Source organism: Oncorhynchus masou, chromosome 10, assembly GCF_036934945.1.
Source record: "Oncorhynchus masou masou isolate Uvic2021 chromosome 10, UVic_Omas_1.1, whole genome shotgun sequence".
NCBI lineage: Eukaryota > Metazoa > Chordata > Actinopteri > Salmoniformes > Salmonidae > Oncorhynchus > Oncorhynchus masou.
The window spans coordinates 14,614,914-14,825,802 of record NC_088221.1 but is presented as its reverse complement, the minus strand read 5'-3'; the positions used below and the strand labels follow the sequence as shown (position 1 = coordinate 14,825,802).

Sequence of the window (210,889 nt, the reverse complement as noted above, 5' to 3'; positions counted from 1 at the left end):
TGTTGAGTTGATTTGGTGTTGATTTTCATAAACGTTACCTAACTGAAGTCATTCTGTACAAAGCGGAGTGTCATAATACAAAACATGGGTGGCAGGTAGCCTAGTGGTTAAGAAGAGCGTTGGGTCGAGAACCCCGAGCCAATGAGGTGAAAAATCTGCCACTTAATGTAAATTGCTCTTGTAAGTCGCTCTCGATAAGAGTGTCTGCTAAATTACTAAACTGTAAATGTTAACATTACAATGTGCTAATGTGAATTAGAACAGGTTAGGCAACCTTGTCAAGGTCAATTCTCCCAAGTATGTATGTAAAAGGAGGTGAGGTGTCCTTTCAGCCAAATAGTGTCTCCATTTATTACATACAGTATTTGGCATGTTGATGTTTGGAAGATACCTAAGGTGAATTGAACTGCCTAGATCCACTGAAAATCCAAAATGTTACAAATGCCCTCTTTCACATGGAACTATGACAATGTTTTCTGCTGTATGTCATTTTGTGTATGGTACTCGAGTTTGTTGATGAATATAAAATTAGATGAACATGAAAATCCATACAATCAGCAGTAATTCAACAAACCTAACCCCTAAACAAATTTAATCAACATGAATGTGGCAGATAGCCTAGTGGCCACTAACCAAAAGGTTGCTGGTTTGAACCCTCAATGTGGCGAAAAGCTACGATTCTACCCTTTTGCAAGGCAGTTAACCCCCAACAACAACTGGGCGCCGATGATGTCGATTAACGCACCTCTCTGATTCAGAGTGTTAGGGTGAAATGCAGAAGGCACATTTCAGTTGAATGTATTCAATTGTGCAATTGAGTAGATATCCCCTTCCTCTTAAGGGTCACCAAGTATAAAGGGCATTGAATAGGTTTCATTACTTTTCAAATATGAATATTTTTTTATGTAAAAAAACATACTTTATATCACAACAACCTCCTTCAGGATATATCTTTATACTTTCACAGTCAAATGTCACAATAGCTTATAATACTAAATACTTAAAAAATAATAATAAACATTTGAAAATGACATTTGGGCCATATCAGCTATCCCAAGTTCCAGAAAATGGAATTATTTCCCATTATTTCAATAGCAGTGATTCATTAAAGATATGCCAAATAACACATTATAATAGATTCACTTGGGAATTTAGATAAAAGTTACTATGTAAATTGCCACGTGCACAAGATGATATGTAACGTCTGTTGATACTTGGTCGTGGTCGTGAATCCGACCTACGTAGAGTACAGTAATAGTAGCCAGTTTTATCAGAAGCAGGTAGCATGACACCATGAAATACTTCAAGTACACTGTAAGAAAATAATTTGAGTAGAAATGATCAATGACATCTAAATGTAAAAAGCATTTTCCTGTCTCTTTCCAGATGAAGAGGCAGTTAAATTTACACCAATATGTAAACAAAGATATCCGGGGGGGGGGGGGGGAAATCACATTTAAAACATCTGTTTGACCCACACATGTAGTTTTGAACAATAGTGAATAGTGATAAAGTACATCCAGTAGAGATGTATTCATTTCTTATTAAATCGCAACAATAGAAAAGAACAATTAACATTCCAACTTGTTCTACGTTTGCAGAATATAGATATTGTTGTTGTCATTGTTGCAGCATTATTTTCTATTTCAATGTGTATGTACTATGGTGTAGCCTACAACTGTTGACCATCCATAAGCCTGGTAGGAGGGATGAGACATGGTGTGGGGGAGGCTTTCCCCTGCTGCAAGGAAGTACCATCCCAAAAACAGCATGAGAACTTGGCAGAAAGTAGATAGACACTTACAGTGACATATACATCATTTTGTCCTTCAATAATACCTCTCTGGTTTCACTTGTAAATGTACAGAGTAAATGTTCATCGAAATGAGTTGTTGAAGTCTATAGCTCTAGACCAGAGATTACAAAATGACTGGTAACAACACTATCTTAGTGTGTGTTTGAATGAGAACATGCACTTTACAAGCCTCATGCACCCAACAGCTACATTGGATTCAGTAAAAGTATACTAGTAGCCTATAGAGAACTAATGTTGTCAGAAAATGAAAACAACTTTGTTAGAACACCAGGTTGAGAGGTAAAAAACCCCCCCAAAAACAGAGGAAGGGTCCAAGTTGTCCTCAGGTGCTAGCATCTGAGGTGTTTCTTGCTGGACATGTCGTTCCAGATCCGGTGCATTTCTTCCGGTGAAATCTGGTGGACAGTGATAACACGACGGTACCTACACAGGCTGTAGGCCATTTTCCAGTGATTGAAGCCACTGTTCTGATAGGGGTGGATGCCCAGCTTCCTCAGACACAGTCCCACGTACACGTCCTCCAGGTGGAGCAGTCTGGTGTGCAGAGAGGTCTTATAGATCAGCTCAGCTACGTCCACTGAGAACACGTACCCTGTGCCCGAGCAGAAGGGGGGGTACTTAGCCTCGGGGTACAGGTCTCTGGGCATGTACCACTTACTGCGCATGTCTCTGATGGGACCGCCGTTGATGACGTAGCCCGTAAAATACCTCCTCTTGGGCTTGGTGGTGGGCTTCAGAAGCTTGTAGACCAGATTGTCCATGTTGACGAAAATGTCACTGTCCGTCTTCATGACGTACTGGGCCTGGGAGCAGAAGGTGGCCACCCAGCGCATGCCCATCAGGGTCTTGAGGGTGAGGTTGTGGTACGAGTCTATGAAGTCCTCCACCACAATGTCGTGGAAGATCTGGCTCTCCTGTTCCACCATCTGGTTGAGGACGGCGTCCGTGTTGCGGCCCAGCAGGAAGAGGGTGATGATGCGGATGTCGCTGTAGGTGCTCTCATCACCCCAGGTCTCCCGGATGGCCTGACGGGCATCAAACTCTTTGTGTGTGGTGCTGATCAGGATGACCAGGAAGGGCGTGTTGCTCTCACATTTCTTAGGCTCGTTGATGACAAAGTCGAAGGCGTGTGGGTTCAGCGTTCGCGTCCGGATGTTGCTGAACGTAGTGTTCTTAAGGGTTTTCACAGTCTTCCGGATCGGCAAAGACATCTGCCCACTGACATAGGAGGATGTCGGCCGGGATATACCCAAGTACCAAAGAGCACTTGCCCAGCAAACGACCGTCAACACGTACAAGCATGAGACTTTTGAAGGCATTCTGGTGCATTTATATGTATTTAATGTATTGAATCTTAAAAGGTTTTCTTTCCATTAGCAGTGTTCCTTCCAGCAAGGCAGCATAATGCTGCACTGATGTGCTGCTTGACATCAATTGTCAGTAATGGATTGTTTTAGAGGAAAGTGATGGGATGTCGTTGTTTGCCTTTTAACGAAAATCCGGTTTGAAACCGTGCAGATGTCCTGTTTTTCTTCTTGACACTTGTGCTTCTCCATTTACATCTGAAAAATAGAGAAATAACATGTTAACGCCAGAACAAAAAGATAGATCTTAATAGGTTCAGCAAGCACACCCGTCTGCTAAATAAAATAATACAAAGTTTTATCAAGTAGTGTTAGATTTTCTCTGAAATCAGGACTCAGCAGTTACAACCAACAGCTTTTGATAAGAGTTATCTTTGTACTGCCTCTAGACTAAGCTTAGCTTTCACACAGTAGGGTGCACCATAAAATAAAATGCTAATACAGAATTGTATGAGTTCTCAGCTGTTCAAAAACCCAGCTCGGGTGACATTGAAAAAGTATTTTGATATTTTGGATAATTGAAAAGTATCAGAAGTCCTGTGAGAGAATCTACTCAGATGGTACGGTAATGCAGTCTGATGTAATTATTATCTCTCACACAAGGCCTTAGACTCAGGCTAATGCTTTTAGGAAATGGCTAAATGCTGCCAACCACAAAGTGCCATAATCTTCCCCTATAGGTCCTAGAAAGAGGGCATCCCCATTCAGTGTATTAATATAACTCTGACACCAAGCCTGTAATACCTTCACCAAACACACTTAAAAATGACACTACATATTGTTGGTACAGTAATAAAGATAATATTCTTATTCATTAGTGGTAGTGATACATTTAGAAATCTAGGAATGGAATAATTGGGCAATTACTGTCTATTACAGACAAAAACAAAGTGCATGTTGCTAGTGCTAACAAAGTGCATGTTGCTAGTGCTAACAAAGTGCATGTTGCTAGTGCTAACAAAGTGCATGTTGCTAGTGCTTTGGCTACACACAGCATACTTGGCATACTGTACAGCTACCCACTTTATAGACCCTTATGCTTTAGAAAACACTGCAATGACGGGCCAGAGGTAGTAAATGGTAAGACTCTGCTGCACACATTTCCAATTTCAATCTAATTAACATAATGGACTATCTATTTAACAAGACCAGATAGGATACTTAATGCCTATGGTAGCTATAACAATAACTGACATTCACATTCTGAAATGAAATCTGAAATCTGCAGCACAAAGGCGTATTAAAGTAGTGACAATGAACGTGGCACATTAAAGGACATATCATTATTAGAGTACTGTACTATACTGGGGACACGGAAGCAACAAAAGAGAAAGCAGAATAAACATAATTGATCTGACTTTATATTTTTGTCCACCTGTCACTAAAAAAAACTTTTACAAGCTCCATTTATCCAAGCATAGCGTTTTAATGATTTTGTCTGGTCTATTTTGTATCCATCAAAAAGCAAAAGGGAGAGAGAGAAAAAAAAGAACTAGAACAAAGATCTCCTGACATAACTGTTCATTACTTCAGAGCTGCACTGAGGCGGTATAAGGAAGGTGTTTACTTCAAACTGCTTGTTTGTGTAATCCTTAATGTAAATCTTTAACTCAGACAGAGACATTACAGGCTCTTTGTTATGCTCCTGCATATGATAAGCAACCTTGGCAAGCACCTGTTTAATGACACTGCAGTGAGCTGAGGACACATCTCTGCATGCTATTGATGACAGCAAATGCTCCAGAATGAGCCCCTCACAATTTGCATCTTTGGTTATTCTCCATGGAATCAAAACCTGGGGTTACAAACTAATTAAATGACTACAGTGTAAGTCAACAGCATCTACAGTGCATTCGGAAAGTATTCAGACCCCTTGACGTTACAGCCTTATTCTAAAATGTAGCAAATTGTTTATCTTTTCTCATCAATCTACACACAATACCCCATAATGACAAAGCAAAAACAGGTTTTTAGAAATGTTTGCAAATAAAAAAAATCAATATATAATAAATGCATTTATTTTAACCTTTATTTAACTAGGCAAGTCAGTTAAGGCCTAGGAACAGTGGATTAACTGCCTTGTTCAGAGGCAGAACAACAGATTTTTTACCTTGTCAGCTTGGGGATTCGATCTAGCAACCTTTCGGGTTACTGGCCCAACGCTCTAACCACTCGGCGACTTGCTACTTATTCAGACCCTTTACTCAGTACTTTGTTGAAGCACCTTTAGCAACGATTACAGCCTCAAGCCTTCTTGGGAGTTTCTCCCATTCTTCTCTGTAGATCCTCTCAAGATCTGTCAGGTTGGACGAGGAGCGTCGCTGCGCAGCTTTTTTCAGTTTTCTCCAGAGATGTTAAACCTCTTGGAAGGTTAGACCTCTTGGAAGGTAAACCTTCACCCCAATCTGAGGTCCTGAGCGCTCTGGAGCAGGTTTTCATCAAGGATCTCTCTGTACTTTTCTCCGTTCATCTTTCCCTCGATCCTGACTAGTCTCCCAGTCCCTGCCAATGAAAAACATCCCCAAGGCATGATGCTGCCACCACCATGCTTCACCGTAGGGATGGTGCCAGGTTTCCTCAAGAAGTGACGCTAGGCATTCAGGCCAAAGAGTTCAATCTTGGTTTCATCAGACCAGAGAATCTTGTTTCTCATGGTCTGAGAGTCCTTTAGGTGTCTTTTGGCAAACTCTAAGTTGGCTGTCATGTGCCTTTTACTGAGGAGTGTCTTCCATCTGGCCACTCTACCATAAAGGTCTGTTTGGTGGAATGCTGCTGAGGTGGTTGTCCCTCTGGAAGGTTCTCCTATCTCAACAGAGGAACTCTGGAGCTCTGTCAGAGTGATCATCGGGTTCTTGGTCACCTCCCTGACCAAGGCACCTTCTCCCCCAATTGCTCAGTTTGGCTGGGAGCAGCCAGCTCTAGGAAGAGTCTTGTTGGTTCCAAACTTCTTCCATTTAAGAATGATGGAGGCCACTGTGTTCTTGGGGACCTTCATTGCTGCAGAAATGCTTTGGTACCCTTCCCCAGATCTGTGCCTCGGCACAATCCTGTCTCGGAGCTCTACGGATAATTCCTTCAACCTCATGGCTTTGTTTTGTTCTGACATGCACTGTCAACCATATATAGACAGGTGTGTGCCTTTCCAAATCATGTCCAATCAATTTAATTTACCCCAGATGGATGCCAATCAAGTTGTAGAAACATCTCAAGGATGATCAATAGAAACAGGATGCACCTGAGCTCAATTTGGAGTCTCATAGCAAAGGGTCTGAATAATTATTTCTAAAAACCTGTTTTTGCTTTGTCATTATGGGGTATTGTGTGAAGATTGATGAGGGATTTTTAAAATTTGTAATCCATTTTAGAATAAGGCTGTAATGTAACAAAATGAGGAAAAGGGGGTCTGAATACTTTCTGAATGCGCTGTATAGAGCTGCATGTAGAAGAAGCTACCACAACAGCTTACAACAGGGCTCCACATTTATGGAATCAATTTAAATGTCTGGCCTATACCTACTGTTTGAGAACAGATTTATCTCAGTCCACCATGTGTCCACACTAATCCTCCACATTAAACTTGCATGGACAAACGTCCCTTTAAAGATAAGACAGGTTGAGGAAAATAATATGACAAGTAGAACAGAGGTACTGATGGTGTGAGCTCTCTGTCTCCCCGGGTCCAGAGCAGCTCTGGTTTTGGCAGTGCTCGGTCTGACTGCACTCTATGACACAGATATGCTGGTGAAGGGGAACATCGCTCAGTAATAAGCTTTTCTCCTGGAGAGGAAATGCTATCATCTATGGGGGGAATAATAGACTGCTATCATGGTGCTATTACTGAGCCTACTGAAATCTCACATCCATGTACTGTATAACACCCTCATATTTTGGGACAATTCAGAGATGTCTAGACGGTGTGGAGGTACTAGACTGTGGTGTCCTTTTGTATCTATGCATTAGAACAGGTGGTTGGTGCTATAGCGCATAAGGGTTTATCTTAGGTTATTGGGGCGGCAGGGTAGCCTAGTGTTTAGAGCGTTGGACTAGTAACCGGAAGGTTGCGAGTTCAAACCCCCGAGCTGACAAGGTACAAATCTGTCGTTCTGCCCCTGAACAGGCAGTTAACCCACTGTTCCCAGACCGTCATTGAAAATAAGAATTTGTTCTTAACTGACTTGCCTGGTTAAATAAAGGTAAAATTAAAAAAAATTAAAAAATAAAAATTGATCTTACATTTGTGATATTTCTTCCAACCCACACTGGGAGTCATAAGTGATAGCATATCAATGCGTTATCAATGCTTTAGAACCACAGGTTGGCTTAATTCAGGCAGATCCAAACCTGTGTGATAGGTATTCTGACATCTTGAGTATTGCTGCCTATAAAACAGAGTCCAGCTTACCAGACAAACCTAACTAAATAACATTTTTAAAATCGAATCAACTTTACCGCGAAATGCTTGCTCACAAGCCCTTCCTCAACAATGAAGATTTACATGAGGAATAAAATAAAACACAAAGATGGTGAGATTGTGGCTCTCTTTTTTTGTTTGAATTTCACCCCCTTTTTCATAGTATCCAATTATTAGTAGTTACTATCTTGTCTCATCGCTACAACTCCCGTAAGGGCTCGGGAGAGACGAAGGTCGAAAGTCATGCGTCCCCCGAAACACAACCCAACCAAGCCGCACTGCTTCAGGTGTCCCTGGTGCGCGATGAGACAAGGATATCCCTACCGGACAAACCCTCCCTAACCCGGACGACGCTAGGACAATTGTGTGTTGCCCCACGGACCTCCCGTGGGAGAGCCTGGGCGCGAACCCAGAGTCTCTGATGGCACAGCTAGCACTGCGATGCAGTGCCCTGCGCCACCCGGGAGGCCCTGTGGTGTGCTCTTTTACAGTCGTTGGTATTGCAGTATTCTATCGTAGGCACCGGGAATCAACAGCTTTATCACACAATTAGAAATATATTTTATTCTAGTAAAGCAAGTCTGTGAAAACTGGTTTAAACTGTTTTCAAACTGTAAAATAACCGATTCCATGTAGAAAGTACAATAGGTACCGTAAAAACATTCCAAACTTATTTTAGAATTCACATCAAAATGATCGTCAACTTTAGCCTCTCGTGAGAATAAACGCTGATTCATATCAGTAGATAGTGACGTTGACTAAAACCAGTGGATGGAGTGTGTTCACATATAATGTACTGTGGATGCTCTTCAATATACTCCTTGTCCTCCCTGTCTGTTAAAGACAATTTGTTTCTAATTGGTCACACCACTGGTAGAACCCCAGACAGTATATATTTCCTTTTTTGGCAGCCATGACCGTCAGAAAAACCCCTCAATCTCAATCTTTCTATTCTATATCGGCCTTATCCTCACTATCCCTCCATCACAAAGTCATTGCTGCACCTCCATTCTTTCCCCTAAATCATTTCTCATTCTCTTCTTCCACTGTGAAAAATACACTCTGAATCTCCCTCTGTCCCCCTGATTTCCTTTTGTCTAGCTGTCTGCTGATGATTTTCTTGAGATTGAGAAAGCTAGCAGTAACAAAGCATCAGTCTAAGGCACAGTGTGTTGCAAATGTGTTACTTCTCTGTGGAGACACTATTCTATTAACTGAGTTCTTCAGCCTGTTTCCATTCCATACATCCTATTTATTGAATAAAGTGGCCTTCAATGTTTAAAAAGACAACTGAACCACTTGCTCAATCAGCGTTATTCTGCGAGTTGAGTGGCCTTCAAAAGGACAAGAATTCGAGCCTGTGTTTTAACGTTTGTTTACTCAACAAACTCCGCTCAAAGTGAGCTGAATTTGAAGGAGCTTGTTGAGTAAAATTACAAATGTATCTTTGCTCAAAACCACGCCCAGTATTATAATATTTCCCAGAATTCTCTATTGCAGGTTGATTTTCAGAATCTCTGCTTCCTCCTGCATGCATTGCAGCCTGCCTCAGTCTCACCACTGAGCGCCACTTTACTGTCTCTCAGTAGCCTACTCTCTGTAATTAAAAGTTGTTAAGAGAATTAGTAGCCAATGTTTTGCTCCTGCTGAGGTAGGCTCCGTATAACGTTAGCTTCTTACTTCATCCTTCTTCATCCTTCTTGCAGAATGAGAAGCCTAATACTAGAGTCCTTCAACATTACTGTAATATAGGTTTTTGCTGGCAGCTTGCATACACTATATATACAAACGTATGTTGACAACCCTTCAAATTAGTGGATTTGGCTATTTCAGCCACACCGTTGCTGACAGCTGTATAAAATTGAGCACACAGCCATGCAATCTCCATAGACAAACCTTGACAGTAGAATGGCCTTACTGTAGAGCTCAGTGAGTTTTAACATGGCACAGTCATAGAATACCACCTTTTCAACAAGTCAGTTCGTCAAATAAGTGCTGTTTATTGTGAAGTGGAAACGTCTATGTGTAACAATGGCTCAGCCGCGATGTGGTAGGTCACACAAGCTCACAGAGTGGGACCGTCGAGTGCTGAAGCGCGTAGCGTGTAAAAAATCCTCTGTCCTTGGCTGCAACACTCACTACCGAGTTCCAAACTTCCTCTGGAAGCAACGTCAGCACTTTTCGTCAGGCGCTTCATGAAATGGTTTTCCATGGCCAAACAGCCGCACTCAAGCCTAAGATCAACATGTGCAATGCCAAGCTTTGGCTAGAGTGATGTAAAGCTCGCCGCCATTAGACTCTGGAGCAGTGGAAACGCATTCTCTGAAGTGATGAATCACGCTTCACCATCTGGAGGTCTGACGTACGAATCTGGCTTTGGCAGATGTCAGGAGAATGCTACCTGCCCGAATGCATATTGCCACCTGTACAGTTCGGTGGAGGAGTAATAATATTCTGGGGCTTTGTTTGTTGGTTGTTCCATGGCCCCTTAGTTCCAGCGAAGGAAAATCTTAACGCTACAGCATACAATGACATTGTAGACGATTCTGTGTTTCCAACTTTGTGGCAACAGTTTGGAGAAGGCCCTTTCCTGTTTCAGCATGACAATGCCCCCGTGCACAAAGCGAGGTCCACACAGAAATGCTCTCAGAGGTTTTAGAATTGCCTTCTGCCCGGCATCTCGCAAACACACTGTCAGCAGCGTTTCTATTTGAGCAGACGGGTAGTTTGTTTCATGTCCGGGAGGCAAATCCAGAGGACACAGGTGAACATAACCAACAAACCACTGTTCACGATTCCAATCGTTTGCAAATAGGCAGGCGCGATTAGTCAAGAATCAAGAATATATGTATTATTTTCTTTAATGTATACAACATACAGTATACATATTTTATTATGAAACATGTCAGAGGTCTGGACCTCGGTGTCTTCACATGTAGTTACGGACCCAATTATTTTCAGCTTGTAAATTCCATTCTTTCTTGGCTATAAAACATAGAAGTACATCTCATCTCTCGTCAACCTGAAAAGTTAACGCAAAGAATGTTCTGGACAAAGACATCCCAGTAGCACAAGGTCTGCCTGCAATGCTCCCCGACACGCACACACACACTGAACCATTTTCAAAGTTATGTTTCAAAAATTCCAAGCTACATTCGGCCCCTGTGCATTAAAATCATTGAATTGTCCCTGAATCTGCTGTCAGTGACTAGTTGCAACAGCAAAACTATTGTCTTTTCGATCAGTTAATAATTCACAGATAGATGTGTTTAGTTACAGTAAGATGGCACTACAATGTGTAACACTAGACCCAATTCAATGAGAGTAATATCCAATGCATCTCAGGCTGAACTGTGCATGGTCGCATTAGTAGTCCAGCCATGATATAGTTCCTTGCTAGCAGATGTAGAGAGCCTGAGTGACTACAGCCCATACTCATGCCAACTTCCAAGCGTGATGCACGTGACTCAGCAGGCAAATTACATTGTGTTCATAATATTAGCCACGATAGAGTGTTTTTGAATACACACATAATTTCTACAACTGAAGGGATCTATCCACATTTAGAATGTTTAAAATCAAATCCAGCTTGATTGAGAGACAGAGGCTGTTAGTTGCCATGGCAGCATGCTGAAAGTCAACAGCAAAAAGGGGGTAAGCTAGGGAGCATGAATCTGAGAGAGACCACCCAGCAGCACTTATACAGAATGATCCGAACAGCTCTTAAAGACTCACTTTAACAGTCCTACAGTGTAATTATGTGTTCCAGCGCCACTGCACTTCACTAAGCAATGCCTACCGGTGACACATTGCCATTTTAAGTTGATTAAGTAAAGTGGCAATAAAAGGTTGCTCTTTTACATTCATGGCTCAGTCATTGACTCTCCTAAGTGTTTGGAGACTGGGGGCCAAAATGGAAAAAGTAAGTAAATGTGCCTTACCAGCATTTTTCGGGAAATGACCATGGAAGAACTTTCTGCACTGTGAAAACCTAGCAAAACTTATGCCAATTCCTGTGGCAATAGTACTCCTTCAACCAGACCTGAGCCAGCTAGATCTTCTGGTAGATCAGAGTCTGTCATCTCATTCGAGATTTCTTAACAGAGGTTTTCATTATAGCATTTCAAGTCATCCAAAACATGGACAATGTTGCATCCATCACCATTTCAGGAATCAATACGACTTTGCAGGGAATAAAACGAATAACAGAACAGCTTGTATAGTAGATTCTCTGGCATTGCATTTTCCCCTGTTTGTATGCATTGGTATGTTTTCTGCCGCTGTATATTTGTCCGGTCTGTGTCGGTGTATTAGTCTCTGTTGTGTATTAGTCTCCGTTGTGTAGCGTGGGCAGCCAGCCAGAGTTTATTACTCCAATCCATCTCCATAATGCTGGATGTCATGCAGAGAGCCAATCATAATGTCTGCTATATGACTGGACCAGGCGGCTGACTGTCTGTCAGAGAGGACACTATAAGAAAAAGACAACTCTTTCCTGTTTAGACACAGACACACACATTGCTGCAGGCGCTTTAACCACACTGAGCCGGAATGGAGCCGGTAGGCTACACCTCACAGACTCAAGCAACATTGTGAAATAATTAGTCAAAGAAATGAAAATAGACTCAATTTATCAAGATTTATTTTACAACAAGGGGTAAATCTGTGTTAGGAGTGCAGTACAAAAGCGACCATTCATCACAAAGTGACATGCCTTTCTCCCAGGCTGCAGGTGGAGTGTTTTGAATGCTGGTTTGTAAGAAGGGCTATTATACAGTTCCTCTGTACACAACAAGTCATTACTTGATTTATAGCCCCATGCAGATTTATGGACACAACTTTCAAATGTTTTTGCAATAACCACGTCTCTCTCTAATAGGTGCCAGATTCTATTAACAGATACACACATTACAGGCAAAGGTTGCACCTAAATCTTTCTTGACCACTTTTCTTCTCACAATCGCCTTTTCCCCCAATGGACCGACAGAAACAGTTCTTTCTCAACCTGAAAGACGAGTACAAGTACTTTGTCGATCGAACAAGACTGTCCATTATACACAGGACCTGTTTTCGTGAGTATGTTTTCCAGCTATTTCTCTATCCTCCATTCTATCATTGTGTATCATAATTCCATGTGAGCCTGGCTGTTGCTTTACATTTACACATCAAAGCCTTATACCAGCTCTCCCGATACAACATGATGTATGAAGGTCTTTCTCAGGGTTGGATTCCTACTGTGTTTATAATTCTTCTTCAGAGGTTTGAATATATATTGTGTTGATAAGACTACTGGCATGATACATGGCTCTGTGTTTTCTCATGATAACACACAATTGGATGATTACTGGTATGAAATATCGATGGCGAAACAGCCTGGCAGAGAAGAGATGTGATCTCGAAAATCTCGTGCTGCAGTGCATTTTGAAAATACTTAGACCCCTTCCCTTTTCCCACATTTTGTTATGTACAGCCTTATTCTTAAATTGATGAAATTAATTGTTTACCTCATCAATCTACACACAATATCCCATAATGCAAATGTATTCAAAATAAAAAAACTAAATACCTTATTTACATAAGTATTCAGACCCTTTGCTATGAGACTCGAAAACTGAGCTCAGCAACAAAATGTGGCAAGGTAACAAAATGAGGAAAAAGTCAAGGGGTCAGAATAGAACTGATTCCACAGCCTATTCCATCACAGTCTACCAATGTTCCAATCGACAGATCTTGTGAAATCCATTGTTCTTGGTGAGATAAATGGCTTTGGTGTGGAATACATTCTTGTCAGACCGCTGAACGTGGTTCTGAAGAAAGTGACACAGCTGACTGTGCTGGCAAGCTATTTGTGGTGCTTTGAGTTGCAAATTTGAACTTTCAGCAGTCATGAAATGATGATGGTAGCTTTATCTCTGTGTATCTGTCAGTGTGTTGTACGTTCTGACAATGAACTGGACGGCAGGTTATTTGTCATCAAACTTCGGAAACGTGAAGTTTAAGGGTATCAATAGAGCAGGTAGTGGTTTGTGTTTTCTTGAGTGTACATGGACATCTCGAAAAATATGCATAATGTTTCAAATGACATCTCGCTCCATGTTCCACTGTGTCATATTACACTACACGTCTGGGTAAGATGATGATCTCTCTGTTCGCCCTCTCCATGCACTAGAGGTCTTAACGGGTCCACACGAACCCGAATACCCGAGACCCGACCCAGGATCCAAACTTTTCCCTTGTGTCCGGGTCGGGTCCTGTTTAATCGTCATCGGGTCTTGGGTCTTTGTAACTACAGCTGATAGACCCAGCTGTCTAACAGACCACGGCCTGCATATCCTATAGCATATTTATTTGACGCTAATAAGGTGAATCTATTGACTAATAGAAGGCCTAGCTAACATATTAGCTGACAACGTCATGAAAATTATATACACTCTTTCATGGGGCAGAAGACAACATGTTGTTGTGATTCTGGACAGCCAGATTGCCAGCAAGAATGACGAGAAGCTGCCATGTGGAGAATAGCAAGTAGCTCGTTTCAGCTCGTTTCATCTTGTTCTTGATACCATCTCTTGTTTTGAGGTGTTTTGACGGATTTCATGTCAATGCTAATATGATAAAGATTCTCTAGCCAGCTAACCACCAACTCTAACGGCGTATTTGAAAGACAACATGTGCTCACTGTGCAAATGTCTGTTTTCAATAAATATTGGAGATGAAATAAAGCTTACATGTTGTCAACAATCTAAGCAGATTGCCCCATAGTTGCGCATATGTCAGTTTTGTTGCTAAACAACCAACCCACCTATTCATTAAACAGAAGAGCAACTTTGCTGATATGAATAATTTCTGTCACTCGGGTCCAATCAGGTTTGATTGTTATCTGGCCTGTTCGGGTCCAGATCCCCCTTTGTTTAAATGATCAGATCTGTTTGGGTCCGGGTCAGTTCAGGTATGGGTCCAACTTTGTGGACCCGAGAAGACCTCTACCATGCACTCAGAGGAAGGGATGCAAAACTAATGACATTCAGATACGATGTGAATCAAATTATCAATATCACAGTCTTCAAAAATAAACCCTCCTCTCTTATTTGTTGCTCTATCACTTTTATATTAGGGAAATATTATAATTTACATATTTTATGCTTACAGCATGGAAAACACGAGGGAAAATATACCAGGCAATTAAACTAGCGAAGCCACATAAAGCTAAATGAAATTGATCGCAAAAGACTGAGAAAAACAAGCTCATAAAATTGGAATCACTGTTACATTATTCCATACAGAGATAATTCAAGTCTCACAGGCAATATTCATCTTGGAGGAGAGTTTATGACAGTTTAAAAGCTTGGCACTCCGCTGTGCTGCATCTCTGCCACCTCGACTGTAAAGCCCTGAGGTGAATTAGTCAGCGTTCAGTTGAGGCTGGTACACTCCAGAATGGAACCTCTCTTTTATGGTACAATATTCATGCTCAAAGGCCTGCCATAACAACGGCTATTAGTCTGAACTAATAACAAACCCATCAACATGCTTGTTATGTGACTTATAAGCACTGCTTGAAGCGTAATGGAAAAGGTACCGATACTCACTGTGATTCTACCCCACCAGGGTTGGTTCCTATTTTAGAGCCAGTATTCTATAAAAAAATGATGGTACTCAAGTAGTAAAAAATATGAGGTGCCAGTTTTATGTACTCTACACGCGAGCACCGGCGCATTTCAACCACTGCTTGTATGTTTCTGTATAATGAAGTGCAAAAACAGGACAACCGTATCAATCAGCAAGTGTAAGGTCAACTAGAACCTCTAAATGGAAAAGGAAACCATGGGAGGAAATGTGTAACTTACTGACTGGGTTTCAAATATCTCCACAACATTTACACTCCTGTCAGTGACCTTCTCCTCCCTGCAGCCACCCCAGCTGCTGATACACATCAACTGGGTGATGGGAGTCACAAGCACCAACCTAACCGTCTGCGTGACTCAAGACAGTCACCAAATCCAGAATGAATTCAAGGCAAGTCATGGTATTATACAGAACCATGAACGGATATGAAATTACTCAAGTAAACAGCAGAATTAGCTTTAAAAACAAATACAACAGCCCAACGCCTCTCTCCTTTCTCACCTAAATAACTCTTAGGCAGATGTGTATGTACTGATGTTTGGGAAACTGTCACCAATGTGTGTAAATGTCAGTGGGAACTTAAAAAAATGAAAGTATACAGTTGAAGTCGGAAGTTTACATACACCTTAGCCAAATACATTTATATTCAGTTTTTTCACAATTCCTGTCATTTAATCCTAGTAAAAATTCCCTGCTAAAGGTCAGTTAGGATCACCACTTTATTTTATGAATGTGGAATGTCAGAGTAATAGCAGAGAGAATGATTTATTTCATATTTTATTTATTTAATCACATTCTCAGAGGTGTACATTCACTCAATTAGTATTTGGTAGCATTGCCTATAAATTGTTTAACTTGGGTCAAACATTTTGGTAACCTTCCACAAGCTTCCCACAATAAGTTGGGGGAATTTTAGCCCATTCCTCCTGACAGAGCTGGTGTAACTGAGTCAGGTTTGTTGGCCTCCTTGCTCGCACACGCTTCTTCAGTTCTGCTCACAAATTTTCTATAGGACTGAGGTCAGGGCTTTGTGATGGCCACTCCAATAACTTGACTTTGTTGTCCTTAGGCCATTTCGCCACAACTTTGGAAGTATGATCGGGGTCATTTTCCATTTGGAAGACTCATTTGCCACCAAGCTTTAACTTCCTGACTGATGTCTTGAGATGTTGCTTCAAAACATCCACATCATTTTCCTGCCTCATGTTGCCATCTATTTTGTGAAGTGCACCAGTCCCTCCTGCAGTGTACTGTATATATTTGTATAGTTCAGTCCTTGAACTGTTATTGTCTATCAATGTTTTGTATTATGTCATGTTTTATGCTTTGTGTGGATCCCAGGAAGAGTAATAAAATACTGAGACCAGGTTAGGACATCGAGTTAAAGCCTAGGTCTCAGCCAAGGTAACTCATCTTCAGGTATCAGGTTACTTATGTTGAACCACCTCCACTACCCATGCTGACAAGCAGCAGGAGGCTAAGACCAACCACACAAAGAGAGACTATAATATAATATAATTGAATATGTTCACTTAAGAGCCGAGTACAGCAGTCAATTCACAGCCTCGGCAATCTAATAGTTGGACACAACATCTAGAGAAGATTTAATTGGCTGAGCATGCCCAGAAACACACCTATCAGAAGGTCTGTTCTTTAGGGTCACCTTGCATAAGTCAGATCTTCAAAGTTATTCAAGAGTGAAACATAAAAACATGTCTGAACAGTTTGGGGATCAGGTACCATCTGACTGCAGTGCATAACAGATAAGTCTACAGTATTGGACATACTTGCCCTTTTTATTGACATATTTCAAAATACGCCCAGAGCAGGGGCATGGCTTGGCTTAAATCAAAGTCTGTCAGTTAGTTCTTCGATGCACCACTGTGAATAAATCTTAATCCTCTTAATATATAAGCTTCTACACACAACTACAAAGGACCCACAGATAGGATCCTGTGGAATGAGTGGGGCTATTAAATTCCCTCCCCAGCAGCATCACTTATTCAGCCCCGATGCTAGGCAGAACATGCAGATCCTATCAAGACCCACTTGGTGGGAAAGCTGTTGTTGCTAATTTTAAGCATGGCACAGCAGAGGCTGTAAATAAATCATTAGGCACGTCTGAAACAATAAGGCTCATCTCTCAGGCTGCACCGTGGGACAGGTGGTGGTGTCGAGCTGTGTGCTGGAGACCGCTCTGTCTGTCTGGAGAGATGAGTCAAAGATCCTAACTCCCAGACCTTTTGATTTTACCCGGTAACTTGACTGAGAACACATTCTCATTTACAGCAACAACCCGGGGAATAGTTACAGTGGAGTGGGGGAAGAACGAGCCAGATTGGGAATTTAGCCAGGACACCTGGGGTTGACACCCCTACACTTAAGATAAGTGCCATGGGATCTTTAGTGACCACAGAGAGTCAGGACACCTGTTTAACGTCCCACCTGAAAGACAGCACCCTACACAGAGCAATGTCCCCAATCACTGCACTGGGAAAATTGAATATTATTATTTTTTGTTAGAGAAGGGTGCCTCATACTGACCCTCCAAAACCACTTCCAGCAGAATCTGGTCTCCCATCCAAGGACTGACCAGGACCAACCCTGCTTAGCTTCAGAAGCAAGTCAGCAGTGGGATGCAGGGTGGTATGCTTCTGGCTTAAGAGAACCTATAAACCCTTTATCAACCCACCTAACCCTCTGGTATCAGATGCCTGTGACATATTGTATCTGCTGTTCTCCTTCCACCAGGGTTGAGCTGCTCTGTGAAGACCTGTTTCCAAACACAGAACTGGATCCCTGCCGGGATGAGGCCAACACTTGTGCTGCTGCCCACTGATCTTTGTTCTCCTCCCCCAGGGCCCAATGTGTCCAAAAATGCACTGAGCCAAAAGAGAAGGCGTCATATTTATTAATAGTAGAGCTTACCTTGACAGTACACCTCTCCACTCCACCTCTCTCTTCTGTCTGCCCTAAATGGCCTTACCACAAGTGAAAATTTATGTGGCACATATCATACTTTAATTTGATCTTACTTTAAAATAACAGGACTCTGGTGAAGGCTGTGTGTAGCAGTGTAGGCCTATGTAGAGTATTGTCTCAGCGTAATGCACTGCTGGCTTGACAAGAGGAAGCCCAGACCACTGCAGGGAACTGTAGCATATTACTCCAAGGGAAAACAACAGCATGCTAGAGAAATAAACAGCTAAGTTTTTCATCATTACTAGTGCACTGTGCAATTACCCACCATGCACTGCTCAACTTAATGAAGAGACAAGCACTGTACGCCATAATAACTACATTTCTATAATTACAACAGGATGATGACAGATGGTTATATGTGAAGACATTACCCAGCTAACACATAACGTTCTGAGAACCATATGTTTCTTAGGTGGGAATTTCAGTACTTCAGCATAACGTTTCCTACAGATTTCCATTTAAAGTAATGTTCTCAAATTGTTCAGAAAATGTTATACAACGTACTTCTGTGGGAATTTCAGTACTTTTTTTTGCAGATTTACTCATGGTTCTGTTTAAAGTCATGTTCTCAGAACATTTAGAAAACTTTCCATAAATACCACAAAAAAACATCAGTTATGTTTGAAGAACATTCTCAGAATGTTATTTAAACACATATACTGTACATTCCATACTCAGCATCAACAAAACTCTCTTTATCCTCTATCTTGTTAAGTGTGTTCGGGTGTGTTGGCCATGCCCACTAATTGGCCACACCCGATCTTAATGAGTGCTTGTTTCTTTTGAAATGGGGTCTTTTTGTGAATAGACTAAAATTAACAACTTTGTATGAGTTAAAAAAACATGGCATGCTCACTCCATCCTGGTGGTGCAGTAGACTCATTTCATGGATAGGGAACAGAAGATCCTCGGTTCTAATATCACTGATGCCGTGTCACAATAAAAACACATTGTGTTTGCATGATTAATGCCTAAGCAAATGAATTTTTATATGTGCTTAGAGTTCAAAACACTTAACCCAAACTAAGTTAGCAGTGCTATTAAAAGTCTTATCAAAACATGTTCTCAGGATGTTATTTAACTGTTTGGTCCACCAGCCACTCTGGCAGGTAGATGAAAATATACAATACATTCGGAAAGTATTCAGACCCCTTCACTTTTAGCACATTTTGTTACGTTACAGCCTTATTCTAAAATGGATCAAATAAAACATTTCCTCATCAATCTACATACAATACCCCATAATGACAAAGAGAAAACAGGTTTTTAGAAATGTTAGCAAATGTATAAAATAAATAAAAAACTGAAAAACCTGTTTTGGAAAGGCACACACCTGTCTATATAAGGTCCCACAGTTGACAGTGCATGTCAGAGCAAAAACCAAGTCATGAGATCAAGGGAATTGTTTGTAGAGCCCCGAGAAAGGATTGTGTCGAGGGACAGATTTAGGGAAGGGTACGAAAAAACGTCCACAGCATTGAAGGTTCCCAAGAACACAGTGGCCTTCATCATTCTTAAATGGAAGAAGTTTGGAACCACCAAGACTCTTCTTAGTGCTGGACACACGGCCAAACTGAGCAACCGGGGGAGAAGGACCTTGGTCAGGGAGGTGATGAAGAACCCGATGGCCACTCTGACCAAGAACCCAATGGTCACTCTGACAGAGCTCCAGAGTTCCCTTTGTTGAGATGGGAGAATCCCTGCAGCCCTCCACCAATCAGACCTTTATGGTAGAGTGGCCAGACGAAAGCCACTCCTTAGTAAAAGGCACATAACAGCCAGCTTGGAATTTGCCAAAAGGCAACTAAAGACTCTCAGACCATAAGAACAAGATTCTCTGGTCTGATGAAACAAGATTGAACACTTTGGCCTGAATGCCAAGGGTCATGTCTGGAGGACACCAGACACCGCTCATCACCTGGCCAATACCATCCCTACGGTGAAGCATGGTGGTGGCAGCATCATGCTGTTGGGATGTTTATCAGCGGCAGCGACAGGGAGACAAATCAGGATCGAGGGAAAGATGAACGGAGTAAAGTATGAAAACCTGCTCCAGAGCGCTCAGGACCTCAGACTGGGGTGAAGGTTTACCTTCTAACAGGACAACGACCTTAATCACACAGCCAAGACAATGCAGGAGTGACTTGGGGACAAGTCTCTGAATGTCCTTGAGTGGCCCAGCCAGAGCCCAGATTTGAACACGATCAAACATCTCTGAAAATACCTAAAATAGTTGAGCAGCGACGCTCCCCATCCAACCTGACAGAGCTTGAGAGGATAAGCAGAGAAGAATGGGAGAAACTCCACTAATACAGGTGTGCCAAGCTTGTAGCGTCATATCCAGGACGACTCGAGGCTGTAATCATTGCCAAAGGTGATGTTTTCGCTTTGTCATTATGGGGTATTGTGTGTAGATAGATTTGTTCATTTTTTTATTTAATCCATTTTAGAAGAACGTTGTAATGTAACAAAATGTGCTAAAAGTGAAAGGGTCTGAATACTTTCCGAAGGCAGTGTGAATTGCCAAGAAACACGAGGACAAAGTCTCACTTTGTAGACTTTAGACTAAATTCGACCAACTTTCTTTCCTGTGCGCAGTGCCTCCAAAAATGAATCTATCATCAGCACCAGCACCACTCTGTGCACACAACTCCCTTGCTAGACAGTCTTCCTACGTAAGGTGGTATATAGGATTCATATTTCTTTGTGCAATTAGTAGTTAAAAAACAAAACAGCAGAAATACTTTTCTAACCCTAACCGCACGTGCTCATACTTGACTTGTGACTATTTTTATTAGTGAATGTAACGCTTGCTAGAGCCCTGCAAATTGACCACCCCCAATGAGGCTGGTTAAAATAGACATTCTTAACAGCATTTGGTGGGTGGTGGTTGTTCATTTTATGCTCTATCCCATCACGCTGATGATGGATGTCTAAATGAGGCCAGACTCACGGCCTGCCCGCTCATTACAGTTCGTGTATACTAGCGCATGGTAAATTACAGGATTAGGCGGCAGATTGTTGACGGAGGCATTTTCTGAGCGAAACTGACTAAGACGCATCTCCAGTGGCGACCAGTCATTCAGGCTGTTTTGAGCACCACCTGTTTAGCAAAAAAAAAAATATATATATTTTTTTGGTGCCTGTTTTGCATGTTATTTTGGGATTAATATATATTTTTTTGTTATTATTTATTTATTTAACCTTTATTTAACCAGGTAGGCTAGTTGAGAACAAGTTCTCATTTGCAACTGCGAACTGGCCAAGATAAAGCATAGCAGTGTGAACAGACAACACAGAGTTACACATGGAGTAAACAATTAACAAGTCAATAACACAGTAGAAAAAAAGAGAGTCTATATACATTGTGTGCAAAAGGCGTGAGGAGGTAGGCGAATAATTACAATTTTGCAGATTAACACTGGAGTGATAAATGATCAGATGGTTATGTACAGGTAGAGATATTCGTGTGCAAAAAAGCAGAAAAGTAAATAAATATAAACAGTATGGGGATGAGGTAGGTAAAATTGGGTGGGCTATTTACCGATAGACTATTTACCGATAGACTAGCTGCTCAGATAGCAGATGTTTGAAGTTGGTGAGGGAGATAAAAGTCTCCAACTTCAGCGATTTTTGCAATTCGTTCCAGTCACAGGCAGCAGAGAACTGGAACGAAAGGCGGCCAAATGAGGTGTTGGCTTTAGGGATGATCAGTGAGATACACCTGCTGGAGCGCGTGCTACGGGTGGGTGTTGCCATCGTCACCAGTGAACTGAGATAAGGCGCAGCTTTACCTAGCATGGACTTGTAGATGACCTGGAGCCAGTGGATCTGGCGACGAATATGTAGCAAGGGCCAGCCGACTAGAGCATACAGGTTGTAGTGGTGGGTGGTATAAGGTGCTTTAGTAACAAAACGGATGGCACTGTTATAAACTGCATCCAGTTTGCTGAGTAGAGTGGTGGAAGCTATATTGTAGATGACATCGCCGAAGTCGAGGATCGGTAGGATAGTCAGCTTTACAAGGGTAAGTTTGGCGGCGTGAGTGAAGGAGGCTTTGTTGCGGAATAGAAAGCCGACACTAGATTTGATATTAGATTGGAGATGTTTGATATGAGTCTGGAAGGAGAGTTTACAGTCTAGCCAGACACCTAGGTACTTATAGATGTCCACATATTCTAGGTCGGAACCATCCAGGGTGGTCATGCTAGTCGGGCGTGCGGGTGCTGGCAGCGAACGGTTGAAAAGTATGCATTTGGTTTTACTAGCGTTTAAGAGCAGTTGGAGGCCACGGAATGAGTGTTGTATGGCATTGAAGCTCGTTCGGAGGTTAGATAGCACAGTGTCCAAGGACGGGCCGGAAGTATACAGAATGGTGTCGTCTGCGCCGAGGTGGATCAGGGAATCACCAGCAGCAAGAGCAACATCATTGATATATACAGAGAAAAGAGTCGGCCCGAGAATTGAACCCTGTGGCACCCCCATAGAGACTGCCAGAGGACCGGACAGCATGCCCTCCGATTTGACACACTGAACTCTGTCTGCAAAGTAGTTGGTGAACCAGGCAAGGCAGTCATCAGAAAAACCGAGGCTACTGAGTCTGCCGATAAGAATATGGTGATTGACAGAGTCGAAAGCCTTGGCAAGGTCGATGAAGACGGCTGCACAGTACTGTCTTCTATCGATGGTGGTTAAGATATCGTTTAGTACCTTGAGCGTGGCTGATGTGCACCCGTGACCGGCTCGGAAACCAGATTGCACAGCGGAGAAGGTACGGTGGGATTCGAGATGGTCAGTGACCTGTTTGTTGTCTTGGCTTTCGAAGACCTTAGATAGGCAGGGCAGGATGTATATAGGTCTGTAACAGTTTGGATCCAGGGTGTCTCCCCCTTTGAAGAGGGGGATGACTGCGGCATCTTGTTCTCCATGGACTTCACAGTGTCACAGAACTTTTTGGAGTTAGAGCTACAGGATGCAAATTTCTGCCTGAAGAAGCTGGCCTTTGCTTTCTTGACTGACTGCGTGCATTGGTTCCTGACTTCCCTGAACAGTTGCATATCGCGGGGACTATTCGATGCTATTGCAGTCCATCACAGGATGTTTTTGTGCTGGTCGAGGGCAGTCAGGTCTGGAGTGAACCAAGGGCTATATCTGTTCTTAGTTCTGCATTTTTTGAACGGAGCATGCTTATCTAAAATGGTGAGGAAGTTACTTCTAAAGAATGACCAGGCATCCTCAACTGACGGGATGAGGTCAATGTCCTTCCAGGATACCCGGGCCAGGTCGATTAGAAAGCCCTGCTCACAGAAGTGTTTTAGGGAGCATTTGACAGTGATGAGTGGTGGTCGTTTGACTGCGGATTCGTAGCGGATACAGGCAATGAGGCAGTGATTGCTGAGATCCTGGTTGAAGACAGCGGAGGTGTATTTGGAGGGCCAGTTGGTCAGGATGACGTCTATGAGGTACTTCTACACATGCATTGCTTGCTGTTTGGGGTTTTAGGCTGGGTTTCTGTACAGCACTTTGAGATATCAGCTGATGTACGAAGGGCTATATAAATACATTTGATTTGATTTGATTTGATATGAGGGTGCCCTTGTTTACAGATTTAGGGTTGTACCTGGTGGGTTCCTTGATGATTTGTGTGAGATTGAGGGCATCTAGCTTAGATTGTAGGACTGCCGGGGTGTTAAGCATATCCCAGTTTAGGTCACCTAACAGAACAATCTCTGAAGCTAGATGGGGGGCGATCAATTCACAAATGGTGTCCAGGGCACAGCTGGGAGCTGAGGGGGGTCGGTAGCAGGCGGCAACAGTGAGAGACTTATTTCTGGAGAGAGTAATTTTTAAAATTAGTAGTTCGAACTGTTTGGGTATGGACCTGGAAAGTATGACATTACTTTGCAGGCTATCTCTGCAGTAGACTTCAACTCCTCCTCCTTTGGCAGTTCTATCTTGACGGAAAATGTTATAATTGGGTATGGAAATCTCAGAATTTTTGGTGGCCTTCCTGAGCCAGGATTCAGACACGGCAAGGACATCAGGGTTAGCAGAGTGTGCTAAAGCAGTGAGTAAAACAAACTTAGGGAGGAGGCTTCTGATGTTGACATGCATCAAACCAAGGCTTTTTCGATCACAGAAGTCAACAAATGAGGGTGCCTGGGGACATGCAGGGGCCTCGGTTTACCTCCACATCACCCATGGAACAGAGGAGTAGTAGTATGAGGGTGCGGCTAAAGGCTATCAAAACTGGTCGCCTAGAGCGTTGGGGACAAAGAATAAAAGGAGCAGATTTCTGGGCATGGTAGAATATATTCAGGGCATAATGCGCAGACAGGGGTATGGTGGGGTGTGGGTACAGCGGAGGTAAGCCCAGGCACATATCAGTTTGCAAATAATGTAAAACAAAATAATCTTAGAGTTATGGTCTCTTTTTTTGCTTTATTGAGTAAGGCAGCTCCAAAATGCAGGTGTTTCAGCCTAGCTCAGTGCTTTCTGTGGTGGTGGGGCAGCCAGTGAAAAATATGGATTGGTAAAGTTCTCTAGTTGCGCTGTGATTGGCTCAGTGTTCTGTCACTCATGGTCTAGTGGTAGAGCTCAAAGTCAAGTCCCTTGGATGCTGGCATAGAGTTACATTAGAAGTGCCCATCCAAGAAGGCTCAAATTCATTGGAAACAGATAAAATTGTCAAATCATGTTATATCTACAGTAGCTTTGATTGGACTGATTCAAAATCATCATGAATCAAGACAATTTACTGGCAAATCCTTTTCAATCCTTGTCATATGAAGAGACATTCTTAAGAGAAATTATAGATAAAACGTATCGGTGCTCATCGGCCATTGGACACAAATATTACACAACAAGTTGGAAATCGCAAATTCAACAATGAGTGGTTTGGAAGGAATCAGTGGTTAACTGTACACATTGAAAAGCAATCACTAGTCTACTATTCAGTTGAGTGGGTGTGTGGTCCAGGTCTGGGTTTAAGGGTCTCCTTTCCAAGCTTAAAAGCATAAACATTCAACATTGGCTGTCAATCCAGCATGACTTCTGTCGCATTCAAAACAACTGGAAACTCGGAACTGGGAAATCTCAGACGCCAGTGAGTTCAAGACAACTGGAAACTCGGGGAAAAAACGAGCTCCGGCTGGGAAAATATGATGATCCAACTTGGAATTCCAAGTCGGGAACTTTGGCCTCTTTCTAGAGCTCTGACCTGAAAATCACTGACATCATGATTCAACCTTGTTTTTTCCGAGTTCCCAGTTGTCTTGAAAGCACCATAAATCCAGAGAATGCCAGACTTTGATGACAAAATTTGCCCACAAAGGACCGCCGTGTCACCTTCCTGTTCAAGTGAGCACAACACAACAAGGTGAGCCCAAAAATGTCTTGTATGCTTCTGCATACATTTTGTAATATGCCAGGGAGATATGTATACTGTACTGTAGCTAAGAAAGTAATACTAAGTGTATGTTGTGTAGTAATCTGTTAGTAGCCCATGTGCCTCACCATAACAATTTGGTCCCTTTCCCCCTCCTAATTTGGTCTACTATTCTGACTTGGTGGTGCACATGTAGCCTATAGCCTTTTTTAGAGAAATGTAATCATTGAATATTGTAAAAGCTTTCATTCTTTGCTTACAGTATATGCCCCCTTTATTTATTCTACGGTTCTGACTTGGTGTACAGTGAGAATACTGTAAGAACGAGCATGTTCAGTAGAAACTAGATTTGTTTAAGCAAGTCAGCCATATCATCTATGATTTTTTTAAAGGCAGTAAATGAGGCTGAATTAAGTGTTTCGCTGCCAGACAAGTCTACGATGATAGCCAGGTGTAGAAGTTGTAAGGATTCACTCCATGGTGCTAAAAATAAAGCTCTGCTGTTGGGACAGCTTTATGTAGTCCCTACCAGTTTGCGGGCACTGCTTGTCACCATTATAGTGCAATTAATGTATTGTTTAGTGTTGTGTTGTGGCTTTGCTGGCATGCATCCCCACATTTTTTTTAAACGTTTGCCCCACCAAGATTTACATATCCTAAAAACAGGACAGGTCAAAGTAAAATTGACAATATGGAATGGACAATCACAACTGTTGTTCTGGAGTTTCACCCCATTGTCACGATCAGTGGTTTCAAGTTTGTATCTGTCAATTTCTGACAAGCTGATCATAGCGAAAAAGAAAATACTTTTGGATTTCACGTGCGCCATGTAAACATATTGCAAATAGGCTATTGAAAACTCCTGATAAATTTGGGTAGCTGATATGCAGAGCTTAAACATCCAAATTGATTAGTGACAAGAATCAGAAATAACAAAGCCAATGCAATGACCTGTTTTACAAACTGCGGGCCTACCACGTGGTTGGTTATTCATAAAATTACATTGCGGGCTGACATGGTAGGCTATACGCCAGTAAGCATGAGCCAACGTCTTTTGGAGCGCTGTCCGGATTGGACGTCTTTTTATGGAGTTTTACAAACAGTAGGCTTACCACATATTGGATGGGCATTCATAAAATTCAATTTCAGGCAACACTATGTTCGGTTCAGATTTTATCCGGTCGGGACCAGCCTTGATTTGGCCTTAAGATGACCATAAATGACTTATTTTCAACTTTCATTCAGAACCAAAAATGAGCCTGATTTCAACGTCTGGAAAATAGTATTTTCAACATCTGGAAAATACGTCTTGTAGATAGATGTCTTTTCAACATAATTTTGCTTACTACTCTAGTTTTGAAGGTTTGTCGTTTTCTGGTCTTGCCGAGGGCGGAAGAATGGCAAGGAATGGCCCATACTGACACCTTCTTCGTTGGGGAGGTAAAGTTATTCAGATCAATCTAGCCAAGCCTTTCATGTCTGAGGCAGGCTGAGTTGCTGACACACTGAGATAGTGGTAATCATTAGCTAGGAGGTGTTCGTTTTAGAAAGAGGATTGTGTAGTTACTTATGAATTAGATTAATAGAGACTTTTCTTTCTACTTTCAGTTAATCTGCTCTTAGGTTCTCCGGCTGTCCCCATAATTGCTATTTCTGAAAAGAGGGAACAGATCAAATTTAAATAAAGATAGGGGAGTTTTTTTGCAAGCCTAGCTACTAGCCTTGCAAATGATTCTTAAAACACAGTTATGTCACGACAAACTAATTTGTTCTGAGGTGTCAGCCCAGGTGATGCCTGCCAAACTTGTATTACTTGTTATCTAAAATATGGAAAATCAGGAGACAAACCCTGGTTTCAGAACTCCATCAAACTATGCTAATCAGTCAAACCTCTGGAGTGAACCTACCACGACAGGAATTTATTGACCCTGGTGTATGGGAGACAGCAGCTGCTGCAGTAAATGCCCATGTACCACGTCTGAGAATGGTTATGGTTCCCCTATTCTGAGGAGGGGAAAAACATCCTACCGTACACAAACAACTACAGATGCCGTTGCAAATGAGCGCAATAAATTCTCTTTTGAAATGTAATTGGCGTAAACGACATCTGTCAGAAGCTGACAGCTTTCGGATGAGGAGAGAACGGAATCCCTGATTCTCTCTCTTCCTGCACATTAATTGCTATGTTATCTTCAGGGACAGTACTGCCAAAGTGAAACTAAACCTATTATTGGTATTCTATTACAGATGGCTGGCTCATTAGGGTTGAAGATGAGTGTTGGACATGAGTAAGAGCAAGTACAAAGCATCATAAAAGGCATTGGACACAACATGCTTCTAGTGTCTCAATTCAGGGAAGTGAACAAGATCTAGACACATAATACAGAATGCATATAGAAATACTGTAGTTTATATTTATTGTCCAGGCTTGTGGTGTGACATTGGTATTCATGAGTGGCATTTTATAGAGCCCTTTGTTTATTGTTTTTCAAGCTCAATTGAGCTAATATGCATTAGCCTACCCACGGACCCAAGTCAAGATATCATGAGCTGAATGTTTGTCTAAATGAGCATGGCTCAAATGTGAGTGGGGAAATGTACATCATGGCTCAATGATTTCCTGTGCAATAACACATCACAGCTCGAAGGTTGTTGACAAATATTGGCTATCAAGATATTATGCAAATATTAATCTTCCTGGAAATGTCAACATTATGACAATCACTTCGGAAATGCCAAGCAAACACAGTTTCTGCTCTGAGTGACGTGACAACTTAATCTGCAGAATATTGCTTTCCTGCAAAGGAAATCATGCAAAAATCACTATTTGCCAAACTTCCAGATGTTAATATGCCAGCCTTGACTTTAGGTTCTCACTAGTAGTTAGTCTATAATTTCAAATAAAATATTGAAGAGCAATTGCCCCTAAAATTGCCCCAAAGTGTGTTTCCTTGACAAATTCTCATGTCGATACGAGTCAGAAACTTTTATTCTACTTTCAAAATGGACTACAACGTGTAGATATGATAATCTTGATCATAAAGTCAGTCTTGTCCAAAACAGTCCAAAGGTTTTGTGAGACTTGTGGTCATGACTGCATCACAACGTAAATGAAGGTTGGGTTTGTTTCAATCCTGCCCACATGCCCACAGCTGGCAGCAGACAAGTAATCACCAATTCAGAGTGCAGATGAACGTGACCCAATCGTAATGTCCATGATACATTTTGGTTTACTTTGGATATCCCTATGGTGCTAGGTAGGGACCATCGGTAATTTACACAGTAAATGAGACAATATGTAAAACTTCCAATATCTTAAAATTGCAATGCTTAAAAACCTAAAACTAACTTTAAATTGTAGAAATTCATATACAAATATTGAAAGCATTTAATAACAAAACTAAAAGGTGTGCAACATGAAAATATAGTCTAATTTACATTGTGTTGAAGGTTCCTAACTAGCTCCGGGGATAGTCTATCCAAAGTCAAACCAATTTTGTCACAGTTGCACACAGGGTTGGGAGTACTGATGAAAAGAAAACTATAACTGCAATCTGTTACATCAGCAGCCAAAATATTGTAATCAGATTGCAGATACTTTTGAAAAACTAGATGATTAATTCTAGGATTACTTTTAAAAGTTCAGAAAGGATGTTTAAGATTTTGTTGTTGTTGACACCTTTTTGTTTTCTGACATTGAAATCAGCATTGAAAAAAGGCACAAGTTTAAGTTTGTTCCGCCTAAGGGAGTCTGACCACAAGTCAGAGACCACTATGATGACACACCAAATGCATTTGATGGATCCTGGGAAAAGAGCACAAATAATATTGTGTAGGCCTCAGTTCAAGCTATGTCTTCCAATGGTGCGACTGCTGTTGGGATCCAAAGATTATTTATTAAATTTGAATAATTGCTTGGAGGTAATGACAACAGCAGTGGTGTAGCCTATGAGCGATATGTATGTATTTCACAAATGTTCCCTCCCGAGAATAAATCACTTTTCTCCCACCTAACCCGGTATTTCCTTCCAAAACCGGAAGTGTCATTCAAAAGCATTGTAAAGCATGTACTGTAAATAGACCTATGTCTGGATTTGATTAGAGATTTGATTTAAAAGAAATCAAGCCTGATGCTACCTGAGCCTGATGAGCCATATACATTTTCTGAGCCCTACATTAAAGACATTTAATGAGCCCAAACCCCCAAAATCCCAAATGACTGTGCCATTATCCAATAACCTAGATATCAAATCAAATGTTACAACAGTAGACCTTACAGTGAAATGCTTACTTACAAGCTCTAACCAACAATGCAGTTTTACATTTTTTATTGAAAAATACCTACAAAAAGACAAGAATAAGAAATAAATGTAACGAATAATTAAAGAGCAGCAGTAAAATAACAACAGCGTGGCTATATACAGGGGGTAGCGTTACAGAGACAATGTGCAGGGGCATCGGTTAGTCAAGATAATTGAGGTAATATGTACATGTAGGTAGAGTTATTAAAGTGACTATGCATAGACAATAACAGAGAGTAGCAGCAGTGTAAAGGGGGGGGGGGGGGCAATGCAAATAGTCTGGGTTGCCATTTGATTAGATTATTCAGGAGTCTTTTGGATTGGGGGTAGAAGCTGTTTAGAAGCCTCTTGGACCTAGACTTGGCGCTCGAGTACTGTTTGCCATGTGGTAGCAGAGAGAACAGTCTATGACTAGGGTGGCTGGAGTCTTTGTCAATTTTTAGGGCCTTCCTCTGACAACGCCTGGTATAGAGGTCCTGGATGGCAGAAAGCTTGGTCCCAGTGATGTACTAGGCCGTACGTACTAGGCCGTATGCACTACCCTCTGTAGTGCCTTGCGGTCAGAGGCCGAGCAGTTGCCATACCAGGCAGTGATGCAACCAGCTCTCGATGGTGCAGCTGTAGAACCTTTTGAGGATCTGAGGAACCATGCCAAATCTTTCCTGTAGTCCACAATCATCTCCTTTGTCTTGATCATATTGAGGGAGAGGTTGTTGTCCTGGCACCACACAGCCAGGTCTCTGACCTCCTCCCTATAGGCTGTCCTGTCATTTATCAGGCCTACCACTGTTGCGTAATCAGCAAACTTAATGTTGTTGGAGTCGTGCCTGGCCGTGCAGTCATTAGTGAACAGGGAGTACAGGAGGGGACTGAGCACACACCCCTGAGGATCAGCGTGGTGGATGTGTTGTTACCTACCCTTACCACCTGGGATCCATTTCCAAAGGGAAGTGTTTAGTGCCAGGGTCCTTAGCTTAGTGAGGAGCTTTGAGTGCACAAGGGTGTTGAACGCTGAGCTGTAGTCAATGAATAGCATTCTCACATAGGTGTTCCTTTTGTCCAGGTGGGAAAGGGCAGTGTCGAGTGCAACAGAGATTGCATCATCTGTGGATCTGTTAGGGCGGTATTCAAATTGGAGTGGGTCTAGGGTTTCATGGATAATGGTGTTGATGTGAGCCATGAACAGCCTTTCAAAGCACTTCATGGCTACAGACGTGAGTGCTACGGGGTGGTAGTCATTTAGGCAGGTTACTTTAGTGTTCTTGGGCACAGGGACTATGGTGGTCTGCTTGAAACATGTTGGTATTACAGACTCAGAGAGGGAGAGGTTGAAAATGTCAGTGAAGACACTTGCCAGTTGGCTTAGCACATGCTCGGAGTACAGGTCCTGGTAATCCGTCTGGCCCTGCGGCCTTGTGAATGTTGACCTGTTGAAAGGTCTTACTCACGTCGGCTGTGGAGAGCGTGATCGCACAGTCGTCCGGAACAACTGATGCTCTCATTCATGTTTCAGTGTTACTTGCTCAAAGTGAGCATAGAATTAATTTAGCTCGTCTGGTAGGTGCGTGTCACTTGGCAGCTCTCGGCTCTGCTTCCCTTTATAGTCTGTAATAGTTTGCGAGCCCTGCCACATCCGACAAGTGTCAGAGCCGGTGTAGTACGATTCGATCTTAGCCCTGTATTGACACTTTGCCTGTTTGATTCGTTGGAGGGCATAGCGGGATTTCTTATAAGCTTCCGGGTTAGACTCCCGCTCCTTGAAAGCAGCAGCTCTACCCTTTATCTCAGTGTGGATGTTGCCTGTAATCCATGGCTTCTGGTTGGGGTATGTACGTACAGTCACTGTGGGGGCGACGTCGTCAATGCACTTATTGATGAAGCCAGTGACTGATGTGATACACTCCTCAATTCCATCAAAAGAATCCTGGAACATATTCCAGTCTGTGCTAGCAAAACTGTCCTGTAGCTTAGAATCAGCTTCACTTTTTTATTGACCGAGTCACTGGTGCTTCCTGCTTAAGTTTTTGCTTGTAAGCAGGAATCAGGAGGATAGAATTTTGGCCAGATTTGCCAAATTAAGGGTGAGGGAGAGCTTTGTACATGTCTCCGTGTGTGGAGTAAAGGTGGAGTTTTTCCTCACTCTGCACATTTAACATGCTGGTGGAAATTTTGTAAAACGGATGTAAGTTTCCCTGCATTAAAGTCCCTGGCCACTAGGAGCACCGTCTCTGTATCCTGGCGATACAGTGTAAAACCCGCCAGCTGTATGTTGTTCATGTCGTCGTTAAGCCACGACTCAGTGAAGCATAAGATAGTACAGTTTTTAATGTCCCGTTGGTATTTTAATCTTGTTCATAGGTCAGTGATTTTATTTTTCAATGATTGCATGTTTGCTAATAGAATGGAAGGCAGTGGAATTCTCAGAAGGCAGCCCGACCTCCGCCCCCTGTTTCTCCGTCTTCTCTTCATGCAAATGACGGGGATTTGGGCCTGTTCCCGGGAAAGCAGTATATCCTTCACGTCGGACTGGTTGGACTCGTTAAAGGAAAAAGCTTCTACCAGTTCTTGGTGAGTAATCGCTGTCCTGATGTCCAGAAGTTATTTTGGTCATAAGAGACGGTAGCAGCAACATTATGTACAAAATAAGTAAAACAATAAGTTACAAACAACACAATTATACCTACATGATATAGGCTACTGCACATTACGCATGATAGAAAAACATAAAAGCCCATAGATGTAGCTAGCTACTGTATATGGTGTCTTGATTAAATACTTTTAACTATCTCCAGGGGAATAATATGTTTTAATGTGAACTGTATTACTATGCTGTATTGTATTATACTGCACTATATGTACTGGAATTTCACACATTGTTCAAAACATGATAAAGCAGGGAGAGAACATGCGATTCTGGTGCAGCACATGCGGCCTACAAAATTACAAGTTTCGGCTAACAAATGTTATTTACATTTTTGTAGAATTAGTAGACTGACACATATATACCTTTCATAATATTTCCCATAATGTTATTAGCCTACCTCCGCTTTCTCTCTCTGTTGTTGCTTCATTCCTTCCTTGCTTTCAGCAGTTAGGCTAAATAACTACTTTAACCTACCGCCATTGCGCATTGACTCTTCTTTCAAACTACCCGTGAGTTCTATTGGCTGCTGTATTTAGCATTCAACAAACAAAAGCTCTTCGAATAGTCTATTGGTATAAGTACAAAACAAATGTCCTGCATGGGACTCCAAGAGCTAAGCAAGCATTTTTTAAGAAGAGGGCAGCTGAGCACAGGTGCGTGTGTATTGCTCAAGAGACAGAGGCTAAAAGTTAGAAGCTTATTATGCATAACCCATCATTAATTAGCTAAATATAAGGCTAATACTGAATTGAACGTATTACCTGAAAGAGGTAGGCTAGGACATCTATAATCTACAACAAGATTATCTATTTTGGATGCAATTTGAATGGAGAGTGCAAGAGAGCGCTCGCTCGTGCACTGATTTAAAGCAACAATATTCAAGTGATAGGCTGTTTTAATACTGCAGCTGCAATTAAAAAGATAATAATCTTTACAATAAAAAAAGGTGACCCCCAAAAGCCAGCTGGAGAGGGGTAAATTAGACACACATTCAGTCTTCATATTACTGTAGCATAGACTATGCTGCAGCAAATACAGGCCTACCGGTCACAAGAAATAAAGTTACCATGATGAGATGATAGGTCTACATGCATTGTGAACTGCGCTCCATACTGAGATGGGCTGTCTGTCCCCACCCTGTGCGTTGATGATTCATCATGCAGAGGCCTTAGATAGGCCAGATTTAGACATCACATATAATGTAACAGTTCCAACTCACATCATGCTGTTCATATAAATAATTTATTATAATTTACCAGTTTCTCACAGTTATTTATCCCGGGAAAAGGGAGTGGTTTTGGTGGTAAATCCCAGTAAATCTCGGTAACCGGGTTCCCGCTATCTAACCCTAACCCTAACCCTATATCACTTATTATTGATATTTACATAACACAATGATGTGAATCACACTGCTGCTTTCTCATTTAGCTATTTGCGCCTGATGGATTGTGGTTTGTGTGGATGGCTGTTCACAATTATTTTGTGTATTTTAACCTGATAATGGTTGAATTGAAGAAGTTTAAGCTGCTTATGAATAATTGTTTTTGCAACCAGTGAAAGAATTTGCTCTTACAAAAGCTGCATAGTGCGGATCCTAGCCTATGGAATAGAAGTTTGAAGGAGTTCCTCCCTTCTAAACTCCTCCGTGGTATTGTGCTCCACATACTGTCAAAAACAAGTTTAAATTTAAGAAGACCATGAATGGGGATTTTATTGTCCATAGGTTTAACGCACAAAGGCTCAAACTCACAGACTTTTGATAGACTTAAACAGCTGCAAATGATCAAGATATCAAAGTGTCACCAACAGAAATTTAAAAAACAGGCCTATAGCAAATGCAGCATGTGGTATTCATCTTTCACATGCAAATAGTAGTACTCAAAGCATTCCATTCCATGTGAGCAGCATTTATTTTTCAACTCAAAGCAATTAGCCCAATCAGTCCCCCATGACAATAACAAAATAAACAACAGAGAAGTCCTTTTTTCATGAACCTTTATTTACCTAAGTAAGTCAGTTAAGAACAAATTCTTATTTACAATGACATCCTACCCCCTCCCTTAACAATGCTGGGCCAATTGTGCACCACCTTATGGGACTCCCAATTACAGCCAGCTGTGACAGCCTGGGAACAAACCAGGGTCTGTAGTAACCCCTCTAGCACTGCATTAGACCGCTGCGCCACTTGGGAGGCCAGTCATGCTCAGATAATTTTTTTCTCTCCATATTTACAAGTCCTATTCTTGAAGATCAAGGGTTATTCGATTAATTGGAATGACTAGAAATCTGACAAACTTTGGTTTTTAATGTAAAGATATAGCCTAATAGTATTTGTATCTGTATTGAAGTAGAAATCAACGGGTTAGAAGAAGCCTACATAAAACCAACCCATAAAGTAAAATGCAACATCCATTTATGGCCACCTATGTAAATTCTAACATTGATTTATCTTGTAATATATGTTTTTCAATTGGTAATATTAATGTTTTTCTTCTTCTAATGTTTCTTCGGGGGAAAGTAATCTAAAAGTAACTGAAAGTAGTCTGATTACCTTAATCCAAAATATATGTTACTGATTACAATTTTGGTCAGGTAACCAGTAACCGTAACAGATTATATTTTGAAAGTAAGCTTCTCAACCCTGGGCAGGCACCAGCCGGCTGAAGCTAATTGGCGAAATCATTTGGCTAACTCTTTTCCCAGGCAAACACACAGAGGAGACATTGACATCAAACCACATCCTAAAACAAAATCCCGTTTGAATTTAGTCAAGGTTGCTAGCATTTCTTAAGCGTTGTTCACACTGCAGGCCTTAATGCTCAAATCGGGTTTGTTCTTCAAATTTTGGAATACTGACTGTCCAAACAACATGTTACAAGTGACAAAATCAGATTTTTTCTGTCATGGCTATGCTATTTGTCATAGTAATGACAGGTGTGTCCACAGTGGTGTTTAGTTTAATTTATTTCGTTTAGTAGCTACTCTTCCTGGGGTCCACATAAAACATACAAATACATGACAAAGTACATAACAGTAATAGACTAGAACTATATAAGATATTACATTAAATAAAAAATTGAAATAAAAAAATTTAATAAGAGTATATATAGCAAAGACACCAAGACAACAAAAATACTATTTACACACTATTCATATAATATTGTTATATACAGTACAGTTAAATTAGATCTTTAGAAAGAGGAGTGGCTCTGTGATAAAAAAGCATTTAAAGAAACATTGTAAAGCTAAACTTGCTTTTTACCTGAGAAACCTCTGGTGGCAGAGCATTCCAGGATGACATACTGTACATACTGAAACTGAGCGATGCATTATATCTGTTTTTGGTTTGGGTACCATATGGATGTCTTTTTTAAGTGAATGCAAATAGATTATACAAATAAAAAGACTAGAAGAGAAGTAGTACATTTCTCCTCAACCTGCAACCATGAAAGACTATTATTCATGTTGTTGATGTTAGTTCTGTGTGTGTAGTTAAGGGCCAGGCGTGCTGCATTGTTTTGAGCCAACTGCAGCTTTGCTAGGTCTTTCTTTGCTGCACCTGACCGTATTACCAGACAGTATCAAGATGGGACAAGATGAACAACTTATACAGTTGATCTTTGTGTCAAAAACACAGAACATCTTTATATAACAAACATACCTCTCCCCATCTTCACAACAACTTTGTCAATATGACTTGAACGTGATAACTGACCATCCAACATTACTAAGAGTTCAACTTCTTCAATGGTCACACACTTTATGCACAACTCCAGTTGAGGTTTTGGTCTAAGATAATGTTTTGAACCAAATACAATGCTTTTGGTTTGACATGTTTTTAAGACCAGTTTATTGTTAATTACCCATTCTGACACTGACTGTAACTCCTTGCTAAGAGTCTCAGAGAACTCACTGGCTTTAGGTACTGATGTGTAGAGTGTGCAATCATCAGCATACATAGTTATTTGAGCTTCTTATAAGATAAGTGGCATATCATTTGTAAAAATAGAGAAGAGTAACAGTCCAAAGCAACTGCCCTGAGGGATACCACACCGTACATATCTGATATTAGAGAAGCTTCCATTGAAGAATACTCTATTGGATAAGTAACTCTCCAACCATGTGATGGCAGGTGATTTATTTCAATAACATATTATGATCAATAACATCAAAGGCTGCACTGAAATACAACAAAACATCTTACTATCCATTTATTTTAGCCAGTCATCAGGCATCTGAGTCAGTGCAGTACAAGTTGAGAGCCCTTCCCTATATGCATGCTGAAAGTCAGTAGTTAACTTGTTCTTTAAAATGTAGCATTTTTTTGGCGGCAGGTAGCCTAGTGGTTAGAGGGTTGGGCCTGTAACCAAAAGGTTGCTGGATCAAATCCCAGAGCTGACAAGGTAAAAATATGTTGTTCTGCTCTTGACCAATCAGTTGATCCACTGTTCCCAGGTAGGCCATTGCAAATTAGATTTTTTTCTTAACTGACTTGCTTCGTTAAATAAAGGTTAAAAACAACAACATTTTGTTCAAACACAATTCCCTCCATAGGTTTACTAAGAACAGCAAACATATATTTTTTATATCTTCATCAAAATAGTTCTGAGAACATTTTTGCATTCGGAAAGTATTCAGATTTTTCCACATTTTGTTACGTTATAGCCTTAATATAAAATAGATTACATAGTTTTCCCCCCTCATCAATCTACACACAATACCCCATATGGACAAAGCAAAAACAGGTTCAGACATTTTTCAAATGTATAAAAATAAAATGAAATAACACATTTACATAAGTATTCAGAACCTTTACTTAGTACTTTGTTGAAGCACCTTTGGCAGGAACTACAGCCTTGAGTCTTGTTGGGTATGACGCTACAAGCTTGGCACACCTGTATTTGGGGAGTTTCTCCCATTCTTCTCTGCCGATCCTCTCAATATCTGTCAGGTTGGATGGGGAGCAGCGCTACTATTTTCAGGTCGTTCCAGAGATGCTAGAACGGGTTCAAGTCCAGGGACATTCAGAGACTTGTCCCAAAGCCACTCCTGCGTTGTCTTGGCTGTGTGCTACGGGTCGTTGTCCTGTTGGAAGGTTAACCTTTACCCCCGTCTGAGGTCCTGAGCGCCCTGGAGCAGGTTTTCATCAAGGATCTCTCTGTACTTTGCTCCATTAATCTTTTCCTCGATCCTGACTATTCTGCCAGCCCTTTCTGCTGAAAAACATCCCCACAGTATGATGCTGCCACCACCATACTTCACCATAGGGAGGTACAAGGCTTCCTCCAGATGAGACGCTGACATTCAAGCCAAAGAGTTCAATCTTGATTTCATCAAACCAGAGAATCTTGTTTCTCATGGTCTGAGAGTCCTTTAGGTGCCTTTTTGGCAAACTCCAAGCCATCTGTCATGTGCCATTTACTGAGGAGTGGCTTCCATCTGGCCACTCTACCATAAAGTCCGTATTGGTGGAGTGCTGCAGAGATGGTTGTCCTTCTGGAAGGATCTCCCATCTCCACAGAGGAACTCTGGAGCTATCGGGTTTTTGGTCACCTCCCTGACCAAGGTCCTACTCCCCTGATTGCTCAGTTTGGCCGGGCGGTCAGCTCTTGGAAGAGTCTTGGTGGTTCCAAACTTCTTCCCTTTAATGATGGAGGCCACTGTGTTATTGGGGACCTTCAATGCTGCAGATATTTTTTGGTAGCCTTCCCCAGATCTGTCCCGACAAAATCCTGTCTCGGAGCTCTGCAGACAATTCCTTCGACCTCATGGCTTGGTTTTTTGCTCTGACATGCACTGTCAACTGTGTGACCTTATATAGACAGGTGTGTTTTTTTGTTTTTGTTGGTTTATTGTGATCCTGTGGCTACTGTTTCTCAAAGTATTATGTTTATCCTTAATCACTGATTCCTCGTCTGGTCTCTTCTCTGCATCTGGGTCGAACCTCACCATGTCATATGTAAATAAGGTATTTCTGTTTTATTTATTTTGAATATATCTGTGAAAATGTTAACCTGTTTTTGCTTTGTCATTATAGGGTATTGCGTGTTGATTGAAGAGGAAAAATAATTTAATTCATTTTAGAATAAGCCTGTAATGTAACAAAATGTTGAAAATGGGAAGGGGTCTGAATAGTTTCCGAATGGAGTGTAAATAACTTTCGGCCCTGCCTTTGGCACTTTGGATTTCCTTGTTATTGCCACAATGTTATGGTCACTACAGCCAAACTGATATTGCTTTTGAGCAAAGCTCTGCAGCATTGGTGAAGATATGATCAACACAAGTGGATATCACAGATCCAACACTTTTGGTATATCCTCTAGTTGGTTGAGTGATAACCTGGGTCATGTTACAGGTATTAGTAACAGTAAGAAGCAGCCTCTTGAGAGGACAACTAGATCATAACTAGTCAATGTTCAGGTCACCAAGAAAACACATGTCTCTGTTAGCATCAGAGACAGTTTGCATTTGATGGCCTATAGTAGCAGTCTGAAAGAAGAGGCTTCAGATGAGGCAGGTGAACCTGCAACCACATCACTTCTACTTAATTTGTCATGAGATCCTCTGAGCTTTACATGAATGTGGCTCTGAATATATACAGTTGAAGTCGGAAGTTTACATACACCTTAGCCAAATACATTTAAACTTAGTTTTTCACAATTCCTGACATTTAATCCTAGTAAAAATTCACTGTCTTTGGTCAGTTAGGCTCACCACTTTATTTTAAGAATGTGAAATGTCAGAAAAATATTTGAGAGAATGATTTATTTCAGCTTTGATTTCTTTCATCACATTCCCAGTGGGTCAGAAGTTTACATGCACTCAATTAGTATTTGGTAGCATTGCCTTTAAATTGTTTAACTTGGGTCAAACGTTTCGGGTAGGCATCCACAAGCTTCCCACAATAAGTTGGATGAATTTGGTCTCATTCCTCCTGACAGAGCTGGTGTAACTAAGTCGGGTTTGTAGGCCTTCTTGCTCGCACATGCTTTTTCAGTTCTGCCCACAAATGTTATTTTGAGGTCATTGCTTTGCGATGGCCTCTCCAATACCTTGACTTTGTTGTCCTTAAGCCATTTTGCCACAACTTTGGAAGTATGCTTGGGTTTATTGTCCATTTGAAAGACCCATTTGCGATCAAGCTTTAACTTCCTGACTGACTTGAGATGTTACTTCAATATATCCACATACTTTTCTTTCCTCATGATGCCATCTATTTCGTGAAGTGCACCAGTCCCTCCTGCAGCAAAGCACCCCTACAACATGATGCTGCCACCCCCGTGCTTCACGGTTGGGATGGTGTTCTTCGACTTTTTTGTCCAAACATAACAATGATCATTATGGCCAAACAGTTCTATTTTTGTTTCATCAGACCAGATGTCATTTCTACAAAAAGTGATATTTGTGCAGTTGCAAAGGGTAGTCTGGCTTTTTAATGGTGGTTTTGGAGCAATGGCTTCTTCCTTGCTGAGCGGCCTTTCAGGTTATGTCAATATAGGACTCGTTTTACTGTGGATATAGATACTTTTGTACTTGTTTCCTCCATAATCTTCACAAGGTCCTTTGCTGTTGTTCTGGGATTGATTTGCACTTTTCGCACCAAAGTACATTCATCTCTAGGAGACAGAACACGTGTCCTTCCTGAGCGGTATGACGGCTGTGTGGTCCCATGGTGTATATACTTGCATACTATTGTTTGTACAGATGAACGTGGTACCTTCAGGTGTTTGGAAATTGCTCCCAAGGATGAACCAGACTTGTGGAGGTCTACAATTTTGTTTCTGAGGTCTTTGCTGATTTATTTTGATTTTCCCATGATGTCAAGCAAAGAGGCACTGAGTTTGAAGGTAGGCCTTAAAATACATCCACAGGTATACCTCCAATTGACTCAAATTATATCAATTAGCCTAGCAGAAGCTTCTAAAGCCATGACATCATTTTCTGGAATTTTCCAAGCTGCTTAAAGGCACAGTCAACTTAGTGTATGTAAACATCTGACCCACTGGAATTGTGATAAGTGAAATATTCTGTCTGTAAACAATTGTTGGAAAAATTACTTGTGTCATGCACACAGTAGATGTCATAACCGACTTGCCAAAACTATAGTTTGTTTACAATACATTTGTGGAGTGGTTGAAAAATGAGTTTTAATGACTCCAACCTAAGTGTATGTAAACTTCCGACTTCAACTGTGTCACGCCCTGACCTTACAGATTATTTTTATGTCTCTATTTTGGTTTGGTCAGGGCGTGAGTTGGGGTGGGTATTCTATGTTCTATGTTGTGTAGTTCTATGTTTTGGCCGGGTAGGTTTCTCAATCAGGGACAGCTGTCTATCGTTGTCTCTGATTGAGAACCATACTTAGGCTGCCCTTTTCCCACCTGTGTTTGTGGGAAGTTGACTGTTTATGGCACATAGCATTTAGCTTCACGGTTTGTAGTGTTTGTTTTGTTCGGCGTCTTTTTTTTTTTTAGTAAAGAGAACATGTACGCTCACCACGCTGCATCTTGGTCCACTTCATTCAAAGGCTGTGACAAACTGTATATATATAAATATATATCTATATATATATATATATATATATATATATATATATATATATAGCAACACCTCCCCTGTAGACATTCCTGTCTTTTCTTTTGATGTTATATCCTTGTATTCCATCAAATGTGCTGTCTAAGTGAGTCTCAGTAATGGGTAATATATTAATATTATTTAAGATTAGCAAATTACTAATCTGATGAATTTTGTTTCTGAATGTACATACTGTATATTTATATGAACCCTTTCCTGGGTAAAACTGAACTCTTAATGTAAATAGGTTGTATTTCTAATCATTCTATTTCTGATAACAGATTTTTAGCCGATTATGTTCAGCAGATGCCTTATCTGGTTTAGCTCGGCTGCAGTAGGGTGCTCTATTCATGTCACTTCTGCATAGCTGTTTTGCTTGACTGTTGGTCTCTTCTGATTGGGGTGTTGTCCTGTTAGCATGGGAGGGGGTGGGGTGTTGTCCTGTTAGCATGGGAGGGGGTGGGGGGTGCTGTCCACTCTGGAAGGGGCCCGATGGTTCAGGGTGGTGTTGGGCCCGATGGAGCTGGGCCTCTTCTGGATGGGGCTCGATGGTGTAGGGTGGACCTGGCCTCTCTGGATAGGGCCTGCTGGTATAGGGTGGAGCTGGCCTCTTCTGCGTGGGGTCCGATGGTGTAGAGTGGAGCTGACCTCTCTGGATAGGGCCTGCTGGTGTAGGGTGGAGCTGGCATCTCTGGATAGGGCCTGGTGGTGTAGGGTGGAGCTGGCCTCTTCTGGGTGGGGCCCGATGGTGTAGGGTGGAGCTGGTCTCTCTGGATAGGGCCTGGTGGTGTAGGGTGGAGCTGGCCTCTCTGGATAGGGCCTGGTGGTGTAGGTTGGAGCTGGCCTCTCTGGATAGGGCCTGGCGGTGCAGGGTAGAGCTGGCCTCTGGATGTGACCTGGTGGTGTAGGATGGTGCTGGTCTCTCTGGGTGGGAGCTAGTGGTTGGGATCTTGGAGGATATATGGAAGGGTTCCTTTTATTTAAAAATGTTATAATTTACTTTTTCCTAGAGCAGTTTCTTTCACTTTCCTAGCAAACACCTTGACACCCTGCTTGTTCAAGTGTACTAGGTTGTACATCAGCTGGGAGGGTCATGGTGGTTCGCTAGGTAAACATTGTTCAAGAGAGCAAAGCCTCTACACAGCTCTTGCTCTGAAGAATGTGGAAGGGCACATCGCCATGTGACAATAGGGTGGACATAGTGATTTTGGTGTTAGGAAATCTTTCTGCAGCTCTGACTGCCACTTGCTGCATTGCAGGGGCTACATGTCCTCCCATTGCCATCAAATCCTTAGTACCTGTGTGAATTATAATATATTTGGCCCCATTTAATTTGTTGCTTGACAGACTTTTCAAGGCACTTGCTTTCTGATGGAAATGCCAGGAAATAGCAGTTTCCCAGTATGGCTCTGCTGGCTCTGGGGCTAGGATGTGAGGATCTTGGGGAGGTCTAGTCAGTGCAGGTGTGGGAGTAGGAGTTGTACTGGGTCTAGTTACTGACCTCTTGTGCTGAGTCTGTGAGTTCTGGAGGTTCACAATGAGAAGCAGTGGTACTGCCAATGAGGGGATGTGGAAGTGATTGTTGTGGTAGGCTCCAGTTGTTCTCTTACATGCTGACCAGACAGCCAGCGTGGGTGCGTGAGCATTGCAAAATAAATGTACACATATGTTACTCATTAATTTCATCCAAACTGCTTCTCCCATATCCTCACTGGATTTAAGGAGCATATATCCACGTGGGTGATTGAAAGATGAACGAGATCAACACTCAAGTCCAGTTGGTGGCGGTAATGTACCTTAAAGTTGGTTGCCAACCACCAAATAAAAACCGCAGAAGAAGAAGAAAAATCAATGAGGAGAAAAACAAACTAGGTTTCCCCTTTTTTATTGAGTAGTGAACACACAATTGTTGTATGCCTCAAGATGGGTAAATTCCACAAAGGACTATATGGTGTCTGTGTTGTAGCAGACAACACCATTCTGTATACTTCTGGCACTTTGGACACTGTTAACAAACCTCCAGACGAGCTTCAATGCTATACAACACTGCCTCCAACTGCTCTTAAATGCAAGTAAAACTAGATGCATGCTCTTCAACCGATTGCTGCCTGCACCCGCCCGCCCGTCTAGCATCACCACTCTGGACGGTTCTGACTTAGAATATATGGACAACTACAAATACCTAGGTGCCTGGTTAGACTGTAAACTCTCCTTCCAGACTCACATTAAGCATCTTTAATCCAAAATTAAATCTAGAATCGGCTTCCTATTTCGCAACAAAGCCTCCTTCACCTTTGCTGCTAAACATACCTTTCGTAAAACTGACTATCCTACCGATCCTTGACTTCGGTGATGTCATTTACAAAATAGCCTCCAACACTCTACTCAGCAAATTTGATGTAGTCTATCACAGTGCCATCTGTTTTGTCACCAAAGCCCCATTACTACCCACCACTGCGACCTGTATGCTCTCAATGGCTATCCCTCGCTTCATATTCGTTGCCAAACCCACTGGCTCCAGGTCATCTATACATCTATACGCTAGGTAATTCCACACCTTATCTCAACTCACTGGTCACCATAACAACACCCAACCGTAGCACACGCACCATCAGGTATATTTAACAGGTCATCCCCAAAGCCAACTACACCTTTCCTTCCAGTTCTCTGCTGCCAATGACTGGAGCGAATTGCAAAAATCACTGAAGCTGGAGACTCATATCTCCCTCACTAAGTTTAAGCATCAGCTGTCAGAGCAGTTTACCGATCATTGCACCTGTACACAGCCCATTTGTAATAGCCCTCCCAACTACCTAATCCCTATATTGTTATTTATTTTTTGCTCCTTTGCACCCCAGTATCTCTACTTGCACATCATCTTCTGCACATCTATCCCTCCAGTGTTAATGCTAAATTGTAATTATTTTGCCACTATGGCCTATTTATTGCCTTGCCTCCCTAATCTTACTACATTTGCACACACTGTATATAGATTTTTCTATTGTCTTATTGACTGTACATTTGCTTATTCCATGTGTTAATTTTTGCCAGTTCACAGCTTTAAATGAGAACTTCTCAACTGGCCTACCTGGTTAAATAAAGGTAAAATAAATACATATGCATTTCAGGTAAAATAAGAACACAATGTTTATTTTCTAGGTCAAATTAGCTAGCAACAACAAGCTAGCGAAATGTCCATGAATGTTTTGTTTGTGTTCCAAAATTAATATAAGTTGGCTCACAGTTGGTTTTGGTATTTCAACCTGTGTGTCACGAACACATCTGATGGGGATAGACAAAATCAACACGAGCACGATGGCGCACGGAGACACGTGTGCGGAGCCGGTCTGGTCACCATGTTAGAGTGTGGATGGGGGTGTCTCTGTGTTGTAGCAATTCTATGACCGCTCCTCCCTGATGTCAGCTACCTCTTTCTTTTCTTTTCGTTGCCAGTTCCCCTCTCAGCTCCTCCTTTTCCTTCCTCAGAACTGTCCCCTCTAATTCAAGTAGGGAGGTGCTCTCTAAAGCCTGGGACAGTTGGGACATCTCTGCTAGGGTGGCTTGGTTAGATGTGAGGGTAGGGAGACTTTTGGAATTAACTGATTTCTCATGAAGTCTATATTTCCGATTGAAGTGTAGCAGCTAGTGTCATTCTCTTTCAAGGTGTCTGCTAGCTCTTTCAGCGATGGAAACTCATGTGAATAGGATAAGTGCAGCTCCTTGGCTATGAATCATTACGGTGCCATTGTTGTAGGTGTTAATGGTGAAGAGTCGATTATAAGGCTCCTGTTCATTAAATAGCAAGATCTATCGACCATTAGTGATTCCACTCATTCTGACATGGCCAAAGTGCCTGCATACTGCAGAATACCAAGCAGCAGTATGCTATGTATAGAAGGGCAGGTCAGAGATTGTATTTTTTGTCTCCAATTAGGGTATAATCAGGCTAATTGGTGGTGGTGCTTCCTATCACTCAGAAGTTATGTAGCAAGCAAAGGTGACAATGCCTGCCATGGACGTTTCCCAGTTGCTTTGAATGCTCAAAATCATAGTGTAACACTTTTAAAGCCTCAAAAGATAAGATGATCCAGCTTTCAAAACAAGGCCTTTTTGGCTAGCCACAGCTGTTCCAATGTGCATACTAGAATACTACAATGTGTATTGGACCGTAGCCAGTGACAGGAAATGGAGATGACATACTGTGTAGGTGATCCCCACTGTACGGAAGGAATGGGCTGATGTCGTGGGAAATGGAAAATATGATAATTACGTTACCCACTTTGTCCCGGAATGTTTTATTCATGCATTAGGGCTGCAGGGAATCCCACTTTCTGACTGAATAGGCTGACCTGAAGGGCCCCTTTTTTCCTGGTCTAGTTACACATAGCAGGTACTCTCATCCACCAGCCGGATCTCTCTGTTGATATACAGTATGGGGTAGCAATTAGCCTGGGGACGAGGTTAGATATTACTGACATGAATGTAGCGAATGCTGAAACGATGTAGGATTAGCTGAGTTTATTTTATTATTATTAAAACATTTTTTTATTATGATAAATGAGGCAAGAAATGGATCATTAGAAACTAAATGTATTGGTTCTCAAAATATCTGAGACGGGGATACATAGAAATGTTTTTAGTTTTATTAAACTGTACAATAAGCGAATGAATACAGGGTTATTTCCAGATATGGTAAAATTAATGCATATGAAAGAGTAATGAGTGCATACTACTGGTCAAACAATATTTACAGAGATGAATAGAATAGAGGTTGACCGATTATGATTTTTTAACGCTGATACGATTATTGGAGGACCAAAAAAAGCCAATCCCGATTAATCAGATGATTTTTATATATATATTTGAAATAATGACAATTACAACAATACTGAATGAACACTTTTATTTGAACTTAATATAATACATCAATAAAATCTATTTAGTCTCAAATATATAATAAAACATGTTCAATTTGGTTTAAATAATGCAAAAAAAGTGTTGAAGAAAGTAAAAGTGCAATATGTGCCATGTAAAAAAGCTAACGTTTAAGTTCCTTGCTCAGAATATGAGAACATATAAAAGCTGGTGGTTCCTTTTAACCTCTTGAAACTCTAGGGGCGCAATATCATTTTTGGATAAAAAGACGTGCCCGTTTTAAGCGCAATATTTCGTCACAAAAAGATGCTCGACTATGCATATAATTGATAGCTTTGGAAAGAAAACACTCTGACGTTTCCAGAACTGCAAAGATATTCTCTGTGCGTGCCCTAGAACGTGAGCTACAGGCAAAACCAAGATGAAACGGCATCCAGGAAATCAGCAGGATTTTTGAGGCTTCGTTTTCCATTGTCTCCTTATATGGCTGTGAATGCGAGATGAATGAGCCTGCCCTTTCTGTCGTTTCCCCAAGGTGTCTGCAGCATTGTGACGTATTTGTAGGCATATCATTGGAAGATTGACCATAAGAGACCACATTTACCAGGTGTCCGCCCGGTGTCCTGCGCCGAAATTGGTGCGCAAACCTCAGCTGCAAGTATTTTTCCATGGAATTCAGAGAAGAAAGCAGGCTTCCACGAACGATATATCAATGAAGAGATATGTGAAAAAACACCTTGAGGATTGATTCCAAACAACGTTTGCCATGTTTCGGTCGATATTATGGAGTTAATTCGGAAAAAGTTTGACGTTGTTGGTGACTGAATTTTCGGTTCGTTTCGGTAGCCAAATGTGATGTACAAAACGGAGTGATTTCTCTTACACAAAGATTCCTTCAGGAAAAACTGAACATTTGCTATGTAACTGAGAGTCTCCTCATTGAAAACATCTGAAGCTCTTCAAAGGTAAATGATTTTATTTATTTGGTTATCTGGTTTTTGTGAAAATGTTGCGTGCTAAATGCTACTCAAAATGCTAAGCTAGCTTAGCATACTCTTACACAAATTAGTGAATTGCTATGGTTCAAAAGCATATTTTGAAAATCTGAGATGACAGTGTTGTTAAGAAAAGGCTAAGCTTGAGAGCAGGTGCATTATTTTCATTTTATTTGCGATTTTCAGAAATCGTTAACGTTACGTTATGCTAATGAGCTTGAGGCTATAACTGGATACAGGTTTTTTTCATAGCCAAATGTGAACAAAACGGAGCGATTTGTCCTGCACAAATAATATTTTTTTGAAAAACTGAACATTTGCTATCTAACTGAGAGTCTCCTCATTGAAAACATCTGAAGTTCTTCAAAGGTAAATGATTTTATTTGAATGATTTTCTTGTTTTTGTGAAAATGTTGCTGGCTGAATTCTAGGCTTATAGCTATGTTAGCAATCAATACTCTTACACAAATGCTTGTTTAGCTATGGTTGAAAAGCATATTTTGAAAATCTGAGATGACAGTGTTGTTAACAAAAGTCTAAGCTTGAGAGCAAATATATTTATTTCATTTCATTTGCGATTTTCATGAATAGTTAACGTTGCGTTATGCTAATGAGCTTGAGGCTATAAATAGAATCCCGGATCCGGGATTGCGCGACGCAAGAGGTTAACATGAGTCTTCAATATTCCCAGGTAAGACGTTTTAGGTTGTAGTTTTTATGGGAATTATAGGACTATTTCTCTCTATACCATTTGTATTTCATATACCTTTGACTATTGGATGTTCTTATAGGCACTATAGTATTGCCAGCCTAATCTCGGGAGTTGATAGGCTTGAAGTCATAAACAGCGCATTTCTTGAAGCACAGCGAAGAGCTGCTGGCAAATGCAGGAGAGTGCTGTTTGAATGAATGCTTCCTAGCCTGCTGCTGCCTACCACCGCCCAGTCAGACTGCTCTATCAAATATCAAATCATAGACTTAATTATAATATAATAACACACAGAAATATGAGCCTTAGGTCATTAATATGGTCAAATCTGGAAACTATCATTTTGAAAACAAAGCGTTTATTCTTTCAGTGAAGTAAGGAACCGTTCCATATTTTATCTAATGGGTGGCATCCCTAGGTCTAAATATTGCTGTTACATTGCACAACCTTCAATGTTATGTCATAATTATGTACAATTCTGGCAAATTAATTACGGTCTTTGTTAGGAAGAAATGGTCACACAGTTCGCAATGAGCTAGGCAGCCCAAACTGCATCATATACCACGACTCTGCTTGCACAGAACGCAAGAGAAGTGACACAATTTCATTAGTTCAAAGAAAATCATGTTAGCAGGCAATATTAACTAAATATGCAGGTTTAAAAATATATACTTGTGTATTGATTTTAAGAAAGGCATTGATGTTTATGGTTAGGTACACATTGGTGCAATAATAGTGCGTTTTTTCTCGAATGTGCTTCTTAAATCATCACCCATTTGGCGAAGTAGACTGTGATTCGATGATAAATTTACAGGCACCGCATCGATTATATGCAACGCAGGACAAGCTAGATAACCTAGCAATATCATCAACCATGTGTAGTTAACTAGTGATTATGTTAAAATTGATTGTTTTTTAGATAAGTTAAGTTGATAAGATAAATGCTAGCTAGCAACTTACCTAGGCTCCTTGCTGCACTCGCGTAACAGGAGGTCAGCCTGTTACGCAGTTTCCTCGTGGAGTGCAATGTAATCGGCCATAATCGTTGTCCAAAAATGACGATTACCGATTGTTATGAAAACTTGAAATCGACCCTAATTAATCGGCCATTCCAATTAATCTGTCAACCTCTAGAATAGATAATAACATATGAATACCGGCTTTAAAAACATGCAGGATAGCTTTTCTTCATTGAGCTTATATACTGTACTCATAGACAGAGCATCAGACCTTCAGTGAAACTCCACTAGATACATTCTCCTCATTACGAAGCTCATGTTATTGTCCATCCATTTGTCTCATTCATTTCATGTCAACAACTACACGCTTTCAACTGGGTTGTAAAATGATGTATTTAGCTTACTAGTACATGCACTAATTTGTTTGTAAACAATTAGGAAGTTAGCGACCTATCACATGTCCATTATATTATTAGAAAATGTGCTATTTCAATTGGATCTACTTACACTACACTACAAATGTTATTAAACCTGTTAAGGCTCGGGACAATACTGCCCCCTTTGGATGAATTGCGTGCCCATAGTCAACTGAAGAAAAATCTGTCCAAAATTGCTAATACATGCATATAATAATTATTATTGAATAGAAAACACTCTAAAGCTTCTAAAACCGTTTGAATTATGTCTGTAAGTATAGCAGAAATCACAGGGCAGCCAATCTCCCAAACTAGTTTTGGCATCCAGAAAGTTGGGGCAACTTTGACGTCATCGCCCCCACCCTTCCCAACCAGCTATGGATCTGGGAACACTTTCTATGTCTTCCGCGAGATATCCTCTATCAGTAGAGCTTTTAATTGAGCAAATCCCGCGAGCTTCGACCCTTTGGCAGGCAAAATAGTGAGTGTCGCGAGAAAATACATGCGCGTTCGGGCGCGCTTTGGGCACAGAGCTTCCTTTGTTCCAGCTTGCCTGAGAAGAAGTGTGATTGTCCGGTTGAATTGAGAATTGTTTTGTACGTTAATAACATCCTAAAGCTTGATTCTGCACTTAGCTTGACCAGTTTAGTCGACATATAATATGTAATTTTGACGTTTTGATGCGCAACTGTTCGGGACCAGAAGTCATTTTGGATGCATTTCAGCTGAAACTTGTAGCATATGCTAATACAAAGACACACAACTTGAAACAAAACGATGTATTGGGTAAGTATAACTCCTTCCACTACATTCTGATCGAAGACCATCAAAGGTAAGGGAATATTTATGTTGTAATTTTGTGTTTCTGTTGACTCAACATAGCGGAGAAATATTGCTTACGTCTGAGCGCTGCCTCAGATTATTGAATAGTGAACGAATTCTGTAACGTTAAAAAGAAATGTGACAAAGCGATTGCATTAAGAAGCAGTGTATCTTTCTAACTATATGTAGAACATGTATATTTAGTCAAAGTTTATGATGTGTATTGCTGTTATCTGGCGTTATCTGGCGGAGCTATCTATTATTTCTCCGGACATTTTTGAGCATTTTCTGAACATGGCGTCAATGTAAACGGAGATTTATGGATATAAATGGCATATTATTGAAAAAAACATAAATATACTGTGTAACATGTCCTATTACTGTCATCTGATGAAGTTTTTTGAAAGGTTAGTGAATTATTTTAATTTTAATCCTGCGTTTGTGATTGCATTTTTTGTTCGACAAAATGGCTACATATCGTCTGTGTCTTTGTGGTGGTTTGACATACATATGTGCTATTCGCCGTAAAACATTTTAGAACTCTGACTCGCTGGGTAGATGAACAAGGTGTTTATCTTTCATTTGAGCTATTGGACTTGTTAATGTGTGGAGGTTAAATAATTCGAAGAATAGTTTTGCATTCTGTGCGCCACCTTTTGAGTTGAGCGGGGCGGGGGGGCGGGGGGGGGTGCCCTTGGGGAACGTGTAGCGTGAACAAGTTGGAGGATTAGCCAGCGAGCTAACGTTAGCTAGCTAAAATTATCCAGCTAAGTTAGCTATTGTTAGCTAGCTAGAAAATCTTTCCTCGACGTTCTTCTCCCCAACAAATCACTACTTTACTTACAAAAGTAAAACAAGAATGCAGGAGAACAGGAACTACCACTTACCAGTCAAATATTTTTAAATTAGTTTGTGTAGATTTCAAGAAACTGTCGTTGTTTTCCAGCTGTGTTGTCCCAACTGCCTTATGGAATGTTGACTGTTGCACTCGAGCCAGCAGGCTGCTTGCAAGCAGAGATCTATTGCTCATGAAGCACATATTTTTAGCTGGAACTGATATGCCTACCTCCTTATTAAGCTACTGAAAGTAAAATACAATTATTGCATGCATTATGTTAATTGTTTAAAAGAAAGGGAAAATATTGCTATATTTTCAGGGTCAAATTCAGGTGCAATGATTTTTGGACTAATTATTGATGGAAATATATATATGCGATAAATTGTGTTTTGTAAATCCTGGTGGACTGTAGTAAGGATATTGAAATAAAATACATTGCCTACTGTCACGGATCCCCTCGGTACTGCTGCCCATTCCGTTCACCAGCTCCGGAGGTCTATGTCACCGGCCTTCTAGGTGTCACTGAACTTGATTCATTATCACCAACCCCAGACTGTCTTGTCTCATTACGCACACCTGGTTCCCATTCCCCCTGTTTAGTATGTTATACATGTGCCCTCTGTTCCCTGTTGTCCTTGTCGGTTATTGTTACCATGTCCAGTGAGTACCTGTGCTGGTGTATCGGCTTCCATGCTATGTGTATTTGTGCACTTGTTTTTACGGGTCTCATCCCGTGTATTATTTAGAGGTTTTACACCTCGCTCTTTTGTTTGGGTGGAGAAAATGAAATCCCCTATTACATATTCTTGTGCCTGTCTCCAATCATGAGACGTCATGACACCTTCCTGTTATTTGTTAAAGTCTGAAAACAAATTGTGTTAGACATAATAGAACATCAAAACAGCATTCAGTGGAACAAAATAAAATGTGCAGCACAATTAACATGCAATTAGCTAACATAGACTAGCTATTTAAGATGGATTACAAAGAGATGGAGAGACAGCAAGATATCATTAGTTGAACAACCACCTTTATTGTACTGCAGTTTCACTGCATTTTAACGGCAGTGCATTTTTGTAAAGGTATCCTGTATATTGTGCATTTTTATCTTACATGCTGTTAACCTGGAACAAATGTTATGAAAGTGAATGTGCACTTTTCAATTGGGTGGACTGCAACTATGGAAACACTGCCATGGCCTGTAGCAAAAGCACTTATAGCATCAGAGATTCTCTAAATTATGGACCATCTCTGATAACTATAGGACCGCAGAGACTGTCCCATATTTTTACTTGGAGGTGAAATATTTCACATTTCTATATCATGTCACCTGCTGAATAAAAGCCTCAAATGCCCCCTCGGCCTAAAAAAATAATAGGCCAGAGCGTGTTGTCTCAGTAGTATGCCATGAGATCATAACTCACTTTGGTGTGCTCTGCCAGCTGTTTGCAAAGTGTGCTAAGCTGAATCATGCAAACCCTACTGAAAAATAACATTCTTCACATGTTCATCATTTTAATGGTTCTAGTATCTTATATGCAATGGGTGCAAGGCCCACAAACACTATGCACATGTTTATATAGATTGGTGTCTATTAATTGAGTAGCATTTAGATAACTGGTCAGTAGTTCAATCAGATTTCAACAAAAAAGCATATCAACTGACAACCCGACCAGATTTCAACCAGTAAAAGACATCTTAGTCATGTTGTATGGCCCTGGGGAGAATCTAGCAAGCAACAAGATATGCCAAACAACAGTCTAAAAACCACTTGAGGGAAAAATAAATCAGATTTCACCATTTAGACACAAGTCACATGACCAGGAATCGGATTTGAATCTGAAATGTGGCTTGAAATATCGGATTCCATGTGCTTTTCGTCTGTTCAGACGGCAAGAAAAATAGTAGATTCGAATCAGATATGAAAAAAAATAGGATTTGATTCACATCGAACTGCCAATGTGAACAAGGACTTCATGAACCAAATCTAAAACGAGGCAAGTCAGGAAGTGCAGCCACCCTTTAAGTTTAAACTCTGAAGTTGGGCTGGGCTTTTAATATATAACGGTATTGATGGATGGACCGGTTTGTGTTTTTACTTGACCTTCCATAAAGCTATTGTAAAGGGTATGTAACCAGTGGCAGGGAGGTCAGATGCAGGAGAGCAGAACTAGGTAATAGCCGGAGCAGTTTAATTGCAAAAAAAAACGGCATAAAGAATAACAAGACATGTGTACCAAACCCATCGCGCACCAATCAACATATTCGCAAGCACTTACAATAAATAATTCCACACAAAGACATGGGGGAACAGAGGGTTAAATACACAAGACTTAATGAGGGAAATGAGAACCAGGTGTGTAGGAAAACAAGACAAAACAAATGGAAAATGAAAAGTGGATCGACGATGGCTAGAAGTCCGGTGACCCCGAACGCCACCTGAAAAAGGAGAGGAACCGACTTCGGTGGAAGTGTTGACAGGTATTTCCATGTTTGGTTTGTTAAATGTGATCCGTGTGTGTGTAATGTCCGTTTTTACAGTTTACTCTGTTTTAAAGTATTTTGCAAAACTATTTTGAACTGTAATGACCAATTCCAGTAAAAATATAAGATTTTAAGAAACACTGTACCATGTCATGACTATATCTAACCCAATTCCATTTGTTGCAACTATCATGTATTCCAGTGGTTTGCAAACTTTTTGACCCGCAACCCCAAAAAGGAGTAGTACAAAACGTGCAACCTCTGCACATGTGCACAAGCCAGCATGCCCTCACAAACCCTGTGTAAATGTAGCCTGTTATTACAGCCATAAACGGTTACACATTTTCAAAATGTAAGATAGGCTACAGAAATAAGTTGCATTTGGAGCTGGAAGTCATTCATGTTAGCAGCCAATATCAACGTGGGATATACAGTATTATGTCACTTCTCTGGAGTCCAGAGCAAGCAAAATCATAAGGCCTACATGTAGAGGAGGTTGCAAGAACGGATGGAAAGCATGTTCTGTCTGCATTGTACCATCATCACTTTAGAGGGCAGCCTGCCTGCAGAGGCACTGAAACTAGGAAACTGAATGACACATGAAGCATATTTACAACTTATATTATTCAAAAGCATAAAATACTGTCAATATTTTTTTAAATATCATGCTATGATATAATATTTTGGCAATATCACCCACTCTTAAAAAAAACAACAAGAGACTTTATGTACAGTACCAGTCAAATGTTTGGACACCTTTAGTTAACTGCATCTCAAATTGCAGCCCAAATAAATGCTTCAGAGTTCAAGTAACAGACACATCTCAACCTCAACTGTTCAGAGGAGACTGTGTGAATCATGCCTTCATGGTCGAACTGCTGCAAAGAAACCACTACGAAAGGACACCAATAAGAAGAGACTTGCTTGGGCCAAGAAACACGAGCAATGGACATTAGACTGGTGGAAATCTGTTATTTGGTCTGAGAAGTCCAAATTCCTTATGAAGCTGGTTGAGAGATTGCCAAGAGTGTACAAAGCTGTCAAGGCAAAGGGTAGCAACTTTGAAGAATCTAACATTTCAAATATATTTTGATTTGTTTAACACTTATTTGGTTACTACATGATTCCATGTGTTATTTCATAGTTTAGATGTCTTCACTGTTATTCTACAATGTAGAAAATAGTACAAATAAAGAAAAACCCTTGAATGAGTAGGTGTCCAAACTGGTACTGTACTTTTGACTGGTACTGGACTTATGAAAATCCATTGAAATATTTGCCAGTTAAAACAATAGCAATTACCACAAAACATTGCAATGGTGGAGGTATTTGCATAGTGCTGCACACTATAAACACAGTACACTGTCCCAGTGGAGAGTAAAACAGTGTTTCTGTGTGTGTTTTTAAATTAGACTGCCCTTATCATCTGCTCCTCTCTCCTGTTGCAGCAGGTCGGGATCCCTAAGCAAGCCTGAGCACATGTAAGAGATAATGTTTGTTTGAGAAGAGATCTCTCCAACCAAACATGCCAAGGCACTGTCATTAACATGGCAGATGGTGCTTCTGTTGATTCGTCTTTATGCTGGTGTTCTTTCTTCATCACATACAGTATTGGATCTCTGCCGCAGCAGGGGGGAATGCACAGTCCAATCGAGAGAAAGGGTGAGAGGACTACAGTAATCAGTCCATCGTCTTTTACAGTGAAACAACTCGAGGCTTCAGTGTGCTCGTGCAACACTACCATGACTGTCTTATCTTGTCCATTAATGTAGGTGAATTGCCATGCAATCAATCAAGATATCAATCATTCAAATTGAGTTGAACTAAAGTGTATACAACTAAGATGTCAAAAACGGTGAGAAAGCAAAACGCTTCCAAACTGTGAAGACGTGTATTAAAATATCAAAGGTGGAGAAAATTGTATCTGAGAGAAATGTTTAGCTTCTCCCTGCCTTCTTATCTCCTCAATAATAAGACTTCAAAATGTTCTGTATGGACAGAGAGGACTAAAATCCATCTGTGCCAAATTGATTACAATTTCACAGTAAGGTTATCATGTTCTGCATTCATAATGTCTCCAATCAGGAGGCAGAGCAGAGGGAGGCTCAAGGGCTTTCACAGCAGGCAATGATCCTCTCAGCAGTCGGGTAAAACTGTTATCTGAATTATGTACAATTCTCAATGTCCAATGATGTGCTTAGATGTCCAATGATGTGCTTGGATAATTATGAAAGCAAGTATTCATGCAGAGAGGATATATCTGTTATGTAAATGAATGTACACTGCTTGCCATTGATTAACACAACATTCTTAACATACATCAGTTAATCCATGTACTCCAGTACTGTTTATCAGAGCAACATTTTAATAAAAAAATAATAAGTACTGACACTAAACTGGCACTTAAAAGAGTAACTTTTATGAGAAATATTTTTTCATTGAAACACGTCAATTCTGGTCTTCATTTTGACAGTTCGGTGCCAAACTGATATACAGTGAGTGTTCAAAACATTATGAACACCTGCTCTTTCCATGGCATAAACTGACCAGGTGAATCCAGGTGAAAGCTATGATCCCTTACTGATGTCACTTGTTAAATCCACTTCAATCAGGGCAGATGAAGGGTATTCATATTGTAGCTGCTACTAACTAATAAACATTCATGTGGGTGTGACTCGGCACATACATGCATAAATCAGACAGTTATTTGTGTTGAAACAGAATATGAATCACATGTTCCAAACACTGTCAAGACTTAACATATGCAAGAACAATAAGATCCACCACATGGTGCAATATAACAGGCACATATTTAAATCTCTTGATCTGTTTGACTGACATGCGGATTTGGCACACATGCTAAGCAATGTGAGTCTAGCCAACCTGTAGAGCATGGTTCTGTTTGGCGTCATGGCGGCGCTGTTGCACAGGAATAACCCTTAATGCAAGCTCATTGGCTTATAGCAGCCATGTTGTTTGAACTAAAGATTTGGAAAATATTGTGTGGGTCTATTTAAGTGATAATATCCCATGAAGCCCGTGTTTGGAGGATATATTGGCACGGGTGTTTCGTCTCGGGCAGGCAAACCATGCCAATATCCTCCAAACACCGGCTTTGAGGGCATTATCACTTTTATACAACGAGTTACCAACATATTCAAATAATGTTTGACATATTGTCATTAAAAACGTTATTTGGATGAATTTATTCATACTATTTCATCCTTCCACAAGATATAGTCCTGACACAAATCCCAAGCCGACTGGTCGTTCATTCTATCGGTTCGGTTGCTAGACGCGACCCGGTCGTTCAGTATTTTTGTTCTGCATCTATAGACGCGACCCAGTCGTTCAGTCTTTTTGTTCTTTCTCTATGGACGTGACCCAGTCGTTCATTCTAAATGTTCCATTGCCATACTGGCTGGCAAAGTTCTTATCCCTTGCTTGCTCGCTAGCCAACTACGGCTAACTTACTGTCACGTCAAAAAGTGCAGCCAGGATAACAGAAATGTAGCAGGATTTGCATTTGTTTAAGCTGTTTTCTAGTAACATTTATTTGGAACAATAATGCAAATGTCAGAGAGAGAGAGACAGCAAGGATTATACAAATCTCTGCTGTTGAAAACTAAATGCTAGATGCTAACTAACTTCGATGCTTTTTATATTGGAGATCAAGTTTATAAATTGCTTTGCTGGGCTGATGAGACAGTAGATTGCGCAGTCAGATGGAACAGAGTAAATAGGTATTTTAACGTCATAGATTTAGCAAGTTGTAACTTGTGGAATAGACACTGACTGGAATTCTGTTTTAACCAATCAACATTCAGGATTCACCTGTTGCACACTTCCAGCGCCGACAGAGATGGCCGCCTCGCTTCGCGTTCCTAGGAAACTATGCAGTATTTTTTTTTTTTTACGTGTTATTTCTTACATTGGTACCCCAGGTAATCTTAGGTTTCATTACATACAGTCGGGAGGAACTACTGAATATAAGAGCAACGTCAACTCACCATCATTACGACCAGGAATATGACTTTCCCGAAGTGGATCCTGTGTTTTGCCTTCCACCCAGGACAATGGATCGGATTCCAGCCGGCGAACCTAAACAACGTCGCCGTAAAAGGGGTAAACGAAGCAGTCTTCTGATCAGGCTCCGGAGACGGGCACATCACGCACCACTCCCTACCATACTACTCGCCAATATCCAGTCTCTTGACAACAAGGTTGATGAAATCCGAGCAAGGGTTGCCTTCCAGAGAGACATCAGAGACTGTAATATTCTTTGCTTCACGGAAACATGGCTCACTCGAGAGACGCTATCGGAGTCGGTGCAGCCAGCTGGTTTCTTCACACATCGCGCCAACAGAAACAAGCATCTTTCTGGTAAGAAGAGGGGCGGGGGGGGGGTATGCCTTATGATTAACGAGACACGGTGTGATCATAACAACATACAGGACCTCAAGTCCTTCTGTTCACCTGACTTAGAATTCCTCACAATCAAATGTCGACTTCATTATCTACCAAGGGAATTCACTTCAATTATAATCACGGCCGTAACAAGGCTAATCTGAAAACAAGACTCCCTAAATTCTATCAGTATATCGATTGCGCAATCAGGGCTGGTAAAACCCTGGATCATTGTTATTCTAACTTCCACGAAGCATATAAGGCCCTCCCCCGCCCTCCTTTCGGAAAAGCTGACCACGACTCCATTTTGTTTCTTCCAGCCTACAGACAGAAACTAAAACAAGAAGCTTCCGCGCTCAGGTCTGTTCAACGCTAGTCCGACCAATCTAATTCCACGCTTCAAGACTGCTTTGATCACGTGGATTGGGATATGTTCCGCATTGCGTCCAACAACAATATTGACAAATACGCTGATTCGGTGAGAGAGTTCATTAGAAAGTGCATCGGCGATGTCATTCAAACAGCAACTATTAAAACATTCCCAAACCAGAAACCGTGGATTGATGGCAGCATTCGCGCGAAACTGAAAGCACGAACCACTGCTTTTAACCAGGGCAAGATGACCGGAAACATGACCGAATACAAACAGTGTAGCTATTCCCTCCGCAAGGCAATCAAACAAGCTAAGAGTCAGTATAGAGACAAAGTAGAGTTGCAATTCAACGGCTCAGACACAAGGGGTATGTGGCAGGGTCTACAGTCAATCACGGATTACAAAAAGAAAACCAGCCCCGTCGCGAACCAGGATGTCTTGCTCCCAGACAGACTAAATAACTTATTTTCTCGCTTTGAGGACAATACAGTGCCACTGACACGGCCCACTACCAAAACCTGCGGACTCTCCTTCACTGCAGCCGACGTGAGTAAAACATTTAAACGTGTTAACCCTCACAAAGCTGCAAGCCCAGACGGCATCCCCAGCCGCGTCCTCAGAGCATGCGCAGACCAGCTGGCTGGTGTGTTTACGGACATATTCAATCAATCCTTATCACAGTCTGCTGCTCCCACATGCTTCAAGAGGACCACCATTGTTCCTGTTCCCAAGAAAGCTAAGGTAACAGCTAAATGACTACCGCCCCGTAGCACTCACTTCCGTCATCATGAAGTGCTTTGAGAGACTAGTCAAGGACCATATCACCTCCACCCTACCTGACACCCTAGACCCACTCCAATTTGCTTACCGCCCAAATAGGTCCACAGACGACGCAATCGCAACCACACTGCACACTGCCCTAACCCATCTGGACAAGAGGAATACCTATGTGAGAATGCTGTTCATCGACTACAGCTCAGCATTTAGCACCATAGTACCCTCCAAACTCGTCATCAAGCTCGAGACCCTGGGTCTCGACCCCACCCTGTGCAACTGGGTACTGGACTTCATGACGGGCCACCCCCAGGTGGTGAGGGTAGATAACAACATCTCCACCCCGCTGATCCTCAACACTGGGGCCCCACAAGGGTGCGTTCTTAGCCCTCTCCTGCACTCCCTGTTCCCCCACGACTGCGTGGCCATGCACGCCTCCAACTCAATCATCAAGTTTGCGGACGACACTTCAGGTAGGGTGAAAACCAACAACGACAAGACGGCCTACAGTAAGCAGGTGAGGGCCCTCGGAGTGTGGTGAAAGTAACCTCACACTCAACGTCAACAAAACTAAGGAGATGATTGTGGACTTCAGGAAACAACAGAGGGAGCACCCCCCTATCCACATCGACGGGACAGTAGTGGAGAGGGTAGTAAGTTTTAAGTTCCTCGGCGTACACATCACAGACAAACTGAATTGGTCCACCCACACAGACAGCGTTGTGAAGAAGGCGCAGAAGCGCCTCTTCAACCTCAGGAGGCTGAAGAAATTCGGCTTACCACCAAAATCACTCACAAACTTCTACAGATGCACAATCGAGAGCATCCTGTCGGACTGTATCACCGCCTGATACGGCAACTGCTTCGCCCACAACCGTAAAGCTCTCCAGAGAGTAGTGAGGTCTGCACAACGCATCACCGGGGGCAAACTACCTGCCCTCCAGGTCACCTACACCACCCGATGTCACGGGAAGGCCATAAAAATCATCAAGGACAACAACGACCCGAGCCATTGCCTGTTCACCCCGCTATCATCCAGAAGGCGAGGTCAGTACAGGTGCATCAAAGCAGGGACCGAGAGACTGGAAAACAGCTTATATCTCAAGGCCATCAGACTGTTAAACAGCCACCACTAACATTGAGTGGCTGCTGCCAACATAATGACTCAACTCCAGCTCACTTTAATAATGAAATTGATGGAAAAAATGTATCCCTAGCCACTTTTAACAATGCGGCTTAGTATAGTGTTTACATAACCTACATTACTCATCTCATATGTATATACTGTACTCGATACCATCTACTGAATCTTGCCTCTGCTGTTCTGTACCATCACTCATTCATATATCTTTTGTACACATTCTTTATCCCTTTACATTTGTGTGTATATGGTAGTAGTTGTGGAATTTTTAGGTTAGATTACTCGTTGGTTATTACTGCATTGTCGGAACTAGAAGCACAAGCATTTCGCTACACTCGCATTAACATCTGCTAACCATGTGTGTGTGTGACAAATAAAATTTGATTTGATTTGAAGATGCTATATACCACATTTGGTGCCAATCGGTCAAGCGGTTCTGGTGTAGAAGACGTTTTAATGTAGTCAACATCATACATTTCTTTCCAAAACCATCAAAAGCATATTGCATGATCTGTTTGGTTTTGAGTTCTGATATTTGGCAAGCGTGGTAAGAAGTTCAGAAGTAGCTTATCCAAGGGTGATGTGTCCAACTTGTCCTGACGGTGGCGCTGTGGGGCCAAAGCTTGAATGCCGACATGGCTGCTTGCAGCTATATTGGCATTTGTTTTTCTTTCTCCATTTAGCTCCCTCAATTATTTTCAGAAAACTCAGTTGATGTTGTATTCAGAGCCCCTTCATTGTACTGTGACTGTGATAGTGTGACTTTTACACATTACTTTAAACATGTTTAAACCAAATATTTATGCAATTTGCTCGAAATGAACATTTCTATAGATTTGTTACCACATTTAAAAACAATGTAAGTGCATATAACTTGAAAATCAAAATGACAAATGTTGAGGATAGCTCACTAATTAGGTTGTCTTCTCACATAAACAATTGGTCCTTAAAGGTGAACAAAGACAAACTACAACCCTACAACGTCCAAACACACCCCAATAAGAGATGAAAGAAACATAGACAAATGTTTGTGATACTGAAGAACGCCTTCTCATTAGCTGGATAGGCAGAATGTCAGACAGAACTTTGAAAGTGGAATTGTGCTCTTGTTTGACTCTGGTTCTCCCGTTAGTATCATCAAAGGGAATATTTGAGAGCTGAGAACACAAAGAAACCGGAAGATGATATGTATGATAAGATGTAGCCACCACCATCTCATCAAAGTGAATATCAGTATGACACAACTTCCTCTGGCAAAGAGACTGTGTGATTAAAATGCAGGTTAATGTTTTTTTGTCATGAATCTTGTTCTATAGGCAGCTCTGCAGAGAGGTCACTAGCTGGAACAGCCACTAATTCATAAAATGTCAAACCTAACCCTAACCTTAACCACAATGCTAACCCGAATGTCTAACCGAATGCAAGACCAAAAAGCACATTTTTGTTTTCATTAATTTTTACATTATAGCCAATTTTGACTTTGCAGCTGGCCAATTTAGCAGAAAGCGACAAGACTCCAGACAAAAAACATTAATCTGTGATTAAAACATGCCTCCAAAGGCACAGTTTGTTGTTATACAGCTGCCAAATTGCCTTAAAGCAATTTAAGAAATCATTATAATATCAACTCCAATTGATGATCACAGAAGAGTACAACCCAAAATGCAGGGTAAAGATGATCACATACTGACAGAATACTGATGATTACATCTGGACATTAGACTACCAATTAAGTCCATTTAAGAGCACATGTCTGACAAAGGCAAAAATCAATGATCTATTGATGTGATTGGGCAATCTTAGTTAACCTAATGGCCTAATGGGCTGCTCATAAACAGGTTCATTGGGTTCAGACAATGTGTAGTTGATGAACCCAGGCAGGATGCATTGTCTGTCAGAATAAGAGCAGCCATGGAACCTGGAGATGGGAGGGAAGGTCATTAATTATCCCCTTGTAGCCTCTAAATGCATGGCCAAAAGGAATTATACCTGACTCATGTTTGAAAATATGAAACAGTACATAATAATAGGTTGAAATTAATTAATTAAACATTTATCAACATTGAAGTATACTGTAATACAGTACATGATAACATGATAACCATGATAACATGATTTCACCATCATTTCCATTTCCATACACAAAACACATTGATTATGTGCAAAGGGCCCATATGTATACAACTTATGTATCATACTGTATCATTCTGTATTTCCTAGCATTTGTGTTCTAGAAACTGATTCATTTGTATGTTGCATACTCAAGCAGGAAATTCAGTACAAAGTGAAAGTTACTCTCGATTAGAGCAGGAAATTCAGTACAAAGTGAAAGTTACTCTCGATTAGAATTATCTTAGAATGAAAAGCCTTATTTTATCTGAGGCATAATTCTTATCTTTTATTCTATCAATGTTTTTCTGCTAAGATACAGTTCCCATGGGTGTGAGATAAAAGCTGCCATTCGCAGAGGATAAGCCATTACGGGAACCTTTGTGATTAATCTTGGCACATGCATACTTGTTTATGGAGCCTGGGTTTTACACAGAACAGTAGCTCGCCTTCGGCAACAAGAAGTAGACATATAAAGACACGCAAGCACTTAAAGGGCAATAATGACTAGAGGTGCATTTCAAAACAAAGTCAAAAAGAATACCGGTATTATAATGCCCTATTCACATTCAATAAAGGTTTGACTCACATAAAGCTCCCTGTCATAAACTATTCAACTCTTCAAATCTAAACTTGCAAGCAATAATCAGTATTGGTGATGAGCCACTGGTATATTTGAAATTGAACAAAAGTAGGTCATTCTTTAGTGACTGAGATCACAAATCAAGGTGTGTGATTTTAATACACTTTTTTTACAGACAAATTCAGTATACAGTATGTAACAGCACACAGAGAACTTGGTCCCAATCACGCAACTGCAATGATCCTGCTTCACACACTGTGTGTGTGTGTGTGTGTGTGTGTGTGTGTGTGTGTGTGTGTGTGTGTGTGTGTGTGTGTGTGTGTGCCTGCAGCCTTCTCAAAGTGGCCCTCTCCTTGACCTTTTCATTTCTCATTCTCTCCCAAATGCTGTGATGAAATATGCTTTCAGAGTCAATATGTTTTAGGGGCTAGGGATCAGAAACAGAACGGGAGAAGGCCTTTTCTCTCTGCCATTCCCATGTGATAAAACCTGCTATATTTTCCTTGACCCTTTTAATGCAAACAACTTTCCGTCTATAATTTATGATTCTAGGCAAAGCTGTGAAGCAAACACAATTACAGTGGGCCACCACAAGTCAGTCTGTCACCTGCTCAGACCTTTTGTCTCCATTGATCACCAGCCTATGAAGATGGGACTCTTTTATTGTTAGATGGCCTCCCCATTTCCCTTCCCCTCCCCTGTCTACTCACATCCTCTCTCAAGTCAAACCCTCTCATTCCAGGCATGCTCTGCTATGTTTTTGAATAAAACAATATTCACTTACACTACTGCAATTTTCAAAACATGGAATTACTATCATTAGAGATAATTGAAGGGGATTATCATAGAATGTTGGGGGCTGACAATGAGACAGTATGACACATTTTTTTAGTCTCTGTTTTAGATGACACATTTTTCAAATGCTCCATTAAAATTTGCCCTCTAACTTTTTATGTGTGTGTTTGTGTGTGCGGTGTCATAGAGGTGATAGATCAGCAGTGAGAGCTGCGAGGCCCCAACAGAGCCATTCCAGAGAGCCAGAGGGCCTGCAGGATAGTGGGTCTGCAGCTCAGGGGCCATTCCTCACTGTCACACCGCTAGACATTGACAGAGGACACGTTTTTCTATGGGAGGAATCGGAGCTCCAACTAAGTTTGGGCTGCTGTGAGATGATGTATACAGATGTCGGATCTTAATATGACCCATGTCATTCGCAGAAGGAAAATAATCCTGGAAAATAAAGGATATTACATATTTAGAATCACTGCCAGGGGGGGTTTGTATGCTACCCAATAACTTAAACTGCAGGTCCACCCAGTTTTATCACCAGCACGGCTCTTGAAGTGAAGCGCACTTCATTTCTGATATTCTTTTGTTGTTGATTTTTTAAATTTTAACATTTTTGTTCTTGGGTTGTCAGCCAGACATGATCAAACATGAGGTAAGTTGCGCTTTAATTACCTTCTGCCTATGTAATATTATATATTTCTGGATTAAGATATTGTATTTCTAAATTATAATTCTGCTATTGCAAATGTGTTTTGAGGACAAGTGCAAATCAAATGGCTTGGTAGCTTTAGTTAATAACCTAGAATATGACCAGAAAAAGTTTCATATCTGTGTTGTAGCTCCCCATATGATCTCTGTTTTTTGGTTAACTGGCCATCGTGTCATTGGCATAAAGAGTGAACAGAGTAATCAGATGAGTGTGGCAATAGGTAACGTAAATTCACCCCATTCCGTACAAATGTGCGTAACCGGGACATTCCAACGAGGCTACAAAGAAAACTAATGGGACTGTAGCGCCTGTGTTGACTTCAAAATCGGGGGTGTGAACTAGTTTTCTATTCAAGCGTTGATCGACATGGTAATGGCTCTATAGTATTGGAGAAAAGTTGAAAAAACTGACCCTCCGTTTACATCGGAACGTGTCATGTCGTAACGTACAGCATGAATAAAGCAACTTTTTCTGTCTTACAATCTCTCTCCAGCAGGTGTAGCACTACTCTCGTCGTTTAAAAACAAGAAATGGACAGTGCCGGGGGTAAGGGGGGATACCTCGTCATTTTTTGCATCATCATTGCATGCGATCATCATTCTCAAAGCCGCTGTTTACTTCTAAGATCACTTTAGCACCGCCCTAAAAATTCAAATTCAAATTCGACACAAACCTTCAAATACGTATGTAATGACACATTATATAAACTCTTTATCATGCTTTATTTACATTTTAGAGGCGATAAGGTGATACGTTGGACAAATCGAGTGAAAAAAAGCAATTTTCCCACACGACATCTCTCCGTCTCACTATCACGCATTAGTTTCGCTTTCCCACACGCCATTTCTAAAAAGACCCGAAAGGGGTTCATTGCCTGCTTGAATTATGCAGAAACGGCCAGTGTTTAGTTCATGTAATTGATTTTGTTGGAAAGGGGAGAAATTGTGCTTTACAATGGTATTGACATTACAGTTGATCTGGAAGTATTACGTTTTTGATGCGCTAAAATAAGGGCAATTGTATGGACCAAGGCGATGTACGAGTTTACGTTAACTAGCTATCACATTGGGTTGCCACTAGATCAACTGACTCGGCTAGCTAGCTAGGTGCAGTGTCAAAAATGTAGCTCGCTAACGTTAACTAGATCAACGGGTCAATCCACCGCAGCATCCTCCCACGCACTGCTCTCTCTCATTGTGTGTGTCATTCTGTTTTCATGACAAGGTCTATAAGCAAGGTCATGTATCCCCTCTGTAAACTTTTTGTGCCATGTACTAGAAATCAAGTATTTTGTGTGTCTTTTTATTTACAGCTTGTAGCGGCACAACCGAGGGGGAGGAGAATGGGCCTGCCAAGAAAATAAAATACCCTTCAAATTGGAAAGGAGAGATTCGGAAGAGAAAGAGGATGGAGGGTAAATCCGGTTTTGTCTAGAAGGGACAGAGCTTTGGTCAAAACATTTATTTTCATAGCAGGTTTGGATAACTTACGTAGCAGGTTAGGAGGAATAGGTTAAGTTAGGGTTAGGTTTAGCGGGGGAAAAAATTGAAGTCAATTTAATTCCATGTTAAAATGTCTGATTTGCATATTAGTAGTAGTGCAATTCCGGTATTGATTGTTGTTTTACTTACCTGTTCATTCTGAGTGAAAAATAAACATAACGCTTGGTGCAAATCGTCTTAGTATGCATTTACCATCACATGTACTTGAAATGATTGTGCGAAATAAATGTTCCTTAATGCTATTGAAATTGTAAAACGATTCCAATATCTCGAGTACATTTTTGAAATGAAATTGTGCACATTGACAGATAGAATTTAAGTTGGAAGTTTACATACACTTAGGTTGGAGTCATTAAAACTCATTTTTCAACCACTCCACAAATTTCTTGTGAACAAACTATAGTTTCAGCAAGTCAGCTAGGACATCAAGTAATTTTTCCAACAATTGTTTACAGACAGGTTATTTCACTTATAATTCACTGTATCACAATTCTAGTGGTTCAGAAGTTGAAATACACTAAGTTGAATGTGCCTTTAAACAGCTTGGAAAATTCCAGAAATTCATGTCATGGCTTTAAAAGCTTCTGATAGGCTAATTTACATCATTTGAGTCAATTGGAGGTGTACCTGTGGATGTATTTCAAGGCCTACCTTCAAACTCACTGCCTCTTTGCTTGACATCATGGGAAAATCAAAAGAAATCAGCCAAGACCCCAGAAAAACAATTGTAGACCTCCACAAGTCTGGTTCATCCTTGGGGAGCAATTTCCAAATGCCTGAAGATACCACGTTCATCTGTACAAACAATAGTATGCAAGTATAAACACCATAGGAACACGCCATACACGTCATACAGCTCAGGAAGGAGACACATTCTGTCTCCTAGAGATTAACGTACTTTGGTGAGAAAAGTGCAAATCAATCCCAGAACAACAGCAAAGGACCTTGTGAAGACGCTGGAGGAAACAGGTACAAAAGTATCTATATCCGCAGTAAAAAGAAGTCACTGCTCCAAAACTGCCATAAAAAAAGCCATACTACGGTTTGCAACTGCACATGGGGACAAAGATCACACTTTTTGGAGAAATGTCCTCTGGTCTGATGAAACAAAAATAGAACTGTTTGGCCATCGTTATGTTTGGAGGAAAAGGGGGAGGCTTGCAAGCCGAAGAACTTTGTATCTAAGACAATTGTGTAGTCTAGAGCGATTTTCTAGGTTAGCTGGCCAGCTATTGTCGTTCTTCTAACGTAGCTAGCCAGCTAGCCCCCGAATAGCAGCACTGTAGTAACTATTACAGTACAACGGTTTGTTTTGTTTGATCGTAGCTAGCTAGCTACATAGCCGTCTTTGTATCTAAGACAATTGTGTAGCCTAGAGCGATTTTCTAGGTTAGCTGGCCAGCTATTGTCGTTCTTTTAAAGTAGCTAGCCAGCTAGCCCCCGAATAGCAGCACTGTAGTAACTATTACAGTACAACGGTTTGTTTTGTTTGATCGTAGCTAGCTAGCTACATAGCCGTCTTTGTATCTAAGACAATTGTGTAGCCTAGAGCGATTTTCTAGGTTAGCTAGCCAGCTATTGTCGTTCTTTTAAAGTAACGTAACGCAATCAACCTGCTAGCTAGCCAGCTAGCCCCGAATAGCAGCACTGTAGAAACTATTACACTCGACGGAACGACTTGATTAGTGTAGTGTCAACATCGCAGCCACTACCAGCTAGCCTACTCCAGCAGTACTGTATCATTTCAATCATTTTAGTCAATAAGATTCTTGCTACGTAAGCTTAACTTTCTGAACATTCGAGACGTGTAGTCCACTTGTCATTCCAATCTCCTTTGCATTAGCGTAGCCTCTTCTGTACCCTGTTAACTATGTGTCTATCTATCCCTGTTCTCTCCTCTCTGCAAAGACCATACAAACGCTCCACACCGCGTGGCCGCGGCCACCCTAATCTGGTGGTCCCAGCGCGCACGACCCACGTGGAGTTCCTGGTCTCCGGTAGCTCTGGAACTGCCGATCTGCGGCCAACAAGGCAGAGTTCATCTCAGCCTATGCCTCCCTCCAGTCCCTCGACTTCCTGGCACTGACGGAAACATGGATCACCACAGATAACACTGCTACTCCTACTGCTCTCTCTTCGTCCGCCCACGTGTTCTCGCACACCCCGAGAGCTTCTGGTCAGCGGGGTGGTGGCACCGGGATCCTCATCTCTCCCAAGTGGTCATTCTCTCTCTCTCCCCTTACCCATCTATCTATCGCCTCCTTTGAATTCCATGCTGTCACAGTTACCAGCCCTTTCAAGCTTAACATCCTTATCATTTATCGCCCTCCAGGTTCCCTCGGAGAGTTCATCAATGAGCTTGATGCCTTGATAAGCTCCTTTCCTGAGGACGGCTCACCTCTCACAGTCCTGGGCGACTTTAACCTCCCCACGTCTACCTTTGACTCATTCCTCTCTGCCTCCTTCTTTCCACTCCTCTCCTCTTTTGACCTCACCCTCTCACCTTCCCCCCTACTCACAAGGCAGGCAATACGCTCGACCTCATCTTTACTAGATGCTGTTCTTCCACTAACCTCACTGCAACTCCCCTCCAAGTCTCCGACCACTACCTTGTATCCTTTTCCCTCTCGCTCTCATCCAACACTTCCCACACTGCCCCTACTCGGATGGTATCGCGCCGTCCCAACCTTCGCTCTCTCTCCCCCGCTACTCTTTCCTCTTCCATCCTATCATCTCTTCCCTCTGCTCATACCTTCTCCAACCTTTCTCCTGATTCTGCCTCCTCAACCCTCCTCTCTTCCCTTTCTGCATCCTTTGACTCTCTATGTCCCCTATCCTCCAGGCCGGCTCGGTCCTCCCCTCCCGCTCCGTGGCTCGATGACTCATTGCGAGCTCACAGAACAGAGCTCTGGGCAGCCGAGCGGAAATGGAGGAAAACGCGCCTCCCTGCGGACCTGGCATCCTTTCACTCCCTCCTCTCTACATTTTCCTCCTCTGTCTCTGCTGCTAAAGCCACTTTCTACCACTCTAAATTCCAAGCATCTGCCTCTAACCCTAGGAAGCTCTTTGCCACCTTCTCCTCCCTCCTGAATCCTCCTCCCCCTCCCCCCCCTCCTCCCTCTCTGCAGATGACTTCGTCAACCATTTTGAAAAGAAGGTCGACGACATCCGATCCTCGTTTGCTAAGTCAAACGACACCGCTGGTTCTGCTCACACTGCCCTACCCTGTGCTCTGACCTCTTTCTCCCATCTCTCTCCAGATGAAATCTCGCTTCTTGTGACGGCCGGCCGCCCAACAACCTGCCCGCTCGACCCTATCCCCTCCTCTCTTCTCCAGACCATTTCCGGGGACCTTCTCCCTTACCTCACCTCGCTCATCAACTCATCCCTGACCGCTGGCTACGTCCCTTCCGTCTTCAAGAGAGCGAGAGTTGCACCCCTTCTGAAAAAACCTACACTCGATCCCTCCGATGTCAACAACTACAGACCAGTATCCCTTCTTTCTTTTCTCTCCAAAACTCTTGAACGTGCCGTCCTTGGCCAGCTCTCCCGCTATCTCTCTCAGAATGACCTTCTTGATCCAAATCAGTCAGGTTTCAAGACTAGTCATTCAACTGAGGCTGCTCTTCTCTGCATCACGGAGGCGCTCCGCACTGCTAAAGCTAACTCTCTCTCCTCTGCTCTCATCCTTCTAGACCTATCGGCTGCCTTCGATACTGTGAACCATCAGATCCTCCTCTCCACCCTCTCCGAGTTGGGCATCTCCGGCGCGGCCCACGCTTGGATTGCGTCCTACCTGACAGGTCGCTCCTACCAGGTGGCGTGGCGAGAATCTGTCTCCTCGCCACGCGCTCTCACCACTGGTGTCCCCCAGGGCTCTGTTCTAGGCCCTCTCCTATTCTCGCTATACACCAAGTCACTTGGCTCTGTCATAACCTCACATGGTCTCTCCTATCATTGCTATGCAGACGACACACAATTAATCTTCTCCTTTCCCCCTTCTGATGACCAGGTGGCGAATCGCATCTCTGCATGTCTGGCAGACATATCAGTGTGGATGACGGATCACCACCTCAAGCTGAACCTCGGCAAGACGGAGCTGCTCTTCCTCCCAGCGAAGGACTGCCCGTTCCATGATCTCGCCATCACGGTTGACAACTCCATTGTGTCCTCCTCCCAGAGCGCTAAGAACCTTGGCGTGATCCTGGACAACACCCTGTCGTTCTCAACCAACATCATGGCGGTGGCCCGTTCCTGTAGGTTCATGCTCTACAACATCCGCAGAGTACGACCCTGCCTCACACAGGAAGCGGCGCAGGTCCTAATCCAGGCACTTGTCATCTCCCGTCTGGATTACTGCAACTCGCTGTTGGCTGGGCTCCCTGCCTGTGCCATTAAACCCCTACAACTCATCCAGAACGCCGCAGCCCGTCTGGTGTTCAACCTTCCCAAGTTCTCTCACGTCACCCCGCTCCTCCGCTCTCTCCACTGGCTTCCAGTTGAAGCTCGCATCCGCTACAAGACCATGGTGCTTGCCTACGGAGCTGTGAGGGGAACGGCACCGCAGTACCTCCAGGCTCTGATCAGGCCCTACACCCAAGCAAGGGCACTGCGTTCATCCACCTCTGGCCTGCTCGCCTCCCTACCATTGAGGAAGTACAGTTCCCGCTCAGCCCAGTCAAAACTGTTCGCTGCTCTGGCCCCCCAATGGTGGAACAAACTCCCTCACGACGCCAGGACAGCGGAGTCAATCACCACCTTCCGGAGACACCTGAAACCCCACCTCTTCAAGGAATACCTAGGATAGGATAAGTAATCCTTCTCACCACCCCCCCCCTTAATGATTTAGATGCACTATTGTAAAGTGGCTGTTCCACTGGATGTCAGAAGGTGAATTCACCAATTTGTAAGTCGCTCTGGATAAGAGCGTCTGCTAAATGACTTAAATGTAAATGTAAAACACCATCCCAACCATGAAGCACGGGGGTGGCAGCATCATGTTGTGGGGGTGCTTTGCTGCAGGAGGGAATGGTGCACTTCACAAAATAGATGGCATCATGATGTAGGAAAATTACATGGATATATTGAAGCAACATATCAAGACATCAGTCAAGAAGTTAAAACTTGTTCGCAAATGGGTCTTCCAAATGGCCATTTGCAACAACTCCCAAAGTTGTTGCAAATGGCTTCAGGACAACAAAGTCAAGGTATTGGAGTGGCCATCACAAAGCCCTGACCTCAATCCTATAGAACATTTGTGGGCAGAACTGAAAAAGCGTGTGCGAGCAATGAGGCCTACAAACCTGACTCAATTACACCAGCTCTGTAAGGAAGAATGGGCCAAAGTTCACCCAACTTATTGCGGGAAGCATTTGGAAGGCTACCTGAAACGTTAGACCCAAGTTAAACAATTTAAAGGCAATGTTACCAAATACTAATTGAGTGTATGTAAACTTCTGACCCACTGTGAATGTGATGAAAGAAATAAATACCGAAATAAATAGTTATCTACTATTATTCTGACATTTCACATTCTTAAAATAAAGTGATCATCCTAACTGACCTAACACGGAACGTTTACTAGGATTAAATTTCAGGAATTGTGAAAACTGAGTTTAAATGTATTTGGCTAAGGTGTATGTAAACTTCCGACTTCAACTGTAAGTCACCATTGAATTACCTTAATTGAAACTGTACAGCCTATTGACTTTGTTTGATGTCAGTCTCGTGAGCGGGGGGACATGCGTGTAAAAAATTACCAAACAAAATGTGTAACTAGTAAGTTTACTGAAAGTCACTTTGTCCTAGAGAGATTTAGTCTGTTATCAAAACGTAACTCCAGTGTAAGTCTACACAAAACACAGCCCTTATTTTAAGTGTTTCTAAATCCCTCTATGGAAAAATGAATGGTGGAAAAATGATTGGAACCATTTCCCTGTTTGACTGCTAGGTTTTATGGGTATTATGACTCATACTGTGGTACTCTATATAATGATTTAGCAAGTTCCTATTGTAACCATCGATGGCACTAGAGGGTTATCGCCAACTGATATCTCATTAAACCATCAATATGCGCTACATTTACATTTACATTTACCTGCACTGCTGATCTTAATTGCAACCATAATTGGTCACATCATTACCGCTCCCTAAAAGTGGATGTCAATGTTACCTTAGTCCAGTCCTTCTCAAATAGTGGGGTGTGCCCCCCTGGGGGGGCTCGGAGCGATGCCATCAGGGGCGTGTGTGACCCTGGGGAACATGCTTTTTTTGCACCGAACAAGAGCACACAGCACAGAGCAGGAGATATGAAGTGCAGATAACAAACCCTTAAGAGACACCATGGAAAAATATTTAACAGGGATGAAACGAAAAGCGGAGAGAGACGGAGATAATGAGACAACCGTAAGTCTCCCGAAAGCTAAGACGAGGAAATATGACAAAGCGTATGTAGCGCTTGGCTTCACTGTGACTACGGTAGGAGAAGAGGAAAGACCGGTATGTTTACTGTGTCTAAAAATGTTGGCAGCGGACAGTATGAAGCCAAATAAATGAAGGCGTCATTTAAAGCCATTACACCCCAATCACGCTGATAAGCCACTTGAGTTTTTTCAGCGAAAACGTGCCGAATATTGTCAACAATCGTCCCGCTTTGTAAATGCTACTTCAGTAAACCAGCGAGCACCGTTTTGCATCATACAAGGTGGTGTACCAAATTGCTCAGTGCAACAACCCCACTCCATAGCAGAGGAGCTGATACTGCCTGCAGCATTAGACATGGTCTCTGTCATGCTGGATGACACAAGTGCTGCAAAAATAACAACTATCCCTCTGTCCAATGACACTGTCGCCAGACGTATAAATGACATTGCTCACGATCTTAAAGAACAGCTGGCAGATAAACTCAAAGACAAACGTTTTGCCTTTCAGTTTGATGAAGCAACTGACAGCAACAAAGACCGTTTGTTTATCGCTTATGTACGTTTCGACATGACAAACTCCCTGTGTGAGGATCTACTGTTTGTAAATATGTCACAGACAGAGCCACAGCTGAAGAGCTATTCAGAATGCTGGACTGCTTCCTGACTGAGAATGGGCTAAAGTGGGAGAACTGCACTGAAGTGCAGGTCCCAGCTAAACATTGAGCAGGAGCTGAGAGTTGCGGTATCATGCTTCAAACCCCGCTTCGAAAAGCTGTGCTCTGCAAAACGTGCTCATTGTAGCCATGAGCAGTGTAACAGAAAATAATTGAGAAGCACTGCCTTAGTCAGAGATCTGTAAATAATGATGAGACACTCATGTCTCCACCCTAACAATGGTAGTTGTCCCAAAGCCAGGAATACAGGTGACAAGCTTTGGACTCCATATTAAGCCCATAGAAACGCGTTGGGCTTATTCTGGATTTATTTTGCCTCGAGTGAGGCCTCTCGTTTCGCCTCTTCCGGTCTGACTTAGTCCTGCTTGCAACCAAAGTCTTTCAAGATTTGTTCACCCTCTGGTTGGTATTGTCATGGGAAAAGCTTTGTCCTTTTTGAACAGACTAAGGACAATTCATCTCTTTGACAAGAATTCTGTACAACAGAAATAAAGTATTTCCTCGTTTACCACAGCCAATCTACTGTGGCAATTGATCTGACAATTTGTTTGAATGGAAACTAATGTTGCTGTACTATTATTATTTTATTTGTTTACTAATTATGTTATCCAAAGTGTCTTGTTTGGTCATTTCTTATCAAGATCAGAGGTAAAATAAGCCTGGACTGTCCATATTTGAAATGTGTTACTACTACAAGTAAATTGGGAGATGGTGAAATGTGTGCCAGACGGGCCGAAATTGAATCCATGCCGACACGGTGAAGGCAGCGGCCCTAACCGCTAGACAAACCCAGGCCACAACTGAACTCCATTTTGACAGTTCATACATAACCTTAGGATACACTAGACACTTGTATATCGTAGCCTAGTGGAGACCCATATCTATCTTGTGTTATTAAGCTATATAAAACAACAGTGAATGGCTGCATTTCAGATATATTTTTGAACATTTGAATGTTGTAGTAATAGGACCTAGGCCTACAGCGCTTGAGCGAGAGAACATTGTTTTAAGATAGCGAACCCAATTCCCAATGACTCGACTGCCCCCACATAGAGAGAAAGAGAATTGTTCATTTTTAGCCAATCGTGAGGCTCATTTGAATTTCCTGGAAAATTCCAGGAAAATTCTTCGCAACACAAGAGTGATCAAGTTCATATCCGACATCTAAGGAGCCAGCTTCTAAAGCATTGCAGGGTAAAATGAGGTGATGCAGGCTGAAATGTATCCCTGCTTATATTCAAAGCACTTTTTTGAAACTTCACTTACAACCAAATCACAATACTGTGAAATAATGTGTGAGTTAGGGGACAGGAAATGGGACCTAAAGTTTTCTTTGATGTGGTTAAGGTGGACACTTTTGGCCAGAGTTTAAAGCTTCACAGCCAGAGTTGCATAATAATGTGATTTGGTTGTACAATATATGTTAATTTGAACACATCAATCCAAATATTGTATTTCCCCAAAGCACTGTAATAATGGCAAGGTACAGTATAATTTACATAAAGTATGCTAATCATGTCATTTCACGGGTACGGGTCAGTCTTTTGATTGATACTGTATGAATACTCTTTATTAACAGATGGCCACAGCAACCAATGCAGGACACAGACATCAGTTCACATTTGGTTGAGTTTTTAGTTGATTCAATGTGAAACCCTGTCATTGGATTTATGTTAAAAAATAATAATAATCCCTTACGTTGATGACTTTTTGCAAATTCAATCAGTTTTCCACGTTGACTCAACATCATCACATTACATTTTGGGGGCTGAAATGACGTGGAAACTAATTGCAGAGTGGGAAAGCTGAAACGGCTCCAACTCCTACGCCAGAGGTAGAGAGATTGGCTGTAGCATTTGAGGCATGTGATGAGACAGTGCCCCAGGAATGGGAAAAATACTGTCCCTCTAACAGTCCAACTACTTTAGTGCCCCAGGCATACATAATCCTTTAAATGAGTGCATGGCCTTGAAAGCTATTCACTCCATTCATTTGAAAGCTATTCACCCCATTCATGGAGCGAAACACTGCTAGCTAAAATGATTTATATAAAATCAATACTATCTTTAATCTTGGTGGCAAACAGTGAGTTATGTTCACCACATCACAGAGAGCTCATAACGTCTCGAGCTTTGTTCAGCCCCCATACTCAGTTCAATGGACACACGTTCTCAAGTGATGAATGGAAGGGGAAGTGAGGGAGCACACGGTAAATGCCGCACCCAAAACCATGCGTTTCACTCCATTTTCTCTTGGATGAAGTATAAAAGTATAAAACCCTAGCATTCCAATCAGCAAAAAAGAAGAAGAAAAAAAAGAAAAAAACAGTTCAACATACTTGAATAAATGTTGGATCTTTGCTTGTTTATTATTTCACTTAAGCTTTAAGAATATTCATCTTGTCATGGTCTATGGAAGTTACGCTGCTCCTCTTCAGCGTTGCCTTTAGCTGTGAGGCACGCCCGAAAACAAAGAGAGTAGTAGATGCTGTCCATGACAATTATCTTTAATGTTACACACAAGCAACTCCAACAGTAAAGATATAGTACACATCAAACCCCAGACATTTCTTAAACTGCACTGCTCTGAGCCAGCAGCAATTTCCTCATATAATACCATTACATCATGTGAGACACTGTAGCAGTTTAGCTATTTATTACTTTCTGGTCAACTATTAACCTCAGCAATGGGCATGACCTTTGGTTGATCTTATGGCGGTTGCTACCATTTAACACTACTACGTAATGGTAAAAGAAACTTGCAAAGCTGGGTATGAATTATGCTTGGGATGTCAGAATTCATCTCCATCCATTATCACAGTAGTTTGTGGCAAATAAATCAATAGATTTTTTTAGCCCCATTTAGGTATTGATTTGTAATGTAAACATCTTTTTCTTCACTGGATTGTCTTACAGGCCGGCAGAGTGCTTCTAGCACAATGTCTTTGCTAATAAACAACTTCCCATAGGATGCACTTGTAGTTTCATTGAATTACGGTCTACTTGGCTTAAACCGCCGATAGCTTCACTAAGAGTTTTTGTCCACCATAAACGCTATACCTCAGTGATGTTAAGAGACTGTCCATATGTTGGCTCTGTACTTGGCACAGTAAATGCAAAAGCAGCATCATACAGTTGTTGAGTGAAAAAACGATTTTCTCTCTCACATCTACACACAGAGCCTTCAACTACTGCCAAAAGGAATGAGCTCCAATAAACATATTAGTCTGTCAATTCCAAAATGCCTGGCTGCAAGTGACTGATAAAAAAACATTGAGTTCTCATAGGAATATAAGACAGCCCTTACAACGTCAAAAAAGTGCAAAAATGTATTTTATTTCTTTTTAATCTTGACATGGGTCAGACATGAGTTTCACACATTTATTCTTACCACTCCCAGCTACAGGAACTGACTAGGACCAACCCTGCTTAGCTTCAGAAGAAAACCAGCAGGGTGCTGTTTTGCTGGAATGAATGTGCCAAAACATGCAACTGGGAAAAATGCAGCAATAGCAAAGGCTAGGGTAACATAACCAAATATCGGGAAAAGTGCAGGAAAGAGGGAGGCATTTTATTTAGCCTAATCGCAAAACACTTTTTTTTGCATCCATTTACAACACATTTTGTTCTCGCATCTCAAAATGATTTCCTTGCAATATTTTGTTTTAATATCAATACTTTTGTGTTTATGTTTTGCTTTCAATATCATTATTTTTGTTCAGAACACTAAGAATTTCGTTTTTTCGACTTCAGAAGTTTTGCTTGATATTGGAACAAAAGCAACTCACTCACTAGAGGATTGCACCATTATACTAACACTATTATTACTGCATTAAAGGTGTTTAAAACAGCAATCCTTAATCGAACCTTAGCAAAGTACTCTCCCCACTACATTATCACTAACAAGTGGAGGGATGGAGCTGATGAAATGCAACCCCTTTCAAATCCATATACTATGCTATGGATGCAAGGACCACCATCCATGATATCAAAATTAAAGCTTTTTAAACATGTTTTTCGACTATTGTTTTGCATTTATTTTGTTTGGAGTAAAACATAAAACATTGGAGTAAAACAAGCTTATATTATGGGCTCTGATGGGGTACGACATTTGAAGAAAGCTCATGAGGCATGTGTACGTTATATTAAAGAATCAATGGGTACATACAGTATCATTAAATATAACTCCAAAAATTGATGTAGTAACAAAGGGTTGCCCTTTTAACACAGTTGCCCTCATAGTGCAGAACTATGTGGCCATTTGAACGTGATCCATGAACCTGTCCCAAAACATTTATTCTGTCCACTGTTCCAATTATGTCCCGCAAAATAGTTTCCTTGGGATTTTTAGATGTGGTCTCCTGAATTCTACCAGTGGAAACATTGCTACTGCAACATATTAATGCCATCTTTTCACATTATTTCAACCCCACATGTGTACTTGCAATTTCCTCGTCTTCCCTTCGGCAAATCTGACCATGACTCCGTTCTCCTGCATCCTGTTTAACAAAAGCCCAAACGGAAGTGGTTGGAAGAAGCAGACGGAGGCTACAAGACTGTTTTGCTAGTACAGATTAGGATATGTTCAGCTATTCAGCCGATCGCATTGTGGAGTTTACCACAACAGTCAAGGGCTTCATCAATAAGTGCATAGATGATGTTGTCCCTATAGTGACTATAAGAACATATCCAAACCAAAAAGCATGGATTACAGGCAATATCCGTGCTGGGCTAAAGGCTACAGCTACTGCTTTTTGGTTTGGAACGGGACTCGGACACTTACAAGAAGGCCCGCTACAATCTCCGACGAGACACCAAACACGCAAAAAGACAATATAGGAGGAAGGTGGAATCCTACTACACCGGCTCCGATGCTTGTTGTATGTGGCAGGGCTAGCAGACAATAACTCGCTTCATGGAAAATAACTGTGCCTTACGTGATAGTACCCTGTGGTGAGGGTAGGCAATAACACCTCCGCCACGCTGACCCTCAACACGGAGGCCCCTCGTGGGTGGGGGGGGGGGGCTTAGTCCCCTCCTTTACTCCTGTTTACCCAAGACTGCGTGGACAAGTTTTCTGACGAAACGACAGTGGTAGGCCTGATCACCGACGGCGATGAGTCAGCCTACAGGGAGGAGGTCAGAGACTTAGCAATGTGGTGCCAGGACAACAACCTCTCCCTCAACGTCTGTAAGACCAAGGAGCTGATCGTGGCCTATAGGAGAAAGAGGGGAGAGCACACCCTCATCCACATCAACAGGGTTGTTGTGGAGTGGGTCAAGAGCTTCAAGTTCTTTGGCATCCACATCAGTAAGGAACTATAATTGTCCACACACCCACACACTCATTAAGAGGGCACGGCAGTGCCTCTTCCCCCTCAGGAGGTTGAAAAGATTTGGCATGGGCCCTCGGATCCTCAAAGTTCTACAGCTGCACCCTTGAGAGACTTTTGACTGGCTGAATCACCGAGACAGCTTCTACCCCCATACCATAAGACTGCTAAATAGCCAGGCTGCTAAATAATGAGTCAATTAATGGTACCCAAACTATCTGTTATGACTCTCTTGCACTGACCCTATGCACACTCACTACACTATATATACATAAACTCACACACACTACATGGACACTCCCACACACATTCACATACACTACGCACGCATACACTACACACACATGCAGACCGACACAACACAAACACGCATACTGTTCATCCCATTACACACACACACGCACACTCACACATACTCACTTTTACACTTCTTTACTCATATTATTGTACCGTATATCCTGATGTCTAGTCACTTTAACCTGCTTTCAAAAATACTGTACCTCATACCTCTGCACATTGATCTTGTACTGGTACTCCCTGTATACAGTATAGCTTCATTCTTGTGTACTGTATTTCATTCCTCTTGTGTTACTATTTTATTTTATTGTAAACTCTGAATTTCTTGATAGGGCTCGTAAGCAAGCATTTCCAGGTAAAGTCTACACCAGTTTTATTCAGTGCCTGTGACAAATACAATTGGATTGGATAAAAAAAAGTGATTTAATGAAAAAAGTGAGATTTTCACTTTCACATGTGCAATTCCAAGTTCATATGAGAAAAACAATCACATATATAAATCAAATTGCAGTTTCAAATATGAAAAATGTTCATGTGAAAATCTCACTTTCACATGTGGAATTGCAAGTTCACGTGAAAAACAATCACGTGGACTATTTCTACATATGAAAATGCAATGTCACATGTGGAGTTTTCTTACTTCTCACGTTTGAATTTGCGATTTTCACGTGTGATTTTTCTTGGAGTACAGAAAAGTACATAGGTATTTTTTACATAGTCGTAGAGGGTTAGTGTTTTTTTCTCCCCAATTGGCAAACAGAAACGACAGTCCATCATTTAAGGCATGAAGCTCAGTCAACGCGGAAAATGTCAAGATCTTTGAAAGTTTCTTCAAGTGCAGTCACAAAAACCATCAAGCGCTATGATGAAACTGGCTCTCATGAGGACAGCCACAGGAAAGGAAGACCCAGAGTTACCTCTGCTGCAGAGGATAAGTTCATTAGAGTTAAATGCACCTCAGATTGTAGCCCAAAGAAATGCTTCACAGAGTTCAAGTAACAGACATAGCTCAACATCAACTGTTCAGAGGAGACTGCGTGAATCAGGTCTTCATGGTCGAATTGCTGCAAAGAAACCACTACGAAAGGACACCAATAAGAAGAAGAGACTTGCTTGAGCCAAGAAACACAAGAAATGGACATTAGACTGGTGGAAATCTGTTCTTTTGTCCAAATTTGACAGTTTTTGGTTCCAACCACGGTGCCTTTGTGAGACGCAGAGTAGGTGAACAGATGATGTCCGCATGTGTGGTTCCCCACTAAAGTATGGAGGAGGAGGTTTGATGGTGTGGGGGTGCTTTGCTGGTGACACTGTCTGGGATTTATTTTGAATTCAAGGCACGCTTAACCAGCATGGTTTGCGCTTAGTGGGACAATAATTCGTTTTTTTAACAGGACACTGACCCAACACACCAACAGGCTGTGTAAGGGCTATTTGACCAAGAAGGAGAATGATGGGGTGCATGCATCAGATGACCTGGCCTCCACAAACAACCGACCTCAACCCAATTGAGATGTTTTGGGATGAGTTGGACCGCAGAGAAGGAAAAGCAGCAGTGTCCAAAATTTTGACTGGTACTGTCTGTCTGTCTGTCTGTCTGTCTGTCTGTCTGTCTGTCTGTCTGTCTGTCTGTCTGTCTGTCTGTCTGTCTGTCTGTCTGTCTGTATATACAGTTGAAATCGGACGTTTACATACACCTTAGCCAAATACATTTAAAACTTCTTATGGCTTAGATCCTGCTAACGGGATCGATATGACAACAGCCAGTGAAAGTGCAGGGTGCCAAATTCAAAACAACAGAAATCTCATCATTAAAATTCCTCAAACATACAAGTATTTTACACCATTTTAAAGATACACTTGTTGTTATTCCCACCACAGTGACAAAAAGGCTTCACGACGGAAGCACACCATATGATTATGTTAGGTCAGTCCCTAGTCACAGAAAAACACAGCCATTTTTCCAGCCAAAGAGAGGAGTCACAAAAAGCAGAAATAGAGATAAAATGAATCACTAACCTTTCCTGATCTTTAGCAGATGACACTCATAAGACTTAATGTTACACAATACATGTATGTTTTGTTCGGTAAAGTTCATATTTATATCCAAACATCTCAGTTTACATTGGCACGTTACGTTCAGTAATGTTTTGCTTCCAAAACATCCAGTGATTTTGCAGAGAGACACATCAATTTACAGAAATACTCACCATAAATGTTGATGAAAATACAAGTGTTATGCATGGAACTTTAAATAAACTTCTCCTTAACTTCTCTAGGGTAGGGGGCAGCATTTGGAATTTTGGATGAAAAGCATGCCCAAATTAACTGCCTTCGACTCAGGCCCGGAAGATAGGATATGCATATAATGAGTGGATGTGGATAGAAAACACTCTAAGGTTTCTAAAACTGTTAAAATAATGTTGGTCAGTATAACAGAACTGATTTGGCAGGTGAAAACCTGAGAAAAATCCATTCAGGAAGTCGGATTGTTTTTTTTGTAGTTTTCTATTCAATGTCATTACAGTATCCATTGACTTAGGACTCGAATTGCAGTTCCTATGCCTTCCACTAGATGTCAACAGTCGTTGGAAATTGTTTCAGGCTTGTATTCTGAAAAATGAGGGAGTAAGAGCAGTCTGAATGAGTGGACCCTGCCATGTCACAGAGCTTTTTCTTCCGCGCGACATATTATCGATTATTTAGGCTAAAAACAACCTGAGGATTGAATATAAACATTGTTTGACATGCTTCTATGAACTTTACGGATACAAATTGGATTTATTTGTCTGCCTATTGTGACTGCGTTTGAGCCTGTGGATTACTGAAGAAAACGCATGAACAAAACGGAGGTTTTCGGATATAAAGAGAGACTTTATCAAACAAAAGGAACATTTTTTGAATAAATGAATGTCTTCTGAGTGCAAACATATGAAGATCAACAAAGGTAAGTGATTAATTTTATCTCTATTTCTGACTTGTTTAACTCTTCAACTTGGCTGGTTACTGTTTATAATGATTTGTCTGCTGGGCTATGTTCTCAAATAATTGTAAGGTATGCTTTTGCCGTATAGCATTTTTTTAAATCTGACACCGTGGTTGGATTCACAAGAAGTTCATCTTTAAACCTATATAAAATACATGTATCTTTTTATAATGAGTATTTCTGTATTTGAATTTGGCGCTCTGCAATCTCACTGGATGTTGGCCAGGTGGGCCCACATACCCTAGAGAGGTTAATGCAACCGCTGTGTCAGATTTCAAAAAAGCTTTACTGAAAAAGCACACCATGCAATAATCTGAGTACGGCGCTCAGACACAAAAACAAGCCATACAGATATCCTTCATGTTGTGGAGTCAACAGAAGTCAAAAATAGCATTATAAATATTCAATTACCTTTGATGATCTTCATCAGAATGCATTCCCAGGAATCCCAGTTCCTCAATAAATGTTTGTTTTGATCAATAAAGTCCATCATTTATGTCCAAATACCTCCTTTTTGTTTGCGCCTTGAGTTCACAAATCCAAATTCACGATGCGCAGGCCAGACAAAAAGTCGAAAAATTCCAATACAGTTGGTAGAAACATGTCAAACGATGTATAGAATCAATCTTTAGGAGGTTTTTAACATAAATCTTCAATAATGTTTCAACCGGAGAATTCCTTTGTCTTTAGAAATGCAATGGAATGCAGCTACCTCTCACGGGAGCGCGCCTGATGAGCTCATGGCACTCTGCCAGACACATGACTCAATCAGCTATCATTCCCCTCTCCACAGTAGAAGCCTCAAACAAGGTTCTAAAGACTGTTGACATCTAGTGGAAGCCTTAGGAAGTGCAATCGGACCAAATGTACACTGTATCTTGGATAGGCAAAGAGTTGAAAAACTACAAACCACAGATTTCCCATTGCCATATGAGTTATGTTATACTCACAACCATCATTCAAACAGTTTTAGAAACGGAGTGTTTTCTATCCAAATCTACTACTAATATGCATATCCTAGCTTCTGGGCCTTAGCAGGTAGTTTACTCTGGGTACCTTATTCATCCAAGCTACTCAATACTCCCACCCAGCCATAAGAAGTTAAACTCAGTTTTTCACAATTCCTGACACAATTCCTGATAATGATTTATTTCAGCTTTTATTTCTTTCATCACATTCCCAGTGGGTCAGAAGTTTACGTACACTCAATTAGTATTTGGTAGCATTGTCTTTAAAATTAACTTGGGTCAAACATTTCGGGTAACCTTCCACAAGCTTCCCACAATAAGTTGGGTGAATTTTGGCCCATTCCTCATGACAGAGCTGGTGTAATTGAGTCAGGTTTGTAGGCTTCCTTCCTCGCACACGCTTTTTCAGTTCTGCCCACAAATGTTCTATGGGATTGAGGTCAGGGCTTTGTTGTCTTTTAGAAGTATGCTTGGGGTCATTGTCCATTTGGAAGACCATTTGCGACCAAGCTTTAACTTCCTGACTGATGTCTTGAGATGTTGCTTCAATATATCCACATAATTTTCCTACCTCATGAGGCCATCTATTTTGTGAAGTGTACCAGTCTGTGCTTCACGGTTGGGATGGTGTTCTTTGGCTTGCAAGCCTCCCGCTTTTCCCTCATAACGATGGTCATTATGGCCAAACCGTTCTATTTTTGTTTCATCAGACCAGAGGGCATTTCTCCAAAAAGTACGATCTTTGTCCCCATGTGCAGTTGCAAACCGTAGTCTGGCTTTTTAATGGTGGTTAGAGAGCAGTGGCTTCTTCCTTGCTGTGCGCCCTTTCTAGTTATGTCGATATAGGACTCGTTTTACTGTTTTACTGATATAGATACTTTTGTACCTGTTTCCTCCAGCGTCTTCACAAGGTCCTTTGATGTTGTTCTGGGATTGATTTGCACTTTTTGCACCAAAGTACGTTTATCTCTAGGAGACAGAACGCATCTCCTTCCTGAGAGGTATGACGGGTGCGTGGTCCCATGGTGTTTATACTTGCGCACTATTGTTTGTACGTATGAACATGGTACCTTCAGGCATATGGAAATTGCTCCCCAAGGATGAACCAGACTTGTGGAGGTCTACAATTGTTTTTCTGAGGTCTTGGCTAATTTCTTTTGATTTTCCCATGATGTCAAGTGAAGAGGCACTGAGTTTGAAGGTAGGCGTTGAAAAACATCCACAAGTACACCTCCAATTGACTCAAATTATGTCAATTAGCCTATCAGAAGCTTTTAAAGCCATGACATAATTTTCTGAAATTTTCCAAGCTGTTTAAAGGCACATTCAACTTAGTGTATGTAAACTTCTGACACACTAATCAGTCTGTAAACAATTGTTGGAAAAATTACTTGTGTCATGAACAAAGTAGATGTCCTAACCGACTTGCCAAAACTATAGTTTGTTAACAAGAAATTGGTGGAGTGGTTGAAAAACGAGTTTTAATGACTCAACTTAATGACTTCAACTGTATATATACAGTAAGCCACATCCCACAAATGAACTGTAGAACTAGAATCATTCTTGTAGGATTAGGGTAATGGACACATTTGTGGGCAACCAAGCTTTATCCACCCTCTAGCTACAAGGAGTCCCTGAGGCCTGTGTTAATGGTGCATCTTCTTAATTACCCACTATAATTCAGACCCAATTGATTGGTGATATTGATTAATTAAAATGAGGAAGGCTGTGGTAAAAAGGTCATTAATTTAGCAGCTCCGGTGGTTGAGCTTTACTTGGGCTTGAGGAGAACCACTGTCACACAAAAGCCTATCCTAGATGATTAGGCCACCACTTAATTGTCCTGACACCTTTGTCTAGAGAAGGGAATATGACCATTCATAAACTGTCGGACTGAATCCTAACTGGACTTGAGCAGTCATGTAAATCATGCACTTGGTAGAGTTCCAAGCAACATTAGACACTAGGACTCAACTCGTAACTACAAAAATGTGGATGAATCAATTTCTGTTGAGGAAATATTACCTTAATGACAATAATTATGGAACAGGTAACTGCACATGGAATTTGAATGTGGCTTTGAATATTCTTCAAAAGGTCTTTGGACATCTCGAAAACACTAACCACGTTTCCATCCACAGTTTTTATGCGAGTAAAGTCATACTGTGTCAAAAATATAATGACAGCTGAAACAGGTAGTTTCGGTACAATTTTATAAAATAATCTGTTCATTCGACATGGTGGGATCTTTTTGTGTCGGAAAAAATGCATTATGCGAGAAATTTTGGTGGAAAAGCCTTTATGTACAAATATTACCTTCATATCGAAGTAAACTTGGAGTCACGCAATTATATGGTGTGTGGTCCTCCCACTATGACTCGGGAAACCAAACAGGTTATTAGGCTACAGATGTTATCAGGTGTTATCAGAAGTTATCATAAACTTCCCCGGATGGTGCACAGTGATCTTGATGCTCCTGTCCAATAAATACAGAGGGTATTATTCTGGTGACATGGTGATTGATGCTGGACTGCTGTTTGACAAATACAAATAGTTTCGCTCTTATTCATAATAATCTCGTCATGTAGACAACCCTACCCCGTACAGCCTTGTGTGCACCGCTGTACGTCATCACACACTCATTTTTATCAACAACAAGTCTGTTTGGTGGAAAAACCCCACTGGCGGGAAAATGCGCTTATTTTTGAATAGTCGCATGAAGATCTGTTGCCAATTGGATGGAAACCTAGCTACTGGTGACCTTTTTATTATTCTCTCTAGGCGGGATTGATCGCACTGTATTAACATAGTCATTCCTTAAGGTCAAAGTTATTCATTAGAGTTTCATTGCCAGGTTTGAGTGACACTGGGGGTGATTTTTACTGAGCTTCACAAACATTATTCAGATTTTTAAAGGGGTATCAATTTACATGATTTATATTAGTAGGCCTAATGTATATCATTTAGAAAAGTTAAATTCAATATAAAGCCTCATCTGTAGACCTGAGTCTTTGTGGTGAGCGGTCCAACAAAGATGATCCTATGAATCATTCCAGGAAAGTCACAGTATTTCACCGAAAATGCATGTAAATCAATTTGTTTTTTCCCCAGTGGACTAAAGAGCTATTGACAGAAACAGGGAAATCAGTGCTCATTGCCAGTATTATAGATCACAAGCTACAACGTAATTGATGTTGTGATGAATACAAATAGTTCCTTTTTTGAAGCAGAGATCAGACTCCAACATCCTCCTCAGGCTGAATTTTTATTCACTTGAGGTAATTATCAGACAAAGGCAAATTCACCACAGACTAATTTGTCAGACTCTTCACCACAAACACATAACATGATTTCAACAACAAAATTAAAAATAATTCATGTGCTATCACTTAATTGCTAAATGGTCACAAATTAATTGTCGAAGACCTTAAGGCTTAGCCAGACCATTGGTATATGAATTAGCAATGTAATTCATTATTATTGATACTTCATTAATTCAGCATGTTAATTAAAGACCAACACTCACCACATAGCCTTTAACTCAACAATATAAATTCAATGTTTCCCGAAGGGAAACTATAATTGTATGCAATGCTGTTTAATGCCTAGCAGTAATTCCACTGCATTACAAAATGAAGGAGAATATAATGCATCTTGAAATTACACTGATGCCAGCACATGAGTAACCTTTCCACTCTGTTACACAGATGCAATAGCGTCACAATGTGAAGGTCAACTGCATAAGCATCTGTTCTTGGCCCATACTATACACTGTTTATAATCAGGCGATCTGATCTTCTAAATCATATTACAAAATAGGTAGACTTTGGCCTACTAAATGAATACATAGTTAAGAATAGACTACATACGGTTGATATTGTCATCTCATCAAAATCTTAATTGACACTGATTACCGAACATGCTCTGCAATTGCAATAAATGGGTTCATTTCAAAGCTGTGGCAGCATCTCACTTCTCTTTTAGCCAATGTACTGTAACATGTAAACGTACTCATGCATGCTCCTCTATGGGATATTAGTATCATGGAATATTCCCTTATGAAAGTGTTTCTGACCTGATTAGGATGTTTCCATGGTTGACAGGCATCAAATCCACTCGTTGGTGTATATATTTATTCCCTCGTCAATGGATTTGACAATCTAGCTCCAGAGAATGAATTCATTGAGACGGTTCTGTGAAAGGCAATGTGTTTACTCATATACTCATCAGGCCTGTCATCTGTCCTCTCATTATCTTCTTATGGATAGCCCCCTTTTTTTTTAAATTTTTCCACCTAAATGACATACCCAAATCTAACTACCTGTAGCTCAGGCCCTGAAGCAAGGATATGCATATTATTGGTACCATTTGAAAGGAAACACTTTTTGTAAATGTTTGTAAATGTGAATTGAATGTAGGAGAATATAACACAATAGATCTGGTAGAAGAAAATGCAAAAAAAAAAAATCAACCGGTCTTTTTCTACCACAATCTCAGAAATGCAAGAGAATGGTCACAGTTCTAACCATCACGCTGGTTCCGATAGCGTCCACAAGACAGCAGTGTATCTACAAAGTTTCAGATGGATAACTTGAATTATGAGTGAACTACAAGACTTAGTGTGAAGTCCCCAGGTACATTTGGGCAAATTGTGAAGGAGACATTCGCAATCATATAAAAATGTTCTGCAAGAATATCGTCAAATCTGTCTACTTGGACTTTGATTTAGCTTTCCAAGTCTTAGTAGCCATATTATAAGTTCAACATTTGCAAAACAACCAGTTTTCATATCTTCATAACAATTTTTTGTCCAAAATGAAAAGGCATGCTGTCGTACAAGGTTAGTAGCTACATTTTACGACATATACATGGCTCCGGATACTAGCTTTGTTTGACCCCCGATTGGTGCTTATTTGACAAATATAGTTGTTCAAGAGATGATCGGTCATCGGCGTGTAATGAAGGCGTCACTCTCTGACCAAATATGGTGTCCTATAGGATATACTACACCCCTACTGATATAGTGAAGTCTTGTTACCTTCTAGGATCTCTGAGGAATACATACGAACGTGATATGACTTGTTGAAAGAACATTTAGGGTGAACTTTTCACAGAGTGGAAATACAAAATTGATTGTGCATGCTATATGGAACTTTTTAGGATATGTTAAAGGATTTTATCTAACAAACTACACGTTATGTTATCTCTGGGACCCTTTGGATGATAAATCAGAATGCAAGTACACATTTTCACCTTCTGAGGTGACTGTATCAAACATATCGTGGTGAAAAAAGTGTTTTGTAGTTAGGAGCTCTCCTCAAACAATAGCATGGCATCTGTTCGCAGTAATAGCTTCTGTAAATTGGAGAGTGCAGTTATATTAACAAGAAGTTAAGCATTCAGCCGATATAAGACACTTATATGTACCGACATTTGTTGTTTCTCTAAAATCTGCGATCTTGACGTAACACGCTGCATGATTTACAACTTTCCTGTTGACGGGACGCCGATCTGTCCTCCCATATTGAAGATGTCATCATCAAGAGTTTGTGTGCAGTTGTGCATTTCAACATGTGTCATCTGATTTGCCATGAGAGCTCTTTGTATGAAAGCCTTCTGCCAATAAAAATACATGCCCGACCATACATTTTGTATTTGTTAGTTGTAAGACATCAGCTGTAAATTATGTTGTTATCCAACAACCCAGCATTTGCAGTAGGTCACATTTCAATACTTAACTTTGCCAAAAGGATGAGTCCTTCTATAGATATTAATTGACGCAGAGAGTTAATGACAAGTGAAATGGAATCGCAGTGTAATTACAGAGGGACATTCATCATATTTACTGTCCGCACTCCTATCACAGTGATGTGACTGTGATTCTCAGATGAGTCCAATTGTGAATAAACTTCCTCTAAACGCAAGAAGTCCATAAATAAAACCGAAAGGAAACTAAATGGTGCCTATAAACTCCCATTCAACCAGTCCTGTGTTAATAAGCGAAGCACATGTTTCTGCATAGTAAAAACAGAATGACTGTTTGGTAAAGGGAAAAGGAAGCAGTTAACTATGGAATTCAGACGCGGATATTACACACAATAAACAGTGTTGACACTTTTCTTAATAATATTCATTTGGTACCTTGTGTGCATTCTTTTGATGTCAGGTTCCTGGCTGGCTTGCTCTAAGACCTCTCAGATACAGAACGGAAATACTCTGACTCATGGCATGTTTCTCAGCTCTAGATCTAGATGGAGAGAAAGTGGCAATGAGAAGACAGCACAGCTTCTCTCTCAGTATCACATCAGTTGGTAAACAGCAAACTGCTAGAATATTCACCAAGGTGGATGTTTACATAATGCCGTCTCAAGCACCTGCCAGAGTTGAGGGGAGAGCCTATTGGAGACCACAGAGCAGCAGCACAAGTCTGTCCTAGAGTAGGTATAGAGTCCTGTGATCATTTTGTCAGACAGCAGGAGAAAGAGAGAGATGGAGAGCGAGAGAGAGATGGAGAGCGAGAGAGAGAGATGGAGAGCGAGGGTGTCATGGTGAGAGAGGGCGAGAGCGAGAGAGAGAGAGAGAGGAGGTAATCCTGGTGAGCAGTTTGTTGGGTGAGCCCAGACAGCTGAGAGATGTGTCATTACAGCCCTGGATTTCACTAGCGGGTGAAAAGGTGTAAGAGGACAATGTCTGTGGTAACTGAGGAATTATTCTATTCACACTCAAAGGCCAAAGCAGAGAATAATCATTCTGATCCCCGCTGAAACACAGTCCCCTTTAGCTGACGGTGTCTCAATAGCAATCGAAGGGGCCATAGCCATAGGAAGCTTGTCACACTTATATCTCCCATGAACCATATGCCCCAGGTCAGAGGTCAATTGGCCAATCATGCAATGATCACCACTCACTTTTCAGAAGTGTACACCATGGGCCATTAGTGAAATGAATCCCGTATTACTGCTTCCAAGTCAATTTCCCCCCAGTATAACCAAATATCTGTGCTCATCATAGAAAATGAAGATGGAAATTGAGTTTGTTGGGTTGAATGTTCCTAATAACCTGACACCTTATTATGGGGGAAAATACAATGACAATAATGCATTTGCTACTCTGTGAAACATGTGAGCAATCCCTATTCCTTTAATTCTACCTAGCAACATATTAGATAGGAAATCAAGAACATCTCAATTCACCTTTCCACATAAACAACAACTGCAAAGATTAGTGTGAATAACATGCATAGTTTGTGCACCACTGTAGCTTGGCACTTGATGTTAAGGCATGGCATTACAGTTTTTCCAAATTGTGTACAAGCATTTTTTAGGAACAATGTTGTCGATTTTCAAAACAGAGTCCAGAAGACACAGAACTCGGTGGCCTTCTACTAAACAGTAAATGTGTTTTAAAAATGTAGTTACCTTCTCAAAACAATAAGCACATTCATCACCACTATATTATAACTTCAACATTTCAAATACATTCATAAAAAGAACACAGCTGTCTGCAAAAAGATTAAACGCACTAATACTTATCTGCATACTTCTCTCTCTTTTAAAATCCCAGTAGATCAATATATTTTCTTTGCAGTCACTAAATCATAATGATCAAAACTGGAAGTACAACTATCCAAAGGAGCAGAATTATGAGCAATTACTGTCCTTTTATGCATATTTCACCAAACAATTTCATACACATCAAATTAAATATTATTCCTGGTAAAAAAAATAAAAAAATAAAAAAAAGAAGCACATTGTGTACAGGATTCAATCATCACAATCCAATTCCATTTATTCAATATATAGGTTGGTTTGCGCACAGTTTTGTAGACTTTCCATTGGCACACAGAAACAAAATCAAACAATAGAAAATAAGGAACGGTGAATACAATGGAGGAACACAAACTGATGTGAATTTGTAGGCCTCAATCCAGACCAAAGCAAAGCTACATAATGATCACAATGTTGGAGTTGATGACTTAATTTAATGGATCTCTGCAGGTCCGCAATATTGTAAAAAATCATAACAATTAGACATTGCCCATAACCTAGATCTTTCCCTATATATTACATGGTATGACAGTGATTTGGTGATATACTTGTTGTGCTCTAGTATTTACTGATTGCCGAAAACAGTGAACACAATTGCTCACATTTCTCTTCTGATGAAAACAATGTGTTCACATTCTGTGAAGAAAACACTTATCAGTGAATTGTGTATTCACTGTTGACATTTCTATTTAAAGTTAAAGTTTTGTAAAAGGGGGTCTAAGATCTGCAACTCGGGTACAACGGCAAGAAAATTATCAGAAGTTCTGTAAATGCATTTGACCATTTGTTGTTCTGCCATAGATACGTTTCAACACAGATCCCCAAAAATGCTTATAAGCGATTGCGAAAACCTGTAGAACCCTCAATAAGCCTGGTTTGGAAGCCCAACTTGGTTTAGCATGAAAATAGATTTTACCAGCATTAACAGCAGTTTGACATGTAAAGTGATGGATCGCAGTGGGAGGGCTGCTGCTGGCATGCTACCGTGTGTGTGTGTGTGTGTGTGTGTGTGTGTGTGTGTGTGTGTGTGTGTGTGTGTGTGTGTGTGTGTGTGTGTGTGTGTGTGTGTGTGTCGTGTGTGTCTCTTTTTGCATTTCTCTGCAACTCTTCATTCACTTAACTCTCCCTTCCAAAACACTGTTGGACGTGAGGGCTTAAAAATGGTAATAAGTTGACAGGTTCTTTAGGCAATTAAGTACTCAAGTCCAAATTAACATCCTTCTCAGTCATCTTGTGTTCCAGAAATTATTGACTGAAAACTAAATTACATTTGCCCATGCCAAATAGAGGGATAAACAATAAACTAAACAGAAATAGATTTGCATAAGCTTTGCATTAATACATCAATTATTACATTCATACATAAACATGCATTTTCACCCCTTTCATAACATTTGATCAACAATAATGACTTTAAAGCAACAAAATGCGATTTTAGGTGTCATTGTTTCCAATTTAGGGGCATCAGAAAACGACATCCGCCATTATTTTGTCTAAACGTCCTGTAACGATAGCTTCCTGGACACCAATTATAGTGAGAGACAGGTAACTGTGGATACGGTTTCTAAATACAAAGAGCAGCAGAGCAGCTGAAAGATACTGCCGGGTTCTCTCAGAGCTCTAGGATACACAGCCATTAACCTTCAGCTTCAAAACGTCCCCATAAAAACCTGTCAGACATCATTAGTGCAAAGACACTCTCAAGAATGGACATTAAAAGTAGGAACATCATGTAGCCTATACTCTGTCAAATAGATTTCATTCTAGGGTCCCTATGAGCACAAGACATTTAAAAGATGTTGACATTTGTCACTGAAGCCATTTTTACCCCATTGGTTAATACCATGACTTTAGACTACTTGTCTAGACCCCCTTGAGGCCAGTGGAAACTTTTAATTGCAATTAGGCTTTGATGATAGCCAGGGTTTGATCAGCACCGTAAGGTCACCTCTCATCGACCCGCCTCAGTCCTAACCCAGAGACCTCCAGTGACCCTGGATGACCTGTTATTTCAGAAGCAGTAATGAGAGAGCTGCAGTAATAGATGAGCACTGGGTTATTGATGCCACACACTCCACCACAGACTGGCCTGCACAGTAGAGCCCTGCACAGACATGAATTTTAAGACCAAGCCCTAGCCATGCCCATGATGTTCAGGCCCTAACCTACCCGAGCCTGATTGCTTTTGTAATAGATGAGCACTGAGTTATTGCCCGAATCCAAAATCAGAAAAAGTATCTTCCATTAGAAACCAGTAGCTAATGCATACTATCTTTCCCCTGCGTCCTGCGCTGCTCCCGCTCCAGCATGTGAATATCCATAGCAACGGCTCTGCTTGGACTGCTCTCAAGACATGAGAGTCTGAAGTTAGCCAGCTAATTTTCGTCACTCTCAACTTTGACAAAACATAAGGAACGCTATTATTGTCTGTGAAATAATCTCTCCTGTCGACTTGGACAATGTTCTGGTCTTATATTTGACGATGTTGAAGCACTTCTGACACCATGTTACGATCTTAGCAAGATATGACTATACAGAGACACTGCACCGAAGAGCACGAGCAAACAACTCAGCTTCAAAATATTAAGTGGTGATCAATTTAGTCATGAGTGGGTCGGGTAGCAGAGCTCTACTACATAGACTAGTCTCTCTGAGTGCTCATAAGCAACAGTATTTCTTCCGTCCCCCTCCTTGCCCAAACCTGCGCTCTAACCAGGAACCATCTACACATGTCGACAACAGTCACCCACAAAGCATCGTTACCTATCGCTTCACAAAAGCCCTTGCCCCCTTGCAGAGTAAGAGGAACAACTACTTCAAGGTCTCACCTAGGGCATCTGCATAAGTATGATAGCAATTAAAGGGGAATAGTTTGGAGATTATGGGAAAATGATTAGGCCAACATGCTGACCAGACCACTCGCGCGAGTGGATCCGGCATCACGCGCATTGATTTAGTCCACCCACACCAGATGTGATCAGTACACGCAGGTTGAACGATCAAAACAAACTCTGGAACAACTATATTTATTTGGGGACAGGTCAAAAAGCATTAAACATTTATGGCAATGTAGCTATCTAGCTTGCTCTTGCTAGCTAATTTGTCCTGGGATATAAACTTTGGGTTGTTATTTTACCTGAAATGCACAAGGTACTCTACTCTGACAACTAATCCACAGATAAAAGGGTAAATCGAATTTGATTCTAGTACTCTCTCCTCCTTTAGGCTTCTTCTTTTTCTTTGGACCTTATATAGCGGTTGGCCATCAACTTTAAGGTGCATTACCACTACCAACTGGACTGGAGTGTGAACCTCCCTTCATCTTTCAATCACCCACGTGGGAATATGCTCCTAAAAACCAATGAGGAGATTAGACAGGCGGGACTTGCAGCGCATCAAGCGTCACAAACCAAGTTCTATTTTAGCACCTGGCAGACGCTCATTGATGTGTGCGCAAGCAGTGTGGGTGCAATGATTGAATAACGTATGTGTACATTTATTTTGCTCACACAAGCAAAGCGAGCGGTGTGGTCAGCATGTAATGGTGAGAACACAACAGTTCATCCAAACAACGCAATGGATGTAAAAAAAAATGACTTTGTTGACTTCCTGTGTGAGGTGCAGAAAATTACTGAGAAGCTCAGCTTATTAGTGGTGGACGTGGTGAGTTAAGACAATCAGAACTCAGACATCCCCAAATGGGCACTTTCCTACATTTGCACGCAGCAGGCCAGGTACTTTTATTTTTTATTTTTTTATTTTACCCCCTTTTTTCTCCCCAATTTCGTGGTATCCAATTGTTAGTAGTTACTATCTTGTCTCATCGCTACATCTCCCGTACGGGCATGGGAGAGACGAAGGTCGAAAGGCATGCGTCCTCCGAAACACAACCCAACAAAGCCGATACTGCTTCTTAACACAGCGTACATCCAACCCGGAAGCCAGCCGCACCAATGTGTCGGAGGAAACACTGTGCACCTGGAGACCTGGTTAGCGTGCACTGCCCCCGGCCCGCCACAGAAGTCGCTAATGCTCGATGAGACAAGGATTTTCGTACCGGCCAAACCCTCCCTAACCCGGACGACGCTAGGCCAATTGTGCGTCACCCCATGGACCTCCCAGTCGCGGCCGGCTGCGACAGAGCCTGGGCTCGAACCCAGAGTCTCTGGTGGCACAGCTAGCACTGCGATGAGGCCAGGTACTTCTGCGCGTGCTCAGGCGCGTGCGCTCCCTTGAAATTATTAGGACAGAGAAACCAGACACATACTCATTGCTCACATGGAGAACTCCAAACAAAAAACTATGAAAACATTTACAAAACTCTTAAATGATGATTATGAAACAAACCAAAACTTGTTTCTCGCAATTGTAGCAGGTTGTGACAAACATTGTTTCCACTCTGAGAATGAGAGCTCTAAATGACTTCTAATTTACTTCTAATTAATAACAGGCTTTACCGTAACCAAATGACAGAGGATTAACGGTACACTTACTAGACCTACTGGTGACATATGTAAAGGGGAATTTATAAAACAATCAAAGAGGCAAACAATTCACACAATGAAACAATGGATGCATAATAACAGGCGGGAGACAGCTGTGCGCATTCTGGAGATCTGAGTGTATGCATTCTGGAGCAGGGTGCCAGCCACAAAGGGGTCTTAGTGGAGAGGGGTCTCAGCCACACAACCCTGTCCGTCTCCTTGTCTTAACATTTAAAATTATACTCATGACACATTATCTTCACACATATTTTAGATGCTTTTCACTAAAGTCACAACCTAATAATTATCTAGGCCCATTGACACGCAGGCTTCCCAAATAGGCATTGGCCTACACACTTGTGATTTGAAACAATCCACAGCTATTTTTTTTAATAAGCTAATGATCCTCTGTGGCTAAGTCATGCTTTCTGGTGAAGTTTTTTTATTTATTTGATTTAGACAGGAGTAATTCTAGAATTTTGGCAAAACATCGATTTACTTTCGGGAAAGCTAGCATCCGAACAGTGCACTGTGCACACACCAACTTTCTTCTCCAATTCGCAAGTGGCTGCCTGAATCCAGAGATCTGTAAAATGACAAGATGTCTCTGCCCTAACAATGGAAGTCGTTGTCCCAAAGGCGTGAAGGCAGGCGACAAGCTTAGGTCTGCATATTAGGCTTATGGAAACGCATTGGGCTTATTCCGGACATATTTTTTTTGCGAGAATGAGCCTTCTCGCTTCGCCTCTTCCTCTCTGCTGAAACTATCTCACCAGAGAAAGCATCCAAGCGAGAGAAACAGCTCCCCTCTGTCTTACTATGTTTATCCCATGTATCTGATTGGTTAAAAAGAGTATGACATGCCATAGTATTTTTGTCCTGACATCATATGCGTATCGGTCACATAAATGATCAATAATTCAATATTTTATTTGGATGGGCAAGGAGCTACGGTAGGGCGGCCAAGGCCACCTCAGGTCCGCCCATAACGCCAGCCCTGCAGCAGGGATTATTAACTAGATTCAGACAAAGGCCGATTTGTTTTCTTGAACGGATGGTTGGGGGGCAGGAACATAATTCATTCAAATCATTTATAGACTGCAAATTTGCCTCAAAGCCGAAACAGATATAATATTTGACTAAGACATAATCATTTCTGACTTGTCTTACATTTCTATATGATCACGTGTCTCTGTATTATGCGTGGGAATACTTGGGAACAGATTTAGACAATAATAATCACTTACTGGTGTTTTTACAGTCTTATGTCTAACAAAGAAAATTCTAATAATAATAATAATTCTAATAATTCTAATAACAAAATAATTATAAACCCTAACAGGGGGACAAATAAAACCAACATGGCCGCTAGTTGGGGAACTCATGTCCAATTCATCCATTTTCAAACCGTATATGGGTACGAGTGTAAATCTGTCTTAGTACTTTTGTATGATTCGATATAAGACATATTTCTGCCATTTTAACATCAACTGTTACTACTTTTGAGTCTGTAATATCTGCAACATATACACTCTCTGGCCAGTTTATTAGGTACTCCCATCTGGTACCGGGTCGGACCCCCCTTTGCCTCCAGAACAGCCTGAATTCTTCAGGGCATTCGACAAGGTGTCGGAAATGTTCCACAGAGATATTGGTCCATGCTGACTCGATGACATCACGCAGTTGCGTCAGATTGGACGGCAATACATTCATGCTGAGAACAGTCCGTTCCATATCATCCCAAAGATGTATTAGTACTGGGTTTAGGTCTGGGGACTGCGTAGGCCACTCAAGTAAACTGAACTCACTGTCATGTTCCAGGCAATATTTTTCTACTCCTCAATTGTCCAGTGTTGGTGATCACGTGCCCACTGGAGCCGCTTGTTCTTGCTTTTAGCTGATAGGAGTGAATCTGATGTGGTCGTCTGCTGCAACAGCCCATCCATGGCAAGGATCGACGAGTTGTGCTTTCCGAGATGCCGTTCTGCACACCACTGCTTACTAAAATGTTTATGTAAATGTACTGAGCCGTTATTTGTCTGTTTGTGGCCCTCCTTTTAGCTTGCTCAATTCTTACCATTCTCCTTCAATCTGTTAGCTGTTTTCGCCCACAGGTCTGCCGCTGACTGGCCTGCCGTTTCTGAGATTTGGATCCAGCGTGCCTGGCACCGACGATCATACCACACAAAGTCGTTTAAGTCACTCGTTTTGCCCTTTCTAGTCAAACCATAACGGAATCCTTTATTTAAGCAAGCCACGGCCATGTGATTCGCCGTCTGTAGGAGCGAAGCATTTTCGTGAACGGGGTGGTGTACCTAATAAACTGTCCAGTGAGTGTATGCAAGACTAAGTAAAGCAGGTGAAAATATTGTTCTTAGTAGATGATCTACTATTCTACAGTTGACAATTACTTTAACATGCGAGTCTCAGAAAAATCAAACCATCCATTTCCATACCTATATGAAGCACCCACCCACCGCCCTCAAGAGGACCCAGAAGGGAACACCCACTGAAATAGTCACATGGAGCTCCTGAGAAGAACAACAAACCTGGAGGAAGAAATCTGTCCTTCATCTGAAAAGAACCAAAAAATCAGCAAAATCTAATTATTGCTGCTATATTTCTTTCCTCTAGTTGGAACCCAGCATGCATCCATCAAATTAGAGCAAGGCGGTTAACCCCCAACAACAACTTCTCCCCGGGTGCCGATGACGTGGACGTCGATTAAGGCAGCCCCCCTGTGCCGCTCTGAATCAGAAGGGTTGGGTTAAATACGGAAGACACATTTCAGTCGAACGCATTAACTTTTGGAACTGACTAAGTGTCCCCTATCCCTTTCGCTAAAAGTCTATGGCTGAATTTAATTGCTCTGACTAATGACATCTCAGGCAGACACCAGAGCGATAAATATATATATTCCCTTAGTTTCCAATGGATCCACGCCCTGCTCGTTCTTCCACTGCCGGTGTCTACAGTGGCCTTCTCCCACGTCCATTATCACCGCACCTTATCATAGTTAAGAGATAAAGAGACCTTCTCCCTTGATGAAAATTCCTTTGATTTCCCAAAAGCAGGTCTGTTCTGCTGCTGCGAATTTCACTGGCCTGTGGAGCGGCCTCTTCACCCCACTGCAGGCTGTTCAATCTTCATCACTTTCCACCACTGCAGGACTGCCTTGCTCTCTGGCTCTCTTCCTCTTTCTCTCTCTACCTCTGATCCTTTCATCCACTCCTGACCAATATTGCCCTGTTCCAGGCTTCAAGACCCTCCACGAGACGCCCTTTAATCTTGGGCTAAAATGGGCGCTAATGGAGCTGGAAGATCCAGAGCATTTATCTCTGTCTCCGTCTTTGAAAATGCAACCATTATCTATTGTTAAGGGGGCTGCTTGTGTGTTTTTGTTTCGCTATCCCCGCTAATTGATGCAATTGCTGGCCTACCTTGAGAGAATAGCTGAAAATAGGATAGCATTATGATGAGGGATAAACACCACACCACAGGGGCAGATCAACAATGTACATATTCCAAGCCTGTTTAATGTACACAGCTTGTTAATGACTACATGGCTGTCTGGTCGTTGGGGGAGTAGCTGTGTTCTATTGTGGTTAACACTGTGCAGTGATTGCATTCCTCGTGTTTTAGATAAGAACATCACAGCCTAACACATTACTTCAGATTTTCTGTGGACAGACCTGAAACAACACATTCTTTTGACTGAAAGTCTACAGTCTCCCACAAAAAAAATCAATAGTTAATCTAAGTCCCTGCTAATACCAGTCAGATTTTCTCATTAAACTGGCCTAACGGGAGAGCAATTTACTCTTGCAGCTTGACAGAACCGATAGAGGTCTCTGTCTGTGATATTGCCAGCCACCCATTAATAAACATAATCCAAAAGGTGCTGAAGAGTTGAGCTTTTCTTCTCTCCTGTGTGAAATTGTCTCAGTACTGAGAGGCGTTGCCACACAAAATCTGTGGACATCAATCACTCTGCTCAGGTTTCCTAATCATGTAAAAAAAAAAGCTCAAGAGAAATTGGATAAATAATATACAGTGCCTTGCGAAAGTATTCGGCCCCCTTGAACTTTGCGACCTTTTGTCAGATATAAGATATAAAACTGTATTTTTTTTGTGAAGAATCAACAACAACAAGTGGGACACAATCATGAAGTGGAACGACATTTATTGGATATTTCAAACTTTTTTAACAAATCAAAAACTGAAAATGTGGGTGTGCAAAATTATTCAGCCCCTTTACTTTCAGTGCAGCAGACTCTCTCCAGAAGTTCAGTGAGGATCTCTGAATGATCCAATGTTGACCTAAATGACTAATGATGATAATTACAATCCACCTGTGTGTAATCAAGTCTCCGTATAAATGCACCTGCACTGTGATAGTCTCAGAGGACCGTTAAAAGCGCAGAGAGCATCATGAAGAACAAGGAACACACCAGGCAGGTCCGAGATACTGTTGTGAAGAAGTTTAAAGCCGGATTTGGATACAAAAAGATTTCCCAAGCTTTAAACATCCCAAGGAGCACTGTGCAAGCGATAATATTGAAATGGAAGGAGTATCAGACCACTGCAAATCTACCAAGACCTGACCGTCCCTCTAAACTTTCAGCTCATACAAGGAGAAGACTGATCAGAGATGCAGCCAAGAGGCCCATGATCACTCTGGATGAACTGCAGAGATCTACAGCTGAGGTGGGAGACTTTGTCCATAGGACAACAATCAGTCGTATATTGCACAAATCTGGCCTTTATGGAAGAGTAGCAAGAAGAAAGCCATTTCTTAAAGATATCCATAAAAAGTGTATTTTAAAGTTTGCCACAAGCCACCTGGGAGACACACCAAACATGTGGAAGAAGGTGCTCTGGTCAGATGAAACAAAAATTGAACTTTTTGGCAACAATGCAAAACGTTATGTTTGGCATAAAAGCAACACAGCTCATCACCCTGAACACTTCATTCCCACTGTCAAACATGGTGGTGGCAGCATCATGGTTTGGGCCTGCTTTTCTTCAGCAGGGACAGGGAAGATGGTTAAAATTGATGGGAAGATGGATGGAGCCAAATACAGGACCATTCTGGAAGAAAACCTGATGGAGTCTGCAAAAGACCTGAGACTGGGACGGAGATTTGTCTTCCAATAAGACAATGATCAAAAACATAAAGCAAAATCTACAATGGAATGGTTCAAAAATAAACATATCCAGGTGTTAGAATGGCCAAGTCAAAGTCCAGACCTGAATCCAATCGAGAATCTGTGGAAAGAACTGAAAACTGCTGTTCACAAATGCTCAACCTCACTGAGCTCGAGCTGTTTTGCAAGGAGGAATGGGAAAAAATGTCAGTCTCTCGATGTGCAAAACTGATAGGGACATACACAAAGCGACTTACAGCTGTAATCGCAGCAAAAGGTGGCGCTACAAAGTATTAACTTAAGGGGGCTGAATAATTTTGCACACCCAAAGTTTTAAATATCCAATAAATGTCGTTCCACTTCATGATTGTGTCCCACTTGTTGTTGATTCTTCACAAAAATTATACAGTTTTATATCTTTATGTTTGAAGCCTGAAATGTGGCAAAAGGTCGCAAAGTTCAAGGGGGCCGAATACTTTCGCAAGGCACTGTATATTATGTTTACATTCAACACAATTGACATGCTAATGTAGGGCTTGAAAGATACAGCGGGAGTGTGGAATTTACTAAAGGACACATCGCAAAACATGTCAAGGCACAGCCACACTTGACAATTGGAAGAAAATGGTTGACGAACACTGGAGGGGAGTGATAATGTGATGCAGGGATGTCTTTTCTTCAGTAACATCCCCACGGGCCCCCACTGGCCCCCACGGGCCCTCATAGCAGTCTCACTCACGCCTGTAAAAAAACATTGGTTTAAAGCAACCCTGACTGTGACAGCTCCCACACTGCACTCCATACAGTGCCTTCAGAAAATATTCACACTTCTTGAATTGTTCCAAATGTTGTTGTGTTACAGTCTGAATTTAAAATGGATTCAATTGAGATGTTTTGTCACTGGTCTACACACAATACCCCATCATGTCAAAGTGGAATTATGTTTGATCACATTTTTACAAATTAATTAAAAATTAAAAGCGGATAGAAGTATTCAACCCATTTTTATGCCAAGCCTAAATAAGTTCATGATTAAAAATGTGCTTAACAAGTCACATAATAAGCTGCATGGACTCTGTGTACAATAATAGTGTTTAACGTGATAATTGTGCATGGTGAAGTTATTAATTACACTTTGGATGGTGTATCAATACACCCAGTCACTGCAAAGATACAGGCATCCTTCCTAACTCAGTTGCAGGAGAGGAAGGAAACCACTCAGGGATTTCATCACGAGGCCAAAGGTGACTTTAAAACAGGAATAGAGTTTAATGGCTGCCATAGGAGAAAATGGAGGATGGATCTACGACATTGTAGTTCCTAACCCAAATGACAGAGTGAAAAGAAAGAAGCCTGTACAGAATAAAAATATTCCAAAACATGCATCCTGTTTGCAACAAGGCACTAAAGTAATACTGCAAAAAATTTGGCAAAGCAATTAACATTTTGTCCTGAATACAAAGTGTTATGTTTGGGGAAAATCCAATACAACACCTTACTGAGTACCACTCTCCAGTTGTTCAAGCATCGCGGTGGCTGCATCATATTATGGGTATGATTGTAGTTCAGGACTGGGGAGTTTTTCAGGATAAATAAAGAAATGGAACAGCGCTAAGCACAGGCAAAATACTAGAGGAAAACCTGGTTCCGTCTGCTTTCCACCAGACACTGAGAGATGAATTCACCTTTCAGCAGGAGAATAACCTAAAACACAAGGCCAAGTATGCACTGGAGTTGCTTACCAAGAAGACAGTGAATGTTCCTGAGTGTCCGAATTACAGTTTTGACTTCAATCTACTTGACATTCTATGGCAAGACCTGAAAATGGTTGTCTAACAATGATCAACAATTTGAAAGAACTTTTGGAAATAATAATGGGCAAATGTTGCATAATCCAGGTGTGGAAAACTCTTAGAGATTTACCCAGAAAGAGACTTACCCAGCTGTAATCATTGCCAAGGCGCTTCTACAAGCGCATTGACTCAGGGGTTTGAATACTTCTGTAAATGAGATATTCCTATATTTAATTTAAAAGAAATTAGCTAACATTTCTAAAAACATGTTTTCACTTTGTCATTATGAGGTATTGTGTGTAGATTGGTGAGAAGAAACATAATGGTAATTTATTTTGAATTCAGGCTGTAACACAACAAAATGTGGAATAAGTCAAGGCGTACGAATACTTTCTGAAGGCACTGTGCATTCTGTATAGGCAACCACTTGAACAACTGAGAGGATGTTGGCCTTAAAGCACTTATGTCACCTGACCAAAACTCCTGTCATCCCCTTTGAGCCATGCCAAGTGAATTTTCTGCAAAGTCAGCCACAAGCCTCTCTATTGGCAACTCGCTAGGGATCATTGGGAATATCAATTACAGTACAGGCAGACTCTGGCATGCCCAGTGCAGGTCGCTGACTGTAACAGTGTCACATTCACAGTACCCGCTGTAGTACTGATAAAGGTAGGTTTCTAGTGCCATCAAAAGGTGCTCTGTGTGATCATTGTCAACTGATGGAGATTGGCAAAGTGTCTTAGACCTAATCTCACAGCAATGAAAATGGCCCACTGCAATAACTTGGTTGAAGTGGTGTGTTGATGGTCTGAACATCTACAGAGGGAACAAAAGTTTACCAATAGGGGGGTCTCCCCAGTGGCGCAGTGATCCCAAGCTGTGTTGCAGCCGGCCGCAACCGGTAGACCCATGAGGCAGCTCACAATTGGCCTCGTGTCGTCTGGGTTAAGCCAGTGGGGATGTCCTTGTCCCATCACACTCTAGCGATTCCTGTAGCGGGCCGGGCGCATGCATGCTGACTTTGGTCCCCACTTGTACAGTGTTTCCTCTGCCACATTGTTGCGGCTGGCTTCCGGGTTAAAACCTGTTGAGTGTAGGGGGCAGTATTTTGATGTTTGGATGAAAAACGTACCAAAATTAAACTGCCTATTCCTCAGGCCAAGAGGCTAGAATATGCATATAATTGTCAGATTGGGATAGAAAACACTCTACAGTTTCCAAAATGGTCAAAATATTGTCTGTGAGTAAAACAGAACTGATATTACAGGCAAAAACCTGAGGAAAATCCAACTAGGAAGTGCCTCTTATTTTGAAAGCTCCCTTTTCCATTGCATGCCTTCCCTCCATTTAAAGGGATATCAACCAGATTCCTTTCCCTATGGCTTCCACATGGTGTGAACAGTCTTTAGACATAGTTTCAGCTTTTTATTCTGAAAAATTAGCAAGAACGATCACATCGCGCCAGTGGTTGGCTGGGTGCCAGCAGAGTTTTGCATGCGCCAACAGCTTGGAGCAGACATTTTCTCTCTCTCTCCTATTGAAAAAGCTACGGTCCAGTTGAAATATTATCGATTATTTATTGTAAAAACAACCAGAGGATTGATTATAAAAAACGTTTGACATGTTTCTACGAACTTTACGCATACTATTTGGAATTTTCATCTGCCCCGTCGTGACCGCTCAAGCCTGTGGATTACTGAACATAATGTGCCAACCAAATGGAGGTATTTTGGATATAAAAATAATCTTTATGGAACAAGAGGAACAATTTATTGTGTAACAAGGAGTCTCGTGAGTGCAAACATCCGAAGATCATCAAAGCGATTCATTTTATTGCTTTTCTGACCTTCGTGACCAATCTACTTTGCTGCTAGCTGTTTGTAATGTTTTGTCTGCTGAGAGAGATGTCCTTACATAAACGCTTGGTTTGCTTTAGCTGTAAAGCGTTTTTGGAATCTGACACAGCAGGTGGATTAACAACAAGCTAAACTGTGTTTTGCTATATTGCACTTGTGATTTCATGGAAATTAAATATTTTTAATAATTTAATTTGTATTTGGCGCTCTGCAATTCAGCGAATGTTCATGAAAATGATGGGTGCGCCAAGAAGTTAAGCGAGCAGTGTGTCATGAATCAGTGTGGCTCGGCGGGGCTGTATTTTGGAGGACGCATGGATCTCAGCCTTTTCCTCTCCCAAGTCCATTCGGGAGCTGCAGCGAAGACTGTAATTACCAATTTGATATCACAGAAAAAGGGGTAATAATAATAATAATAATAATGTGTTTACCAATAGGAATAGAGAGTAAACAATGAGTAAACCGCTATTTGAGAATGTGATTACATTCTCGGAGTGACTGGAGAATGTTTGCGGATTACCAATTTAGTTCTTTGAATATTTAGGGGTTCACAGCGAAGCTGTGATAACCTATCCTTCCAGGACACCTAACCCCCCAGGACACCTAACCCTCCAGGACATCTAACCCTCCAGGACACCTATAGCACCCGATGTCACAGGAAGGCCAAAAAGCTGATCAAGGACAACAACCATCCGAGCCACTGCCTGTTCACCCCGCTACCATCCAGAAGGCGTGGACAGTACATCAAAGCTGGGACCGAGAGACAGAAAAACAGCTTATCTCAAAGCCATCAGACTGTTAAATAGCCATCACTAGCACATTAGAGGCTGCTGCCCTATATACACAGACTTGGAATCACACTCCACTTTATTAATGTTTACATATTTTGCATTACTCATTTCAAATGTATATACTCTATTCTATCCTATTCTACTGTATCTTAGTCTATGCCATTCTGACATTGCTCGCCCAAATATTTATATATTCTTAATTTCATTACTTTACTTTTGTGTGTAATGTTGTGAAATTTTTAGATATTACTGTTCGATATTACTGCACTGTTAGACCTAGAAACACAAATATCTGCTAAACACGTGCATGTGACAAATCAAATTTGATTTTGATTCAATTTATTTTATTGCTATTCTTAGATACATTTTCCACCCTTGACCTGGTCAAATAACTCAAGAATAGATTGGTCTCTTTAAAACCAAAAAGGGCACACAGAAACTAGAGGCCATGGGTAACTTGGCACAATGGCCTATATATAGATAGCATAATTATAAGCAGTCTCACTTAAAAACCTTCTCATGAACCATAAATCAGATTGACTTCAGATGTGGTACATAGACTCAATGAATTTGCCTCTAATGAATTTGAGAATGATTAGTTGCTGCATTCAATGTGGGCCACGCTAAACTAGATGGCACCATATCACACCAGGGATATAAGAACTGAACCGATGGACGTGGGGCCATGAAATTTGGTATGTAAACCTTATGTATATGTCCTTAGAAGCTGTGTGAATATAAATTCACTGCAGCCGTAGGTGGCTACACCAAGACCAGTTGGTGGCACTATAGATGTCATTGGCACCAGTGGCACCATAGAATCCTAGAGCAATAACTATTGATCAAGTAGACTTTGTCTCATGCAAATGAATGTTAGACTTATATTGTACTACAGACAAACAATGTAAAATATTGTGATTTGTATATCTGTATAAATCACACATATTGTTGCCCTATGATGTGGTCTAAACATACTGAAAAGTGTATATTTTCGGAAACCGGAAGTCCTGTCGCTTGCTCGACGGCGTATTACAGCTCTGAGTGTAGTTGAAGTATTTTAGAAAAGCTCATGTGGAGAGCACCAACTGAGATTTAAATCATTTACACAAACTAGACTAAACTTCACTTGCGTCATCCTTGTGGTAGCGAGATAAACATGGTCATGCGTTCCCTGATTTTACATAAAGGAAGGTAGAGTGATGATGGAGGGCTTGCTTTGTTATCCGACCGATCTTGTCTCCTTTCTGTCATTATGTGAATGCCGTTCATTGCTAATCTCAGCTATAGTTTTTTAATTTGATATTTAGTTGAACTGGTGCGTAAAACAGTGCCTGAGAAACTAAAAGGGTTACTAGGACCCTCAAGCCTGCTGCATGCACCCAAGTCGAGGTTAGGGGTCTGTTTCAAAAGTCGCAAACAAAGCCAAATGCCTCAATCCAGGATCATACAAACACTGCCTAGGAAAGAATTGTTCCTGCTTTGAAGGTACCCTTTCTTCGACACAGTTCCTCTGTCAACACTCTTGATAGGGTGAAATATACACAAGGTGGCAAGACAAACGTAAGTTAGTAATGTTAGTAAATGTTCTTGACCATAACCACATAACAAAACACTATAGAATTACAATAGAATACTATATAATTCTGTATTAAACTGTAGTATACTGTAGAAAACTATACTACATACTGTAGTATCCCTTGATACTGTGTAGTACTTTTTAATGTTATAGTATACTGTAGAATACCATGGTAAATACTTCAGTATTATAAAGAAAACACTGAAGTAAATACTAAAGAAATGTCCGCACAAACACTACAGTCCACAAGAACGTAACATTATGACTATAACTACTGTTCCCAGAAGGAGGAGAACAAGGTACAACATACTATGGGGGACTTTGGTTGAAGGATATACAATCACGCCTTACAAAGCAAGTTAAACACGAGCCTTGCTGCAAGCCCTGTCTTCCATAGGTGATAAGCGTGAGGCTAGGATTCATTCCTTCAATTTAATACCGCTCTTCACCGAGCCCAGGAATGGGCGGTGCCGGGCCAAACAAGCGTTGGACCTCTTTTCCCTCCTTCAGGGAACAGTACTTAGTCATAACAAAAAGTTACTTTCCCTTTCAGTCAGTCAACACCGGTACAACATACTATAGGGAGTAATATAATCACGCCCCAAGCCGACCCCAACGGATACTAAATGAAACGGTCCATGGCAGACCACCCAGACCTGACCCCGCCAGATGCGGCAGTCTGGATATTGTGCACATGTCACGCTGCCTAGTGACTTTCCCCTCTCCCAGCTGTAAGCACACTGTGTGCAATACTGGGAGCAGTGACATCCAAGGGACATCCAAGGGATAAAACCTAGGCAACCCTTGCCCCTTGCTGCTATATGCCAGGGAGATAGGCTCCACAAAACAGTGGGAGAGACGCTGCTTAGAGAGCACCCTGCCGCTAGCTGGATTAGCAAAACAGACAAAAAGTTAGGCATATAACTGGATATCCACGGTCTGTTCAGTGTACGTGCGTAAAGCTTGCACCAGACAAAGGACATGTACTGTAACCTCTGTCTTGTAAAGCAAAAAAAGAGGAGGCGAAAAGGGAAATAGTTCAAAATTAGTGACCTGTAGGACACAGCCATGACTTTTGGGATGAAGGCCGCATTTGGATGAAAAGTCACCATAGAGTCGCCCGGGCGAACTGAACACAGGAAGGATGTACGGGTAATGCGTGGAGGTCCCCAGCACGTTCAGCCAAAGCCATGAGCACTGACAAGTCCATTATCTTGCCACTTATACACATACATCCCTCTCGTGGAGGATGCCCTTGTATACTGAATGATAGCAATAACATTCGGAGGTAAACCGCTAGCCATCAGATTGGCCCCCTTAGTGGCCAGGCCCATAGGAAAAACAGGTCCCTGCGCAATGGGAGTTTTCACGGGTCCCAGCCTAAAAGGTGAATGATCTCGGTGAACCAATGGTGGCTGGGCCAATGGGGAGCCACAAGAATCAATGGTAAGCCCTCCTGGCGCACCCACTCCAACGTGGACTGAATCAGAACCACTTGCGGAAACACGTAAAGGAGGGTCCGAAGCCACTAGTGCACCAGATCGTCCGTTCCCAATAGGGCAATCGTGTCCCTCATCGAGACGACACTGAGCATTTTCTCGGCCCTGATGAAAATATCCCATTCCTGGGAGTGCCTCCACTACTGAGAGAGAGAGGGTCCCACACCTGGATATAATATCTGCACCCGAGTTGAGGCAACCAGTGACAAGCGTCGCTCAACGCGAAAGCATGTGCACACTGCTCCCCAGCAATAGGGAACGAGCCAAGGTTAGGAGGGAGAGAAGCAGTCTCGCAGTCTATCCCCATTTGTTGATGCACACCGAATATTGGGGAAGGAGCTGAGCGCCATATACTAATTGACTTGCAGATTCCAAACTCTCCACCATGGCCAAGACCAAAGAGCTCTCCAAGGATGTCAGGGACAAGATTGTAGACCTACACAAGGCTGGAATGGACTACAAGACCATCCACCAACTGTCAATCTCCCTCGGCCTGGGGCTCCATGCAAGATCTCACCTCGTGGAGTTGCAATGATCATGAGAATGGTGAGGAATCAGCCCAGAACTACACGAGAGGATCCTGTCAATTATCTCAAGACAGCTGGGACCATAGTCACCAAGAAAACAATTGGTAACACACTACGCTGTGAAGGACTGAAATCCTGCAGCGCCCGCAAGGTCCCCCTGCTCAAGAAAGCACATATACATGCCCGTCTGAAGTTTGCCAATGAACATCTGAATGATTCAGAGGACAACTGGGTGAAAGTGTTGTGGTCAGATGAGACCAAAATGGAGCTCTTTGGCATCAACTCAACTCGCCGTGTTTGGAGGAGGAGGAATGCTGCCTATGACCCCAAGAACACCATCCCCAGTGTCAAACATGGAGGTGGAAACATTATGCTTTGGGGGTGTTTTTCTGCTAAGGGGACAGGACAACTTCACCGCATCAAAGGGACGATGGACAGGGCCATGTACCGTCAAATCTTGGGTGAGAACCTCCTTCCCTCAGCCAGGCCATTGAAAATGGGTCGTAGATGGGTATTCCAGCATGACAATGACCCAAAACACACGGCTAAGGCAACAAAGGAGTGGCTCAAGAAGAAGCACATTAAGATCCTGGAGTGGCCTAGCCAGTCTCCAGACCTTAATCCCATAGAAAATCTGTGGAGGGAGCTGAAGGTTCGAGTTGCCAAACGTCAGCCTCGAAACCTTAATGACTTGGAGAAGAAACGTCTGACCTCTGTGATTGCCAACAAGGGTTTTGCCATCAAGTACTAAGTCATGTTTTGCAGTGGGGTCAAATACTTATTTCCCTCATTAAAATACAAATCAATTTATAACATTTTTGACATGCATTTATCTGGATATCTTTGTTGTTATTCTGTCTCTCACTGTTCAAAAAACCTACAATTAAAATAATAGACGGATCATTTATTTGTCAGTGGGCAAACAAAATCAGCAGGGGATCAAATACTTTTTTCCCTCACTGTATCTCTCCGATTTCGTCCTGCTTTGCATACATGCACGTACGCTACGGTCACAAGACGCAGGCCTCCTCATTGTTCCTTGAATTTCGAAGCAAACAGCTGAAGGCAGGGCTTTCTCCTATTTTTATGTAATGGTCACTGACGTCATTTTCCTGTCCAGTTTTGCGCCCCCTCGTGCTTGTGTCTTGGGGGAGGTTTTTGAGGGCTATAGTCTGCCTTGTTTCAGGTTAGTAAATTGATGGTCTGTTGATATCCTGCTGGTGGTGTGGGACCGTGCTTTGGCGAAGTGGGTGGGGATATATATTGATGTCTATAGTATTCTCTCTGGTATGCAATCTGGTTTCCGCTCAGGTTATGGATGTGTCACTGTAAACTTAAAGGTCCTCAATGATGTCACCATTGCCCTTGATTCTAAGCAATGTTGTGCTGCTATTTTTATTGACTTGGCCAAAGCTTTTGATATGGTACACCATTCCATCTTGTGGGCAGGCTAAGGAGTATTGGTATCTCTGAAGGGTCTTTGGCCTAGTTTGCTAACTACCTATCTCAAAGAGTGCGGTGTATAAAGTCCAAGCATCTGCTGTCACAGCCACTGCCTGACATCAACGGTGTACCCCAAGGTTCGATCCTAGTTCCACGCTATTCTAAATTTTCATCCACATAGCTCAGGCAGTAGGAAGCTTTCTCATCCATTGACAGTTGAAGTCGGAAGTTTATATACACTTAGGTTGGAGTCATTAAAACACATTTTTCAACCACTCCAGAAATTTCTTCAAATTTCTTCAGGGTTGGTGGGTCCCCTGCAGGACGTTGAGCTAAATTGGCTAACGCGATTAGCATGAGGTTGTAAGTAACAATAACGTTTCCCAGGATATAGACATATCTGATATTGGCAGAAAGCTTAAATTCTTGTTAATCTAACTGCACTGTCCAATTTACAGTAGCTATTACAGTGAAATAATACCATGCTATTGTTTGAGGAGAGTGCACAGGTTTGAACATGAAAAGTTATTAATAAACCAATTAGGCACATTTGGGCAGTCTTGATACAACATTTTGAACAGAAATGCAATGGTTCATTGGATCAGTCTAAAACGATGCACATACTGCTGCCATCTAGTGGCCAAAATCTAAATTAGAGCTGGGCTGGAAAAATACATGATGGCCTTTCTCTTGCATTTCAAAGATGATGGAACAAAAAAACTACAAAAGAACGGTTGGTTTTTTCTTTGTATTATCTTTTACCAGGTCTATTGTGTTATGTTATCCTACATTCCTTTAATATTTCCACAAACTTCAGTGTTTCCTTTCAAATGGTACCAAGAATATGTACAGTTAGAGTCGGAAGTTTACATACACTTAGGTTGGAGTCATTAAAACTTTTTTTTTCAACCACTCCACACATTTCTTGTTAACAAACTATAGTTTTGGCAAGTCGGTTAGGACATCTACTTTGTTCATGACACAAGTATTTTTTTCAACAATTGTTTACAAACAGATTATTTCACTTAAAATTCACTGTATCACAATTCCATTGGGTCAGAAGTTTACATACTGTGGCTGACCAGAGGGTTGGGTCAAAACGTTTACACAGATCAGACACAGACAGAGTAGGATTAGCTCAGTTTCAAAGGTGTTTATTAAAATAATAATTCAAAAGAAAAGAATAGGTCTGCCCCATGAGATCCTCTCCGGGATACTGTCTTCCTGGCTCCGGGTCTTGCTGTGTCCTGTGGGGATCAAAACTGAACTCAGTCCTGTTACCTCTGCAACCATCCCTGTTACCTCTGCAATGCAGGGAGATTGGGGGTGGGTCCTTCTGGCAGCTTCATGGGACTTGCACAGCTGGTGAGCAATCAGCCCTTGATTACTCACCAACTCCAAATCAGCCCCAATTAGTCCTGGCCGGAGAGCCCGTCGAGGCCTGGCACGTCCAGCAGATCAAGCCATTGCCTCATGATGTATACTCCGTCTGTCACCAGGCCAAGACGAGTCTCCCCCTGGTGGCTGACCTGCTGTACGCCACAATACACTAAATTGACTGTGCCTTTAAACAGCTTGGAAAATTCCAGAAAATGATGTCATGGCTTTAGAAGCTTCTGATGGGCTAATTGACATCATTTGAGTCAATTGGAGGTGTACCTGTGGATGTTTTTCAAGGCCTAGCTTCAAACGTAGTGCCTCTTTGCTTGACATGGGAAATCAGCCAAGACCACAGAAAAAACAATTGTAGACCTCCGTCTGGTTCATCTTTGGGAGCAATTTCCAAATGCCTGAAGGTACCACGTTAATCTGTACAAACAATAGTACGCAAGTATAAACACCATGGGACCACGCAGCCGTCATACCACTCAGGAAGAAGACGCATTCTGTCTCCTAGAGATGAATGTATTTTGTTGCGAAAAGAGCAACTCAATCCCAGAACAACAGCAAAGGACTGTGTGAAGATTCTGGATGAAACAGGTACAAAAGTATCTATATCCACAGTAAAACGAGTCCTATATCGACATAACCTGAAAGGCCGCTCAGCAAGGAAGAAGCCACTGCTCCAAAAGCACCATTAAAAAAGCCAGAATACCCTTTGCAACTGGACATGGGCACAAAGATTGTACGTTTTGGAGAAATGTCATCTGGTCTGATGAAACAAAAATATAACTGTTTGGTCATAATGACCATCATTATGTTTGGAGGAAGAAGGGGGAGGCGCCCAAGCCGAAGAACACCATCCCAACCGTGAAGCATGGGGGTGGAAGCATCATTTTGGGGCGGCAGGGTAGCCTAGTGGTTAGAGCGTTGGACTAGTAACCGGAAGGTTGCAAGTTCAAACCCCCGAGCTGACAAGGTACAAATCTGTCGTTCTGCCCCTGAACAGGCAGTGTGGGGGTGCTTTGCTGCAGGAGGGACTGGTGCACTTCACAAAATAAATGGCATCATGAGGCAGGAAAATGATGTGGATATATTGAAGCAACATCTCAAGACATCAGTCAGGAAGTTAAGGCTTGGTCGCAAATGGGTCTTCCAAATGGACAAAAACCCCAACCATACTTCCAAAGTTGTGGCAAAATGGCCTAAGGACAACAAAGTCAAGGTATTGGAGTCACCATCACAAAGCCCTGACCTCAATGTATGTAAACTTCTGACCCACTGGGAATGTGATATAATATGAGTGATGATCTTAACTGATTTAAGACAGGAATTTTTTACTAGGATTAAATGTCAGGAATTGTGAAAAACTGAGTTTATAAATGTATTTGGCTAAGGTGTATGTTAATTTCAAACTTCAACTGTATAACATTTACTTTTACTTTTATTCAAGTATGATGATTGAGTACTTTTTACACCAGTACTTAAGTACAATTAAAAGCAGATACTTTTACTCAAGTATTTTACTTGGTGACTTGATACTTTTACTCAAGTACGACAATTGAGTACTTTTTCCACTACTGTACCCTTGCTAGATTACGGAGACATAATGTCAGGAGAATTCTATACTCCTGTTAATTTATCAATTCAATTAAGTTACCCTTAGTCTGTTATATCAGGATTTGTAAGATACTGATAGAAAAGGAAACAGACAGAGGCCCAATCTACCAAAGTTAAATGTTTATTCACGGGAATGTTCAGACGTGTACAGTACAAGACCTTCAATTTATAGCGACACACATACTCCCACACCAACCATCAAATCCGCTCGCCAACAGAGCCTAGGGGAGTATGTGAGAATAGTGTCTTCCTACCCTCCCCTAAGATAGGGAGAGACCTGGGACTGGGAAGTTCTCAGTGTCCGAGCCATGTTCTCCCCGGATCTGGCTCAGACAGATAGTCTGTTCTCAAAACACTAGACACATTGTTCCCAAAACGTTGATTCTGACTAAAACCGCACACCGTATTATAATATATAGGTTGTATTATAATTTATAGATCAGCAGGTTAGGGTGCTCTCAAGCGGCTAGATGTTCTTTACCATCCGGCCATCAGATTATCCACCAATGCTCCTTATAGAACACATCACTGCACTCTATACTCCTCTGTAAACTGGTCATCTCTGTATACCCGTCGCAAGACCCACTGGTTGATGCTTATTTATAAAGCCCTCTCAGGCCTCACTCCCCCCTATCTGAGATATCTACTGCAGCCCGTATCCTCCACATACAACACCCATTCTGACAGTCACATTCTGTTAAAGGTCCCCAAAGCACACACATCCCTGGTTCGCTCATATTTTCAGTTCGCTGCAGCTGGCGACTGGAACGAGCTGCAACAAACACTCAAACTGGACAGTTCTATCGCAATCTCTTCATTTAAAGACTCAATCATGGACACTCTTACTGACATTTGTTGCTGCTTTGATTGATGCATTGTTGTCTCTACCTTCTTTCCCTTTGTGCCGTTGTCTGTGCCCAATAATGTTTGTACCATGTTTTGTGCTGCTACCATGTTGTGCTGCTGCTATGTTGTGTTGCTACCATGTTGTTATCATGTTGTGTTGCTACCATGCTGTGTTGCCATGTGTTGCTGCCATGCTATGTTGTCGTCTTAGGTCTCTCTTTGTGTAGTGTTGTCTCTCTTGTCGTGATGTGTGTGTTGTCCTATTTCTTTTAAATGTATTTTTATTTTTAATCCCAGCCCCCGTCCCTGCAGGAGGCCTTTTGTCTTTTGGTAGGCCATCATTGTAAATAAGAATTTGTTCTTAACTGACTTGCCTAGTTAAATTAAGGTTAAATAAAAAATACCAAATAAATATCCTGCCTGGTTGGCCTTGTCCGGGGGTATCGTTGGATCGGGCCAGTGTCTCCCCACCCCCGTCTCAGTCGCCAGTATCTATGCTGCAATAGTAGTCTGTGCCGGGGGGCTAGTGTCAGTCTGTCCTAATTGGTGTAATTCTCCTGTCTTACCTGGCATCCTGTGTGATCTTAAGTATGCTCCTTCTAATTCTCCCATCTCTCTCTCGCTTTTCTCTCTCCCCTCCTGGAGGACATAAGCCCTAGGAACATGCCTCAGGACTACATGGTCTGATGATTCCTGGCTGTCCCCGTCCCCAGTTCACCTGGTCATGCTGCTGCTCCAGTTTCTTCTGTTCTGCATGCAGCTATGGAACCCTGACCTGTTCACCGGACATGCTACCCTTTCTCCGAACTGCTGTTTTGACCCTCTCTCTCCCCCTATCTCGCTTCTTCTCGCTCTCTCTACCACACCTGCTGTCTCGACCTCTGAATGCTCAGCTATGAAAAGCCAACTGACATTCACACTTTATAACCACTGTGATTATTATTTGACCTGCTGGTCATCTACTATCGTTTGAACATCTTGAAGAACGATCTGACCTTAATGGACATGTACTCTTGTAATCTCCGTCAGGCACAGCCAGAAGTGCCTAGTTACTCTCTGTTTCTTCCTAGGTTCCTGCATTTCTCGAGTTTTTACCTAGCCACCGTGCATCTGCATTGCTTGCTCTTTTGAGCTTTAGGCTGGGTTTCTGAATAAACATTTTGTGACATCTGTTGATGTAAAAAGGCCTTTAGAAATACATTTGATTGATTGATACAGTATACCACAGTCCACAAAAAGACTACAGTAATTATTACTATAGTATTTACAAAATATTTTTTACTACAGTATTTATACTATAGTAAACTGCAAATACTACAGTATAAAATGTATTCCTATATAGTATTCATAATTGTGTCCATATTGTCCATGAGTTTCTAGTGGTTAGACCATATGGTTCAAGAGAAAATAACCTAATTAATGAAAAAAAGTATCTAATCAACAATAGAATTAATTTCAATTAATGCAACTCTTCCAACTATTTACTTTTTTCCACAACTGCAACCAATTCATTGCCAAAATATGTATTACAAAGACATATGGACATAGCATTTTTTTTCAATTGTGTGGATATTTCATGTTGAAACCCACATATTAAACACCAATGGTTTATATTTATGATAATTTATGATTGACAGATATAATTACAGACACCTGTGATAATATGAATTACCCTAAAGGGCCATTAGATGTCTTGTGATAAATTACATAAAAGTTAGAACAATTCTGGTAGTTCACTGGTAAACATTGAAATGTCCAGTTTTACACCATCCCTTTGCAACCCTATCCAGAACAACAACAACAACAACAGTTTATGAATCTAATCTCACAAAGACGACTAGAGAATAGCACCACAAAATGTAATGACATGAGCGGAAGAAAAACGGTCCAAAATAGGCTAAAAATAAATGGCCTTATGACAGTTAAGCACATCATCTGTTTCAGTAGAGTCAAAATACTCTAAATAAGTGGTTGATTTGATGATGTTAAATGAGTGAAGAGTGAAGTTCTCTGGTTAAGTTGGGCACTGAGGCGTGCTGTATACAATATTTACCTACGGTCTGTGTGAGTCCTCCGAGTCCTTCCTCTGCTGGAACTTTAGTGGCATGCAGTTTAAATGAGGGGACCCAAATCCATTTGGACCACTCCATCCTCTCAGATAGAAAGCTAATTTTCTCCATGACTTCACAAACTACTCTTCTGCACTAGATTACGTTTTTCTTCTAAAATAATGCAATCAAACATCTCTGGAGAGACCTGAAAATAGCTGTGCAGCGACGCTCCCCATCCAACCTGACAGAGCTTGAGAGGATCTGCAGAGAAGAATGGAAGAAACTCCCCAAATACAGATGTGCCACGCTTGTAGCATCATACCCAAGAAGACTCAAGGCTGTAATCGCTGTCAGAGGTGCTTCAACAAAGTACTGAGCAAAGGGTCTGAATACTTATGTAAATGTGATATTTCTGGGGGGGTTTAAACAATGTAATCAATTTTAGAATAAGGCTGTAACCTACCAAAATGTGTAAAAAGTCACAGGGTCTGAATAGTGTCCGAATGCTGTAACTCAAACCCAATTTTTATGAGGTGGTGGAAAGTCAGAGAGAGGGGGCAGGAAAGAGAGCAAGGGTTTTCAGCATTTCCAATTGACTTTACTGTACCTTAATTCACCTATTAGCTGACTATTGACCTTCTGGAATTTGCTCTCACCTCTTTGTAGAATTCACCACCCCAATAAGCTCAATTGAACCCTTCAATGAAATAACCATATATCTCAATTTTGGGAAATGTTAGTGATATGGTATATTTCTAGTTGTATAGTCAATATGAATCATCCAGCGTCTTGATGTTACATACAAAAATGGACAACATGTACAATGCATGTACACTTCAGTTGAGAAATCTGGACATTACAGTGAACTTCTAATACAAAATATATAAAGACACAGCATCTGTAATCATCTGAAAATAAACAATACACTATGGTTCTTCGGGTTGAAGGGTTCAATTATTGTGGAGAAGAGGGTTCAAGAAAAGGTGGAATATATCAGTCTGACTATCAGCAAGAACTTATGTGATTAATACACGGGATGAAAGAATAATGATTTCTATACTTCTAGATGTGGGTACAGTGCCACTTTCAAAATGCCAACCCAGTTCCCTGCGGTGATACAGATGCAGGATCTTAATTTGACCTATAATTGTCAGAGCAAAGTAATCCTGCAGCAACAGAATTTGAATGTTTAGTCCATAACGTTGCTGGATCGGTGGTTGGGATATTAGCTGGCCAAAAGTAGGCTACATGAAAAGTGCAATACTGTTAATATAACTTATGTGGGCTTTCAGTGAAAGTATGTAAATCACAAAGCTCATCTGCATTTCCTGCAGTGCAGGAAAATTCTCAGCAACAAAAAAGTGATCAAATGAATATCCTACATTACTGTATAGGCTCGTCCTCTGCACAGTTATGAAACGGAAGATCAAAATGAATTGTGTTACTTTGTTCACTGTGCAGTGGAGTTGTTTGTATACGACTGCCTAAAGCATCATTTTGTATTGATGAAGAGGCTAAACCTACAACAGGCTCAGCAGAAGGACACTATCAATAGAGCTACTGCTCTCCTTCCAAACCCACATAGACTTCCTCTGAAGCTCTATGACAAACATGTCCGCAAAAAAACCCACAATCATCAATAAACTGGCACGACACTAGAAACGAGTATTTCAAAATCAAGTCGATGTTATTCAATTGCTTTAAACTGTAGAGAATGCACATTTATTTTGGTTGTTTACAGGGGAACTAAACAAATTGACAGTATAATATGTTAAGTAGATTTTTTTTGTGAAAAATATTTATTCTCTTGAGATGCCTGGATTTAGTAAGGTTTTGGTGAACTGACTTATGAGGCATTTCAAAACGGAAGCACTGGGAGGACAGAATAAATCAGATTTAAATTCAGCTTTCAGACAGGGAGGGCTTGGAAGTTGCTCGTCTGACTGAGACAGATTGTCAGCAAGAGAAAGTCGAGTCTAGAGGGGATTTACAACAAGGCTCTGTTAGTAAGTCTAAAGGCACACCATATAACAAGACTGATGCAGATTCCTATAAGCAGATTCCTATAGTCATTGTCATCATTGCCTGGACATCAGTTATAGATTAAAGGGACATGAATACAAAATCAAACCCTTGACCTTTAAATGAATTTGTGAAACACTTATCATTCTATTGAAGTGTCATAATCAATTGTGAAGACATACTGTGGGGCAAAACTGTATTTAGTCAGCCACCAATTGTGCAGGTTCTCCCACTTAAAAAAACGAGAGAGGCCTGTAATTATCATCATAGGTACACTTCAACTATGACAGACAAAATGAGAAAAAAAATCCAGAAAATCACATTGTAGGATTGTTAATTAATTTATTTGCAAATTATGGTGGAAAATAAGTATTTGGTCACCTAAAACAACCAAGATTTCTGGCTCTCACAGACCTGTAACTTATTCTTTAAGAGGCTCCTCTGTCCTCCACTCATTACCTATATTAATGGCACCTGTTTGAATGTGTTATCAGTATAAAAGACACCTGTCCACAACCTCAAACAGTCACACTTCAAACTCCACTATGGCCAAGACCAAAGAGCTGTCAAAGGACACCAGAAACAAAATTGTAGACCTGCACCAGGCTGGTAAGACTGAATCTGCAATAGGTAAGCAGCTTGGTTTGAAGAAATCAACTGTGGGAGCAATTATTTGGAAATGGAAGACATACAAGACCACTGATAATCTCCCTCGATCTGGGGCTCCACGCAAGATCTCACCCCGTGGGGTCAAAATGATCACTAGAACGGTGAGCAAAAATCCCAGAACCACGCGGGGGGACCTAGTGAATGACCTGCAGAGAGCTGGGACCAAAGTAACAAAGCCTACCTTCAGTAACACACTACACCGCCAGGGACTCAAATCCTGCAGTGCCAGACGTGTCCCCCCTGCTTAAGCCAGTACATGTCCAGGCCCGTCTGAAGTTTGCTAGAGAGCATTTGGATGAGCCAGAAAAAGATTGGGAGAATGTCATATGGTCAGATGAAACCAAAATATAACTTTTTGGTAAAAACTCAACTCGTCGTGTTTGGAGGACAAAGAATGCTGAGTTGCATCCAAAGAACACCATACCTACTGTGAAGCATGGGGGTGGAAACATCATGCTTTGGGGCTGTTTTTCTGCAAGGGACCAGGACGACTGATCCGTGTAAAGGAAAGAATGAATGGGGCCATGCATCGTGGGATTTTGAGTGAAAACCTCCTTCCATCAGCAAGGGATTGAAGATGAAACGTGGCTGGGTCTTTCAGCATGACAATGATCCCAAACACACCGTCCGGGCAACGAAGGAGTGGCTTCATGAGAAGCATTTCAAGGTCCTGGAGGGGCCTAGCCAGTCTCCAGATCTCAACCCCATAGAAAATCTTTGGAGGGAGATGAAAGTCCGTGTTGCCCAGCAACAGCCCCAAACATCACTGCTCTAGAGGAGATCTGCATGGAGTAATGGGCCAAAATACCAGCAACAGTGTGTGAAAACCTTGTGAAGACTTACAGAAAACGTTTGACCTCTGTCATTGCCAACAAAGGTTAAAGAACAAAGTATTGAGATAAACTTTTGTTATTGACCAAATACTTATTTTCCATCATCATTTGGAAATAAATTCATTAAAAATCCTACATTGTGATTTTCTGGATTTTTTTCTTCTCATTTTGTCTGTCATAGTTGAAGTGTACCTATGATGAAAATTACAGGCCTCTCTCATCTTTTTAAGTGGGAGAACTTGCACAATTGGTGGCTGACTAAATACTTTTTTGCCCCACTGTATAGATGAGGTTGCTGTAGTCCTTGCGCTTACAATGGAAACAACGCATAAACTATACAACTCAGCATAAGATTATTGATAGTGTAAAAGGACTTTAATATTTCAGGGTAGGTTTTTGAGGGGAAAATAGGAGGAAATGCAATTATTCCACTGGGGAGTCTGGCTCAAAAAGCAGAAGAGCTGAAAAGTCAAACTGCTCCAGTTGGATTCCCCAGCTTAATCCTAAACAGCCAGACAGCGAGCGGTAGACTGAGGTTTACATGATTATGTGTGCAGTGCACTGCAGAAAACTAATCCCGTCTTTCACAGCCCTTTATTCCACACACAGGGCTCTAGCAGCATGTCTAAAACGCCACTAGAAAGAACAGAACATAAACAACATCTGTGTTTCTCTCACCAACCCCCTAAAATGGGGTTATTATAGTATATTACAGCTGCAACACAGTAAAAGTCCATTTGTTTTTTCATTAGTGACGGAGGGACGGACTAAATTGCTACAGTTAAATATCGTTATATTATTTTCGATTATATAATATCACTACTTTGACACCAAGTATCAATAAAAATAATGAACTGCTAGGTATTTTTTATCCTATAGCTTGTTCTCCAACTTCTTTTTAAATAGTGAGCAAACGTGTTTTTAGCACTTTCAATTCCATGACTGATCATCGTTTTCTCGTGATCTCTAGTCTCTCTGCAGCAGACATACAGTGAATTCGGAAAGTATTCAGACCCTTTGACTTTTTCCACATTTTGTTACATTACAGCCTTATTCTAAAATGTATTCAATCGTTTTTTCCCCTCATCAATCTACACACAATACCCAATAATGACAAAGCAAAAACACGCTTTTTAAACATTTTGCAAATGTATTCAAAATAAAAAAATTAAATGACATAAGCATTCAGACCCTTTAATCAGTACTTTGTTGAAGCGCCTTTAGCAGTGATTACAGCCTCGACCCTACAAGCTTGGCACAACTGTGTTTGGGGAGTTTCTCCCATTCTTTCCCTGCAGATCCTCTCAAGCGCTGTAAGGTTGGATGGGGAGTGTTGCTGTAAAACTATTTTCAGATATCTACAGAGATGTTCGATCAGGTTCAAGTCCGGTCTCTGGCTGGGCCACTCAATGACCTTCAGAAACTTGTCCCGAAGCCACTCCTGCATTGTCTTGGCTGTGTGCTTAGGGTCATTGTCCTGTTAGAAGGTGAACCTTCGCACCAGTCTGAGGTCCTGAGCGCTCTGGAGCAGGTTTTAATCAAGGATCTCTCTGTACTTTGCTCTGTTCATCTTTCCCTCGATGCTGACTACTCCTCCAGTCCCTGCCACTGAAAAACATCCCCACATCATGACTCTGCCACCACCATGCTTCATCGTAGGTGCCAGGTTTCCTCCAGATGTGACGCTTGACATTCAGGCCAAAGAGTTCAATCTTGATTTCATCAGATCTGATAATCTTGTTTCTCATGGTCTGTGAGTCTTTTGGTACCTTTTGGCAAACTCCAAGCGGGCTGTCGGCAAACTCCAAGCGGGCTGTCATGTGCCTTTTACTGAGGAGTGGCTTCCGTCTGGCCACTCTACCATAAAGGCCTGATTGGTGGAGTGCTGCAGAGATGGTTGTCCTTCTAGAAGGTTCCCCCATCTCAACAAAGGAACTCTGGAGCTCTGTCAGAGTGACCGTCGTATTCTTGGGTCACCACCCTGACTAAGGCCCTTCTCCCCCAATTGCTCAGTTTGGCCGGGTGGCCAGCTCTAGGAAGAGTCATGGTGGTTCCAAACGTTTTCCATTTAAGAGTGATGGAGGCCACTGTGTTCTTGGAGACCTTCAATACGGCAAACATTTTTTGGTACCCTTCCCCTAATCTGTGCCTCGACACAATCCTGTCTCGGAGCTCTATGGACAATTCCTTCAAACTCATGGCTTGGTTTTTGTTCTGATATACACTGTAAACGGTGGGACCTTATATAGACAGGTGTGTGCCTTTCCAAATTATGTCCAATCAATTGAATATACCACAGTTGGACTCCAATCAAGTTGTAGAAGAATCTCAAAGACGATCAATGGAAACAGGATGCACCTGAGCTCAATTTTGAGTATCATAGCAAAGGATCTAAATACATATGTAAGTAAGTATTCAAAATGGGGGAAAAGTCCAGGGGTCTGAATACTTTCCAAATGCACTTTGTGGTGAGCAATATTTTTGGAACATCAAATCACAATAACATCACAGTATCGAATCGCAAAATACATATAGAATCGTGAGAATCACAATAAATATTGTATCGGCACCTAAGTATCATGATAATATCGTATCATGAGGTCTATGGCAATTCCAAGCCCTACTTTTCATGGCTGCCTTTAGACTTCCCGTCATCTCAAGGTCATGGGTTCAGTCGACTACATGGAAGGGAAGGCTTTGTGAAATCACTGAAAACATGCCCTGATCACAAGGGAAATCAAGTCAAATTCTCAAGAGGCCTCAGAACCACTCTTCTCCTATCAGGCAGCTGGGACAGGGAGGGAGGCAGACCAATATTCCGCAAGTGCTCCTTTCCCATATTGTTTTCTTTGAAATTTCCTCCATTCTTTATGAACGTTTGCATATTTATCACCGACTGGAGAAGGAAGGAAATGTTCATACATAATTCTGTGTAAAATGGGATTACTAAATAAACGGGTTGCAAGTGATACATGCAGTTTCTACAACTGGTTGTCAATCATCTTCGTGAATAGGGCAAAATCATAGAAAAACCAAGCAAGATAAACAATGATCAATGATTTAAGTCTCTACATAATATTAAACATTTTGTGGAGCGGCCGCACATTTCAATTATTATGTTTTGCATGTTGTGGCTTCAAACAGCATATACAGTGGCTTATTATTACAAAAGAATGATACATCTAAACTTGGATGACATTCGAGCATAAGGACCACGACAAGAGTGTCTACTCCAAGCTTTGTTTACTGACTTCGGTGTTGAGGTAAACAACCAGCCAAACGTGTCCATGGATGATAACTGGCATCCCTCCTATACAACACCTACTGGTTAAACAACAAGGTTCCCGCTCAACACCATGTCTTTGTCTGCTGCCCTTTCGGATAGCTGTGTACAAGTTCAGTGTTTCAGTCAGTTAGCAGCAGCTCATCAGTATGCACTGAGAGGAACACCTGTGGTGTATGCTCCAGAGTTTCATTTGATTGCTAATGTTTCCTTCAGAGACCTTCCGTTAAAGACGGAAGAGACAAGTAATGAGACCCGTGCAAGGGGATTGGAATGCTAACAACAGAATGTGCATAAAACCAGGATGCAGGTCGCCAGCCAGCCACACAAACAGCTGAGAGCAAGTCAGCATGGGATATTGTCCAGAGGCTGGGAAGTATTCAGAGCTTGTTTTTTTTCGCTGTGCACAGAGAGTTATTTATTTGGTTTTAAGACAACTCCTGTGTCCACAGGTACCTCCCGAAAAATTGCGATGCCCAATACTATAGCAGAGAGGTGTCAGAAATGTAGCGGGAAGCTGGGACAGGGTTTGTTTTCCATCTTTTAAGCACTATGCAGCTCTCAGAGCATTGATTGCACTGTCCCTGCGATGAGATATTGAGGCAGCTTAAAGAGATAAATACGTAAATCAAGTAAAGGTAGGACACTAAATCTACAATTCAAGCACATTTCTTTCAGTTTGTTTTTATGCTTGTAAATTGCCTGGGTTTATATACTGGAACAATCTATTGTGTCATGTCCTGTTAGTAACATAGCATGGTACATTTCAACATTGTAAACCTGCATACTCTGCTTAATCAAAATCTGTATCTTGAGGTCCCATGCACTTGGATGGCTTAGTAAAAGGGTATATTATACGAACAGGAACCAACTGATGGATGCTTACAGCAAGACTTACCTCTCACCATACTTTATATAAGGCATCTCCTATGAATACTTGCATTTCAACGTTTTCTTTTTTAAAAACATGTACTAAAATATTCAATAGCGTTACTGAAATCCAAATGATTAAAAACAGTTCTGTGCAGTGATTCAAAGTAACACACAAGGCTAAACTGGGAATCTGGGATTCCATCTAAAGTGAAATCACTTGCCCATGAAATTGTAGATTGCATAAAATAGATGAAACACTGAGAATGCAAAATACTATCCTGCATACTGATAAGATAAAAAGTCATTACTAATGTTATCAGAAGTTACAATGCATACTTCCTAATCAGGTTTTGGGTCCAACTATGGAATCAAGGTATGAGACCAGGGCTAATCAGTATAGTGATAATGTGCCACATAAGTATAGAGAGTTGGCTCACAATGATGCCATCAAATTTAGTGAATGATACAATCAAAACGACAAAATCAGGAAAACCAAAAAGACAACCATCTAGCATTTGCCACATTTACAAAAGTTCTATTTCTGTTTGGATACCAAAAACATGAAAGCAACTGAAGATGTGTTACTGAAACAATACTCAGCCGTGGCGTAGTGGAGGATATAGGTACAGTGCATTCAGGAAAGTATTCAGATACCTTGACTTTTCCACATTTTGTTACGTTACAGCCTTGTTCTATAATGGATTTTTAAAAATGTCCCTCATCAATCTACACACCATACACTACAATGACAAAGCGAAAACAGGTTTTTTGAAATTTTAGAAAATCTATAAAAAATGTAAAACAGAAATCCCTTATTTACATAAGTATTCAGGACTTTGCCATGAGACTCGAAATTGAGCTCAGGTGCATGCTGTTTCCATTGGTCATCCAATGAGATCATTGAGATCTTTCTACAACTTGATTGGAGTTCACCTGTGGTAAATTCAATTGATTGGACACGATTTGGAAAGGCACACACCTGTCTATATAAGGTCCCACAGTTGACAAGTGCATGTCAGAGCAAAAACCAAGCCATGAGTTTGAAGGAACTGCCTGTAGATATCATGACACAAGGCGAGATTCAGATGCAGATACAGGAGGAAGATGGTTGAAGTTTAAGATGTTTAATAATTCAAAAGTTGTAGGCAAGAGAATGGTCATGGACAGGCAAAGGTCAAAACTAGTCCCAAAACTAGTTTGCAAAAATGTATAAAAATCAGTTTATGCTTTGTCATTAAGGGGTGTTGTGTGTAGATTGATGAGGAAAACCCCCGCATCTAATCACTTTTAGAAAAAGGCTGTAACATAACAAAATGTGGAAAAAGTCAAAGAGTCTGAATACTTTCCAAATGCCCTGTATGTCACTGATTCGAATAGGGTTCACCATGCGGTAGTAGAGAGAACAGTCTATGACTAGGGTGGCTGGAGTCTTTGACAATTTTTTTGTGCCTGTATTACTGACAGTCACTTGCCGTTGTCATTATCGGAGTGGAAATGTTGTTTGCAGAATTCGCAACCTGTTAGACTTCTGAGAAAAAAGTTTTGCTTTATTCCATAAGCATCGTTGTCATTTTTTTCAATGTCTTTTGTATGGTGAGCTCCATGTGAGCAATGAGCATTTGTCTGGTTTCTCTGTCCTGATAACATTGAGGGAGCGCACCTGAGCACACTTCGAAGTAGGCCTACTGTACCTTGCCTGCTGAGTGCAAATGTAGGAAAGTGCCCAGTTGGGGATGTCTGATTTCTGATTGTCTTAACTCACCACATCCACCACTAATAAGCTGAGCTTCTCAGTAATTTGTACTTCACCTCACACGGTAAGTCATCAAAGTCTGTTTTTTTTTAACATCCATTGCGAAAAATAATAACAGTTCCTCACAGTATTTTTGAAAAATCATTCCAACACTATCCCGGCCTCGATTAATCACCAAGACGCGGTGTGAAAGAGCAAAATATCATGAGCTGATGACCCCATATATCCAGTGGTGTAGTGATGCCTGGAGAAGTACTGTACTGTAGGTATACTCACATTTTGCCAATAATTTCCTAAACGGCCACCCGATGAAAGAAAGGTGTCCCCTTGTGAAAATTCTGATGCACAACAGTGACATACAGTGCCTTCAGAAAGTACACTACATGACCAAAAGTATATGGACACCTGCTTGTTGAACATCACATTCCAAAATCATGGGTATAATATGGAGTAGAGTTCGATACCGATATCGAAGCCGATACTGATTAATCGGACGATTTTATAATACATATATATATATATATTATAAAATCGTCCGATTAATCAGTATCGGCTTTTTCTTGGCCTCCAATAATCGGTATCAGCATTGAAAAATCATAATTGGTCGAACTCTACTCCATATTATACCCATGATTTTGGATTTTGGACATCTGTCGTTCTGCCTCGTTCCTGACTTGGCTAGTTAAATAAAGATTAAATAAAGGTGTGAAAAATAAAATAAAAATATCGGCAAAATCAGCACCCAAAAATACAGATTTCCAATTGTTATGAAAACTTGAAATCGGCCATAATTAATCAGCCATTCCGATTAATCGGTCAACCTCTAATATGGAGTTGGTCCCCCCCCCCTTTGCTGCTATAACAGCCTCCACTCTTCTGATAAGGATTTCCACTAGATGTTGGAACATTACTGCAGGGACTTGCTTCCATTCAGCCACAAGAGCATTAGTGAGGTCGGGCACTAATGTTGTGCAATTAGGCCTGGCTTGCAGTCGGCATTTCAATTCATCACAAAGGTGTTTGATGGGGTTGTGGTCAGGGCACTGTGCAGGACCTCACTGTGCACGAGGGCATTGTCATGCTGAAACAGAAAATGGCCTTTCCCAAACTGTTGCCACAAAGTTGGAAGCACAGAACCGTCTAGAATTATATTGTATGCTGTAGCGTTAAGATCTCCCTTCACTGGAATTAAGGGGCCTAGCCTTAACCATGAAAAACAGCCACAGACCATTATTCCTCCTCCACTAAACTTTACAGTTGGCACTATGCATTCAGGCAGGTGGCATCCACCAAACCCAGATTCGTGATTCATCACTCCAGTGAACTCGTTTCCACTGCTCCAGAGACCGACGGCAACGAGTTTACACCACTCCAGCCGACGCTTGGCATTGCGCATGGTGATCTTAGGCTTGTGTGCGGCTGCTAGGCCATGGAAAACATGTCATGAAGCTCCCGACGAACAGTTCTTGTGCTGACGTTGCTTCCATAGGCAGTTTGGAACTCGGTAGTGAGCATTACAACCGAGGACAGAAAATGTTGATGTGCTACACGCTTCAGCACTCGATGGTCCTGTTTTTTTAGTGGCCTACCACCTCGCGGCTGTTTCGTTGTTGCTGCTATACGTTACCACTTCACAATATCAGCACTTACAGTTGCCCGGGGCAGCTCTTGGAGGGGAGAAATTTGGCTAACTGACTTGTTGGAAAGGTGGCATCCAATGAAGGTGCCACGTTGAAAGTCACTGAGCTCTTCAGGCCATTCTACTACCAATGTTTGTCTGTGAAGATTACATGGCTGTGTGCTCGATTTTATACACCTGTCAGCAACGGGTGTGGCTGAAATAGCCGAATCCAATCATTTAAAAGGGTGTCCACATACTTATCTATATACAGTATATATATTGAATTTATACACCTTGAATTATTTCACATTTTGTTGTGTTACAACCTGAATTCCAAATGGATATGTATATATATATATATATATATATAGTAATATATATATATAGTAATATATATATATATAGTAATATATATAGTAAAAATAAAGAAAAACCCTGGAATGAGAAGGTGTGTAAAGCTTTTCACTGGTATTGTATGTAAATGAGACATGTCTGTATTTAATTTTCTATGAATTAGCACCATTTTCTAAAAACATGTTTTCACTTTGCCATTATGGGGTATTGTGTATAGATGAGTTCAATATACAGTGGGGCAAAAAAGTATTTTGTCAGCCACCAATTGTTCAAGTTCTCCCACTTAAAAAGATGAGAGAGGCCTGTCATTTTCATCATAGGTACACTTCAACTATGACAGACAAAATGAGGAAAAAAAATCCACAAAATCACATTGTAGGATTTTTTATGAGTTTATTTGCAAATTATGGTGGAAAATAAGTATTTGGTCAATAACAAAAGTTTATCTCAATACTTTGTTATATAGCCTTTGTTGGCAATGACAGAGGTCAAACGTTTTCTGTAAGTCTTCACAATGTTTTCACACACTGTTGCTGGTATTTTGGCCCACTCCTCCATGCAGATCTCTTCTAGAGCAGTGATGTTTTGGGGCTCTTGCTGGGCAACACGGACTTTCAAATCCCTCCAAAGATTTTCTATGGGGTTGAGATCTGGAGACTGGCTAGGCCACTCCAGGACCTTGAAATGCTTCTTACGAAGCCACTCCTTCGTTGCCCGGGCGGTGTGTTTGGGATCATTGTCATGCTGAAAGACCCAGCCACGTTTCATCTTCAATGCCCATGCTGATGGAAGGAGGTTTTCACTCAAAATCTCACGATACATGGCCCCATTCATTCTTTCCTTTACACGGATCAGTCGTCCTGGTCCCTTTGCAGAAAAACAGCCCCAAAGCATGATGTTTCCACCCCCATGCTTCACAGTAGGTATGGTGTTCTTTGGATGCAACTCAGCATTCTTTGTCCTCCAAACACGACGAGTTGAGTTTTTACCAAAAAGTTATATTTTGGTTTCATCTGACCATATGACATTCTTCCAATTTTCTTCTGGATCATCCAAATGCTCTCTAGCAAACTTCAGACGGGCCTGAACATGTACTGGCTTAAGCAGGGGGACACGTCTGGCACTGCAGGATTTGAGTCCCTGACGACGTAGTGTGTTACTGATGGTAGGCTTTGTTACTTTGGTCCCAGCTCTCTGCAAGTCATTCACTAGGTCCCCCGTGTGGTTCTGGGATTTCTGCTCACCGTTCTTTTGATCATTTTGACCCCACGGGGTGAGATCTTGCGTGGAGCCCCTGATCGAGGGAGATTATCAGTGGTCTTGTATGTCTTCCATTTCCTAATAATTGCTGCTCCCACAGTTGAGTACTTCAAACCAAGCTGCGTACCTATTGCAGATTCAGCCTTCCCAGCCTGGTGCAGGTCTACAATTTTGTTTCTGGTGTCCTTTGACAGCTCTTTGGTCTTGGCCATAGTGGAGTTTGGAGTGTGACTGTTTGAGGTTGTGGACAGGTGTCTTTTATACTGATAACAAGTTCAAACAGGTGCCATTAATACAGGTAACGAGTGGAGGACAAGAGGAGCCTCTTAAAGAAGAAGTTACAGGTGTGTGAGAGCCAGAAAGTGACCATATACTTATTTTCCACCATAATTTGCAAATAAATTCATAAAAAATCCTACAATGTGATTTTCTGGATTTTTTTTCTCCATTTTGTCTGTCATAGTTGAAGTGTACCTATGATGAAAATGACAGGCCTCTCTCATCTTTTTAAGCGTGAGAACTTTCACAATTGGTGGCTGAATAAATACTTTTTTGCCCCACTGTATATTGAACTCATCTGTACACAATACCCCATAATGGCAAAGTGAAAACATGTTTTTAGAAAATGGTGCTAATTTACAGAAAAATATTGGGGTGGCAGGGTAGCCTAGTGGTTAGAGCATTGGACTAGTAACCCAAAGGTTGAAAGTTCAATTCCCTGTTCTGCCCCTGAACAGGCAGTTAACCCACTGTTCCTAGGCCGTCATTGAAAATAAGAATTTGTTCTTAACTGACTTGCCTAGTAAAACAAAATACAGAAATGTCTCATTTACATACAGTACCAGTGAAAAGTTTGTCCACACCTACTCAATCCATGCTTTTTCTTTATTTTCTACATTGTAGAATAATAGTGAAGACATCAAAACTATTAAATAACACATATGGAATCATATAGTAACCAAAAACGTGTTAATTAAACAAATCAAAATATATTTTATATTTGAGATTCTTCAAAGTAGCCACCCTTTGTCTTGATGACAGCTTTGCACACTCTTGGGATTCTCTCAAACAGCTTCATGAAGTTGTCACCTGGAATGCATTTCAATTAACAGGTGTGCCTTCTTAATGCGTTTGAGACAATCATTTGAGTTGTGACTAGGTAGGGGTGGTATACAGAAGATAGCCCTATTTGGTCAAATTTATGTGGCAAGAACAGCTTAAATAAGATAAGAGAAACGACAGTCCAAATTTGTTCCAACCACCATGTCTTTGTGAGATGCAGAGTAGGTGAACAGATTATCTATGCATGTGTGGTTCCCACTGTGAAGCATGGAGGAGGAGGTGTGATGGTGCTTTGCTGTTGACACTGTCAATGATATATTTAGAATTCAAGGCACACTTAACCAGCATGGCTACACAGCATTCTGGTTTGCGCTTAGTGGGACTTTCATTTGTTTTTCAACAGGACAATGACCCAACACACCTCTTTTTTTCGTAGTATCCAATTGGTAGTTATAGTCTTGTCTCATCGCTGCAACTCCCATACGGACTCGGGAGAGGCAAAGGTTGAGAGCTGTGCGTCCTCTGAAACATAAATCAAACAAGCTGCACTGCTTCTTTATACAATGCCCACTTAACCTGGAAGCCAACCGCACCAATGTGTCAGAGGAATCACTGTACACCTGGCAACATTGTCAGCGTGCACTGTGCTAAGCCCGCCACAGGAGTCACTAGTGCGCAATGGGACAACGACATCCCTGCCGGCCAAGCACTCCCCTAACCCGGACGAAATTGAGCCAATTGTGCCCCGCCCCAATGGGTCTCCCGTTCATGGCTGGCTGCGACAGAGCCTGAACTTGAACACAGAATCTCTAGTGGCACAATTGCGATGCAGTGCCTTAGACCACCGCGCCACTCGGAAGGCCCTTATGTAAGGGCTATTTGACCAAGAAGGAGATTGATGGAGTGCCGCATCAGATGACCTGGCCTCCACAATCACCCGATCTCAACCCAATTGAGATGGTTTGGGATGAGTTGGACCGCAAAGTGAAGGAAAACAAGCAAACAAATGCTCAGCATATGTGGGAACTCCTTCAAGACTGTTGGAAAAGCATTCCAGGTAAAGCTGGTCGAGAGAATGACAAGAGTGTGCAAATCTGTAATCAAAGCAAAGGGTGGCTACTTTTAATAATATAAAATATAAAATACATTTTATTTCTTTAACACTTTTTTGCTTACTACGTGATCCCAAACTTTTGACTGGTACTGTACGTACCTGCCTATAGAACTCAAATCCCCGTCTAACTGATTTGTTCTGCCAATAACATTTATTCTGTGATCCACTTGATCCAGAGCTGTGGAACACCGAATTCCACAATGACCATGCCAGTGGGCCTTGAGAGCCAGAAAATTCCCTCAGAGAAACCCAATTATAGCTCCAGTGCCTTTTCAGGAACTGGGCTTTAAATATATAATGCACCGCCCAAAGGGAACAGGTAAAGGCAACTCCTAAAGCTCTACTAAAGCTCTGCAAAAAGACACATGCCTGTGTACTTATTTTATTTTGCCCCCCATCTTTCATCAAATACAAGCCTTGGTTTGGGAATGAAGAATATCATGAGAAGATATTGGGCGATGAAACAAATATCTAACAGATGTACCTACTGGTAACTGCTTCATCTGTTCTGAAAAGATGTACGATAAACCAAGTCCTATTATTTTAATTATAGGGCTGCAGACTTTCATATTCACCCACTTAAATTATTTCCTTGGCATTGTATTTTTTCACTAGAAATTCTGCAGGAGTCGTGAACCAAACCAGACCCATCTTTGAAAATCATTCCTTGGAATACATTTCACATTCATTGTTGTGTGGTTCCCCATTTGGCCTCCTGCTGCAGCAAATGTCACAGTATGTCAATGCAAAAAAATGTAATCAATTGACTCCCACGTCTATTGAAGCTGCAATCGATATATCAATGTCAAGATACTAGATTCAACGCTGTAGTTAAAACACAAGGCAGAAATGGGGATACGATAGAGCCTGTGCATGCCAGGATTTTTTCACACACACCTGTGTCTATATGTTCTGCAGATGTGCATGCTTTATTGGTGCGGGTGTGGTAGTATGAGCAAGAGTTTTGATTTATATTGATGCTTCGGCTGAAGCGATTATGTGATCCAATCGAGTGCAAAATGGTAATGACAAAGATTATTACAGTGGAGATCTAAGGAAGATGGATGAAGAGCAAAGTAGCATTTGTAAGATACCAAACCAATAACTGAAATTAAATTGGACACCACACACTCCACATCAAGGTTAAAGGCAGAACCTACAACTACATGACTGCCACGGATGAAAAGCCAAAGGGAGAACATTTATATAAGCAGTCCCCCTTTTGCAGACTTCAAGAGGAATCTCATATAATAAAATAGATGTGCTAAACAAATTCACCACATGTTTGAGGTCAAAAAGGCAAAAACCAAGGATGAATGTAAGCCTGTGAGCGCCTGTTGAAAGGAGGCAGTCACATTGAGGGCACTGACGAGAGACCTACAGGCTCTCACCGTGTAAGGGAGCAGAACTCTTTGACAGCAGCACAAAACGACATAAATTAAAGTGATTGTAGTCAAAGGCTGACATTTCATTTTCTCTGTAAACACCTAAATCTCTGCCAAAAGAAGATTGTGCTAGTGCTAGATTGGTATTATCAAGCAGACAAACTGAAGAGGTATAGGCTATGCCTTTGTATTGTTGATGTACTGCCTATCATATTCTCATGGTTATGTTTCAAATTACAATTATGCTTTTTATAATATCAGACAAATCATACAGAGAGAGTTGGCATATATCATGTTCCTAAGCTACAGTAAGCCTAAAAGCATAATCATATGCATGGCCATATGGGATGCATCATGTGCGTGGGCACAGCACGATTTATTAAACGCACTATTAAAATGACTTAACTGCGACGCAATATAATTTAGCCAAATTGCCATAATGTATTGTACACAGACACAGAGTGTGTAACTTTATGGTAACACTTTAAATGAAGTAAGTCCTATACCTGTGTCTAGGCTAACATTGGCACATAGGCATTCCTGTCTTTCAGTCTTCTCATCTTTCTGGAGGTTGGACATAGGACGGGAGATATAACAGACATGATGGTACTATAAGATGAATATGCCTCTGTACAGCCAAGAGGACAGCGGGAGTTTTAGAGATATCAGAAGAAACTACAGACACTACATGCCATATAGACAACAGTCCCTAGAACAGAGCTACAGTTAAGACAACCTGCCCGTTTATTTTGATTATTAGAAGACTTCTTCACACCAAGTTTCTAATCGCCAAAATGAAGTTCATTTTGAAGCAGGCTAGTCCACTGTCATTATCAACATAGCGCCCATCGAGAGTTGCTCAGTGCTGCACAATTGAGCAGAAATCATAAATCTATTATCAGTGGGCTCGCGTCCAGCGGAGGGCACAGGAACACGCAGATGCTAGAGCTACACTGTGTTTTTTAGGAGTTAATTAAGGAAATACTTCGCGACTGAATAAAAAAAAAATGTGAACAGTAGCCTGATATGAGCTGGTTGGGACCGTGAACGCAACCGTGTAAATATTACGGTAAACTCATTTACATGGAGTCAAATCCCCGGCATAGGCTACTAAAACAGTTGATTAAAGTGGCTCTGAAACAGTACAATAGACGGCAGAAACATGCAAGCTGAGCCTACCTATTTTTTCGTCTCCATCCCATTCAGACTTCTGGTCCTGATGCGAGAGCAGAGCCTTCAGCATCCTAAAGCGAAACGCTTTTTGTCTCGAAGAGAACAGATCGTAGTGCCTGGAGTTAGAGCTCATACATTGACAAGAGACCGGCCCAATCAGAAAGTAATCCGACGGAGTTGTAGCCAATCCACTTGAGAGAAAGAAAGCTACTTTACATGCTGTAGCAAGGTAGATTGGCGTTATAAGGGTATTTCCATTCAACCAACAATTGTTATGAATTTGCGGAATGACTGGCTTTATAGCCCAGTTCTTTAATTGTACCACCAACTGACGAGGCTAAACTACTTGCTTATGGGATAAACTGGAGATATTTTTATGTTTAAAGAAATAATAAGACAAGAAACAAAAAATAATTACACAAGAGGGACATTATATTCACTCACTCCCTCATTTCTTAATTGTAAAAATGTGGTGAAATAGATCCTAGATTTCCTTTCTGTACCACAGTGGCACCCACATTACAGACCTCATAGCACATACAGTACTGAATGCTCATCCTCAGACAGGATTAATGACATATAAATGACGCCTACCAGAAATGTAATTTACCTGCAAGGCAGGCAGCGTAAAAACCATCCCAAAAAGCCAAAGATCAGCATGGGAAAAACTTCTGGTGAAAAAAATCTCATATACAGTGTCAAGTCTTCCAGGAGTAGTGGGTTTGGAGTCAGGCGCAGAGAGCAGAGAATTGGACAATCTCATTTTATTCTGGTACAAACGGTCACGCCAAAACACTAGGCGCATAAAACTGACCAGCCCAAACAGTCCGGAGAAAATAAAATACAAATGCACATCCACAAACTAACAGAGGAACAATCCCGCACAAACATAGGTGGGCCTAACAGGCTTAAATAGACATAATCAACAAACAAAATAAGAGACAGGTGCAGCCAATAAGACCAAACGAAAAGAAAAGGAAAAAGGGATTGGTGGCAGCTAGTAGACCAGCGACGACAACCTCCAAGCGCCGCCCGAACAGACAGGGGAGCCACTTCGGTGGGAGTCGTGACAGTACCCCCCCTGACGAGCGGCTCCCGCAGCGCGCCGCCACCGCTTCGAGGGCGACCCGGGGGTGAGGTGCAGGGCGATCCGGGTGGAGGCGGTGGAAGTCGCTCAGTAGTGAAGGGTCCAAAATGTCCCCCACCAGTACCCAGCACCACTCCTCCGGACCGTACCCCTCCCAGTCCACGAGGTACTGTAGGCCCCTCCCGCAGCACGTATAGTGTACGCCGGGGACCCTCGATGTCCAGAGGGGGCAGAGGGACCAGCCACCACTGGCCTGAGGGGAGACACATGAAACGAGGGGTTAATGCGATAGTAAGGAGGAAGCTGTAACCTTTAACACAACTCGTTTATCCTCCTCAGGACTTTAAATGGCCCCAAACACTGCGGCCCCAGCTTCCAGTAGGACAGGCAGAGGGGCAGGTTTCGGGTCCAGAGCCAGACCTGGTCCCCCAGTGAGAACATGGGGGCCTCACTGCGGTGCTGATCAGCGCTCCTCTTCTGCCGTCCACTAGCTTGTTTTAATGATTCCTGGATGGCTCTCCAGGTGTCCTTCGAGCGCTGCACCCATTTCTCCACCGCAGGAGTCTCGGTCTGGCTCTGATGCCACGGAGCCAGGCCTGGCTGGTAGCCCAACATGCACTGGAACGGTGACATGTTAGTAGTGGAGTGGCGGAGGGAATTCTGAGCCACCTTCGCCCATGGGACGTGCCTTGCCCATTCACCAGGCCGGTCCCGGCAATATGACAGCAGAAACCTACCCATATCCTGGTTCACTCTCTCCACCTGCCTATTACTCTTGGGGTGGAAAGCCGATGTCAGACTTACCGAGACCCCCAGCCGTTCCATGAACGCCCTCCAAACTCTCGACATGAACTGGGGACCCCGATCAGAAAACCTATCCTCAGGCACCCCGTAGTGCCGGAAGACATGGGTAAACAGAGCCTTCGCAGTCTGTAGGGCCATAGGGAGACCGGGCAACGGGATGAGACGGCAGGACTTAGAAAACCGATCCACAACGACCAGGATCGTGGTGTTTCCCTGAGACGGGGGAAGGTTGGTGAGAAAATCCACCGACTAATGCGACCACGGCCGTCGTGGAACGGGGAGGGGCTGTAACTTCCCTCTAGGCAGGTGTCGAGGAGCCTTGCTCTGAGCACACACTGCATCCTTATGTAATACATGTATCACTAGCCACTTTAACTATGCCACTTTGTTTACATACTCATCTCATGTGTATATACTGTACTCGATACCATCTACTGTATCTTGCCTATGCTGCTCTGTACCATCACTCATTCATATATCCTTATGTACATATTCTTTATCCCCTTACACTGTGTATAAGACAGTAGTTTAGGAATTGTTAGTTAGATTACTTGTTGGTTATTACTGCATTGTCGGAACTAGAAGCACAAGCATTTCGCTACACTCGCATTAACATCTGCTAACCATGTGTATGTGACAAATAAAATTTGATTTGACACTGAGTAGGAGGAGACATAATACCTCACATCCTTGACCAAAGTGGGCCACCAGTACCTCCCCCTAAGACTTCGCACTGTCCTCTCGATACCAAGTTGACCTGAAGAGGGTAGTGTATGGCCCATCGAATTAACCGATCACGGACACCAAGCGGCACGTCCTGCACACCTGCTGGACACTGAAGGAGTGCAGGTTCCAACCGTAACACCCGCTCGATCTCCGCGTCCACCTCCCATACCACCGGTGCTACCAGACATGAAGCTGGGAGGATGGGAGTCGGATCAATAGGCCACTCCTCGGTGTCATATAGGTGGGACAGCGCGTCAGTCTTCGTATTAAGGTGAGACTGACCGATAGGAAATCGTAAAACGAAATCAGGTAAAAAGCATGGCCCACCTGGCCTGATGTGGATTCAATCTCCTCGCTGCACGGAGATACTAGAGATAATGATGGTCAGTCCAGATGAGGAAAGGGTGCTTGGACCCCTCAAGCCAATGTCTCCACACCTTCAGAGCCTTGACTACAGCTAATAACTCCCGGTCCCCCATGTCATAGAAAAAGCAGGGGCGGAGCTTTGGTGGCGTGCCCGAGCGCTGTGATAGCACGGCTCCCACCACAGGCCCAGACGGCATCCCCAGCCGCGCCCTCAGAGCATGCGCAGACCAGCTGGCTGGTGTGTTTACGGACATATTCAATCAATCCCTATCCCAGTCTGTTGTTCCCACATGCTTCAAGAAGGCCACCATTGTTCCTGTTCCCAAGAAAGCTAAGGTAACTGAGCTAAACGACTACCGCTACGTAGCACTCACATCCGTCATCATGAAGTGCTTTGAGAGACTAGTCAAGGACCATATCACCTCCACCCTACCTGACACCCTAGACCCACTCCAATTTGCTTACCGCCCAAATAGGTCCACAGACGATGCAATCTCAACCACACTGCACACTGCCCTAACCCATCTGGACAAGAGGAATACCTATGTGAGAATGTTGTTCATCGACTACAGCTCAGCATTTAACACCATAGTACCCTCCAAACTCGTCATCAAGCTTGAGACCCTGGGTCTCGACCCCGCCATGTGCAACTGGGTACTGGACTTCCAGACGGGCCGCCCCCAGGTGGGGAGGGTAGGTAACAACATCTCCACCCCGCTGATCCTCAACACTGGGGCCCCACAAGGGTGCGTTCTGAGCCCTCTCCTGTACTCCCTGTTCACCCACAACTGCGTGGCCACGCACGCCTCCAACTCAATCATCAAGTTTGCGGACGACACAACAGTGGTAGGCTTGTTTACCTACAACGACGAGACGGCCTACAGTAATACATGTATCACTAGCCACTTTGAACTATGCCACTTTGTTTACATACTCATCTCATATGTATATACTGTACCCGATACCATCTACTGCATCTTGCCTATGCCGCTCTGTACCATCACTCATTCATATATCTTTATGTACATATTCTTAATCCCTTTACACTTGTGTGTATATGGTAGTAGTTTTGGAATTGTTAGCTAGATTACTCGTTGGTTATTACTACATTGTCGGAACTAGAAGCACAAGCATTTCACTACACTCGCATTAACATCTGCTAACCATGTGTATGTGACAAATAAAATTTGATTTGTTTTGATTTGAGCCTCGGACGTGTCCACCTCCACTATGAACGTCAAAGAGGGGTCCGGATGAGCCCGCACGGAAGTGTCGGTGAACAGCTCCTTCAGGCGACTGAAAGCTCTGCCCGCCTCTGCTGACCAGCGCAAGCGCACCTGCCCCCCCTTCAGCAGTGGGATAATGGGAGCAGCCACCTTACCAAAACCCCAGATAAACCTCCGGTAGTAATTGGCAAACCCTAAAAACCACTGCACCTCATTTACCGTGGTCGGTGTTGGCCAATTACGCACGGCTGTAACGCGGTCACAATCCATCACCACCTCAGAGGTGGAAATGCAATAACCCAGGAAGGAAACGGCTTGTTTGGAGAACACACATATCTCAGCCTTGACATACAGGTCATGCTCCAGCAGTCGCAGAAGTACTCTACGCACCAGAGACACGTGCGCGGCGCGTGTGGCAGAGTAGATCAGTACATTATTGATATACAGTACTACATCCTGCCCGTGCAGGTCTCTGAGAATCTCGTCTACGAAAGATTGGAAAATAGCTGGAGCATTATTCAACCCATACGGCATGACGAGGTACTCATAATGGCCAGATGTGGTACTAAATGCGGTCTTCCACTCCTCTCCCTCCCTGATACTCACCAAATTATATGCACTCCTAAGGTCCAGTTTTGTGAAGAAACACTCCCCGTGAAATGATTCCACCGCCGTGGCGATGAGAGGTAGCGGGTAACTAAACCCCACTGTGATGGAATTTAGACCTCTATAATCAATGCACGGACGCAGACCTCCCTCCTTTTTCTTCACAAAAAAAGAAGCTTGAGGAGATGGGTGACGTGGAGGGCCGAATGTACCCCTGTCCCAGAGATTCAGTGATGTATGTCTCCATAGCCACTGTCTTCTCCTGGGACAACAGGTACACGTGACTCCTGGGAAGTGCAGCGTTTACCAGGAGGTTTATTGTGCAATCCCCTTGTCGATGAGGTGGTAATTGGGTTGCCCTCTTCTTACAGAAGGCGATAGCCAAATCGGCATATTCAGAGGGAATGCGCACAGTGGAAACCTGGTCTGGACTCTCCACCATCGTCGCACCGATGGAAACTCCTATGCATCTGCCTGAACACTCCTTTGACCACCCTCGGAGAGGCCCCTGTCTCCATGAAATCTCAGGATTGTGATTAGCCAGCCAGGGAATCCCCAGCACCAATGAAAATGCAGGTGAATCAATAAGGAAGAGACTAATCCGCTCCTTATGATCCCCCTGCGTTACCATGTCTAGTGGAACCGTGACCTCCCTGACCAGCCCTGACCCTAATGGTTGGCTATCTAAGGGGTGCACGGGGAAAGGTTGGTCTAACGACACCAGGGGAATCCCTAGCCTTAACGCGAGCCCACGATCCATAAAGTTCCTAGCTGCGCCTGAATCAACTAGCGCCTTATGCTGTAAAGAGGGAGAAAACTCCGAAAAATAAATTAGTAAGAACATATGACCAACAGGGAGCTCTGGGTAAGTCTGGTGCTCACTCACCTGGGGTGACCGAGGAATGCTTTGCCTACCATCCCGAATCCCAGACGAGCTCCTCCAGCACCGATCGGCAGTGTGTCCTCTCCGACCACACCTGGTGCAGGAGGAGCCTCCTCCTCCGGTCCCCCTCGATGCGACCCCCCCTAAATCCATGGGGATTGGAGCGGGAGGGCCTGGAGGTGGAACCAACAGGGCCCGTTCTGGACGCCCGCGGGCAGCCAGCAGGTTGTCCAGTCGGATGGACATGTCAATAAGTTCGTCGAGGGAGAGGGTGGTGTCCCGACAAGCTAGCTCCCTGTGGACGTCCTCCTGGAGGCTACAGCGATAGTGGTCCATCAGGGCCCTGTCGTTCCACCCCGCCCCGGCAGCCAAGGTCCAGAACTGCAGCGCAAAGTCCTGAGCGCTCCTCGTCTCCTGTCGCAGGTGAAACGGCCGACTCGGGGTAGTGAACTCGGGGTAGTGATCCCTCGCCGAGTATGGGCCATGTCAGACAGGAGACGAGGATGCTCACGCTCTCCTCCCCCGAGGGAGTCGGACGAACAGTAGCCAGGTACATTTCCAGCTGTAGTAGGAACCCCTGGCACCCAGCCGCCGTTCCATCGTACTCCCTGGGGAGCGCCAGACGCAGGGCACCGAATCCGGAGGCCGGAGGAGGGGTAGGTGGTGCTGGCGGATGAGGAGCTGGGGGTGAGGTAGGGAGGCCACTCCTCTCCCATCGGTCCATCCTCTCCATCATCTGGTCCATTGCTGACCCGATACGGTGGAGAATGGCCATATGATGGAGGACTCGCTACTCCATAGATGGGAGAGGAGTTGCAGCTGCTCCTCCTCTCCCTCCTGCAGGTGCTCCGCACCATTGAAGGGTGCGGGATTCTGTCACGTCTTCTTGGAGTAGTGGGTTTGGAGTCAGGCGCAGAGAGCAGAGGGTTCGGACAATTGTATTTTACTCCGGTACAAACGGTCACGCCAAAACACTAGGCGCATAAAACTGACCAAACTAAAAGAAAAGGAAAAAGGGATCGGTGGCGGCTAGCAGACCTGCGACGACGAGTGCCGCCCGAACAGGCAGGGGAGCCACCTTCGGTGGGAGTCGTGACATACAGTCTATTGTAACAAGTAAGAATAGCCTATATTTAATAGCCTATATAAAAAGAGCTTAAACTCTGTATAAGTAAAAATGACTGGGCTATAATAACTTTGAGTATAATAGCTTGTGTAAAATGTGTAAATTAGATCATGCTCAGTTGATGTAGAGATTGACTAAACTCACAGAAGAAGCAGATATATGATACATGTACCACCACAGCAAAGGTCTGGGGGTGTTGGAAAATAGAAACGGATTTGCACATTGACTGGAGTGGATGGAATGGCTAAACAGGGTGGAGTCCGCAAATGGAGCCATGCCAAAGGAGGTAGCGGAGAGGAAGAGGATGGATGACCTGCTACGTTTGGTCATAAGTCTACTTTAAAACAGTAGTTGCACATATTTTAAGACAGGGGTGTTGGCTATATGGTGAGCTATCCAAACAGCACATGCATGTTTCACAAATATCTTGCCTTTCTTGAATCCACATGAACACGTGATCTCATGAGAACATGATCTCATGTTAAATAAATATGATAACATGGGGTTGCAAAATTTCAATATGTGATACTATAAAACTGCATGTGAAATTTCACATGTGAAATCATGTGCAAAACATTTTTTTGGAAGACTTCACATGAGATATTGAGGGGATGGGATTATCTGGCATAGGTTGTCCCGGTGGGAGGAGTTTGCACCAGCTGAAAAGGTCAAAAGTGATAGCATTTTGTATTTTGGAACCGGGCCACCTGTCGGGCGTGAGCCAGGTTCCCCGTTTCAAAGCCCACGTCGAAGTCGGCTCAAAACCAAAGTGACTTAGATTCAGCACGTGGAGAAGTTAGTCGGATTCTGCGTTTTCACATGCAAAAGGTATTGCTTTTGATTAAAATGATTTAACTGCCCTCCAATGAAAACAACTAGTTTGAGAATACTAACATTTATTTGATGGAAAAGAGACATACAGTTGAAGACAGAAGTTTACATACACCTTAGTCAAATACATTTAAACTCAGTTGTTCACAATTCCTGATATTTAATCCTAGAAAATATTCCCTGTTTTAGGTCAGTTAGGAGCACCACTTTATTTTAAGAATGTGAAATGTCAGAATAATAGTAGAGAGAATGATTTATTTAAACTTTTATTTCTTTCATCACATTCCCAGTGGGTCAGAAGTTTACAAACACTCAATTAGAATTTGGTAGCATTGCCATGAAATTGTTTAACTTGGGTCAAATGTTTTGGGTAGCCTTCCACAAGCTTCCCACAATAACTTGGGTGAATTTTGGTCCATTCCTCCTGACAAAGCGAGTGTGACTGAGTCAGGTTTCTAGGCCTCCTTGCTCGCACACGCTTTTTCAGTTCAGCCCACACATTTTCTATAGGATTGAGGTCAGGGCTTTGTGATGGCCACTCCAATACTTTGACTTTGTTGTCCGTAAGCCATTTTGCCACAACTTTGGAAGTACGGTGCCTTGCGAAAGTATTCGCCCCCCTTGAACTTTGCGACCTTTTGCCACATTTCAGGCTTCAAACATAAAGATATAAAACTGTATTTTTTGTGAAGAATCAACAACAAGTGGGACACAATCTTGAAGTGGAACGACATTTGAAAAATTGGGTGTGCAAAACTGAAAAATTGGGTGTGCAAAATTATTCAGCCCCCTTAAGTTAATATTTTGTAGCGCCACCTTTTGCTGCGATTACAGCTGTAAGTCGCTTGGGGTATGTCTCTATCAGTTTTGCACATCGAGAGACTGAAATTTTTTCCCATTCCTCCTTGCAAAACAGCTCGAGCTCAGTGAGGTTGGATGGAGAGCATTTGTGAACAGCAGTTTTCAGTTCTTTCCACAGATTCTCGATTGGATTCAGGTCTGGACTTTGACTTGGCAATTCTAACACCTGGATATGTTTATTTTTTAACCATTCCATTGTAGATTTTGCTTTATGTTTCGGATCATTGTCTTGTTGGAAGACAAATCTCTGTCCCAGTCTCAGGTCTTTTGCAGACTCCATCAGGTTTTCTTCCAGAATGGTCCTGTATTTGGCTCCATCCATCTTCCCATCAATTTTAACCATCTTCCCTGTCCCTGCTGAAGAAAAGCAGGCCCAAACCATGATGCTGCCACCACCATGTTTGACAGTGGGGATGGTGTGTTCATTGTGATGAGCTGTGTTGCTTTTACGCCAAACATAACGTTTTGCATTGTTGCCAAAAAGTTCAATTTTGGTTTCATCTGACCAGAGCACCTTCTTCCACATGTTTGGTGTGTCCTTGTATGAGCTGAAAGTTTAGAGGGACGGCCAGGTCTTGGTAGATTTGCAGTGGTCTGATACTCCTTCCATTTCAATATTATCGCTTGCACAGTGCTCCTTGGGATGTTTAAAGCTTGGGAAATCTTTTTGTATCCAAATCCGGCTTTAAACTTCTTCACAACAGTATCTCGGACCTGCCTGGTGTTGGTGTGTTCCTTGTTCTTCATGATGCTCTCTGCGCTTTTAACGGACCTCTGAGACTATCACAGTGCAGGTGCATTTATACGGAGACTTGATTACACACAGGTGGATTGTATTTATCATCATTAGTCATTTAGGTCAACATTGGATCATTCAGAGATCCTCACTGAACTTCTGGAGAGAGTCTGCTGCACTGAAAGTAAAGGGGCTGAATAATTTTGCACGCCCACATTTTCAGTTTTTGATTTGTTAAAAAAGTTTGAAATATCCAATAAATTTCGTTCCACTTCATGATTGTGTCCCACTTGTTGTTGATTCTTCACAAAAAAATACAGTTTTATAATCTTTATGTTTGAAGCCTGAAATGTGGCAAAAGGTCGCAAAGTTCAGGGGGGCCGAATACTTTCGCAAGGCACTGTATGATTGGAGTCATTGTCCATTTGGAAGACCCACTTGCGACCAAGCTTTAACTTCCTGACTGATGTCTTGAGATGTTGCTTCAATATATCCATATAACTTTCCTCCTCATGATGCTATCTATTTTGTGAAGTGCACTTGTCCCTCCTACAGCAAAGGACCCCCACAACATGATGCTGACCCCCACCCCCGTGCTTTATGGTTGGGATGGTGTTCTTCGGCATGCAATCCTTCCCCTTTTTCCTCCTAACATAACGATGGTCATTATGGCCAAACAGTTCTATTTTTGTTTCATCAGACCAGAGAGAAATTTCTCCAAAAACGACAATCTTTGTCTCCATGTGCAGTTGCAAACCATGGTCTGGCTTTTTTTTATGGCGGTTTCGGAGCAGTGGGTTCTTCCTTACTTAGCAGCCTTTCAGGTTTTGTCATATAGGACAGTTTTTTACTGTGGATATAGAATAGTCCCATTGCTTTAGGACTTGGTCAGGTGGTTTAAGCATGTCCCAGTTTAAGTCCCCTAGCAGGACAAATTCAGACATAGTGTAAGGGGCCAGGAGAGAGTTTAGTAATGCTTAAAACCAGCAAACTTGTGGAGACAACTGAGCACCGAAGGTGATCCTTGGAAAAGATTGCCACTACCCAAAATTTGGAAGATCTGTCTTGCCGAAAAAGGTTATAACCAGAAAGGTTAACATCAGTATTCAAAACACCTCTTACTTAACCACGTCTCAGTAATGACCAACACGTCTAGATTGGAGCTGTGAACCCACACTTTCAATTGATCCATTTTAGGCAATAAGCTTCTAGTGTTAACGTGCTGAAAACACAGGCTTTTATAAGAGCAGAAATCAGTAAAGCAGATACCGGAGAAGATGAATTGTCTCAGCGGGGTGAATATTTATCTAATCAAGACATATTAGTGGTCTATTTTTCAGAAAAAGTTTTGTAATGTACACTTTGACGTTACAGAGCATTGAGTGTAGATTATTGACTAAAAATGACAATTACATCCATTTGAATCCAACTTTGTAACACAAATAAAATGTAGAAAAAGTAAAGGAGTGTGAATACATTCTGAAGGCACTGTGCTTTGAAGTCCAAAGTGTCGGAATACAGGTAAAATCAGCCATTGTCACAGACGTGGTGATGTAGCAGAAATATCAGAATGCTGTGAACCAAAAGGTTGTGAGTTCAAATCCCAGGTGAGGACACATTGAATAAGAATTACTGTATAAATAAACATACACAATGTAGTCATTCCAGTCAAAAGTTTGGACACACCTACTCATACCAGGGTTTTTCTTCATATTTACTATTTTCTACATTGTAGAATGATAGTGAAAACATCAAAATGATGAAATAACACATATGGAATGATGTAGTTTCAAAAAAGTGTTAAAAAAATCCAAATGTATTTTATATTTGAGCCACCCTTTGCCTTGATGACAGCTTTGCACTCTTGGCACTCTTTCAACCAGCTTCATGAGGTAGTCACCTGGAATGCATTTCAATTAACATGTGTGCCATGTTGTGACAAGGTAGGGGTGGTATACAAAAGATAGCCCTATAAGTCCATATTATGGCAAGAACAGCTGAAATTAGCAAAAAGGAATGACAGTCCATCATTAGTTTTAAGACATGAAGGTCAGTCTTCAATTACGGTCACAACAACCATCAAGTGCTTTGCGGAAACTGGCTCTCTTGAAGACCGTTACCTCTGCTGCAAAGGACAAGTTCATTAGAGTTCAAGTAACAGACACATCTCAACATCAACTGTTCAGAGGAGACTGCATGAATTTTTTATTGCACCTTTATTTAACCAGGTAGGCTAGTTGAGAACAAGTTCTCATTTACAACTGCGACCTGGCCAAGATAAAGCAAAGCAGTGCGACACAAAAAACAACACAGAGTTGTTACACATGGAATAAACAAACATGCAGTCAATAATACAATAGAAAAAAGTATTTATACAGTGTGTGCAAATGAGGTAGGATAAGCGAGGTATGGCAATAAATAGGCCACAGTTGGGAAATAATTACAATATAGCAATTAAACACTGGAGTGAAAGCTGTGCAGAAGATGAGTGTGCAAGTAGAGATACTGGGGTGCAAAGGAGCTAAATAAATCAAATAAATAACAGTATGGGGATGAGGTAGTTGGATGGGCTATGTACAGGTGCAGTGATCTGCGAGCTGCTCTGACAGCTGGTCCTTAAAGATAGTGCGAGAGATATGAGTCTCCAGCTTCAGTGATTTTTGCAGTTCGTTCCAGTCATTGGCAGCAGAGAACTGGAAGGAAAGGTGGCGGAAGAGGAATTGGCTTTGGGGGTGACCAGTGAAATATATCTGCTGGAGCGCGTGCTATGAGTGGGTGCTGCTATGGTGACCAGTGAGCTGAGACAAGGCGGGTATTTACCTAGCAAAGACTTATAGATGACCTGGAGCCAGTGGGTTTGGCGACGAATATGAAGCGAGGGCCAGCCAACAAGAGCACACAGGTCGCAGTGGTGGGTAGTATATGGGGATTTGGTGACAAAATGGATGGCACTGTGATAGACTGCATCGAATTTGCTGAGTAGAGTGTTGTAGGCTATTTTGTAAATGACATCGCCAAAGTTAAGGATCGGTAGGATGGTCAGTTTTATGAGGGTATGTTTGGCAGCATGAGTGAAGGATGCTTTGTTGCGAAATAGGAAGCCGATTCTAGATTTAATTTTGGATTGGAGATGCTTAATGTGAGTCTGGAAGGAGAGTTTACAGTCTCACCAGACACCTAGGTATTTGTAGTTGTCCACATATTCTAAGTCAGAACCGTCCAGAGTAGTGATGCTGGACGGGCGGGCAGGTGTGGGCAGTGATCGGTTGAAGAGCATGCATTTAGTTTGACTTGCATTTAAGAGCAGTTGGAGGTCACGGAAGTAGAGATGTATGGCATTGAAGCTCGTCTGGAGGTTAGTTAACACAGTGTCCAAAGAAGGGCCAGAAGTAAACAGAATGGTGTTGTCTGAGTAGAGGTGGTTCATAGAATCACCAGATGCAAGAGCGACATCATTGATGTATACAGAGAAAATAGTCGGCCCGAGGAATGGACCCTGTGGCACCCCCATAGAGACTGCTATAGGTCCGGACAACAAACCCTCCGATTTGACACACTGAACTCTGTCTGAGAAGTAGTTGGTGAACCAGGGGAGGCAGTCATTTGAGAAACCAAGGCTGTTGAGTCTGCAGATAAGAATGTGGTGATTGACAGAGTCAAAAGCCTTGGCCAGGTTGATGAATACAGCTGCACAGTATTGTCTCTGATCGATGGCGGTTATGATATCGTTTAAGAACTTGAGCGTGGCTGAGGTGCACCCATGACCAGCTCGGAAACCAGATTGCATAGCGGAGAAGGTACGGTAGGATTTGAAATGGTCGGTGATCTGTTTGTTAACTTGGCTTTCAAAGACCTTAGAAAGACAGGGTAGGATAGATATATGTCTGTAGCAGTTTGGGTCAAGAGTGTCCCCCACCTTTGAAGAGGGAGATGACCGCAGCAGCTTTCCAATCTTTGGGGATCTCAGACCATATGAAAGAGATGTTGAACAGGCTAGTAATAGGGTTTGCAACAATTTCGGCGGATAATTTTAGAAAGAGAGGGTCCAGATTGTCTAGCCCGGCTGATTTGTAGTAGTCCTGAATTTTGCAGCTCATTCAGAACATCAGCTATCTGGATTTGGGTGAAGGAGAAATGGGGGAGGCTTGGGCAAGTTGCTGTGGGGGGTGCAGGGCTGTTGACCGCGGTAGGGGTAGCTTGGTGGAAAGCATGGCCAGCCGAAGAAAAATTCTTATCGAAATTCTCAATTATCGTGGGTTTATCGGTGGTGACAGTGTTTCCTAGCCTCAGTGCAGCTGGGAGGAGGTGCTCATATTCTCCATGGTCTTTTTAGTGTCCCACAGCGTTTTGGAGTTAGTGCAACAGGATGCAAATTTCTGTTTAAAAAAGCTAGCCTTTGCTTTTCTAACTGGCTGTGTATATTGGTTCCTAACTTCCCTGAAAAGTTGCATATCGCGGGGGATATTCGATGCTAATGCAGTACGCCACAGGATGTTTTTGTGCTGGTCAAGGGTAGTCAGGTCTGGAGTGAACCAAGGGCTATATCTGTTCCTGGTTCTAAAATGTTTTAATGGGGCATGCTTATTTAAGATGGTGAGGAAAGCACTTTTTCCTCTACTGACAGAATGAGGTCAATATCCTTCCAGGATACCCAGGCCAGGTCGATTAGAAAGGCCTGCTCTCTGAAGTGTTTTAGGGAGCGTTTGACAGTGATGAGGGGTGGTCGTTTGACCGCAGACCAATTACAGATGCAGGCAATGAGGCAGTGATCGCTGAGATCCTGGTTGAAGACAGCAGAGGTGTATTTGGAGGGCAGGTTGGTTAGGATGAGGCCTTCACAGTCGAATTGCTGCAAAGAAACCACTACTAAAAGACTCCAATAAGAAGAAGAGACTTGCTTGGGACAAGAAACATGAGCAATGGCCATTAGACATTTGGAAATCTGTCCTTTGGTCTGATTTTTGATTCAAACTGGCATGACTTTGTGAGACGCAGAGTAAGTGAACGGAGGATCTTGGTATGTGTGGTTCCCACCGTGAAGCATGGAGGAGGTCGTGTGATGGTATGGGGGTGCTTTGCTAGTGACACTGTCTGTGGTTTATTCAAGGCACACTTAACCAGCATGGCTACCACAACATTTTGCAGTGATACGCCATTCCATCTGGTTTGTGCCTATTGGGACTATCATTTGGTTTTCAACAGGACAATGACTCAAAACACACCTCCAGGCTGTGTAAGGGCTATTTGACTTAGAAGGAGAGTGATGGTGCTGCATCAGATGACCTGGCATCCACAATCATCTGAACTCAATTCAATTGAGATGGACCACATAGTGATTGAAAAGCAGCTAACAAGTGCTCAGCTTATGTGGGAATTCCTTCAAGACGGAAAAGCTTTCATGAAACTGGTTGAGATAATTCCAAGAGGGCTACTTTGAAGAATCTAAAATCTAAAATATATTTTTTTAACACTTTTTTGGTTAAAAAAATATTCCACATTTCATAGTGTTGATGTCTGCACTATTATTCTACATTCTAGAAAAAAGTAAAAAAAATAAAGAAAAACCCTTGAATGAGTAGGAGTGTTCGACTGTGAATTGCATTTGGCGAAAGGCTCGGCACACACATACTCTGGCTGACTGGCTCTTGTTCAGGCAAATGTGAAATAAGTGCACTCAGGCTATCTGGAAGGCCAAAGTTAGTTACTTTAAGGAGCTGTTCTCTCTGTGGGTTTCACACTACGAAGTTCTGGAAAACGTTTAAATACCTGGAGAATAAACCCTCCTTCTCACAGCTGCCCATGTCCCTTAAAGTTGATGTGGTTGTAACTGACAAGAAGCACATGACTGAGCTCCTTAATCACCACTTCATTAAGTCAGGATTCCTCTTTGACTCAGCCATGCCTCCTTGCACTTCCAACATTTCCTCATCTCCCACCCCTTCTAATGCGACTTGCCCCGACGCTTCTCCCTCTTTTGCCCCTGCCCTGCTACAAAGTTTCTTCTCGCAGGCAGTCACTGAGTCCGAGGTGCTAAAGGATCTCCTGAAACTTGACCCTAAAAACACATCTAGGTCAGATGGTTTAGACCCTTTCTTCTTTAAGATAGGCTTGGCAATGATAGGGGCAGCTATCTCTGACCTTTTTTTTTTAACCTGTTTCTCCTTTCTGGGGAGGTTCCCATGGCTTGGAAGGCAGCGACAGTCTGTCCTTTATTTAAAGGGGGAGATCAAGCTGATCCTAACTGTTATAGGCCTATTTCTAGTTTTGGCCTGTTTATCAAAAATGTTGGAAAAACAGATTGCAAACTTGGTATGCAATCTGGTTTCTGCGCAGGTTATGGATGTGTCACTGCAACCTTAAAAAGGTCCACAATGATGTCACCATTGCCTTTGATTCTAAGCAATTTGTTGCTGCTTTTTTTATTGACTTTTGACAAAAGCCAAAGCTTTTGATACAGTAGACCATTCCATTCTTGTGGGCCGGCTAAGGAGTATTGGTGTCTCATAAGGTTCTTTGGCCTGGTTTGCTTACTACCTCTCTCAACTAGCACAGTGTATGAAGTCAGAACATCTGCTGTGTCCGCCACCGAACGGAGTACCCCAAAGCTCAATCCTAGCCCCCAAGCTCTTCTCATTTTACATCAACAACATAGCTCAGACAATAGGAAGTTCTCTCATCCACTCTCTCATCCACTTATATGCAGATGATAGTCTTATACTCCGCTTGCCCCTCCCCAGATTTTGTGTCAAAAGCTCTCCAACAAAGATTTCTTAGTGTCCAACAGGCTTTCTCTACCATTAACCTTGTTCTGAACACCTCCTTAACAAAGATAATGTGGTTTGGTAAGAAGAATGCCCCTCTTCCCACAGGTCTCATTACTACATCTGAGGGTTTAGTCACCTCATACAAGTACTTGGGTGTATGGCTAGAAGGTACACTGTCCTTCTCTCAGCACATATCAAAGCTGCAGGCTAAAGTTAAATCTAGACGTGGTTTCCTCTATCGTAATCGCTCCTCTTTCACCCCAGCTGCCAAACTTTATCCTGTATCAGATGACAATCCTACCCATGCTAGATTACGGAGATATAATTTATAGATCGGCAGGTAAGGGTGCTCTCAAGCGGCTAGATGTTCTTTACCATTTGGCCATCAGATTTGCCACCAATGCTCCTTATAGGACACATCATTGCACTCTATACTCCTCTGTAAACTGGTCTCTGTATACCCGTCGCATCACACACTCAAACAGGACAGTTATATCTCAATCTCTTCATTCAAAGACTTGATCATGGACACTTTTACTGACAGTTGTGGCTCCTTTGCGTCATGTATTGTTGTCTCTACCTCCTTGTCCTTTATGCTGTTGTCTGTGCCCAATAATGTTTGTACCATGTTTTGTGCTGCTACCATGTTGTGTTGCTGCCATGTTGTGTTGCTACTATGTTGCTGCCATGTTGTGTTGCTACTGTGCTGTGTTGTCATGTGTTGCTGCCTTTCTATTTTCTTGTCTTAGTTCTCTCTGTATGTTGTGTTGTCTCTCTTGTCGTGATGCGTACTTGTTTAAAAAAAATAACAGTCCCCCATCCCCACAGCAGGTCTTTTGCCCTTTGGTATGCTGTCATTGTAAATTCAAATTTGTTTTTAACTGACTTGCCTAGTTAAATAAAGGTTAAATAAAAAACTTGCCAAAATGGATAATGACTTAACCCCCATGTCTTTAAAGCCTGTGTTGTCTCGAGTGGATTGAAACATAGGTTTAACATAGTCTAAGTAATTATTTAATGATAGTAGGCTAGTAATCAATCAATGAATCAATCAATGTGACTTATAAGCATTATAGGGAATGTGAAAGCTTCAAAACAGTATGGACCATGTTGTTAACTTACAGGATGATCTCTTGTTAAAGCACCCTTTCCTTCAGCAAACATTTAACCTGTCAACGGCTGACATATGTGAGTTCCTCTGTAGCAGATAGCATGTTATTTGGGCTGTCTAGGAGTAAACTGTAGTATTTATCAGTTAAGTGTTTATAGGCAGGTTATTCAGCAGTTACATTTTGATTACACATAGACTACATGACCAAAAGTAGGACACCTGCTCGTCAAACATCTCATTCCAAAATCATGTGCATTAATATGGAGTTGGTCCCCCTCTTGTTGCTATAATAGCCTCCATTCTTCTGGGAAGTCTTTCCACAATATGTTAGAACATTGCTGCAGGGACTTGATTCCATTCAGCCACAAGAGCATTAGTGAGGTCGGGCACTGATGTTGGGTGGTTAGGCCTGACTCGCAGTCGGCGTTGCAATTCATCGCGATCGATTCAGTTGAGGTCAGTCACGTTCTTCCACACCGATCTCAACAAATTATTTCTGTATGGACCTCGCTTTGTGCACGGGGGCATTGTCATGCTGAAACAGGAAAGGGCCTTCCCCAAACTGTTGCCACAAAATTGGATGCACAGAATCGTTGATAATGTCATTGTATGCTGTAGAGTTAAGATTTTCCTTCACTGGAACTAAGGGACCGTGCTTTGTGCTAGCCCGAACCTTAAAAAACAGCCCCAGACCATTATTCCAACTCCACCAAACTGTACAGTTGCCACTAAGCATTCTGGCAGGTATCGTTCTCATGGCAACCAAGAGAACACATTTCCACTGCTCCAGAGTCCAATGGTGGCGAGCTTTACACCACTCTAGCCGACGCTTGGCATTGTGCATGGTGATCTTAGGCTTGTGTGCGGCTGATTGGCCATGGAAACAATTATTGTGCTGACGTTGCGTCCAGAGGCAGTTTGGAACTCAGTAGTGAGTGTTGCAACCGAGGACAGACTACACGCTTCAGCACTCTGCAATCCTGTTCTGTGAGCTTGTGTGGCCTACCACTTCATGGCAGAGCTGTTGTTGTTGTTGTCCTAGACGTTTCAACTTCACAATAACAGCACTTACATTTGACCGGGGCAGCTCTAGCATGTCAGAAATTTGACGAACTGACTTGTTGGAAAGGTGGCATCCTATAATGGTGCCACGTTGAAAGTCACTGAGCTCTTCAGTAAGGCCATTCTATTGCCAATGTTTGTCTATGGAGATTGCATGACTGTGTGTTCAATTTTATACACCTGTCAGCAACGGGTGTGGCTGAAATAGCCGAATCCACTAATTTGAAGGGGTGTTCACATACTTTTGTATATATAGTGTAAATCTTAGCTTCACGAAATGTGTATGTGTGGAGAAATCTTCACTTCTGCAAAAACTGTTTTTTATACAGTATGTTTCTATACAGATTTAGTATGAATGTTGTGTAAAATGTATGTAAAATAAGTCAATTGCGACTATCCAATTCAATGATTTTATTGCACTTGGATCAGCAATACATTTAAAGAATTGTTGTTGAGTAACCAGCCTGACAGGATGAAAGAATCAGGAATTATCTTGTATAAAGCAAGGTAGTCTAATCTAAAGAATCTAATGTGCATTGCAAAATATTTGCTCTTTAAAATGGGATACAAATGTCCAAAACAAACAAGATTAACACCAATTAATAGGATATATACTGTATATATATTAAAAACAAAGTATTTCCAAGATAATTTTTACTAGGCTGCACACCAGGTGCTAGAAAAAGGTCAATGTAAAAATGTTGATACTGTATGTTGAAAGAAATAGCCAAGAGAAAATGATGACTGTGTTCGAAACCTTCAATGGTCTCTCCATGGACTTAAACTAATTGATAAATATAAATTTAGCAAATTAAACTACATTACCCTAAAGATATTAGTCAAATATTTCTGAGACACATTGAACACATCAACATATTTTCGAGATCAAGTAAACATGAGTAATCTGAGTCAATTCCATGTGAAATCTGGAGCTAATAACGTCTTCAATGATCAATCTTGAATGACCAATGAGGGAGGCTGTGTCATTTCTAAGCATAACATTCCATGTTTCCATCTGTCATTCTACTCCTCTTTCACTCTGACCCTCAGTACTTTCCGATCCATCTTCTTCCACTCTCACACACCATAAATATATACACCATTTCTACCATTCATTTCCTTCGTATCAACTGCACTTGTCCTTTTGTCCTTCAGTCTCAGACTTTTCCCAATTCCAACTGTCTTTTTGCCCTCATAGGTTGCCTTACCATCGACTGCTTTAAGTTTCTTCCGTTTCCTGTGGCATACATGATGGCGGTGGGAAAGCTCTCTTTCAAAGAGAGCTCCTGGAAGGAGCTTTTCTGTGTTGTTGTTTGGGTGACCTTGGGGAATTGTCCTGTGGAGGCCATTGTGGCTTAGTCAGCTTTATGTCATCCTCTACTTTAAAGGCTTTCTGTGGGGAGTGGGCTTGTGGAGGCCACACAACAGATATCTTATTACAATTGAGTTTATTCTCGTCAATTGATTTCATAAATTCTTTTTCAAGGGTGTCCTTTTCTGTTGAGCCTATGCTGCTCTGTGAATACCTCCAATCAAGTTGCTCTGATGAGGTGATGAGTCTGCCATTTTCATTGACATTCTTTTCATTGTGAGGTGTCTGACCAAATCGATTATCGTAGTTCCCTTTGGACTTGAATAGTTGTTTGTAGTGCGGTAAACAGTACAGATGTCCATGGAGAGAGACATAGTTGCCAAGGCTGGAGGAGACAGAAGTAATTATTTTTCAAAACAGTGAAGTGTGAAGCAGGGCTACAATTAATTCCAACATTCCACAAACATGTCAAACTTTTTACTGCTTAATTTGCAAACATAACACAATAGAATTGGTGTATTATGTGCAGCAACAAACTGTTGGGACCACAACCATTCAAGCACAGCTTACCAGTTCACAGCAAAAATCCACTCACAGTACTTTGAACTCCACGTGGTTTGGTTGATATGTACTTTACCTTAATTTATTTCTGCAGTACTCGCAGCAGAAACAAGATTTATGGAATTTTTTTCTGTCCGCTATTAGAGACTCCATCGGATAGACCCTCCTCCGACACACAGTGCAAAGCTCCGACTTGAGAACTCGAGTCTGCCAGAGAAAAGTGAACACCATTATAGCCTTTTGTTAATCAAAACATACAACGACTCAGTTATTAAGAAATGTTATCAAGGCGTAATTACATGACCATGCGTAGTATAGTAAATCATCAAACAGGCACAATCACATTATAGGCACAATCAAAAAATACATTATTTACTGATAAACAGTGTGCTGCCATCCTGTTAGAAGGTAACATATTATTTTATTACATTGGTTAAGATGGATTTTCATTGCGTTCCATGGTGTTTATCGCCCCCTAGTGGAGCTTGCCGGTATCTTAGAAAGACTACGGAAACAGGAAGTAGAGGATTCGCTCTGCAAGCATAAAAGCAGCTAAAAACAACGCTACGGTGCAGGTCTTTCAGTGCAGTTCTTTCAGTGCAGTTAATTTCTTGTCACGCTTCAGCCTTGGATTTTTTTTTCTCACTATTCTGCCCATGAATTGCATTCCCATGCCAAACTAAACAGATAGCTAACAATATGTTCATTCAAGAAAAGTCCCGTCTTGGGAGTTTTATTGAAGATTTAGTTGTTAACTATCTGTCTAGTTTTGCATTGGAACGCAATTCAAGGGCAGAACAAACAGTGTTGACCCAATCTTGTACTTTGTGTTGGTTTTGAAGGTCAACAATAAAAAGGGTTGTATTTAAATTGGATCGTTACAATATATTGTATATGTGTGAGATGCTATTCCGACATGTCATCATAACATGCTTAAGTCTTGTTCTTTTGCTATGTTTTATTCATTGACGCATTTGTTATTTTTTCATTCACAATAATCTCTCTCCATGTTAAAGCAGGCACATGTAAATATGTTTGGTCTCATTGAATATCAGAGGGTGCATTTCTACATGCCATTATTAACAGTTGGTTTAAGTTCTGTCATGCAGGTAGCACAACTCTTTACCAGTAACAATAGTCTTCGTTTGATGTGACACAGCATGTGATGTTCTCTCCTCTGAGACACTGTAGCCGAGACTCTTGAAAAAACTCTCACTCTCCGTCCATGTTTCGTGGAAATCCCTCAGCAACTCTTCAGTGGAAGCCTCATCTGGGGTTTCAGATGGCGTCACCTGAGAAACTTTTTTTTTTACCACGTCAGCATATGAGAAGGGGGGATGGTCGGTTGTTACGCTCTTTGAGTGCTGGGAAACCATTGTGCTGCTCAGTGATCCAATTGTCTTGTTGCCTAATTCATCTAAGTTCACAAAATGCTCTGTGACTAACTTGGTTTCAGAGTCTGTTGGGTCTGCTGACATTTGTTGCACTTCTTTCTGGGAAGGCAGGGGCGAAATCTGCCCGGAGCCCCTCTGTGTCTCCTGGGTGTTCTCCTGCTTTGAACTCTCTGTTGTGTTTTCACTCAGGTTTGACTCCAGCTCATCCGGTTGATTTTTCTTGTCTTTGAAAGATGGACTTTGCTCACTCATTTCAAAAACATGTTTAATAGCCTTGATGTCCAAAGTAAGCATTTCCTCCTCTTGAGTTTCTGTATCTTCTATGTCAGACTTTGTGTATTCTGTCTCACTCCCACGTCTTTCTCTCATTGTGATAGGCTTTCTGACATAAACCTTCTCTTCTGGTGTTTCAAATTTGTTGACTAATCCAGACAAGTCCACCTTTGGAAGGTTCTCCTTCTCTTGGTTTTCTGGTTCGAGCATCTCCATGTCTGGGCCCAAGCGCTCTGGTATGTCAATGGGATCCCTTCGCACATAGGTCTTATTTACTTTAGCTTTATGAGTCTCTTCAAAAAACTCTCTCTTGTCTCTCACTGATGTAGTCACTATTGACGACTCTGACATTTCTGAAGCGTCCATCAATTCTTTTTCGGTTGACGCTGTAGATCCCACTACTTCAGTGCTGTTCTCTGCGATCTTCTCAGATGTGCTTTGTGTTTCATCCCTACTGTCTCGGTTTGTTGTCTTGGGCTCCTCCATGTCTGGGCCCAAGCGCTCTGGTATGTCAATGGGATCCTTTCGCACATAAGTCTTATTTACTTTAGCTTTATGAGTCTCTTCAAAAAACTCTCTCTTGTCTCTCACTGATGTCACTGCTGATGAGTCTGACAATTCAGAATTTTGCAAAGCCTCTATGGCAGATGACACCCACTGGTCATCCCACATAAATCCCACTTCTTCAGAGATTTTCTCTGTGATTTTCTCAGTTGTGTTTTGTACGTCTTCCTTCCTCTCTCGGTTTTCAGCTTCAGGCTCTATAATGGTTGGACCTAAGTGCTCTAGGACATTAATAGGGTCTTTTCGTACATAGGTCTTATTTATTTCAGCTTTATGAGTCTCTTCAAAAAACTCTCTCTTGTCTCTCACTGATGATGAGTCTGACAATTCAGAAGGTTCCAAAGCCTCTATGGCAGATGACACCCACTGGTCATCCCACATAAATCCCACTTCTTCAGAGATTTTCTCTGTGATTTTCTCAGTTGTGTTTTGTACGTCTTCCTTCCTCTCTCGGTTTTCTGCTTCAGGCTCTATAATGGTTGGACCTAAGTGCTCTAGGACATTATTAGGGTCTTTTCGTACATAGGTCTTATTTATTTTAGCTTTTTGTGCCTCTTCAAAAAACTCTCTCTTGTCTCTCACTGATGTAGTCACTATTGATGACTCTGACATTTCTGAAGCTTCCATCAATTCTTTTTCGGTTGACTCTGTAGATCCCACTACCTCAGTGCTGTTCTCTGCGATCTTCTCAGATGTGCTTTGTGTTTCATCCCTACTGTCTCGGTTTGTTGTTTTGGGCTCCTCCATGTCTGGGCCCAAGCGCTCTGGTATGTCAATGGGATCCTTTCGCACATAAGTCTTATTTTCTGCCGCTTTTTGTGCTTCTTCAAAAAACTCCCTCTTGTCTCTCACTGATGTAGTCACCATTGATGAGTCTGACATTTCTGAAGCATCCATGTCATCCTTATCCATTTGAGGGAATGACCTTCCACTTGTGACCTTCACAGCAGCCTTTTGAGCCTCTTCATATAATTTTTGGGGATGTTTTTTGGCAGTGACAATTGTCTTCACTAGCATTTCAGAAGTTTCCTCAGTTCGTTCCTCAATTTTGATCTGCCGATAGAATGATGCGGGGTATTCCACAATGTCCGATTTATTTTCCGCGACCTGCATAGGAAGTGGAACCGGAGGTGGCGTCACTCCACAAGAAAGCTGGGCTGTAGTATCTTTCATCCACGCCAAGTTCTCTGCTCTAGAAAAGGTGGGAGAGGGTGTGGCCCTATTGATGTGTGATGTAGGAGGTTCCAATTTGCGAGGGGGGGGCGTTGGGGGAGTGGCTGGTCTGAGCATTGGGATAGGTGATGGGGTTATTCTCCGAGGTGAGGCCGTTCTCTGGGTAGATTCAATAGTAATAAAGGTGGGTGAGGGTGAGCGCGTCCGTAGTAAGGGTGAGGGTGCGCTACGATCAATATATTTTACACTCCACTCTTGCTTTTTGCTTTCATGTGATGTCTTTTTACTTTCCACTTTTGAAGAGCCAATACTTATCTTGTGTATTTTTTGAGTTGCCCCACCAACAATGAGCTTTTCAGAAGTAGGTTTACTCTCATGCTTCTCCAGAGTAGTCTGGGTTCCCTCTAAACAATCCTCAGTGCTCCCTGTTGAGGGCTTCGCAGGATCCTTTTGTGATGACTGGCTTGTCATTTTTCCACTTTCCACTTTCACTGGAACATTTCTGTATTCCTCCTTTGGTTTGTCTTGAATCTGCTGGTTTGAGGTCACCTCTTTCTTGACCTTGACCTGTTTTTCGACTTTCACTGTTCCTTGCTCCTGGATACGTTGATGAACTTTGCTTTCAGTGATAATCACTTCCTTATGTACCTGAATGTGCTCCTCTTGATGGGCTTTGTGCGTCTGCACTACAGTGATCTCCTGACTTTGAGTGGAACTTTCAGAAACAGATTTAGTTGATTCTGCAGAGGCAGCCGCATCTTTGGCTTTTGACCTCTTCTTCTTCTTCTTCTTCTTTCTTGCAGGAGTTGGAGTTGCTGGTTGGTTGTCATTAACAGCAAGAGCTTTCTGACTGTCCTCCTTGACCTTGACTTTGTCCTCAGTCTCATGATGCGTTTGCTCACTAGAAACCTTTACCTTAGTGACATCCTTCACCTGTGAAATTATTTCCTTCTTAGCTTCATCTGGCTGTTTCATGTCTTTTACTTCTACTTTCTTTTCTTGCCCTTTGGCCTTCTTTTTGCCTGTTTTGACATTAGTTTCTGAGGTTACCTTTTCTACTTTAATTGACTGACTAGGAACCTTCTCAGGTGCTTGTGATACATAAATATCATATTTGTTTTTGTCTTCCAAGGGTGATCTGACTGCTTTGACAATTGTTTCTTGGGTTACCTTTTCTGTTTTGGTAGGATGGTCAGAAAACTTTTCGGGTCCTTGGGATGCAGAATTATCCTTGTTCTTCTTGTCCTCAGATTTATGGGAATCTTTAGTTTTTAGATTTCTGACATCTTTCTTGGCATCTGTTTTTGTATCTTCAACCTTTTTATTGTCACTGGTCGAGACCTGGACTTGAGAGGTGGTTTTGAGGTTTTTGACACCTTTTCTGACATCTTTCTTCACATTTTCAACCTTTTTATTGTCACTGGTCGAGACCTGGACTTGAGAGGAGGTTTTGAGGTTTTTGACATCTTTTCTGACATCTTCATTCACATTTTCAACCTTTTTATCGTCACTGGTCGAGATCTGGACTTGAGAGGTGGTTTTGAGGTTTTTGACATCTTTCCTGACATCTTCATTCACATTTTCAACCTTTTTATCGTCACTGGTCGAGATCTGGACTTGAGAGGTGGTTTTGAGGTTTTTGACATCTTTTTTCAAAATTTCAACCTTTTTATCGTCACTTGTCGAGGTCTGGACTTGAGAGGTGGTTTTGAGGTTTTTGACATCTTTTTTCAAAATTTCAACCTTTTTATCGTCACTTGTTGAGGTCTGGACTTGAGAGGTGGTTTTGAGGTTTTTGACATCTTTTCTGACATCTTCATTCACATTTTCAACCTTTTTATCGTCACTGGTCGAGATCTGGACTTGAGAGGTGGTTTTGAGGTTTTTGACATCTTTCTTCACATTTTCAACCTTTTTATCGTCACTGGTCGAGATCTGGACTTGAGAGGTGGTTTTGAGGTTTTTGACATCTTTCTTCACATTTTCAACCTTTTTATCGTCACTGGTCGAGGTCTGGACTTGAGAGGTGGTTTTGAGGTTTTTGACATCTTTCCTGACATTTTCAACCTTTTTATCGTCACTGGTCGAGATCTGGACTTGAGAGGTGGTTTTGAGGTTTTTGACATCTTTTTTCAAAATTTCAACCTTTTTATCGTCACATGTCGAGGTCTGGACTTGAGAGGTGGTTTTGAGGTTTTTGACATCTTTCTTCACATTTTCAACCTTTTTATCGTCACTGGTCGAGATCTGGACTTGAGAGGTGGTTTTGAGGTTTTTGACATCTTTCTTCACATTTTCAACCTTTTTATCGTCACTGGTCGAGATCTGGACTTGAGAGGTGGTTTTGAGGTTTTTGACATCTTTCTTCACATTTTCAACTTTTTTATCGTCACTGGTCGAGATCTGGACTTGAGAGGTGGTTTTGAGGTTTTTGACATCTTTCCTGACATCTTCATTCACACTTTCAACCTTTTTATCGTCACTGGTCGAGATCTGGACTTGAGAGGTGGTTTTGAGGTTTTTGACATCTTTTCTGACATCTTCATTCACATTTTCAACCTTTTTAGCATCACTGGTCGAGATCTGGATTTGAGAGCTACTTACAGCAAAGTGTGACTGCTCTGTGTATGCTGACGATACCTGTTGTTTAGCTGCAGTAACTGTCTGTTGCTTTGTGGAGGAAATAGATGTCTGGTGCTGAATGGAGGAGACTTTGGATGTTTCATTAGAGACAATATGGTGTTTAGTTGCAGAAATAACAGCAGATTCAGGGAGATTTTGCCCATTCCTAGCAGAGATCAAATTCATGCTTGAGGGAGTTTCTGAGATTTGGGCGTGCTTGGAAAAATCAGATGACAGTGTGTCTGACTTGACATTGGTCACAGTCTTTTCAGCATTCTCTTGAGTGAAACCAAACATCATGCTCTTGTTTGATTGCTCCATTCTGGTCTCCTCAGAGGAGAGCATTTCAAGGGCAGCAGTTACTGGCTCATGCATGAAAATGGGACTCAGGCGATGTAGTGTAGCAGGCGATGTATTACCCACTTTCTGTTTTCTGTACTTTTTCTCTGCCTTTATTAATGGAGTTTTGAATTGAGTGGATTTCAGGAAGGGAGGGGGAGAGGGTGGATGTGTAAATCTTATAGGGGCAACATAAACTTTCTTTAATGGTCGTGGTGATTCTGGTGGTTTTGGGATTTCAGAAGAAACTTTTGTTGATGAAAATGATGTTGATTCAATTTGAGTTTTGTTGATTTCCATCACAGATTTGTTGGCTATGGTTGAATATTTCTCTGAGGTTGCGTGTTGAATTTTCTGAATCTGACTGGTTGGCTCAAGTTTTGACACTTGGTGCAATACAGGACCTTTCACCTTTTTGACAGTAACTTTTGTGGCTTTAGCTAGTGATTGATGAGGTGTCTGGGATGACATAGAGTCCAGTTCATACTGTGAGGGTGGGGGTGGAAGGAAATCCTGTGTTGGTGGGGGAGGGAAATTATCGGTCTCAACAGGTGGTGGGGGAGGAGGAGTTGGGGGAGGAGGAAGGTCCAAGTCCAGCCTATTGATAGAGGAGGCTGGGGTTAGGGATGATTGATCATCACATGGAGGTGGGGGAGAGAGAGAAAGTTCAGACTCAGACAATGTCCGTGTTGGGGTAAGAACATTTGTTTTCACTTTGGTTTTATCTAGTCTGATCAAACCCTTTCTACTTGAATTGAGGTTACAGAACTTAGTCTCCAATGTTTTAATACCATGGTTTTGAGTGATGGCTGTGTGTTGTATTACTTCCGTTGATTGTTGAGTAGTCTGTGATTCAGATGTATTGATTGTGTTTTGAGTTGAGAGGGATTGATTCTCTGGTGTTGAGCTCTCCATTTTGACTGAATTAGCCATCTTTTTTCCCCGTAGGTTTCTTTGTCCTTCAATGCTTTGAGACCTATTTTTAAGTGTCTCACTCTCAGTTTTGTTTACAACAGAACATTCATGGCTACCTTGCTGTGAACGTAATAGAGGGCTTCCTTGCTGTGAGTGCAATGGAGAGCTCGCAGGAACTTTGACCCTTCTAGCTCCCACTCTGATTTTAGGAGCTGCACGCTGGGCTGATTCCAGCAAGGATTTGATTGTGCCTTTAACATCACCCTTTATCACCTCCTCTTTCTCTGGTTGAGTTTGTTCCTCCCTTGCCTCTTGCACCTCATGTGTCTCGTAGAGTGATTTAATGGACATTTTCACATCACCCTCAATGCTGGGTCTCCGTGTCATTCTTGGGGAAGCTGGTTGTTCCAATAAGAGCTCAATAGTGCCTCTCACGTTTCCCTGAACATACATTTCCTGTTGACATGTCCTCCTGTCATTAGAAGCCTCTTGTAAACATTGCTTGGCTGTATGAATGTTACCCTTTACAATCTCTTCCTTCTTGATAGCCCTGACTGTTTGCTTTGCCTGCTCCAGGGATTTTAAGGTACCTTTGATGTCTCCAGGTACTAAATCTTCGATGACAACTTCAACTTTGGAGGTTGCAGATTTCTCTAGGGACCTCAATGCCCCTTTGATGTTGCCGCGGACAATCTCTGGCTTTTCCACCTCCTTGGGCCGTGTTTGAGCCAACTCAAGGTGCCTTCGGGCTTTGTGTATGTTACCTCTTACCACCTCCTCTTTCTCTACAACCACTGTCTGATTTACAAACTGAGACAGCGAGTTCATAGCGGCTTTCAGATCGCCCCTCACAATTTCCTCTTTCTGTAGGCCATCCAGTGAGTGTGTGGGTTCAGTCATGAAAACCTTGACTGAGTTGTGAACATCTCCGCACACTATGTCCTCTTCATCTACTGTACGTTCAATTTGTGCTCGATTACTGTCAAGAATGAGTTTTGTCCCCTTTATATCTCCTCTAATAATTTCCTCTTTCTCTACCTTTTCAGGTAGAGTCTCATCTGGCTCTACCTGGAGTTGTTTGAGATAGTCAAGCGCCCCAGATTCAATGCATGTGGAGTAAAAGTTCACGTTTCCCTTTTCGTTCTCATCCACCTTTATCCTCATCTGCTCTTGGCTTTCTGGGTTGGATAGTCTTTGGAGTGCATTTCTTATATTGCCTTTGACTATATCCTCTTTTTCAACACTGATGTCCTCTTCTTTATTTAGAAGAGAATATATAGTCATTCGCACATCTCCCTTCTCATCCTCTTGAAGGAGTATACCACGTTTAGCAGATCCTCCCTCCTTGAGAAGATTGTTTACAGCTTCCTGGATGTCACCTCTTAATATTTCCTCCTTTTCCACACTGATGCCCCTCTCTTGGTTGAACAGTTGATGCACTGTTGTACTGATATTACCCTTCTCTCCTGACTCTACCACTACCCCCCTCTCAATTCTTTCCCGACGGTTCAAAAGATTCATCATAATGTTGCTCAGATCCCCGCTGATGATTTCCTCTCTTTGGATCTCTGGAGAATCCTTATTCATTAGCTGGTATTTTGCCATTCTAACGTCCCCAATTTCATCTGCTTCAATGAGTACTCCTTTTGAATTAACGATTTTCTGGCTATAAAGTTCTTCAAGGGTTCCTTTGATACTTTTACCCAGGATTTCCGACTTCTCAACACTGTTCTCATTAAAGTCATGGAACGGAGTTGTTTCAAACAGCCATGTTGTTGTCGTTACATCGGCTTTGGGGATTTCCTCTTGAATAACTACTGTATCTTCCTCATCTATCTCCTTTATATGGTCAAGGGGATTCTGTTCAAAGAGCCACACTGATTGTCTAACATCTCCCCTTAACACCTCCTCTTTCATGACCGTTTCTATTAAATTCTCTTCGCTCTGGCTACGTATTTTATCCATTGTTTGAGTTTCGAACATCCATTTTGCTGTCCTAACATCGCCTTTCTGGATTTCACTCACATTAACTGTTCGCACAGACTTCTGTGACAGCACTTCAGACTCAAAACGCTGTTTATTCATTCTAACATCTCCTCCTTGAATATCTTCAACAGTTTTAACTGACATTTTTATATCCTCTGCAATCGTATCAAGTGGCTGTGTTTCAAATCTCCACTTGGCTGAAGTAACATCTCCTTTCTGAACATCCTCCTGTGTGACAGATTTGATGATATAGACCTCATCTGTATCACTGATAGAATCAAGAGGCTTGGTTTCAAACAACCACCGGGACCCGATCACATCACCCTTCAATATCTCCTCGCTTGTGACAGTGGTGACCTCATGATAATGGCCCTCTTTGTCTTGAATGGCATAAAGAGGCTGAGTTTCAAACATCATGGTGTAGTTCCTCACATCCCCTTTCTCTTCCTCCTCACAAGTTATTTTCTGCAACTTTGTAATATCTATCTCTGAGGAAACCTCCTGGATTTTGTCTAAGGAGTACGTCTCAAAAATAAAACGACCTTTGTCCACATTACCTCCTTGTACATCAGTCACAGTGCGGGTGTCCAGAGTCTCTTCTTGGATATCACGTATGGCATCTATGGATTGGTTCTCAAAGAGCCATTTGCAGTTCACCACATTTCCTTTCTGGATGTCCTCTGATTGTGAAGTTGATTGTGTAGTTTTGAGCCTTTGCATGGACTCCTCAGATGTTGAGGTCATGATATCAGAGGACTGATTCTCAAAGATATACTTCATTCTATTGACATCTCCTGACTGAATGTCAATCTCTGTAACCCTCTTAGAGCTCTCGTCCTCCCCTGTGATGTTCTCAAGATTCTCCGTCTCAAATAAAAAACGAGCCATTCGTACATCTTTGCCCTGGACATCTTCTTGATTCACAGTGCATGTTTGTAGAACAGTTTCTGTTTCATCTCGGATAGTGTCAAGTGGCTGTGTCTCAAACAACCATGTGCATATTTTTACATCTCCTTTGCGTAGCCCCTCACTCTCAGTTTCACTCGTCAACTCCTCCTTCTCATATGGGACATTCATTAGTTTCGTCTCGAATAACCACTTACCGGTTTTAACATCCCCTTTTACAATCTCAACACTTTCCTTAGTTTTACTTTCCTCGTCTTCAATATTGCTGAAGTATTTAATTGCATCAAGAGGCTGTGTTTCAAACAGCCACTTGGCCGTTTTAACGTCACCAGACTCAACTTCTTCTTTGGATATTCCCTTAATAACTTGATAATTAGTGATACGTTCATCAAACTGGTCAATGGGGCATGTTTCAAACATCCATTTGCAGCTTGTTACGTCTCCCTTGACAACCTCTTCCCGACGCACTGTTTTTACCTCATGGTAATGGCCAGAGCTATCTTGCATGGCGTACATTGGTGTAGACTCAAACAGATGTTTGTTAGATTTCACAGAGCCACATGTTACACCCTCCACGATTATCTTTTGAGATTCATCCCATCTGGTTAAGTCTGTGGTTTCAAATATTTGCTTGTAGTTTGAGACATCCACTTGATTTATTTCCTCCAGGTTAATGGTTTGAATAACTTCCTTCTTTTCCTCTTGAATGTGCTCCAGGGGTTGACTTTCGAAAACCCATTTCTGGTGTCTCACATCCCCCTTCTCTTCATCGAGTCTCACCATTTGTTGTAGCTTCCCAACCTCAGCAAGGTCTTTTATATTGTCCGCTGGAGTGGTTTCAAAGTAATGTCTCGCTGATCTGACATTACCTCTGACAATTTCCGCCTTGGACAGGGCTCTAGCATTCGAATCATCTTTCAAAGTATCCATTGGCTGAGTCTCAAATACCATGCAATTCTTACGGACATCTGCGTTGTAGCTTGTAGCTTGATCTTCAGTGAGATTTTCGAGGTTCACAGTACGAACAATCCCCTTCTTCTCATCTCTTATGTCCTCTAGTCGTTCATTCTCAAACATCCATTTTTGGTGTCTATTATCACCCTTGTGTTTTTCAGCTGCCACCAACATTTTGAGGCTCCTTACCTCATTGAGGTCCGTCAAAGCTGCCTCAGGACTAGTTTCAAAGAAGTGTCTTGCAGACCTAACATTACCACCGATAGTCGGGGGTCTAGCATTTGCGTCATCTTTCAGAGGATCCATTGGCTGAGTTTCAAACGCTAAGCAGTGTTTTCGCACATCGGCTCCAATTATCTCTTCCTTTTGCAGCGTTGAGCTCTCCCATTCATCTTCATTAACGGAGTCTAAGGTCTTTGTTTCAAACAACCATCTACTCCGGTGAACATCTCCTTTATAGTTGTCTTCCATGGACAGGCTACACACAAGTTTCACTGGGGCAGCAGGTTTATTAGCCATGTCCAGGGCTTGGGTATCAAAAAGCCAGGTAGATGTTTTAGTGTCACCCTTCTCAGTCTCCACTTTGCGTATAGATGTTATCTCCAACATCTGGCCTGACTGTCCCATGAGGACGCACATGAACTGAGTCTCAAATGTGCTTGTGATCGTCTTCACTTCTCCCTTTATTTCCTCGAGCACTGATCTCAGACTCAGGAGGTGACTGTCATCAATGGTCTCAGTGTGACCTAACGTTTCCATGTACTGAGATTCAAGCATGTGTATGGTAGAGCTGCCATCTTCCTGGGTAAACACTATCTCTTTGGTTAGCTCTTCATCGCCATGCATTTTGTTCAGGGTCTCCATGGGTTGGTTTTCAAACAACCAGGCTGCAGCACGGACATCTCCTTTGTCCAACGTATTGAACTTGTGTCTATATTTAGTTAAAGCTTTGTTGTCTGATCCCAATGCATCCATGGGCTTGGTCTCAAACATCCATGCTTTGCTTCTTACATCACTCCCAACAATCATCTCCTGTTCCATGTTTTGGTCGTCATCCTCATTTGAGGCGTCGTCTTTGATGGCATCCAGAGGTTTATTCTCAAACATCCAGCGCATTGACTGCACCTCCCCTCTGAGGATCTCATCCCATTCCAGGTATTCTTCTTCTGGGCTAATGCAGTCGTTGGGGCTGCTACCGTTATCCTCGTATATATACCTCGTCTCCCCCGTGAACTCCTCCTGACTCTCTTGTCGGGTGTTTTCATACTCAGCCACATCACTATACATCTCTAAGTTTTTACGCACCTCAGGATGTATATGCTTGTAAAGGCGTTTCAACTCATATTGGTTTCTCTGCCTGAAGTATTCCTGTCTACTGAGTGGACGTTTAGAAGGGTAAGCTGATTCCGGGGGTTCAGGTGAGTAGTAGCACTCTACTGGCATATCTGGACTTTCTGATGGGACCTGCAGTAGGTCTGGGGGTGGAGGTGGGAGGTACTCTAAGTCTTCTGGAGGTGGTGGAGGGAAATATTCAGTGTCCTCGTAGTCAACTGCAATAGCAGATGTGTCCTCTATCACTTCAGTAGCAGCATTTTCCCATATATCACTTGCTGAGACATCATGTATCTCACTCGATGAGAAATTCTGTATCGCACTTGATGAGAAATTCTGTATCGCACTTGATGAGAAATTCTGTATCGCACTTGATACATTTTGTATCTCTCTTGTTGAGACTGGTTTTTCTGATATATTTGAAGCCCAATGCGATCTATTGATGTCAGCTCGGCCAATCTTTTTGGGAAGAAAATAATTATTGGGGTCATTAGAGGTCCCCAACATGTTTAAAGAAACAACATTTAAATGCAAACATGACATGTATAGCTTGTTTAGCATGCCAACTCTTTGTTTATCATGAATTGTCAATATTCAATCTCATCGTTATTAACTGAGGGATTGGTGCCCAAACATTGTTTGATAAAATCATTTTTCTAATTTTGAAAACAAGGGAAAAAACTTATTAGTGTTATTTAATTAACAAGCTGTAATTACACATTAGCTACACTGCTACTAATTACCATTCAAATCAAGTTAATAACTTTTTTTCAGCAATGGGGATAAAAAGCAGCAGGGTTTGTGTACAGTAACCTAACACAAAATTATACAATTTTTGTCCGTTGAAATAAAATGTGTTTAAGACCAAGCATGTTAATTAACCATATCGAATTACCTTCATTGGCTTGCTTGGGGCAGCTTCTTCAATGGTTCTCTCAAAGTGATCTCTTAATTCCTTGGTTGTAAGTCTAGGACCTTCCTCCTCTAAAGATTCAAAAAGGGCAGAACAACATAATCCTACAGATTAGTCCATCTACTTCACATGATTGAACTTAGAATCATTTGAACAGTGCTTTTGATCTTAATGATGGCGCATAGTGTAAGATATAATGAGCATATAGTGTAGTAACATCCTACCTCTTTCATCATTATGGTTGTTGTCATAAACCGAGGTAAAGCTGTTTTCCTCATGTGTGACCTGAATCAGAAAGGAATGTCTATTAGAAAAATCCTTATCTATTTTGAAACGTATGGGGACATGGAAAGTGAATCTGTGTTATGTAATGGCGATTAACTGAAGAACGAATCAAGCCTTTTAGAGTTACTGCACTCTCTACTAGGTCTTCCTTGTTGTCAGTGTGCTGGCTGTGGTCTGTAGAGTTGTTCTCTAATAAACAACTGATTTAAAACACAGATTTACCATTGTTAACACATATAGCCAAGACAAACATATCTGGGTAGTCAGCACAGCTTCACTGTCATGTGATGAAACTGAGAAATCCAGAAGGTCAAAATGTACCTGTTCATCCTGGTGGAAAATAGCCTGCTGAGAGGCTGGGATGACATCTCTGGAAGTGCTCCTCATTGTCACCTCAGAGTTCAATTGAACTTCCTGTGAGATGGAAGACATTGGGTGTCACACACAGGCACACACACACACACACACACACACACACACACACACACACACACACACACACACACACACACACACACACACACACACACACACACACACACACACACACACACACACACACACACACACACACACACACACACACACACACACAGCAGGGAATGGCTCCCACTTATTGACAGCCCAGCACTAAAAGTGGCTGAGTTTAACGAATGCTCAAAGAGCAGCAGATAGACTGTGCATCACTGAAAACAATATGTGGCCTACTGCAGTCAAATTATACTAATCACAGACAAAGGGAGGATGACAGACGAGGAGGACAATTCCATGGATGTTTCACCTTAAATCACACACAGCAGCTGTCACCATGCATAAAGGGACAAAAAAACAACTTCATTTGTTTTATGCCCCTTTGTGCCACTTCAGCTTAGGATTCCCAGCTATAGAAACAGTCCCATTCAAAGCAGCAGCAATTAGAGTGGGAAATCCAAGTGTTTTGACAGACAGTCTACAGGGATCTGCATGAAATCTAACATCTGTAACTTGAGCCTTTGGAGCACGACTAGGCAAAAGATAATATAGTAGAGGGCATCTCCCCAGCCTCTTCAATCATTCAATATTCACCAAGATTTGTGCTTGCTCACTGAGTGAGTGACTTCCACTCAGCAGGGGAAGTTATGAGGGCAGGAACACAGTGGTGTGGATGGATGGATGGCTGGATGGTAGGCTGGAATTAGACCAGCGTAGGTCATACTATATCTGCACGTTCCCCCATGCATCGCATTAGCCTGCATTAATTACAGTACCTGCACAGCTCTGCGGTGGAAGTGGAACTGGGAGACATTGTGCGATGTTGCAGTTTCCTGGTTCTCAAATTGTGCCCTGACGCTGGCGAGCCCCCCAGGCACAGAGCAGACCTCAGACTCCTCCATGACCTAATGAAGCAGTGGAACATCATTAGCTGCCTGCACTTCTACATGGCCTGGGATCAGACAGATGCCTAATAGGCTATTGAGCTTGGGTTTCATTACAGACTTCTGCAAGTTAATAGAAAATACTGGAGCAGCCATTACTTAGATTGCAGTGTGTTTACACACACACACACACACACACACACACACACACACACACACACACACACACACACACACACACACACACACACACACACACACACATACACACTTCAATGTATGCCTCCTGACAGCATGTGGCATTTTGTTTACACAATGGCAGAGCAATCTTTCTAGTTGGTTGCTTTTTGGGTGGTGCAACACAGCATGTTGTCCAGGCAGATAGTTGTTTTGCCCACCCTGCAGAGTCCAGTTGACAGCTTTGAGGTCTAGAATATGACTAATGGGATCCTGCAGGGGGCACAGATACCCCATTGTGTTGCCTGTCTGCTCCCATTTCCACTCTGAGCCCCATGAGAGGAGTTGTGCTTCCTTGGGCCTGCAGGGCCACTGAACTCTCCTACTAGTCAGCTGTCATCACTTTCCATTAATATAGCACCACAAAGCCATCAGTGGCTATCACAACAATCACGCCACTCTGACTCTTTGCTTGATAGTGACTAATGTAAAACATGGTCATAATTATCTACTGTAAATATCCCGTATTATGCAACCTCATTAAAAATGGAATGGTCGTACAGTCACACATGACATGGCAGGGTTAACAGGCATGATGATGAAACACACACACACACACGATTAATAAAATATGCATTTAGCTCATCTTATCACCGACATTGTCAGAAGCCTCTAAGGTTAGAAGAGGTTTGTCGATAAGTCTATATGAGCTAAAACTGGTAATTGAAGAATACATTGATAAATGTTTGATCATTTCCATAGTGTAATGTGTGTGTCTGCATACCCCGCTGGAGAAGGCGTTGTCCTGCTGCTTGGAGACAGCTGCCTGCTGGGACATGGCCATGGGTATGATCAGTGGGATCTGGTGTCACTGGGATCTGGTGTCAGTGGCTCCTGGTGTCAGTGGATCCCGGCGCCAGTGGGATCTGGTGTCAGTGGCTCCCGGTGTCAGTGGGATCTGGTGTCAGTGGCTCCTGGTGTCAGTGGGATCTGGTGTCAGTGGGATCTGGTGTCAGTGGCTCCTGGTGTCAGTGGATCCCGGCACCAGTGGGTCGTGTCAATGGGCCCTGTCAATGGAATCTGAGTCTTCAGAGTGAATCCTGTTCCTCTGGGTTCACAGCTTCCTCAAGAAGTCCTACCCTGGTAGTCACACCTGCGCTGCCAGCAGCTAAGGGAACAGCAGTCATTAATTTTGGCATTTATACCCCACAGCCTATGTTGTACACCAGGGGTTCCAAAACGTTTTTGGGCCTGCAACTTAATTTTGATCCCCAAGCAACAATTGCATCCCACCATGTGAAAAATAATAATTAAATTGGTACTATGACAGTCTGTTACAAATCAGTCTGACAGTACTTTTGACAGGTTTTGTGACTAAAATGCATCAGAAAGGTATTGGGAAGTTCAGAAGATCATCAGGCAATCATTTTGTATGATATTCTGTGTAGAAAATAAACCTCATCATTGATAATGTTATTTTCCCCCCAGTCCGATTTAGAGCCTGGTCTTGTCCACTCTCTTCTAAAGTGTCCTGCGTGGCATTGTAGAAACAGAAGACGCATACGTTTTCCTGAGAATCTTATTTTTCATTTATCTTTATTTTGTATCTTAAACCGTTCAGATGATAGAGCCACTGTAGGCAGGAAAGCGAAACCATTCTGTTTATTACAACCACAATAGCTTATATTGGAGGTTACTGACATAACCCGGTTCTTTGAACCAAGCGCAACATTTCTTTTGGGGAGAGGGGTTTCTCTTGTGATCCCATTTTTTTATCAGGTGACCCCACATGGGGTCGCTAACCATAGTTTGTGAAATACTGCTCTACACAATATTATGGTTTGACTAGCCTATATCACCAGTAGATAATTTACTATACACAGCTAGTGTTCTCTTTGACCAGCATTGAGTTTCCATGGGGGCAATTATCAACATGCTTATAAAAAGAGGTGCATTACTCTATGTCAATAGTCTCGCAAGCCGCTGCACAGAGCCAACATTCACGTAAGCTTGCGAGATCAGGCGGCTTGCGAGGCTACAATATCAAGACCTCTCTCTCACCATTTTAAATAGGGGACACAGATTTAAAAGAAGCAGATCTATTTTGCAGCTACAGAGTACATTTATAACTGGAACAGTGCAGTCACATGGCATGCTTTTAACTGTAATCTAGAGGCAAAAGGAACGCACACCTATTTAGGCGAGGTGCTGGCTAGTGGAGTGGAACACTTAAACAATAAATAAAGGAGAGCCGCACACTCTAGGAGCTCAGATGCCCCTCCTCCAAAAAAAGAAATTTGAAGAAGCATTCTTGCATTCTAACTACCCGCTATTCAAAGTGCTCTGAACAAATTAAGGGAATCATTCACAAACATTGGCACATTCTAAGATCCGACGATAGTATCGGTAATGTGTTTTCGGACCTTCCCTTGGTCGTATTATTCTCACGGGGCAGAAACCTCAGCGATCAATTGGTAAACTCTGATTTACCACCCCAAGATATCCCTGGACAATGTCTATTTGCGCCCCTACTGGATGGAAACTACAAGTGTAACGGCTGTGCTCAATGCAATGGCACTTAAAAATGTAGATCCTTCAAAACACCCCCAAACAGGGAAACAGATCCCAATCAAAGGTGTTATCACGTGCTCCACTAAGGCAGTTATTTATCTTATAACTTGTCTTTGTGGTAAAAATGATGTGGGTAAAACAAAGCGTGCATTAATAATATGTAACTCGGAGCATCGTAGCACCATTAGGTGCAAAAACTCGACTTAACCAGTTGCGGCCCACTTTTTGGAAGAAAACCACTTGATTTCGTCTGTACGTTATATTGGCATCGAACATGTCACCCTCCCTAGGAGAGGGGGTGACCTGGACAATTTATTGTTAAAACGAGAGGCTGCCTGGAACTTTAATTTAAAAGACCCTTGCTCCCTTTGGTCTCAACATAGACTTTGAGCTGAAGCTATTCTTGTGATTATTGTGATTTTGCTATTGTAAATGTTTGTAGGCTTATGTAGCGAAATTGTATCTATGATCGTGCGCTATCCATTTATGTTTTTTTGTATGCTATTTTAATATATGAGAATTAACCAATGACATCAGGCCACACCCGGCCATGATTACAGACACCTGTGTGTGTCTTTTGACACTATATAAATGAGTCACCCCGCAGTGTTTGTCATTATACCCTGATGAAGACGGCTTGTCTGTTGAAGCGTCAGACATAAAATGTATGCTTTTGACTATAAAACATGCATAAGAGAAAAAAGGCAACTATGTTTTAAATATAGCTTACAAGGAGTTTACAGTACAGGCATTACTATAAAATAAGGGTACACAAACATCCCTGTGAATGACTGTCAAATGAGCTTTTAAATCTAACATTGACAGAAGACCAGCGTTTTCCAAACTCAGTCCTTGTGACCCGAAGGGGTTCAAGTTTAGTTTTTTGCCCTAACACTACACAGCTGATTCAAATTATTGAAGCTGGATGATTAGTTGATTATTTGAATCAGCTGTGTAGTGTTAGGGCAAAAAAACTAAATGTGCACCCCTTGGGGTTCCGAGGACCGAGTTTGAGAAACCCTGTAGTAGACTATTAATGTGTTCTGTAATCAACAGCATGTCATGGATAGTGGGTGAGTCATTCTGTATTGTAACTGTTTCTTATACAGTGACAGCACACATCCAGTACAAAGGGAATTCACAATTATATTTTCCATGAGAATGCAGGTGCTCTAGTGAATAAGACAGTCCCTCTCCAACACAGGAGAATCATTCAAATCAATTACAGCCATTCCAGTGGATGGTAAATTAAAGACTGGGAGAATACAGATTTATGTTGTTCTGTGTGTAAAACATGGTTAGGGTAATGACTCTCTGACACCTCAGACTGTTAACACTCCACACATAGCACCAAGGCTAATGTGCACTAAGCCAGCATGGACACCTCATGGGATGGCTGTACCTCAGCTCTGGTGTTCTGGTTTTAGGGAAGCGTGGGACGTACAGTTTCACGTTGCACTACAGAAGCACAAAATATTATTTGGGGTTTGTAGAACATACATTATCAAAGCACCGTAAACCTGGTTGCAGGTTTTGTTTTTTGCACTACACAGCTGATTCAAATTTCAAAGCTTGATGATTAGTTGATTATTTGAATCAGCTGTGTAGTGCAAGGGCAAAACCAAAACGATCCCCAGGACCGAGTTTAGGAAACCCTGCCGTAAAGCATCGCTTTGGAATCCCGCAGGGGGCACTCATTAAGAGTAAAGTTCTCATTCACAACCAGTTCAGGTTTTTGAATTGGTATGCGGTGTGAACCCTAATCAGCATTAATCCAATTAAAAACAGATTCAACATGCATTAGACAAAGTCGGGTCTCTGAACAGCCGCAAATTCTACTTTATCAAACTGAATGAAAACTGCAGAACACCGTCAGCAAAAAAGACAGTCAGGCTAGAGATGATATTGCACTTACGTAATATGATTTATGACAGCAAAGCACATATTGAATCCCTATATCAAACACTATTCATAGCTTTAAATGCTGTGAAGTTGACTGTCAACGGGAACATGTCAAATCAGTTTTTTTTGTGTTTTTTTTAATCTGAAGGATAGGTCTGCTGCTTTTCAGCTGCAAATAAATAAGTATACCCTTGAATGAACTGTGACTAGTAACCTATTTGTATGCTAACCTTATTGGAGTCTATAAACACTTGATCACTTAAGAGGACAATTTAAAACATGCTGATAGGCATAGATAGTCCTGCTGGTGTCTGATGCTGTTGATCAGTACAGCATCATAGGATTGTGTGGACAAGCAAAAACAGTCTCTGACCATCTATTTTAGTCTATTTTTATTCATGATTGGCACGCTAGTATAAACCTATGACCCTGTAAAGAGGGGTGGGAGACAAGCATAGATATGTCTCAAAATAAGTTTCCTCATCCAAAACCATAAATCCTGGTAGCTTCAACATACTTGACGCCACAAGAAAATGGTTTCTTATACTGTAGGAGAAAGTTCAATGTCTACCATTGCCTTTTGCAACCATAGAACAGCTATGTTTATTATGGCTGTGTGAAACTTTGAGACCAAGAAATGTGTCAACAATCTTGGGATATCTCGTGACATTTTATGTTCAGTTGAGAGCTCACATAACAGGAAAGTGAAGTAATGTAGGCACCAACTACCTGCAAAAATAAATCAACACTATTTTAAACGTTGCTGGCCTGCAGAGTCATATTTCTTAGTAAGAGCTGGAGACAAACAGTGAGGACAAGATTTTTAAAGATTGGAAGACCCAGTTCCAGAATCCGGACACTGTCCTGCCTTATGCTAAATATAACAAATCTTTAGTGCACCGATAGTGGCATCCGAGGTCATACCATAATGTTCGTACATCCATTTCATCAAGTGAGTTGAATTATTTTGGCCATTCAACACTTTCAATCGTCTATGGCAGCAATTACCTTCTGAGGAACAGTTATCAGACAGACAGAGGCCTCGCTTTTGATATGCAGAACTCAAAAGCTATATTGAACTAAGCTGTGGTCTATGACAGAGCTACTGCTATCAGTGATTACAAAACAAGGAATGACAGTCCGTCTACCTAGTCAATGAGGCTACAGAGGCAAATCCAGTATTTTCCAGGGAAAAATGCAGTTTACATTAATCAAGGTTAGCTTACGGTCTGAATCCAAAATGTAAAATGACAATACTTCTGATTGGCCTATTAGTTCCGAGCAAGGACCGCCATAACAATGTCTGCTTTGTGAGGACAATAATAATGCTTTCAGTGGGGAACAAGAACAAAACCTCCCCCCTCAGTGCTCCTTCTAACGACTAATTATTTCCATGCATTAAAAAACATAATCAAATACTGACACATAATGAACCCATGGGAAAAGAGAACTCAGGTCTGCAAAGCACGTTGTTATTTCTCCATATTGATTCCACTGTTTAACTTCCTGATGGCATATTATTGACTGAAATCAAATGAATGCTACATTTATTAAGAGTCAAAATGCCTATGATGTACAAGAGTAGCAAACAGAGGCATTTATGCATGCATCAATGAATCTCCTTTGAATAGCTTACGAACAACAACATTATGTCGAGGTTAAAGACCACCCAAACAACACAGGCACAGTTGCTCCAAGATGCCACCTACCAAGTCGGTGAAGAATAGAAAAATATAACTCAAGACGATAGCATCCCACTGGAAGGCCACTAAAACCCCTGGCCCGTAGGATGCCTTTCCTCACCACAAGTCCAATCCCTTTTGGTGTTGGAGTCCTGCTCCAGCAGTACGTGATCACCTCTTTCCAAGGAGCAGACGGTGACAAGCTGGTTTTATTTTAGACACTCCGCCCCCTTTTTTTTAGAGGGTGAGGCCTTCGTACCGTCCATGTCAAGTCTGCAAAATCGACATGTAAATACTTCCTGTAGGCCACCATCTTCTACAGGCCACTCTACTAATAAATCAGATCACTGCAGTTTCATCATCACAGATTCCATCATAGCGCACTGTCCACTCTGCCACTACAGCTGTCATGACCCATCTTTATATGCCAAAACCACACACATTCAGTCCTATATGTAGTGCTTTAGGTATCTCTACCCTTCTACAGTCTTAAATTACCCCTCACAGCGTGAGCTGCTGGATTCTAGGAAAGTGCTGCTCATTTGAAATGATGACAGTTAATGTCAGAGAGAAAACAGTTCCATGTGATGTGTCATCCAGGGGTTTTGAATGGGGTCAGTGGTGATTTTTAAATGCTAAAAGCAGACATCGCAGGAGACACCCGAGGCTCGGAGAGCTCTCGCTCCTCTCGCTCCTCTCCCTTGTCCTCTTTTGCCCAGCTGGAGTGCAGTGGCGCCAGGCTGACTCTGGTATCCCTGAAAGCTGGGGATGTGCGGAGGCCAGACGAGGCAGACATGCATCACTGCAGTGCTGTCTACCCCACGTGTAACCCACACCTGCCCTAAAGAACCACGTCTGCCGCATTCCTTCCGCCACCACTCTATACGGAAGCCTGAAACGCAAGGAGATCCTTCAGAAACACAACACCCTCCGAGGATTCTTGATCATGGAGACAGCCTGAATTCATTTCATACAGGTCTCTCTCCGTGGCTTGAGTAAATGTCCAATCAACAAGTCTGACTACTCTTAAAGGGCAGGTAGGTGCCGAGGTGTTGGTGTATTCCTAGTCAATCTCAGTGAGTGAAATAAACTGGCAATGTAAATACATTCTGCCAACTTTCAGTGAATTGATTAAGCCTCATGTTATTTTCATAGCAGCTCTTTTTTGTTCTGCTTCAAGTTTTGTCTTCCCTGATCCGTAACAGAGGGGTAAGTCATGCAGAGCGGTGGAGAGGAGGCAGCAGCAGCCTCAGAGCCAGTCCACCGTTCCCCACTAGCAGAGCTCATCAGGTGGACCCAGCCCCTCACTGGAGATAAGAAGTGACTTCCATCAGACACTTAGAGCCTTTACATATCACTGAACACATGCCAAGTGTGCCAGGACAAAGAAAGACCCAGTCACAGTGAACAGGAGGAATAATTAACTGTTTCAGAGGCAGTATCTTTCCATGGGAGAAGTGCCATGATGTCGTCCATGCTGCCCACCGGTATATGCTACAATGAGTTAGTTTATCTCGACCCGACAGCTTTAGTATACAGTAGATCAGAACCTCAGGTACATACTGTAGGTAACAGGTGATTATGTAAGTGTTTAGATGAAGCTACCAGTGAGGACAGATAAGTACGCGATGCATAATATTTTACATATGAAAACTATCGACACGGGTCTCAAGGAAAACTGTAGCGTCCAGCCTGTTCATTGTCTTTTACATACAGGAATGTCTTTACGTATTGTCCTGTACATTTTCCTTTCTGTTGACTATTTACTGCAAAGACGACTATGTAAATCTTCAAAAGAGATGTACATCTTTCTAGAGGAACTCGAGGGAAAATGTGCGAGGGACGTGTTCTATGTGACAAAAAAAGTCTTCCTGCAAGGGAGACAAGAAAAGTCCAGGACTGCTTTGTGCAAAGCATTTTGGGATGATTAACAGACCTCCACATCCTGTACCTTTTCAAGAGAGTGAGTGAAACATGTCTTCAAGCTACATTTCTATAAACAGACACTTGGTTAAAGCACAACGTGTTTGTTTCTGCTGACAGGGTTAAGAGTTCAGACAGTGTTAAGACAAATTAAAATCACCAAATAGCTTGGTCTCATGTATTTTTGGCGCAATCTCCTTTGCCTGAGAGAAGCACATTATTTCTGCTCCTTTTGTAATGTATTTTTGTCTGTATTACAAGACATCCTTTTAGTCATCAAATATAGTGTCTAAATCTGTACACGACTTAACTGAACACACTGGGATTTTTTTAAACTAAAATATTTTTTTAACTTGATTTGCTAGCTTTTCCTACTCTGTCTGAAAGAAGGAGTGGGCAGTAACTCAGGTAGTATACAGGTAACTGCAAAAGCTAGTTAATTATATTTTATGCATGTCTTTATTATCATAAATTGTACAGTTGGCTTACAGTTAGATGCAGACCAAAATATAAATGCATGAAAATGTGCATGAAGCAGCATTTTACTCTGTAATGATCATGTTTTAGGCTGCGAAACAATCATATTCTAGCTAATAAAAACCCATTTGTTTGTTTAATGTTGATCTACAAAAACACTGTTGTTCTATATTGAATGCTAATGTTTTCCTGACATTCCACAATTACAATGCGAATGTAACCTTCCTCCAGGGCTTTTAGTACCACAGTTTAATCATAGGAGAATCACGCAGAATGTCGCCGGTGTTAATTAAATAGCCCTGCCATCACCTACATCAACTGAAATTACTATATCGTCACTGCTGTTATTGCTGTGACCTGAATGTCACCTCTTTCTCTTGTCTAGTTTATGTGAAGTGAGTGACGATCCTGCACACTGCAGATAATGTCTGAGCAAGGAATTAGTTGCCCATTTCAATTCCAGGGTTTCAGCGATACCACCATCTGGTGGTCTACAACTGGCCCTCGTGTTAGGAATTAGCATCCCCGTCAACACCACTTCAGCATAATACGGAGTGCCCACAGCTGGCACCTCAGAGAGGGATTTCACTGCCCGTGTCCAGCCGTGGCCACTCTCCCAGACTGGTTGGCACATTGAGCTATTTTACTAGCCTCCTCACAGCGTCTGTACAGCAATTGCTGCTGCAATAGAACTGCTTTGATTCGGAGTCTAGAAGTGAGAGTGTTGCTGGTATTACTGCTCAGTTCCTTGAGCCCTACAGGGCAGGCAGACGAGAGGCAGATACAGTAGATACCACGGTGTGGTGCATCACAATGAGGTGAGATGCCATTACATACAGTATGCTATTAGAAATGGAAAACTAAACGACAAGGTGTCTTCGATTAACCAGTATTACACACATCTGACTGTATGACTGCGATTGACACCACACTAATACAGTAGCAGTCATAAATAAACATGCCACAGTATAGTACCAAACGACTCTCTCCAGAGCCTCGGGTTACTCAACACGTACATGCTTCATTCCTGCGATCGTGCAGTGTCTAAGTACGGTCTACGAGAGGATGATTGCTACGTAGTGTAGTTGGCTAGTGCAGCGTCTAGGTACTACGTACACACACAGTCAGATGTGAGGGCTGAAGGTAGCTCCACTGTAGGAGGACTCTGTTAATCTGCACGACACCAAGGACAGCTGCGTGCACACCAAACTCACGGACACACTGGAATCTGTGCCAAATCCCAAAACATTGAGACCTCAGTCTTCACACCCAGTCACCGGAAGGACAAGGTGACTGGGAGGATAGTCCTATAAATAAAATACTCTATACAGGTCTTTCACCACTGCAAGATATACTGAGTTGATCTTAAAATGAAGTGTAGATAACTATTTCCTCTGGTTTCATTATTTTTGGTTTTATCTCTTTTGTTTGCTTGTATAAAAAGGTGGAATACTGCAGTGGTGGAAACGTTTTACAATAATGTTATGTTAATAGATCAAATCAAGGAAATTATTACAAGCACAATGTTCTGTAGCCTACTCAAATACTTTCAGACAAGGGTATAAAGGGTAATTATAGCCTTTAGCTAAATATTTAATTTGGCCTACTGGATGATGTTTTTACAATAAACATAAAAATATGCATATTTTGCTCTCTGCATCGAGTCGAGAAATACACAACACATACATATTTATCAATAAGGACATTCCTCCTACAGATAACCATTAACTTCTGGTGTAACAACCAGACTGGAGCCCTTCTCCTTACCATAGGATACCTGATGATTAACAACATTTCAAGATTAGAAGTCAGAACTCACCAAGTCCGTCATTCATTTTTAAATCCATCCCTTGCTACTGTATGCCCACACTCCCTTGCTTTTCCTTTCCTGACATACTTTCATGTTTTGTCTGTAAAAGCTAATTTCCCTAGAGGATATAAACATTAAAGAAATCCGGCACACCTGACACTCAAAGCTAATATATGAACTGTTCCCTTTCTGAAGTGTACTGTATCTATCTCATCTGTAGTTATGGTGTATGACTTGACCATTTTCTAAACATAATGCAGTTTTGTTTTGATGACCAAGAGAACCCTGGCACTGAACTCTACTGATGTACTCACTAGAGCGTGCAAACTCTCTGGCTTGCGTCCCAAATTGCACCCTAATGGCACCCTTTTGACCAAAAGTAGTGCACTATGTAGGGTATACCGTACCATTTGGGATGCAGGCATCTCTCACACTGGTGGTCTTTTCCTTTGACCTACAGGGCAGCCAGACACGTCTCCCCATGTCTGTAATGTAATGGCCGATGTACTGTCTGACATTTGTGTCCCAGTGCAGCAAGAGAGAGATGGGGGTGAGGACAACCAAGGAGTGATGATGACAGCGCTAGCTATTCTTGCTCCCCGCCTTAACGGCATACCCTAAAAATAATCAAATCTTGCTGCAAGATGGGTCTTTTGCATATACTTACGGGTTCAAAATGTATTCCGATAAATTCCACTCACATTCCATGCATAACTTGGAGCAGATTTTGTGAGGTATGTCCCAAAAGGATAGAAACGTTTCGCTGCAACAGATGTGATGCAGCTGTATCCTAATTGCCATGGAAGAGAAGATAAGTGACATCACTAGGGCTGTGATGCAATTGAATAAACGTGTAACTGACGGTTACGGATGAAGACAGCATGAATATAAAAAATAAGTCAAAACCCTTTAAAATAGGCCAACAGTCACTTTTTTTATTTCCCTTATTTTTTATGTAGATAAACGTTACATACCCAATAGCGGGTGTATTTACTAATGATTATGAGCAATTGCTTTGCTAAATTCTGTCTACATCTCCACCTCTTTCCAATTGTCATTTGACACTCAAACAGCTAATCTGATAGATGCGCAGGGTGTAGAAGCGCCAGCACATCCTGACTGATGGCAGCCCATTCTTGCATAATCAATGCTTGGAGTTTGTCAGAATTTGTGGTGTTTTGTTTGTCCACCCGCCTCTTGAGGATTGACCACAAGTTCTCAATGGGATTAAGGTCTGGGGAGTTTCCTGGCCATGGACCCAAAATATCAAAGTTTTGTTCTCCGGGCCACTTAGTTATCACCTTTGCCTTATGGCAAGGTGCTCCATCATGCTGGAAAAGGCATTGTTCAGCACCAAACTGTTCCTGGATGGTTGGGAAACGTTTCTCACAGAGGATGTGTTGGTAACATTCTTTATTCATGGCTGTGTTCTTAGGAAAAATTGAGCCCACTCCCTTGGCTGAGAAGCAACCCCACACATGAATGGTCTCAGTATGCTTTACTGTTGGCATGACACAGGACTGATGGTAGCACTCACCTTGTCTTCTCCGGACAAGCTTTTTTCCAGATGCACCAAACAATCAGAAGGGGGATTCATCAGAGAAAATGACTTTACCCCAGTCCTCAGCAGTCCAATCCCTGTTCCTTTTGCAGAATATCAGTCTGTCCCTGATGTTTTTCCAGGAGAGAAGTGGCTTCTTTGCTGCCCTTCTTGACACCAGGCCATCCTCCAAAAGTCTTTGCCTCACTGTGCGTGCAGATGCACTCACACCTGCCTGCTGTCATTCCTGAGCAAGCTCTGTACTGGTGGTGCCCCAATCCCGCAGCTGAATCAACTTTAGGAGATGGTCCTGGCACTTGCTGGATTTTCTTGGGCGCCCTGAAGCCTTCTTCACAACAATTGAACCGCTCTCCTTGAATTTCTTGATGATGCGATAAATGGTTGATTTAGGTGCAATCTTACTGGCAGAAATATCCTTGCCTGTGAAGCCCTTTCTTGTGCAAAGCAATGATGACGGCACGTTTTTCCTTGCAGGTAATCATGGTTGACAGAGGAAGAACAATGATTCCAAGCACCACCCTCCATTTGAAGCTTCCAGTCTGTTATTCGAACTCAATCAGCATGACAGAGTGATCTCCAGCCTTGTCCTCGTCAACACTCACACCTGTGTTAACGAGAGAATCACTGACACGATGTCAGCTGGTCCTTTTGTGGCAGGGCTGAAATGCAATGGAAATGTTTTTGGGGGGATTCAGTTCATTTGCATGGCAAAGAGGGACTTTGCAATTAATTGCAATTCATCTGATCACTCTTCATACCATTCTGGAGTATATGCAAATTGCCATCATGCAACCTGCGGCAGCAGACTTTGTGAAAATTAATATTTGTGTAATTGTCAAAACTTTTGGCCACGATTGTATAGACATGTTGTGTGTTATTGTTTCAATTTTAATGACTGTCAATTTCATCACACAGACAAAGACATGTTCCCACCAACCCAAGTATATATACCCCAATTTAGGTGAAGTCTCCTCCTTCCCTCTAAACATTACATCTTTATTGCTAGGCAGGAAGTTAAGTGATGCGGGTAATAAACTGTTCCTTCTCCCTTACTGTGACCTGACCTAACCTCGGCCCCCCCATTCCTCACTAATCCACAGCACTCCACCCTTATCAGTGACCACAACCATGTGATTGCCTTTCCCTCACACAGTAACATTCCAAGGAACCTGGCTCATATCCAACCTTAATTGACTCCACCATATATATTCCTCCTGCAGATAACCATTAACTTATGGTGTAACAACCAGACTGTGGCCCTTCTCCTTGCCGTAGGATACCTGATGATTAAAAATATTTCAAGATTAGAAGTCAGAACCCATCATCACCAAGTCCATTGCAGGAAGAAAAAAATCAATATGAGCATGTCTTGTTCATGACCCCGTTCACACTAAATCCGAAATTCCACAATCCGTCAATTATTTATTCGGAACAGGTTTGATTTTTGCATATTTTCACTTGCGAAAAGAAGCTGTTGACCAATAGAAATTGTTCTCTGGGACACTGCCACTGACAGGTCTGTGGGTTCATTGTGTGAATTAACACATTTCTCACTGCCTGTTTTTTTAAACAGTTGCAATGCATCAGTGCAGCAAGGTATCAATTTAGACAATGTGATCACATCACACTCGCCATTCAAACTTCCTCGCCAGTTCATTTCCAACACTGTAGCCTATTTTAAAACTATTTACCAAGCAAGAGAATCAATGCTTCTCTCCACGAATAGTCCTAGGCCTATTATAATTTGTTTAATTGCTTGAAATAAGCTTAAAACTATATTGCTGTTCATTGTCTATAGGGGAGAGCCCGGGACGAAGGTAACAAGGGGTGAAAGTAACACACCCATTTTCTCAGATAACACAGAAGCTAGAACGGCGTAGCGAAGGAAGACCTTGAAAAACAAACAGCCCAGTCTTACCATGGTTCTCTGAGTTGTCAACAAAAATTGGTTTTGAGCAAAGTAAGTTAAAAAAACAGACCCATAACTGTTTTTGTTTGTTCGTAGAGTCGTGTTAAGTGGTTTAAGGTTCGAAACATACAGTATGTCATTTTGTTAACCCATCTAGTGACTAATTGACAGCATAGGTTTCACGTATCATGCTAGCTAGTCTTGGGGGTTAGCCTGGGAGAAGATACCGGAAAGACGGAAGGGATGAAAGTAACACATTGTAAACTAATGACCTGGAATCAAATCCAATAAATGTTTAAAGGAGTAGTTCACTATTTTACAACTTGATGTTAGATGGTTCCTCACCCTGAAAGTAGTCTGTGGTTCAGCTTTCTTTAAACAGCCACTACAAACTTCACCTAACCACAAGCTCACAATCAATTACCTTATGTTAAGCCATGATGCATGATGAGTGTGCGTTTCTGAAGAGAATAAAGTTCTTGGGCTAAGAATGAAGTCCATTGAAAATTGTGAAAAACATGTAATACATTCCCATTAAAGTCAAATTAGAAAATTATGGTTAATATAGCTATTACGTGATCCATTTTAGTCCGGTTAATACTGTAAGGCAAAATATTGTGGTTGCGCAACATTGCGATGTTGACGAATATGGTTAATTTTTATAAATGTCTAACCTATAGCATGAATTATTCAAATCGACACAAACATTAAATTATGGCTGATAGTACTATTGTTGAAAGTAACCAGCATTACAAACCGGAAACGTGGAGATAAGACCGATATTGTGCACTTCTAATCAGTTGTTACTTCCGTCGCAAGGCTGTGTTACTCCCGCCGGCAGGTACAAAAGTAATATTGTAGTAGTTCTGTTCTCAGTCTTTCATTTTCAACTCATTTACCCTACAAATTAAATTACAGGTGCTAATGGTAGAGGACATACTGTATACATGTTGATTGTCATAAAATATGGTGTCTAGCTCTATCGATCTCAGAGTTATTAGGTGAAAAAACAAAGTGTTACTTTCATTCCGACATCGGCTGATGTAAAAAAGGGCTTTATAAATACATTTGATTGATTGATTGATTGATTGCGATAGGCCAGTGAAGTTGCCAATGGAGATGCATGAATTGCGCAAGAAGGGAACAGTGAAGAAGACAGAAAGGACAATTAGGTGGGTGGGTGTGCATGTTTGAGTTCACTAATTCTATGTCCATTCAAAATGTTTCCTAAAATAGGTTTAGCCTGTCTGGACTTCATCTCTTTAATACGATTATTATTTTTAAACGGGGGCCAGCATACGTGCGAGGAATGACGACTCGTGCTAGTTTTGCGTTTCCAGTCTTATTAAATGGGGTGTAACTGAATGAAACGTAGCCAAACTCATTTAATGATTCATCCTATAGGATACATAGCCGATATCCTAATATTTTCAGTAGCATATCATTTTTCCAGTAGTATATCATTTCTCTCATTACTGCGTCCTCTCTAGCAACTTTGAACTCATATTGCCCAGTGGTGTAAAATACTTTAAAGTACTACTTAAGTCATTTTGGGGGGTATCTGTACTTTTACTACATTCCTAAAGAAAATAATGTACTTTTTACTCCATGCACTTTCCCTGACCCTAAAAAGTAGGACAGGAAAATGGTCTGATTCACCTGGTCATCCCTACTGCCTCTGATCTGACAGACTCACTAAAGACACATGCTTAGCTTTTAAATGATGTCTGAGTGTTGGAGTGTGCCCCTGGCTATCCGTAGATGTAAAAAAAAAAAATCTTTATATATTTTTACGTGTACTTTTGATACTTAAGTGTTTTTAAAACCAAATACTTTGACTTTTACTGAATTAGTATTTACAGGGTGACTTTCAGTTTTACTTGAGTCATTTTCTATTAACATATCTTTACTTTTACTCAAGTATGACAATTGGGTACTTTTTCCACCACTGAGAATGACCGCAGCAGTGTTGGTGACGTTATACAAATTGTTCTGAAAAGTGGAGAGACAAAATGCACGGGACTTGCTGTATTTTTTCAGAATTCCTCTCCAATTTGACATTTCTTCATTTTGTCACGAACCGGCTCAAAGCCCGTAACAAAGGGAGACAAACGTGGAGATAAAATATATATTTATTAACCAAAGCAACTAAGGAAAATATACAATGGTGTGTGTAATCAGTAGTGTGAGTGTTTTGCATGCATGAATGTGATAATGCAGGGTGTTGAAAGGTGCCAATGCAAACAAACAAAAGGCCACCAAGAACCACAACACAATCTACAAAGGTGTCTGCATGGCTCCATGAATGTGGAAGAGGTCCATTTATCCTGGGACACACCTGGCCCAGGTGTTTCCCATGTAGCTGACGACCCTCCCAACTCCGCCCACCGGTATCCAAATAAGGAAACAAGAACAAAGACAGAATACGGCAGACAGAGTGGGAGGGTCGTCACAATTGGTATACTCGACTAATATTAAGAGGTAATAACTTGAATAATAATAATGAAATTCTACTGATAAAGTGTAATGCTTATAGTGAAGTTGCACTCTCACCGAACGGTTATGTTGGTGACCGTGTACCTTGCCAATTACCGCAACCTCAAATTACAAGACTTGTCACAGCCCTAGACATCACACATAAAATATGCTTACCTCGTGTTTTTGTATAAAAGCAAGAAACTAAAGCTGGGAGTATATATTCCTAGCTGCTAACCAGCCCTGTTTTCACATTTGTTTGCAAATAAAATACACCCCTTACAGTGCTTCCGAACAGGCTCTCTGGGGGATTAGGTAGAGAATGGGGAGGCAGACAGAGCCAAACCTCTAACAACCAATACAGCACCCGCAACTCAAATCTCACTCGTAAAGCTTTGTGCGCTGCCTGCCTGGAGTCTTTGAAGCCGAGGAAGATCAGCAATGCTAAACAGTCAAGAGGGAAGAAAAACAGAATTGAAAGAAGCTCTCTTCAGGAGGAGCCTCCCTCTGGATCATATGTCTGCCTTCTGCCTGACTTTCCTCAGAACGCCTGTTTTCCCTCTTTAAACATACCTCAAAAAGACACGGATCTTTTGTATCCCACAGCTCATAGCAAACGACACAGATTGCTCTCCATTCTTGCACTCTATTGCGTCTTGCAGGGGAGGTCAAAGAAAATATTTACGTGCCATGTCTTGCTGACAGATCAATGCCGACGCATATAGACGTGTGCTGCGTTTGGAGGCAGGATTAAACGTGCAGGGAAGTTTGGAGTCTGGGTTTCAGGAACATGTCCATATCTATGTTTGTCTCGTGTATATATTTAGGTCACTGAGGGTGTTGGGTCACTGTAGAAAGGAAAGGGTAAAGGGGATACCAAGTCAGCTGCACATCCGAATGCATTCAACCGAATAGGGTGGTTTCCCCACACCTAATCTGGCTATTGCATGCTTAAAAACGAAAACATCCATATTTATAAAAGTAAATAGCCTTTGCAGCCATGGGGACTCAATTAAATGAACTGAATTAAATCAGTCCTAAAATAAATGTAATATAACAATGTGTTAGAATATATACAGAGGGTACACATTCCAATCCTCAACCAGTAGCAGCCCAATTCAAAAAGGTCTTATCATTCTACACTCATGGCGCAGCCACTATGTTATCATACACCAAACGCTGTCGACAAGTCCCGAGGAAAAGCATTCCAACCACCATGTATCAAACATTGTGGATCTGTCTGTCACTTGTTTGCATTGTGCCAACAGATTTCCAAATTGTGATTACTCTGATCAGCCGGACAGATTGAGATGTAAACTGTGCTGCTGTAGACTGTTGAGCACCACAGATGATAGGATGTCCAGGGATTTGTATGAGAAGCAGCTCACAGCTCTATCTCTCCCTCCCAGCTTGGCAAGGCTGACCTTTGGGGGAAGACTCATTTGAAAAATCTGACGTGTGGGAGCTCATGTGTGACTGTGTTCAGGAGGACTGTTCAATTCCCATTCCAGGTCTCTCTCTCCGAGGCTCATCATTTTCACATCCATGTGAACCCAGAAGTCCCACCTATCATACATGACTTCAGAAAGATTACAATGGCAGTAATAGAGAGACTGAAAAGCCCACTGAATCAGCTACTGGAGGCTGATGTTGTCGACCGTTTGACAGAGCCCACTGCATGGGTCAGCAGTCTGGTAGTCACAGAGAAGAAGAGCGGGAAACAGCGGGTTTGCCAGGATACCCGCGACCTCTACCGAACTGTTCTACGGCAACACTACTCCAACCTGCGATACCACAAAGTGTCCACACAACGCTGCAGCATCTACAAGAGCGACAAGAGCACTACTACAACCAGAGGTGCGAAACCACTCCCAGAGCTGCAAGCCGCTCAATGGCAGCAACCAGGTGCCTCAGTACGTGGAGGCACCACGAGGATAGCTTACCTGGTGTAGTGGCTTACCTGGAGAAGAGCCACACATCACACCCACCACAGTTCCAGAAGACAAGCATGTGAACACAGAGCTCTCACCCATCACAATTACCACACACACCAGAAGCGGCATAGAAATCAAGCCACCAGTAAGCAGTAAGGTATAAAGACTTCCTTGTAACCCGACGGTAAAGGTTGAGCTCCACCAAAGGGTAAAGTGATAGTAACCTGTGACCCTATAGCCTTATTCAGTCCATTCTCTCATGGAAAAAAAAGACTTTGAAAAGACACCATCAAAAGAGAGAAGAGACAATAGCTTGGTTTCCATCCAATTGGTGACAACATGCACATTTCCCCCACCAGAAATGTGTTTATCAAATTGACTTGTTGCGGATAAAAAGCTGTGCGTGATGATGTAGCGCACATAAACAACGTAATGTGTTTCCATCCTATTTTCAACTCCACTGATGGTTTGTCACAACAGAATAAGTTGCGTTAGATAGTGAATGTGCCCACTCTGGTATTGGCCAACAGCGCACAGATACAGTGTGAGTATAGCCTACTTGATGAGATTATTATGGACAAAAGAGTGAGATTATTTTTATTTGTCAAACGACAGTCAAGCATCGATCATCATGTCACCAGAATAAGACCCTCGATATTTATTGGAAGGGAGCATCAAGCTCATCAACTTGCACTTTCACCACCCTGTGAAGTTCAGCACAAATTGTTTAATCTTCAGCCTAATAAACTGCATGCTTTCCCGAGTCATAGTGAAGAGACCACGCACCCTGTCATCTCGTGACTACATGTTTACTTTGATACGATGGTTATTGTATCAGTATTTGCGCATAAAAGTGTTTCCACCGCCATGTCTCACAATATTAATTTTACCGACACAAAAAGATCCCACCTTGTCTAGCGTATTTTGTTTTGTTGACATTTGTAAAGTTTACCAACAAATTTTATGTTTCCATCAGGCCTTTCGTGACATTTTTTATCCGACACGTAATTTACTCACGTAAAAAGATTGGATGGAAACTGGTTAGTGAAAAGATTTAAACTGAATGTGAAAAGACAAGGTTCATTATCACAAGTGTTAGGAATTGTTGTTGACATTGAGAAAAAGTTACCAGGTGAAACTTACCTGTCACAGAAGAACACAGAGTTAAATGAAATGTGTGTTTATGTTCATGCTGAATAGAAACATTGAGTTAATATGTCCTCTACTATTAAATGATATTTGACACTTTCAGTCATGAGTTTATTTAAGAACAAGAATGTTTTCCATGAATGTTTGTTGATATCCTAAGAGTGAAAATGGGGGATGTAGTATATAGCTAGGTTTCCCAAACTCGGTCCTGGGTCCCCCATGGGTGCACTACACAGCTGATTCAAATAACAAAAACTCATCATCATGCTTTGATGATTTGAATCAGCTGTGTAGTGCAATGGCAAAAACCAAAATGTGCACTCAGGATGGAGCACCAGGACAGAGTTTTGGAAACCCTGGTATGCAGTACGGCACACTCATACTACCAATGACAAGTGCGTAGTAATACAGGGTTGTCATGCAGTTGGAAAGAAGTTCCGGTCTTGAAGCTTTCAGATGAATGAACATGTAGTTTGAGGTCTGCTAATAAACTTCATTGTTTTGTACATAGGTCAAGGTTCGTTCACTACTCATCTATACACCTAACTAGTCAACGAGTCCTCCAGTTCTAAACTACAACGGTTTGAATATACACTGACAATACACATACCCTTCTGAACTATCAAGAGGATCACAATGTAAATACTGTAAGTACCAGACTATATTGTATGTTATACTCAATTACTTTTCTGTTTTTTTTTCAAGTATTATGTGTGCTTGTTTTTAAAATGGTTGAATTAATAAACTAAATATGCTAATCGCTTTGAGATTCAAATGAGAAGCGCTATAGAAATGTGAATTATTATTATTAAAATAATCTGCACAATTCCAACATTTCTTATCATTCTACACTCATGGTGTGGCCACTATGTTAGCATTCACCAAACACTGTCAACAAGTCCTTGGGAAAGACATTCCCACCAACCAAGTATCAAACAGTGTGGATCTGTCTGTCAGTTGTTTGGGGTGACTTCCAATTGTGATTACTCTGATCTCTGATCAGCCGGACAGATTGAGATGTGACTGTGCTGCTGAAGACTGTTGCGCACCACAGATGATAGGAAGCCCATGGATTTGTGTGAGAAGCAGCTCACATCTCTATCTCTTCCTACCCGCTTGGCAAGGCCGGCCTTTGGGGGGCGACTCATTTGAAAAAGCTGATGGACAGAGGCAGCTCATGTGTGACTGTGTTCAGAGGATTGTTCAATTCAAATACCAGGTCTCTCTCAGGCTCATCATGTTGTGCATAACTGCCTTGCACAATTGTTTTCTGGATTGAGGCTTTCTCTGTTGCAAATCTATGTCAAGTATCAACAGTATTCCTAAGTACATATTCAACAGGCCTATTCCAGGATCATTTGATAACACAGACAGAAGAATAAATCAAAGCTGAGGACATTACACTGCAAGTATATATCTGTCATGTGATTTGCAGTACCTAGCCTCAAGCATTGCAGAAGTCTTAGTACATATTGATTCTGAGCAAAACAGTCAATGTACGTAGGTGTCTTTTTTTTAAACAACATTAGCATGAACATTGGAGCACCACTATGATGGTCTATGTCTTTAGGGGAGAGTGGGGTAAGTTGAGCCAAAGGGGTAAGTTGAGCCCCTCTTGTTTCTAGGAAACCATACACAAAATGAATAATTTGACCAAATATCTAGGAAGAGGTCATCATTTCATGTCTGTGAAAGAAGAAACAACATGGAAAAAGTGGTACGCAAGTTAGGTCCAAAAAACAGATTTCCACCAAGTCGAAATTCAATTATTGTGTTAGAGTTTTTATGGTGCTTGTATGTAAAACAAAGTAGACTATTTTAAGATTGTTCCACACATCATTTGGAGTCTCTATAAGCTTCAAAATGAGCTCCTAAACCTAGTATGAAAGTGCATCCTTGTAGCTGTGTGGGGTAATATGGTCAAAATGTTTGTCTTGTGGTAAGTTGAGCTAATTTAAGTGTTTTCTTCTCAGGCGTAATGCAAGGCATTTTCGCTGGGATATTAGGTAACCCGGCCTGGCCTAGTTAAGTGTTTTAAAAAAGTATGAAGTGTTTTTTATGTGAGATAATTAAAATGACTAAAAGACAAAAAAGCGATTTTGATTGTTTTGAATTGTGTTTGGGAAATAAAGATAGACATGGTTTTAAAAAGGTGGTGGTAATATTTCATTCAGTTCAGAAATGTGTATGTGGTTTAACTTACCCTGTGGCGTGGTTCAACATACCCATACCAAGCTGTGCCAAGCTATGTTTTCAAAACTAATGTTTACATGAATTCCGATTATTTCCAGGTATACACAACATCACAAAATATGTGTAGTTATCTTTGTTAGAAAAAATAGTATATTTCCCTTGACAGAGTGCTGAATGTAAAAAATTGCTCAACTTACTAAACTCTCCCCTACTGTGACTGTTCACTGCACACTGTAGACCCTCACTTTCCCCATTAGGCTTAGGGCCTTTGATGCACAGGGGGAAGAGGTGTCATCTAGAAGAAGAAAAAAAATCACCAGAACCTCCTAGAACAGCCAGCCCACGCAGGCACAGGCAGCCAGGCATGCTCGCCCGTCAACACTCCACACAGCCAGACTCACAACTATCCTCCCTGTACGAGGGATAGGGAGACAGAAACCGAGGTAGAAGTTCTTTGTTTCTGATGTGAGAGGAGGAGTGGGATGACAAAGGACCATGAATGAGGTCTGCTTCTTCTCCAGGCACAGTATGTGCGCGCGTGTGAGAGGGAGAGATGGTAATTGGAGACACACTCTGGTCCAAGTGTACTGTCCGTCAGTACAGATGACGGATGACAGGAGGCTTTGTCAGGAGGACATCCTGTCTTTACCTACATGCATCAGCCATGGAACTGCAGAGACAGCTCTGCCACTGTCTCAGACACAACAGGCTCAACGCTGCATTGAACAGGCTTCTAGGGCTTTACCACCATTCAAGCACGGGAGAGGGTAGGCTAACTGGGCTTATGGGATTGTCAGAGTGGAAGTCTGAGGACTGTTTGTGGCCTTTAGTACTACAGTACATAAATGAGATCATGTGGTTGTTGTTCTACTGAACAGAAATATAAACGCAACATGCAAAGTGTTGGTCCCGTGTTTTATGAGTTGAAATAAAAGATCCCAGATTTTTTTTCCATGCACACGAGCGCATTTCTCTCAAATTTTGTTTACATCCCTGTTAGTAAGCATTTCTCATTTGCCAAAAAAATCCATCCACCTGACAGGTGTGGCACATCAAGAAGCTGATTTAACAGAATGATCATTACACAGGTGCACCTTGTGCTGGGGATAATAAAATAACACCCTAAAATGTGCAGTTGTGTCACACAACAAAATGCCACAGATGTCTCAAGTTTTCTGGGAGCATGTAATTGGCATGCTGACTGCATGAATGTCCACCAGAGCTGTTGCCAGAGAAATGAATGTTCATTTTTCTATCATAAGCTGCATCCAACGTTAATTTAGAGAATTTGGCAGCACGTCCAACCGGCTTCACAAGCGCAAACCACGTGTAACCACGCCAGCCCAGGAACTCCACATATGGCTTCTTTACCTGTGGGATTGTCTGAGATCAGAAACCCGGACTGGATGAAACTGTGGGTTTGCACGACTATAGAATGTATGCACAAACTCTCAGGAACAGTCTCAGGGAAGCTCATCTGCATGCTCGTCGTCCTCACCACGGACTTGACCTGAATGCAGTTCGACGTCGTAACCGACTGCAGTGGGAAAATGCTCACCTTCGATGGCCACTGGCACACTGGAGAAGTGTGCCCTTCAAGGATGAATACCAGTGTCAACTGTGCTGGGCAGAAGGCAGATGGATGGCATATTGTGAACAGAGTACCTGCCCCATGGTGGCTGTGGGGTTATGGTATGGGCAGGCATAAGTTAATGGACAACGAACACAATTACACAATGACGAGATCCTGAGGCCCATTGATCCGCAGCCTTCACCTCATATTTTAGCATGACCCCATGTCGTAAGGATCTGTACACAATTCCTGGAAGCTGAAAATGTCCAAGTTCTTCCATGGCATGCATACTCACCAGATATATATCACTTAATTGGGATGCTCTGGATCGACATGTACGACAGCGTGTTCCAGTTCCCGCCAATATCCAGCAACTTCGCACAGCCACCAAAGAGGAGTGGGACAACATTCCACAGTCTGCAATCAACAGCCTGATCAACTCTATGCGAAGGACATGTACCGCACTGCATGAGGCAAATGCTGGTCACACCAGATACTGACTGGTTTTCTGATCCACACGCCTCCATTTTTTAAAAAGCTATCTTTGACTGACAGATGCATATCTGTATTTCCAGTCGTGAAATCCATAGATTACCGTCTAATGAATTTATTTCAATTGACTGATTTCCTTATATGAACTGTAACTCTGTAAAATCTTTGAAATTGTTGCATGTTGTGTTTATATTTTGGTTTAGTGTATATCTGTGCAAATACATTATGATGTTGATGACACCTACGAGGAAATATTTTATGATATAGGGGAGACCGGAGTTGGTTGTCACATGATTGACTCTCGTATCTATTTCTCAGCCCCAGTATATCTCACAAGACTCTTTTAAACTTCAATGGAAAGACCAAGGTCTTGGATTGAAATGGGGACAATTTTCATCATCCTATCGTAATTCAACATGACTTTATAACCCATCAAACACACTCTGTCCACTTGTGACAACCAGCCCCATTGCGGGGTTGGTTGTCACACAGTATGGGGTTGGTTGTCACATTTGCTAGTAGCTTACTCCTTTCGTAACAGGAAATTAAGCAATATAGCATGTAACGAGTCTTAGAAATAGCCAAGCCATTCTTTGTATGGTTGTGTGATAGAAAATGGGTGTATGAGAGAGAGAGGCAAGAAACGCAGATGGCATAGTTACCTCTGCCCAACAGATGTATACATGATGCATCAGGAAGATGTAGTTTTGACATCGTTTGCTAATTGGCAAGACTCACAGATACCTACATTCTAAATTCTACAGGTCTACATTGTTTATACGCCGGCCAGGCTTCAACATTCCATTCTGATGTCTCGGCAACGTCTTCCCAATGTGCAAACGCTATTCGCACTACATAGTTCCAACATATTTTGATATGTCGGCGAAAGGTGTTTGTGATTATTGGGACAGGAGGTCATTACAACAACAGCACAATAGAGCTTGGGATTTATTGGGTATACTGGCAGTAGCAATGTCCCCAAACAATGTGGTTATAATGGAGCTGTTACCACATGGCTTGACATAGCAACTCAGAAATAGGTTTGGGATGTAGCTTTCACCTTCTTCTTTTCACAGCCTGGTCTCATAGACTAGACATAATATAGTAAAAGTAAATCCATGACACTCAAATTAAGATGTTATGTTACGTTTGGTATGATTACATAAGACAGATGGTTAGTTAAGGCCAAAAATGAAAGTAGTGTGGTAGGTCGGGGTGGATGGGTCGGCATACAGTACGTGGACATCTTGCAACCCAAAGGTTGCAAGTTCGAATCTCATCAAGGACTACTTTAGCATTTAAGCAACTTTTCAACTACTTAGCATGTTAGCCTAACCTTAACACTTCTCCTAACACTTACCCTTTAACCTAACTCCAAAACTTAAGCCTAACCTTATTCCTAACCCCAAGCCTAGATAACATTAGCCAGCTAGCTAATGTTAGCAACCTTGCCAGAATTCTTAACATATCATACGTTTTGCTAATTCGGAACATATTGTACATTTTGAAAATATGTAAAATATAATACAAATTGTAATTCGTAGCAAAACATATACTAAATGAGTGACGGACACCTACAAATTAATACATGCCTAACAAAACGTAACATATCATACTAAATGGAGTGTCTCAGATTGTGGATTTACATACAGAATAATACAAAATGATCTGAGACCAGGTTGCTTTTCAACATTGATAATTGTTCATGTATAATCCCATAATTCAAAGATTAATGAGGAAAACATTTTCCTTCAGCTATGAAAACCACAAACTCCCCTCACCTAAATGTTTTGTCCTGCTGACATGAACTGGCTTGGTGGATGAGCAATTTCAAATAATTCACACATTTTCTCTTCAAAATGATTAAACAGCGCCCTCTAGATTGGGTGTAATAAGCACTTTGACAACCAACCAGGAGATGACCAACCAAGGCCTCCCTGACAGTACTACTACAACTATTTGGTCAAATGAAATGCAGTGTTGTGTGTGTCTCTAAACTGTAGATAAACTAGCACCGAATAAAATAACCTAATATTGCAGTTCACAATTAGTGGATGAAATACAATGTTAGTACCTAGACATTCTTGAACCGGAGTATTTAATTAGACCATCCTCATGTAATGCTCACTTGATGCATGCTGCGGAAATTACCTTCAAGGTTCCCATTATAGCCATTTATTTCACTAGAGCTTGATTTCAGTTTGCCATGGCAACAAACCAGGCTCCATTTATGAAAATGTCTCCCCACTGGACACAGACCTCAATTCAACGTCTATTCCACTTTGGTTCAACGTAATTTTGTGGAAATTAAGTGGAAAGAACATTGATTCAACCAGTGAGTGCCCAGTGGGTTTTTACTTTACTCTGAAAGACACCTGTGCATAGCCATGGGAAGTAGGGGTGCTGAGGGTTCTGCATCACCCCCTGAAAAGTCAGGGGAAAAAACATGTTCATTTATTTTTTACATGACCCTAAGCATGATGGGATGTCAACTGCTTAACTTAGGAACCACACCTGTGTGGAAGCACAGGCATTTCTATTATTTTGCCAATTATCTGTATAACGAACTGGATCCATGAGTCTACCCGGACAATCAAATTAGGAATGAATAGAATCCTAGTCAATATGAGCGCAATTACCACAGTTACTTATTCATATACTACTGAGGTTTGCAATTGAAACATGTTCCTCACAATGCTAACATGCTTGTGGATCTCAGGGAGTGGAGTGTGGCAGAAATGGTCTACAATGTCTGCAGGGACAGGACATACGTTCCGCAAAACAAACAATGTTCCATATTCTGTATAAAAACCCTGATTTGTATTATCAAATAAACTGTATTGTGGTGGTCTGTTACAGGGTGTCCTTGAAGATACTACTTTTTGTTGAAATAATCCATGCTGAGGCAGAGAGCATATTGCTTTCCCTCACCAAGGATACCTGGGTCTCGAGGATGTGTGTGGATTAAACATTCAAACTTGTGTGAAGCTTAGTGGCAGCACAGAAAACACGCTGTCACCAGCGGTCGTGGAGATTTGAGTCAACACACAGACTGATGAACCTACACATGAGAAAATCATCTACACTCTGGAGACAACAGACGCCCCGAGTGAAGACATGCTGAAACAGCTCAGTGAGGCAACACAGAAAGAAAACACAACTGCCACACGTGGTCCACAGCAAAGGTTGGCCACAACACAGGAGGCAGCTTGACCCAAGACTGCAACAATACTGGTTGAATCGGACGCACAGTGGCAGTAGAGATTCTTGCAGAAGACAGAACCATCATTCCCAAAACAATGAGAACAGTCATGCAAAACAGCACAAACAGTCATCAGCAAAATGAAAGCAGTGTTCGCTAGAAATTGAATAGCTAGAGAACTTGTGTGCGACCATGTTTGATTTGCAAGCACTGAAATGAGAAGCTTTGCAACTGCCTCAGGTATAAAACTGACTCATTCAAGTCCTGGCTGCGCACAATCGAACGGACTGACTGAAAGAATGGTCAAAACAGTGAAACATGAGCTAAAGAAAGCTGAACAAAACAGGCACAGATCACCACCTCGCATTGAAAAATACACCTGTGACAGGTATGGAGTTCTCCCCAGCACAGATCCTCATGGGTAGAGTACTCAGGATTCTTCCAAGCTCCAGCACAGTCCTCCAACCACAAAGTGCCCAAACAACGCTGCAGCATCTACAAGAACAACAAGAGCACTACTAGTAACAGAGGTGCAAAACCACTCCCAGAGCTGCAACCCACTCAACTGCTGCAAGCAGGTGCTAAAGCACGTGGTAGGACAGCATCCAGCTGCAGTCGTGGCCCAGAGATGTGAGACACGGTCCTACACCATTTTGACCCTATAGCCTTATTCAGTCCATTCTCTCATGAAAAGACTTATCAAATTAAAGAAGAGACAATAACTAGGTTTTACATTCAAATGGTGACCGATTTTCATACAAATATTCTAAAATCTGAATAAAAACAATATGCTCATTTTCTCACCAGATGCGTTTCCATCAAATTGACTTGTTGCAGATAAAAGGCTTTGTCTGTGATGACTTAGTGCACATAAAAATAACTTTTACTGAATACATTTTATTTAAATGAGTTTCCATCGCATTTAACTCTACAGATAGTTTGTTCAAATAAAGCCTACACAGTGTGATTATTATGGACAATTTGTCAAACTTCAGTCAAGCATCGATCAACATGTCACCAGAATAAGACTCTCGATATTTATTGGAAAGGAGCATCAAACTCATCAATTTGGACTTTCACCACCCTGTGAAGTTAATCAAAAATCATTTAATCTACAGGCTCATAAACTGCAGGCTTTTCCGAGTCGTAGTGGAGAGACCACGCAACATGTCATCGCGTGACTCCATGTTTACTTAGGATACAATGATTATTGTATCAGTATTTGCGCATAAAAGTGTTTCCACCGCTATTTCTCACTTAATTAATTTTTGACACAAAAAGATCCCACCTTGTCTAGCGTATTTTGTTCTGTTGAAATTTTAAAAGTTTACAGGCAAATGTTGTTTCCATCAGGCCTGTCGTGAATTTTTTTAAATTGACATACTTTACTCACATAAAAAGAAGTTTGGATGGAAACCTGGTTCGTGAAAAGATTGAAACTGAATGTGAAAAAGAAAGTTCAAGCGTTATGAAATGTTGTTGATGTTGAGAAACACTTAGCGCTTGAAACGTACCTGTAACAGAACAACACAGAGTTAAATTAAATATGTGTTTACATTCATGCTGAATAGAAATATTGAGCTAATATGTTCTCTTTTATTAAATGACATTTGAAAGTTTCAGTCATGAGTTTATTTAAGAACAAGAATGTTTTCCATGAATGTTTGTTGACATCCTAAGAGTGAAAAGGGGGGATGTAGTATGTACTGGCTTAAGCAGGGGGACACGTCTGGCACTGCAGGATTTGAGTCCCTGGCGGCGTAGTGTGTTACTGATGGTAGGCTTTGTTACTTTGGTCCCAGCTCTCTGCAGGTCATTCACTAGGTCCCCCCGTGTGGTTCTGGGATTTTTGCTCACCGTTCTTGTGATCATTTTGACTCCACGGGGTGTGATCTTGCGTGGAGCCCCAGATCGAGGGAGATTATCAGTGGTCTTGTATGGCTTCCATTTCCTAATAATTGCTACAACAGTTGATTTCTTCAAACCAAGCTGCTTACCTGTTGCAGATTCAGTCTCCCAAGCCTGGTGCAGGTCTACAATTTTGTTTCTGGTGTCCTTTGACAGCTCTTTGGTCTTGGCCATAGTGGAGTTTGGAGTGTGACTGTTTGAGGTTGTGGACAGGTGTCTTTTATACTGATACCAAGTTCAAACAGGTGCCATTAATACAGGTAACGAGTGGAGGACAGAGGAGCCTCTTAAAGAAGAAGTTACAGGTCTGTGAGAGCCAGAAATCCTGCTTGTTTGTAGGTGACCAAATACTTATTTTCCAACATAATTTGCAAATAAATTCATTAAAATTCCTACAATGTGATTTTCTGGATTTTTTTTCTCATTTTGTCTGTCATAGTTGAAGTGTACCTATGATGAAAATTACAGGCCTCTCTCATCTTTTTAAGTGCGAAAACTTGCATAATTGGTGGCTGACTAAATACTTTTTTGCCCCACTGTATAGCCATACAAATGATGCCAGCTGATTCATGATTTCGACTGGCTGAGAAATGCTGCCTGCCTGTCTGTCGAGTCCCGACACGTTCATTACTATGGGACAGCTGGAGATAGAATTTGAATGTTGAAACAAGGTTGTCGGAGAGATAGACAGCAAGGTTTAAACAAATCGCCGCTTTTGAAAACTAAATGTTAGTCTAAAAGAAATGTGAGATAATGTCTAGATGCTTTTTATAGTGGAGATCAAGTTTATAAAGTGCCTGGCTGGGCTGACAGTGGATTGTTCAGTCAGATGGAACAGAGTAAATAGGCATTTTAATGTCGTAGATTTAGCCAGTGGTAACTTGGGGAATAGACACCGGCTGAAAGGCAGTTTTAATCAATCAGCATTAAGGATTAGGCCCACCCCTTGTATAATACCGCACACCTATACTACCAATGACAAGCACAGACAGTTGAAGTACATTTAGGTACGAGTCATTAAAACTCGTTTTTTAACCAATCCAGAATTATTATTTTTTTAACTATAGTTTGACAAGTCGGTTAGGACATCTACTTTGTGAATGACACAAGTAACTTTTTCCAACAATTGTTTACAGATAGACAATTTCATTTATAATTCAACGTATCACAATTCCAGTGGGTCAGAAGTTTACATACACTAAGTTGACTGTGCCTCTAAACAGCTTTTGAAAATTCCAGAAAATTATGTCATGGCTTTAGAAGCTTCTGATTGGCTAATTGACATTATTTGAGTCAATTGGAGGTGTACCTATGGACGTATTTCAAGGCCTACCTTCAAACTCAGGGCCTCTTCACTTGACATCATGGGAAAATCAAAAGAAATCAGCCAAGACCTCAGAAAAATAATTGTAGACCTCCACAGGTCTGGTTCATCCTTGGGAGCAAATTTACAAACGCCTGAAGGTACCACATTCACCTGTACAAACAATAGTACGCAAGTATACCGCAGCCGTCATACCGCTCAGAAAGGAGACGTGTTCTGTCTCATAGAGATGAACGTACTTTGGTGCGAAAAGTGCAAATCAATCCCAGAACAACAGCAAAGGACCTTGTGAAGATGCTGGAGGAAACAGGTACAAGAGTAACTATATCCACAGTAAAATGAGTCTTATAGCGACATAACCTGAAAGGCCCCTCAGCAAGGAAGAAGCCAGTACTCCAAAACCGCCATAAAAAAGCAAGGCTATGGTTTGCAACTGCACATAGAGACAAAGATCATACTTTTTGGAGAAATGTCCTCTGGTCTGATGAAACAAAAATATAACTTTTTGGCCATAATGACCATTGCTTTGTTTGGAGGAAAAAGGGGGAAGCTTGCAAGCTGAAGAACACCATCCCAACCATGAAGCATGAGGGGGGGGGCAGCATCATATTGTGGGGGTGCTTTTCTGCAGGAGGGACTGGTGCACTCCACAAAATAGATTGCATCGTGAGGTAGGAAAATTATATGGATATATTGAAGCAACATCTCAAGACATCAGTCAAGAAGTTAATGCTTTGTCGCACATGGGTCTTCCAAATTAACAATGACCCCAAGTATACTTCCAAAGTTGTGGCAAAATGGCTTAAGGACAACAAAGTCAAGGTATTGGAGTGGCCATCACAAAGCCCTGACCTCCATCCCATAGAAAATTTGTGGGCAGAACTGAAAAAGCGTGTGCGAGCAAGGAGGCCTACAAACCTGACTCAGTTACACCAGCTCTGTCAGGAGGAAAGGGCCACAATTCACCCAACTTATTGTGGGAAGCTTGTGGAAAGCTACCCAAAATGTTTGAAACAAGTTTAACCTCTTACACTTATGGTGGCGCTATTTCATTTTTGGAAGAAAAACGTTCCCGTTTTAAACAAGATATTTTGTCACAAAAAGATGCTCGACTATGCATATAATTGCTACTGTTCGAAAGAAAACACTCTGACGTGTCCAGAAATACAAATATCTTCTCTGTGCGTGCCCTTTAACGTGAGCTTCAGGCAAAACCAAGATGACTTGGCATCCAGGAAATGACAAGGATTTTTGAGGCTCTGTCTTTCATGATCTCCTTATATGGCTGTGAACGCAAGAGGAATGAGTCTGCCCTTTCTGTCGTTTCCCCAAGGTGTCTGCAGCATTGTGACGTATTTGTAGGCAGATCGTTGGAAGATTGACCATAAGAGACCACATTTACCACGTGTCCGCCCGGTGTCCTGCGCCGAAATTGGTGCGCAAAAGTCACCTGCCAGTATTTTTCCATGGGGCACAGAGAGAAGCAAGCTTCCACGAACTGCATGTCAATGAAGAGATATGTGAAAAAACACCTTGAGGATTGATTCCAAACAACGTTTGCCATGTTTCGGTCGATATTATGTAGTTAATCCGGAAAAAGTTTCACGTTGTAGGTGACTGCATTTTCGGTTCGTTTCGGTAGCCAGGCGCAATGTAGAAAACGGAACGATTTCTCCTACACACAGACGCTTTCAGGAAACACTGCGCATCTGGTATGTGGCTGGGAGTCTCCTCATTGAAAACATCAGAAGCTCTTCAAAGGTAAAGGATTTTATTTATTTGGTTATCTGGCTTTTGTGAAAATGTTGCGTGCTACATGCTACACAAAGTGCTATGCTAGCTTTGCATACTCTTACACAAATTAGTCAATTTCTATGGTTCAAAAGCATATTTTGAAAATCTGAGATGACAGTGTTGTTAAGAAAAGGCTAAGCTTGAGAGCAAACGCATTATTTTAATTTTATTTGCGATTTTCAGAAATCGTTAACGTTGCGTTATGCTAATGAGCCTGAGGCTTAGTCACAATCCCGGATCCGGGATGGGGAGTTTCAAGAGGTTAACAATTTCAAGGCAATGCTACTAAATACTAATTGAGTGTATGTAAACTTCTGACCCACTGGGACCGTGATTAAAGGAATAAAAGCTGAAATAAATCATTCTCTACTATTATTCATTTCACATTCTTAAAATAAAGTGGTGATCCTAACTTCCTCACTGACCTAAGACAGGGATATTTTACTAGGATTAAATGTCAGGAATTGTGAAAAACTGAGTTTGAATGTATTTGGCTATCATGTATGTAAACTTCTGACTTCCACTGTAGTTATACTGGGTTGTCATGCAGTCGGAAAGTAGTTCGATCTTGAAGCTACCAATGAATGTTGATCCACTAATAAACTAAATTGTTTTGCATTTCAAGTCAAGGTTCACTAGTTATATATACACCTACCTAGTCAACGAGTCCTCCGGTTCTTAATTTCAACAGTTTGATTATACATTGACAATACACATACCTTTCTGAAGTGTCAAGAGGACCAGAATGTAAATACTGTAAGTCCCAGACATGATTGTATGTTATCCTCGATGACTTTACTCACATTACATGTATTGTGTGTGCTTGTTTTTCAGCACAATTCAAAGATTTCTTATTCTACACTCATGGTGCAATCACAATGTTATCATTCACCAAACACTGTCAACAAGTCCTGGGGAAAGACATTCCCACCAACCAAGTTACAAACAGTGTGGATCCATCTGTAAATTGTTTGCATTGTGCCAACAGATTTCCAATTGTGATTACTCTGATTAGCCAGACAGATTGAGATGTAAACTGTGCTGCTGTAGACTGTTGAGCACCACAGATGATAGGAAGCCCAGGGTTTTCTGTGTGAGAAGCAGCTCGCAACTCTATCTCTTCCTCCCAGCTTGGCAAGGTCGGCCTTTGGGGGACGACTCATTTGAAAAAGCCGATGGACAGAGGCAGCTCATGTGTGACTGTGTTCAGAGGATTGTTCAATTCAAATACCAGGTCTCTCTCAGGCTCATCATTTTGTGCATAACTGCCTTGCACAATTGTTTTCTGGATTGAGGCTTTCTCTGTTGCAATCTCTGTCAAGTCTTAGCTGCTGATAGTATCAATTTTATTCCTAAAAAGGTGGACATATTCAAACGGCCTATTCCAGGATCAGTTGATAACACAGACAGAAAAATAATGTCTTATGGAAATCAAAGCTGAGGACATTAAGCTGCAAGTATATACAGTGCATTCACATTGTTACATTACAGTCTTATTCTAAAATGTATTAAAATGGATCAATCTACACACAAAACCCCATAATGACAACAAACAGGTTTTTAGATATTTTTTCAAATGTAATAAAAAATAAAAAACATAAATACCTTATTTACATAATTATTCAGAACCTTTGCTATGAGACTTAAATTTGAGCTCAGGTGCATCCTGTTTCCATTGATCATCCTTGAGATGTTTTCACAAGTTGATTGGAGTCCACTTGTGGTAAATTCGATTGATTGGACATCATTTGGAAAGGCACACACCTGTCAATATATGGTCTCACAGTTGACAGTGCATGTGTCAGAGCAAAAACCAAGCCATGGGGTCAAAGGAATTGTCCGTAGAGCTCCACGACAGGATTCTGTCTCGGGACAAATATTGGGAAGGGTACAAAAAATGTCAGCAGCATTGAAGGTCCCCAAAAACACATTGGCCTCCATCATTCTTAAATGGAAGATGTTTGGAACCACCCTGAATCTTCCAGAGTTGGCCGCCCAGTCAAACTGAGCAATCGGGGGAGAAGGGCTTGGTCATGGAGGTGACCAAGAACCCGATGGTCACTCTGACAGAGCTCCAGAGTTCCTCTGTGGAGATGGGAGAACTGTCCAAAAGGACAACAATCTCTGCAGCACTCCACCAATCAGGCCTTTATGGTAGAGGGACCAGACGGAAGCCACTCCTCAGTAAACGACATGTCAGCCCACTTGGAGTTTGCCAAAAGGCACCTGAAAGACTCTCAGACCATGAGAAACAAGATTCTCTGGTCTGATGATACCAACATTGAACTCTTTGGCCTGAATGCCAAGTTGAAGTCTGGAGGAAACCTGGCACCATCCCTACGGTGAAGCATTGTGGTGGCAGCATCATGCTGTGGGAATGTTTTCAGTGGCAGGGACTGGGAGACTAGTCAGGATCGAGGGAAAGATGAACGGAGCAAAGTACAGAGAGATCCTTGATGAAAGCCTGCTCCAGAGCGCTCTGGACCTCAGACTTGGGTGAAGGTTCACCTTCCAACAGGACAACAACCCTAAGCACACAGCCAAGACAACGCAGGGGTGGCTTCGGGACAGGTCTCTGTATGTCATTGAAAGGGCCCAACCAGAGCCCGGACATGAACCCAATCTAACATCTATGGAGAGACCTGAAAATATCTGTGCATCAACACTCCCCATCCAACCTGACAGAGCTTGAGAGGATCTGCAGGGAAGAATGGGAGAAACTTCCAAAATACAGGTGTGCTAAGCTTGTAGCATCATACCCAAGAAGACTCAAGGCTGTAATCGCTGCCAAAAGGTGCTTTAACAAAAAATTTAGAGTAAAGGTTCTGAATACTTGTGTAAATGTCATTTATGTTGTTTTCTTTTTTAATACATAATACATTAATACATAATACATAATACAACATTTCCAAAAAACTGTTTTTGCTTTGTCATTATGGGGTATTGTGTGTAGATTGATGAGGGGCGAAAAACTATTGGATACATATTAGAATAAGACTAACGTGACAAAATGTGGAAAAAGTCAAAAGGTCTGAATACTTTCCGAGTGCACCGTCTCTTTCATGTGATTAACCCAGCCTCAAGCATTGCAAAAGTTTTCGTCCATATTGATTCTGAGCAAAAACTGTCATGTCTTTTTTTAAATCTATGTTAGCATGAGCATTGGAGCACCACTATGATGCTCTGTGTCATTAGGGGAGAGTGGAATAAGTTGAACCAAAGGGGTAAGTTGAGCCAAAGGGGTAAGTTGAGCTACCCTTGTTTCTAGGAAACCATACACAAAATGAATCATTTGACTAAATATTTAGGAAGAGGTCATCATTTCATGTCTGTGAAAGAAGAATCCGCATGGAAAAAGTGGTAAGCAAGTTAGGTCCAAAAAACAGATTTCCACCAAGTCAAATAAATGTATTGTGTTAGAGGTTTTAGGATGCTTGTATCTAAATCAAAGTAGATCATTTAGATCAAGTTTGTTCCTTACATCAGTTGGGGTCTCTATAAGCTTCAATATGAGCTCCTAAACCTAGTATGAAAGTGCATCCTTGTAGCTGTGTGGGCTAATATAGTGAAACTGTTTGCCTTGGGGTAAATTGAACCAATGGCAAGTTGAGCAAACTCAGCATTCCTCACTGAGTTCCCTGAATTCCTATCGGACCTTGTAGTCATAGCAGATAATATTCTAATTTTTGGTGATTTTAATATTCACATGGAAAAGTCCACAGACCCACTCCAAAAGGCTTTTGGAGCCATCATCGACTCAGTGGGGTTTGTCCAACATGTCTCTGGACCTACTCACTGCCACAGTCATACTCTGGACCTAGTTGTGGATCTTAATGTTTTTCCTCATAATCCTGGACTATAGGACCACCATTTTATTACGTTTGCAATCGCAACAAATAATCTGCTCAGACCCCAACCAAGGAGCATCAAAAGTCGTGCAATAAATTCAGACAACCCAAAGATTCCTTGATGCCCTTCCAGACTCCTTCTGCCTACCCAAGGACGTCAGAGGGAAAAAAAATTGGTTAACCACCTAACTGAGGAACTCAATTTAAACTAGCGCAATACCCTAGATGCAGTTGCACCCCTAAAACTAAAAACATTTGTCATAAGAAACTAGCTCCCGGGTATATAGAAAATACCGGAGCTCTGAAGAAAGCTCCCAGAAAATTGGAACGGAAATGGCACCACACCAAACTGGAAGTCTTCCGACTAGCTTTGAAAGACTGTACCGTGCAGTATCGAAGTCCTCACTGCTGCTCGATCATCCTATTTTTCCAACTTAATTGAGGAAAATAAGAACAATCCGAAATGTCGTTTTGATATTGTCGCAAAGCTAACAAAAAAGCAGAATTCCCCAAGAGAGGATGGCTTTCACTTGAGCAGTAATAAAATTAATGAACTTCTTTGAGGAAAATATCATGATTATTAAAAAGTAAATTACCGACTCCTCTTTAAATCTGCGTATTCCTCTGAAGCTCAGTTGTCCTGAGTCTGCACAACTCTGCCAGGACCTAGGATCAAGAGAGACACTCAAGTGTTTTAGTACCATATCTCTTGACACAATGATGAAAATAATCATGGCCTCTAAACCTTCAAGCTGCATACTGGACCCTATTCCAACTAAACTACTGAAAGAGCTGCTTCCTGTGCTTGGCCCTCCTATGTTGAATTTAATAAACAGCTCTCTATCCACCGGATGTGTACCAAACTCATTAAAAGTGGCAGTAGTAAAGCCTCTCTTGAAAAAGCCAAACCTTGACCCTGAAAATATAAATTAAACTATCGGCCTATATCGAATCTTCCATTCCTCTCAAACATTTTAGAAAAAGCTGCACTTGTGAAGGTGATAAATGACCTTAAATTGGCGTAAGACCGAGGCTCTGCATCTGTCCTCGTGCTCCTAGACCTTAGTGCTGCTTTTGATACCATCGATCACCACATTCTTTTGAAGAGATTGGAAACCCAAATTGGTCTACACGGACAAGTTCTGGCCTGGTTTAGATCTTATCTGTCGGAAAGATATCAGTTTGTCTCTGTGAATGGTTTGTCCTTTCGGTGTTCCTCAAGGTTCCGTTTTAGGACCACTATTGTTTTCACTATATATATTTTACCTCTTGGGGATGTCATTTGAAAACATAATATGTGGATGACACAGAGCTGTACAGTTCAATGAAACATGGTGAAGCCCCAAAATTGCCCCACAGCAGCAAGAAGCCTGTGTTTCAGACATAAGGAAGTGGATGGCTGCAAACGTTCTACTTTTAAACTCGGACAAAACAGATTGGCTTGTTTTAGGTCCCAAGAAACAAAGAGATCTTCTGTTGAATCTGACAATTAATCTTGATGGTTGTACAGTCGTCTCAAATAAAACTGTGAAGGACCTCGGATTTACTCTGGACCCTGATCTCTCTTTTGACGAACATATCAGGGCTGTTTCAAGGACAGCTTTTTTCCATCTACGTAACATTGCAAAAATCAGAATCTTTCTGTCCAAAAATGATGCAGAAAAATGTATCCATGCTTTTGTTACTTCTCGGTTAGACTACTGCAATGCTCTACTTTCCAGCTACCCGGATAAAGCACTAAATAAACTTCACTTAATAAACTTCAGTTCACTGGCTTCATGTTAAGGCTGATTTCAAGGTTTTACTGCTAACCTACAAAGCATTACATGGGCTTGCTCCTACCTATCTTTCCGGTTTGGTCCTGCCGTACATACCTACACGTACGCTATGGTCACAAGACGCAGGCCTCCTAATTGTCCCTAGAATTTCTAGGCAAACAGCTAGAGGCAGGGCTTTCTCCTATAGAGCTCAATTTTTATGGAATGGTCTGCCTATCCATGTGAGAGACTCAGACTCGGTCTTAACCTTTAAGTCTTTACTGAAGACTCATCTCTTCAGTGGGTCATATGATTGAGTGTAGTCTGGCCCAGGTGTGTGAAGGTGAACTGAAAGGCTCTGGAGCAACAAACCGCCCTTGTTCTCTCTGCCTGGCCGGTTCCCCTCTCTCCACTGGGATTCTTTGCATCTAACCCTATTACAGGGGCTGAGTCACTGGCTTACTGGTGCTCTTCCATGCCGTCCCCAGAAGGGGAGCATCACTTGAGTGGGTTGAGTCACTGACGTGATCTTCCTGTCTGGGTTGGCGCCCACCCTTGGGTTGTGCCGTGGCGGAGATCTTTGTGGGCAATACTTGGCCTTGTCTCAGGATGGTAAGTTGGTGGTTGAAGATATCCCTCTAGTGGTGTGGGGGCTGTGCTTTGGCAAAGTGGGTGGGGATATATCCTGCCTGTTTGCCCCTGTCTGGGGGTATCATCAGATGGGACCACAGTGTCTCCTGACCCCTCCTGTCTAAGCCTCCAGTATTTATGCTGCAGTAGTTTATGTGTCGGGGGGCTAGGGTCAGTCTGTTATATCTGGAGTACTTCTCCTGTCCTATGCGGTGTCCTGTGTGAATTTAAGTATGCTCTCTCTAATTCTCTCTTTCTCTCTCAGATGACCTGACTCCTTGCTCTCCCCAGTCCACCTGGCCGTGCTGCTGCTCCCATTTCAACTGTTCTGCCTGCGGCTATGGAACCCTGACCTGTTCACCGGACATGCTACCTGTCGCAGACCTGCTGTTTTCAACTCTCTGAAGACAGCAGGAGTAGTAGAGATACTTTTAATGATCGGCTATGACTTGCTGCACCCTCGACAACTACTGTGATTATTATTATTTGACCATGCTGGTCATTTTTGAACATTTGAACATCTTGGCCATTTCTGTTATAATCTCACCCGGCACAGCCAGAAGAGGACTGGCCACCCCTCATAGCCTGGTTCCTCTAGATGTTTCTTCCTAGGTTTTGGCCTTTCTAGGGAGTTTTTTCTAGCCACCGTGCTTCTACACCTGCATTGCTTGCTGTTTGGGGTTTTAGGCTGGGTTTCTGTACAGCACTTTGAGATATCAGCTGATGTAAGAAGGGCTATATAAATAAATGTGATTTGATTTAAGTATTTTCTTCCCAGGTGTAATGCAAGGCCTTATCTCTGAGATATGAGGTAACATGGCTTATGTTATAAGTGTTTAAATTATTACAAAGTGTATGTTTGGTGTTAAATTATGTTTGGGAAATAAAGATAGACATGGTTTTAAAAAGGTAGTGGTAATATTTATTTCAGTACAGACCATTGTAGGTGATTTAAATTACCCTGTGGCGCGGTTCAACTTACACATACCTGGACTAAGTTGTGCTTAGAGACCACTTTTGTTGGACAAGCTATGTTTTGAAAATTGTAATGCTTACATGAATTGTGATCATTTCCAGGGATACACAACATCATTAAATATATGTAGATACCTTTGTTCGAAAGAATACTGTATTTCCAACGATGGAGTGATACTGAATGTAAAAAAAATGGCTCAACTCACTGATCTCTCCCCTACTTTAATTATCCACTGCATACTGTAGACTTCCCCCATTAGGCTTAGGGCCTTTGAAGCATAGGGGGTGGAGGAATCCTCTAGAACAAATCACCAGATCCTCCTGGAGCAGTCAGCAGCCAGCCAGCCCACGCAGGCATGGGCAGCCAGGCATGCTCGCCTGTCAAGACTCCACACATCCAGACTCACAACTATCCTCCCTGTATGAGGGAGAGAGAGACAGAAACCGAGACAGAAGTTCTTTGTTTCTGATGTGAGAGGAGGAGTGGGATGACAAAGGACCATGAATGAGGTCTGCTTCTTCTCCAGGCACAGTATATGCGTGTGTGTGTGTGTGTGTGTGTGTGAGTGTGAGAGAGAGAGAGAGAGAGCGACAACAGGCTGAACGCTGCATTGAACAGGCTTCTAGGGCTTTACCACCATTCAAGCATGGGAGAGGGTAGGCTAACTGGGCTTATGGGATTGTCAGAGGGGCAGTCTGAGGACTGTTTGTGGCCTTTAGTGCAACAGTACATACAGTTGAAGTCGGAAGTTTACATACACTTTAGCCAAATACATTTAAACTCAGTTTTTCACAATTCCTGACATTTAATCCTAGTAAAAATTGCCTGTCTTTGGTCAGTTAGGATCACCACTTTATTTTAAGAATGTGAAATGTCAGAATAATATTAGAGAGAATGGTTCCTTTCAGATTTGATTTATTTCATCATATTCCCAGTGGGTCAGAGGTCTACATACACTCAATTATTAGCGTGTAGCCTTCCACAAGCTTCTCACAATAAGTTGGGTGAATTTTGGCCTATTCCTCCTGACAGAGCTAGTGTAACTGAGTCAGGTTTGTAGGCCCATACATTTTCTATAGAATTGAGGTCAGGGGCTTTGTGATGGCCACTCCAATACCTTGACTTGGTTGTCCTTAAGCCATTTTGTCACAACTTTGGGTCATTGTCCATTTGGAAGACCCATTTGCGACCAAGCTTTAACTGATGTCTTGAGATGTTGCTTCAATATAATTTTCTTCCCTCATGATGCCATCTATTTTGTGAAGTGCACCAATCATTCCTGCAGCAAAGCACCCCCACAACATGATGCTGCCACCCCTGTGCTTCACGGTTGGGATGGTGATCTTCGGCTTGCAAGCCACCCCCTCCAAACATAACGATGGTCATTATGGCCAAACAGTTCTGCTTTTGTTTCATCAGACCAGAGGACATTTCTCCAAAAGGTACGATCTTTGTCCCCATGTGCAGTTGCAAACCGTAGTCTGGCTTTTTTCTGACGGTTTTGGAGCACTGGCTTCTTCCTTGCTGAGCGGCCTTTTAGGTTATGCCGATATAGGACTTGTTTTACTGTGGATATAGATACTTTTATACCTGTTGTTCTGGGATTGATTTGCACTTTTCACACCAAAGTACGTTCATCTCTAGGAGACAGAACGCGTCTCCTTCCTGAGCAGTATGGTGGCTGTGTGGTCCCATGGTGTTGATACTTGTGTACTATTGTTTGTACAGATGAACGTGGTACCTTCAGGCATTTGGAAATTGCTCCCAAGGATGAACCAGACTTGTGGAGGTCTACAATTATTTTTCTGAAGTCTTGGCTGATTTCTTTTGATTTTCCCATGATGTCAAGCAAAGAGGCACTGAGTTTGAATGTATACCTTGAAATACATCTACAGGTACATCTCCAATTGACTCAAATGATGTTAATTAGCCTATCACTAAGCCATGATGTAATTTTATGGAATTTTCCATGCTGTTTAGAGGCACAGTCAACTTGGTGTATGTAAACTTCTGACTCATTTGAATTGTGATGCAGTGAAATAATCTGTCTGTTACCAATTGTTGTAAAAATTACTTGTGTCATGCACAAAGTAGATGTCCTAACCGACTTGCCAAAACTATAGTTTGTTAACAAGAAATTGTGGAGTGGTTGAAAAATGAGTTTAAATGATTCCAACCCAAGTGTATGTCAACTTCCGACTTCAACTCTAAATAGAGATCATGCGAATGCTGCTATATCAGGGCAAATACATTATGATGTTGATGACACCTAAGAGGAAATGTGCTGTAGGGGAGACCAATTTTTAATCTTGTGTGTATTTCTCAGCACCAGTACATCTTACAATACTTTTTTAACTTCTAAAGAAATACCAAGGTATGAGGTTGATTGTCACAATGTTTTCTAGTAGTTTATTCCTTTTATAACAAGAAAGGAAGAAATGCAGTATATACAGAGTCTTAGAAATAGCCAAGGCCTTACTTTGATCAAACGATATTCCTGACAAAATGTAGCATTATATGCCTTGAGAGCAACATATGACATTTTGTGTAAATTTGTGTGAGTATGCATGTGTTTGCACACGCATGTGTACATGTACTGTACAGATTGTGTGACAGAAAAAAAATCAGTGTATGAGAGAGAGGCAACAAACCCAGATACCTCTGCCCAACAGACATATTCATGATACATCAGGAAGATACAGTGTTACGGATACCAGTATCCTGTGTGTGTGTGTATCCTGTGTTCTTTTCTCTCCTTCTCCCCTCACTGGTGAAAATCATCACTCCCCAATCAGTCACCAATCTAACACTAGTTAGAACTGGGTGGACCACCCACTGTATTTTTGGTTAGTTAGTTAGCTGTTGTTAAAGTAGGCTAATCGAGCTTAGGGGTGTTTTTGAATACTTATTGTTTCTTTCCTTGGGTCCAGCTCAGCCCCTTTTCCTGCTCCCCCCCCATTACCGTGTGTTTTCAAATAAACCTTGAGTTTGACGGTAGATTTCAGTTGTCCTGGTTATTTCGTTCTCACTTTTACTTTGTCACTATTATAATTTGCCTGAGTTATGTTACGGGACTCATTACAATCCCCCCTAGACTGTCGGGCCAAAAGGGATTCGTAACATACAGTTTAGACATCGTTTGCTAATTGGCGCGACTCACAGATGCATTTAGAATATCTACATTCTAAATTCTACAGTTCTACGTCGGCCAGGCATCAACATTCTATTCTGATGTCTCGGCGACCTCATCCCAATGTGCAAACGCTATCCACACTACATATTCACAACACATTTTGATAATGTCAGCCAGAATCTTAGTTGGGGCACTGTGACAACCAACCCGTGAGACAATGAAATCTGCTTTTCCCCTACACTACTATCACAACAATTTGGTCAAATGAGATACAGTGTTGTGTGTGTCTCTTAACCCAGGGTGTAGACTGCTTTATGGCTGAAACGTTAAAACGCCCTGTGTTGATAAACTAGCACAGACTAGTTATTTGCATTTATTTAACCTAATCTTGCAAAAGTCACAATTAGTGACTTAAATGCATCCTCCTGAAACGCTTCACTTGATGCATGTTGCAGACATTACCTTCACAGTTCCCATTATAACAATCTATTTCCCCCACAGAGAATGTTTCATTAGAGCTTCTTTTCAGTTTGCCATGGCAACAAACCAGGATCCATTAATGAAAATCTGTCCACCGGGCAGAGACATCAATTCAAGGTCTATTCCACATTGGTTCAATGCAATTTCGTTCAACTCACGTGGAACCAAAGTTGATTCAACCAGTGAGTGCCCAGTGTGTTTATACTTTACTCTGAAAGACACCTGTGCATAGCCACGGCAAGTAGGGGTGCTGAGGGTGCTGCATTCATCCCCTGACAAATTTTTAAAGTAGTGTACTGAGCCTTTACTAGTCCTGTATTAGCAGGCTGATATAGCCGTCTATAGCGCGTGCAAAAAAAATCTCGGCTCCCCCCCCCCCCATAACATCTTCCTGTGGCCCTGCAACTGTGTGCGAAGATCTACAGGTAACTGCAAACATAAAAGGAAACACCAACATAAAGTGTCTTACTAAGGCGTTGGGGCACCACGAGCCAGAAGAGCTTCAATGAACCTTGGCTTAGATTCTACAAGTGTCTGTCACTCTATTGGAGGGATGACACACCATTCTTCTATTACAAATTCCATCATTTGGTGTTTTGTTGATGGTGATAAAATAAGATCTCAGGTACCGCTTCAGAGTCTCCCATAAGTGTTCAATTGGGTTGAGATCTGGTGACTGAGACGGCCATGGCATATGGCTTACAT

At 41.9% G+C, this 210,889-nt stretch overlaps 2 protein-coding genes across 2 annotated transcripts; both read right to left on the bottom strand.

Annotated features, from left to right (window-relative positions):
* Positions 1–936: 936 nt before the first annotated feature.
* b3galt1b (UDP-Gal:betaGlcNAc beta 1,3-galactosyltransferase, polypeptide 1b) lies at positions 937–132,293 on the bottom strand. Its single transcript, XM_064975481.1, has 2 exons — positions 132,238–132,293; positions 937–3,378 (listed from the first exon to the last, which is right to left on the bottom strand). Exon 2 carries the CDS (start codon positions 3,133–3,135, stop codon positions 2,146–2,148), a length of 990 nt encoding a protein of 329 aa, XP_064831553.1. The 5' UTR covers positions 3,136–3,378; positions 132,238–132,293; the 3' UTR covers positions 937–2,145.
* Positions 132,294–152,375: 20,082 nt separating this feature from the next.
* On the bottom strand, positions 152,376–168,643 carry xirp2b (xin actin binding repeat containing 2b). The gene is made up of 11 exons (XM_064975408.1): positions 168,266–168,643; positions 167,197–167,325; positions 166,271–166,363; positions 165,889–165,949; positions 165,647–165,735; positions 165,123–165,210; positions 159,734–164,996; positions 159,070–159,646; positions 155,536–158,394; positions 153,420–155,484; positions 152,376–152,500 (listed from the first exon to the last, which is right to left on the bottom strand). Exons 1-11 carry the CDS (start codon positions 168,323–168,325, stop codon positions 152,409–152,411), a joined length of 11,376 nt encoding a protein of 3,791 aa, XP_064831480.1. The 5' UTR covers positions 168,326–168,643; the 3' UTR covers positions 152,376–152,408.
* Between the last annotated feature and the right edge of the window lie 42,246 nt (positions 168,644–210,889).

Bases quoted from the DNA above. Each gene is read 5' to 3' on its own strand.
- b3galt1b (XM_064975481.1), bottom strand. From the start codon at position 3,135: ATGCCTTCAAAAGTCTCATGCTTGTACGTGTTGACGGTCGTTTGCTGG.
- xirp2b (XM_064975408.1), bottom strand. From the start codon at position 168,325: ATGGCCATGTCCCAGCAGGCAGCTGTCTCCAAGCAGCAGGACAACGCC. The intron at 165,211-165,646 runs GTAATTCGATAT...CTTCCCAAAAAG, and splicing joins CCCCAAGCAAGCCAATGAAG to ATTGGCCGAGCTGACATCAA. The intron at 152,501-153,419 runs GTAAAGAGTTGT...TTTCTCTGGCAG, and splicing joins AACGAAGACTATTGTTACTG to ACTCGAGTTCTCAAGTCGGA.